Below are 288,358 nucleotides of genomic sequence, written 5' to 3' on the forward strand. Positions count from 1 at the left end.
AAATATCAGAATAACAAGGGAATATTATATTTGAAGTGTAAAATCATTGTATTGATCATTTGAGAATGAAATGAATAAAATAGTGGTTAACGCCACAAAAGAGGAAAAAAAACAAAAATGCAAACAAAAATTCAATGTAATTTCAACGTTGACTCAACATTGATAAATTAACGTAAATTAATAGTTAGAAATACAAGGTTATTTCAACGTTGTATCAACGTTAATGATTAAACACAAAACATTTGTTAAATGTTGATATAACATTTATAAAAAAAGTGTCATTTCAACGTTAATTCAATGTTAATTAATAAAAAATCAACATGATTTTAACGCATCAACTGTATTTCAACATTGATTCAACGTTGAAATTATGTTCTGTGTGCCCACTGGGGTACTAATGCTAGTATGTTATAATCTATAACTTTCCATGTATAAAGCCATTTGTTCGTAGGCATTATTTTAAAGTTAATGTGCGCCATCTTTCGTTCTTTTATCTTTTTGTGTCCATACCTTTTCCCATTCAATATCTATATTAAGTTCTCTTTCCCATTTTACTTGAAATTTAATTGGAGAGGTAAATCTATTTCTAATAATATTTGTATAAATATCGTTATTTTTTAAGTTAAGCATTCTGTTTCATTTCTAACTTCATGGTTATTAACATCTGCATTTTGATTATTTATCTTTGTTTAAGATTAATATAAAAAAAAAATAACAAGAAATATTTCTTAAAAATAACGCCGCTCGCTTAACACGGAAAAATATTTTTTATTTCAAATTTGATTTTGAATGCGTCATTTCATTGTCACATAACCAAACAATTACCTGAAAAAATGTAATTTAAAGCAAAAAATATTTAAATTGTCTGTCAGACAATGGTTTTTGGGTTATAACTAAACGTTTCTTTTCTCTTTTTATACGTGAATTATTATTACTTTTTGGGTTACAGAAGAAAATAACTTTTGTATTTGAAGTAATGCACCTTGTATTTAAACATAGTGACTACGATCCCGTCCCCTTTTTCACGCATTTCATTCAAGCTAAAAACTAGCGTGGAACATCAAGTCACTCATATACTGTACAAGGCAGACTAGACTGGACAAGTTTAATGCTGAAAACTCCCTAACTCCTAAAAAAATCAGTAAACAAACAAGAGGAAAGCTGTCTCTTTTTTATTAGCAAGTTAAGGGTTATTTTCAACCGTCTGGACGGGACTAATCACAATCAATTTTTTCCACCAGTCCATGTGGTTAACCATAGAGATATTTTCTCTATGGGTTAACACAATCTCCATCTTCATTAGGAGGCCTGCTTTATTTTCGTAACAACACGAGGCCTGTGGAAAATGTTTTTTACTACAAAATAAAAACAATAGAAACAGAAATTTTGCTGTACTATATTTTTGTAAAATAAATTTATTTTGTAGTATAAAAAAATTTTCCCCATGCCTCGTGTTGTTACGAAGATAAAGCAGGCGTCGTACGCTAAAACGGTCTAACGCCATGGTTGTAAGTTTATTCTCCAAGGGCCCATACATTTACCTACTTGTGTTAAACCAATGGCTCATAATATTTACCTACAAACTGGGAGGCTGATTGGAATGTTCCATTCATCGTAAATCAATACATTTGTATAAACGTATATTAAATCTATCAAAATAGTATTTTTTAAAGAAAATTTTCAACATTATCATACTGTACTCCTCGAGCTGTTCAAACGGTTTTCAGCTAATACTACTAAAAACAATTATCGTAGGAGGAGAAAAAGATAACTTTATATACCATCGAGTTAACATTCTAGAAATGCCCTTACGTAAATTTATATATAGACTAGTAAGCTCGCTCTCCCTCTAGGAAGTGTAGACGATGGTTCTCGGAATGATAATGTTCTCCTTGTACGTTTTCTGTCGGTTACCATTATTAAAAATGCTTGACATTCGTAAAACTAAGCTACTCTGTTTCACAGTGTCTTAGATGATAAACTAACTTCCGTGACAGAGTGGGCCCAAAAAAAAAGACATTACGGCTTGCAACATGGCCAGACATCTCGGTCCTAACGGGACACAGATAGCCTACAGTTATTCCTGCCAGCTTACTCAATCAACTATCGGGATTTCACTCGATTATAAACAAAATGTCTTATCATCAAATCCCCCTATGTAATTTTATAATACTATTTCCCACAATATATTCCGATTCTTTATGGCGTATATTTAATTTGATCTTTATTAATTTGCAGTATGATTTTTATTTTTTAACTACTGTACCTTCACACACGCGTGGTCCGTTCCTTAAGCTCCAGTCCTACTATCGGGTTTTTCTTCTGTCTTCCAAAGGGACACTGTATTGATTGATGGAAAGTGCCTGTTTCCAGTCACCTTTAGGGTCAAATATAATATTTTAACTGCTCTCTTGTGTATAAAAGAGAGAAAATAGTTGAAACCAGGTTGTTGCAAGGTGAACCCGGAAATTACTTTGACCCGCGAAGAATTGAAATTGAGTTGAAAATCTACTGTTGAAATCATAAATTGTGTTAAAAAATATGGAACAATAGCGTCGATGTGAAAACGAATGTTATCAAATCTACGTTTCGCGGTGGTACATCTGAGATAGATAAGGTAGGTATCCAAGGCGGAGATTTGTACCGAAGTTTTTGCATTGTGCTCGCCTATGTCAGAATTAACCATAAATTTATATATAGATACTGGCCTAGGTTGACAACAAGAACAGTCATTATTTATTGAACAAGATTTGACAGATTACCGTCTACATGCATCTGTAATACTGTATTATTAGCAAATGTTTTCATAGACTCTCTTCACCCAGACGTGCGTTGGGGTTTCGAATTTGAGCATGACCCGTCCTAGTTTACAAATTATCAAAAACGTCAGCCTCTAGAACTATAACTTGCTGCTTGATATAGCTTCTGAATGAGTAGTCCTTATGTAGCTGGCTAAAGCAGCAGCGTGAAAATTAAATACAGTCTACCTTTCACATAGAAAACAAAAGCGTCTATGTATTGAAAAGGTTTATACAATTTGTTATTAGCATTGTAATTATAATACTAAATATTAATTAAGATCTTGGTGATGAAAGATTTAACTGTGATGTTATTCATTACAATTAATAGAATTATGTATCTATTTAGGACTTCCGATACAAAGTATTCATAGTATATACCATACTCACACAACACTGATCACGTCATTGCTATTTTGATATTAAGCAAGACAATATTCGCTAGTTATTAAAGATATAAGTCTTCTCCACGCAAAAATGTTTGTATCAGCTATAGGTTAAATGTCAAAATAAGGTGTATTTTAACATTTTGTGTATTTCTGTTGTATTAGAGCAAATATAAATATATATTTTGCGAGTAATTTCAGACTACAATTATAACTTTCTTACTAGTAATTGCTGAGATGGCTATTTTATTGTCACATGGTAAAAAATAAAGTTTCAATGTTTTGCTGTCTATTTTTAGGTGGATAGCAAGAAACAACACCCATGAAATGTTCCGGTTCCGTCTGAGAAATGCATATAGGTGAATCTGCATTATCCATAGGCGGCTGATCCAGAGAGAGATCCAAAAATTAAATTCAGCACTTCGCCCTCGCAAATCCTTCCCCGCTCCAACCCAAACCCTCTAATTCAAAATCTTGGATCCGTCATCCTAATGTTGGGAAGACTGGGGGAGGGGGACAATTACTGCAAGTAGATGTACATTTGTGTGGATTTGTGTTTTGTTTATTGTACATTGTATGGACAAAAAATGCATTTTTAAAAAAAATGGGTTTTTTCCCACCAAATTGGATGCCATATTCGACTCGATTCATCAGATTCAGATTCAGATTCAGATAATATTTATTTAGATAATAATGAATGAATATATACAAAATAGAAAAAAGATATTAAAGTGAACATAGATAAAGCAGTAATTGGTAGTCATTATTATCATGGATCACTTCTAGAAGTTAAAAACTTGTCTCGTAGGGACCCACAACAAAACACATTACTAAAAAAATAAAAATAACCTAGAATATAAAATTATATAATTTAGGATAAAAAATTACAGTATAATAACATAACTAACATCTTCTTTATAAAAATTATTTAAATTATATTTCAATAGTTTCATGATAATTATAAATGAAATAACTACCGATATTGGTAAATGAAAAAAAAAAATATGTATACATAAATTATAATTCCAGTATATATAGTATATACTATATATACATTATATATAGAATAGATTAAAGATTGCAATAATAAACAACTAATATTTTGTGTAAGACATAAATAGTATATGAGTATAAATAATGATAATAAGCATATTAACTAAGCAGTATAATATTTAGATATATAACGATTCTTTAACTTTTTTCGGAAAGTAAATAATGATATTGACGTTTTGATATTTGGTGGGATATGATTCCACAAATTAGGACCTGATATAGTTATAAAAAATTTAGTTTTAGTAAGTCTAGCAAAAGGAATGTTTAAATGAGAAGTTCTTAAATTGTAATTGTGAAATTTGGTGCGTTTACAGAGCATATCAATCATAGAAATAGGAAGTTGGTTTTTAAAATAATTAAACATAAAACTGGCAACTTGAACATTGTGGATATCCGTTAATTTTAATATACCAAGACGTTTAAAAAGGGGTTCAGATGAGGTTCTATATGGTGAAAAAGTAATAATTCTAGCTGCACGTTTTTGTAATTTAGTTAATCTAGCAATATTAGAAGAGTAATCTGCAGCCCAAATAATGTTACAATACTGGAAATAAGGAAGTACAAGTGTGTTATAAAGAGAAATTAAAATATTTAGAGGGACGAAACGTAATTTTGATGACTGGTCCATTTGAGGTTTTCATGAATATATACACCTAAAAAAAGTGTTTCAGTTTGCGTTCAATTTGAATTCCGCCAAGAAGTATATTTAGGTCATCAACTTTTAGTTTACGTTGAGAATTGTGAAAAATTAAATAATTTGTTTTAAGAGTATTAATAAGTAATTTGTTTGAAATAAACCAGTCACAAAATTTTGTTAATTCATCATTGAATGTAGTAAATAATAAATCAATATTGGAATTAGAGTAAAATAAGGTGGTGTCGTCGGCGAAGGATATTACTTGCAATTTGTTACTGACATTAGCCAGATCATTAACATAAATAAGGAAGAGCAATGGCCCAAGCACAGATCCCTGTGGCACTCCGCAAGTAATATCCATCGTCGACGATGTACAAGATCCTAATGCAACATATTGTTTTTTATCTTTCAAATAACTATTAAACCAATTCAATGAAATACCTCTAATTCCATAGCACTCAAGTTTTTTAATTAAATTATCGTGATTAATAACATCGAAGGCCTTTGAAAGATCAATAAATAAACTTAATAAATTTTCTTTTGATTCAAATGAATTTGTAATATTATTAATAAGATCTAAAACGGCATGGGATGTAGAGTGATTTTTTCGAAAACCATATTGGCGTTTATTAAGTATATCAAATTTTGTGAGATAATCAGAAAGTTTAGAATACATGAGTTTTTCAATAATTTTGGAAAACACTGAAAGTAGTGATATTGGCCGGTAATTAGATAATTGACTTCGTTCACCTTTCTTGAAAATGGGCACAACTTTAGCTAGTTTTAAGTGTGTTGGAAAAGTGCCAGATAAAAAAGATGAATTTATACAATGGGTAAGTTGGTGGATGATTAAGGGAGATACAGATTTTAAGACACGAGCAGTAATACCGTCAGATCCAGACCCTTTATTAGAATTTGGATTGTATATAGTTAGGTTAACATCATCAATTGAAACTGGGCTAATATAAAATGAGTTGGCAAACGCAGAATGAAGATAAGATAATGGATCAGTTATATTAGTTGGCATACTATTAATAAGATTAGGACCAATTGTAGAAAAATAGTTGTTAAACGATTCACATATCTCTTTTTGAGTTTTGTAAATATTATCACCGTCTTTAATTAGATTCGGGTGCTTGTTATTATTATTACCTTTTTTTAAAACAGAATTTATTACAAGCCATGTGTTCTTCAGATTACCTTTATATCTATCAAACTGGGAAGTATAATAATTCTTTTTAGCAGTGCGACAAAGATTAGTGAAAATATTATTATATTTTGTATAGTTTAATTTGTCATTATTACTACGTGTGTGCATATATTTGTTATAAAGTTTATGTTTCCGAGAACTACATTTTAAGAGAGCAGATGACATCCATGGTTGTTTAAACGTTTTATTTGATTTTATACTACTTTTAACCAAGTGTCTGGAGTGGATATTTGTAAATGTTTCAATAAATATATCAAAACTCAATCTTGGGTCACAATCAAATATCATAGACCAGTCTTCACCTTCTAAATCAATCGATAAGTCATTTAGGTCGTTTATACGAAATGAATAGTTGGCGCTATTATCATCAAGGTTTTGATCATTAATTTCTTGATCAATGAACTGAAATATAGGAAGGTGGTCGGAGATATCATTAAGTAAAACACCAGCAACTATTTTATAGTTAGATTGTTTGGAATAAAAATGATCAATCAAGGTGGCCGAAGTTGAGGTAATCCTAGTTGGTTTTGAAATAGTTGGAAAAAAAGAATGGGAAATTAAGGTATTTAGGTAGGTGTTTGTCAATTTATGGTTATTACTCTAGTAGCTAGATCAACTTTCGTATGCAGAAAGAATTCCAGAGAATTTGACTTCAGAAATTGGTTTAGGGTGGTCAAACAATCATTTTTGGCTTGGTTACACATTTTGAAAATGTGGCGAAAGGTCAAAAGGTCAGGTCAAAGGTTATAAGATCAAACAAAATTATGTCCTTAAATCTCGACAACCACTGGTCACAGCGAGGTAATTTTGGTCTCAAATTGATCAAAAGGTATACATTCATATTCAGTCTAATGAAACATTTTAGTCGAAAATGACCGGAAATGCCATTTCTGACCTTTGACCCATAAACCAGGGCATGTCTGTATCTCCGTAACTATTGGCCGTAGAGACTTGAATTTGGGCTCAAATTGTTCGAAATATACATTTAGTTATTTGTTACACATTTTGAACAATGTTACAAAAGGTCAAAAGGTCAAGGCCAGGGGTTATATGAATAAACACAAATAGGTATTTGTATCTCGGCAACCACTGGTCACAGCGAGTAAATTTTGGTCTCAAAATGTTCAGAAGCTATACATTCATATTCAGTCTAATGAAAAATTTTAGTAAAAAATGACCGGAAATGACATTTCTGACCTTTGACATACATACCAGGGCCTCTTCTTATCTCTGTAAGTACAGGTCGTAGAAACTTAAATTTAGTATCAAATTGTTAGAAATACACATATTTACATTCATTCTAACAGAAAATTTGGATAAAAGATGATCATAAATACTATTAATTACTAATCTTTTAAATGAAAAACATATCTACCCAACTTATCATTAGACAGTAATGTTATGCAATAATTGATGCCTAATGATTTATTATACTGTAGGAATTAAAACAAATCCTTTACTGTTTGTAATAATTGTAGGCCTACTTTTGCTTATAATAATGCTAGAAATTATTGTTAACCCCCGAACATTTTGAGAATGCTAGAAGTAATTTACTGTAGTTACCCGTATAAAAGCCTCGGGCATTTATTTATTCAGGGAAGGCGTTTATTTTGTTGGGTGTAATAATGGTAACATGTATAATCAAATAAATACACCCCAGATATATATATATATATAAAATATATATTATATAATAAGAATAATAACGGGATTAAACCTCATTCTATCCTGGAGGAAGTACAATCATGTAATAAAAGGTATCGGAGACCACAATAATAGACCAAGTCATTGTCATTATTACGTAACACTGTTGCATAATAGTTTTGAATGTCAACGACAAAACTTATACATATACACGTCTGTTCCCAGTGTAGATAATAAAACAATATATATTTCTGGAGATTTATTATCAATACCACTAGAAACTTTGACATGTTTTAGGTACTGAATGCATTGACAATAAAAGCATCAGAAGTTTATCATGATAAAATCATACTACAACACTGTACTACAGTACACAAGGGTGTTTTCAGGAAAGCTGGACATATTGTACAATAGTAATGAAACTATGTATTGGCATTTAAAACTATGCAAAAGATTGTTGTCAAATTGTAGTTACAAACAAATAGATGATAGAATGAAGATCCATTATGAGTGCAATCATAGAGATATTATAGTGAACTATAATATCTCTATGGTGCAATCGTGTCAGGATAATGATGTGTCATTGTTTTATATCATTATACTGGCACCTGGAGGTGAAGATCCATTTAATATCACTTTTATTTTAAAAGACAGAAACATTTCGTTAAAAAGCATAAAGAGGAAAACGAATCATGTAAAGTACCTTTTATCAGTTGAGAAACGAAATACAATTATTAGAGTATTCCTTCAAATAAACGCCACCATTCCCTCCAATAGAACACCATGTGGAATAAACACCCCGCCACATGCATTTACACAATAATTGTATCACGTCAACACATTTCATTAACTACCATAATCTACAATTTACCAAGCATTTTGACATAATTTTATCACTTTTTGATATTAATTGTGCAGTATTTTTTTCCATCTAGGTGGTATTTATTTGATTATACATGTTACCATATTATACCCCAAATAAAGATGCCTCCTTTCCCCCTAAAAACCATTTTGAAAAATAAATGCCAGGGGCGTTTAATCGGATACATATGGCAAGTTACTTCTAGCATTCTGAAAAGAACTGTTGAGCTTAACGTTTCTATCAAAATGTCCCCGGGGACAGCAATAACTAGTACTTGAAATTAAAACAATTTAAAGTATCAGTTATTGCATAACATTACTGTCTAAGGATAAGTTGTGTAGATATGTTTTTTGTTTGAGACATTAGTAAGAGTATTTCTGTTCCTCTTTTAACCACATTTTCTATTACAATGAATGTAAATATGTATATTTCGAACAATTTGATACCAAATTTAAGTTTCTACGACCTGTACTTATGAGATATGAAGATGCCCTGGTATGTGGGTCAAAGGTCAGAAATAGCATTTCTTATCATTTTTGACTAAAATGCCCCATTAGATGGAATATAAATGCATGCCTTCTGAACATTTTGAGACCAAAATTGACTTGCTGCGACCAGTGGTTGCCGAGATAAAAGTACCTTTTTTATTTGTTCAAATAACCCTTGACCTTGATCCTTTGACCTTTTGTAAAATTTTTCAAAATGTGTAACAAATAACAAAACATATATTTCGAACAATTTAAAACCAAATTCAAGTGTCTACGACCAGTAGTTACGGAGATACATACATGCCCTGGGTTGTGGGTCAAAGGTCATAAATGGCATTTCCGGTAATTTTTTACTAAAATGTCCCATTAGACTGAATATAAATGTATACCTTCTGATTAATTTAAGACCAAAATTACCTCGTTGTGACAAGTGGTTGTTGAGATTTAAGGACATATTTATGTTTGGTCTTATGACCTTTCACCTTGACCTTTTGACCTTTCGCCACATTTTCAAAATGTGTAACCAAGCCAAATATGATTGTTTGACCACCCTAAACCAATTTCTGAAGTCAAATTCTCTGGACCTCAAAGTGCATACGAAAGTTGATCTAGCTACTAGAGTATATGGAATTTTAATAAATCAATATTGAAGTCTCCCATGAGATGACAATTTTTGTTTTCATTGTTAATTTGGGTTAATACATTATCGACGGATTTAGTAAAAGAATCTAGCCCTCCACAGGGGGCTCTGTAAATAATGCCTATAATATCATTTTTTGTCTTTGAATTTTCAATCTCAACAAAACGTGATTCGGAAAGGTCGTCTGGTAATTTTAAGTCATTTCGAATTGTAATGCTAATATCATTACGTATAAAAAATGCAACTCCTCCGCCAATTTGATTATTGCTTCTATTGCTTGCAAAGAAGGAGTAGTTATTAATGAAAGGAATAGGGGAGTTTTCATTAAGCCATGTTTCACTGATACCGATTATGGAAAATTTGTTATTAATTGAATTCAAAAGGCATTCGAGATCATTAACTTTATGCGTAATACTTCTAATATTAAGATGCAGGAGAGATAGTTTAGTATTAAAGGATGTATTAAACTTAGAATTAAATTGTGAATAATCATAAAAGCTGCATTCATCTAGGGTAACTGACTGTGAATTGAGATTATTAATTAGTTGATCAAAAGATTCATCATATTTGTCATTTTCATTGTAATTAACTGGATTAAAGGTTATGTTAGAAATATCATTGTTGTTAGTAAGTTCAGAGTTCACATTAAAGTCATAAAAAGGAAGTAAGTGAAGATAATTAACATTCATTAACAATAGCTGCGTATAGCGTTATCTAAAAAAGAAATACAGAAATAAGCATGCATGAGACTGTATACATTAATACATAATTAATGAGAAGCAAAATAAACAATTCTTGAAATAAAAATATATTATAGGTAATATTTCGGTTGACGGTAAGTAGAGTCAAAGTAAAGTTAAATTATTGCGACGACTAGAATTACTCAGTAGCTTCGGGGGCATGTGCTTCCTTGAGGTTCGGGTAGTATTTGGCAAGATGATCCATGTCGATGAATGTGCGAACATAACCATTTGCATCTATGTAACGCAATTTGTCAAGGTGGAGCCAGGCCTTTACTTTGTTGGAATGCAGGTATTTCATCGATGAGTATAATGCCTTTCTTCTACTTATCACTCTGCTGGTAAAATCATTATTTACGTAGATGTTATTATCTTTAAATTTAGGTCTCACTTTTGGAGCTGCCTTGCGTACTCTTTCTTTAGTGGAATATCTGAGAAAGTATGCAACAAGTGGTCTCGGTTTATCCCTGGTGGTATTACGTGGTCCAACTCGATGGGCTCGTTGTATATCATCATTAGCGATTTTGATGCCGGTGGTATTGGAAATAAATGAGGAAAGGAAATTAACAGTACCTTCACTATCCTCCGCTTGTTCGGGTATGCCAGTAAACCTCAGATTGTTACGGCGTTGACGTCCTTCTAGGTTGTCGATTTTGTCGCGTATCTCTTCTATGCATTCCGTAGTGGATTGCTGCGTATCCTCGGCAATATCCTTCAGCTTAACATCCATGAAATCAGAATTTTCCTGCATATCGGCGTGCAAATTCCTCAGTTCTTTTTGTAAACCGGTGATTTCAAGATTGAGGATGGTAATGTCTTTTTCCAAGGAGACAATCTTGGTGACTGCGTCGCATAATGTTGATTTAATATCAGCAATGGTTTTGCAGCCCATGATTGACTTGATGAGAGTCGACAGCCAGGTGTTCGGTTCAGCGGCGCTGATATTTAAATTAGAAATATTTGGCTCATTGTTTTCCACGTTGGCCATTGTAGATGTTTAGTTAGAATAAATAACAAAAGTGTACCTATATTTAATGCAACCGATACGTTCACTATCCAGGTAGGTATACAGGTCTCATGCAGTTAGTAGCTTATCCTTGCAACATGCTATCACTGGTAAGCGAGTACTGTATCTAAAAACGTATACGTGTGAGAGCTCCGCTCAAACACGTCTGCACTCGACGAAGGACAATACTATGAGAAGTAGTTATTAAAGTAAGCCTCTACTAATTTTAATCATTAAAACACAACTGCAAGTAACAAAAACCTGGTTTTCCCTATCCCTATATATAGGTATTTGTGTATGTTAATAGGCATTTGTGTGTGTTATATAGGCCAAAATTAAAAAGTGCAATTTTCCTCAAGATGGGGATTTTTTTCTGACGTTCTATATGGTATAACCCCCCAAAAATTTTTCCTATACTTTTTTCCTGCAAATGTGTATATTAACTGTTCTGCACCCAGGTTATCGGAATGAAAAGTGATTAAAACGTTTTCTGGAAGCCGTTGAATTGTAGATACAAATTCATGTACAAATTGTGCGCATCGGATGTTGTGATGTCATTTTGCGTCGGAATTCATGACATTTAAAAGAGAGCGCTTCCATATTCTACGTATCTAAATTTCTTCAACACGTTGAGATGTTGTTGCTCAGATAATTTACTTCCAAAATTGCTATCTACGCGTTTCATTTTGATGATATGTTAGAAAATTAGATTGAAAGATGGGTCTCGTATGCTACACTGTATATAACATACACAGTGTATTCTGTAAATACGGTTATAATACCCAAATGATATAGGTACAATTCAGCACTGTAAACATATTAATTCATGTCATAGGATGGCATATTAATTGTTGACGTTCATAATAGTTTTAACATATGTGCATGTTGCATTTGTGCGGATAGCCCAAACTCGTCAAAGTGACGAGTTTAAATGTAGTTAATTTTGACATTGTTTTACGTAATGTTCAGTGAAAACACCGGCTACAGGACCCTGTCTCCATCTCCATGGTTAACTTTCCATTTACACGCCCTTTCTGTTTTTGTATTTCTATGACTTTACATCCCAATTTCTCAAGACTAAGCTGTATTTCCTTATCAAGACAAGGGTAAATCTTGTATAGATACTCTAATTGAGTTAGTGGGCGAATATTTCAAATAAGGGTTCATGTCGGTAAACAGTCACCGTCTTACAGGGAAGAGTGACATTTTTCACTCTTTCAAGACAACTTTGGTTGTCTGGTCAGGGAAGAGTGAAATGTTTCACAGTTTCTTCCAAGGAAACTTTTATAGTCTAGGCAGGAAAGAGTGAAATGCTTCACTCTTTCTTCTTAGGCAATCTTGAATTGCCTTTTTTTTGGTAATACAGTCAACTCTCCCAATACCAGACTTTTTTTGAGGACCAAAAGGTCCCAAATTTATATTTACCATTAAAAACACATTCCGAATACCAGACTTTCCGGAAAACCAGACTTATTTGGCTGGCCCAAAGGTGTCCGGTATTGGGAGAGTTGACTGTATTGGTAAAATATTTTGGCACACTCAGCGCGTCATACATATAATTGAACTGGACAAAAATATCTAAAATGGGTGAGTGTGAAAAGAATGTACAAAATGTGAACAAATTAGGTTTTGGGTTTGTCTTTTAATTTGTTATTTCTTCACAATACCACCACAAGGATCATAATATTAATTAAACTGTGGAAATTTGATGAACCACGTCAAATAAATTTGCTTGCCCAATATATCTATCACTGTAATAAACTAATTATCCTTTAATGTACACATTTATAATACTAAGTCTGTAGGAGGTTGCTCTTGGTAACACAAGTACATCTTGTTAATAAATTAAGATGATTTGTAAATTTTGCAGGATCCCGCTGAATATGAAAATTATACTTATATATAAATTATATCCAACAAACATTTATGAATATGTTGAAAAATTTAAAACAATTTTAACACTCCAAATGGTAAATTTCAATAAGGTGATATTGAATGCAGATACATCGAATCTTAGTTGCATACAGGGGTAACTATATGATTATTGATTATCTAAAACCGTTACAAATATCCATATTATTGCATCACCCAAATATATGCAAATGAGGAACTACAAATTTACATGCTGTATAAAATGTTGGCACAGTAATGTTGTAAATATTATCAGAGAACATGAGTTTACTTTTAATAAAATAAATTCACACAAAACTGAAGCTTTAATTGGGAAAGTTTTTTCAAATTGTTTTATACTATTTTTGATAGATACTACTACATGGATACCAGCTTAGAAGATTTGTTTGCCTAGGCTGTATATGGAGCACCTCTTCTGCTAAGTGATAGTATGTTGAGTTAAGCTTCGAGTTCAAGACCAAGGCCTAGTTTATGTCCACCTTGATTTAGGCACTTGCCATCAATAAGACTAGCAAGTGTCAATTTAATACCTATGGGTAACAAAAAAAAATAGATTTACACTCGATTCACAAATCTTACAAAATTTACATAATAATTGTAGAAAAATGTTACCCAAGTATGAACATGATGCGTCAATAAAATCTTTGAACAAGTCAGAGCACAATTTGATGTAGCACAGCGTGTTTACGAATATGTGCATATATTTCTAAATATTTTTATCACGACAACCCGGTAAGTTTATACAGACAAAATTCCATGTTATATTTGTGTTGTACGTGTGAAATAGGTAATTACGTGTTACATAATTTTTAAGTACTTACAAAAATATGTTCCTCTAATCCCTTATTCTCTGAATATATAATATTGCTTAGCATTTGGTATAAGTTTTCATTAAAAAAATAAGCCTTGTATACAATGTGGTATAAAAGATCCAGGGGACCCCTCCATCTACAAATTAATATACAGATGCACAAAAATAAATCAAAAACTTGTTTACCTGGTCTAAGTGTTTGCGTGTAACCAAGACCAATTTGACTTGTATTGCTGACCTTTGCCCTAAATGAGGAATCTCCATCTATTGTGTATTTACAGCCTACAGCGAAGCGTGTTGCATTGGTTCCCGATGTCCAGCCTACGTTGATGGCACTTTCCAGGTTGTCTGATACTTTCTGGTAGACAGACCCACTGAAGTCACTGCCTTCATTGCTGTAGGTGGAAAGAATACAAAAATCCATTCTGTTTTGTTTGCTAGATTATCAATATTTAGATATGTAGAATCCAATAATTGCATTTTCAAACAGCAATAAACAATATACCATAGTTCCTCGGGTATAATTCCACTCCCTTGTACACGAGCTGTGTGTAAATCAATTGCATGTTTGTTAGACACAAACTAGTGCGCAAGTTCCGGCTGGTGGTGGTGGTATAATCAAAGTTAGTATACTGTAGCAGACTACACACTACTATACATTGGTATAATCAATGAAGTTAGAGGGCGTTATTTTTTTTTAAACAGCAATAAACAAGCATGCAAACAACAAGAGTTTACGGCAAAAGTGTGTGCCGACGCGAACGCGACAACAGGAAACATTTTCGTCAGTATTGCATCGCAAAATGCGACGCAACAATCAACAATTGCTACACAAATACAGATCCGCATCGCATAACATTGTGATCCAAACTGAAGTCCATGTGATTGTTTTGGCTAGGCATAGGCTACCATAGAACCAACATGCCTCTGTGGGCCTAAGATTATTTATAACTTACATTTTTCAGTTGTTGCCATTCGTTTTAAATATAATATTATTCATTGTACTTGTGTTGTTTGTATTCAATCATTTCGTACATGAATTTTTGGGATCAGATTGCCCTTCGACGACACCTCGCATAATTCCAATAGAGGGCAGCAATTATTGATAATCAAAATTTTGAAATGAAAATGTTCCCTGGATGATTGAGGGGATGATAGCCCTTGTTTGTATTCAACTATGATAACCAATATCTGGTTTAAACAATTTGATGAGTTTCAGCCGAATTAAGCGAAATTACTCTATTTTTTATGAGAATTTTTTTTTTAAATCAACAACCTAAACCTCTACTAAACTTCCAAATGTTATACACCAGGATTTGCTCAGGGATATGCTTGTATGAGGTGGGACTACACTTGAGGAAATTAATACTACATTGCTTTTCAAGAAAAAGCAGTTAAATTGTATTTTTACTTACACATTGGTATGAAGTTGGAAGTCATCCTTCTTGTAGCCAAGTGCAAAATTGTTTCGTGTAAGCTTCGACTTGGAGGTGTCAAATGACATTTGATAACCAGCTAACCAACCTTCATATCTGATAGAAACAATCATTATATAATTTATCCTTTTAATTATTCATGAAGCAAATAATAAATGCAATAGTGCTAAGTAGGCCCACAACAATTGTGGTTACAATCTTTCAAACCTAGTAATACGGTACAACATAATCAGGCATTACCCAAAGACAGCAGCGCCGTATATGGTGGGTCCAGCAAAGTCAAAGTCAACATCGGCATTCAGGTTGAAATAGTCTCGCTTGTAGCCAGTTTTGATCATTCCACATTTTTTACTGAAAAATGCAAAAATACATCGGTTATACATTTCACTTATTATTCATTCATTATTAATTTAGTCTTTCAAAATCACAAAACAGTAAATACCAACAGTAGTGTACTATATACATATAGTACATCAGGGATGTCACCAGCTTTTTGGAGTGCCGGTCGGCAAATTTCCCGGGGGAGGGGGGACCCCCCCCCCCGGGGTTTGTCGTTATTTCAGCGAAACATAAAGAATTATGAAAATAAATAACAACAAATTGCATCAGGTCTAGGCCTAACCTTGTACCACCGGGGAGTCGCCGTTATTATTCGCGAAAACAAAAAAACGCTCACGAAATGAATAGCAATAGATCGTGTCAGGCTTAGGCCTAGCCTTGTAGACACTACGACCACTAGGCCTAGCCAAGGCTATAGATAGATGCCCCAAAACCCAAAATCTGAATTCCACAAAAACGGGCGCTTCTTTATTTAGGCCTAATCCCTAATCAAATAATGTAGATAAATTATTAGCCTAGACCTTACTACTTGTTGCTCGATATAATGTTCGTGTTCTTTTGCGCGAGAGTTTTTTAGCGTATTCGCGAATTCCGGATTTTTTGTTTCACAACTGTGCGGCAAGCATGTAGTGCATGGCCGGCAAGAACAGAGACACGTGTTTATGGGTTAACTGAAGTTTAGCAACATGAAGTTATCCCAGGGACGTGTAATTATTGTACCATGCTCGGCGATCATAAACGAACGAACTTGCCCGGTCTCACTGAACCATGCGCATGTTTTTTTATTTTTTTTAATAGTTCGTAGAGTACAAAAATGTAAAACTAGTAACATAATATAATTAAAGCAGGGTGACAAAACATTCAGCAATTAAAAATGATTTTGTTTGGGTCTATGTAGTTGTACATTTTTAATTACTGCGTACTTGTTTGTATTTTTAATCTGTGCAAAATAAAACGCTTGAATGGTCGCTATGTGAACTTTAAACTTGTACACTGTGCTGTGTAGCACGTTGTTCGCCATGACTCACAAGCTGTAACAATGAATACCAGGGCAGGGTAGGCCTGGTATTGTGTTAAATAACGTACGTAACCACGGAAACATTTGCTGTAGTCTTTTGTCTTATCTATATGAGGCTACTTGTCTGTTATTAACGATGTGCTAGGTAAAATGTTTTAGTACGAATTTTAGTTAGGCCTAGGCCTAATATAAATATCGTAATGATTAATAAATAATAGTGGTGGTCGGCAGCCTGTAAATCCTGGTCGGAAATGTTGAGTGCTGGTCGGGGCCGACCAGCGTGGTGACATCCCTGGTACATATTCTCTGCAGCATGTAGTGTTTGTTAAAGTGGAGCTACACTCAGACTTTCTCAGCTTATATTATGCTTAAATATGTTTAATTGAAAGTGATTACATAAAAAAAAAACAGGGAAAATATGGCAATATTTTCCAAAAACTAATTTCTAAAAAAAAAAAAAAAATCGGTCAGAAAATAGTGTTTTTTACTACATTACACTTTTTCAGTAACTTAGGGGTTAATAGTTTACAATACGTCGCGAAACGCGTTACACTTAGCGACTGACGCGTTTTAGTTGCCGGTGAACGCGTTGGTGAAATGGTAAATTATGTGTTGAAAAATGGCGAATCAATTTTATACACACAATTAATGCAATTTGTTCAGGCCCAAGTAATATTTACGATAAAAATGTCAGCATAATTTACATGTAACATCATGATTTGCATGCACTGTACAACACTAAAACAGCATAATACTCTTAATCAAATTGTTTATTAATTTTAAGCTAGGCTTAAGAATAGGTGTCATATTGGCTGATAATTATATCTAATTTAGATACTGCGGTCCGATACAGCCTTCTTTCTCCTTTCACCACCCCAGCCACCATCAACAAACCTTAACTCCTCCCCTAGACAGTTCAAATATAGTAACTTTTCCAATCATATAGGCTACTTCATTACGCTAGTATTTTCGCTCCTCCTTCCCCTACAAACACACCCCAGATACACTGGGTGATGTGTTGAAAAGCTTGATAGAAAGCATGCAGCTCACACAAGTGCATGATGCAATGGTTGAGTGAATTCAGGGATCATCTTAATTCCATGGTTTGTTAACTAAACACCACATGGTGGTGAATCAGCTCAACATAACTGATGTCACTATGTTAGTCTATGCATCAACCTATTAGTTTACCAGCTTTGCTAAAACTTACCCAGTTTGTGGTGAGAAGGAGGCATCGAATGTGAGCTTAAGTCCATTTGCAATCTGATTTTCTATGGTAAGCTCTGTGGCAAGGGTGTTGTCGGTGTTCCATTTTTCCTTGAATGTAAAACCTGCAATGGTTCACAATTCGAAATGGTTAATAGTGCCAAATAGCATTTTGGTGGCAACATTTGTATTGTTGGGGTGGTTACATTTTTTAGGCTTACCAATCCACATAGTGCACCCATAATCCATTTTGGCTGCGGAGCAGAGCAGGTATTTATCCTGCACTCTACATGTGAATGCCAATTACTTTAAATTACAATTCATGTGTTTATAATGCTTACCATATTCTGTACATGAATATTTTGTTTCTAAGTTGCCATCGATTTTTCCTGTATCATTGTTGGATGTACCAGTTACATTAAAGTTCTGTGTTTTGCATAAAAAAAATAACATTAAATAAACATTCAAATTAATGATGGTACTTTATCTTTCAGTTAATCAGAAGGATCTTACTGAAAATAAACTTTTGCAATTTAAATGATTGAAATTGGATTATCCATTCAAAAGTTATGGTCCGTTAAAGTGCTAAAAAAACAGTGATTTTGCATTTTTTCCAATTATATTTGGAACCATTTTTGAAGGGTTATAACTTTTTTTTATTAATAACCTTAAAGTTCTTATTTTTTGCCAAACCCATATATACAACAGAGTTGTACAAGACTATTTTTTTGGGGGGTGTCCTCAACAATTTTTTTTAAAGATATTTTTTTATAATTCTAGTATTTAAATTTATAATTATAATCATATATTAATTTAATTGATTTTCGAACCGCCAAAAATAAGAATTAAGCCTGTGCTTATTATGTGTTCGATTCCATTTCGAGCGCCGGGCGAAGAAGAAGAATTTTAGTAGGAAATTTTAAAAATATTTTAATTATCTCTGGGAAGGGGTTGGGAGTTTGGTGTGGGGTCATAGGCCTTCAACATGACTGTAATGGGAATGTACTGTGCAACGACGTTTGAAAACTGCCACTGAGGGGTTATGGGTTGGGAGTAATGACTTAACACAATTTGTACTAGAAACACATCACCCAGTACGGGGTGTGTTGGGAGGGGGAAAGGCATTTGTGGGTAATGAAGTATAACATAATTTTGGAATTGTACTGGGAAAAGTTACTACATTTGAACTGTCCTAGGGAGGAGTTAAGGTTTGTTGATTGTGGTGGGATGGGGAGAGGAGAAAGAATGCTGGAGAGGGGAGGGGAGAAAGAAGGCTATTGAAGGGGTAATTCAGCGGTATCAAAATTAGATAATTTTAATCATTAGCCAATATGACACCTATTCATTTACACTAGGTATCCCAATGAAAAAATTCAGATTAATTTTTTTACTTTTTCTTTCAGTTAACCATAAAGAACTTAATGTAATTAGCATTTTGCAATTTAAATGATTGAAATCTGATTACCCGTTCTAAAGTTATGGTTATTTAAAGTGGTAAAAAAAATATACGATTTTTTGCCTAAAAATTGTGTTTTTTGCAGTTGAAATTGGAAGCATTTTTAAAAGGTTATAACTTTTACAATAATTAGTCAAAAGTTTTGAATTTTGTTAAACCTATAGATATCACAGAGTTGTACAACTCTATTTTTTTTGGAGCCTCAACGAAACCTATTTTTTTAAATTATTGGTCCGCAAAGTGGTAGGAAAGCATTTAGCGCCCATTTTTGCTGGAATTCCCTAAAAAAATGAAAAAACTGCAATTTTTCAATGATCTGTAACTTTTGAACTACTGTACTAATTCATTTAATTAGGTGATCATTTAGAATAAAATGATCACCTATTGTTATTGTATGAAATCTTTGTTATTATTTATTACTTTCGGTACAGATTTTGTGTAACAGATATCTCAAAAAGTTTAATGTCAATGATTACCAAAATTTCACAATGTCTTTCAAATACTTTAACTTACGCCCGTATTCTTAAACCGGACTTTAGTCGTAGTTCGAGCTAAAACTAAAAAAATGATGTCATTTTAATTGATAAACCGAACTTCAACTAAATCACCGACTAAATCAGGCCAACCTCGACTAAATCGAGACGGATTTTGATCGATTTTTTTTAGTCCTGGAGGGGGCAGGCTAAATGGTCGACTAAATGGTTTTTAAACGATGTTTATAAAAAACGTTACAGTCATTGAGTTGTTATATTGGCCAGATATTGAAGAATGAAATATCTATATTTATATTAGCTTAATTAAATATACATTGGTTGGTATAAGTTATAATAATGAAAATCATCTTTATTTACAACTGTATACAAATTACATTATTTTCTTTGCGCAAGTCCGACTTGAACTACGTCACGCCATAGTGACAATGGGAGATGCGGCAATTCACCACGCGATGGAATGTTTAGGGGGCCTAGCGCTTTCTTGTCACGCTATGAAGTGCGTGGTTCGTGGCGATCATACTTTGTTGGGGGCCTAGAAAATATAAAAGTTACCGTACCGCCATGGTTCCTAAATATATTTTGAAGATTTTATTTGTTGTTAATGTTAATCAAATATACTTCACTGTTAAATTAATACTGATATTGTTCTAATAATTAACGATTAAAATTATTTTTCATGTATATAGTCCTGATGCGTAAAAAGTGTTGTAAGAAATGGAAAGTGATATTAATGCGCAAAATTTCGTCTGCTCCTCAAATACTCTCTTGTCATTGGCCAATGTATAGCCTTTGCAGCCCACGGAATTCAGAAAAAAGAAGGTCGGCAAAAAATTGCCGACCTTAAATTCGCCAAGGTCGGCAGTTCTAAAAATAGAAAATTCACCAAGGCCTAACCTCTTGCTAACATAAAGGCCTAGCTAGGCCTAGCCTCCCTAGCTATAAGAACTAGCAAAATTAACTAAAATATAAAAACCTAACACTAAAATTTACAAGATAAATTCTATTTGATAATTGCTGAACATCATGGTTCTGGAGCTAGCCGTACACAGAGCATAGTTGCTTGCTTGGCATAACAGGGTATTCCCCTACACAGGGCTGTAGCGCAGGCTGTGCCCAGCCAGCTTGGTTTTGATAGGAAAGCATGCAGCTCACACACAAAATGATGTAATGGTTGAGTGAATTCAGGGATCATCTTAATTCCATGGTTTGTTAACTAAACACAACAAGGTGGTACCTTAATCCCTTAAAGTACCATGTTGTTGCTAGGAGGCTTGAAAGGAGGGATCTAGCCTAGTTTCTAGGTCGGCAATCTCTTGCCGTCCTCTGACAATTTAAGGTCGGCAATTGCCGATTGCCGATGTGAAATTCGTGGGCTGCCTTTGTTACCCAGACGTGTGCAACTCGACTAAAAGCTCGACTTCATTAAGTCGAACTGCAAACTTCGACTACTTCGTTTTTTAATCGAATTTGAAGTAATAGCTCGAACTACGACTTTTTCAAGTCGAACTTCGAACTACGACTAAAGTCCGGTTTAAGAATACGGGCGTTAGTTCTAATAAGCTTTTCAGCGTGATCACTCAACCGTGACGTAATTTATACGCCATTTTGTGAAATCACATTATCAATCATATCTCCATAATTAATTATCAAATATTAATGTAATTCACTAAACGTAAACTTCAGGTCAAGTGTAAAAATATTAGCAAATAAAAACGCACGCACACGTAGGGTCATGCGCGTGAAATCGCGCTTTAAAAATTTAAAAACCTCAAAATTAAGTTTTGATCAATTTAGAGCATGAATTAGGCCATTTGCGTGTTTCAAAAAAATTACTGCGCAAAAATTTTTTTTTGCGCGCGCGATACTTAAAAAGCGTAAAAAATACGATTTTTTTTTACAAATCGCATTCTACTCACCATCTTTAGTACATTCACCAAATTTGAGTCAGTTCCGATATAAAATAACGCTATACGAGCAGGTTCAAAATGACAAAATGCGCAAATTAATTGCATCAAAGTGTTGAAAATGGTGAAAAATAAGGCATTTGAAAAATGAAAATAATTCTTCAGAATGCACGATGACCCCCAATTTTTTTAACTTTTTCTGGAAGCCGTTGAGTTGTAGATATGAATTCATGTACACATTTTACGTACAAAATGTTTTTACGTCATCAAATGGCCACTTGAATTTAAAATTAAGTTATTTTTCTCTTTTGTCATTCTTTTTCACATTCAATAGAACGCATCTCTGTTATTTTGTGCCCGGTTTTCGCTCAATTTTCAGTATGTGATTGCTCAATTAATTGACTTTCTTATGACTTGCCACTACTTTTATTTTGATGACGTCATCACGCGTAAAAACTTGATTAACATAGGTCGTGTAATTTCACCTTCACCGTAAATTTGAATATCTTACAGCTCTTCAGAATTAAAGGTTACCTTGATGATTATACAGTACAGGACAGAATTATTGCAAAAATCCCAACGCATTCAACACGTTGTCGTTGCGTTGTGTTTGCGTTGCGTTGAACGGCTTTCAACGTTTAGTTGTTTATTCAACGAAAGTCATTATCAGCATGTCAAGTAAACAATGAGTTATTTCAACGCTAGCTGCTGCTGCACTAGACTGGCCGATTGCACGCCTGAACGATCAGTAACAACAGGCAAAATACCTATCGGCAGTCACTACCAGATATTTTAATATAAATAAAATATATATGAAGCTTAGATATATTTTTTAAGTATTGAACGGACAGTTACCAAATAAAACACACAGTGATATTTCCCAGTGTTTAGTGAAGGAAAACATCGAATAATAAGGTCGATGCCAAGTCTAACAGTTAACACTGTACTGTAGGCCTTCCGGGGGAAAACACGATCTCATGTCGTAAAATCAAACAACGTGGAAATTACTGACATCAACACACGAGGCCCGAGGCCGCCACCCCGGTTTCCTCAAGAAAAACACCACGTGTGTTATGACGTATTTAACGATCGTTAATGACGACGAAGTAATTAATTTTATTTAGGCCTACATTTTTTAGCTGTTCGAGATTCAAGAGATAAAGTTAAAATATTGTTTCTCTATTTTGGTTTTTATTTTATAATTGTCCTATTGTTTGTTGTAATGTAATTTGAAAGAACTACAAAATTTGACGTGTCCGACACCCATGAACCAAATCTTTATAAATCGAACAACATTACATTTTTAAGTACAACAAGCGTTTTGAATACGTTAACAATAGAGCGTGTTGAATGTGTTGAACCCGTTGACCGTTCATTGACGACGTTAAACAATTGAATTCCATAGCGTTGAACGCGTTGAAAACGTTGCGCGTTTTGAAAAGCATCACACTGTAACTGTTTAAAATGTTGGCTGTTCGCTCGCATATTCTCTCAACTCCCATCCATTCATACAGTTTCAGGAGGAGGCCAATATAATTATACAGTATTAAGAAACAATACAGTCAACTCTCCCAATACCGGACTCTCTGAAAACCAGAAACTCTCCCAATACCAGACTTTTTTTGAGGACCAAAAGGTCCCAAATTTATATTTACCATTAAAAACACATTCCGAATACCAGACTTTCCGGAAAACCAGACTTATTTGGCCGGCCCAAAGGTGTCCGGTATTGGGAGAGTTGACTGTAGTATGTTAAAGAGAAAACGCCTAAACCTCGCCTATAATAATATATTTTCTTGCATCAGAATAAAGTGGTTCTTTATTCTGAATTGTTTGGTTATTCAAATATTTGTGGGTTACACCTAGGCGTGAATAATATGGTATGGCACAGGTTTTGATTTTAAAGAAAACGCCTAACATTGCCTATTGTCATCAGATTGGTCATTCCTATTTCTTGGTTATATTTAACGCTTTTCTCTGCATGGGTTACGTTAGGCATCACAATAATTAATTTATAATATAATACATGATAATGATATATTTATGGATAATAATAAAACTAAACGATTTTTTCCCTTTTAATTACGCGTTATTTCATAATGAATGAACTCTTCACCTTTCGATCAGTTCGTCCCTCACGTCACGAAAAGCATGCGTGAAAAAGACGACGACCATGCTGGATCGTTATGTTGGTGGTGTGTTGTTGCCTTCCACGGCGGCGGGTGTAGGCTATACGTTGTTTTTATAAATAATTGAGAAAAATGTAGTACAGTACTGCGAAGTTTTTAGTTTGGAAATAATTAATTACGATGTGACCTAGCCTCCAAGATTCACCGGCGCCTTAACTTTGGTATTTAATACTCCAGTTAATATAGATAGGCACACAGTAATTGAGGACATGACCACTACTTTAACTGCGATGGCAGACGCGGCTCATATACACGCATGGCCTACTACTAACGAGTAGGCCTAGCCTAGTGAGTGTAATATATTAAGCTAGGTTTCCGCGGAAAAATACACATTATGTTTGTTTTCTTCATTATTTGTAATACTGTATTTTATACTATTACTACTACTACTAATACACACTGGCAATCTGTAAATACCATACGAATCCGATTGTTCGTTATTTCAACGCAAAACATTGTGTTGGTTGAATAAACAGTTCAACGAACTCAACACTTTCAACGCCAACGGACAACGCAGTTTCAACGCGTTGTCAACACTTTAACAATGCGTTGAATGCGTTCAAAATCTGCAATAATTCTGTCCGGTACTGTAGTTTATTATGAAAGCTGATGAAATGTAGATATGAATTCATACAAAAAAAAAGCCTATTGGATGTTGTCACGTTAACATATGGCCAGTTGAAGTTAAAAAGTAGTATTTTCATCTTTTTCGTAAAAGTTATACAAATTTCAAAGAGCGCGTACAGCGCTTCTACGTGCCAAATTTTCTTCCAATTCTTATATTTATTTGCTCAATTCATTATCTTTCGAAATTGTCATCTTTGAGTTTATTTTGATAATTCCATCATACCCTAAAATTGGAACATGATGTGTGTCCCGTAATTTCACCTATGCTACACTGTATATAGATATACAGTATATACTGTACATAATGTATACATATAATAGGCACAACACAGCACTATAAGCGTATAATAGGATGGCATACATCAACATTTTTCGATTGTATGTTAACGTACGTGCATGTTTAAAAAAATATTAATGTCAATAAAATTATAAAAATGATCACCTATAATTCGTCAAAATGACGAATTAAATTCTAGTTTTTTTTTTACTTGTTAGAATGTAGTGTATATTTCATTAATAAATATATTTTAGATGTGTATATGAAAAAAAAAATTTTTTGAATGGTGAAATTTAAAATTTTCCCACAAAGTCTCGACCTATACTCCGGAAAATACGGTAAGTATAATTATTAGAATATTTTAATATACTTTATATTTATAATTTTAATCATAAATACTATTTTATATAACTTTTGAATACGTAAAACAAGATTTTAGGCCCGTATGATTATGACACCAAATCTAAGCCGGGCTACTAAGTAAGATATGCTCTTTTAAGGCAAACGCACAATGGGTCAAAATAAACTCATTTAAAATAATCAATGTTAATTAAAACAATTAATTGTTTACCTGAATAGTATATATAACATTATAAAAATTGTTTTCTTTTCGTATTATTACGTTATTAAATTGAGAGATACGGAGCTAAAGTTTAGGCCAAGTAACGGCTTACTCCCGTTAAAGTATTTCGGTCGCAGTTAATGACTTTCGACCGCCGTATACAGAGTCAAATGTAACGTTGGTAAATTAGCTTAATAAATATCTTCGGTACATTTTAACCTAACGCATTTGCATTGTATACTTGCATAATAAATCTTCCGCACATTACATCAATTTTAAGTTGTTAAATTAATGTGTAAAACCAGATATTCTACGACGGAATAGGACATGTCAATCTCCGACATCGCTGCTGTCACACATCTCGCGTCGAGCCGGCCGAAGTCGAGCGAGGAAAACTAAACAACATGTTCAAAATGTGGAACGTACCATTCGCTGATAGGGTGCATAGATGTATTAAACGGAAAACGTCACAACAAACTAGCGCGTACTTTACAGTAAAATATTTTACTCACTACAATATTCACCGGATTATAATGGTTCAATCTTCGAAATTCTTAACGGGATTTACACCTCATGCACCATTTTAAAATGTAGTTCCCACAATTACCATGCACAATACGTTTGTAATCTATGTTTTATCGATTTCAATGTAGATTTAGCTATAATTTAATACCAAAATCCATAAAATTTTTCCATAAACGGTGATTCAAAATTGTTTTTTTGTCACCAAAATTGATCTTTCGTTACGAAAAACCTATTTATAGAAGACGATTTTCGTATCAAATTAAAGCTTATTTAAAGCCTGATAACATACAACAAAAATTAATCCGCTAGCTTCAATGGTAATCGTGCGATCGTGTTTTGAAAACTGATGGGGATTTTCCGATGAGGTTTTCAACGCTCGAAATCGGCTCGACAGGATTTTAGAACCGTTTTAAAATCGCATTTTCTCGGCAACTAATTCATTAATTTTAATTATAAACACACTTATACATAGATTAAAACAAGTACTTTCAAACAATATACATTTTTAAAGTATTAATTAAGAGTGAACACGATTTATTTAACATCAAAGTCATACTACTTTTTCGAATTTCGTCAATATCTCAAAAGTGATACCCCTCTGTGCGCTTTCATTGGGATACCTACTATAATGCAATACATTAAATATGAAAAGAAAACAAAATATAAGTTGTACTTCAAAATGTATTATTATCTATTAACAATCAACATAATATAATACCATATTTATAAGTTATATTAATTTACATAAAACAAGGTAGAAAGGATTTGACAAAGAGAAAGGGCCTTGACACACAAGCTTTACAAAATGACAAATGGATTATACTCACAATGCCACTACTGGTTTTTGTCTTGGCGTCCAACTTGACAACACCAAAGCCTAAACAAAATATTAAACATTAAGTTGAATGATGGCAAATTTCAATTTTGTATTTCCATTGGGCCAACCTAAAAAAAAATTGTGTTTCCTGTCGATTTTTGGCGGAAACAAATTCCACTCAGGAGGCCAGATAATTTTTTATTTATTTTTTTTTTCCTGGGGCACTCCATCTATCAACTCAATTCAATCAGAGTACGAATTTTTATATCGGACTCTTTGTTTTCTTTCCGTCAAGAAATAAATATATTATATTATATATTTGTAATTGTAACCAAAACAATATCGTCCCGGCCACCATCCGTGGTAAATCATGGTATAGATAGTACATAAAAATAAAGGGTGTACACTTTTTAAAAATCAAGCTAAATACGTTCCTCGATCAGAGGTCACTGAAAGTAATAAAGTCGCAGCACCCGCCTCAATAATCGAGCTAGCCGTCGCCGTTGAAAAATATAAATAAACACGATCCGATCCTCCCGCCGATCCGATCAAACACACGCAATTCAATTCAGTTCATTGGGAAAACAATTCCATTTCATTCAACCCAAAGATCGTTGGAAGTATATTTATATCGTCGTACACTAACGCCCGTATTCTTAAACCGGACTTTAGTCGTAGTTCGAGCTAAAACTTAAAAAATGACGTCATTTTAATTCATAAACCGAACTTCAACTAAATCGCCGACTAATTCAGGCCAACCTCGACTAAATCGAGACGGATTTTGATCGATTTTTTTAGTCCTGGAGGGGGCAGGCTAAATGGTCGACTAAATGGTTTTTAAACGATGTTTATGAAAAACGTAACAGTCATTGAGTTGTTATATTGGCCAGATATTGAAGAATGAAATATCTATTTTTATATTAGCTTAATTAAATATACATTGGTATATGTTATAATAATGAAAATCATCTTTATTTACAACTGTATACAAATTACATAATTTTCTTCGCGCAAGTCCGACTTCAACTACGTCACGCCATAGCGACAATGGCAGATGCGGAAATTCACCACGCGATGGAATGTTTAGGGGGCCTAGCGCTTTCTTGTCACGCTATGAAGTGCGTGGTTCGTAGCGATCATACTTTGTTGGGGGCCTAGAAAATATAAAAGTTACCGTACCGCCATGGTTCCTAAATATATTTTGAAGATTTTGTTTGTTCTTAATCAAAAGTACTTCACTGTTAAATTAATACTGATCTTGTTCTAATAATTAACGATTAAAATTATTTTTCATGTATAGTCCTGATGCGTAAAAAGTGTTGTAAGAAAATGGAAAGTGATATCAATGTGCAAAATTTCGTCTGCTCCTCAAAATACTCTCTTGTCATTGGCCAATGTATAGCCTTTGTTACCCAGACGTGTGCAACTCGACTAAAAGCTCGACTTCATTAAGTCGAACTGCAAACTTCGACTAGTTCGTTTTTGAATCGAATTTGAAGTAATAGCTCGAACTACGACTTTTCCAAGTCGAACTTCGAACTACGACTAAAGTCCGGTTTAAGAATACGGGCGTAAATTAACGAACCCGCTTTTACCGAACTCCACAATACGTGGCGCAGTGTGTTGGACATTCAATTACTGATCGTGAGATCGAGGTTCGAATCCAACTCTCGCCGCATTGCTTGTATCCTTAGGCAAGATACTTTACTTACGTTTGCCTCTCTCCACCCAGGTGTATAAATGGGAACCCGGTTAGATCAAGACACAACTTTGCGCTGATTACTAGCTGCATTATGGGAGTATGTTTCCATACGTGTTTGATCCAAAAAATTACTGGGGTAATAATGTTCAGCGCATTGAGAGCTTGCTTATATGAACTATTATTATTATTAATACATGTGCAGAGTGCAGGAGGCTATACAGAGAGAGGGGTCGGTCCGACTGACCCCTCTCTCTGTACAGTATAAGCCAATGTCATTATGTAGTCATTGGCTTGAGTTAGGTTTTTATATTTTAGTTAAAGACACCTTCCCTACAATTTTGGACGTTTTGTAAAAATAATACATATATATTACTTTAAAAACATTAAACCAGGTCATTCCTTGCCTTAAATGTAAGTTTTATGGTAAATTATGATAAAAAGTGAGAAACAATGCACTACATAAGTAGCTCGCTGCGATTGACCTCTCGTGAACGGTCTTTAGGCCTAGCCTAGCTAGGCTTAGTTTTGTAGGCCTAGCTGGTAAACATCGGTAACGTACGAACATCGTACGCTAGCTATATAGTTAGCCTGACGTTGTATAGTTGCTGCATTAATTGTCTTTCTATTTTTGCCAGACTCCGTTGATACAAATTGGGGAAAACGGTATTTTCCCTAAAAAGTTAGGAGTCTTCCATTTGTTTTGGCCTCACGATCGATCGAAAAGTGGGTGAATTACAGAAGAAAAACAAAAATATCAATCCGCGCGCAATGCATTTTGGGATTTATAGCGGGCCGCTATAATTATTAGAATCAACTTATTTTTCACATTTTTAACCATTGAAAGACGAAAAAAGTTATCGCAATAGGACCATATAGTATTATTTTTACATTAAATATAGTTGGTGATCTTAAATTAGATCTAAAAAACGTAGGGAAGGTGTCTTTAATTTGCTAGTTCTTTTTGCATAACATATAGCTAGGGAGGCCTAGGGTTAGCAAGCTACGCTCGCGCTAACCGCTCGCCAATTCGCCAATGGCGACTGGAGTCTCCATTTGGCGAAAATAATTATTGCCTCGTTCGCCAAATTGGCGAAAATACATTTCCAAGCCTAGGCCTAGCCTGGTCGGCGTGACTTCTTATGGGTACTTTCTGACTCGGGTGTACACTTTTTACCACCACAGCATTTTATGTGACGTCACGATCGCCGTGTTCATTTTTTTAGTTCTGTTTAAACATGCGCAGAGCGTGCCTCGATGACGTTTTAATGACACACAGTTAATGTGATTGGTTCGTGGCCGGCCGTCGTCGACGTGATGATGAGCGAATAAAAGGGGAAGTCCCTATTCTTCGACGTAGAAAATGAACTTCGAGAAGAAAATGTAAACAGAAACATGTGGACGAATACTTCCGTAAACGAGGCTGTTCTGTTATTTAAAAAGGGGAATTTTAAATTTAACAAAGTAATTACCTCAATAGTATAATGTTAACATGTTTAATTTTATTTCCCTTTCGATTATTCTAACCGAAAGTTGCGCTTTAAATTGAATACTGTAGCTAAGAAACAGCGTATACTGCAACGGCAACCCTGGCCAAAGCGCGTTACGGCCGCTGCGTAGCAAATTCAAAGCTTCTTAAATTTCTGCGGTACATTTCTTGTTTTATATAATAGATTGATAAATATTCCACTTATTAAATAATTTAATAAATCGGTAAAATTGACGTTTAGAAGCAAATATTCCATGATGAGAGGCGACATTTTTCGACATGCCTCGTGTGCGGCGAAGACTAGTTCAGAAAATGGAACAGTCCACTGCGGGGGTTATCCAATCATTAATTAACGCGCTAATACAATGCATACCATGCACATTGCCTGGGCGACGGTAATTTAGTAATAAGCGGAGAACTGAATATGGTAAACACTGATATTTATGGTAGGGATTATTTTTTTCAGGAGTTGGCCTTGTTGGCCTCTTCGCACGAGGTCCACGCAAAGTCAAATAAAACGATGTGTTTTATCAAACAGAAATATAAATTAGCTTCAATTCAATACTAAATTAGCCAGATTTTGATAATGAGAAAGACTCAAAAATTCAATTTTTATCGTTAAAATTGACATTTGAGGCGGATGTACATAATAATAATAACCGATTTACATATCAAAATAAAGAGTATATAAAGCCTGATAACATGCAACAAAAATTACTCCACCACCTATTATGGACCTCGTGCGATCGGGTGCGAAAATGGGTAGGTGTTTTCCAAAGTTATTTTTAGCGCGCAGATTTCGGCTCGCCGGCTTTTGTACCTCATTTTTAACTCGCGTTTTCTATTAAAATATTTAATAAACATAGATTATAAATATATAAAAATAATCCCTTAAACAAGATCTTTCCAGGCATATAATTTTTATTCTCATGGGTACATAAGGAATAGTATATTTTTAACTTCAAAGACACGTCACTTTTTGAAATTTCACGAACGTGTTAAAATCACGGTAACGAAAATCAGGTTCATTGGGATACCTAATAATAATATAAATGTAAAAGAAATAAAATTTTAAAAAATACATGCATTATTTATTTAATAAACATTTTTTCGAATTTTTATGGTTTTTTAAATTTGGCTAATGTTTTTCAAAACCTTTCGCCATTTTGGCGAACTAAAATTTGACCTTAGCGCGAGCGTAGAGCAAGAGGTTAGGCCTTGGTTAAATTTATACTTTTAGAACTGCCGAGACTGCCGCCTTGGCAAATTTAAGGCTGACCTTTTTTTCTGAATTTCGTGGGCTGTATATGGATCGTAAATACACGTAATATTTATATGAAATGCAAAAAGATGTAGACAGCCCTCTCCTATTACCACGCTATCTGATGAATAGGGTAAATCCTTTAAAAAAAATGTTCGCGGGTAGAATTTTTTTTTTTTGGAAAAAAATTCCACCCGGGCGCTCGACCAGAAACAAGCTATTTTTTTTATTTTGGCCTTGGAATAAAATATGGTTTTTATAATATTACCCATGAAATTTGTCAGCTGCCTTTATACTATTAATTTTAGTACAGAACCATATCATATAAAAGCATACAAAATATCTATTCTGCTGGTACTATGGGATAGCAAAATTCACTAAAATGAGATTTAAATATAAGTATTTAAAAAACTAAAGGGTATGATTTTCATACAGCGAGCATGTTTTATATCCAGGCACTGTTTATAATGACACCCAGGGGATTTTAGGGGCAAGGCCATTTGGCTTCCGGTTTTCGTTGATTTGAGGGGTACAGTACCAAGGCAAAATGGGAGGGCACCAAGGCCAAAATGAAAAAAATATTTTAACTATTATAAATAAGAAAATATTACTGCTTCGTATTGATCGTAGGGTTAGTAAACGCCATTGTCATCGCCTTTAGAAGCATGGACAATGCAAACAATGTATTGTCTACTAGCTTTAGATAGGATTTTAATTAGCGAACAATAATTAAAATCCTATCTAAAGCTAGAAGACGTCAATTTTTTTAGCCGCCCTACGCATCGGCTATAATTTGGCCAGACATCCGCCGACAAGACAGCATCGGGCCCGTGGGCCTTGGCTCACGCAGAGAGAGTTTCGGCGGCCTACACTATAAATGATATAATCCTACCTTGGGTTAGCGAATTATAAAAACAACGACACCTAGGCTAGGACACCTAACAACATATGCAAAATGAATATATTCCATGTTAAGATTTAATATACCGGTACCGTATATTTCGATGTATAAGTCGCACTTTTGACACGCAAATTTGACCTCTAAATTAAGGGTGCGTCTTATACACCGAACATAAATGCCTCACCACACAGATTGTACATATAGGCCTAGGCTATCGTCACCTCGTTTGCTAGGCCTGAGTAGGCTAGGCCTAGCTACAGTAACTAACTAACGTAACGGCAACCTGCTTCTGCCTAGTTTTCAAGGCATTTTAGCATGATGTTATACTATGATGAAAAGATTTGTTCATTATGGCGATAAAATTTCATTTGTAAACGTTTACGTACGATTGGAATAGTATTTATTTATACAGTAGTTATACGCACGATCGCCGTACCCCCAGCGCAAGCCCTTCTTGGCGGCCACATGGTGTACGGTATTCGACTAGTATATTCTCCAGGTGATTATAGCATGGACCTAGCGTACACACTTCTCGGATACATAGATACTAATCGAATACGATTGTCCGTGAAAACGTGCGCCCTCTCGAAATGATCGAGCGAGGCTAGCCCACACGTACATGTTACACACACGGTCATGCACTCGATGTTGCGGCTGTTGAGGCTGGGCGCGGCCGAGCCTAGGTAAGAAAAAACCTAAATAAAGGACGCCGTTGCAGATATAACAAAATATATTATTACAATAATATTGATTACAATTTAAAAAAACATTGTTTTGATGAAATATAAGGTGCGTCTTATACACAGACGATATAAAAAATACCGATATTTTACTCTCAGTTAGGGGGTGCTTCTTATACACAGGTGCGACTTATACACCAAAATATACGGTAGGCCTTTTAAATAATTATTACACCATGAGTAAAGAAAAAGTGACTTAATTTGGTAACAAATTCCATGATTCCATGAATATATAACAAATATTTAAGAAACAGTCTTAATAGTTTTCAAAGGTTAAGCCTTTTATTATGAACAAAGAAAACCTGAAAAACAGGGATAGGATGTTTAACTGAAAGTCACTTCCTTAGGGGAATCAGGATATGATAAATGATTTTTTAATTTAGGAGAAACAACAAAGATATAGAACAATTAATTGTTAACAATAAATGCCTATCTGGAACAACAGAGCACAAATACTTGGGTGTAACTATAGACGATCAATTTAGTTGGAACAAGCATACCCAAAGTGTATTCTAAAGCTAGTCAACGCCTATTTTTTCTTAGGAAACTAAAGAAATTTAATGTTGGACAAGATATGCTATTCCTATTTTACCAGAAATCTGTAAAATATGTAAAATAACTAAAGCAGCATGTAAAATAATTGGTGTAGGAATTGAAAGTATATGTAATCTTTGTGATAAAACGGCTCTTAATAAATTGTAAGCACAAAAATTGGCGTAAGGAAAAAATTGCCGAAAGGACAAAAATTGGCGCAAGGACAAATTGCATGGCGTACAGTCTAACTAAATGTAAACGTTGAGGGCAGCATGCAACCACTACGCAACTTAACAGGAAACGAAACTTCTGTGGCGTGACACTTTCGAGTATTGTTCAAATTGTATGGCATCTCTACATAACCCATCTAAAATATATTGCACTTGATTTACATTAATTTCCTCATTTTCGAGAGAAGTTGCAAGGCCCTGAATTCTGTTTCTAAAGTTTGTTACAATTCTCGCTTCCATGATTATTTTGTTAACCTCCCCCCCCCCCCCTCCCCAGCAGAGTGGTTTTAGTCACGCGGATTTAAAATACTATGCTGCCCTCAACGTTTAAATTTAGTTTGACTGTACGCCAAATTTTGTCCTTACGGCAATTTGTCCTTACGGCAATTTAACCATACGGCAATGTGTGAATTATGTCGCCATTAGTTTGGCTTACGAGAGCGGAATTGTTCGTACGGCAACGTTCGTCTATTTTGGCCCTAATGGCCACCCATAGAAACAGGCCCTTAGTAACAAGCACATGGTATGTGGAACTATATTATCTTGGTTTTATCACATTATATTATCTTGGTGTAGGAAGAAAAAACATTTTGAGGTCAAAAGAGGCTTAACTACAAAAATAAGGTTGAAAATGGTAGGTCATTGAGCCTTCCGAGGGTTTTGTAGTAAACAAAAGCTATACGCGCTAGACGATAGCAATCTTTTAACCACTATATCCACATTTTTGGTTGAATGAAATGGAAATAAAAAATACTTTATCTTATAGAATAATAGGTAAATAAATATTTACTCAAAAGGATATTTTCATAATTTATTTTCAGAATAATGACCTAATAAAAAGTGTTTACCAATGTGCGCGCTGGCGCGCTGTTTAATCGTGCTAATGAAAATGGAGTCGGCTCTCGGTATCCCTAATTTTAGTGTTTGTTGCCAGCCTAAATTTAATATTACATCACTAAAAAAATACTATTGCAATGCACTACTGTAGCTATCGTACCTGTGAATGGTTGTTAAGTAAATGTAATTAATTGTGTACATTAATTAATAATTATGGTCCTATGGATACTTACCATATCCCTTTCCAAAAACATCCCTTGAGGTTTTGCCAAGATCAGCATAAACTGGTGGTACATTTGCCATTTTAATTTTGTTCTGCAATAAAATAAAAATATCAAACAATAGCAATAGGCCTATTCATATTTAATAATTTAGTCTAATTAGTAATTTACCAATTTATTAAGCCTAGGGGCTAGGCCTGTCTGTGTGTGTGGTGTAAAAAATACGCCGTGGTTAGGATTCCGGCACCGGAACTCAACTGCCCACCGTTAGGGAATCCGACACGCTATTGCGCATGCCCAGAGCAAGGTAATCGGCGACTCTCTATACTTTTATCAACAGCGATGGATCATTTCATAGCTGCGCCACACGGCGAACTAGCCTAGATGCCTATTAAGACGGGATCCACTAATCTAGGGCTACCAGTTAGACGTGACCAGTGGGCCTATTTATTTTGTAATTAAAAAGTGGTTGCTTCATTCATATATAAACTTCATATCATTATGAATTATATAATTACATGACTAGTTTTATGATTTTTTCATAACGCATTATACTGTACATAACAACATGCAATCACAAGTTGATTAGTTGACGGCAGCCACCGCATGGATGTGAAAAAACTTTTCGGGAAGTCAGGGTCACAACGCTAAAAACAGCATTACGATTCTTAGATAGATACTGATACTTATTAATATAATTATAATTATTTTAACGCGTGGGCGTAGTCGTATTTTAATTATTAATTCTTGTATGGCATAGGCCAAGTTTCATCCATCGCTCTCTCGCTCGCGCAACGACTATCTAGGCTACAGTCAATCCCTATAACACTCCGTGGTGTGGCGGTAGTGCAAGCTATAATTATAGCGTGTCGGATTCCCTAACGGTGGGCAGTTGAGTTCCGGTGCCGGAATCCTAACCACGGCGTAAAAAATGATGTAAAAATTTCTGGAATTGCTTGTTTTATATTGCTAAAGTTGCAGTCGGTATATTGTAACCCAGTTATAGTAATTACCAACAGTGGTTCTGTCCACAACATGAGGACAAGCCCATCCCATTTTTGCTAGGCTTCGCACCTGTGAAAAGACGCCGGTCTAGCCTACTCGCGGCGGGTCTCTCTCTTCCATTTTGTTTTGGTAAGAAAATAGAATCACCGGTAAAATTAGAGCAAAAAAGTCTATACATAAATTAACACTACTTAAAAGTGCCTCATTGCATTTATTTTAGAACAATACATTTAAATGAAAATTGTATTTTTGAGCTAAAATGTACAAGTTTAAATATCATTTTTCTTACATTTGATAATTTCTTGCAGGTATCACCACACAGGCCTAGCTCACGCTTTCAATACAACAACGAGGATTTCTGGGAAGGAAGTACGTAATGGGAAATCTAGACGGGTTTCTTGCGCTTTTTGTCAGATTTTGTTTAGCGCCCTCGTCGTACATTTTTTAACTGTATCGCGCCGCCGCCTTTTACAGATCTGGTGTAAATTTTATGTCATTATCTCAAATATGTTTTATTTTCGTTTCAGTTTTTATTTTTCATTGTATTTGTATTGAATTTTGTAATTGGTATGGACGCACCATCTACGCATGTGTGCCACTGTTAAAAAAGTTTTGTTCCAAATAAATATTATTATTATTATTATTATGATTTATGGGAGGGCTATATAGAGTCACAAATTGGTCATATCTCGCCTACACCACATTCAATGGGCCTAGATTTACAATCCTGTATTCTTGTGATTGCAGCAAATTCTTCTTTTCAGTATCATTAGGCCTATTGTGCTAATGGGAATAATAATTTCTGAACACGTGATGATCTAGGGCTAGGTCTACGACTCGTCTATTTTACTGCGATAAACGAAAGAATTTCAAATGTCTTCCAGTCGTATAAAAAAATTATTCCTTTTATTTCAGCTATATTTTTTCCAGTTACAAATATAAACCCAGACAACTTAGGCCTACTTATAAAAAAGAGGCTTCAAAAATACATCACTGAACTCAAGAAGATCTCCATTTTTGGTGAAGCCACAAAATACATATACACGTACATAATAGACCTATTGCAGTAAGATAAGCAAATCAATTAACATAATTTTCTACTTCTACTTTTCTATGACATCGTAGTGTATAAATAAACATTTTTTGTCAGACTTTAATTTAAGTTTCAAGAAGAAAATAAGAAATACACATCATTTGAGAAACATTCATTTAGTTTAAACGGTACCATATAATTACCGTAATTATTTAAAATAACAAATATCAGAGATAATAAATTCTATCTAAAACTACACACGCCGCTCTGGATCAAGTAATAGTCCTACGAGTAATTTTTCAGAATTTTAATATTGTTTTAATTTGTTAAAATATAAATCATACATTAATGTTAAAAACGATAGGCCTAATCATTTTGTTGTTGATTTATCCTAAATTTAATTCAGACGGGTCGTTACCAAGTTCCAAAATTACAGATCTGTTTACCAGGTTACCAATGCGCCTTTACAAACTCTATGTCTCCAATAAGACTAGCAGCCATTCCGATCGCCACAATTTCAAATAATGTCATTGAACCGACTATGACCGCTAGAAAGACTAGGTTATTAGTCAACCAGGTGATGACAGCCTCTTTGCAACCTTTTGTGTAGATAACCTGAGAATCTGGAGTATCTGGAACCAGTGCTTCATTGCCACATTGGTAGTTTACAACACCTTCTGCCTCCTCAACGCAACAAGAAAACGGTACACTGCATTTTGTAACACGGGCAACGCCGCTACAATTGTAATATCTTGAAAAGAAAAGATGACTAAAAATGTTATCTTATTAATTTCGTATAATCAGGGAAGAGTTAAATTACAATTTAACTCTTCCCTGGTATAATGAACATGGTTACGAGATTGTGATATGCGCAATTCAATCACATGATGCGCAAATCAGCGCGAAAGTTACAATCATTTTTGGATCAGGTAAGATTTATTCTTTATTTTGACAATGTTGGTAGTAATGTATTAGTAATGGGTATTAGTGAAAACAGATCGACTGTGAGACACGGTCACCGAGATAACCTACATAGATTTAAACAACAGTTACAATGGCCATGATGAATTTGAAAACTTACAAGTTAACTTCCCAATCGCTTGGTTCGTTTATACCACAACATTGCAAGTACTCTTGTATTGTATCGATAATAAACTGTGTGTCTGGATCATCTAAATAAATTCAAAACAGTTTAATAGAATTTAACAACTTATTGTTATTAATCCACCATGCATCATTCAATGTCCATCTCCATAAGTCGTCGTCGTGTCGACTCTTTCATCTCGTCCCTCCATCATGTCTTCATGGAGGAATTATCCTCTATTATGTTGTCATGGAGGAATTATCCTTTACCATGTTGACATGGAGGAATTATACTTCACCATGTTGCCATGGAGGAATTATCCTTTACCATGTTTCCATGGAGGAATTATCCTTCACCATGTTGCCATGGAGGAATTATTCTTCACCATGTTTCCATGGAGGAATTATCCTTTACCATGTTGTCATGGAGGAATTATCCTTTACCATGTTGACATGGAGGAATTATCCATCACCATGTTGCCATAGAGGAATTATCCTTCACCATGTTGCCATGGAGGAATTATCCTTTGCCATGTTTCCATGGAGGAATTATCCTTCGCCATGTTGCCATGGAGGAAGTATCCTTCACCATGTTGCCATGGGGGAATTATCCTTCACCATGTTGCCATGGAGGAATTATCCTTTACCATGTTTCCATGGAGGAATTATCCTTCACCATGTTGCCATGGAGGAATTATCCTTCACCATGTTTCCATGGAGGAATTATCCTTTACCATGTTGTCATGGAGGAATTATCCTTTACCATGTTGACATGGAGGAATTATCCTTCACCATGTTGCCATGGAGGAATTATCTTTCACCATGTTTCCATGGAGGAATTATCCTTTACCATGTTGTCATGGAGGAATTATCCTTTACCATGTTGACATGGAGGAATTATCCTTCACTAGGTTGCCATGGTGGAATTATCCATTACCATGTTTCCATGGAGGAATTATCCTTCACCATGTTGCCATGGAGGAATTACCCTCCACCATGTTGCCATGGAGGAATTATCCTTCACCATGTTGCCATGGAGAAATTATCCTGTACCATGTTTCCATGGAGGAATTATCCTTCACCATGTTGCTATGGAGGAATTATCCTTTACCATGTTACCCTGGAGGAATTATCCTTCACCATGTTTCCATGGAGGAATTATCCTTTGTTGACATAGAGGAATTATCTTCCATCATGTTGTCGAGGAGGATCTAACCTCCATCATGTTGTGATAACTCACCTTGATAGTTTTTCATACCATTCATTACAAAGGTTTCTATTGAGCCGACGACTTCGTCCTGATAAAAATAGGCCAACACAGCAGCAGTTGCTTCAAGTATGAGGATAAGAATCATCGAGTATCGGAACATTTTTAGCATGGTTGTATTTTCTCTTAGTGAACCGATACATCCGAGTGTCGACAAAATAATAACGATGAATCCGATCACAATGAACACCCATAAGGGATCTACACTAATAGTACCCCCTTCAATAACATCTGTAATTGCGCTGACGTCCTTGGAGTACACACCCCAGATCCCAAATCCAAAAATGGCGCCACCGAGGAAAAAGAATAGAACATTCACCAATACCATGGTGTACTTGACACACAGGCTGACATGAGCCGTGTTCCTTTGCCTCGGATGTCTTCCCGCCATTTATTCTGAAATAAAATTATTATCCATAATTAATGTAATTATAGCTTTATTGGTCACATGAAATGGATGACGAAATACAGTACTTTTTTTCTATAACCATTGTTGAAACTAGAAACCATCTACTGTAATCTATATATCGAAATTATGCAGTTTAAAACATCAAAAATAATATCTATAGACTATAGTAGGCCTACTATTTTGCTGCCAATATAACATTACACGTAACAGCTTGTATTGTTATTGTTTACCACTACAGCCTGTACTACACAAATGACTAATTCAGCCTTTATAAAGGCCACCTCTATCATGATTCCAATGTTTTATATCATATCAATAGGCCTATCACATATAATTGTGGTAATTTATAAATGAGTATTTAAAAAGAAAAGAACATTGGATCTGTGACTACCACGTGCCTACCTTCAAGAGGTACCATACACACCTTCCAAAACACAGTTGTTTTATTGATATTTTCCAGTTTTTAGGCTTAATAATTAACACGACGTTCAGTATCACCAACAGGAAGTATTTAAGCATGACGGGCGTACTGTTTGTTGGTAACGGTTGACGTATTTACTACAATAAAACATTTACTGTACCATGTAAATAATACAGACGCTGACGTAGCAGGCCTTTGTGCGTCTTTTTCTAGGGCCACTTGGTTGTATGATCGAACGACTGAATTCACTATTGTGTGCTGTTCTAGCTTTTTACAACAAAAATGAATTCTCCTACTACTATTCATAGTAGGCCTTTTACTTCTGTGGTTTTATTTTTAAGCGCACTTCCTCCTGTCAGAATATGGATTTGTAACAACTCGTCATGAGAGACAACGATTATCAAAACGTGTGGTGGTAATGAAATAATATGTGCAATATTTCTCAGCCATTTCAATCACTCAATCTTTACATCGGATTCGTGACAACTTTTTGCTAAAAATTAGGTTTTGAATTGCAAATACTGTATAAAGAATCAATTCCTACTTCTATTGACATAACTACTAGTCACACGTGACATAGACGTAGGCCTACCATGCGTAGTATGCACTAGGAAGCCGGGTGGTTAATTAACGGATTTCACTATATAGGCCTACGCCAGTATTACGCCGTTGGTGCTGTGTACGACATGATCCCCATCCTGAGACCTCACTATTTACAGTTCATCCAAATAGGCCTACTGTACGGTAGGACCTACTCATGACATTAGGCGGTTATAATATTATGAAAGAACAGAAAACACAACATTAACAAATTCGGCTGTTGAAAATATTATTTCAATAAGTTTCAACGTTGTCTAAATTTGTTTAGGAAAAATTCTGTGCACAGTTAATATTCAGTGTATATGTTTTCATATTTACATTTTTATAAATCATTTACGTGGTACTGTAAATTGTAAAACGACATTAAAAACAGATGAATAATTTAATAGGCGCTATAATATTAATATTAGCAGGCCTGTGCAAAATAAATTGACGAAATAAATGAATTTCGCATAATTCATGTGTATTATTATTATTATAAATATTAGTTCTTGAAAATTCATTTGGATCCAAGTTAATAATTAATATCTTTTTTTGTTGTTAGTCCAGTACAGTAAAACAACAAAGTAACGATAAAAAAAACAGAGCGTTAGCGAAACTGATTAACCTTGTACTTACTGCATTAGATCAAAAAGAAAGAACACTCTTCTTAAATTATAATTACAGTAAGCGCCACTGGATCCGCCCGTTGGATCACCCGCCCTTGATATAGTAATTACAGTAATTCAATACACAAAATAATTTCCTAACAAATAATTGGTATTTAAAATATATAAGGTGAAATATATCATTATTATGTATGTTCGTTTAAACTTATATACGCACAATTAAATATAGACCTACGTAACCTATATAGAACGCGTTGCTATATTTAATGGACATTCAAAATGTATTAATATAATAAGCCTATTGTAATATATAAAATGAAACAATACGACGATGCGTACTAATAGAAAAAAAAAAAATTCTCGAATCACCTTGATCTATCCACTAGGATGGAACACGAGGAGGTAAGCGTAACGCAAGTGAGTTGACCAATGACAAACAACAGTTCGAATAATCCATAACTTGTCATTGGTCATAATGTTTGCGTTGCGCTTACGTCGTCATGCCGATCTTCAACCGGATCTGGTACGATACGGTTGATATGGGCCTACTATAACGTGTGGTTAAGATATTAAAATTGTTACTACAAGAAAGCATTGATATACTGTACGGTGATGTATTTATAGTATATTAAGTACGGTAGTCAATAAATAGTCATATTACCATAGTAACTGGATTTGTGCGTCAGTGTGCACATGTTCACTTACGTCAGAAGGAAATTAATATTTTAAACCCAAGATAAAAACAATCATAATATTTTAAATCAAACCGTTAAATAAAGGCTATGATACGAGTTATTGCATAGTCTGCGTAATAGCACAATTTCTTAGCACAGGGATGTTTAAAATGGATTTATAAATCTGGGATTTAAATCTATACGATACTCTGCTTTTATCCCCCAAAAATATGCATACATAAAGAATAACAATAATATATAAATACAAAATGTCTAAGAGATGGGATTACGTATGTTGTCACTATAAACACAAATGAATTATATTATTTGGAATGAATGAATGCTTTACTCTATTCTTGGAAGAAAGACAATTAAATTAGCACATTCTTTTCTCTATGCATGGAGTTAAAGACGGTCCAATATGAGTTACATTGTCGTTTCTACTACGTTCAAACATCCGATATCCCTCGATGAGAGGCACTAACGTTCGGCCTACATTATAAAACCATCGGAGTTAACGTTACATCGGATGTATATCTCAAGAGCACACGGAACGGAGTTAACTCAGATGCATGTGAACATAGCTATTTTAGGGAGCTTTCGATTTGCGAAAGACCGACGACCAAACTACCTAATGTTATTTACCTCAGTGTACGCATGCGGGAATATTGGGACGCGTGTCCTCGCTCCTCACCACCTCGATGGTTTCTGGGTTTTGGCGACGACTGACGACACGTCGATTAGTCGTGATCTAGGTTGGTCGTCGGTCCTCCGTCGTCGCAAATCGAAAGCTCCATAAATGTCCCGTCATTACCAATATGATTTCACGGCTTCAATGTCGTTAATCATCCCTTTCGCTAGGCAAATAAAAATACACTGAAGAACCATCAACGCTCCGCCAGCTATACTGATAAAAATGATATTTGTTCGGAACCAATCTTTTAACTCATCGGCGCATCCAGAAGTATATATAATTTTTTCTTGCTCAGCTTTACTTAGCTCCAATACACCATAACCGCATTGGTAATTTACAACACCATCAATAGGTCTGCAACAGGAATACGGTACGCTGCACTCTGTAGCCGCGGGTCCATCACACGTGAAATACCTGTTGGGGAAGGTAAACAAGGAAATGGACAATATAGGCCTATAACTGTATCATCATGAGTCACATAGATAATGTGCTACCATTAACAAAAATAATGGCAAGGTAACTGGCAGGTACAGCCCCGGTACAGCATGTTCACGTCGTACGTGTTGCATAGGCCATCCATGGTAATTATTGTTAAATGAGAGGCGTCTTCGAAAGCAAATTAAATAAAGAAGTATTAGTGCCGGTAAGTCAGATAGGCCTAGCCCATTACTGATAGCATACGGTCAAAATGAGAATTGAAGAGAAGTGACATTTATAAGTTTGATGATGATATAACAACTTACATATTAGCTTGCCAATCATTCGGTTCGTATATTCCACAACACTCCAGACCTTGGTGCATCTCATCTGCTATGTATTGAGTATCGGTATCATCTAAATATTGAAAGCATGGAGGCAAAACACAAAAATTGACATTTCTTTTCATGCTTTTTTCTCTCACAAACATAGAAGGGATTTTCCGGTCACCATTAGAAGGAGCGGTGCATTTAAATAACTAACTCTCTAATCAAGAGTATTTAGTGTTTTAGTACTGTAATAAGATGCTTTAGGTTTTTCAATGATAACATTGAAATTTGCGCGTGGGAATAGTCCATTGTATAAATAGGGATATATTAGACTTTTTTTTTAAAATTAGCGTTCAATCCTTACCATAATAAGATAAAATAGTTTTGTTCACGTAGTTTTCCAGAATGCTCACAACTTTTTCCTGGTAGACATATCCAAGCACTCCGGCGGTAATTTCAAGTAAAAATATTAAGATTACAGAGTATGCAAAGAATTTTAACATGCAAGTGTTCTCTCGCAAAGCACCAATACAACCAAAGAATGCTAGGGTAAAAATCAGACTGCCTACAAATACAAACATCCACATAGGGTCTAACTTCACTTGTTCTTCTTCAGCAATTGCATCTATAACACCGCCGTTCTTCGCTATCAGGCCCCATATCCCAAATCCCAAAATAGCAGCCCCAAGAATCCAAAATAAAACGTTCATAAAAAACATAGAGTATTTGGTACAGAGGCTCACTTCGACGCCAGGCGGTGCCCCTAACCTCCTACGTCTGCGGATTGGAGCTTGTTGCTGAGAATGACTCTTGCCACCTTCAGGATGTACTGGTTTGTTTTGGTATGCCATTGTGTCTTAATACTACTAAAAATTAAGAAAAAATTAACAATATTCCTTGAAATTTTTTTTGAATTACGAATCATTTTCCAGAGCCTATCAACAATGGTAATGACATTTTCATTTCAAATCAACCTTAATACCATACACACCTTTTACATACAACCTTAGTAAATATACTGTATCTGCTGTGTGTATGGATTTTGTGAGTGCCAAAGTAAATACGGTAAGTGTATTTCAAACATTTTTTTTTTCCTTTTTCTTTTTTTTGTTTATTCATTTTTTAAAATACAACCCATAACACAAAGTCACTTTAAACAAATATAAAGTAATAGGTATCAAAGTGATATGAACGTTTAACGTACAGTGATCAAACAATATTAAAAACTATAAATTAAATTAGCCAGATATATACATTTAATAATTTCAAACATTTTATTAACTGTAACATTATGATTAAATTATGTTTTTACATTCACACAATCATGCGAGGGCGCTATTATAGTTTAATAAGATAACAGAAGTACTGTATATCGTTTTCTTCCATGGTTGGTCACACAAATAAACCCCGTAAATGCAATTTAATTCATATATACTTGAACTATTCCTCCTGAAACATGTTAGTATGTGACCTCGAGATCATATCCATGGCGACGTATTGTAACCAGGGGGTATAATGTCAACGCAGATCGATTAAAAATATCTTTTTAGGCGTAATTAATTTATAATAATTTTCAATTTGAAATAAATGTCAAAACAGGCAATGTAACCGTGATCTGGACTGTGTCTTAATGATGCTACTGTAGTGTCGTGACCAGATTCGTACTGAAAATATACATGATAAAATGGAGATGAGAGAGAAAAGGCTATTATGTCGTTTAGGCCTTGTTGAGTATTTCGTTGCCCTTTCCAACAAGAGGAAGTAATTTAAGCTATCCGCATTGCTCACCTCGGGAACGCTAACAATCATGTTCGCGCTACAGTGTAAAATCAGACTATCTGTAATGTGAAAAATCCCACAATGACATAACATAACTTACCATCTACACAAGTAAGGCAGGTTTTTCTCGTCTTAATAATTCCTTTTTTTACACGCCTTAAAAAATACTCCCCTTCGAGGTTGCTTATGTTTAATGTTTAATATGTAGACATATCTCTTTTGAAGTGTTTACTGGTTACAATGTTTACAAGCAGATAAAACCGTTGTAGTCATAAGGTCTAAAGTCCAAACAATCGTCATAATAAGGCATTTATTAATTAACACAAGCGATGACTGTTCGGAAAACATCAATATGTGTGAACCTATTGATTAGAGTTCCGATTGCAGACCATTGTCGATTAATTAATGACATACCCCCTCTATAAAGACGATGCCTTGCGTGACAGTTCCAGTCTGAATAGTTACTCCTAATACAGTAGTAACTGTATTACTCCTAATACAGTAGTAACTGTATATTATTATTATAGGCCTACATTTTCAGTTTCTTCAGATATGGTTGAACAACTCCTACCTTCCTAACAACGTTCAATACAATTGATATGATTGAATGTTGTTGTAAGCTTCAACTACGGCCGCGTCAATGACTTACCACCTCTGTTTGTTTCTAATTCATGAAGTAAAACAAATATCATCTCGCAGATAAATAGCGACTGTTATATGTTTACGCCTATAGCTTTAATTCAACATGAAATTATATTTTTCAGTAAAAATATGAATGGATCAATCTAATGTAGTAAATACTAATACATAGAAATGTAAGAAAAAATCGAAGCTCATGCACCGGGTAAGAAAATATAGGACTTATATTAGCTGCGTGGTTTTTATCGTTATCTTAATTATAAATTTAGTTCATCTGAACTCGGTGCGAATTAACATAGGCTTAGGCCTTTACTATACTTAATTTATATATCATGTTTACTGCGGTCAAATCTACAGTAATTAAGTTTGAGTAAAGATTTGTCTGTTATGCGTCCCGTATCCTAATGTGTTTGCCATCTTTGGCATGACATTAAAAGAACAAACCAAAATTAACAGATTAACAAATCAGACTGCCTACAAATTGGCCTACAAACATCCACATAGGTTCTAACTTTACTTGTTCTTCTTCAGCAATTGCATCTATAAAACCGCCGTTCTTCGCTATCAGGCCCCATATCCCAAATCCCAAAATAGCAGCCCCAAAAATCCAAAATAACGACACGTTCAAAAACAACATAGAATTGGTACATGAGAGGCTCACTTCGACGCCAGGCGGTGCCCCTAACCTCCTACGTCTACGGATTGGAACTTGTTGCTGAGAATGACTCTTGCCACCTTCAAGATGTACTGGTTTGTTTTGGTATGCCATTGTGTCTTAATACTACTAAAAATTAAGACAAAATTAACAATATTCCTTGACATTTTTACAGAGAATTACGAATCATTTTCCAGAGATATTGCCTATCAACAATGGTAATGAAATTTTAATTTCAAATCAACCTTATACCATGGACCTATAAATTAGTTAATTTAATTTATATTATAGGTCCATGCTTATACCATACACACTTTTTACATACAACCATAAATACTATATAACATTTTCATTTCAAATCAACATTACCATACACACTTTTTACATACAACCTTTAGTAAATATACTTGTATCGTATACTTTTCATGTTTATTGCGGTCAAATCTACAGTAATTAAGTTTGAGTAATTATTTGTCTGTTATGTGTCCCGTATCCTAATGATGTGTTTGCCATCTTTGGCAAAGAACAAACCAAAATTAACACACACACACAAAACGAAAAACAGACATAGAAAGTAAAATAAAAAAGAATGCTAACAATTTTCAGTATATTTTGCGTAGGCCTTTTTAAATATCTTTTTCAAAACATTATATCGTAAAGAATATTGAAATTCAACAGGCTGGAATCCCATCACCAGTAATTAAAATGGAGACCAATAATTAAACAGTAATTGGATAATAAACTCATATATTGAATCAATGATATCTTGGCTCAGATAACATTATTCTTTATTTCGGACCAAAAGCAACAAAAATACGTTGAATGTAAAGTAATAATAAACGCAATCATGTAAAAAGAAAACATTTTGATTGAGAAATACCAAAACATTTGATAAAAGACAGGAATTGTGAACAACGAGAGTCTACAACAGAAAATTGCATTTTTACAAGCATTAACCTGACACAATTTAACATAAAGATGTAAACGTAAAGGTTTTTACAATGAATATTACAAACAGAGGACATTAAAGTAAATTATAATCATTTAACGAAACGTGTAATCTACTATATTTAAATAGTTGGGTATTATAGGACATGCTCGAGGTGGATAAAGCGAATACAAATCCGTCCTCAAAGAAACACCCTATTGTTTGTAATTTTGGGCGTCCCAAAAAAGAAGACAATAGTGAGCGATAGCGATAATTAGCAAATAATAAAGAAAACAATTAAAGCATTCAATACGGTAATAGTAAAAGAAAGAACATTACGAAGTCGGTAACTACACAAACATTCGTTTAGCAAGTTATGTTATATTCGATTCGATTGAGGCCCAAGCTTCATACAAAACAATTATTTATAAGTATATATTTCTTGGCAAACGAAATTAAGGACATTAAATATTGATTAAAAAATTAAGACATAAAATAAAAAAACTATATTAAATGTAGCTCCGTCATGAATCTATATAAGCTCCATGGTTACGTTATACGTATAAACATAAACAGCCATTTCGAAGAAATTTAAGATATATAGGGTATTTGTTGTCTCTTTTAAACTACAACAAATATCACATCATTGAACTAAAAGTATATATCTAAACATTGTAAATGATTCAGCTTTTTAAATAAAACTTCCCAAGTTAATTTAAATCTGTATCAACATCTTCTTTTCTTTTTAATTATGCTGTAATTCACCATGATTTCACTCAAATTTCAAACGCTTTTTCACATTTCATAATAATATTTATTTCCTTCATAATATATAATATATAAATAATATAGTACAAAGTTCATAATTAAATAGAAATAAGGTAGTAAAAAAACAATAATATATATATATATATATATATATATATATATATATATATATATATATATTTTTTTTTTTTTTTTCAAAATTAATAAAACAAACAAATTTACCATAACAGTTAAATTAGGCCTGTACTGAGTAAAACGATAATATGTAATGGAAATGTGTAGCTCATATTATTTATAAATGATTGGTATTAATCATGATTATAAATGATTGGTATTAATCATGATTTAAAATTATTTGATAAATTCAATACAAAAATGTATACCTCTACCAATGTTAAAGGGTTCAGGAGAATAACGTACGGTGGAAGGATTTGGTAAATAAATGATACATTATAGTATAAACACTCAATTCCATTAATAATGACAACATTGTGCTCATTAGTAATATACTATGATAGACTTAGGAGTGGTTTTTTTTGGTGTTCTAACTCGATAGTAATATGACAGACTTATGAGCGGGGCGTTTTTTTGTTTTTTTTGGTTTTTTTTGGTCGATTTATAATATTGTGTTTGTGTAGATCAGAAAAGTTATTACCTTGGTAAAATTTGGTTAAAGTGGGGTGTGAATCCCATGGTATTAATGAGTGTGAAATACCCGTCTATGGAATATATCGATACCATATTTGTAAACTTACACCCAGACGAGCCAACTTTTATTCTGAAAACAGATTAAGCAAATTACCCTGACATGCCCGGATTGAAAGCTAATTGGAAACTTAAATTCTTATTATGATGTCTTTTATTAACATAATGATCCAAGCCAGAGTACTAATTAATGTATTGTTACTCTTATTTAAATGCTTTTAAATTTACTAATTCAATTAATTTTGGATGTATACATTTCTATTATAGTCATTAATGATCCTGTTTAGAGTGATATTTGATATGAACAAATAAGTAGAAAGTAATAGCACGTACAGCATTGTGCCTAGACCGGTTTTCATTTTAGTTCATAAAATGTTAGTTCATTGGCGTTTGTTTGAAACTAATATTTTAGGCCATAGATGTATTGAATTGAATTCTTTTTTTTATAATCTTTAAAGATGTATTGTCCCTTTGACTAATTCCAAAAAAAATAAAAAATAAAAGATTTCGAAAAAAAGGTGGTTCATTTTGAAGTATCATAATACAGTAGTTATTAACTATCTCCAAAAATTTTTCGAAAAAAAAAAAATTTAACTGAAATACAGACGTTTTTTGTTAAAAAAATAACTTTGACTTCCAGTCAAAGTTTTCAATCAAAACATATCCCATAATGAAACGCGCTTCTTTGGCTACTCTGTATGCATAATCATAAAACTTCTTCATGATCTGTGTGAAAATACCTTCTTAACCGTGACGAGTTGTAAACAATCCTAATTTAGCATATGCATAATGCGTACTCATGGTTTGAAATCTTTGTTTACTTTCGCTCGTGACGATTTTCCAGATGAAATGTAATCAAACTAATTTACCTGTTAATTACGTAAACTTGTTGTGTTGGCTTAAATTTTCAACTTAAAGTGAATAACTTTAATATTACTTTGATATGGCCACTTTAAATTTAGAATATTTTGACCTTCATTTTTTTGTGTTTCAAGGGACAATACATCTTTAACAATCCGATGTTACTGTATGGTATTTGATGAACTATATACAGTAGTTATCTTATTAAAATGTGGTGGCTACATTTTACACGTTACTATTAAAATGTCATACTTATTTCAATTATGAATATCCTAAATTATTTCTATCTTGACGTATATTGCCCTTTATGCTATTTTAATTAAATTCATATAGGCATACCGGTAAAGTAGGCTTTTTAAAGGTACTTCACTTTACCTCGGTCATCAATGTACCTAAGATATTCATTATAAAGTAAACCATGTGATCTATGAAACAATCCTATGGTCAGTGACGAACTTCGTTAGGATTTATCCATCACAATACTTCACGTTTGTTAATTCTTGTAATTATGTCTATATTTGGTTAAATGAAGTAGTACAAAACATTATTCGGAAGCCATAGCTATCTGTCATTGATCTTTTAAAACACGTATTATTATTGCTGTACTAATAGATGATTTGTTCACATTAGTTGTTACTGAGCTAATTCTAAGCTCCTCTTAAAAATTAGTTACTAACATGCCAGATTCCCCAAAGAAAAGTTTCAAAACAATAACCCAATTGTCTATTTCTGAGTCGCATCACTTAAGCGTACCCTTGTAGATTATCCGTGAATGGGCTACTGCGCATGCTACATGAAAGGTGCTAAATTCTTTATATGCGTGCCATTGTGCGCGTCGCGAAGCGGTAACGTCTTTTATATTTGACGCTTTAGTGTAAGTGGCTGTACCGCCGGTCGGTGGCTTTGTGGTAGCGTTCTATTGTTTCGGGTTAGTTGTTAGCCATTTTCAATCTATTAGCAAATCTCCTTTAAAGATCGTGCCCCTAACCAAATTCGTCATCATTCCAGTCTGCTTTAGCAAGGAGTAACAGCTTAAACACAACTTGTCCGTCGAGTACAATTTTTCGTTGCATCTTAATAATTTACTGATTTTAATTTTACTTGGATATACACTTTCATTTGTTTTTAATATATCTTGGATATTCTTTGAAATATGGATATCAGCCAGTTAATGTTCTTACTTGGATTTTTATTTATTCGTACTACATCTGGATGGTAGGTTGTTATTTTAATTTATTATTTTCTTTCATTGAAGTTAATTTGTTTCTATGATTTGTGTTATTATTTATAATTATTTATTTAAACGTTAGTTTGTTATTTTTTATTATGTATAATTATTATTAATAATTATATTCGCTATTTTAATAGTACGATACTCGTATCACGCTATGTTTTACAATGTGTATTCTAAGCGAATTGATATCATTTGCCGATGTATTTACAAATGATACTAATGTTATTTTTCATATTGATTTTAGTTTTATTTTGGTTCCTTTTATGTAGAATGTTTTACATTGCTAAACCACCTACACCTTAACTTCGCCCTGTTACTGTACATATTTTTATGTACACTTACCTTTTATAAACTTTTACTTAATACATTTGCTTTTCTTTCTTAGGATGAGTAATTTGCTGATGACTGGACCTAAGGTATGTTTTTTTAAATCAATGTAGTTATAAATTACCATAAAATGGATTCGACAGATCAACAACTATCCATTTATGTTTCATGTCCTTCCATCGAATGAATTAACTATTTTATTTTTCCCAAAATTTACAGTAGCTCACATCAACGCACTCATGTAGATCTCCTGTTTTTCTCAAATAATTTTACTCTACCATCTGAGCTGCTCAGAAAAGTAAAATTAATACTGTATTCATTTTACCATTATTTAAATCTTTGTTTTCTTTTTTTCCCTTCATTCCAGGCGCTTCTCACCTACTACCCAAGTGTGGCAGCCGGTGCGACAAATGCGTTACATGAGTGCCAACACCAATTCAAATGGGATAAATGGAACTGCCCAGAAAGCTCAATCGTCTCCTTTGGTCGTAACGAACTTCCACGTAAGTTATTTCATGTTTAGTTATTCTTAGCATAAAATAGTTAATATTGTTCATTTTTTTATCCTTCATGACTTGAAAAATGCTTAATTTACATGTAAACAAAATGTATGTAATTTGTATACCGCAATTGATTTAACGCATCTGTTTTAATTTTATCTATCTATTTATATTTTAATCTTACAGTATATGCTTGTAAAATGCATGAATTCCCTTCTGTTCCATTGCCGTCTGTTAACTCGGTTTTTTTTCACCGTTTAGTATCTATAATTTATGTTATAAGCAAGTAAAACTTTTACTTAATACATTTGCAAATATGTAATGTAGTCTTCCAATAATTAACACACATTTCTTTATATCTTTACAGCAAATAGGGAAACTTCGTTCGTACATGCAATTAGTTCAGCGAGTGTTCTACATACTTTAACCAGAAACTGTACTCTCGGAGAGTTTGAGAAGTGTGGTTGTGATGACAGTTATCTTGGCAAAAAGGGTAAGATCAGAATCAACTACTTTATAATTATAGTTCTATTATACAATTCAACCATTTTAAACATTTTAATATGTATAGAAAATACTTTGTTTATATTTATTTTCAGTTATGGAATTTAATACAATTCATTAATTTAAAAAATGTTTTAAATTTGTATAGAAACCAATTTGTGTTCATGTCCGTGAAATTTGTTAATTATCTTTGGTGATTATTTTTGTTGATTGATTGGTGATTACCTACTTAATTTGTAATACATTTTTTATTATTACTTCTTATGTGATTTTATTTTGTGTTTCAAAGGCAAGTTACTCTAATTTCCTTGTGTTTTAATGTAGGCAATGGTCTCACACACAATCCTTTCCCTCATTTAATTATATTTATATGTACTTTAACCGATTTCTTTCTCTTTTTCAAAATAGGTGGTGAAGAATGGACATGGGGTGGTTGTAGTGACAACGTTGATTTTGGTGATCGCATATCTCAACAGTTTGTCGATGCACTTGAGACTGGTAGTGACGCTAGAGCTGCGATGAACCTTCACAACAATGAAGCCGGTAGAAAGGTCAGCATTATTTTCATTCCTAACTTTAATTTTAGGGCAAATATCATTCAACTGTTTTAACTTTTAACTGTTTTATCATTTTAGAAAAACTTGATTTAAAACAAACTGTTAAAAATCTTTACTGTCTGCACCAATAGTGGTGTCAACACTCCCACCTCCAATACCCCAAACAATTATTTTGTATTATTTTGATTTCCTTCACTTTAATTTTAGGGCAAATATCATTTCAACTGTTAGTTAGTTTTAGAAAAAGGTTAAAATTGAATGTAATATTATTATATCACAGTGTCCTTACTGTCTGCCTGCACCTCCCTCTCCCACCTCCAATTGTTTTTTGTAATTCTTCATTGTTCATCGAAAGGAGACTGATTCCCTGCATTAAAATAATTATTGTTTTTATATTAACTAAATATGTTTCTTTTCTAGGCTGTTCACCAAACCATGACCCGAGCCTGTAAATGTCACGGCGTATCTGGAAGCTGTTCGATCCAGACTTGTTGGAAGCAGTTGGCCGAGTTCCGCAGCGTTGGTTCACTACTCAAAAAGAAATTCGAAAATGCCGTCCGTGCAGATTTTGTCAGCGAAGTCTCGAACGAAGGAACAATGGTCGACCCTGTGTTCATCGGTGTTACCAAGCGAGATTTAGTCTTCCTTGACAGATCACCTAACTACTGTTTGGCTAACGTGACTGCAGGAATCGGCGGTACAGAAGGCAGAGAATGCACAAGAAGCGACGACAACAAATGGGAAAAGAAGAGTTGTAAGAGAATTTGTTCCAGCTGTGGCCTGAACGTGAAGAAGACGAAAGTTATTCGTAAAACAAGTTGTAACTGTAGCTTTCAATGGTGTTGCAATGTTAAATGTGACGAATGTATTGAAGAAGTTACTATTCTCACTTGCTCTCGTAGTTAAATAAAAATAAGTGTTAGGCCAAACTTTATAACTCATAGTATCTAAAGAATATGTTTTATGTAAATAAATGTAACTTTTTGTTATACCAGCTATGGATTAAAAACAATGTTATTGTTTGTGAACTTGTATAGTTTAAGCAACAATAAGTAAAGGAACTTAACATTGAGTAAGATATAGTTTGGTATAAGCTTAATATTTATATCATGTATACTTTCATTGTAAATTATTAAAGTTTTATTTAGAAATGCATAACTGCATCCTCGTTTTCATTTATTTTCTTTGTATTCATAAAACCCCAATTTGATGATGACAGGATTCTTGGTACAGTGTTACATTCATATGCATCATATGTCACTCCTGTATCATAAACCTAGCCATGACATAATACAGTCATCACATGTGATACATATGTGATACTGGATATATAAAGCCATACGTGGCGGTAGACATACAGTACACAACATCGGGTGCTAGTGATGTATTGGCCTTCTCTATCCAAAAATATATAGGCCTAATATGTACGAATTAATACCACAGACTGTTAAATTATGGACGCGTAGGTCTATACAGATTAAAATGACAAACGCAGGTGGCGCTGTATATGATAATTATAAACTAATTACTTACACAAGATCTATTTTAGAAACTTACGTAATACCAGGGAAGAGTGAAATTAAGTTTCCTTGTAATACTTTATTTAACGGTGAAGACATCTGTCGGAATGAGAAAAAGGTCCCTATTAAGATTCGAACCCAGAATGCTTGATATGCTCCTCCAATAATTAAACTGGGGTGTCATGGAATAACATGGGAGATCAAAGTTTACATATTCTTAAGGTTAGCCACCGGCTATGAACAATGTTCGGTCATGGTTACAACGTATATACACCTTCCGGGTCGGTTTCCTGAAAAGATAAAGCTATTTAAATACTGTAACCCCATAGAGGTATAAAAAGACTTTGTATGTTTAAATGTTTTGGTTTTGAATAAGTGGAGATAAAAATGTTCATCAGAAAAATATATAGTTTTGTAAGTGTATTGCTTTTGCGTCTGCTGCTTAACACTTGTCAAACAGCCGCTCAATGTACCGGGTAAGAACATCTTTCATTTATATCTCCACTGTGTACTGATTCAGGAAGCCTATTGTTGAACTGACACAGTGTATTTCTTGTCAGATGGTAACTTTCTTATTATGAAACGTTGTATGGACAATAGGTGGGCCACATTATAGCTCAAAATCTCAATGTCCAACAGAATTTGAATTGAAATTGTATTATAGATAGGCCTACAGTGGTACTTAACTTTAATGGTTTCTTTAACGTCAAATGACCATTCTATTTTAAGTCGCTTGTATGGACCAGGCCTAGCAGTAGTCCTATACTGTTATCAAACTCAGTTCATGAACTCTCAAACGAAGGAAACTCGGGTAATTTTACTTTTTATGCCTACAAAAAAAAATTTCTTACTGAAATTATAGGCCTATTTAGTTGTTTTTGAGTACCACTAAACACAACAATAGCCAATGCTCCATTACTTACTCCGGTTCGGTTTTAATTTACTCATTTTATAAAATATATTAGGCCTAAACTAGTTATTTTTTTAATCATAATATAAAGGAAAATCTCCTTATATATAATAAAGTGTTTGTTTTACCTCTTAAATATATTGTATATATTAATTGTATTATAATATAATAAGATGTCTTTCGGGTATGAAGCGTCTCACACAGAGCCAAAATAATATCTTGTACCTGCACTGTGTATGGACTCTAACCTTACGGTTTCATTAAACACATCATTCGATGCTATCCATTCTAAACTTCTTATTTTCAAACGTTTGCATTCCTCTCATTCTTCTCATCCATTTTCTCTTGGTGACAAGGGAGGGTATTTTATATGCCTCCCCTGAGTTTATAGCCTCTCTACCCGAACTCTAACAGAATAGAATAATGACTACTGTCATAACTACGTTTTTAATCAATTTGTATCATCTTTTTATTGTCATTTATATATTTTAATTAATTGTACTTTAAAAAATGTAAATGAAGGAAAATGTGGATTTCAACATCGAAATCAATCATCTTATGTATATACAATGTAAACTATATTAATTTATGGTACCTGATTTTAACAATGTATCATATAAATTAGCGAAAAAACAATATGTTTAAAACTAATATTTAAATGTACACACATGTATAAATAGTTGTTGTTATACTTATAACAGAGAATAATAAAAGTGGGGCGAAGCCACACAAGACAAAAAAAATATAAATGATAACATTTTCAAACGGTTTCTGGTAATGATTACGTTTCTAGTTAATAGTTAAGTTTCTAGTTAGAAATAGTTAAATTTCTATAGTTACTAGTTAAGTTTCTAGTTAACGGTAAAGTTTTTAGTTAATGATTAAGTTTCTAAGCCCAATTTAGTTATTCCTTAGTTTTGTCCAATTTATTAATAACAAATATTAGTAATATTGCCATCACTTCAAAATAGATTTAAATTACATTTTTACGTATTTCTAAATGTTGATAACAACGGTTGCTCGTTTATGAATAATAAAAAGGGAATTTCGTGTTCACGAAGCACGCGTCACTTACTCCCCGCAGATGTCGATTACGTGCATTAAAGGTCCCTGTTACAACAGTTAATGTAGAAAACACCAGCTAATGTCGAAACAACCGTTAATTTAGAAACAATCCACCGCTTATGTAGTAAAATCTCCAGCTTATGTAGAAACACCAACAGCTTATGTAGTAAATAAAAATCAACACCCGCTAATGTAGAAACTGTCAACAGCTTATGTTGTAACGAAAATTGCCTCCCAGCTTATGTAGTTACTATCGCCAGCAAATGTAGAAAATGTTATATATTTTACAAAAATGTCTAAATCATGTGCAAATGCATCGATCTTTACTTAGCTATCAGTCTTTCTACCTCTTGAAAGCAACCAACTTTATAAAACGACCACACATCGTAAGCAACCATCTCTGTTAAGGGACCGCTTCTCATAATCGACCACCTCTCGTAAAGGATCACCTCCTCTCATAAGGGACCACTTCTCATAATCGTCCATCTCTCGTAAGCGACCACCTCTCTTAACGACTACACCTCTCGTAAGTGACCACCTCTTTTAAGGGACCACGACATCTTTCTCTCTATTAAAGGACCGCTTCTCATAATCGTCAGTGACGACTCTTTTAATTAAGGACCACCTCTCTTAACGACCCCACCTTTCGTAAATGACGACCTCTTTTAAAGGACCACCGCCTCTATTAAAGGACTGTTTCTCATAATCGCCCATCGCCCATCTTATCATTGAACACCTCTCGTATGCGGCCAGCTTAACGACCACACCACTCGTCAACAGCCTAACTTACCCAAAAAAATATTCATTGTAGAATTTAGAACAAATTAATTCCCTAAAGAACAAAGTGTATTTAATCCTTGTACCCTTTTCATCATAAAACAATTAATCAATGACAGTTTCGAGCAGAAATCAGCCAGAATCAACCTTAAGAAGTAGGCCTACCTGCTGGAACAATAGGATTTATAGATAAGCACACAAATAGGGTGGTCATTTAAAAGAGGTGGTCACTTACGAGAGGTGTGGTCGTTAAGAGAGATAGTCGTTTACCAGAGGAGGTCGATTATGAAAAGCGGGAGAGGAAGTGATCACTTCCGAGAGGTGGTCGATTATGATAAATGGTCCCTTAAAAGATAGATGGTCGTTTACCAGAGGAGGTCGATTATGAAAAGCGGTTCCTTAAGAGAGGAAGTGATCACTTCCGAGAGGTGGTCGATTATGATAAATGGTCCCTTAAAAGATAGATGGTCGTTTTCTACATTAGCGGTTGTAACAGTCCCTGTGATTATCTATATATAGTGTGCGCAATAAATATAGAATAAAGCCAAACAAAAAGAAGCTGAATTCCTAACCACTTGGAAATACATGTAGTGGTTATTACTGTATCTTTTGTATCTTTTTTTATGATTAAGAGAATTAGTTATAACAAAACATACCAAATGTATGCTAAATTTAAAAAGTCGCTCACTAGTTAGGCCTACCTTATCGATCGGTCGATAAACCGAATATTCAGTTAAAGTGAATTACATTGAGCCTATCATGGTTAACATGATTAATATACCATTTTAAATTGTTTTATAGTAATTTGTCATGTATGGAAGACGAATATTCATCATGCCGCATAATATACAAGGATGAAGATGGGAACTACAAGTATAAAACACTGACAAATGATAATCAATCAGGTAATAGTTAGATGATACCATAATCAATATCAACGATGAGTTATATACGGTACGATATCAACAACTTTATAGTTAATCTTCTTCGCCTTTGCAAAATATAATGTATTGTTAGCGTCATTGACAGATGATAGAGGAATTTAACTAAAGCTGCCAAAGTAGGCTACGTTTGGTGCAAACATTAACCTTTCCAATTGCATGTTATGCATGTGAAACCTGGATAAGGACTACCTCAAGCTGCTTTTTAAAAGATCAATGCATTTTAGGTATGGTGTTGGCGAAAAATGCCACACATCACATGAAAAGTACCAATGTCACTACATTACAAGAAGTAAATGCAAATAACAATGTGCTGAACAAAATAAACTCAATAACACTATCATACTTTGGACATATTGGTAGAAGAGAGGCCACATCTCCAGAAAAGACACTTTCACAAAATTGAAGGTGCACGGAGACCACGACAACCAAAGTCAAATGGTTTGATAAAAAAAAAATTGTAATTGGACAATCTACACATATAATAAATCAACTTACTGAAGTTACTTGAAATCCATCATTGTAGTCACCAGCCGTCAGACATGACGGAATCGAATGAATAAATTAGCGTCATAAACATCATCCCGCCAAATAAAGACATCTTACTAGATATCTTTCTAAAATCTATTTGTATCAACATTTTCCTACAGAGTTGGACGTATGCTACATATTGTTTTTCAAAGAAGAAACTTCGCAAACATGTTTAGAGACTGCTGAAGAGTGTGACATCAGAGGGGGAACAATCGTATCCTTGGATAGAAATGAATACAGAGAAATAAAGGACACCGTGTTAGACATACTAAGTGTTAATACTGAAAGCCGGTTTAATGCTATCAACAAAGTAAATGGAAAAGAACATTGTGTCCACGTATCAATACTAGACAAAATTTTGTTTAATGATGATAATTTTTATAATAAGTCGGATAATGAAAGCAGTGATGTTAATTCTATTATGTGTCAACAAGGTAATATTTGGATTCTGTGATACTGACATTTCTGCGCAATCTGCTGATATAAGTTTCCTTATAAGATCCCCTCTGATGTTTTTTTTCTTACGTGGGTTCATCTCACTTTTATTTCCATATACAGTACTCTTAGCATTCTTATGTAGTATATTTCTTTACAAGTTTTTCCATTGACTTTGTGTTTTAAAAATATTTTTACATTTATATTTTAGCTTTTATTTAATTAATTAACATATATACTTTATTAGTAAAACTGTTTTTTTGAATTAACACATTTTTGAAAATTATCTTCTGATATTAGTACAAAGCAAACACCAACTTCCCAACCATACTACTTGGGCTGAGTCCCTTGTGTTCTATATATATTATATACATTATGCACTTGCATTGATGAAGGGCTAGTGTTGCCCGAAAACTCTGCTAACTTTTCTGGCTGTTTTACTTTATCGTTTTGATTTAGCATTTCGCTTTTTTTTGTATCTCCATTGAAATCCAGCCACTGATACCCACATCATTGTCATTTTTCAGTAATTTGCCATGCTGTCGGTATCAGTGGCTGGATCTCAATGGAGATACAACAAAAATTAAAAAAATATGCATTTAGGCTATAAATTGTTTTTCCTTTTAGTCATCAGTCAACCTACAACAACATTTGAATCACCAACTTCAGATGATTACACAGTAGAGATAACTGCGTCGTCGAGCAAAAAGGTAACTGCGTCTTCGTCGAGAAGGGTGACGTCGTCTTCCCTAGAAAAGAACCAGCAGGCAGACATTGAAGTGGAGACGATAAGCACCTCTACAATAATTATTATCGTCGTAGCTGCAGTTGTCGTTATGTTAGCACTTATCATCTTCATTATCATACTGAGAAACAAGAGAAAGAAATATGTTAACCAAAGGTAATCTTTTAATAAAACTTTGTTTATTATTATAATGTATTTAGGCCTACCTTTACAATAAAATGATTTATAACGGGAGTTAAAAACAGTTTTGTCCATATTATACAAAATATAAACATAAATGCATCCAATGTGTTTATTGAGGAACTTTTAAAATTTATTACTTTTAATGCATTAGTATAGGTTTTGTTTACATGATTTATATTAAATAATAGTTTTAAAAAATATAATTGATGTATACTTTTTTGTTTAAAGGGCACGCTCAAATATAGTGATGGTTCAAAACGAAAGTACGTATATATTTGTATTTTTAGCAGATTCTAGTAGCTATGTGGCTGAATTTGTAATCGATGCTTCCCATTTTTTCTCTGTAAAACTATAACCGGTTTTAATTTACAATTGTAGGTTATTCAAATGTTGATGTCAGTAACGAAACAAACGATATTGGTATAAATGATGACGCTTACAGTGTACTAAACCACGGCATACCAACGGCTGATGACGATGATTACGCGTATATGGCAGACTCAATACGGGTTAGAATAAATGTGGACTATGAACACATGGATGACAGAAGCCATGACCAGCCAAGCATCGAGGTCTTGGATACGTATGCTTACATCGGAACCGATATAATTGAAGATAGGTACACAGATGTCTATGCTGGAGACTATGATAAACTTGATCGGACACACCAAGTAGTGACAACAAATTATAAAAATACATACAGCACACTTGAAAAGGATAAAGAACATTATGACACATTTCAACGGGTTAAGGACACGAAAATGAATATGCCATCATTTGATAATCAATATGGAAAACTTGAGCATTGATGTTTCTTTTCTTTTTTAATTTCTTTCCCTTTATCTATTTTATCAAAAACAAACATTAAAATATTCGTTGAGTAAGAACTTTTAAATGACTAATTTTGATTTAATTTCTGCATTGGGCTATATATCCATATTCATATTTTTGTTTAGAGTCTCGTTTCTGTAGCATATAATAGTTGTATAATAAAATTGACCAATGAGTATGAAGTTACTTCTAATGTGTAAACGTATATTCCCAGAACATTGTTCATGCATTCGAAAGCTACCCGAGCAATTTCGATCCTTTTCAATATCTCCTTCTCAAATGTACCATCTTCTGCTGTGAGGATGTGACTCAGGTAGATACTTTCTTTGGAAGGTTCAAACAGATATATTGATATAGTAAATGTCACTAATAAAATAAAAGTAAATAATGTAAAATAATTATCTCTAAATGCTATTGTAATAAACGTCCATAGGCTTAATAGTCCGGTGGCAGGAGGGGGGGAATCACCACCCAAAAGGGGACAAATTGCCATCCAACTTTTCTAGACTAGAATTTTCCGTAGATTACGAATATGGAAGGTAATCGATCAGGATAGGAAGCGTTTTCGAGATATAGGGGGTCAAAGTTCAAAATTGACCAATTACAACAATGTATTATGTATATGTATTATAACAAATTTATTGAAGCACAATTTGGTCTTTTATTACATTTTTATGATTATAAGTGTCTATTCAATCACCTTATGAAAAAAAAATCCTTTGTGATTAAGGGTCAAATGTCAATATTGACCAATCATAGAACGTACCTATAAAACCAAATAAAAACAAATATTTAATAAAAATTTGATGTTTTCTCATCCTATTAATCAATCATACGCAATGTAAAAGAGCGAATACATCATTTCATCAGTTGACATAAGGTCAATTTCATCAGTTGACATAAGGTCAAAGGTCAACATTTTAATACGCGTATTAGTTAACAAATAAATGCAACGTTGTCCAAACTATGATATTGATGGTTTTACAAGTAATCAAATTATTTGATTAGTAAAGTTATGTTATTTCATTATAATACTGTATTTAATCAAATCAGACTTCGATCAGGATAGGAAGCGAATAGGAAGAGATAAGGGTCAAAGTTTAAAATTGACCAATTATAACAATGTATTATATACATATGTATTATAACCAATTTATTAAAGTTCAATTTGGTCTTTTAATACATTTGTATGGTTATAGGTATTGTATGGTGTTATTCAGTCGCCTTATAAAACAAATACTTTGCAATTAAAGGTCAAATGTCAATATTGACCAATCACACAATTTGCATTTAAAACCAAATAAAAACTAACATTTAAGACAAAATGTTATGTTTTATCATTCTGTTAAGACATCTATCAATCATACACAATCAAAAGAGCACATTTATCATTACACAAGTTGACATTGGTCAAAGGTCAACATGTGAATAAATGATATAGGCCTACTAAATAATGCAAAGTTATTCAAACTATGAGATCGATGTTCATAAATGTAATCACGTTATTTGATCAGTGAAGTTATGGTATTTTTATATTTTTTCTAGTGCGCATTATTTTAAATATATTAATATAATACTGTAAAATAAATAATAAAATTAATATTATGACGATTAAAATGTTATGATGTTAAAATGTTGCGCTGACCTTCAATGATTTGCCACTATACAGTTGCATTTATTAGGGCTACAATATTCGTTTTTGGAAAATAAACTACTATTCATCAGAACCAGAGAATACCAATTCGTACAGGATAAGGCATAGGCAGATCCAGGTGGCCAAACTCAATCCACAACTCACTACACTGACAGACCACAATTTTTATATAGTTTGGCCCATACAGGAAAGAGTTTCCTGTATACAAAGGATTCTAAATAACCTATATGGATTTGCCCGAATGAACCCTCTAAGGACCCTTTTGGGATCTCTATGTGGTGTGCTACATAAGGCCCTGTATTAGAAATTAGTATGGGGTAAATAGTTCATAGATGAACTATGGAATAAAACTAAATGTGCACCCTCAATCTTTAAATAACATTTATGGATTTGCCCAAATGAACCCAAGGGCCGGTCGTTCTCCATGGATGGACATTAAGCCCCATAATGGAAATATAAGGGGTGACACTGTGAGTTCATATAGACAGGCGCGGCCCATGAATTAAGCTGCCTGCGCACTCTCGATCCTTAAGAAAAATTTATGGATTTGCCCAAATTAATCCAAGGGTCGGTCCTCCATGGACATTAAGCCCCATAATGGAAATATAATGAGTGACACTTTGGGTTTATATAGACAGGCAGAACCATGGAATAAAGCTGCCTGTGCACTCTCGATCCTTAAGGAACACTTATGGATTTGCCCAAATTAACCCAAGGGCCGGTCCTCCATGGACATTAAGCCCCATAATAGAAATATAATGGGTGACACTGTGGGTTTATATAGACAGGCACATGGAATAAAGCTGCCTGTGCACTCTCGATCCTTAAGGAACACTTATGGATTTACCCAAATTAACCCCCAAAGGCCGGTCCTCCATGGATGGACATTAAGCCCCATAATGGACATATAAGGGGTGACACTGTGGGTTCATAATAGACAGGCGGGGCCCATGGAATAAAGCTGCCTTGCACTCTCGATCCTTAAGGAACACTTATGGATTTGCCCAAATTAACCCAAGGGCCGGTCATCCATGGACATTAAGCCTCATAATGGAAATATAAGGGGTGACAATGTGGGTTTATATAGACAGGCACATGGAATAAAGCTGCCTGTGCACTCTCGATCCTTAAGGAACCGATTTGGATTTTGCCTAAAATGAAACAACAGCAGGTCATCTATTTAGACCCTTCTGTGGTTCTCTACTACTGTATGTTCAGTTCTACATTTGGCTCTTGTGTTGGATCAATGCATTTGGCTACATAAGTTACTGTGTTAGAAATATATCGGGTAACTAAAACTGTAGGTTCCAATATTAAGCCATGGGAAAAGCCTGTCTGTGCACCCTCAATCCTTTTAAAAAGAACCCATATGGATTTGCCAAAATGAACCAAGGGTAACTTCTGAATTCTCTATGAGCCGTACATTCCGTTTATTGGAGATAGCCTACATGGATACCTGATTGAAATTGCTCAAAAGAAAGACATTGTACTGTATAGTAATAGTATTATTCCCCTTCCACACCTCTTTGAATTAAATCCGCCCTGATAGGCTCTTATGTACAGGATTTCAAGGCAATAATCACACTTGTATTTTTCAAACAGTATAATCTATTAGATTGAATAAAAATATCTATTATAAACAATTTGCCGTTAGAAATCTCTATGCCATGTCGTTATTTAGATGAGAAAAACAGGTCAAATGTTAAAATTACAGAAAAATAGGTGTTTCAGTCACTTTTTGAAAAAAATGTTGCATTATGGCAAGTATAAACATATATATTGTGAACAATTTGACACCAAAATTCGCTTTTTACGACAAATATTTATTAATTTATGTTTTTATAACCTTATTCAATTATGTCAAAGGTTAATAACCACACTTCCGGTCATTTTCAAGCAATATCATCTGTTATACTGAATATAAATGTATATCTTGGGAACAATTTGCTCCTATTTTTAATTCTCTCCGACCTGCCGTTACTTAGATATAGCAAAAAGAGGTCAAAGGTCAAAATTGCTAACAATGGGGTTTCCGGTCAATTTTTCAAAGAAAGTTCTGTTAGAGCTAATATAAACATATACATTGTGAACAATTTGACACCAAAATTATCTCACTACGTCCAGAATTTCCAGAGATATAGCATGTTTTTATATTGGTCAATTTTGAACTTTGACCCCTTATATCTCGAAAACGCTTCCTATCCTGATCGATTACCTTCCATATTCGTAATCTACGGAAAATTCTGGTCTAGAAAAGTTGGATGGCAATTTGTCCCCTTTCGGGTGGTGATGTCCCCCCTCCTGACACCGGACTATAAGTAAAGTTATAGTGACAGTCTGGTGGTAGTGTCTACTTATTTAGCATTATTACTATAAGCACAATTGTATTAAATGCAGATTTACTGCGATTATAAATAATACATTTGACATTTAATAAACTAAACTATTAGCCCTACAGAAGTAATGCCTAGATATAAATAGCTATGTAATCTTAATTGCTGTGGTGCTGTTGAACACTAATCAATCAAGGTACCAGAAGCATTATTGTTTGTTTGTTTGTTTGTTGTTATTTTGGTGGTACACACCAAAGATAGCCAACTAAATCCGTAGACTTGTTTTGGGTGCGCTCCTTCTGGTGGTGAATTGGGCAGTACACATGGAGATAATCCCTATCTTTGTTTCGAAGAGTATACTGCGTTCATATTGCACATGTGACTAACTAGCTTAACGTTTTATCCGAAAGAAGTAGAAGGTGCGCTATCTACATTTAGACATATTCTAACTAGCAAGTTGGCACAAACGGAGAGCGGCAGTGGGATTCGAACTGTGGACCAAAGAAAACCTATGGCATGTCACGGTTCAGTGACTACCACCAGTTTAGTCGACTGTTAATTTAAACAATAAATTAAACAATGTTAATTTTTCATCCATTTTAATTACAGTGGATTTTCCTTTATGACAGCAGACAACTGTTTCCTCATCCTACATCAAGATAAAAACTACTTTTATAAAGAAACCAACGATGATTGTTCAGGTAATTTACTAATCTTCCCCACCCACCATAAATTATCACCATCAACACACCCCCATTTTATCCTCTCATCATCATCGATCATCATTGTCATAATCATTCTAAATATTATCCCATTTTCTCTTCCCACCAAATCACTATCAATTCATATCAGCCACAGCATCAACTTCTTCTTTACTCATTCAAAATCAGAATTATCCTGTTATCAATCATACGCCTACACTTTAATATTCATTTTAATTATTTACCATCATCAGTATCATCGAAAATAGGTTAATTTCTAGTATATCACCACAGTTTCCTAATGCCTGTAAATTCAATATTATAGGCTTACATTTATCAACATTTCCTTTCACATTTAAGCGCATGCTGTTTATTTTCTTTAAAAACCGAAAAAGAAGAATCGTGTCTTCAGACTGATAAAGAATGCGCCCGCCGAGGAGAGAAGATCGCTTCTATAGACGGTGACAATTACAATGGAATAAAGAACATGGTGTTAAAACAATTTAGTATTGCAATCCTCAACGAGCACGTTTAATGCTATTATGGGCGGACAGGAAGAGGAGAAGTGTATTCATGTATCAATACGTACAAGATGGCTATACATGGAATGATGCTACTGTAACGAAAATTGGTGAGCATGATGAATATCCTGTTAATTCCTTTCTGTGTGAACAAGGTGAGAATTAAAAAGCAGTAGTTTAAGATGTTTAGGATCGGTGATGAATTAAATAATATTAAGAAAGTTTTGTAAACTTAATTCAGTATACTCGTAAAATAAATGCTTTACTGAATTAAGCATTGACAACATTGGTTTTTAAAATTAAGACTTCCATTGATTTGATGAAAAATAAATTATTGTTATCAAAGACGGCATACATGGTTATCCATAGTTCTAGAGTGAAATCCTGTTGCAGTTTAATCTTTAACTGTAGGTTATAGAGGCCTATTGTAATAATGTTTTCTATTCAATACATCTTAAGCAAAACGACAGGTGACATGAGAAACAAAACCTCACCAAAAAGACTAACAGTAGGCCTAAAGTATAAATATAAATGCGCCAGGAGATAATGTTTTGCCCTCTCTGACCATGGATTGCTCTCAATTATGCATGCCTACTATTAACAGATTGTGTCAGTATAGGGTACATATTTCATATTTTGTATTAATATTAAGTACTGTTTCTTCTTTAGTTATCGACGGACCACCTAAAACAGCGCTGCCATCATCAACAACTTTAGAGGAAAACCAGGAAGACAGTGAAGTGGAGAAGATAAGCACTTCAACAGTAATCATTATCGTCGTAGCAGTCATCATTATTTTAGCATTGGCCTCTGTTTACTGCCTTTTTATTTAAAAATAAGCAGACAAAAAGGTAATGCAGTATATTTAAACATAAAAAACATAGAGCTAACTTATTGATCTGTGATTTGATAAGTACTGTACTGTATAATCGTGAATGGTGATATACGCGCCCAACGTTTCAATGGTCAAATTATCCATTTATTTTTCTTTTTTTTTTTATTGGTAAAGGACCCGGTAAAGGACACGAGCACAGATAGCGACCATTAGAACCAGCTGTAAGTAAAATGTTTTTTACACGTTTTATTTTGTATTTGCTGTAAGTTTCGCATCAGAAGCAGTGATCATAGCCTATAAATGTCCTATTAAATCAAAAACTGCTGCACTATATTTTTTTACCAGCAAGTGGGTTTGACTGAAAATTAAAATCGATGTCGCCTCGTAGTTTTAAATTGTTTTATTCTCTATAGGTCATTTGACTCCTAATGCTTTTAACAAACCAAGCAAATCAAACGATAACTATTACAGAACAATAAATGTCGCCTATAGTGAAATGATAGAGCCTGAGTGTGTGACTTCACATGATAATACTGTAATAGCAGAAGGCATGTCGAGCAAAATGTTGAAGTTATGGGTAATCAGACATATATGAACGTCGTATTATTAATGGATAATCAAAATACTCATAAAATACCTATCTTGTCTTCTTTATACCGGTCATAAGCATGGCCGAATGAAAGGAGAAAGGGTGATGAGGGAGTAAATTTGTAAAATCAAGGTACATGAGCATGGTAACAATTTAAAAGCGCCAAGACAGCTGTTACAGACTCGTATCAGATGACTGTCAATAGTCAGTTATGATTTACAATGAGACACCTGCAAAATCTGGAAGGTTCATAATTATATAAAAATTAATGTTTCCAAGAATCTTGATAGCATTTCTCCTCCTGTAAAAATAGATGGTATATGAGAAATGTGTAGCTGAGTTAATTCAGAATAGACAACTTTTATTAAGAAGCCGCTGCAGACATTTTTAGCTTACTTGATAAACTTGCCACATTAGTTTCATATTTCTACTGTTACTTCAATTAACACTTATCTTTAGATAGACTTGTTTCAATGTATGTAGATTTAACGAAAGATTAAGAATAATGAAATAAAAGATTCGCCAGAAACTTTGTCTATACTGTGTTTTAATGTTCTTTTGTCTATTTATAAATACTTGAAAATACTTGCTTTAACCAATTTGATGGTAGGCCTAGATACAGTACTACTTTTTTTTTAAAGTAAGTAAAATACGAATATTTTGCTAACATAAAAAATCTGTATCATTTTGTCCGTATTTGAACTTTATCAAAACGAAAAAGAAAACAAAACTAATAAAGTAATACAATTAGAAAGAGAAAGTTTCAAGTGAAAATGACCTATTATGTATTGGCATTTCTGGTGAAAACCATCATTAATCACCAAGTAACGTCATCTTTTCAAATTCCGTATACTAATAAAAAAAACGAAAAACGTTTTTTTGAGGAGGCCTAGAGAATAAACAATGGCAGGTAGACTGGACAGTTTTTGGACACATTACACGTCGTTCGAACGTCTACCAGACGATGAAGATAACGAAATACCTACAGCTAACAAATGGTAAGTAACTGCAGTATTAGGCCTACAGTATATTAAGTTAAAAAAAGGTAACCATTTTAAAAGATGTAAAACATGATGAGCAAATGGCATGAGAAAGCAGACTATTGTAATTGCAATTACTTAATCGTATTATGAATGTTAACGAGGAACACCTAAACGCATTTTTAAATTATACTTTTTTAAATAATACTTTCTATGTTTCTAGGACATGTCAATTTATAACATGTTATGAATACCTCACAATTTCTTCCAAAACGTTTTCCAAGGGACCGTATTTTACGGATATGTTTACAAAATTAATATGACTTGATACTTATTCTATTTCTTTTTAGGTTTGAAATTAATTCATTCTTATGTGTTACTTATGGCTTTGCTGAATTCTTTCTTACGTTGACTGTAGTGTCATCAATAATTAAGGATGTTTTTGATAAATCGGATGAATGTGGAAGCATGTCAGTATGGGTTGGCTATAACTACGTTTCTGTCCTCTTTGTTTTGAGTTGTGCATTGATGATTGCAACGTTTGTATTGGATATATACTGCCGCCGAAATGGACAGGTTCAGCCCGTAACGAGTCAGTTGGAAGTCAATGCTTATGTTAAATGTAAATATCAAAATCAAGTTATTATCAAAATGAATATTATTTTTAAAATAAATTTAAACGCTTATAATATATTTAAAGAATAAGAATAGCATTCTAGTATTATCCGAATATTGTTATTATGTTTATAATTTTAGAAACATTTTTTTTTAGAGAACGACATCAATTGAGTGTTTGTCTTTACCATAATATTATTACAAACGTATCAATTTGACCATCTTTAACTATAGGGGCCTAAAGTTATTTCATAAAGTCAGCCAAAGCGCCTGATTGAAAGAAAGAATACAAACAGATACAATGGTGGTGCAATATTTGATACCTCTAAGGTTATATTATGAAATGCCCCAATGTTATCAAACTTTTCTAACACAAAAAAAAAACAAACAAAAAACAAAGTACAGTACTATTAATTTCTTCAGCAGATAATTTACTTTATTACATGTGTTATACTTTATCTACTCGTTATGAATCGTGGGCAATGACACTCTTTTGTGGAAGGATATAAACCCTTAGATTTACTACTACTACTGCTTTTTTATTTTCAGTTGGTTTATATATTTTTGCAGCAGTGGCCGTTGCTGTAAATCTATTGGTACTAAGTGAACATCCGGTGACGGTGAATTACCAGATCAATGCTACCTTGTTTATAATCATGCAGTCCATCTATCTAAAACGTTTCTCCAAAACCTGTTTTCAAAGATTTACGATTATCAACAGGTATTGAATATTTTTAAATACACCATCTGATTCTGTAGCTGTCACTAGATAACATTTAACTGACTATTGACAGTCATTTAGACTACATCTAGATTGGCTACCAATAGTCAGTTAGATATTTCTAGTGATCTCAGCTGCAGAATCAAGTGCAACCAATAATAATTATGACACGAGCAAATGTCGCCTATGCCTATTATGCATATTCATAAATTGTATCTCTTCGGCTTTATTTTCGTTAGTTTTTTCACGAATTCTTTAGAAAAGCGTGTAAAAAATTCAAAAATTGTTCCATCAGCCTAAAAAGTACAATTCATTCATAAATATATTATTGTAAACATAATAATATTTTTCTTATTTAGATTTGCAATCACACAGATTCTAGTGACAAACCTATCCCATTGGGTGCTTCTGATTTCATATGAAACATATGTTGACTACAAAGGAAACATTAGTAAGTTTTGATAAATGGATGAAAGTTATTGACTTAAGTTATGGTTTCCTTTTTCTAATAATATTTTATATATTTTGATATAACGCCATTTCTTTCCAATGCATGGATATCTATATAGACATTACATTTTATATATTTCTCGAACCTAGTGACACGGCTCGTAAGTAGATGACTGTCAATAGTCGGATAATATCTACCTAGAGACAACCGCAGAAAATATAGGCTACTATAGGAAAATATTGTTGTTTAAAATTAACTATAAGTGTTAATGTGGCGATCACAAACACATCAGTTAAAATGTCGCATTGTACATATATGATGAATATTTAATCAATTTTCAGAAAAAAAGTTATATTGACATTGATCCATACAACAAAATGCTTCTACTACTACTTTTTAGCAATATGTTTGTTAATACAAGCACTGGTTTCTTTCTATTTTAGCTGGCGGTGGCGAGAATTACGAGCAAGCCTTGCCGTACTTGATGGATTGTACCATTGAGTACTGCTTAATTGCTGCTGTTCTGCTTGCTAATATGTGGCATAATATTGGACTAGTTCCCAAAGAAGAAATTGAACTTTCCAGACCATGGAAATACAGTATCATGTCATCAATATACGGAATAGCGGCCGGTGTAGTGGTCGTTATAGCCGTTTCCGTGATTGGATCATTTCTTGTACAGATTCCATTAGGTGATGGTGCGCACAGAGATGGCAACGCGATTAAGACTTCGGTTTATCTCCGTATCATTCTGGCGACGGCTGCTGCTATGTGTTCAACGTTTTGCGCGTTCTGTTTACAATTCTCTTCAGTTGAAGAAAGCAAATCCAATCGTATGACTCAAGACACAATTCTTCTCTTTTGGTGCTGTGGGTTTCATGCATTGCTTAATATGTACAGCTTACTGGCCTCTTTGGTCTTTACCAACAAAAAATATCGAATCGCCGTATGGGATTCTATCATGTGTCTCATCGGAACACTTTCACAATCGACATTCGTCATATTCGGTCTTATAAGTAAATCGGTTAAACAAAATCGAAAAAGAATCGTTCAAAATATACTTATATTTTTGTCGATAACCAATTTGTCCCAATGGATGTTGAGCCATTACGAGTTAAGAATTGACGCATTGTTTTATCCGCTCGAACGGACAGTTTACGGTAACATGTCCTGGTACCTCCTTCATCACGTGACAGGCCCAATTGTTTCGTTTTACTATTTTCATTCAGCAACTTGTCTTTTTGAAATTTGGATAGCAGTATCCTTAATTATTTGATTGGTAGATTGAAAGATGCCGATTTTTCAAATCCGAAAAAATTGATAAAGTCTATTTGTTTACATATTGTTTTCTTAAGCGCTGTAGGCCCTATAGGCCTACACTATCAGACAAAAATATTCGTCATTTCACTATCATATATCTGGGCACATTAGGCCTACACTTTGTTGTCACACTAGTTTGATAGAGATTTACAGTTTCATTAAATCACTTTAAAATTAATCATCTTAAAACATATAAACTGAATAAGCCTGATTATTATCATATCAACATCTAAGTTCTGAGATGGTACCAAGCGTTTTAGTAAAAAAATACGTCATATCATACTAATATCAATGGTACTGTAAAAAATGTAAATGCAGTGACTTATTCCTATTGAAAGCGAAAGTTTATAAAGCTATCTACTGTAAATTATGAGTTTCAGAAGTTATACAATTACTTTTTGCTCAGTTAGAACTGTTTCTGTTTTAGTTTTCCTATGATTAATTACTTAAAATAGTTTTAACATAAAGGTGATTGATACCAATTGATAATTATCTGGAACTCGTTACATATTAAACGTTTAACAAGTATGGATATATATTTCGTAAACGCCATAGTTTCAAACACAACAAGCATTGCGCATGTATAAAATACTGTCGAAAAGAAACTAATTTGAACGTCATGGAAACGATTTCCTCATTTCTAAGGAGACACCAGCGTTTAGGTAAGTAGTTAGGCCTATAGTATAAAACATTTATAAAGCTACCACAATTACTATTTTTAAATAGTTTAAATATACAGTATTCTTACATTTTCTACATGCATAGGCTTATCCTATTGTATAAAATGAAACATTGCACAACTAATTTATACATTGAAAGATGTTTACCTCTAGGGCTGTAATGGGCTGTACTGTAATTGCAATAATAGTTTATTAATAAGATGGCAAATGTGTATAATGTATGCAAGAATTATATGGTAGAAAATATTTTTTAAATAAATAAACATTGTGTAGCATCCGCTGATCAGTTCGATTATTTATGAACTCGCATTTTGAATAAACATACCTTATATAAGAAAAACCAAAAAGGTGGGGGAAGTGTATGATTGCGTCAAGAAATGATAGTATATTACATTTCCTTGTTGGTGGTGCCTGTATAAATACGGTACCGTATATCGTACATCTTATATCATAATCTATATACTCTTTCAGCGCTACTAATAGATATTTAGATGTTTCTCAATTGAAACAACCCATTTTAAAGTATAAATAAAATACAAAAAACTTGGAAAACAAATTTAATAACGCACGTGTGTCGTACTTGCAGTAGCCTACATTTCTTCAGATCGAGAGAAAAAATGGAATTGACTTCAGAGGTCAGCAACATAGAGCAGACTGAATCCACTCCGTTGATACAAACAAGAAGACCAGAGAGGTATGATATTCACGTTTTTAAACAATTATTAGAAATATTTCAATTTTCGACCACTGACGGCCTAGATGAGTTGTCTAGTCGGGTGAAATTTAAACATGTTTAATGGTCTGCCGACGACCTAAAACTACGCCCGAAGCTATCTCAAGACGTGTGTAGGCCTATGCGGGGAAGTTCGGACGTCCTTCTTCTCAACCCCCTGTATTCCTTCGGTGACTTCTAGGTGACGACACATCCATCACGTTACAAATTGAAAGTTCCATGATATGATATGAATAATGTTATAGACGGCCTCCATATTCAGCCATTATCACCTTATCTAAAATCAGTAGGACTATTGCTAGTATTCTTGTCATGCGTAAATCAATTCATAAGTTTAAGCAACGTATGTTGAGTCATGGTGGCAAAGTATCGTTTTAATTTGTATGCTCCTAGATTAAAAAATGTGTTGGATTAATCATTTATGTGATATGGTGTGGTTTATTTTTTAATCTCCACTAAAGCTTTGTCTACACTATCAAACTAGTTTGAAAAAAAAATGTTATGTTCCCAATGGTAGTGATATTCCCAAATATGGTAGTGATAGTGATAGTGTAGACAGAGCTTAAACAATACGTTTGATTTAAGTTTAGAAACTCCTTGAAGTGCTGGTTTGAAGAAAGTTAACTTTATAATTATTTTGTACTTTAGATTCCACGTGAGTTCACTGCTGAGTGTTATGTACGGTATGGTCATCTATCTCTTAGCAATCGTCATAATGACGGCATTTCTGTCTAGCTTAAGAGAAAATACTAATTACGTGACTGCTGACGCATTTAACTCATATACCATCGCACTGTACGTTATCGCTATTCCTTGTGTTATCGGAGACATTGTGTACCTTAGAGCTAATGCACTGGCACCCACTGATACAGAGATGAGCATGGCAAGCAGTCTTCATGTTAAAGGTTAGAATTATTAGGCTTCCGCACTCTACGAATGCTTTATTTATTTTTTTTATTGTATTTATTTTTTGCTTTCAGAGAGGACCGTATATAGATTGTGCAATACAATACTTGGGTTGTTTTTTTTTGCAAGAAAGTGTTGCATATCGGAGACTATGCAACAAGTCAATCCTAATAATGTGTCTTCTGGTGGTGTGCTCATCACAATCCGCCCCCACCTGTATTTGTTTCACTCACAAAGAGCAATAGTACTTTAATATCGACTTTATTGGTCGACTGTACAGTAATATTTGAATCAAATCAAAAAGATGAGGCACTGAGAGTCAATCCAATCAGACCGGTAGGATCTCAGAATTATGCATTCATTCATCAGTGGAAAATTATTTCCATTTATCATATACTGTATTATGTTTGCATTCATACATATAGTATACAAAAACAGATAAATATAACAAAAACTATTAAAAGTGTCACATCAGTCTCGTACGGATAACTGACAAGCATTCACTGCCCGAATGGCAGGTGGATAAAGTTAATGCGAAACCTATTTGTACGTGAAATGATGGACCGCAAAATGGTGTGGCATGCAAAACAGTTCCAGTTAGTTCCTATCATAAGCTTGGTTCTCACAGAATTTAACGACTTTAGTGCAACGCAAGAATTGACCACCAACCTTGCGTTGCGTCCAAGTGGGAACCATGCCTTAATTGGTGACAACATATTATTTCTTCTTATCTGTACCATTAGTCATTTATCAAATTTCATACTCTAGGTGGGATTGTGACATTTGGTTTTATTAGTATTCTGATGGCATTCATTGAAATACGGTTGTGGACAAACGAAATCATTTTTGTAACTGGCAGTGGTATGAAAATCATTTTCATTTTAGTCGAGATGATCTACCTGATCAACTACTCGAGTGTTTCGGTGAAACGATGGAGTGGCTTAAGACGGTAATGTATACGGCCAATACTATACTTTAATAACAGAACATACTTTAGAAATAAAAACAGAATATGCATGCAGTTAACGTGCACAACTTGGAATGCTCTCTATTTACTGTCTGCATAATTTCTTTTGATATGTTTGCGTCACCGTTCTGTACGTAATTATACTACAGGGTTGGGTAGGTTTGGCCAGTATGCGTACCTTTTTATGGCCAGTGGGCGTCCCGGATATTGCGCAATATGGCCAGCGGGCGTCCAATTATTGCGCAATATGTTTTCAATGGCAGCGTCCGCGCGCTCCATACGTGTGAAAAATACGTACAATGCGACAGAGAGGGCGTTATATTTACATTTTCCGCGCGAGAGATGCCAGCCGGTCAGCGATTTTTTTTTTCCGTACGAGAGTTCCTCCACCGGTTCGTTTCGGATTCAATCGACTCTTCGGTAAGCCACTGATGCGTGACAGCAACCACAAGACAAAACGTGAGCAGCTTTTTTGCACGAGTGACAGATTTATACATACTAGAGGCCTAATACTATACTCACTGTAAATCTGGGGCGGATCCAGAGGGGGGGTCCACGGGGTCCGGACCCCCCCTAAATTTTAAGGGTGCCCTTTTTTTAGAGGTTCAATATTTTATTCGTGTGACATATTTGTGTGTATATTAGTATGCACAGAGTAAGCTACACTAACCCCAAAAATAAAAACAGAAATTTATCACAATGAGCGCGATGTTAAGTTACGGCGGCCGATCAAAGAGCATTGTGAGAGGTGGTGATGCGTGATGATCTCTACTTAAACTTCTAAAAATAGATCGTTTCGCATACTACAGAGGGCGCATGTAAACTTTTTACGATTCAACTCCGCGTAGGTACGTTACCATGCGCGCTCTGTCATTGACGCGATTATTTGTCCATTGGTAAACACATTTTTATGTATTATTATTCTGAAAATAATTGAACTGTAAACATAATTCTTTTGAGTATTTGTTTATTTACATATCATTCCATCAGATCAACTATTTTTTATTTCCATTACATCCAACCAAACATGTAAAAAATGTAGTTAAAATATCGTACTATCTACCGCGTACGACCATACGCGGTAGATTGTTTACTCAAAAATCATCGAACGGTCCTTACACTATACTATTCAACCTTGTTTTTGTAGTTGAGCCTCTCATGACCTGGGATTTGTTTGTCTTCCTACGCCAAGATAATATAGTTCTACAAGCCATGTGCTTTTTTCTCTGAGAAATATTTATTATAAGTGCCAAAAAAATGTTTTTTTCTCGATATGAAGCCTTTATTATTCAAATCTTTTAAAGAAAAATCACACATACCATAAAGAAGGTTCATTTATTTCATTTTTGAAACAAAAAAAAAACCACCATTTTGTGATATGATGTCATTGTAAGCCAATCAAAGCTGAGCTTTCCCGCGATCGGCGGCAGAGCTCACGGTTGAATGATTTTGGAATCTGGCTATTTTGGATTGGTGGACACGAATTACCCACAGCGGAATGTTTTCTCTCGCGCGCGTGTACCAAGAAGTCACGTGATCTCTCTGTACTGAACGGTACTCTACACAAATTTAGAGCAATGAATTTGTACCCAATGAATTTGTACGAATTCCGTTAAATAAACAACTCTATATATTTTATAAACATTTAAAGGGGGGTTCCGGGTTTAAAATGAATAGTAAAAAATGTAAAATATATTTGTTTGTCTCTTGAACGGTAAAAGTTTCAATTTATATAAGCGCCCAGTGAAGCAGAACGAAGGCTGTGAAATGAGGCCAGATTGCAAGTGCAGCTACGGCGATATGACACTGTGTTTACAGAATAGGAAATTCGTGAAATGGTCAATGTTCCGACGACTCGTTATCATTAACCATATCAATTACTTTTGTGAAATTATACTTATCTAATGTAATTTTAGTCGGTCTTCCCATTTATAAAGTCAATTTTCTATGAAAATTCATCAAAACAGTGAAAAATTAGATATGTTTGCACTTTACGTTTGCCGATTTTCGCACTGACTTAGGGAAAGCCTTCAAAATCAATGAAGCGTAACGTATGCATTCCTGCTGAGCGAGGAGAGCGAGACGACGATACACGTGCTCTACCTGCCCATGCCTGGCATGTCACGTGATAAGCAGATACAGTATACAATACCAAACTGGTTGGGTCGAGTATACCCCGTCTATAATCACAACATGAACGATGTACAGTAGGTATTTGGTTGAAGGTCGACTCGACATACCGGAATGGTATAGATAATATAGCTCGAATGAGAGAGTTGGAATATTTGTAAACATAAGTATATTGCTAATTTTAACAAGCCTATAATACTTTATTAAAAGGCCTGGTAGTATCAATTCGCATATAGGGTCTACTACACTAGCTAGCTCAATTTTTAACTGGGCCGAATCGGCTAGGTCTCCTTCCTACTACCTGGTCTACTTGCTTGATGCAGTATCTGCTTTTTTGGAGAGTAAACTAGGCCTATTTTAGGCCTACTTTTAGACGATCGGGACACCATACGTGCGGACGGCGATCGTACCTTTTTTGCCTCAATATTTACAGCCGATTTTGTAGAATGTTTAGGTTTAGATTGTTTAGGAGTTTGGTTGATAGGATAGGTTTGGAATCCACCGAGTTTTATTATTATGGGCCAATCGTTTAGTAGGCTAGCTAGGCCCATGATGGGCCCCAATGTTTTAACGTAGCCATCGTGGCATGGAATCCCTAGTCAGAATGGCTCTCACCCATGAAAACAAATGATTTAGGCTAGGCCTAGCCTAGTACGTGAAGCCGATAATACGATCTGTACTATTCGAGGTATAAAAATAGTATATAATTTAAGACTCCGTAATCTTTACTAAATGTTGTATTTATGTCAAATAAATATATGCTACTACTGTTATTATTACACTTTAGGCCTAGCTTAGAAAATCTACAAAAAATGTATTTCACAATGATCGGGTACGTGGTTGTCGTTTGACAGGGGAGAGAGATTTGAAGTTAACAAACACAACGTACAAAATGACGTCGCGAGTTTGGAATCCACTGATGACGTGGTTTTGTGAATATCTCATGAATATTAATGAGCTTCCCTAAGCTGCTGAAAAACAGACTTTCCATGAATTTACCCTAAAATGTATATGAAATAAATTTTTTTAAATTTCTCGTTATTACTTCTTCATTCTGACATGTCTATATTGTTATGATATTTTTTATTTAATAAATAAACGATATTTAAAAGCAATTTTAAACCCAGAATCCCCCTTTAATAACATATTTTATTGATATTTCCAATGTTGATATATAAAAGAAATTACTATAAAACGTAATTATATGTAATTATTTTAGCGAAAAATTGCGCAATTTGTTTACAACGTTCGTGGCTAAAAACGATCATTTTCGGCAATGTTTTAGACCCTATATTTCGAAAACTACAAGTCAGATTTTCGTAATTCTTTCTTTATTGGAATATTGAAACAAAATACCAACAGATAATGTTTAAATTGGTTGAAAAATAACAACTTTTAATTTTGCATCGTTATCCCTGCTAATAAAGTGTCATTTCCGGCGAACTAGAAAGGTGCCATTTATCATGGATTTTGCGTGCGAGAGTGCCATTTCCGGCCATCTAAGTGTGTCCTGTAACAAAATTCGCTTCGCCACAACCCCCACCATGGGGGGGCTGTGGCTCAAATACTCAATATCTGATGTGCCCTTTTTATCGGCGGATCCCCCCTCTCAAAAATGTCTGGATCCGCCCCAGTAAATAAAATAATAAATATTAATAGTAGTTCTGAACGTCATTGTAATAATAATAATAGGCCTAGAAATTTAATAATATAATACTGTCTAGGCAGCCACAAACCAATGTAGTACCATCAAATTCACAAACAGTAACACACACACAGCAGCAGCACTTTGTTGGTCGTCGATCACAAGCAAGGCCTAGCTAGCCTAGCCCTACGTACGTGTGCTTCAATGTAGTACATTTCCATCTACATTACTATTTTTTATTTTAATAAAATGAAGTAGTAGGTTAGAAATTATATGTACAGAAGTAACACTAACAGATGTTTTTATCAAGAAAATTACAATTTTCTTCAGTCAGGTTTTTAAGTGTAACATTTGAAAAATTGTATACATATAGGCCTAGGTATCAATTAGTATTAGTAACATGTATTCTTGTAAGTTGTAATGTATAGAAACACATGCTTGCTTATAAAGCGTTTAATATTGTGTTAATTTAATAATTATTGATATCTTGGCCGGTGGAAATTTTGAATTAAAATGAACAATTTTTTTTTTAAATTTATTTCAGAAACCATAATAAAAAAAATTAAATCAAGAATATGGAATACAGAAAACCGATCTTCATGACAAGATGATAGTATCACAATAAATTATAAGCTTCCTGGAAAATGTGTTACAGTATTATTAAATGTATTTGTACTATTGCAGTCGTGTCAGTACCGTAATTGAATGTTTTTTACTTTGCATGTATTTTTTATGATTTTCCAAATTACATATACACATAATAAACAATAATATTAGTTGTAGGCCTATAACTTAATTAAAACTCCAAAATTGCCTATATTAAAAGTCTGAAATCTTTATTTTTCAAGATTGGGGATAATTAATAATACGTACACCTTTAACGTAAAATTTCCATTACCTTACAATATAAATACTGTATTAATTTAATAATATTATTTTAAAAGGTATAAAAAACATACACTGTGCATAGGAATTCCTACTGTACATAACCATTTTAAATTCAAAAGTATACCTTGCATAGGCTTACACAAGCTTGGCTAGGCTAGCCATGGGCTAGCTACAATAATACCATAAACGATAAGAAAAGAGCCTCTCTTTTCGTGACAAAAGGTCAATATGCTATTGGGTTCTTAATGTAATTACTAAGTAGGCCTAGTATTTATTAATTAATTAATGTCATCAAAACTCGTATTAGATTCATATACTATTAATTATGAGAGCCTGTGTGAAAGTATTAGCTCGCGGTTTGTAAATGTAAAATTGTCTTATATTGTCACGCATCAGTGAGCTGACTTTACCGAATACCGAAGAGAGTCGATTGAGTCCGAAACGAACCGATGGAGGAACTCCCGTACGGAAAAAAAAATCGCGGCCGGTCAGGTACTATTATTATTTAGCAGAAAAAAAAATTAAATAATGTGAACTTTCATTTAAAATGTTTTTTGATTGACATTATAATAGTTAAAACTATTAATAATTATTGTTATTAATTAGGCCCTAAAATACAGTAGTATAATTTACTAAATCAGTTTAACTTAGGCTAGCCTGCTCTGAACAGATAGATTGGATTTTAGAGGCCTCAGTTCAGGCTTGCCCTACTTGCAAATTCTGTATATATAAAATTAATTATGTATATAGCGCCATCTGTCGCATTGTACGAATTTCACACGCACGGAGCGGACGCTGCCATTGAACAAATATTATGCAATAATTGGACCCCCGCTGGCTGGCCATATTGCGCAATTTCCGGGACGCCCGCTGTAGTAGAGCAGTTAACGCCATGAAAATAGCCAAGTTGTGCACTTTATTACCAAAGCATGAAACTTGCCACAAAGTTTCTTTGATGTATATAGATTCAAAATATCGGGGGGTGCCAAGTGTCCAACGTCCGGTATGGCGGCCATTTTGAAATCAAGATGGCCGCCATACAAACAAAAAGTGTTCATATCTTGGCAACTATAAACAGTAGAGACTTGATTCTGGTGTTAAATTGTTCACAAACCACATATTTCTATTTGCTCTAATGAAAGGTTTCGTCCAAAAGTGACCGGAAATGACGTTTTTCCAGTTTGACCTTTGACCTCTTATCTGTATATCTCAGTAAACTACTGATCATTTTCAATCGATTTTGGTATCATTTTGTTCAGAATAGAGACATTTATATTTGTAGTAATGAAACATTTTCACAAAATGACTGGAAATACAATTTATAACCTTTGACATATATAATTATGTGAACATACTGTATGTGGTTTACATTGGTATAAATGCACCTAATTTTTTTAACGAAATAAATGACACGGAATTATAATTCTGAATTTTTAACTTTTGATGTGATAGGATAGGCATAAAGTATGACAGATCACTGAGCTCATCTATGCCGACTTGTTTGCTAAACTGTGATGTGTCAATCGTTAGATAAAAGTTTTGGTCCTCTCTCCTTCATCTTTTCTTTTTTTTTGTAATGTATTATACCATATGGACAATTGTCTGAAATAAAAGTTGAATTGAATTGTTAGATGCCATTTTGAAATATTTATGATGTAAAGTAGCATTCTTTCGTTGGCCTCTTTAATGTTGCATATGAGACAAGTTCGGAAAGTTCTCATTTTCATGAGTTAAGAGAATACCGTCTTTCAAAGTACTTACTACAAACAACTTATCCTGCATTTGTGCAGTAGACCTACTTTCATTAGTCAGAAACTCAGATAATTTGATCTTGTTCATTTTCGTTGCATCTAAAAAAATGTACTCCATTTTTATGCTGTAAACCTTTCATCTGAATCCTTTTCCTCGATTTTCTCTAGTCATTGATTTTTTAGCAAAATCCGAACCAAATCAATTCGTAAAAGACATCTCAATATAATTATTCAATTCAATTAGTGACATGGACCTACAATATACTGTTCTGTACAAGACCTTTTTAGGCATCCACCTGTGGACTTTCACTTTAAAGGTCTTGGTCTCCTAATCATACAAGAAACAATGTCTGATTTAATCAATCAAAGTAGTGGGTTCAGACAAAGAAGGGGGTGTAAGACCATCCACAGACAAAGAAGGGGTTGTAAGACCATCCACATACAAATAAGAGGGTATAAGACCATCCACAGACAAAGAAGGGGGTGTAACACCATCCAGAGACAAAGAAGGGGGTGTAAGACCATCCACAGACAAAGAAGGGGGTATAAGACCATCCAGACAAAAAAAGGGGTGTAATGCCATCTACAGACAAAGGGGGTGTAGGACCGTCCACAGACAAAGAAGGGGTGTAAGGCCATCCACTGACAAAAAAAGGGGTATAGGACCGTCCACAGTTAAAGAAGGGGGTGTAAGACTATCCACTGACAAAGAAAGGGGTATAGGACCACTTACAGACAAAGAAGAGGGTATAAGACCATCTACAGACAAAGAAGAAGGTATAAGACCATCCACAGACAAAGAAGGGGAGGTAAGACCATCCACAGACAAAAAACGGGGTATAAGACCATCCACAGACAAAGAAGGGGGTATAAGACCATCCACAGACAAAGAAGGGGTGTAAGACCATCCACACACAAAGAAAGGGGTGTAAGACCATCCACATACAAAAATGGGGTGTAATACCATCAACGGACAAAAAAGGGGTGTAATACCATCAACAGACAAAGAAGTGGGTATAAGATCATCCACAGGCATAGAAGGGGGTATAAGACCGTCCACAGAAAAAGAAAAAAATAAAGGGGTGTAAGACCAGTAGGCGTATCCAGGATTTTGAAGTTGGGGGGGGGGGGGGGCGGGAATTGCCAATTTGCCGACAAAATTGGTGTCATTATCTGTACATACACGACGTCTCTGATCAATATATGTTCTAGGATTACATAGTCATATTGTCTTATATGGGATAATGATGCAAAATTAAAACCAAACCAACATTATCTGTTAGTATGTTGTATTCATATTACAATAAAGAAAGAATTAGGAAAATCTGATTTGTAGTTTTCGAAATATAGGGTCTAAAACATCGCCGAAAATGATCGTTTTTAGCCACGAAAGAAGTAAACAATTTGCGGCCTCAGTCAACAATTCTAATAACTACGCCATTTTTGGTTAAAATAATTACATATAATTACGTTTTTTAGTAATTTATTTTATATATCACCATTGGAAATATCAATAAAACATGTTATTAAATGCTTATAAAATATATAAAGTTGTTTACTTAACGGAATTCGGACAAATTCATTGCTCTAACTTTGTGCAGTGGGACAGCCAGTCGACAAATCGTGTCAAATTTCGACTCGGAGAGGGCGCCCTGCTTTTCTAATTTAGTTCAAAATGGCTAAATTTTAGGGTGTTGGAAAAACACAATATTTGTAAATTTAGTTGATTATCGGAAAAATGTTGTTAGTGAAATAAATTCATAAATGGTTTTAATATATTGTCATGTAAAATTAAATGTATTTGAACAAAACGATAATCTGTAATTTAACGGCAAAATCAACCAATGTCTTTTTTCCGAAATTGAACCCTAGAAAATCATTAAAATAAAATATTTAGAAAAATTGAACAGTCCTGAATTTAAAATCCCTGTTAGAAAAATTAATAATCTACAGAATACGATATTAAGATACAAAATTCGGTGGTTGGGATGCAGCTCCGACTATTCTAACTAAAGGTACCACTATTTGTTCCATCGAAAACTAGCGAAACCGCCATTTTGTAAACACATCGTCATCGTGTTTATGAATTTATTTATAGCGAACGATATACGCGATGTTTATAATTGTCCGCGTATAAGAATTCATATAAATAAATACATTCCAATACAACGTATATTATTACTTGTTTGTTTATCACAGTAAACATTTTAGTTGAGGAATATTTATCATAACTATTATAATAGCTTTTATACGAGTCCGAGGCCTAGCCCTATTAGCGAGCGATTGTTCCAGGGGTGGAAAGTCACTTAGTGACGTTGTGATCGGGCGCGTCGGGCCTAGCTAATATTAATAATATGACCTGAAATAAGCGGCTAACAAGAACTGTTATATACTTGCTTACAATTGTTTTGTTATTGATGAACAAACAAGCAATTAGATTGAATAACAAATTATTTATTCATTTTTTTTGGGGTAAAAACATGTACAAAGTAGGCCTACGGGCCTAGTACTGTATAATATAAATTAATAGTAATATTAAACTAATACAGTATTAATAAAATATAAAATAGGCCTAACATACAATAAATATTCAATTTTTAAGGTCTACCACATGACAATAACATAATTTACAGAGTATAGTGTAGTAGGTTTGCATTCAACATAAATATTTGTATTGTAATTCATCTAAATCCTCTGCAACATACATATATATTTGTAATTCAACATTTTGTTTTAAATAATTAAATTATAGTTTGGGTATGACAATGTCGGTAGGTACCGGTGTCATCTTTTTATCCACTTCACTCTTGAAGTCACAAAGACAAAGAACTCTGCATCATCAACGATTCCTGAAAGTGTCAGAAAAAATAATAAATATTATTTTAAAAAAATGTTAATGTCTGGTTGTATATATAATTATAATATTATATGATGACATAAAAGTAAGGCAAATGGAAGCTGTATTTTATTAATTAAATTACAGTATTTACTATTATTATTTATATAATCTAGGCCTACTAGTAGCCTAGCTAGGCATCTATTGAGCCTAATAAATCAAATAATAAATGAAAAATAAAATAATAATATTAATACTGATTGAAAAAAAGTATTTTTTGGGGGGGATCAGATCACCAGGCTAGGCCGGCCAGGACCAATGATACTCGTAATCAGTACAACTTAACGACTATCGGATCAGCATCAACACAGTACCAACACACTTCTCGCTATCGCCTATACTGACACACGTGTCTCGCGTTGCCGAAACCACGCTCACAGCTAGAAAATGTACCTACCTTTCGAGGCCTGAGAATACACCAACACATTTTGAACAGGATAGAAATATATCATACTCGATTAAACTAATATTATTCTTGATAAAACAATTGATTACAATTTTTTTAATTTGTTGGGATGCACCTCCGACTATTCAGAAAATGGACAACAAAACAGTAATCAAATGTATTGTATTAGCTTCGGTTTCTTTGAAGAAAACCGATTGGTTATTCAATTATACTTATTAGGAAATGCTTTTACCATAATAGGTAATGTTGGGCGGTTCTTAAATATTCATGAGAGCTTAAAATAAAACAGCACTTATTTGCTAGGCGACGAAAAATCGTGGTTTCAGTTTTCAACGATAGGTGGCGCTTCAAAATCGTCAATGCGGAAGTAAGTCGATTTTACACGATTTAACGGTCAAAACGCGAAGTGGCTTTCCCACCAAAGATCGTATAGCGCCACGTAGTGGCGCAAGATATGGAACTGACGCTCGAAAAATGATAATTCCATGGGCAGCCATTCCGGCAAGCGGATTACCCAGTAGGCAATGCGACACGCCACCAAATCAATGTAAACAAATAGGATTTACATCTACGCGATAAACAGTACGACTTTATTTTATCTTTCGCGTCAAAATGAAAGAACATCTAGGCTAGGCCTATATAAAATTCGATTATATAAATTTACTCCATTTGATATTACAATTACATATGCGTATATCACTGTCCAACCTCAAACGGCTACAGAATAAACACTGACTGTATGGAGGACGAATTTTGTAGGCAGTCGGTTGAGGCATAGTTATAAATAGTGTCGCGGGGCGCAGCGCGATGCTACGCACTTCACGCCCAAGGTCGGCCGCGTTTGGCCTAGGCTGGGATGATGGCTTAGTTTTATGTGCGAGAGAAGCATATTTTGGAGATGAATTGTAATAATTGCTAAATATATTGTCCAAAACTGTTTTTTTAATTTAAAAAAAAAAATTAATGGGGCAGGGGGATGTTCTTTCCCCTGTTCGCACCCTCTCTTTCTATTTTGTGTGCTTCAGGCCTACAAAGTTATTTCATTGCAAGGGGAATTTTACTACGATCTGCCACAACTGTAGTATACTGTACATAAATTACTAGATACAAAAACAATTGTTACATTTTTTTAATTTCAAAAAAGTAAAAGTATTAAATATTAATTTTAAAAATTCATAATCATAATTTGTTCTTTTCAACCCACTTTTATTAGCTCAACTTTCAATATTACAGACAGGATTAAAATGCAATAAAAATACTGAAAAATCTCACTTTATACAATATTAATAAATAATGATGGAATAATTAAATACACTCAATAAATAAATTACGGATGTATGGTTTTAGCCTTCTTAAATACAAGGAAAATTCTATTATTTGGATTTCTTGTATTACAAAAGAAGCCAATAGGCCTAAACAACAGTACTGATAATAACTTAATTCTGGTTATTTCCTTTCACTTTAAAGTATGAGGTGTGTGAAAATAGTGAGTTTATTTGTAATCCCATAGGATACTGCTCCTTTTCAAGAATCAAAAATATAAACTTTTATTACTATTATTACTATTGGCCTTTGTATTTAATTCTTGTGTAAAATACCACTTTGCACTCAATCATCTATCTTCTCAATTTTACAGTATGATGACAGACATCTTTCTGAAATAGGGAAAAATATATCATTAAATTATTTGGTCACTTTTCGAACTGTTACATAATCATTTGATTACTTATGTTATTATAGTATTTTAAAATACTATACATTTTTAAATTCAAAACAAAAGTCAATAGCCTACTATTTATTAATATTGTAAGTATTCAAAAATGTTTACATTAATTAACTAAATATTTTTCAAATAAAGATGAAGAACAAAATAAATATGAGGATCAAATTTATAATTTAAATTTATTAAATAAAAAAAAACAAACAATAACATCCTCACGATTTTTTATTTCATTACATTTAATTATTTCTGTTAATGTTATTATTAATAAAACGCTATATTGTCTTGTACATTTTTATTAAAAACTCCTAATTCCCGAACAGCTTCAGTTTTTTTTCTTAATCTTCCATCCATCCAAGCCTTGTTTGATCCATCTATCAAGACGCCAATCAATATCATTCATCCTCCCAGACTTTTTTTTTATTAATCATACTAACTAAACTAGGCCTAGTATTAGGCATTAAATATGCCTAGGCCTACTACTATCTAGGCCCTAGATCGGATTGCGCAGAAACGCCTGCCTGAACTAAATTTAAACAACAATTTAATAATTTTGTTAATGTTTACTAACAAAAAAATATATATTCTAAAAACTTACCACTACAATTTACCCAATACAACACGAGAAAACTTCCCGAACAAACAATAACACGTCACACGTGGATGTGGTTCAATGGTTTATTATACACTTCCGGGGTATGTGATCGCGTAACTTGCTTGCCGGAATGGCTGCCCATGGAATTTCACTCATGCGCAGTGTATAAGAGATAGGACTTCCCTATCTTGCGCCACTTCGTGGCGCTATAGTATCTTTGTTTCCCACTGTGTGTAGTAACGATCAGAGAGATTCATGGTACACACGCGCGAGAGAAAACATTCCGCTGCGGGTGATTCGCATCCACCAATCAAATCAGCTAGAATCCTAAATCATTCAACCGTGAGCAATGCCAATCGCGAGAAAGCTCAGCTTTGATTGGCTTACGATGACATCATATCACAAAATGGTGGTTTTGTAGTTCACATCCACGTCAACTAGTGATAATGGGAAATTAAGTGTTCCGAGAGCCTTTTTAATTTAAAAGTTAGCCAGAGCCTTTTTCGATAGGCTATAAATAGAAAGTTACCGAACATTTCGAGCGACGCGAGTTCCGACTTCCGTATTTTATAGGCTGTCTAAATTTCCTTTTTAACTCGTTTATATTAAATTATATTGCTGTTTAATTGATTTCTGTGTATTAGGAATATTTATATTCAACAAAAACCACAACAGTACCAATTTTTGTTGATTATGGATTCATTTATTCGAATTCTAAGATAAACGTCTAAGCCAAGTGTAAGCGTAAACAAAGCGAGTCATACGACGAAAACAAGAAAGTGAAAACTAACTAGTTTGTTAAAATAGTTAACATTAATTTGGAATTTTTAAATGAAATTCTGAAAACGGTATAATATAGTCTTATATGTATTTTCTAAGATTTCCAAAAATAAGCTTGGTGTTATTTTTCAAACAAATTCTATAAGGAGTTGAATATAGGTCTGTTTTAAGCGAAAGCACGGTGCGCGTAGGCCTAGGGAGACGCGGCAGGGCTGGAATAATCGTTTTCTTAGGCGAAGAGAATGAGGAAAGATGCGCTTCATCATTGGCCCCTCGATTGTTATTCTTGTTAAGTGGCTGATTCATAATCTTAAAATATGAGGGCAAAGGGCTTATAAATTTTGAAATAAAGTGTTGAACTTTCATTTTTCTTAAAATTATTAAGAAGTGGGTGGGGGGACTTTTTTATGGTATATGTGCTTTTTCTTTAAAAAATTTTGAATAATAAAGGCCTCATATCGAGAAAAAAAACCAGGTTTTTGGCACTTATAATAAATATATCTTAGACAAAAAAGCACATGGCATGTGGAACTATAATCTCTTAGCGTAGGAAGACATACAAATCCCAGGTCATGAGAGGCTCAACTGCATGTAATGCAAAAACAAGGTTTTAGGGTAAGGTCAAAGACTTTTGAGTAAACAATCTACCGCGTACGGCCGTACGTACGTGCTACACATTTTTTACGTCTTTCGTTAGATGTAATGAAAATAAAAAATAGTTGATCTGAAGGGATCAATGATGATATGATATGTAAATAAACAAACACTCAACAGAATTATGTTTACAGTTCAATTATTGTCAGAATAAATAGTTTATTTTTTCCCCCGGCACCTTTGTTTGCCGACGGCCGCGATGATGTGCCGACGGAAACGAAATCAGGGGGACCCGGGCCCCCCGGCCCCCTACTGGATACGCCACTGTGTAAGACCATCCACAGACAAAGAAGGGGGTGTAGGACCGTCCACAGACAAAGAAGGGGGTGTAAGACCATCCACTGACAAAGAAAGGGGTATAGGACCACTTACAGACAAAGAAGGGCTATAAGACCATCCACAGACAAAAAAAGGGGTATAAGACCATCCACAGACAAAGAAGGAGTGTAAGACCATCCACACACAAAGAAAGGGGTGTAAGACCATCCACATACAAAAAAGGGGTGTAATACCATCAACGGACAAAGAAGGGGTGTAATACCATCAACAGACAAAGAAGTGGGTATAATATAAGATCATCCACAGGCACAGAAGGGGGTATAAGACCGTCCATAGAAAAAGAAAGGGGTGTAAGACCATCCACAGACAAAGAAGGGGGTGTAGGACCGTCCACAGACAAAGAAGGGGGTGTAAGACCATCCACTGACAAAGAAAGGGGTATAGGACCACTTACAGACAAAGAAGGGCTATAAGACCATCCACAGACAAAAAAAGGGGGTATAAGACCATCCACAGACAAAGAAGTGGGTATAAGACCATCCACAGACAAAGAATGGGGTATAAGACCATCTACAGACAAAGAAGGAGGGTTAGGACCATATTAACCGAGGAAGCATACAAAATAAGATGCAATCAAAATAGGCCTACCACTTGGAAAACAATAAATTGTAGAATAACTGAGGCTTAATTGTTGAAATATAAAGGGTTCTTTGTAAGGTCTTTAATAATATATTGATATAAACACGATCATCATACTATTCATTTGACATGTCAAATACAGTCTCTATCTCGAAAAGAAGCTCATACTATCACCTTTTCGTGGTTTTACGGTATTCCATAACATGTATATTATTTCCTCTGTCAAACTATGAAAACTTTTAGCGAATCAGAAGGTGCCAACATCATTGAATTAATGGTACCACCAAACACAATGTTTACTAATTTTATGTACTATATACAATTTAAGTCCATTAATCATTTAATATAATTACGCCTATCAGGTCAACGTTCAAAATTAGGTACATTTAAGACCAACAAAACCACATACAGTTTATTCACATAATTAAAAATCAATAAATTAATGTCAAAGGTCATAAATTGTATTTCCGGTAATTTTATGTGAAAATGTTTCATTACTACAAATATAAATGTATTTATTCTGAACAAAATGACACCAAAATCGATTGAAAATGACCAGTAGTTACAGAGATATAAAAATACGAGGTCAAAGGTCAAACTGTAAGAAACTTCATTTTCGGTCATTTTTTGACGAAACTTTTCATTAGAGCAAATAGAAATATATAGTTTGTGAACAATTTGAGACCAGAATTAAGTCTCTAATGTGTATAGTTGCCAAGATATGAACATTTTTTGTTTTTATGGTGGCCATTTTGAAATCAAGATGGCCGCCATACCGGACGTTGGACACTTGGCACCCTCCGATATTTTGAATCTATATACATTAAAGAGACTTTTTGCCAAGTTTCATGCTTTGGTAATAAAATGCACAGCTCATGTCATTAACTGCTCTACTAATACTGGCCATAAAAAGGTACGCATACTGGCCAAACCTACCCAACCCGTATCTAATTATACAAAACGGCACCCGTGTACTGCGGCACCTTTTACTTGTAAAAAGTAAATTAAGCAATATAAAAGAACATTATATCTTTTTAGATTTGGATTGATGCATGTCATGATTACAAATTTCAAAGATATTACAACGAGTATAATTATTAAGAGCTGTGACATAGGATTTCAAACTAGTGATTACCGTAAGCTCAAAACTGCTATTTATAATACAATCGTTACATAACACTGTAGGTTACTTCGATGCGACTTTGAAACCGCGTAAACTTTCCAATTCTTCTTAGTTATTGCATGCAAGGTGAGTTTCTCTCTTTTGTATGGTTGCTGTACAATCGTCGTATTTCACAGGGACTAAAATAAAAAAAAACACCAGAATATTGTAACGTATAGCAATTCGGACAAGGATCCCAGTTCTACAACACTTTTTTATTATTATTTTATTAACGTAGGCTAAGCAGATCTTTATCACGATCGTTTTTTCCTTATTGTTACTTCCGGCGGAGGCCGCAACTCTAACTTGCTCTTGTTTCTTTATATGTTCTTTGTTTAAGGTAATACGTCGCTGGCAGTAAGATGGAAGTCAATTGAGCCTTATCTAGAAGTATGTAGAATACAGTACTACTTTATAGCTACTGCCATGCTGGCCATTATGTGGCATAGTATTGGAAAAGAACAGTTACTTCGACAAGTTAGGACAAAGGACAATAATGTTAATTATTCAACTTGGAATACGAGCATTGCTGTTGTTCTGGGGTTTGGTGTCATAATATTAACAATTGCTTCTATCTTTATATCGTCGGGAACTGATATCCAGAATTATTATTATTGGATCAGAATTATATTGAATATCATAACATTGTTTTCAGTCACCGTGCTGTTTGTCGTCTCTAGACGTCGCTATGGAGTTTTTCAACAGTATACTTTCCCATTTCAACTGGATGAACTCATAATCGAGCTTTGCCTTGTGTTTTTGATTTTGCAAGAGATGTACTCAGTTCTCAGTGTGATTGTAGAGATATGGTGCTCCAATATGCAGTATATAGCATTGACAGTCTGCGATCGGATCTTCACCGACGCCAAAGTGGTTATACAAAGCTTACTAATAGTTCAGAGCTTACGATTTAAAGTAACTGTTCCAACTGCCCACTGGTACAAATCCATGTTGCTTTTCCTGTCGATGTCCAACCTAGCCTGGTGGATCATCACAATGACGGAACTGAAGAACGACCAACATATCTACGGGATACAGAAACAGTTTTATGGCAAAAATGCATATGACCTGATTCATGGTATCACAGGCCCATTCGTTGTGTTCTATTACTACCAATCGAGTGTTTGCTTCTTTGAAATGTGGATGACAAATAACCGTCGGATAATTACTGTAAAAGTATCAACCGATTAAAATAATTACTTTGGAACGCATTACACATATACACGCGTGGTAGGCTACATAATTCAATACATTAGTATAGTCAGGTATAGAAAACTTTACCAAACCATTTTTCATAAACTCCGAGTTTGAACAAAACAAAAATGTTCTTAAAACTAGTCTCTGTTACTGAAGTTTTTGCTCACCAGAATCACAGTACAAAGACTTTGATTTGATTCACAATCTCAAGTTGACAAACTAGTTTTTAGTCGCGTGGAAGCGACTCTATAGTTCACTATGTCGGTCGGTCGGTCTGTCTGTCTGTCTGTCGGTCTGTCTGTCGGTCTGTCGGTCTGTCTGTCTGTCTGTCTGTCGGTCCGGTATCACTATGCGTTTTATCGCTTTATGACCTTATCTTGATATCAGTTTAATCTAGCTAAGTCAATTTTTCACAGAATATTCCTTATGGCCAGGAATCGATGTGGTTATGTTTTCACGGTGCGCAATAAAAAATTACGCGGTCTACGCACGATTTAACGAAATCACGTTTGTAATCATATCTTAACAACCATGAATCACAATTAAATAAAATTTGGTACTCATAAATTTCAGGGCATAAATCATCATATTATGGCAATACAATTACGTGCGTAGCGCATGTAACGCATGCGTACGCGCGCTTAAAATTTACAAAATTTATTTTCGATGAAATAAGAGTACGTTTCAGGCAATTTTAAGCGTTTACAAAATTGCCATGAGTGCGCAGATTTTTGCGCGCGCACTGCGCGTTAAATGTTATTGCGCACGCTTTTTACCCGATTTCTGTTTTTTTGACTTACTTTTCAACTTGAAATTACGTTATACGAGCACGTCAAAAGTGACAGGCTACGCACGTGTAAATTAAAAAAATATAAATGTTTTTAAACATTTCAACATTTTTAAACATGTTCAGTAATTTCGGTCAGTATAGTTCACTATGTCGGTCGGTCCGTCTGTCTGTTTGTCTGTCGGTCCGGTATCACTATGCATTGTAGCACGCGACTTAATGGCTGTTGGTCTTGTTCTTAGTACACTCTACCAAACTTTAGTTTGGCAAGAAAAGTTCTCCTAAGTTTGTTTGTGTAGACCAGTTGAAAAACTAATTTGCAGAAGTTAGGTAGTGAACCTTCTTCTTTGATTTGATTCACAATCTCAAGTTGACAAACTAGTTTTTCTTAGTACACTACCAAACTTTAGTTTGGCAAGAAAAGTTCTCCTAAGTTTGTGTAGACAAGTTGAAAAACTAATTTGCAGAAGTTAGGTAGTGAACCTTCTTAACAAACTAGTTTGCCGAGAAAGGAAGCAAGTCTGATCCAAATAACTATCGTCCAATCTCCATCCTTCCCTTTTTTTCAAAGGTTCTTGAAAAGATTATTTATAACCGCGTTTATGATTTTATAAGCAGGCACAACATTCTTTATAATAAACAATTCGGATTTAGGAAAAACTATTCCACGTCTTTTGCGTTAATTGATTTAACCAACAACATTATTGATGCAATTCAAAACAATTCTTTTCCCTCTGGCCTGTTTATTGACCTTTCAAAAGCGTTTGATACTATTGACCATCACATTTTAATTTCAAAACTTTCAAATTATGGTATCCGTGGTGTTGCTCTTAAACTTTTAAACAATTACTTATCAAATAGATTTCAATGTACTTCTGTTAACAATCATACCTCTGATCTTAAGCCCATTACCTGTGGTGTTCCCCAAGGATCCTTGCTTGGCCCTCTTTTATTTCTAATTTACATCAATGATTTACCAAACGCCTCAGATATCCTTACTTTTTATCTTTATGCAGATGACACGACTTTATTCTATAAAAGTGTTAACTTTGAATCAATTTTTCATACTTTTAACCAAGAATTAATTAATATCAATGATTACTTTAATGTGAATAAACTTTCAATAAACCTAAATAAATGCAACTTTATGTTGTTTCGAATACGTCACCAAAAACTGACCAGCGAGTCTCATAAAATTCTGATTGGTGATCAAGTAATTCCCCATGTTAAGCAAACCAAATTCTTAGGTGTTTTAATTGACCAAGAGCTAAATTTAAAAAATCATATAAAAGAAATTGAATTAAAAATTTCTAAAAACATTGGCATACTTTATCGTCTTTCTTCCTTTTTACCGTCTCAAATTTTATGCAATATTTACTGTTCCTTTATTCTGCCTTTTATTAGTTACTGTAACATTGTATGGGCCAATAATTACCCCTCAAATCTTAATAAAATACACGTCCTTCAGAAGAAAGCTGTTCGTCTTATTTCAGGTAACTCACGTCTTGCCCATTCTAATATCCTTTTTTATAACCTTAAACTCTTAACTGTGCACGATATCAATAAACTCCAACAATGCATTTTCGTCTATGAACATATTAATTCCAAACTGCCTTCAAATTGTTCCTGTAATTTTTTAACTAACTCTGAAATCCATTCGTATAACACAAGAGCATCACGGGATCTTCATCTTCCTCAACCTAAACTAACTAAAATGAAACATAATATTCGCTATAGTGGTTCTAAACTATTCAATAATCTACCTCCAGTAATTTCATCATCGTCCTCTAGCAAAATGTTCTCTTTTAAACTTAAAGATTATCTTATTTCAAATTATAACTAATTGTTTTCTCTATTTTGTAATATTGTTTAACTTTTGAAACTTTTCCAAATTGCTTCCTTTTCTGTTGGTGTCTGTGATGTATGTGTGTGTATGTGCAGTTATGTTTACATTTATATATAAGTATATAATCTTACATGTCTTCCCAATATACAAGTTTTCAGTTGGATTTTTTTTCTTCCAATTGATAGATAACTTTCTTGGGGTTTTTGCCTCTTTCATTTTCAACTGAATCAGCTTTTTTATACATTATGATTTACTTTATTATAACTCTAAAAAAAAATAAAAAATATATCAGAAATTATAATGTTTTACTTAAATATGAATATGAAAGAAATAAATGTTTATTTGAACTTGAAATAGCAGTCTTTGGGTGCTCCCAATAAAGCGATCCTCAAGGTATACGGTCTCCAGTAACTAGTCCAGACAGCAGGAATCACAAATTTTGGGAAATAGTTTCTGCATTTTGCAAAGTTGGTCGTGACTGGTCTACACTATACTAGTAAACTTTTTTTTTTTATGAACTCAGAGTTTGCTCACGTTTGCAAACTAAAGGAGCGTTTTAGTTTGAATGCAGACGCGTGAGGAACGTAGGAGATGACAGATGCGAGAAAACGCAGCATAAAAACACCTAAATATGCCAAACTGTACATAATTATTAGCCAATCATTGTGTACAAATATGAACAAAACAATAAATAAATATATATGTGTTTATTGGAAATCTTCAATTACAATTAGGCGTAATAGCCTAAATTACTGCTGAACGACACTATCTTTTTATTAAAAATGTCTTTATAAAAAACTCACAATTTTATATAGCATAAAGCTTACAAATTTAACATACAAACATATTATAAAGCTACTATCATTATTACTATTATTGTTATAAAAAAATTGTATACAATAAAATTTACTTGCTAACTATTTAGACTAAAGCATAATTATATGAAAAATATTATTTTTTTTCAAATTGTAAATCTATCGATATCAAAGCATTAATTTAGAACGTAAAATTGCACAATAATAATTTTCTTTAAGTATATCAAGATTAACGAAATTAAGTTAAGAAAAACACGTTTGCTATATTTGTGTTTTTAATTTCGATACAAGAAAAACACATCACAAAAACAACCAATGAAAAGTAACAGGCATGGATTCGGCACTCTTATTGTTGGAGAACGAATTGGTGTAAATCGTTCCTCTGGTTTTCTTTTCAATTTTTTTTGGTTAGGATATTTTATGGATCATATTTGTGTGTAAATCGCTTAGAAACATTGTATTAGGCACTATATAAGACTTCCATTATTATTTTTATTGTTGTTCTACAGTGCTTTATGATGTAACAATTTCATTGAAAATACTAGAAAAAAATGTTTACCGACAAAGGTTTGATTGTCGTATGGTTTTTTTTCGTCGTAAGAGCATGCGTAATAATTGGAGCTTGCGTTGGATTCTGTTCCTCATAAGGATTGAATACATATATGTCTGTAGTGATTGTTTGCAAGATGAGAACTGAAGCTACAAAAATTAGAAACCATGCCTTATCCGATTCCTGAAAAGTAAAAGATATTATTAATTAATCTATTTAATATAATTATTTGCATTATCAATGTTAGATCTCATGTTGGTGAGTCGGAACTTCATGAAATAAGACTTTTAAATGTTGTAAATAATTAAAATTAATTAAGTTTATGTTATGTTTTTAAAATTACGACACTGCTCCATCCTAAATGAGCATTTTACACTTCTCATGGATTTTCGTGAGAGGGTGACAAGAAGTAGCACTACGTGTAACTTCCGTATACCTATAATTAGGGGATGATGTGCTAGTAAAACATTTATTATAACACTATTAAAGAACAATATTCCTCTTTGTATACAAAATCGTCAAACACAACAACTTTTAAGCACTATAAAATCATATCTTATGGGTACGATACTCCCATAATCTGGAGTCTCTGCTTTTAACTATATTTTGTGTCTTTCCTTGAAATTGTATTTTAAATTTTTTTTTTTACAATAATTTTTATACAAATTTTAAACATTTTAAAGCATAATTTTTAATTTCTTAGATTATTGATTTTTAATTTCTTCTTTTATAATTTGTGTATGGAACCTGTGAAATTTGTTTTTCCATGTTCTGGACCCCAATGGAATTAAGTATTTTATTTTTTGGGATATCCTTTTGAGTCAAGTCTTACTGTTGTACTGATTTTAATTATTGTTTTATATGTTTATATTGTACGTATGTATCTGTATGACTGGTTAATAAAGTAAATAAATCAATCATATAGAAAATAACTAATAATTATATATATAATAAACTAATAATTATAAATCTCATTTATTCAATGTCCAGTATATCACTGGGCTGTTTAATTCTATGCATGTGAATATATAATTAATATCATAAAAAATAAATGTCATTATGCTTATAAAAGCATTATTAGTCAATGAACCTAATACTGTAATTAGATCCATGATTAGTCGTTTTACTGTAAGAAATTATCAATTAAAAGATATTTGTTATTTTTTTAAAGTAAAAAATATATAATCATCATATTATTTGTTTGTTTATTTGTAAATTTAAGGTTTGTATACTGTATTAGAAATTAAAATTTTCCATAGTTAATGTGTTCAATAGTTAGAATGACACAAATGATAGCCAGTGGATATGATACCGGTGATGATATAATTATGATGATTACTGCGGCTGATTTTTATTAAATAAAAAAACACATACCAGCTCACCCTGTTTATACCAGTAGCACTGAAAAAGAAAACTAAATACTTTTAAAAGCAATAGTACATATATCATAGAAAGCAACCATAAATGATGATATCAAAACAAAGCCAACAGGTCCATAACATCACAATTTTTTATTTATATTTTATAATCAAAGATGTATTATCACCTTAAAAACTGTAATTTAAAGCAAAAAATAGTTTAATTGGCTGCCAGCCAATGACTTTTTGGTTGTATTTGTCTTTCTTTTTTTTTTCTAAAGAAAAGTGATTAAGTTTATTAAAACCACAAAATGGCCTATTAAAAGTCTGATTTATTATTCTTCATTTTTTATGTTTTTTGGGGACAATACATCTTTAAACAATCATGGACATAACATAAAGACAATATGAGATAATCAATCAACATACCAACGTAATAGCGACATAGCTGCTGAAAGCTAAATTAATAATTAGTAGCCAGAGTTCTCCTCTGTTTTCTGTAGCTCCAACAATAATGCAGAATAATACAGACAACTAAAAAAAAAGGATTCAGCATAATAAAGAACAATACGGACAACTACAAAAAGGGATTCAAGGATTTGCTAGCCTGTATTACAATGCCTAATGAAATACCGCCATGGCCTTGCCCAAATATCTACCATTACCTTAGCTGGCTAGTGGAAATTCATCAGCATATACAGCCTCATTTTACAACATGCAATCTGTGATGATTTATTTAAAAGTGTGCAGCTTTCAAACGTTTGTAATCAGCAAGAAAGCATAAGCATTACTAATTAGACCAGTGGGCTAGTAAAAGCCCTGATATGCATGCTGTAAAAGTATCTATTTTTTATTTAATGTTATTTTCCGAACATTCTTATTTACAAACTTTGAGAGGGCCAACTATATCTGTTATGTCTTGGGGTTTTTAACAGAGAGCGAAAGAAAAAACAATATCAACAAACGTCCGATTTCTCTATCAAACATTTATTCAAACATAAATTATTACGAACAAAATTATACTTACAAGAACCATAAATATAGTTATTGCAATAAAACCTTTAAGAGCAAGAGTCTAAGGGAAAAATATAAAACAACAATAATCAAATATAAACATTGTTATCTTTAACTTAAAGGCCAGGTGCGAGAAAAAAATTTCTATTGATCATACATTCCAATAATTATCTATCTATAGTTTCCACTATGTTTCATAATTTTTGGGATTTTATTTGTGTTACACAAGCTTGTTGAAAATAAGCACTTTCTTGTCAGTGGGGGGGATAGTTCAAATTACACCGTAAAATCTCAGTAAAATTCTTTTGTACACAAATTTTGTAAATAGAGAGGCATTTTAAAAAGCTATGAAAAATAAACAGTGTGGTAAAAAATTTTATCAGATGACTAAATATAGGTAATATAACTTTAATTTTACATTTCTGATATTTTTATTCAACTTCAGATTTTTATTTTTATGCTACAACAAAAATTATCCACCGTATATCCACCATCTTTTTTTACCTTCTAGGGAGTCACCCGACATGTTATTATAGTAGGTTAAACTACCTAACTACTGAAAAAAAGTTTTCCTGGTTTTTATGGCAGAATTTTGTCAAATTTTGTATTAAGGGAAATTCATGTTTTTTCATCTTGATTTCTGTTACAAATATTTGATATATGTACAATTAATCAGATATTATATTTAAAATGCATGCCTGTACCTGAGCTTAAAAGATAGATTGGGGGATTAAGACAAAACATTTGCTTTTGTTCCTGATTCTTGCTTGTAAATTATATTGTTGGTCAAATCAGGGAAGAGTTAAATTACAATTAATTTAACTCACCCAGGTTAAATGATGTTCAGAGATGCAAATAAAAACAGAAATATTACTATTAATAATAATATAATACTAACAAGAACAGTCAACAATCATAATTGAATAACTTTTGTGTAAATTAGATTTAATATTTGATGTATGGTATGATACAAACAAACCAGATTATTGGGAGGGGTGCACAAATGACCCTAACACACACAACGGGTCTGAATGATTAATACTTGATTACCTTATTTGTGTTTTCCGAGAAGATTGCCTGTTGCTGACTCTGCTGTTGTTGACTCTGCTGTTGTTGACTCTGCTGTTGTTGACTCTGCTGTTGTTGACTCTGCTGTTGCTGATTTGGTTGTTGTCTATTATTTGTGTCCTCCATTGTATCCTGTCTGAAGTTCAAAGACACATGTGCAGAATGGCATAATCATTATGAACCTATTTATGTAGGTCCATGGAAAAGAGACATTGCAATGTCCACAGTTGTATTGTGTATTAAGAAGAGCTATTTTAATTATTATACATTTGTTTTGTTATTATTATTATGTTGGTCAAATGAAGATATGAAATGAAAGAGGACAAGAAGGCTAGACTAGACTAGCTAGCCCTACCTAGAGGCCTACCCTCCCTGTTAATATAATAAATAATAAGGCTAGGCCTGTCACGATAAATATGGTCCGGGGCCAAAATCGGTCCGGCCGGACCAGTTTTGGCTCTAAAATTGTAGCCAAAAGCAGTCCGCCACTGCCAAAATCTTCTGTCGATTTAATTGAATTACTAGGCCTATGATGCTGTTTTAAGTTGTTTATGGCTAGAAAAATATCCCATGATATATATTAGTAAGTTATCTTGTCGGATAAATACTATAAATAAATATATTTTATCTAAAAACATGACTTAGGTGTTCACTCATATTTCGGCCTGCCACACGAACGGGTATGAGACGCTGATATTGCCAGCTAGATTTTATTTATGATTGAGGCCTTTTTCCTTCCTCAGCCTAATCAATATTGGATAATTGTTTTATAATAATTGTATTGAATTGATATATTGATTGATTAACCATAAATAATTAATAAATTAAATTGTTTTTAACATCATGGGGAAACGAAGATGTTAAAAAAGAACAAAATGGATTAAAAACAGGCAGAGATACATATTGTATACAAAAAGCCTAACAATTAGTACTAATTATTGATGAGTTACTACTAATAATGATAATAAAAAAAACATGCTTAATTTATAATATTAAAATAACAAATAAAACCCCGTAGTTTTCAATATAATGACTAATCATGGCCTTTTTTTAATGATATATACTGTACATTATGACTCATTTTACGCACCATATATTTGTAAGACCGGACCATATTTGGCGGCCAAAAACAGTCCTACTGCCCGGACCGATTTTATCCAGGCCGGACCAGTTTTGGCGGCCAAAATTGGTCCGGCTGGACAGGTTTTGGCAGCCATAAATGGTCCCCCAGACTGATTTTGGCAGCCAAAACTGGTCCGCCGGGCCGATTTTGGCCCGGACTGATTTTGGTGTGACTGGCCCTAGCTAATAGTAGTAGTAGTGGGGTAGGCTAGAGAAGAGTCCTCCTGGACCTGGCTAGCCTAGATAGCCTGCCTAGAGACTAGGCATATAGCCCTAGCCTACCTAGTAGACTAGACTAGTACTACTCTAGGCTAGTAGAGGAGGTCACTATATCAATCAACTCAATTCAAACAAGGCGTAAAACTACTAGGCCTAGTAGTAGTAGGCCTAACTAGGCTAGCTAGGCTATGTCTATTTATGTTCTTACGGGGCTTAGTGAACCAAATTATGTATTGAATTACCTCTTTTGTTAAACAAATATTCAACACTCATAAAAATAAAATGGTACTGCTGTACTTTTATGGCACAGTATCTGGAAATTCCCTCTCAACAAACAAACAACAAGTTATCACGTGCTGAAATTATACAGTCGCGTACACACTGTGTATATTGTATGTCACGTGTCTGGTATTGAACGGATTCGCGCCCTCTCTAATAGTAGTATACATCGAATAAATTGTTTTTAATCAAAGATAGGGCCTAGCCTAGGCTAGTTTTAATTTTGTAAAATAAACAAACATAGATCCAGCCTTTTTGACCAACCAAACTATTATGCGTATGTTTCATAGCTTTTGTTCTAGCCTAGTCTGCTATATAGGGATCGATCCCGCCTACTAGCTAGCCTCTAGAGACTAGGCCTAGTAGCTAGATGCCGCTAGCTAGAGGCCGCTAGCTAGCCTATTAGAGGCCCTAGTAGGCCTAGTAGTAGTATTGGCCTAGCTAGGCCTAAAAAAGTTAAGGCCTAGGCTAACCTGCCCTAGGCCCTAGTATTTAGCCATTTTGGTCTCTAACTAACTGTTTGCAAACTCTCTAATTAAGGCTAGGCCTCTAACTAGCTTATTGACTAGGCCTAGCTAGCTAGTAGTAGGCTATAATAATATTAATAATACCTAGTGTTATGCGCGATTTGAACGATTTGCGCAATTTGAAATTGCGCAAAAAAAATCCTTGCGCAATTTGAATTGAAACATGTGTTTCAAATTGCGCAAGCAACGTATTAAATTGCGCAAGTAATCTGCAAATTGCGCAAGGTTTTTCGACAGATTGTGAAATCATGCACACCCATATTTTTATAGTAATTTCTAAGAATGATTCAAAATTAAAGATAAATATTGCATTTCCTTATTTTAGTAGTGCAAATATTGTTATAAGTTAGCATACCGTCGAAGAACCGACGAAGGAAAACGAAGCGGTGGTGTTCCACCAGCGGGCGCGGCGCGGGCGGCCGGCTATACTACTCTAGCCTAGCCAGGGTCTGGACTACTGATACTGACTAGGTTACATGGCCTAGCTTAAACTAATATTAAAAACTTAAAAAGTGAGTATTAAACATTATCTTCATTGAAATGGTCTTATTTATATAATAAAATACTAAATTTTAAACTCCTCTGCCTAGGCCTAGCCTAGCCATGTATGGGAAAATTTACAGTTCGTTTTCAAATTGTGCAAAGGTGTCATATTGCGCAAGAACTATCTTGCGCAATTTACAAATTGTGCAGTGCAATTTAAAATTGCGCAAAGATTTTCTTGCGCAATTTGAAATTGCGCAAGTTGATTGCGCAATTTGAAATTGCGAAAAAAAATCCTTGCGCAATTTTAAATTGCGCAAGAATTCTTTGCGCAATTTCAAATTGCGCAAGGATTTTTTTGCGCAATTTCAAATTGCGCAAATCGTTCAAATCGCGCATAACACCTAGGCCTACTACTACTAGGCCTATACAGTAATACCATGGAGTAAAGAATATTCTTTACTCCATGATAATACTATATAGATTAGTAGGCTGGTGGTAAAGTATAGTATAGTTGTTATGCGCGATTTGAGCAATTTCAAATTGAAATTGCCCAAAGAATTCTTGCGCAATTTCAAATTGCGCAATGATTTTCTTGCGCAATATTAAATTGCGCAATATTAAATTGCGCAATCAACTATAGCCTAGGCCTACTATTAGTATACAAATATAGGTGAGCATGACTTCACAATCTGTCGAAAAACCTTGCACAATTAATCTGCAATTAATCTGCAATTAATTTAATATGTTGCTTGCGCAATTTGAAACACGTTTTAAATCGCGCAAATCGTTCAAATTGCGCATATCAGTGGTACTCAAGTCCAGCTAGGCCTAGATGCCCAAGCGATCGCCAATCATAGCAGTCTGCCGCATAGAAATCAAGAAGCACCAAATACGCCAAAGCAGTACGGTTTAGCTAGTAGTAGGGGCCTAGCTAGGCTAGCAAAAAGGTACTACCATTACCAATCCATGGCGGAAAAATATTTTTCTATTTAGGGCATTCAGGGACGGTTGCAGAACTATTTTAAGAGGGTTGCCCACAAGCCCAGGACCGTAGATAACATATTTAACGTCAGAGGAAGTCCCCGACGAAGGTACTTCTGGTAAGCTAATAAATTCTGGCAATTATAATCAAAAATACAAATTAATTATTATTATCAATTAATAATTTTAAGTTAAACAAAAAATATGAAGCTGCTGCTATAAACGTTAAATTATATTATTTTGTTCAATAAATCCACTATCATAACTGTACAGCTTCACTTCACAAAATAAACTGTGATCAAAATCTTTAAAAAGAAACACATAAAACACTGTTATTTCAAAGTTTTGAACGTCTGTAATTTCTACGGAAATTTGGCCCAATATTACGGACATAAGATGAAGATAAATAGGGTACTACGGAAATACTTAAATGATGAGAAATCTCTGGCAAAACGCAATAATTTATGGACAAAGCAGACTAGACTAGTGGCCCTGTCGTACCTTCTCATGACACACACAAGCAGTCCAAACAGTCAGAAATTTATTAGACTGAGCATTCAGAAATATATATCTACACAAAAAATATGCAAAAGACAGCCGGCGGTAAATTGTGCGCAGTATTGTAATGCTTAATATTACGCTGTAGTCTGTCAATTTACATAATAGCCTCTTCCAAAACTGGACTTCTGTAACGTTAGGTTATTTACCTCCGCCAAGGAGGTATATGTAATCGGTACCGTGTGTTTGTTACTTGGCAAAAAAGAATTTTGCCAAGTATAGTATTTACTTTGTTTGTATGTATGTTTGTTTGTTAGCACGATAGCGCCTACAGTTTTCAAGTTATCGTTCTGAATTTTTGGGTGTAGATAGGTATATACGTTCAGACCATGCCTATTGAAAATCAACAAAATTGGTTTATTAATAACTTCACAAATAACAAAAATGATATTATTTTCAGACCGGCTAGTGTTAAAAGATAAGAGACAATTTTCAAAAGCTGGTGAGCAGTCTTAAAGTAACACGTAAACTGAAATTGCATTTTCTCGAGAACTACTTGTCCAAAAAACCTCATTTTTGGACAAGAGGCAAGGGTTATAATTTGTGATTTGTAATTTTAAAACAAAACTTGATTTAATTTGATTTTTTTGTTTCTTTTCAAATTCACCCGTTTGTTTTTGGCGTTGCTGTTCTATCGTTATTTAAATTAAACTATTGTTAGTTGATAATTTTTTTTGTTAGTACCACCGTGTGTCCTTCCTTATTTCATTCTGTACATAGGTATATACTTACAGAACATGCCTATTGATTTTCAGGTAAATTGATAAATTGGTCATGTCACAAAAGCTTATCTTCCGTACGATATATTAGATAGCACGCATTCTGTCTTCTTTTAACATGGACATATTCTTTTATATGGACGAAAACATTAGTCGACTGGTCAAGCGGTTAAGCTTACTGCATGGGTTAAGGCAGAGGCGCCGCAAATCCTGGTCAATCTTGATTTTAGAAAGGTCGTTTGATGCAATGCCAGAATTGTTTGTATCAAAAAATTATTTAAACAAATTATTAACCCCAGCAGGATTTTAACCATGTAAAGCTAATACCTAAAGCAAAAAAATGTATCTTTCAACATGCTCCGAGTCAGTGGATATATTTTGCCAAGTACTTCACTCAGTTTCTGAGTGCTTTCATTTGTTTGTTTGTTAGCAGGATTACTCAAAAAGTAATTACAAGATCTTTACCAAAATGAATATACAGATAGATATGTGGTCAAGGACCATTCCATTAAATTTTGGGACCATGGTCTCTCTGGACCACTTTTTAGTATACTTTTTAAACCTGCTAGTGTTAAAAGAAAGGACAGAATTTTTAAAAAGCCGGCGAGCAGTCTTAAAGTAACAAGTAAACTGAAATTGCATTTTCTCGAGAACTACTTGTCCAAAAAACTTCTTTTTTGTACAAGAGGCAAGAGTTATAATTTTTGATTTGTAATTTTGAAACATAAATTAATTTCATATGCACGTTTTTTGATGCGAGTAGTTTAAAAAACCTATTTCTTTTCAAATTCACTCGTTTGATTTTTGCGTTGCTGTTCTATTGTTAGTAAACTGAAGCTATTGTAAATTGAAAGGCTTGTTACATAACCATTACACCAAACTCGCATACACATGCTTGTAGTGAAATTATCCTAAATCACAAACAGCATTAAGACACACACAAATATATATATATTTTTTTTTTTACTGGAGAAATCTTATGTAGGAGAATTTTACAGTAGGCGGAGGTATGCACTCTCAGAGTGGCTTTCTAGTTATATATGATAACATGGGATCTAAATTTTAATTTAGTGACAGAAAAAAACATTTAGCATGAAATTAAGGGTGTTGCCAGGGCAACTGGGGCAACCCTGGCATTGTCTTCACTGCTTGCATCAAATTGCACCTCGTTGCACCATCATGCTCAATTTGAACAATTTAAAGAAAAATAGGCCTTATTTATGGTGGTACCTTTTGTAATATATGGAACAGTATTCTTCAGTTCAGTAGAAAAATTATAGCATGGCTATTATTATTAATATTATTTATTTAATAAATTTTTTTTTTTATGTTTATTATTAATAATAAAGCTCATTAATAATAAATTACTAATAGCATGAAGTTTCCAATACAAATGAAACAATACTCAGTGTTACTTACTGTATATTATACAAGTAATGAATGTTTATGAGTTGGATTGTGAGAATATTTCAGTTAAAAAATGGACTGCTCTAAAAAATAGGGCAGTCAATTTTTCACCAAATGAAATAATCTCTTCTATCATTCAATGAATAATAAACATTCATTCTTTGTTTATAACACCCCTAATTTTATTCATTCGTCAATGATTTATGATGGATAACATCATAAATCATTGACGAATGCTAGGCCGGGAAGCTAGGACATTAAAACAGTAGTGTTTCAACTTTAGGTACGAAGTAGAACAGTTTTTGACGGAGCGCACAACACGTTGATTTCCAAACGCAATCAGTCAACAACATCGCATGGCAAACATTTTCAAAATGTTTTCATAAAGCTGAACGTGCATTGGAGCTATTAATTACCTATTAGATACACTTTTTCGTTAGATAGTGACACGTGATGCGTAATTTACCAATCAAATTGTAAGAATACATTCAGGTGGGTTATAAATATTATTATTATTCAAGTATCTTTTTTTATACTGTAGGCATAGAGCTTCTAGTATGGAATACATGCCGTATACATCTTTAAGTCAGGCTGCTGATGAATATGCCACATTCCCTCTGTTTCCTGTGTTGGATATAGCTCATTTCATGTTAATGGTTTTAGTGACCAGAGAAGATATTGGACATGGTGAGTATGCTAACTAACATATGAACCGATTCAGGATGGGTAGCATTTACGTAATATTAATAGTCTGTCATAAATAGACATCAAAAAGTAGTTTATAATTGTCAAGTGTAGTGTACACACCCTGGATCTGCCCCTGATTAATAATTATTTTTTTTAACCCCTTTAGAACAAGCATAGTATAGAGAAACATTTAAAATTTAAATTTAAGCATAAATTAATTTTTATTGTGAAAAAATCTCAAATCGGTATTTATTTCTAATTATAATATATTGTATAATTAAATGAATTCCATTTGTGGGGTTTAAACTACTGAATTGAATTATTGTTATTGAATATGTTGTAGAATTGCTAAAATTTTGTCTTTCCCAGAAATCAGTATAATAATAATAATTTAGACTTAATAAAATGTTAAAAGAATTGTATAAAAAATGTTGTAGAACGAGGTGCTCGAAATTTTCAATTTTCACTACCCATTGCCCAGCAGAGATCGTCATATTTTATAATAATAATTATATTTAAAAGCATCTTTGCCTTGGGAAATGTAAAAATTATTTCTTTTTGTCTAGGATCATCTTTCCCAAAAAGCAACCCTCTTGTGTGCTACATGTGTAGTATGCTGACATGCTTTGCTGGTGGTATTCTAACCAATCTTCTACTTGGAGCACCTCTTATGCAACCATTTGCTAACACTCAGGCAGTTATCACAGCTACCATTGTTTGGTATAGCTCTTTTTTATTTTCAGATGTTATCAACTTAATTTAGGATTCAAAATTGTGTATATTTAGTTACTAAATTTGTGTTTTTTTATGCTAAATCCTTTGTTAAATTATGTTGTTAATTTTTAAAGTTTATTATTGATTGTAATGATTTGAATTATATACAGTATCAATTCAATTGACTAAACAAATTCAACAAATAAGAGAGAAAAGATTAATTTTAATGTAATTTATAGCACAACTAATGATGAATGATTATAGACTTGAAAAGTCATTTTATTTCTGAAATATTACTAAATCATACTATTCTCAAATAAAGTATGTGCCACAGTGTTTTGTGTGTGCTTCTAGCTGCAAATGTGACCAACATTTGATTAATATTAATTAATTAACTTTTATGATAGATTTTTGAAGACTCTGCCTTGTTTTTTTTAATCATTAATATACATTTATTTGAAGGTACCTTGTGTTCTACTCGCCTGGTGATTTCTTCTACAAAATGATCATAACAACACCAGGCAAGTTGGTGATCATATCCCTAAAGGAGTTAGCTAGGGCTCGTAAGATTTCTATGGGTATTGCACAGTCAGAGGTTTTGTACCCTGATGCTGTATTCATCATGATTATGGTTGGTGCTGCTAAAGGTATTTTATTTATTATTTATTTATACTGGTTAACCTCTTAATTTTTTTAAGTGCACATGAGCTAGATGTGTACACTGAACCTACGGTTTATAGTCCTTATCTGAGAAGACTTGTTCTACAACCAGAACCATGGAGCGAGTGAGCCTCAAACCCTTGCCAAAGTTATGGTTGTGGTTCCACTGTTTTAACCACTCGACCACTCACTTGCTCAGTAACTGCACTGTCAGAATAATGCCCCTTTCACATTGACCAAAAAAGAGTTAACACACATCAGGACGTCTATTGGCATTTTGTATGGTGTGAGCCCATGTGTGTGTGAAAGGGATATTATTAAAATTCTAGATACCAGGGATGTCACCACGCTGGTCGGCGCTGGTCGGCCCCGACCAGCACTCAACATTTCCGACCAGGATTTACAGGCTGCCGACCACCACTATTATTTATTAATCATTACGATATTTATATTAGGCCTAGGCCTAACTAAAATTCGTACTAAAACATTTTACCTAGCACATCGTTAATAACAGACAAGCTAGCCTCATATAGATAAGACAAAAGACTACAGCAAATGTTTCCGTGGTTACGTACGTTACTTTATTTGTAACACAATACCAGGCCTACCCTGCCCTGGTATTCATTGTTACAGCTTGTGAGTCATGGCGAACAACGTGCTACACAGCACAGTGTACAAGTTTAAAGTTCACATAGCGACCATTCAAGCGTTTTATTTTGCACAGATTAAAAATACAAACAAGTACGCAGTAATTAAAATTGTACAACTACATGGACCTAAACAAAATCATTTTTAATTGCTGAATGTTTTGTCACCCTGCTTTAATTATATTATGTTACTAGTTTTACATTTTTGTACTCTACGAACTATTAAAAAAAATAAAAAAACATGCGCATGGTTCAGTGAGACCGGGCAAGTTCGTTCGCCGAGCATGGTACAATAATTACATGTCCCTGGGATAACTTCAGGTTGCTGAACTTCAGTTAACCCATAAACACGTGTCTGTTCTTGCCGGCCATGCACTACATGCTTGCCGCACAGTTGTGAAACAAAAAATCCGGAATTCGCGAATACGCTAAAAAACTCTCGCGCAAAAGAACACGAACATTATATCGAGCAACAAGTAGTAAGGTCTAGGCTAATAATTTATCTACAGTATTTGATTAGGGATTAGGCCTAAATAAGGAAGCGCCTGTTTTTGTGGAATTCAGATTTTGGGGCATCTATCTAAGCCTTGGCTAGGCCTAGTGGTCGTAGTGTCTACAAGGCTAGGCCTAAGCCTGACGCGATCTATTGCTATTCATTTCGTAAGCGTTTTTTTGTTTTCGCGAATAATAACGGCGACTCCCCGGTGGTACAAGGTTAGGCCTAGACCTGACGCAATTTGTTATTTATTTTCATAGTTCTTTATGTTTCGCTAAAATAACGACAAACCCCCCGGGGGGGTTTGTCGTTATTTTAGCGACCGGCACTCCAAAAAGCTGGTGACATCCCTGAGATACTAATTAAAAAAAAAAAAATTATTTTCACAATCCCACTGTGGAAATAACTGTCAAAAGATATTTTCGGTGTCATAAATATGATTTATATGACGTTTGAATCCTGTCTCTTATATCTTGCTTTTTTTAATTTAAAGTAATTTAGACACGAAATAGCGAGATGTACGCTAGTTTAAATGCGGTGAATTTTTACGAAAGAGATGAAAATTTGACATTTTAAATTCAACTGGCCATATGATGACGTCTTGACATCATATAGACAAAATGTTTATGAATTCATATCTACAATTCAACAGCTTCCATAATAAGTTTTAATCATGCACTTCACTTTTTATTCTGAGGAGCTATAACAGATTGAAATATACTGTATAGACGAAATTAAATAAAGTCACATTATTCTAATTTTTTTAATATGATGACGTAATAAAAATTTAATTTTTTTAACGCATGTTAAAGAGAATTGATTGAGAAAGAACATATTTAAATCTTGGGCAAAATAGGATAAGCATTTGGGCAAAATTGGTTAAGCATAAGCGCAATGCGCTCTATTAACTTGGATTAACTAGTACAAAAGAGAAAAAAAGAAATTTTAAAAATTAGAGTGGCCATTATAGTGACGTCACATCTGGTAGGTACAAATTTACATGAATTGATATCGACAACTCATCAGCTTCCATAATACATTAAAAAAAATAGGGTAACCTGCCATCCTGAGGAGATATAACTGATTAAAAATAGGTATATTTTTGCACAAATTTGCATTAAATTACCTACATGTACAGCCCCATTAGAGAATGTGTTCATTTTTACCCGAAGACACACTAATATTAAAGTTTAACGTGCACATGCGTTGTTATATTGCATTAAAGTTCATTAAAATGAATGAAATCTACTACAGGTGGTATGAAAAACAAAAATCAATTGCAAAAAAACATTTTTCTACGCTTTGTACGAGCTGTGCACACAAGCACGTGGGAAAAATGCAACCAAATGAAGTTTCTTGCACATCTACAGTTAGAGGTCAATCTTCTGACCAACTTATACAATCTCATGTTGACAAGCATTAGAGTGCAACAACATATCAATGTGTTGAAGAAATTTGGATACGTAGAATATGGAAGCGCTCTTTTAAATTTCATGAACATGACTCAAAATATGAAAACACGACTTTTATAATTTAACAAAATCCGATGCGCAAAATTCGTATCTACAATTCAACAGCGTTTTAATCATGAGTAGACTACAATCTGAGCAATTTATTGAAACGATGAAATTATGTGACCCAAGTTATTCAGGCTTTTGCACATGAGGACATCATCAACATTTTTTAAAATGGCAAATCATGCGAAAGATAATTGATTGACCTAAACAATATTAAAATCTGAGGGAAATGGAATACGGGTGTAAGTGGAGATGCACTCTATTACATGTGACGACCTATGACGAAATAGACAAAAATCCTATATTTTATATTCGAGTGGCCATACGATGATGTCACAATGTCCGGTTAGCCATATTGATTCATGATCCGATATCTACAACTCATCAACTTCCAGAACAGAACACTATTTAGTTTAGAAACTATGACAGTTTAAAAAAAGGCATAATCTTGATGAATTTTTTTATCAAACACGGGTGTGAATTATCCAATTTGAAGTGCTCGTATGACGTGAATTGAAGTCTAAATTGTTTAAAATTTGTTAAAATTACTAGAAAAGGCTGTAAAAACATAATTCACACAAAAAAAGATGTATTTAGCGCTACGTGCGCATCTTGCACATAAAAAATGTGTGCGCGCTTGGAAATGCTTAAAATGACATGAAACGCGTAGAAAGTTGATTAGAAATTGATTTTTCGCATTGTAAAATTTAAAATGCGTGTGCGCATGTAACTTTCCGTGAAACATGCCATTTATATTCCACAGATAATTTTAGATAAATTTTCACTAAGTTTCAATTTAAATTGTTATATTGTTTTCGACCTATGTTAAATACGCGAAATTCATAAAATCATACGTAACTTACGCTACGCGACTCTAAAGTCATATAACGAATTCTATCTACAGCTACAGGTAAATCTTATGACAAAGTTATACAATCTTACTGTATGTTGGCCAGAATTAGAGATACGCTGTGAAAAAAATTTGTGGAAAGATCGTGACAATAACAAGGGGTTATTCGCCAACCAAATATACTAAATTTAACTTTTTTAAATTTACATTCAGCTAATGGCAGTAGCTTGATGAAGAATTTTGAAAGGCTGTTACGTGGAACGTGGAATCCCAGTACGAATGAGCTTATCACTCCATCATTGTAAGTAATCTACAAATTTGATCCTTACAAACAATTACTAACTAAAAATTAGTTAATTTTGTTTATTTTAGACTTCAATGTATTAAATCATAGAGATATTATAGATACTATAATATCTCTATGATTAAATACATTGACTTTACAAACGCTGTACATATGATGTATATATGTGCTACACTATATTTCAAACAAGTTAATAAATGTATATAATTAGATTAAGATAATTAAAACATGTTTCAAGCTGATATGTTGATGCTTAATAGTAAAATATTGTTTTTATTCTATTTTTTATATGCAAGAGGGTGGTCAGTTTTCATCAAATATCGCATATGTTCTATTTACATTTATTTCCTTTAAAAATCAGAAATTACAAAATATTTAATAATTGATTTGTTTTTAGCACACTGAAGGCATCTGTGATTGGTAGTACACTTTTAGTACTGCAGAAGCTTGGCTACATACCAATAGAATACAACGTTCTCATGATGTTTATCTCCTTGTCTACAATGAGTTTCAAAATTGGTGTGTTGTTCTTTGACATAAACGATCCATTCAACTTCATTGAGGACTACACAAAGCCATCGATGTTTGGGAGATCAGAGTACGCAAATAAAGCTGAAGTTCAAAAGAAACCGAGGAAGTCAAAAGGAGAATGAACAAATTATAGATTTGAGTGAAATGAATATGCCGTCCGTTTTTTTTATTTCAAGCCACTTGTGATTAATTATGCCCAAATATGGAGTCATTTTTATGCAGAAAAGAAACCATAACATAAATTGCCAAAATTTGAACCATAACATTTCATAAATAAAGCTAAATCTAATTAATTGAAAGTTTAAGGAAGGAAAGTATATCAATCATTTTTAATAAGTAGCCACATCTTTTGTACTGTATACATACTATTGTATATGGTTAGATTATAATACATGATGCATATTTAAAACAAAACATTTTGTATTTGTTTATGCAGTGAGTATGTTTTTAGTAATGATTTAATTGCAGGCCTTGTCTTTGAAAATTGTAGGCATGCTAAAAATTGCACTTCTCAATACATTCAGTGGTGGTATAGGTGTGCTGTTTGTATGCTGGTGTGTAGAAGTTTACCAAATTTAAGTGTGTTTAAATCGCACTTCTCAAGGGCAGTTTAGTATAGTGTGTTAGGTGAGTGATCACCAAGCTCGCCTTAAATTATTTTCAATGAAGTTCTATTTAGAATTGGAATTTCTATACATTTTGTGCAGTTACCATTTTAATTAATTTAAATAAAAACTTTTAGTTATGGATTGCTGTTTTTGAACTAATATGTTAACAATTTATACAATCATAATGAATAATATATTATTATAATAATATTATGATCTTTAAAAGCAACAAAACAACTATCTTCAGTAAGTCTCTGGTTCATATGTACATTTTTTGAAACACTTTTTGAATAATAGATATTGAATATTAATTTGTGATTTTGTAATTTACAGAACGGTATTTTTTTGTTAAATGCGATTTATTTAGGTTTTATCAACTCAGTGTTTGTTGCTTACTTTAATGAAATAAAGAGAAACTGAAATTTCCAATTGATGTGGACACATTAACATTTTTATACACAATTATTAGAAAATGATTATAGTACACCGATTATGAATATAAATTGTTAGAACAGTGCATAGTGATTTTGTAATGCATTAACAGTATGGTATATTATTTTGTTAAATGTAATTTATCAACTCTGTGTTTTTTTTCCCAATTCATTTGGACACAGTACTGGTCAAGCTTTAATATATATAATATTGGATGCAATTTCAATAAAAATGTTCAACTGTACAGTTCAGGATATGAATTTAAAATACAAATGAATGACTATTTACTTTTATTATTTTTATAGAAATATTTCAGTGAAAAATACACAAAATTGTCCAGTGGACCATTTTATACTAGTAATTTCTCGTCTGGGTTTGCCACAAATTATAAGCCATTATATTAATACTAATTTAGCCAATAAATCTAAGTTCAACAGCATTAATAGGAAAGTGCCAAACTGGAGCATGCCATCAATATCATTTTACAATATCAGTCGAGACAACACAAATTGTAATAAGAAAAGAGTCATAATTCTATGTTTTGTATTATGTTTATTTATTTACAAATGAATAAATGGAGTGTTGATGAAATACAATATGTCTCCTTCCATACTGTATATACATTTCTCTATTCATAAATAAAATATTATTATACTGTTCTGGCACTTCCCAGACAATGGTGGTTTTACAATATTTACAAACATAAAATCAGATGAAAAAAACAGAATTAAATCAAACTAATTATGTTTAAAGAACTGACTACAGTACAGTTCTGTAAACATAATAAGAGTATAAAATCATCCTCATATCACATTATACTATTGGTTAAAACTGCCTCAGACAAAAGTATTTATGCTATGTACCAGCACTGTATTAAGGATAAGAATGAACAAAAGAAGGAAACGATATCTCAACACTATTTTAGCCAGTGAAACCAAATATATTCCATTTCTCTAATGAGAGTATCCACTTTGGTATTCAACAGTTGTCAGTACACTCATATTACAGAAATTATTCAAATATTCCCTTGTATACAATGTAGTCCTTTCAGAATACAATATTCTACCCTTACAAGACATTGAGTGTTGCTAATCAATCTGACAAAAGTTTCTTGGATCAAACATAGTTTCATTTTCAGTCATTGTTCTGAATGCATTTAATCACAACACACTAGATGTTCCAATATGCATTTTCTGCTTGTCAGTGGATAATTCGTAAAATTGTCTGCAAAAACAACAAAATAAAAAGGTTAATAACTAATATAAATATGATTAGAAAATACAAATAACATAAAGCAAAATTCAGTACATAATAATATATAATGTTAAGAAATGTACAACACAGGACTGTAATTTGCGAAAAAAGACAAATTAAACGCGTTGGATTATTCAGATTTGCCGTTTCTGGGTTATGGATATACAGTATATAAATCTAGTAATTACCATCTTACCAGAGTTCCTCTGGTGTCTCTTGGTCAGAGTTCCTCTGGTGTATCTTTCACAGTGTATTGGCAGTGTTGTTGGTATGGTCTCTGTAATGGATGAGCTAAGAACATTGCCATTTTATCATGTAGCTGTGTGATGTTCTTACCAACCTCATTGATGTAAGCGCGGTTCATCTCGTCCATATCAAGAAAGACATCATAAACTTCCTGTTAAAGTAAAAGATCTTTGAGTTTTGTAACTACAATTACAAAAAGGACCAGGTTTTCTGATCTTGAGATCTTGGGTTTGAATCCAACATTCGAAGCATTGCTTGTATCTATCCGTAGGCAAGACACTTTACTTAGATTTGCCTCTCTACATCCAGGTGTACAAATAGGTACCTGGTAAGGTCAAGACACAAGTTTGCACTGATACTAGCTGCATTATGGGAGTATGTTTCCATACGTGTTTGATCCAAAAATTACCGGGGTAATAATATGTACAGTGCTTGGAGGTTTCACAACAGTACAAGCACTTTATAAATCCAGTGCATATAGACTAAAAGTGGAAATGATGGTAAACAAGCCTAACTTGTGACGATACTATCAGCAGAATAGCTTTACTTACCTTACATTTATTTTCTTCTGCTGGCGCTTCATGGATATAAAACACATCCATAAAAAAGTACGGAGATTTCAAGAAATACTGACATATCTAATGATTTTAAAACATTCAACAAATTATTTTCCATTAAGCTGCTGGTACAGTATTACATTATAGTAAAGGAGCGTTCAACTTGAAATGGCCTACGCATTATGTCGTTGGTCATGGTCTGGACCTAGAATCTGGAAAAACTGTGTTTAGGAATTGGGTAAGCGAGTGAGGAATGTCCCTGCATGCACACAATGCATAGATTATTGTTGAAATAAATAAATGCACCTGACCAACTAGTTACTAGGTAGCTTTCGATTAGCGATGATCTACATAAGTCAAGGCAATAAATGTTATGTTGAGGTGGAAATCGAGGGAACACGTCTCAATATCCCTGCATATGCACAATGAATTAACATGACATTGGTAAGGGTCGTAAGTCGTCACAAATCAAAAGATTCCTAATGATAGATATAACAATTTAATGGGGATGTTGATATACAGTAAAACCAACTCACCTCTTTATTAGCACCAAATGTAGGTATACATTTTGAACGACCATAAATCATTATTGTTCTCACTATGTATGGAGGTGGGAGGAGTTCATTTTCCACTGTGGGTAACGTTACATTCTCATGCCTGTAAAATAATTTATATATATTAAAATGTTGCACTGATGAAGGGCTAGTGTTGCCCAAAAGCTCTGCAAATTTGTCTGAATGTTTTTATTTAGCTATTTGCTTTTTCTATTTTGTATCTCCATTGAGATCTAGACACTGATACATATGGCATTGTCATTTATTCCGTAATTTGCCTTTGGATTTATATTAAAATGGGTATATTTTCAAGGAGACAATAATTGTATTATTAATCAAATTAAAACTAATTTTAACGGACTTTGATTGTTATTTGGAAAATCATTTTAATCACAATATTAAATTTATGTTATCGAGATTAAATTGAGAAATAAAAAGAGGATAGCTCAAATAGCTTGAGAAGCATATTTTCTCGTACAATATAGTGTAAAATCCAAACTGGGTATAATTGACCCAATATTTCTGGTTTTCCAAAAAGTCTAGTTTTCAGAATGCACTATGAATTGGAAAGTTTCTGGTAAAATTACTAAAAATGGTGCCGGAGGAGGTGCAAAGAGAGTGGGTTTAACAAATCTGATTCATTAATACTAAAAACATACAATGTTTCAAACAGTGATGACATGTCAAACTCTTCACAGTCTTGCTTCTCTGCATTAAGGTCATACAGGTCATCTATGAACTCACTGCAGTCATTCGTAAAATCTTGATACTGAAATAGCAAAAAGAAACAATAAAGATTATCTGTCAAGCAATCATCTCAGATAAATAAATTAAACAGATAGGCCAGTATTCATGAAAGGGGATTAACATTATAGTCCTGGATTATCTCTGGGATTTAATCCAGGACTATTCTAAAACGGTATTCATGAAAGTAATCTTTACTGTAGCTTCTTCTTTCATAAGATAAATTACACGCACCAACAGTGGGGTTGGTAGTCTATGAGTGCAGCTTACCTGGATGAACCAACACTACCAATCCGTAGTGTTGGTTTATCTAGGTAAGCTACTAGGCACGAAATATACCTTATACTAATAAAAAGCTGGTAGCACTACTTTCTATTTTACATTTCAGTACTACTAAAATCCAAACATGAAAATAAAAACATTATTATTACAACATTGAAATGTTGTCAAAAAAAAGTCAATGTTGAAAATAAAATGTCCTCAAATTGAACTTCATAATTCTTTTTTATATATAATTTAAAATAATCTTACCCATATAGCTTTCTCTTGAAGTACAACCAACGCAAATTCGTGGTTAGCATTGATTGCGTTCTTTGTTTGAATAAAAATATGTAACACATTTTGTATTAGTGATGAACTATTAAATTGTGTTCTGGAATAAAAAAAAAAATTTTTAAATTATTATTGATTTAAAATGATAGGTAAAATGACTAATCTATACAGACTACATTAAAATGAATGTTTAAATATTCTACTGTACAATCTTCAATTTCATTCCAGTGGAAATTCAAACCTTAACACATATTTCTATTTCAGAGAGGTAAACTTTTTAAGCTTACCCATCTCGACCAACAAATGGAACATTGTCAACTTCTGATGATAGATCAAAACAAATAACCTGAAATTGAAAAATATTAACTTTATAATCATCATACCCATGACTTTAATTAAGAGTCTTTCTACTAAGTACTAAAAGTGGATTACTAGTACTAGTGATTGCTGTGACCATATCCAAACTAAGTGTAGTAAATATAACACCCCCACCTCCCTTGTTCTGCCCTCCTGGCGGGTGCAGGTCAAGTCGGCCCCAAACCGTCTCGGCCAAAGTCAAGTCGGCCCCACGTCAAGTTGGCCCCAAGTCAACTTGGCCTCAAGTCAACTCGGCCTCAAGTCAACTCGGCCTCACGTCAGCTCGGCCAAAAACTAATCGGTCAACTCGGCCACAATAAAGTATGGAACGCAAAAAGTGCTTAATATTATTATGATTATTACTATCCACTCTTTAAAAAAAAATAAGAAAAATACTCATATCAAAAAAATGATCGCATTGCCGATATGAATAGAAGTACACGCGTGTTACAAAATATGTGCAGGTACCACATTTTAGTAAATCGAAGACGTAGGCCTACGTTCCACCATTGGCCATAGAAAAATGATCGTACATATCGTTTTTGTCCATGATTTGCGTTTTTAAAAAAGGGAAAACACGTAGCAGTTGTAGATATCGAAATAGCTGTCAAATGCTCAGCTACGAATTGGTTTCAGATGTTGTCGCCTAATCAAATGCATACACTGAAGAAATCTATGCGTGATTCAACCATGGAGTTAACATTATTTAATACCTCAATGATTCAACCAAACAATCTTATTACACCTAATAAATGTCCTCGCATATCGGACATTTATTGAATTTTGATGCACGAACGAACATACACGCCCACGTACGTGCATCATCATTATTGGGTCTACAATGTGTTCCTATTTATTTTCCAAATGTTCATATTGTAATCATTAATAATAGTACAAATGCTAGCTTATTAATCAATTGTTTGTTAATTTTATTAAACGTAAATAAAGGAAAGATGGTGAAATCCTTCTTATTTTTTTTTGCTAAATGTATTATTGTCTAAATATTAATATTTATTAAAAGTCAGAATTATTCATAGGTAAAAAAATGTGAAGAAATATTATTTTATCAATCCCCTTCCTTTGCACCTTTTGCATTCAATACTTTAACAGGGCCGAGTTGACCGATTATTTTTTGGCCGAGTTGACGTGAGGCCGAGTTGACGTGATGCCGAGTTGACTTGAGGCTGAGTTGATTTGAGGCCGAGTTGACTTGGGGCCGAGTTGACTTGAGGCCGACTTGACTTTCGCCGAGACGGTTTAGGGCCGACTTGGATCGAAATCCTCCTGGCTAGTAGCTAGTAGTCCAGTCATTTTAGCCAAAAATTTAGCCAAACTTGAAACAAATTGCAACAGAATTTTTTTTCACCGCAATACATTTCTTTGAGGTCCCCAGAACACCATACTAAAATCCCAACAAATCTGAATAGGGGAAAGACGTTTAATTTGCATAAATCCAAAATGGCCGCCAAAATTCAATATTTTGGCATATTTTGACTTGTAGATGACCTATTTAAATGCTTTAAAGTTGCAGAGTAGGGCATTGGCCCATGGGCTTTCATTTGAAAAAGGGTACAATGATTAAGGACTGGTTAATTTGCATATTAATTTACATATTTTTAAATAGCTGTCAAATACGTACATAATTCTATTCTGCTGGTTTTATGAATATACTGTAGACTAAATTTGTTCATACCATTGCCTGGAGGCTACAGTTTTTATCCAATTCTCACCAAATTTGGCCACAATGATCTATGCCCCAAAAGCTTGGACGAGTACGAATTTGAGGAAGAAGGTCATAGGTCAAGGTCACAGGTCAAGGTCACAACTAATAAAACAATTTTACTGCCTAGAGACCACAGTTTTTATCCGATTCTTACCAAACTTAGCCACAATGATCAATGACTGATCATATAATTGTGGTTAAATTTTGAAGTGTCAGGGTCAAAGATCAAGGTCCACAAAATAACAAAATCAAAAAAAAATCAGCGGTACTTGAACCAGCGATCTGAACTGTGAGAGGCTCCAAACTCTCATCTACAACTTTTTAATGTGCAGTTAGCCTATTTACACTTAGAACTAATAAAAACATATATATATTTTTTCCGGGGACATTTTATGTAGGGGAATTTATTTTACAGTAGGCGGAGGTTTGGAGTAACCTCTAGTTTTGCATATTTTTGTCACTGGTGCCCTCATGTATTGACCCCTAGACCAGCATGGTCAGGTATGATGCAAATGCTTCAGCATCACGGGCCTTACCCTGGACAATCGTCAAGGAATCTTTCACAATGCCCAAGTGACAACAATAGAAATAGATGGTGAATGCACAGAGAAGGGAGATCCAACTGTTGGTGGGCTCACAAGAGGAAAAGGAATGTCAGAAAATCAGCGACTAGTGTGGGTTGTGTCAATGCCAGCATGTGCAAGCACTAATGAAGCTATGCAGAAGTAAAGTGATGTGTCATATGAAACTAGTGACCAGCACAACAGATGTAAGAGATACATATCAGCTTATCACCTACCTGACAGAAAGAAGTCCTTTTGTTGAGAATAACTCACTGTTTAATATAGCTAATGGCATGGCAGCGCAAGAAGGAGTCAATGTTGAAAGATCAAGAGAAATTGGGGAAAATATTATTTCATCGATGGTTGGAAAATCTGTAGAAGATTTCAAATTCCGAAAGGCTGACCAAGCAGTCACACTAGCATCACAGCCAACTGTAAAGGTATTGGGTAAATCTGTTATGGTTGATCCCCAGCGACTTATTACTATTCGAGGTAGCTACTAAGGTGTGCCATCTCTGTTCCATTATGAACTCTGTATCCTCCTGCATTGTTTGATTCATCTCCCACTGCAACCAAAGAAGGCAGTCCTAGCTGATACCATTTGTAAAGCTATGTCAGAAGAGCAACATAAACCCAGTGAAGAGCTCCAGTATGTTCTCGAGGTATGGCCTTGAGGGTCTACCTTTAAGAGTGTGAGCCAGCTATACGTTGGATATGTGACACAGAAATATGGCCGAGCTGCCATTGTGTTTGATGGATATAGCGATGATCCAACAATTAAAGATGCAACCCACGTTCAGAAAACAGCAAATTGTAGGCGTTACAGTGCACTTCACAGTTTGTGAAAAAATCTCCAAGTGAACTTCACATGTGGAGCCCCAAACATTGCCACCAACCTCTGCAGCTGCTGTTTATCACAGCCTCCGTATGTATTTTCAAATAATGCAATGGAAAAGACCAAACAGAAATATGAAGCAAGAGAAATGGGGTTGGCTTATTGTAGATGGTAAATATCTACCTAAGCAGACTGATAAATCCCCAGCACCATCTGAACTGATGAATGTCGACACGGTCTCTTCTGTAGTGATGTGTATACAGACTGCAGAGGAATGAGCTGCAGGAATTCCGAGCCACCAGACTTACGTGAAAATTGATTGACGCTATTAGTGCGCAAAATGTTTAAAGAGCAAATGGCTTACAATAAGAAACAAATAAATACCAACGTGACTTTATTGAACAATGATTATTTTGATAACTCTATGCATAACTTTAAACGAGATACAAACTTGGGAAAAGACTTTTATTCAGCTTTTTACACAGATTCCTATTTCACCAAATATCCATTCATAAACATTCTGAACATGCTTGGATCACCTCTACCAAGAAGTCATACAATTCTTTCTAATTAAAAAGGTATGAAAAAATGTAGTCTATATTCATAAAACCAGCAGATAGGATTTATGTACGTATTTGGCAGCTATTTAAACATATGCAAATTAATATGCAAATTAACCAGTCCTACATCATTGTACCCTTTTACAAGTGAAAGCCCATATGGGCCAATGCCCACTCTGCAAATTTAAAACATTCAAGTAGGTCGTCTACAAGTCAAAATATGTCAAAATGCAAAGAAATGCATTGCGGTGAAAAAAATGCTGTTGCAATTTAGTTCCAAGTTAAAAGTCAAAATGACTGGACTAATAGCGGGTGTGTCGAAAGCGAAGACCTCGAAAGCGAAGATCGAAGACCGAAGACCTCGAAAGCGAAGACCCTACGAAATGGTAGTGTACACAAAATCCGACCAAAATCACACAAAATCGATGATAACACCTTGAATTTACAGATTCTAAAAAAATATTTCGATTTTAATCGTTAAAAACATGACTTTATCTATGAACAAGCTTACGTGTTTTCGCCAATGGAGTTAATATGTGATATGGTTTTACGAACAAACACATCGCGCTATTTGCAAGGCGACGGACGCACAAGAAGGACATCGTACAGAGCATTGAATTGAATGCAATGCTTACAATTTAAAACCATAGCCAACTCAGGGAAAAGTTTCGCATAGCAAAAAGCTATACAAAACAACCTTCTTGCTACAGATTTTTAAATTTGTGTAGCAAAAAATACAATACAAAACTATGTTTCTCGACTCAAACTGTATGGAAAAGTATAGAAATAAACTACAGTAAGTAAATTGTAGCCCTATTTAGGCTAATTTTAGAGCCTATATAAAAAGTGTCCGTATCATAGATTTTACACTTGTTTTTAAAAATGTTAGGCTTACGCGTGAATATCCTTTTTTTTGCATTTAAATATGTTGATATATATTATCTATTATATTTGCATATTGTCTAAATGTATGAATAAATACAATAAAATATTTATTTTCCTTTAGTTATTCTGTGTAGTTTTTAAATTTTTACATTTTCCCCATTGTAGCCTATACAGCATCTTTTCTTACGATCGAGAATCGTTATGATGAACGTAAAGCAGAAACGGTGTTGAACACGTCATGACACGCAAGTTTGTTCTTAATGCGCACTTTGCGTCGATCTGGAAACTAATTCCAGCTCTTTATAATATTTCCCGGGCCAAATTATGACAAAAAGCTAAAAAGAACGAACAATAGGAATCAGCGTTCTGCAAATTTTGGTTATAAATCGATCTTTTCCTGTTTCACGGCTTCCATAATTAGTAATAACATTTAATGTCAACGTTCACAAAGACAAATAAAGCCATTCAAAAAAAAGATTGAAATAAAAAATATTCGCTCCAAAATTACAAGTTGCCGATTTTGTTACGGTTGAAATGTGATTAGTGACGATATTAAAACGGGTGTTAAAAAAAAGAAAAGACATGTTTAATGAAGTTCCAGTTCCGCCAACCACAATTGTCGTCATCATCAAAGTAAGAAGACGAATCAATTCTTTATTTATACCAAAATTGTTTTTTTTGTTTGTTATTTTAGTTTAACCCATGTTATGTAAATTTTTATATTGTTATTTCTTTATTTTTTAAATTTATTTATTTATTTATTTTCTTTTTTCGTGTTGTTTTTATCTAATCTTTGTTTAGGCATGTCTGTCACAAGCTTTTTGCTTTTTTGGTCATGCCTTCTTCAATCATATTACCTTTCTTTACACCATTTTGTTGACTGTTTTATTTTGAAGAAAATAAATGTTACTTTGAATGAATGAATGAAAATAAAAAGAAACTGACTTTTGTTTTCAAGCATTGCCCGTGGTGAATACAAAAAGAGATACTCTCTATAAAAATCTAAGTGATGGTGAATTGTTATCGGGCTTTACTAACCCCCAACCTTCTATCTCAGATGGCTTGTGGATGAGACGAAACAGTCTCCCAATTTTCAACAGATTGTCGACGTCCCGCTTCTAAATGTTTGCATATCCCTGCCATGAGTCTCCATTAACAAAAGAAAATACTGTATAAATTTAACAAAATTGAAGAAACAGGTCACCGGTTGTGTAATGACCATTTAAATATAGAATTGACATTACACAAACAAATCTAACAGAATTATATACTATTACTATAACTGGTTAACAAACGAGCACAATTTTCAGAATGTGATGCCTATTGTTCGTTTTACATAGGCCTATTAGCCTTTTGTCAAATCATAATTTCAATAAAGTATTATTTTTGATTTATAAAATAAAGTTCCGTTAGTTCACGGTAAGCTATTGGGACGAACTGATGATCGGCCCGGGAAATATTTTAAGAGCTGAAATTGGTTTTCAGATCGACGCAACGTATCGACGCAAAGTGCGCCGTAATGAAATAACCTTGCGTGCCATCACAAGTGGGGACAGACGTGTTCAACACCGTTTCTGCTTTACGTTCATCACAATGATGCTCTTGATCGCGAGGGGATGCAAAATAGATAGATGAGTATTTTCTTATGTTGCGCGTCGTTCACCAACCACACTGAATATTCTGATACTGATACATTATTTGTCTATTTATGAATACATTAGAAAACATTGTTTAAACTGGCGATTAAGTAAAACAGCAATAGTATACAATGGGGAAAATGTAAAAGTTTAAATACAATACAGGAAAATGAATATCTTATTGTATTTATTCACAAATTTAGATAATAAACAATAGGCAAATATTATAGAAAAAACACATTTATATAGGCTCTAAAATAAGCCTAAAAAAGCCTACCGCCATCCTTTACTTATTACAATTTACTTTTATGTAGTTTATTTCTATACTTATAAACAATTGGCTATGGGTTTAAATTGTAAGCATTGCATTCAATTCTCTGTGCGATGTCCTTATTGTGCGTCCGTCGCCTTGCAAATAGCGCGATGTGTTTGTTCGTAAAACCATATCACATTAACTCCATTGGCGAAAACGCGTGAGCTTGTTCATAGATAAAGTCATGATTGTTGATAACATAACAATTAAAACCGAAATCTTTTTTTAGAATCTGTAAATTCAAGGTGTTATCACGATTGTGTATGATTTTGGTTGGATTTTGTGCACACTACCATTTCGCAGGGTCTTCGCTTTCGAGGTCTTCGGTCTTCGATCTTCGCTTTCGAGGTCTTCGCTTTCGACACACCCGGACTAGCCTAGCTAGTAGGCCTAGGCCTACTAGTAGTAGGACTCAATAATAATATTTAATAATTTATTTTTTACTTACAATTTTCTCTTTACAATTTACTTTGGGCAATTGTGGACCAAACGATAATTCAACCTCTTTTGATTCTTCTGCTTTTTGCTGTGCAGATGCAGCTGTAACTTGGGCACTATCGTCTTCTGTAAGCTCTAGGCCGGGGTCGACAGCAAGGAAAGGATTCAACCCAGACGTTTCAGTCCGCCCGTGAGCCCCCGTACTACCTGATTTTGATGGGCCTAGGCTTTTGTAAGGAGAATCACGGATTGCAGTACTATATTCGACATTTTCATTAGTTGGATCGTCTTCGTCCTTGCTTCTTTCGTTTATGTTTGATTTAACAGACAAGTCAGAGCTTCTTTGTAAGTTTTCCTCCTCTTTAACCAACGCCAAAAAAGGGTTTGTACCCGACTTTTCGGACATGATGTGTGTGTGAACAAGAAGTTGTTATTGAAACAGCGCCACCAATAAAGTTTTTAAGCACAAGCGATCAATGAGTCTTCTCAAGAAGAGCGCATTGAAAGTACAGTATCAGTAAGATTGAATAAGCCGGCTATATAATATCATTGGTACTAATAAATACTTCCTCTTTTTTTAAATTGATTTTTTTTTTCTTTTTCGCGCCGCTCCTTTAGGCAGTTATATTAAAGAGAACGAAAGCATTAGTAAACGGTTACCATGCGGTAGCTTATAGTTTACTACGGCTGAAAAAAAATTGGTATTTGGAAACTCAGACTGGGCATGCGCACACCCCAAAGCACATCTGGGAAAAGAGAGTCTAGGAAAACATTTGCTGATAAATATTGAGATGCATGTAGACGGTAGTTATTGTCAGATGATCGACGTCTTTTGTAAGAAATATTTCTTGTTATCGTAGGATCATCAAAGCATTTCTTATTGCCTTATATATAAATATATAATAAAATAGCTATTAATAAATGGTCTTATGTTGAAAATGAAAAGTATTGAAGTGAATTAGTACACAAATAAAAAAGACACAGACTTCATGCAATTTAATATATCATCCATTATTCATATATAAGGGTAAAGTTCAACAAACAAAATCATTCAAATCGAAATAGATTTAATTACATTATTTGTATACACTACTTTCAAGATCAAACTATTGGCATATATACAGGAAGACATTTTAAAAATAATTTCAATAAATAACTTTAAAACAGTAGATGATCATTTTGTTGTTCCCACAATTAAACATTCCATTTTTACTTAGATATTTAATGCATATTCCTCTAGTAATGCATTTGTTTTTCTTTTATGTAATGTACACTAGATGTGTATTAACAAATATTTTCGAATCATAAGTATATAAGTACTGTTAGACAGGCTCTAATGAACTTGTTTTATGTTCTAAAACAGTATAGAATAATATATAGATGCAATTTTTATTTTATACACTTTTAACCATGTATATTTGGCACACTAATGTACAAAACTGTACAACAGCCATGATATAAATTAGTGCTATTTATAGAATAGACATGCACATCACTCTATATGAAAAGATTATATAACACCAGACAGATGTTAACAGCTTCTGTCTACATAATTTTCTATGGTGACATTTCTATGAACCAAAACTGCACAGCATTCAAGTACAGATAGACTCGTCCCTCCCCAATCATAAAGATTTTGAATTTAAAGGCCTATTATTATACTAGGACGATCGACGATAATTATAGATACATATGTATTTTTTTGCAGATAAAACAAAATAAACTATAGTAGGAGTTTTAATCCTATAAAATAACCATTAATGCTGCCTCTGATGAAAATAATATTTTCACATGTTTCACATGTCCAATCAATTAATTGAGTGATTTATCATGACGTCATTTGATTGGATTTTTAAAAAATACTATATTTATCAAAGATAACATAACTGGTTATCCTATAGTTGTAGAATGTAAACTTCTCTAATTGCTCTTTATGTAAGATTAAGAAGAGTGTATGCTTATCTATTTATCATTGATCATGTATGTACCAGCCTTAAAACGGTTCAGTAGTTTGAAAACAATATATTTGTTCTACATCTTTTGAACAGTAAATAATAATTACTAAGAATGTGAAACCCTGATGTCATACATAGATTTTTGCATTGAATTTGGCACTGCATATAATATGAAGCATACTATTTATTACATGTAAAAATAACACTTTTCTATTAACTTAACAGTAACAAAAAATATACACATTTTATCTAAATATACTAGAAAAATGAAAATCAGAACTTTAATAACATTTTAATTTTAAAATTCAAATTAATAATTGTTAACCCCAAAAACCTATTTAACCGAAAGATAATTTGACTATTTTTAATTTTACATAAAAGTTGTTTCAGGTTTATATATATTTTTTCACATCCAATGTTTGGTCAAAGTGAAAAACAATTATGTGACAAATGGAATATCAACAAAAACATCAGGGGGAAAATACATTAATAAAAAAAAAACACTTCTGGCAATGAGACAAAGAAAAATATAACATTGGTTTATATTTAATTTAAATCATTAGTATTTAGCATTTGTATTACCTCGCATTGAAAAATAAAATATAGGTATGATCACCCAGGGGTAAAGTAGGATTGAACAATAAATCTAGTGGTTTTAACAAAAGCATTTTATTGTATGGCGAAATTAGTTAATAATAATAATAATAGTAATAATAATAATAATAATAGCTGATTCAAGGTCTAATACATTCAGTACCTGTATATTTAGCAAAGTTAAACGTGGAAAAACATGTGTCATGACCAGATCGGATGATTTCAGATAAGTAATACAAGGGGCCATGATGTATAGTTCCGCAGCTGATGAGGTCATTCTCGGGACTAACCATGGCATAAGCATGATACAAATTGCCAAATACATGTATATTTTTTTGCATTTATGATAATGTTACGTGGAATTATGATTTTGAATCAATTTTAAATTTTAATTGCATCATAACAAGTTTCTGGTGTCAATCTACTCAAAATAATTCATTTATTAAAAAAAAATTAATAATAAAGGTAGATAGATATAGCATGGCCTATTTTACATTTTATCATTCATTGTATGCTATATGATGCAGCACACATACCATATTTGAATAGTATTGTAAATGAGATACAGTACCAGCCACAGACTTTCCAAAAACTTTTTTTTTTAAAGGAAATCCAAAAGATGCCAATGATGTTGTTTACATATTTTTTATCTTTACTCTCTTGATGTCAGTTTGTAAACATAGATATTTTATATCGCTCATCGAAATTAAATTTGAACTTTTTGATGTCAGTTTTATATTTTTTAATACAATTGAATTACAATATTCAAATATTAAAATGACATGAAAAAGTTATTTTTATGTATAAAAAACCATCAATTTCACAATACAGATTCAACACTAAACTTTAGTGTTGTAATGTTATTGTCAAAAAATGCAGCAATTCAGCCTTTGGCTGCAAAAGTATTTTTCTTGTCAATATAATTATTTAATTCTATATATATATATTATATATATACGTTAAGTCTGGAAAATAAGTAAAAACTACAGTTTGGTCTCTACAGGCTTGTTTCGTGAGTCGTGCAACTCACTCATCAGGAGACTATAATGAGAAGAATCAATTACAACGCTGCTTATAAGCACATTTACTTGTAGAATTAGCATTTACAGGTGATGCTAATTCTACAAGTAAATGTGCTTATAAGCAGCGTTGTAATTGATTCTTCTCATTATAGTGATATAGTCTCCTGATGAGTGAGTTGCACGACTCACGAAACAAGCCTGTAGAGACCAAACTGTAGTTTTTACTTCTTTTCCAGACTTAACGTATATATTTTAGCTCTACTTTACCGTATTGAGCACTTTCTAGACGGTTACATTGAACCGAACATTTATATATATTATATATATATATATATGTAAAATAGATTCTATAAACCAAATTTCTGTCATGTTTTGGTTGGGTTACTCTTGTTTATCAAAATCCTCTATTTTAATTACTAAAAAAGTATCTAATATTTATGTACAATATAATATGTTTTTTCTCGTACTTGTCCCAGTACTTGTACTGTATGCCAATACTGTATACTTATGTTTAGAGTGCATATGAGTGCATTTCCTTTTGAATTGTATGAATACATTTATTTTGCAAGCATTCTTGGAAATAATTGTATATACAATACAGTATTTATTTTCAATACCCTGGAAATGCAACCTAGTATAAAACTTGTCCAGATGCTATGGTAATTGACATTGAGGTCAAGGTAAGACTGCCAGTATAAATATGCATTTTTTCAGGAAATGTCCTCCAATTAACCTTTTTATTACATAAGTATTATATATAGAATACAGTCCTGTAAAAATAGGGAGGTAACCCTCCCTTAACCTCCCTGGTGGTATAAATATCATCAAACATGATATTTTACTTTCTTATGATTTACTTTCTTACATATATTAATTACAGTTGTACGTCAGTCACCCATACAATAAGCATGATACAGATATGAATGAAAATTACTTCTAGTAGCCAGCTAGCCTTTTGTATTTTATTGCTTTGTTAAATGGACCAAACTTCTTCCACTATAAATAGTTCATATTATTTGCATAACCTTTGACATTGTCTAAATGTAGTCAATATAATCATACAAACTGTGAAATAAACCGAGATAATGATACAATTAGACCTAGGCTCTACTATTAAATTAAATATCGTTTTTTTCCAATGAAAAAAGTAATATACAGTTAACAGTGCATGTCTGCCCAACATTTATGAAACCAAATTTGAAGAAAATAACATAATAATGCATCATATAAATTCCCTACAGACAGCAATGTTTATTGTTAAATATGTCTTTGTCAATAACACTAACAGGATATATGTAAATGTTTAAACCCTGGATAGCCAGTACCATGTCACTTGTGGTACGAATTAAGTATATCACTAAGGGAATATGGTTATGAACACTGTAAAATGCATGCAATTGTTTCATTGAAAATTCTGATAAACTGGTGAGATATGAAAACAAAAGGAATGTTTTTAAATGAAAAGATAGAGATAGATAATAAAAATATAAAAGCAATATACGGTACTGTAGTTAACTTATAAATGACCTTAAAATTGTGATAGAATGTTTGAGATGATGTTGGGTTCCTTTGCTATAAACTTGTCCATTTTTTTGCATTCTAGTTATAATAGGATATAATAGGATATAATAGGATATAATTATCAGATAACTACATTATTATGTATGTCATGTTATGGATTATTGTAATAAATGATGAAATAAAGGAAAAATGGGGAAAATGAAATGTGGAAAAGATTTTTGTAATTTTGTATAGTCAAGTCAGTGTCGTAACGTTACGGCTATGCAGGCTCAATGGCTAAACCCAGGGGCCCAACGATGCTTATGAGGGCCCCTCAGAAGGGCTCAGAGAAAAAAATGGAAAATATTAAAAATGTCACAAAAGGCTAAAAACTTTCAAGGCCTCTAGTGTTGGAGGAACACTATGTGTATTACAGACTCTTTTCTATTTCTATTTTTGCAATAAATGGAACCTAAAGAAGACTACAAAGTATTCTGCATATTGCTCAAAAACCTTGATGACACATATTCAACTACTGTACTTTAGTTTATGCTATTATTTACTTTGCCTAATGGATTGATTTACACTTTTGATAACAATGGTATACCATGACATTGATTTTATCTGATATTGTTATGCTTGACTGTGTGTACCTTTTGTAGTCTACAAAACACATACTGTACAAGACTACAGAAGTATTATTAACTGACAGTAGGCCTATATTTAAACCTAAAGTGTTATGGCATAACAGCTATGGGTCCATAGCAGTGTTCCAGTGTTGGCAGCCCCCTTAGAAGTGCTAAATTAGGAAGTTAAAAATGTTAGCAAGTTATTGCACAATTGATTAAATGTTAGAAAGAGTAATCACCAGGAATTCAACATTTTATAGATGGATATTTTTTTTTATATGTGGGATTCTTTGAAATAAAAATGGAAAATTTTACTGGAAATATAAAGTCAATAATAGGAAGTTTTACTAGACAATGTAAGTTCAAAATAAGTTCAAGGCTGAAAAACATCAGATTTAAACAATAAGTCAGCTGATTTACAAAAAAACAAAACCATTTTAATTTAACCAGACCCAGAAAAAATTTACTTGCAATTTAGTTAAAAATCAAAATCTTATACCGCAGATTCATAACCCTGTACTGCTCTTTATGAATCAAATATACAATTCTATATACCTATAGTTTCACTGTATGGTAGTTAGTACACTACAGCAGTATGTAAATAAAAATCTTTTATAAAGTATGAAAGACAGCCTGAATGAAGAACATACAAAAAAAAATACAGTATTTGAAGTTTAAAAAGTAAATGAAAGTACTGTATATAAAATTGAAAGCAAATAAACAAAACAAAAAACAGAAGTCAAGTAACAGGAAATAATCCCTACAATTACAAACTTATTTTTAGATTACAGGAGAGTATAGTCACCAAATACTTTAATTTTTTTTTGTGGTTAATGTGGTTTTTTGATGATGATGACAATACAATAACAACACATCTGCTGAACACAGATTCAATGTCAAAGACTCAAATAAATATTCTAGTCAATTAATTGGGTAGATTTTGTTCAGAAAACATGTATCAATTTCATACCATAGACTAATACAAAGCGGCTGGCCCGTACCTCTCAAAATGTTGAAAATTATAATACAAAAGATAGGCAATTTTACTTTAGCACTTCATTCAGTACACTAAAATGTATAAGCTCTTCTGTACACTCTGGTGTAATTGTATGATATAGAATTAAGCATATTATTTACAGTTGAATAAAGGATAATATATTCAAAATCAGTTACACAAGTACATTGATTAATATATTTTATATCCAGAATTTGCATTGCATTTATATTACATATTATATTTCAAAAGTATTCTATTAATTAATTCCTAAAAATTTATCAAATTTAATACGAATCGTTCAATTTACGGTACACTGCATTTAGTAATACAAAAAATATTTTGATAAAGTTTACCGAAAATTTCATTTTCAAATTTGATTAATATTGTTATAGGAATTGCTCTCCATGATTTAAATATATACAAATTTTCTTACATAATTTACAATTGAGAATTTAGTATTAACATTTAATTACAATATAGCACAAATATAGAATAAACAATTTGTTTCAACAATTATTATTATGAAAATATATAAACCCTGTTTACAACTATTTTTATTTATTGTTTTATTTTTTATTTATTCACACGACCTCTTACTGCTGATTTCAATTAAGGTCTGGATTTCACAGACCCCATTTAATGTTTTACATACCATACATAAAATTTGAGTTCTACTGAAGATATTGTAGGAATTACAAGTGTTTAGTAGTAATTAATTAACCACAACTTCCAGATACAAAATGGTTTAATCCCACCTTGTAATTTCTTTTTGATCGGCACACTTTACTACACTTTCAATCGTGTTGTTTTGGCAAACATATTGCTGCTCTGGAAGAATGTGATGAACGACGAAAAGGTAGCGATAATTACAGGTGTTCCAATTTGCATTGTACAGAGTAAATCGTCCTGTGTCTATTAGGTCTAAATTCAAAAACTCTGCGATCACTCCCATATACGCGTCCTCAACTGGAAACGGTTTTATATGCCGTGCTGCTTTAACTACTTTTTCCACAACATCTCCCGACAGAAGGTAGCCTGTACCGCTGGCATATGGAGGGTATTCTTCATGTGGATAGTCATCCCTCGACACACGCCATTTACTATCATCACGTCGTACAACCTCTAATGACTTCATTTTATTTCCAGCATATAGGTTGCTTGTAATAGTGTTATGATTCAAAAGAAAATTAGACATTAATTTGACATTCACAAAACAATCATCATCTGTTTTTAGTAAGTACTGAGGCTGACAAAACTTTGCAGCCCATGAAAACCCATTTTGTACCTTAAGCGTTAAATTTCTGTACGAGTCTATGAAATTACCCTGAAGCATGTCATTATGACGCTGCATTTCATTATCAAGTAGTATTTGCGTTGCTTGATAGTTTGTTTTACCTAGTAAAAAAACAACTTGCCATGACGATGCATTGTCATCATTTGATCGTGAGGCCCAAGTACTTCGTATACTAGCCCTCCTTTCAAAGTGATCAGGTGCTGATGTCACCAAAACCAGTAATGCAATGTTACGTTGGCATGATGTATCTTGCGGGAAAACATCAGTAAACCTCTGAACATTCCAGGTTGTACCAAGAACACTCTTTAACTTATAATTGGAACGTACTAGGTCGTCAAATACAGGATGGTCAAATGAATGATCACTCATAACTTTGATGTCAGAGCGCATTACAGAAAGCATTACAATGGTAAATACAAAAAGAAGTGTGAAAAGAAATGTGGAAGACATGGTGGTACGTGAAAGAATACGCAGCATCGCGTAGATGTAGTCAGCCATTGAAACCATATGCATTGTATGTGCTTAAACAGTGGTTCCTAAAAGAAAGATACATAATAGCAAAAAAAATGTACTGATGGAATGTTGAATGTTTAACAATTTAAATTTACAAAAAAGTAACATGGGCAAACCCTGAGGTACAGTACAGTTCTTCTATAATTTAGTACTATTTAGTATTTATTTATATTATCATGGACATGGGCTAAAAATAAAATGACTAAAAAAGCACAATTAAACTAGTTTACATATCATCAACATATTTTATATTTACAGTAACTAGCAGTTTCAAAACAAATACAGTAGGCCCTGTCCACAATTATTAGTATCAAAATGAAGAGGCTACTGCATGGTGATGGTCAATCAATAGGCCAGTGACTGCAGGATAGCCACATCGATGAGCAGACGAAACAGAACTACTACTTACCTTGCGGACTGAGGCCTACATGTTTACGCTGTGAAATACTGATTGAAAGACTGCAACTGAAGCTCAAAACATCTGAAAGACATACTAAATGTTTAATTTATTGACAACATATCTAAATATTTCGCCAGACCGTCTTTGTTCACAACCATTTTCTATCGACAGAGACTTACAACTTCTTGTTTACAATGGTTTGCGTAGACTAACGTGATTGTGTGTGTTATGAAAAGATCTCATTCTCTGTCCACGCTTACAATATATGTAAATTTCGTCACGCATGAATGTCTATTCACGCTACTATTGGCTCGTTAGTGGGTTTGGTGGAGGTTCGCCGTGAATTCATTTTAATATTCTAATTAGTTATTTCATTGATTGCGCTACAAATGAAATATTGCATTCAATGAATATCTCGTCGAAATCAACAATTGAAAATGTAATCATTTTGTTTGTATCATAACAGAAAAACAGTTTTCGTGTCTGAAAAATGTGAAAAAATAAAAAGGAAGCGCGTGCACGCTCGGCGGGTGCTGTGTGCAGGTTTGTCAATTAGATGCACTTCATGGTATTCAAACGGATATGCGTGTGCGTAACATACGACACATTTCCGTTTTTGTTAGTATTACGCCACGCGCGTCACAGAAACGGAAATGCGTCGTAAGTTACGCACACGCATATCCGTTTGATTTCCATGAAGTGCATTGAGCATGCTATCTATATATATAATATTTGAAGAGTAAATTTATCATCATGATTCATCACTCTTCATCAAATTAATAAGTAATATTATGTACAATAATTACTGTCAATCTGTATGAATTTGGATGTATGATTGAAATATAGAAATAATGCTAGACCAGTTGTTGTTTCATAATGTGGTTGGAAATGAAAATCGACGCAATCAACAGTGTAATTAAATTATAATTTTTTATCTAGGTCTAATATATTTTTTTCAACTTTCCACCACCATGCTAATATAGCTACCCAGTACCGCTCCAAACAGTTGACCATCGGGACAGTCAACTGAGATAGAAAATAATAATTTATTGTATTACTGTAGAGTAGTATGGCTATTATAAAAAAAACATTTTTCAATATGAAAGGATGCTTATATTGCTGGGCAGTTACACATCTGGCCAAAATAAATTTAGCCCGATTAAACAATGACAAAATTCACTAATATCGTTTTTTTTGTTGTTGAATGATGGCAATTTATGAATATTTTAGGAACCAGATTTCATCTGTCTTATTCAAATCAATGTTTTAAAACCTAAGAAATGAAGTGTTTTTTTAATCAGACGCAGACTATTTTCGAGTTTTGAATTAATGACCAAACTAATGTCAATTGAGTTCATTGTGTGCATGAGGGAACACACATTTGATTTCTAGGTCTAAGCAACGACTGACGACACATTGATTATTCTTATGGGACTATTATATAATGTAAACGGTATTAAAAGACATTTTAAAAGTAATTGTAGTGTAAGGCTGTTACACACACAAAATAATGAAACTATAGAAAGTCGCTATGAAAGCCTTTAAACAATTTATTTTCATAAAACTATTATTATAATATATAATACCAAATAGGCTTATGTCAACAAAAAACTGTTAGTAATCATGAAGTACAGTAAGTGAAACAAAAAATCTGTTTTATTCTTCTTCTAAATAATGATTAGAGCTGCGTAAATAATCTATTTTAATATTACAAGCAACTTTTAGGTTATAGAAATAAACAGATTAATTAACCAATAATCATAATTCATATAAAAAAAGTTGTAGAGTTTACAAAAGTTAACACAAATAATAGCTGTGTACATTATTAAAAAAAAAAATTCATATAATATATTAAATCTCTTTAAACGATGTATATTCCCTCATACTATTTGACAAAAGCATAACAAAGTACATTAAAACAAGCTAAAATCAAAATAAATGATATGATACAAGTGTGTACAGCTATGAAATTGTAACATCTTTTTAATCCTAAACAAAAGTTATAACATGTTATAGGCTGTCCCATTGGACATATGGTAAAGCATAAGAAATCTAAGTAAGAAAATATATATTTATTTGTATTCTTAAGATTACATATAAGGCACTGTACATAAGCTTCTATCTCGACTTAAATATTTATACTAAATAGTTAGTAAGCATTGTATCCAATTATCAAACATTACATTTCAAAATTATCAACTATAAACATAAATTATTAATAATATTAATAACGATATTATATAAATCTTATAAATGCGATAAAAAAATTAACAATATCTAATATTCATAATAAACATGTAGTTAATTATAGTGAGCTACATCCAGCGGAAATTAACAGTTTCTTTTCAGTTTATTTTTTATGTTGAACATGGAGCGTACTTTCTTTTGCAGGTCATCTTTCTTCAAAGGTCGATGCTTATCACACAATGCGTTATCCAGACAATTTTAAAACATATATTCTAACTTAATAATAACTACTTATTATGCAAATCTTATACAAAAATAAAATCTAAATCATTTACAGATTTGAAAATTATTTTATATTTTAGTTTTCAGTTGGTTAATATCATATTATTAATTATAATCATTAATATTAATTGCATAGATATCTAATTTGAAAGTCAAATTTCAAATATATAGATCAAGTGTTTTATTTTTGTATTGTAAAATAGAAATTACAAGTACATAATTGAGAACAATATTTCAGTACAATTCATTACTTAGTTTGAATATGTAAAAAAAGTACACAAAGTGTAAATGCAAAACTCATTATTATGTAAAAATCACAAGTATACTAGTAAAATTAAAAATGCAAACAGCTGTTGGTTACAAAGTTGAAACACAAGTGTAGGAGATATAAATTTCATTATTAAAATAGTGTACAGTATGTATGTATATAATAAATAGTGTACAGTATGTATGTATATAATAAATAGTGTACAGTATGTATGTATATAATAAATAGTGTACAGTATGTATGTATATAATAAATAGTGTACAGTATGTATGTATATAATAAATAGTGTACAGTATGTATGTATATAATAAATAGTGTACAGTATGTATGTATATAATAAATAGTGTACAGTATGTATGTATATAATAAATAGTGTACAGTATGTATGTATATAATAAATAGTGTACAGTATGTATGTATATAATAAATAGTGTAAAGTATGTATGTATATAATAAATAGTGTACAGTATGTATGTATATAATAAATAGTGTACAGTATGTATGTATATAATAAATAGTGTACAGTATGTATGTATATAATAAATAGTGTACAGTATGTATGTATATATTAAATAGTGTACAGTATGTATGTATATAATAAATAGTGTACAGTATGTATGTATATAATAAATATAAATTGTGTTAAAATTGTTATTACCAAAGTTCATTTACAAATCTTTTTAAAGGTCAGTTTAGACCTTTGTCTTCTGGAATTTATAATATGTTAGATTTAATAACATTTTACAAGGTTATATAAAAATAATAATAATCCAGACTGATTTGACATAATCCTGACTGATTTGATGTAATCTTGACTGATTTGATGTATTTCTGACTGATTTGATGTAATCCAGACTGATTTGACATAATCCAGACTGATTTGATGTAATTCTGACTGATTTGATGTAACCTTGACTGATTTAATGTAACCTTGACTGATTTGATGTAATCCAGACTGATTTGATAAAATCCAGACTGATTTTGTGTAATCCAGACTGATTTGATGTTATCCAGACTGATTTGACAAAATCTAGACTGATTTGACGTAATCTTGACTGATTTGACATAATCTTGACTGATTTGATGTAATTCAGACTTATTTGATGTAATCCAGACTGATTTTATAAAATCCTGACTGTTTTGCTGTGATACAGACTGATTTGCTGTAATACACTGTAATACAGACTGATTTAATGTGATACAGACTGATTTGATGTAATAAAGACTGATTTGATGTAATACAGACTAATTTGATTTAATAAGACTGATTTGATAAAATCCAGACTGATTTGATGTACTGTAATCCAGACTGATTTGATGTAATCTAGACTGATTTGATGTATTCCTGACTGATTTTATGTAATTCAGATAAATTAATTGATAAAATGTAGACTGGTTTAATGTAATTTTAACACTGATTTTATGTAATCTGGACTGATTTTATGTAAGGATATCAATCTGCTACAACAAACAGTAAAATATATTATGTTAATACATCTACATCATGGTTAATAAACATACTTATACAACATCATTAATTCTTTAATATTCATAATTATACTTAAAATTGTTATTGAATCACCCCCAACCTAATAAAATATTTTATAATAATTAAAAATTGTTAAAATTATTTAAGATTGGTATCAATGTCGAAAAACTATAACAAAATATTTCTTATAAGTTAAAAATGACTTTAAAAACACACACACATAATCGGTGGTACCATACAAAACACATTACCTATCTGACATTAAACACTTATATAAGTTAAACAATTATAAAAAAATAGTTATTTTCTGTTACTTAAAAAGATATAGGTACAACCCATAATATGGATGTATTCTTACCTTAAATAGAGAAGCAAAAATAATATAAAACATAAAATGAATACTACTATAACTTAAGTAGGTAACCATACTAATTATCTTAATCAATACTTTACATTCCTTAGTTTTACATTACATGATACCACAAAATAAAGCATATTTATTGTATATATTATAATTATATCCATAGAGGCAAATAAAAACTATAAAAAGTTACTTTATTTCCAAATTAATTTGTTAAGATATAAAAAATTCTAAAATTATCAAAAAACAATCCTTTTAAGAATGATGGTTACAGACACTCACAAAGTATTATAAAACTATTTTAATTTAATTTGGTCTATAAAAAAACCAACCTGTTAAAAATAAATTTGAAAGATATTTCTTTTGGTTTTTTATATTTCTAAATAATTATCTATTTCATGAATCTGACACTTTTTATTTATAGTTAGCGTAGTGGTCAAACGAGTCCATATACTCCCGTACAGCATGGTAGCAAAATCCATATTGCTCCTAAAATACAAAAATAAATAATTAATTTAGGAATATATTGTTTGGATATCTAATTTAGGAAATGCAAATAGTAAAAAGAGTAAAATATACTCACAGACATAACATTTATATTAAATGGAAACCAGAAATATTATTGAAAAATCACTGGTTTATTTGTGGGATAAAGATTTACTCCCTTCCTGTTCAAAAAGTGCTTTTTTACTAATAATGACCTCTTTATTTAAAACGTGGTGGATTTCACTGATTATGCACAGTAATCCACATGAAAAACCTTGAAAGGAAGCCCATCTTGAAAAGAAGCGCACCCAAGAGTACTATTAGCTTAGCCTTTATAAAATAAGTACATATACTGTGTTGAGCAAATAAAACAATAACACAAATTATACTTTTATGTTGTAATTTAAACTGTAACTTACAAAGTTTTGCACCATGTGAGGGCGCTGTTGGCGCAATGTTCTAACAGTTTGGAAGACGTCAATTAGACCTTCTGCTTTCACACGTTCAAGCATTATACTGAGGGCTATAAATACACCAGTTCGTCCCGCACCACCACTAGAAGATATAAATTAAGATTACAATTCATGATCATATCGATAAATATCAATAACACTAAGATTATTAATCATAGTCCTACTATAAGTTATATGTAATGCAGCAATGATACCGAGAATAACAATCTAATACAGTAGAAGCCCTATTAAGGGGTACACCTTTGAAATACAACAAAGTGCCAGCTTTGTTAAACATATATTTCCCCATGGTTTTATCATTGGAAAGCATCCACTTAATAGACTTGTTCCCTGAAAAATGTGCCAAATGGCTGGATAGGGGGAAGGGGGAGTTCTACTGTAATATGCTACAAAATAATCTTGCATATTACTTGGTATGTATCTTAATGAGTTGAAGATGGTCTGGTCTAAGCTAGGTTCTGGAAAAAATATCATTCTCAGAATGTGGCCGCCGAGCCATTATAGTTGTTGTATAATTGTATACAAAAAAAACCTGAACGTGTAATTTACCATCATCTAATCATGAGGATATACTAAAATAATAAATAAACAGCACATGATACATAATCAAAATGAAACCAATGAAATGGGAGTGTTATAATTAATATTCTTTACCTGCAATGTACAACAATTGGGAAGGTTGAATGAATAGATTCTTGGTACTTGTGAACTTTACCAATTAGGTCAACCAGACCTGTTCCACTGTTAGGGACACTAGATGGAGGCCAGCCTACATAATGATACTGGAAGACACTTCTTGACTCACCACCCTGTCAAGAAAATAAACATATATACAGATTGAAGTATGTATATCCAAATGACTTTATCAAGGCATCATGTCGGAGCCACAGATAAACCCTTTGATCTCCAGAGCTCAGCATCCTGTTGTTAAATTGCCTTGCTTTTAGGGATCGTTTCTATAAAATGTTTTGATATAAGACAGCATACTTAATGGAACATTATACAAATAACGAATGTTTATTAGTCAAATGGAGTTGCAGTAGAATTACTTAATAGAACTACAAAAAGGTATGCTAACTACTGTAAAGTACTATATAGGAACTACATTTTTGGACTAACTTTTAGATAGTTAAGAAAAGGATTTTAAACATGTGAAAGGTTTATCCATTTAAGTTGAAATTCTATGAGTATGGATGTATTTTTCTGTGAAATTATTAAGGTCTATCATTGTAATAAGTTAAAATAACATTCATTTGCTTAATATCTATCGTTAAATTTGTAATTTTCACTGGCTCTTCCATTAAAAAATCTGAGCAATAAACATTTTTTTAGGCGTAATGATATAAACTACATCAATAGATTGTTAGCAGCAACTTCATAGGAAGCAGTTCACAGCAACTAAATATACAGGTTTAGTCATAGTTAATTAAATAAAGTTAAACGACTATTTTAAAATTAATGGCGTGATGTAGGCTAAAAGGTATACAGACACTCAATTACAAAATAACGTGTATCAATTGTGCATTTATTTGAAGCCTCTATGGCATAGGCCTATAGTGAAGCCTCTATGGCATAGGCCTATAGTGAAGCCTCTATGGCATAGGCCTATAGTGAAGCCTCTATGGCATAGGCCTATAGTGAAGCCTCTATGGCATAGGCCTATAGTGAAGCCTCTATGGCATAGGCCTATAGTGAAGCCTCTATGGCATAGGCCTATAGTGAAGCCTCTATGGCATAGGCCTATAGCGAAGCCTCTATGGCATAGGCCTATAGTGAAGCCTCTATGGCATAGGCCTATAGTGAAGCCTCTATGGCATAGGCCTATAGTGAAGCCTCTATGGCATAGGCCTATAGTGAAGCCTCTATGGCATAGGCCTATAGTGAAGCCTCTATGGCATAGGCCTATAGTGAAGCCTCTATGGCATAGGCCTATAGTGAAGCCTCTATGGCATAGGCCTATAGTGAAGCCTCTATGGCATAGGCCTATAGTGAAGCCTCTATGGCATAGGCCTATAGTGAAGCCTCTATGGCATAGGCCTATAGTGAAGCCTCTATGGCATAGGCCTATAGTGAAGCCTCTATGGCATAGGCCTATAGTGAAGCCTCTATGGCATAGGCCTATAGTGAAGCCTCTATGGCATAGGCCTATAGTGAAGCCTCTATGGCATAGGCCTATAGTGAAGCCTCTATGGCATAGGCCTATAGTAAAAATGTCTATTCTATGCATTATTTTCAGTTTAGTTTTAACTCAGTTCCAAAAACAAATATTGTCTAAATTTTATTTTCTTGCATTTGATTAAAAAAATTAATGGTAATTCATAATAAATTAAAATAATAAAAAAAATATTTTAATAAATAATAAACAACTATGATTATCATATTAAATAACAAAACTACTGTAATAATAAAGATGATTGCAACATAGAAAAAAATGTGTATTAGTCTTTTTCTATAAGATTGTATGAAATATTACCATAATTAAATGTTACAAACCTCAATATCTACTGTAGATGCCCCAAGCCTGATTTCCACAAAAACATATTCAAAGGGATTGTGACAGACAATAATGATACTAAACCATTCTTTGAATTTATTTACTGGCATGCATTCTTACAAATAAGCATAGGGGATAAGGTATGCTTGAGCCATTCAAATGGATTTTGGTATACAGTATTATTCAGATTTAAAGCATTTCTCACTCTGGTTGATCCATTTTTTCCTTTCTTTAGGGACATCACCATGAAATTTCTTCTATTTTTTCCCCAAGCAATTTGCATTTAATAGATCTATTTTTTATGGATGCACTTTATTATACATTGTATGTTATATGTAATCAATTTTTGGCACTTCAGTTTTGAAATAAAAAAAGCCATTAATTATCGATAAATCTTAAAATTTAAGTTTCAAATTGGAATAGAAGATATATAGTAGAAGTAGAAATTTCCAGGTAATGACAGAATGTCAATTCTATCTGCTTATTAATAAGAATGGTGTATTACCAAGAATGAATGAAGATGAATTGTGTAAATGGAAACCAGGCTTTACAGGTCTTTCACACCTGTTCCGGCACGGTTCCGGTCCGGTCCGGTTCCGGTCCGGCGCTGGCAAATAAAATCAAAATGTTTCAATTTCACGTACCTACGCTCATTTCGATTGGCTCATAGCTGCGTGGAGCGTCGTGAAAAACGAAACATTGACGTTTGATTTGATTCGTGCCGGCACCGGATTGGAACCGTGTCGGACAGGTGTGAAAGACCCTTTCAACAAGATATCTGAACCAAGCCCTGTACAACCTGAAGCTAATGCCAATACTGTAATGTATATACAAGATCTAGAAGCAGCAGTAGCAGAATTTAAGCTGGTTTGGTTGAAGAGAGGCAGGGTACGACATCTAAGGGCTACACATACCAGAGCAATGTCTACCTTTGTATTTGTGACTTGGAATTCACGGATTATGTACTCGCTTCCTTCGATTTCTCGCTCTTCTTTCACTTGGACTGCAATTGTGTCGTGTACAACTGGTGTGTTGTCCTCTGGCCAGTACTGAAAACATTTTTCCTGAAATAAGATATGACAAGAAAATTTAATATATCTATATATATTGCCTCCTTTGTTCTTATTTCTTTATTCCTGTCAACTCAGGCAGTGCTTGTCTTATTTAACTATCTACTTTGTCTAAGAACTTTCACTTACTGTTTTATTTTATCGTTTTGATTTAGCTTTGCTTTTTTTTTTGTATTTCCATTGAGATCCAGCCACTGATACCCACAGCATTGTCATTTTTCAGTAATTTGCCTTTGGATTTATATATATATATAGTATCTCTTCGGAGATCCCGCCTCGTGAATAAAAATACTGAAAGATGAGGGCGTATCAATTTGATCTCTGGTGCGCATGCGTACAACTGAGGACTAGTGCTGTTCCGCCGTACCACGCCGAGAATGTTAAAGAGTCGCTATCCAATCGAGTTTGAACAATACCATGAAAGCCCCAGTGGTCTAATGGTTAGGACATCTGCATATCAAGCAGGCGGTCCGAGTTTGAGTCTCGGTTGGGGCGACTTTTTCTCATTCTCACAGATTTCCTCATCTTTATCGTTTCAAATTAATTAATTAAATTTCAGTATATCACCGGGCGGTTTCGAATTAATGTTTATTGCCTAATGTGTTTATATATATATATATATATATATCGTACTCTCATCTGCACATTTTTCTGGATGTTTACTTTATCGTTTAATTTAGCTTTTTGCTTATTTTATTTTGTATTTCCACTGATACCCACAACATAGTAATTTTTTGAGTAATTTGCCTTTGGATCCATATATATTTCATTGCTACAATCAGAAAAGAAGGTTTAATATTGATTTTGACTGGATAAATCTAGTAAAATAAACACCTACTCGGCCATTCTCTTCTAGATCTGTCATCATGATGATGCATGCTGTACGCTCGTCCCAAACCATTCTCCAGAAGTCTCCTGTAGTCTCTTTGGTGGGAGCTTGTGTTGCGATGTACATAGCCTTATACTCATAGCCCTGTATTAATCAAATAATAATAACAACACATAATCTCTCTCTCTCGTCTCGAAAGATGTACTAGGTTCTTTAAAGTGCACACAAGCATTTTGTGTACATTGGAACTACAGGTTTAAGTCATTATCCAGGAAGACTCGTTCTACCACCAGAACCAGGAGCCTTAAGACCCTTGCCGATGTTATGGTTATGGATTACAGTTCCACCGCTCATCCACTCACTAAATTCTTTATTTTTACCAAATCATTAAGAATGAAAAATAAGAAGAATGTTACAAATTGGCAGTCTGCAATGAAAAACAAAATGTAAAAATAAACTGAATGAAAAATGAAGAAGCTAACATGAAAGGAGTGTATTAAACATCGTCACATTTTAGAAACACAACTAGAACACAAATATATAACAAATCAAAACAAAAAAATATATTCTCTGCTTATTTTTATATAAGATAAAAGAAACTCACATCAATATAAGAGGCGTTGATATAGTCTGAATGTTCCTTGCCAATCAAACGTTGTAATTTTACTCGATTGATATCATCTAGAATGAAAATGACACACATTATTATTTAGGAATTGTTTTAATGATTACTAATATTGTACAAATAGTTTTAAATACTAGACAACAAGACCCTATATATGATAAATATTTCTAATCATGTATTACTTGTTTAGATAATAGCATAAAACACCTGGGCGTTAAGAAGCATATTATGTAACGCTGTAGATGGCTGCTAAATATGCATGTTAAGAAGAAAGTTTAAATGACCACCAATACGCTATATTTGGAAAATATTAAGAAATAAGAAATTACATCAACAATAACAGAAGATTACATGGGAAACATAGTGTATGATGTGATGACCTGGAGACCAACCCAGGGCAAAAGATCAATTAGATGACCAAGTATGACATTGATGGATTTGCTGCAACAAGATAAGCTATTACTGTATCAAATAATGTATGTAGAATAGGAAGGAATGAAGGTCCATCATTGCAGAAGATACTGGATATATATTATATATTATATTATTTTTATTCAACCTAAACAGTGTATGCTGACAATGAAGCGGCCCTCATGATGAGGGCCGTGTGGCTGTGTGTGTGCACACAGGTAAACCCCTACTCGAAACATGTGTTAGTAACATCATTTTACTTACATGGTATTACTTGCAGTAATCTATTCTTTGCTTTGTTTGGTTCTAGTGTCCCATCCTTTTGTGTTAAATGAGTATTTGGGATTTGCGTCACCCTCTAAAAGAAAAACAAACAATAGATCTATACTCTATGAAAAATATCAAATAATCATGATAAAAAAAAATTAAACATTGTTATAGAGTACTTTAATTAGTATTCATATATATTTTAATAAAATATAAGACACACGCTATGTGACATGTATTTCACATTCATTCTTGTTTTTCTTCTGAAGATCAATGTGTTTTCTTCTTACCCTAAATTCCAGTTCTAAGTTTGTGAAATCCGAGTCTGATTGCTTTATTACAAGATCAGACCACTTCTTTTGCATACTTGTTACATCTATTTCTGATTCTTTGTATTGATACTCTTCCATAAGTGCTTTATGTATAAAAACATACTGAACCTGTGGGAAACCAACATCATTTGGGTTACAATCAAATCAAAGTAAATAAAAAAAAAATGTAATATATCATTCTTGACCATAAAACATATATTATTATTGTATTTATTCTATGACACTTACCCCTACTACCTCAGTCTCTCACCTCACTTATCCTCTTACAACAACTACTTAACAACTACCCTTCTGATAGGTACAAATCTGACCGATACCCTTTTAAGCTACCCCTCTGACAGCTACCCCTCTGACAACTACCCCTCTGACAGCTACCGCTCTGGCAACTACCCCTCTGACAGCTACCGCTCTGATAGCTACCCCTCTGACAGCTACCGCTCTGATAGCTACCCCTCTGATAGCTACCTCTCTGACAGCTACCGCTCTGACAACTACCCCTCTGACAGCTACCGCTCTTACAGCTACCGCTCTTACAGCTACCCCTCTAACAACTACCCCTCTGACAGCTACCGCTCTGACAGCTACCCCTCTAACAACTACCCCTCTGACAGCTACCGCTCTGACAGCTACCCCTCTGACAGCTACCCCTCTTCTGACAGCTACCGCTCTTCTGACAGCTACCGCTCTTCTGACAGCTACCGCTCTGACAGCTACCCCTCTGACAGCTACCGCTCTTCTGACAGCTACCACTCTTCTGACAGCTACCCCTCTTCTGACAGCTACCCCTCTAACAACTACCCCTCTGACAACTACCCCTCCGACAACTACCCCTCCGACAACTACCTCTCTGACAACTACCGCTCTGATAGCTACCGCTCTGACAGCTACCGCTTTGACACCTACCGCTCTGACAGTCACCGCTCTGACAGTCACCGCTCTAACAACTACCCCTCCGACAACTCCAGCTCTGACAACTACCACTCTGATAGCTCCAGGTCTGACAACTACCGCTCTATATATGCATTATTAATTTCTATAAATAAACATTACCTGTGACTGAACCAAAAGGTTTCTTTGTCCTCTAATCTTGGATACAAACTTGTAAATATCTACTTGTTTTTCTGCTGCCATCTGGTCTAACATTGAATCAATTACAATGTAAGTACCTGTACGACCAACACCAGCACTAGAACAAGAAAATGGAAAATAAGCGAGTGACATTTCATTTTTTTTGTCTTGTGTGGGTTCATCCCACCTTTATTATCATACTCTGTTAGAAATATTATATTTTTTCCTCTCGTTTATATGTTACAATTAGGTTAAAAGTAGTTTTAAAACTAAATTTTTATATAAAAAAACATCTCTAAGCTTATAGACATACATAGTCTTCTCTAGTATTTATAATCATAAACTGTGTTAGATAAATATTTATAGCAAGTGAACCCAATATCTATTTTCAAGCATCTGCAGTGGCGTATTGGTTTAGCACTCTTAAGGGGCCCTCTAATGGTGGGTAGTTGCATTAAGGCTTCTCGTGCTCTGGGGCCCTTTTAGCTCTGAGGGTCCTGGGTTTAGCCAGTGAGTGCTCATTGGTGTAACGCCACTGATCATCTGTCATTATTATATATACACACTCTACTAGGAAATTCTTGATCAAATGACATAATAGTCTACAATACGACATTATAAAGGTTTGGGAATGTGATAGAGGATTCTGTTTAATTTATTTATTTAGTTGATTTTATGATGTTCAGTCATGCAAAATTGACAGAAAATTTTTTTCAAACATGACAATATAAAAGGATTTGACAACAATACCTATTGGAGTGTCAATACCTATTAGAATCCTTTAAAAACATTTTGGAATTTATAAATCTGTTTTTTCAATATAAAGCAATGATCATAATTCAATTACTACAAATGAAATCATCATCTTCAAGGCCTGTTTATATGATAAATGTATATTTAATTATCATCATTGTTTATCATGCATAATGTAACCAGGCATTTAGACTTACCTGCAGTGTACTGTAAGTGGTCCAACATCTCCGTTCATTGTAGGCTTTGGAACCATCTGCCTGATGCGTTTGATGAATGATAACATGGTATATGTATAATCAGGAATTCCAAAATCAGGCCAACCAATAAAATGGTACTGGTGGATAGATCTGGCTTCCTCATCATAGTCAGACTGTAAACAAATAGTTTTATTTTTTATTTACTTAATGTCTTTAGGCATATGTGGCCAAAGATTACCAATACAGTAGTAGTAGTAATAGCTTAAGACCTTTATCATCTGCTCGGATTCTGACTTTTTTAATACATGATTTCATTCATTGCTGTGTCAATGCGCCATGAGCATCTCATTTTTTTTATGGAAACTGGTGCAATATAAGATTTCCTTATTATTAGTATATAGTTAAAATAGGTAGTAATTATCCCCAATGATACAGGGGCTATTTTGTGAATCAGTCCACCTACTCCAGGCAAACTGTGGACCTACGGTTTATAGTCCTTATACTTCAATTTATATATTTTTTTTAATTTATGCATTTGGCCATTTGACTTGAATCAAAGAGTTATTATATTAACTAAGGAGTCAAATCCACACAAACACAGTCCAAAAAAAGAGGAGGACCATCTGATAACAAAAAGGTAAATACAAAAATTAGTATATGAACAATAAATTCAAAACGTACATTCTGGACACGGAATTTGCGTATGACGTACTCGCACGTTTTGACAGTATCTTCTAAAGTAATTGTGAATTGCTCAAACTCTTGGGAATCAGCGTCAGGCCAGTATTGCGCACATTTCTCCTGCAAAAATAATCCAAAAATAAAGATAAAACATTATAAATGTGTATCAAACTCAATTAAATAATAAAATGGACTATTAGTATTTGTTGTAACACAAATAAATAACTGAGCAAATATTTCTATTTATTGCACAAAACAAAAGGTTTAAAGGTTTGCATGGCGAATAAACACTAGTAAAGTTAGATTTGCGGTACACCTAGTGTTTTACTTCCTTTTAATCACATGCTAACTTGACTAAATAGCATATATCAAATAACTAGACTGAATATGTTCATACCCTTCCTTTCTCAAATGTCTTTGTAAGCATAACGATAGCAGGGGACCTTTGCTCCCATATCATTCGCCAGAAATCCACAACTGTTTCTTCTTTTGGTCCTATAGAGTAAATCAATATTTGTTACATTGTTTTTCTATTAATAAATACAAATTTTCTTTTTTATGATCCAATATTTTACGTTTTTACTCAAGCTTTCACTGGTTCTTTGACACAGTTTAATCATAAGTAATAAACGTAAGTTTAGGATTTTATTTAAACACATTGGATCATCAAAAAAGAAAATTTGCATTTATCAATACTATACCTACAAAGATACACAGGTGAAACTTTTAACTAATGTCTTCTATTGAATTGAAAAAAAGAATTTAAATCATCACATGATTTCATAAGAAAGACATGTATTTGTGTAAACACGTACCTTGGGCAGCAATAAATTTATTACTGAAGTCATAGCCCTGTTGTGAAAGAAATAAGATATTTTAATTGGAATCTCTTCTCAAGTATACTGTATACACTATGTATGGTTATCTATAAAAATTTATTCTTAGGGAGTGGACATTTAAAAATACCATAACATTTTTTTATATATTCAAAGGCCATGTCTATGAGTTAGGGTTGATAGGTAAAACGAAACAAAAATCTTACATCGACGTAACATGCATTAATATAGTCTGAACCAGGTTCTCCTTCAATCTCTGTGAGAATTACACGGCTATGGTCATCTAAAGAAAATGGAAAAAAAAATGTTTTAGCAAAATCCAAACTAAAAATGATCAATGATAAACATCATTAAATGTAAAAACCATAACCATGTTATCATATTACTGTCTATTTTCATCATACAGTTGTCAATAACAACAATGACATTGCTATATTTGACAATGACATTTTAACAGATAATTTTTCTCTTTTTTATTTTAAAATAATATAAATAAGAAAATTACAGGATGGGAAACCTATGCTTTCTCAACAAGATCTTATACGAGGTTAAGGTAATAGCATGATTTGAACCACGGAATTGGTAAGCAAACATGTCAACCAGGAAGCCACAGTACCATTATCCTCACTGCATCATCACCTCCATAACAACTTTTCTTTCTTTTCTTTTCATTAAGGAGCTTTGATTTGCAATGACCGACAACTGTCTACATTATCAAACTAGTTTGACAAAAAAAGTTTGATGTGCCCAAATATGGTAGTGATATGCTTAAATATGGTAGTGATGATGTGACATCATCATGTCCATATATGGGCACATCACATTTTTTTTTTGTCACATAAAGTTTGATTGTGTAGACAGAGCTTTAGCTAGGTCATGTCAATTCATTGTGCACATGCAGGGCAGTTTTAGGTGGTTTCTAGATCCAGAAAACGGCCGACAATACATCACTTGACATGACCTAGTTAGGTTGTCAGTCTTCACAAATCAAAAGCTCAGTATCAATAGAACTGTACTGTATACTTACATGCTAAAATGTTGATATATCTATTCTTGCCCTTATTTTCAGGTATACTACTCGCTTCAGTTGTAATTGGTCTGGACGAAGCCGGTAATGACTATTAATCAACAAAATGTCATTAAAAAATTTAAATATACAATTAAAAAATGTCCATTTAGAAATAACATAAATATATAAATGTGAAATGCAGTCCGTGCATACAAACCCAACTCAAATAGTGTTGCATCATACACAACACAAACTTACCATGATTCAAATGGTTTTTGACAAATTCTTGTTATGCAGTTTTAATGCAGTTATTGTACCTTACATAAATAACCAATCTTGATTAATATGCTTCTAGACTGGTCTTTAGAGGCCTGTACAGTGGTTTTTGATGAGTTAAGAGTTTTTTTTTAAGGTTAAAGTTGGTTGTGGATAAGACTCTGGAACAGTTCATACCCTAGGCAGCTGGATATATGGCATTTACAGGTATTATATTAAATAGATCAATGGTTGAGAGAAACTCTGATGCTGCTACCATTCCTGTTCCTGCCACTACTAATCAAATATTTAGAAGCAACAGTTCAGAAATAGATCCTAGAATGGTAAAATGAGGCTTCCAAAATTGAGGGTAGGCGAAAATTCCAATTGTAATGTACTACTCTTTCTGAAAATTCTCTGACATTATGTAATAACTTATTGGGATAGTTAATCAGTACAATTAGGTACCAGCCAGGTTAAGCAAAGCTGTTTCAAATATGCCCCATAACCATCTGAAAAAAACACCAACAGAAAAGTGCTAGAAAAAAGACATGAGTATTTTTCACTTTCATAGTAATTGTAGGCAGGAAATTAAATCAAATATAACATATTTAATTCATATTCGAGAGGTATAGGCTATAGCTTCCAATATTCTGTAAATTTATCCTATTCAGTGGACTAGGCTAGAGCTTCCAACAGTATGTAAACATACCATATTCAGAGGAACAGTGTGTAAAAATACCAGAAGAATATGAATTGATTAATTGATTGATAATTAGTACACAGTATCCAGGTTGTTAAACGCAGTGAATGTCTTAAAAATACCTGCAAGGTTGTTGATAAACATTTCAAAAGATACAGTAAAACAACGATCAACATGATATTCAAACATTGCTTAGAAAAGTTTGAAAACAAGGCACTGGTACAATCGGACAAGGAAAAAAAGAACACGTTGAAGGAAGACATTCCATGCTGTAACGCACTTGTGCAGCTCTCAACTACATGCAAGATACCACAATTCCTCTTGGTTGGAAAAGGGTATTGCCAGAAGAAGTAAAGAAACCAAACACCAAAAAGGTAAAAATAACAAAACAAAGCAATGACATAAAAAAAGGGAGAAAATCAACAGTATTGATTCATGCAAAGCAAGGTGCAAATCATAGGCCCACAATGTCACCTTGTACTCCTGGTTAAATAGTTTGTCGTTGTCCCTGTGTTTTTCTTCGAAGGTTTCCCCAAGTCTGTCTATTGCAATAGCTGGATATTCTAGAACAAAACAAATGAAGCTTAACTTGGAAAAGGAACGGGAATCAGTGTTACTGGTTAGGGACAATTTTAAATTTAGTTTTGTTTAAAAAAAACAAAACAATAAAATGAGATAAAGAAAGTACAAAATATTAATCTGCGCACGGGATGGTTTGGTTATTTTAAAAATTGTCGATCAGTACGAAGCGAATGTACGCAGTATGCCCATGTTTTTCAATTTTAGTTGTAAACATCATATTTATGTATATATTATATAGTATATGTAAACTGTGAATTCACTTTGATTCTTCTTGATTCATTAAAAAAAAATAAGCATCATCACCTTTTTTCATTTAAATTTAGCACATTGTTGCGAACATCAATTAAAATAAAATATAGGAGCTTCTTTTTTATGGTACAAAAATAATTGTTTGCAATAAGAATTGCATATTTAATTTAAATATAAAAATTAAGTTTGTTAAAAGATAAAAAAAAATATTATATTGAAGTTTAAATGATAACTAACACAAACCTTGTATATAACCATCATTTTCCAAACTAAATTGTTCTTGTGGTGGACGGTTGCTGGGTCGTCTAAATATATTCCCAATTTCAACTCTTCTGTGCCTGTGAAGTGATAACAATAAATGAGTTTTAGTTTTAATGTAGAGCTTTAACAGTAGAATGAATGCCCAAAAAAGTTTCCTAAGGTTTAAGAGTAAAAGAAATTTAGTTACTGCAGTAACAGCAGTGAAATAATGTTGTAATGGCAGGGGCGCAGCCAGCAAAGAATTAAAGGGGGGGTCAACCAATATGTGAGTATTTTGCGAGCGAAGCGAGCAACCATGGGCTGGGGGCCAGGGGGCCGCCAAGGGCCCCCGGTTGGGGTCCAGGGGGCGAAGCCCCCTGGAAGCTTTGGCGGTCTAGGGCAATCTAGATCATTTGAATCGGTTTACGCACACACAAATATGACAATGTTAAACTGAAACCAAGAAAACAAAAAACAACTCTCATTTTCATTACAGAACATTTTTATATTCCAGGCTGCCACAGAAAAACACTTTTTTTCTTGCTTGTTTGTTGATTTGTGTAGAGAGGCTGTAAACTCAGAGGAGGAATTATTTGAATTCCTCCCTTTTCACCAATACAAAAGTTGCATGAAATGAACGTAGAGATGCAAAAGTTTGAAAAAAGAAATTAGAATGATAGCATGGAGGGAGTGATATTATTAAATGAGAACCGTAAGGTTAGAGTTCATACACTATGCAAGTCCAAGAAGCTATCTTGGCTCCGTGTGTATGTGAGACGCTTATCATACCCAGTACATACAATATTTTGTTTAAAAATATACCTATTTTGTTCGAATGTATAGTATAGGTGATAGCTTATACATAATTGTAATAACTAACTTCTAAATTATTATCATACATTTTACGTTAGTTACTATAACGGCGCTCTTGACATCGCGTGATGCATCTTTTAACATAAGTTTGGAACATTCTTCTTGGCTTGGAGATAGAATTCGCGAATGACATTCTCTGTATTCTCTGTATTAATGTTCATGTTAAAGTGTATGTTCATGAGGCACAATCCCGAAAGCTGCTCATAAGACATGTGATTCCCCAAACAGGTTTTCGTTCTCCATAAAGTCGAAAAACTCCGCTCAGCTTAAGCAGACGTTACGGGCATAGGCCTACGCGATTAGAAGAAGTGCACACACATTCGGGAACACATCTGGATCCGCTAATTTTACACAGTCGCTTCCATCACTGAAGCTCGGAATGAAGATGTTCGTGTCTTGGCAGATCATCGTACCAAATTCAAGTTCCTTGAAGACTTCTTCAACATTACACTTCACGATAGACTCGGGTGCTACGCCAAATATTTTAAAGCATGGCCTGTTATCGGCAGAAAAACGGGTTTTTAACTCGGTTTGTAATCAAGAAGTTGATTTGGTAATACTGCTCGGTAGTAATCTTCCACAGTATCTCCAGGATGATTGATCTGTATTGTTGTCTCATGTTTTTATTTATTTTTTCAAAAAAAAGGGGGGGTCAGGACCCCCGTGACCCCCCCACTGGCTGCGCCCCTGAATGGTCCATAATGTAATTGTACCAAACATTCAGTGCATTTGATAAATAACAATTAATATTAAACAACTAATGAATGTTTATGAGTGTGATGGGTTTTTGATTGATTGCAATTCATTGCACTCTCGCTGGAGCATGCGCAAAGCACAAAGCATTGTTGATATGATGTCGTTAAGGGGTTGCGCTGTCTGGGCTCCAGTCAGTAAAAATCAAAACACACTGCACTATGTGGAGTGATTGGTAGGCCACATTTTATGTGACCAACAATTGTTCAATCAAATGACTGGAATCTATTTACGTGTTATATAATACAAAATAACATACCTCATCAAAAAGCCAGCAAGAATGATGACAATAACAATCAGAAGTACAATAACAACAATGACTGCAACAAGTGGGGTATTGTCTCCTGTAATTACAGATACAAATATAAAAAACATGTTCAAACTTTTTTTTTTTTCACTTTTATCCATAAGAACACAATATTATCAAATCATTAAATACATAAAGTTTTTTCTTTTAACATCATTTATTTCGTAACTTTTCAATGAGTAGAACACCTTCTTTGGGATGCGTCTATTAATGGGACACGCCCATTAAGAGGACATGCGTATTAAGGGTACACACCTATTAAGGGGACACCTCTATTAAGGAGACACTTTCCTGTAAACTGAAAGAGGTAAATTATATGTGTTAACACTACGAAAACCCTATTCAAGGGAAACCACTATGAAGAAAGTGGACAATTTGTTTGGTTCCAAAGGTGTCTCCTTAATAGAGGAATTACTGCATTATAGGTGAATCTTTGGTGACTGAATAACATTTAATGCAATTGAAATATAAACTGGTTCGTATTATATTGCAGATTTATAACTCAAAATACGACCTCTCTAAAACAAAGATGTCCAACCAGAGGGAGCTTTTTACTAAAAATTTCATTGTAACATTTTAAAAGGCATTCTACTAGCACGCACAATCTTATGATCCAACAATTGTTAATCTTGGTTTCCAATGCACAATCTGTTAGTCACTGAATACAAAGTATCCAATAGCTTTAAGCCTAATTCTTTTATCTTTCATTTCAGGACCTGTTTCCCTGAAAGTTTTTTTATACACACTGATATTTTCTAGTTTTTGTCGCACAAACATTTTGTAGTTTTCAGTTTGAATCCAGCAACAGGTCCAGCAGTCTCAAAATTGCAATATTACATACTGTAATAATTACTAAAATGGAATTCAGAAAAACCACAGTGGTATATTTGAAACTTGTTGTGAGGGCTAAATGTTTTAAAGTTTAAAATTGGTTGTTTTTTCACATGTTGTTTTAACACATTTGAGCATGCAACATGATGCATAATTTAAGTATTTATGGAAAATATTAATACTCCGCTTTAATTGTTGATAAGTTTAATAAATAAAATGTAATAATTTGAGTTTCAACTGGCCATATTATGAGGATTTTATTGGATAAAAAATGTGCATGCACACTCAAATTAATTTGAATATGCAGTTAATAAATCATTCAATTAGGAGGAATCAGAAAATAGAACACAAATTAAAAAGTTGGAGATGAAGAATTGTTAAATATTTGTTATGGGGTTCAATTATTTCACATAAATTGCTGATCTATCATAGTCTAAAGTGGTAAATTACATGAATAATAAATGATTATCGGCCAATTTATTTTGAGATATAGAGAGGAAGATATAGTTAAATATTGAAAAGAGGTAAAAAGAAAAGAAACACACAAGGATCCCAGTAATCTCTACAGAAAATTTGGAAGAAAATCCATGTATTTTTCTCCCAAATGACATCAATTTTACACCTTTTTCCATGGACCTTACACATTGTATGCTTCATTCTAACAGAGGAATAGGCCTACAATTCACAGATATTTGAATCCAAACATAAATAGGTTTTATGAAAGAGTAATAAAGTAGTAATTTAATGACATTTAAAAATAGTAACCGGTAACATCAATCAGGTTAACCAAGCAGTCAAAATTGCATCATGAATAGTAGAACATAACATAAACAAATGTAATTATTTTGTTAAAATTTCTTGCAAAGCAATCAATAGGTTGACATACTCATTGGAGATCCAACTGATTTTCTGCTGCTTTCACCTGATTTCAAGATCATATAGATAAAGATTGAAAAATTACAACAAATACTATATAATTATAATAAATACTATGTTTTTTATTATAACCGTATAACAAGCATGTAATAGATTTCTAAAGCTTTCTACACTATCAAACTTTATGTGATGTGCCCATATACGGACATGATGTCATATCAGTACCATATTTGGGTATATCAATCATTGGTCAAAGCACAGTTTTTTTGATAGTGTAGACAAGGCAATAACTTCATTCATATATTGTAGTAAATATTTTGGTCAATCTTTTGGCAGCACGCTATATATAGCGCAACTTACATGCCTCTATTCACTGTGGAGCACAGAGATCAATGTACCATATGAATTCACTACATGCACTGACACGCCATACCACACATTGTTCACAAACTTTGACTCATTATGGACAATATATATAAACATGTCTTAGGAATTGACTACACACAGTGCTACTTCAAGCCATGTATTGTTTTGTGTTGTGCGATTTTTTTTAAAAATATGAACACTATAAAAATGTGTTAGGTTTTGTTTATTATTGTTGGTGATAGAAATGGAATAGAGGAATATGTTGGTAAGCAAAACTTTAATGTGATTATTAAGATTGTAGAATAAATAAATTTACAACATAGGAGGATTCATAAATGAAAGTGTATTGTATTAGTGGGACAAAAATAAAACACATTTCAGACGACAGTTTAGAAATGTTTATTAATTTTCCATATTAATTAATTTACATATATAGTTGATTAAACAAAGAATTATTCTTAATTAATATAGAAACAAACAAAAAAGGAAAAACTTACTGCCAGTTGTTACTGGATCCAAAAGTTCACTAGATGCAGAGACCTAGAACAAAAGAAAAAAATGTGAAAAAGTGTTTAGGTATGAAATTTAAGAACATAAACATAATTTCATAAACATCTTCATGTCGTACAACTACTCGTAACATTTTTTCTCAACTTTCTATCATCTAAAGTCGTAGTTAGTCATGCCTCGGGTCACATTCTATGGTCTTCGTACAGGTAGGCTACTACATCAGTACTTCTATGAATGGATGACTAGCCGGTGACAATAACGCTAGTTGGTCATACACAGTACCGTTTTTTATTTTACGATCATTCGGGAAACCACCTCACGACAAGTAAATTGTATTCATTGTAATAAATTGATTATTTAAGTACAGTACTAGCGTGGACATTTTACCACAGCCTACCAATAGTATTTATGACAATGAAAATAATAAGGCCAAAACATTGTTATGTTGCGCAAGCATAGGGTCAATAGGGTACAAATAAATCTGGTCTTAGTATTGTGGCGAGACACAAGCAACTGAAAGCCACATAAAAAACATTAAAATAAATAACTTCAATGATTTGTATCTGCTGCTATTTACAGGTAAATGTAATGCAAATTTTCTGGCCATCAAAACACTCAAAGATCGATGAACCTGGCTGTGCAGGTAATATTTCCAGGAATGAAAATCAATTAATTCAATTCATTTAATCATTTATTACCGAAACGACGGTCTGAGACAGAAACAAATTTTTTTTACTATTATGTAAAACTAAAAGATCAAAATCATTTATTACAAACCACATGGTGTTTTAATGAATTGGTAAAACATTGCCTGCATAGTCTGGTGAATAGTGTGTATCTTTTTTATTTTTGATTCCTTGTTGAGTGCTACTGTATGTTTTGTATTTTTTATATGCAATATTTTATTTTCAACTTCAATTTATTTATATAATGAATTGCGATAATAAAGTTCAAGTTCATGTAGAAACATAAACTTACCCGACCAACATAAGACCGAAGATATACTGTATATTTTGTACTACTTTTCAAACCTCCGTTGTAACCTTCAAGAATATTTGTTGAACGTTTCCGACCACTTGTCTGTAAATTGCAGGTAGTGGTCTTACCGCTTCCAATTGTGACTTCTTCCTCAAAATTCTCACTAAACAGACAGATAAAACAATCTTAAATAATATCTATATACTGTAAATCTTAAAAAAAGAAGAAAAAAAACATTGGTTCTGATATTGCTAAGATATAGAAATATAATCAAATTTTTATTTGAAATCCATTTTGAAGATTTCTGTACTTTTATATATACAGTAAATGTTAATTACACTATTTAGTTTTTATATATGGTGGTTCCCGAATGATCAGCTTTCGGTGGATCACCATCAGTTGTTTAAACAAACAAATAAGTACTAAATAAAAATCAAGTGTACTTACTCATTAAACACTTCTGCAATATATGGTACATGTGGTCTGTCTTCAGCATTTTCATAACTTTGAAGTTTACTTTCTTCAGTATACTGATCCAATTGTAAGCTGTCCTTGACATCGGTTTCTTCCAACTGGATAACAACCACTGCATAACAGCTAAAATGATGAATATCTATATATAAATTTACGTAAGGGCAAAATTCGGTAAATCGCGCCTTACTTCTAGAATTTTTACTCGATGGTATATAAAGTTGGATCGTACTTTCGGTACTGATTTTAACCACCTGATGTAACCCTGTTTACTAATTAAATTGAGTTAGATAATTAGTTATTGACGATTAAAACGAATTTAGGTTCAACGATTTGCCCCAAATAGGGGTGTTTTCCGACCGTGGTATACACTGTTTAATGCATGTCCATCGTGAAAAATACCCGCATACAATAATACGAGGACGCTTCGCATTTTCCTATCTCCTCCTACGTTAACTGTTTTTAATGGCTGAAAACCGGTTGAACAGCTCGAGTACAGCATCATAATGTTGAAGACAGGCCGATTTTCTTTAAAAAATACTATTTTGATACATTTAATATACGTTTATACAAATGTATTGATTTGCAATGAATGGAACATTCCAAATTATTTGGTTTAACCATACTTGCATACCTCCATGGTTTAACACAAGTAGGTAAATTTATAGACCCTTGGAGAATAAACAGAAATAGTATTGTAATGCTATACAATACTGCAAATAGGTATTAACCACTTTTGATCGCCATTTGAATCAAAAGTGTGTTGGTACTGTTAAATATAATATAAACAAATATACTAATAAACTTTATCACTGTGAGTGTGGGTAGCCCCTACTTTTAGATTAAACACATAATAATATAATACTTTATTACTGTCAGTTGTTTCTCAACGTTTGTATTAATTAATAATTACAAAAATATAAACGTATTAGTGGTCTTTAAATGTACTTTACTATTTCAATCGACCATAAGACAGTGACAGTTTTAATAAAGTATTAAATCGGAAATGTTTTACTCTATTTAGTGGTATATTATTTATAGGCCTATAAAAAAATTTTCGTTACTGAGAGTGGATAATAAAGAAATATATTAAAGAACCATTTAATATAAAGAATATATTAAAAAATTGTTCCTCTTTGTATCTATCCTCATCCCCAACGCTCAACTCTAATGTTAGATACAAAACCCTAAACTCTAATAGATACAAAATTGGGTTTGTTTAAATGAGTCCAAATAACAAATTTGGACTCATTTGTGACAAGTTTCTAGGTGCTAATTTTGGTTGACTACATAAATCATTGTGTCTATTTATTTGTTTCTGTAAAAGACAATGTTTTATAGTCCTGCCGTACGTACATTTGAAATCGCCAGTTTTTTTACGCTGAAATTACTATGTATTCGAGAACCATCTGTGGGCACGAACTAGATGGTACGCGAGCGAAGCGAGCGTACCGTCTAGTTTATAGTAATTAATAATTATTATTAACCATTATTACTAATAACAACTACCACACAGAACTTTAAACCAACAGAGAGCAATAACACCACTGCAGAATGTGAAACAGATGATAAAACTGAAATACCAGTCTGAATCATCCTGCCATTCAAAGACCAGAAATATGCGAACTCGGTCAAGCGACAACTATGCCAAACTAAGTAACAAGATCAACAAAAACATTGTCCCTGTATTCACAAGTAGAAAAGTTAACTAGATTTAATTTGTCACTATGACGAATTATAGGTTATATGCATTGATTTAAATAAAGATAATTGATTTTAAGTGATATATTGATTGATTGATTTTGTCAGAATTATTTATAGTATATGAAGAGGATCCCAAGGTGAGACTTGATCTTGGTACCTCGAATGCTATAGACACGAGCACAGACCACCGAGCCATACACAACTGACTAGAAGTTGAAGAAAGTTTCCTCCGTGTATTTACTATGAAGTAACCACTTTGGTGCAGATAGATTATTGCATAATTCATTCGTAACCATTGTTTAGAAAAAAAGAATGCGAGATCCACTATTACCCCTTTTACACTGCTGAACAATAACACACCTGTGTCGTGTCCGTATAAATTTTCTTTTTACTGATTTAGTATTAAGACAAGTTTTCTACTGCAGTTACTGCATAACTACATTTTACCGGTTTATCCAATTACTGCTCAACTTTTAAAGCCTTTTTGATTAAAACACCTTTATCAAGTTATAATTGACCAATTAAATCCAAGTGGTAGTATGAGACTCCTTAATACAAAAACAAATAGATTCGCAAACTCCTTTGTTCCCTCCAGTGTCACCCAGTACAACCGCAAGGTTAGGTAGATAATTATTTTCTATTTTGTTGATGATTTTGACTTTTTTACTTGATATTGGTGTTAATAACTTTAGGATAGAATTGTTTTGATATTTGTTTCATCTTTGTAATGAGACAAACACCATTATTTCCACTTGTTTTGTGGACAAAATAAAGTTATCTTATCTTATCCTATCTTTACAGATACCTTTCATATATAAATTATTCATTACCTGATTGGTCCATTTCGTGTGCTAGGCTTTACAAATTTAACTTTAAACGAATCGTGTTTAATCTCTTGATTATTTGGCTGCTCTGGTTGCATTATAAAACTTGGTGCTAAAAGAAATATACATAAACATGCAACTTAGTTGTCATGGACTATGGAGGAGAAATGGCAATAGTGATTGGTTGTTGATTAATTAGTAGTGTAATTGCAGGTTACCAAAATAATTTTACACTAGATTTGAACTCGTCACTTCGGACGAGTTAGGTTATCCGCAGCGCAAAGGCCACGGCACCAAAGGCCACGGCACATCATACGTTAGAATATTGCGCAAAGAAAAACGATTATGCCATTGAAACAATTTCAGTGTGCTCTCTATTTTGTGTCCCGTCTAAGTATATACAGTATACACTATATCCTGTATACGTACTACATACAGTGCAGAATATGTGAAAATAAGTGACCAAAGTTATTAACGCTTTTGAACATGACGTCATCACAATTTTAAAAATGGTGAATCATGCGAAAGATAATCGATTGACCTAGACAATAATAAAAAAATTGAGGGAATTGGAATACGAATAAAGGAGATGCGCTCTATTAAATGTGACGAGCTATGACGAAAGAGACAAAAATCCTATATTTCATATTCGAGTGGCCATACGATGATGTCACAATGTCCGGTTAGCCATATCGATGCATGATTCGATATCTACAACTCATCAACTTCCAGAATATTTAATTTTAAAAAAGTTCACCACGTAGTTTACAATCTATGACTGTTTTAAGAAAGGCATAATTTTCACAAATTTTTGAACTTTTTCATAAAAAACGCACGCAAATTGTCCAATTCTATGTGCTCGTATGACATGATTTTAAGTCAAAATTGTTTGAAAGTTGGTAAAATTACTAAAAAAGGCTGAAAAAACAAAAATCACGCAAAAATAGATGTTTTTTGCGCTACATGCGCGCGCACGCGTAAAAAAAATGCGCGGCCGTGGGAATTTTTGAAACGCTCAAAATGACATGAAACGCGTAGAAAGTTGATTAGAAGATGATTTTTCGCATTTTGAAATTTTAAACGCGCATGCGCGCGTAACTTTGTGTGAAACATGACATTTTTAATCCATAGAAAGTGCCAAGTGCGGATAACCAATAATTCTAATCTTTTCCTTTCAAAATCTTAATCTTTAAATTTTCCCACTCTTTTCTACATATTTGGGGGTGGGGGGGGGGGGGTGTGACACTGTACCTGAGGATATACAGTACTTACAATTAAATGAAACTATTTAATAAATTATTATTATTTAATAAAATCATAATAGTTGTTTCTTCAAACCTTACCTCCTGCAGGGGTCGTGCAAGTTGTTTTTTCCGATTGACCACTCTCCTTTACTGTAGTAGCAGTTACATATATTGTGTAGTTTGAATATAGCAACACAGGTTGTAGAAAGAAAGTTTTATCATCAGTTTCTATAGAATTCAATTGCTCTCCAGGATATTCTTTATTACGAGACTCAATAGTGTAGTAAACCTGCAATCAGAATTGTTTACTCATTGAATTATCATGGCTTTAATAATACTGTGAAAATGACAATCATTGTGTATATAGGTTGGTGGTGCAAGTTTTCTCCATTACGATATTGTAGTCAGTATTATATAAGTGGTTCTTTTAATCACAAAAACATCAACTATACCACTGATTTTGGGCTTGACTACTATTTGAACAAATGGCCATGTAGTCATTTTCAAAAACAACATTCACATGACTTCAATTCTCTATTATTATAAATGTTTATTTTTATTGCATTATAGCTCTTTAAACCATATTTTGAAGCATTATCTATCAAATCAAGTAATATAGTATATTTATAGTGTATAATACCATTTGTCATAGGGTCAAGTTTTTATTTAACAGTTCACTTACACTATACTTTCGAATTTGACCGTTTAATTCTTCCGGTTCCTTCCACATTACTTTGCATACGTCATTTTCATAGTTTGCTCTTACTTCCGTTGGTGGTGATGGAGCTATTCATAATTGGATAAATGAAAATCCATCATAGCTAAAGATTACTTAATTAGTTTGTGGATTATAATTATATTTTTACAAATACGGGACTTGAAATTTCTTATTATTCTAATTATCATGTTAATTATCAAATAACTAAACAAAACTACATTATTAATTGCATGAGATATATAAATCAATTGGTCTAATTTAAATACATTAGACCCCATTTGACCACTATAATAATCCTAATACATAATTGTGTTTGGGGACAGGAGACCAATCAGTAAGATTGTTGAACAGGCAAAATGAGAAGCGCCTGCAAATATAATACAATCTCCAAGTCTGAGTCTCATGACAAGTACTACTGTACTTCTTGACATCACCCGGACTATATAAAAAAAACTGTAATACTTTTATCAGTCAAAATAAATAAATGTTTATTGATATTGATATTTATTGATATATGTTTACTGCTTCAATTCTCATCTTTATCATTTTCATAATTGGTTAGTTATTAATGCAATTTTTTTTTATGATCCTTGAAATGGGTGTAAAATGGTTAGTAGAAAATTAGTAAAATGTAAAAGTGATAGGTACTAACTAAATAGAGAGGTTGACAACAGGAGAGATTTTATAATACTGGTATCAAAATCAAAACTAAAAATATTAATCATGCTGTTATAATATATGTAATTATGGTTTTTTATTAATATAAATTGAAAATAAGCAATTAAAAAAAAAACATACCAAGTTGTATTGAGGTATTAAAAAGAAAGCAGGTTATTACGTAAAAGTAAAAACTGGTTATATGCTCCTTGTAATGATCACAACCAAAAACGTAAAAACATGCGACATATTAAAAAACTAAGACTGCACAGCTGATTTTTGTAATAAACAAACGTCCTACCAACTGTACTCATACTAACATAGGAATGGAATGTTTTTTAGTTATTGATAAGACCAAGGCAATCGAAGGCTCTGTCTACACTATCACATCAAATTTTATGCGACACAAAATGTGATGTGCATATAGAAGGAAGTCATATAACTACCATATTTGGGCATATCACTACCATATTTGGGCACATCACACTACAATTTTTTTGTCAAACTAGTTTGATTAAGTATCATGCCAACAAAATGTCATTCAAGTATAAATATTCTGTATAGAAAGATTTTTAACAATGTTTTGAGGAGCCTATTCATTACAAACTATGTTTTCTTTTACTAGGCTCCTCCACTTTAGACATTAAAATGAAATAAAACTGAAATAAAAATTATGCAGCCAATTTGACTACCTTTTTGCTTAAAATTACTAGTTAAAATTAATAGTTGTTTTTTTTTATCCAATTTATAGTCAAAGTGGATCTATTAGGTGACATTAAAATTGCATTATTCAACAACTAATTTTTTCAGGGGGTAATCCTTATTACTTGATTCCCATTATTGTGCAGCTTAGCATTTGCTATCCGATTGAAAATGTAAATATTGAAAGTGAATGTTTTATGTTCATTGAATGGACAGAATATATTCATTCATTGAATGATTTGACCATTCCATTCAACTTATGACAATATTCAACTCATAAAAATGTCATTATTTGTATATTATTGTTATCAGTAAAAAAAGTGCTTCTTTTTGTAAGTTAAATTAGTTTTCTAATTTGCCCTTTCTCAGTGCTTCATACATTTACTTTTTAAAGTTCTTTAACAAATCATGTTTTGCACAAAATGTACCACATTCACTCATCATCATGTTTACAATATTCTCATAGAAAAAGTACAATAGAAATTGTACTTTACAGCTATAATATATGTAACTGTTGTATTGCACTAGCTTGGTACCTGAGATATTTGCATACTCACTATTTATCAAGCAATGGGTTAGCTACCTACACACAAATTAAATGTTTGTTAGTAGCTATTTAACAATGAATGAAATTAATGCATAATGGACCCTTTATCTCTATTTTGAAGTTATTTGATATTATAACAATGATATTCACCATCTTCTTTTGTTTTTGTTTCTTCATATTTTGAATCACTTGCTCCTATGTCATTTGTACAGAAAACTCTGATAGTATACTCTGTATCAGGCTGCAGATTCTTGATTGTGTGCGATTCATAGTTTTCTGCAAGTTCACTTGTAAAGTTATCTTCGCTGAGCATATAGCCAACAGTGCAATTTATGATTGGTCTATTATTGTTATTTCCTCTTGTCCAACTAACAGTTATTTGTCGTTCTTCAGGCGTGGTCTGCAGATCGTCAACAGAGTCAGGTTTTTCTGGTAAAATAAAAAGAATTTAAATAATAAAAAGTATTATAACACAATTGAGTAAATTCTTGTCATTTAATTGAATGATTGTGGGTCATATAATATTCAATAACTACTTCATTGAACTCTTATAACATAGAGAGTGCATTTCAGCATATAGTAGTGTGTACAGTGTGTTAACAATAAAAATAATATAAATTTGATTTGATGTAATCTAGCATTAATATATGAAATGGATTGACTTACCACCGTAAATGAATACATTATTTACGCTTAATAGAATAAAAGTTTCAGACAATTTTAGAAAGTATGAAAAAGTCAATGAAAACTATACGTACCAAAAACAGTTATGGCAAAACTACTCTCCTCAGGTTCAGGCATGGTGTTTACTAGGTCATTCATGGCTGTACATAAATAGTCACCACTATCCTCTCTTGCAATATTGTAAACAACCAATGAACTGTTTGTTGTGAAGATGTTATTATTAATTTCGATTTGAGAAGTAATGTTGTACTTTCCTTCCTCCTTACTGATTTGCATTTCATTAGGATCTATCCAAGTTATCTCAACTTCTGGTGTCCCACTTGCAGAGCAATAAAATGTCAAATTTTCTCCTAATTCCGCTTCTTGGCTTTTAGGCGACAAAATAATGTTTGGAGATACTAAAAAATGAGTGTGAAATTGAAATGGTGTATTAAAATTGGTGTAAAGGTAATTTGGTTATCATAACCCAATAAAGTAATGGGTATTAAGAAACAAAGGCAAAATAAACCATATCTAAATCATGTATGTTTTACTACAATAAATTTTCTCCTAATATCACTTCTTGGTTTTCAGGTGACAAACTAATTTCCAGATGTATTAAAAAAAGTGTGAAATTTAAATGGCGATATGAAAATGGGTGTAAAGGTATGTTGGTAATCATAACCCACTAAAACTAAACTGGGTAATAAGAAACAAAAAAAATAAACCATATTTTAAATATATACATGTTTTACTACTATAAATATTTTCCTAATATAGCTTCTTGGTTTTTAGGTGACAAAACAATGTTCGGAGGTACCAAAAAAGAGTGTGAAATTTAAATGGTTTTTATATTTAAACATACATGTTTCACTAGTACGATTATATACTTGTTAAAGTATTTGAGGCTAAAGCATGTTTTCATCAGCTTATACGGATTTGTTGAGAAAGTTTTTATTTTTGGTCAAGATAAAATTTGACCACTCAGAGCTTAGAAAATGTGCTTTTAGATGTTAGTTTAGTTCAGCAGACACGCTGTGGAAAAGAAAATCACAGTTGATTTCTTACAGAATTCTGTAAAGAATCAATTATTGATTGTTAGCTTCTACCAAATATTATTTTAGAATAAACAAACTAACCTTCAACATTGACATCAACATATTCAGTATCTGGTTCCACTCCGTCAACATCAACATATTCCAATGGATATAGTGTGCAATTGTACCTGCCAAGATCATCAAAGGTAACATTGGTGATGTTATACATATCAAACTTAGATGTACTTCCCGTAAAATTCTTCACGACTTCTCCATCTTTAACCCAGGTTCCACTAATATTCAGCAGATTATAATAACAGCGAAGATGTATATCTTTATTGATGAGTTGAGTTACAACATTGTTCGTAACATTCAGATTTGTAGCATTGATTGTAGCGCTTAAATCCACTACAAAACAAACAAAATGTTTTAATTGATCATTAAAAAAAAAAGTCAGTAATGTATTTATTCACTTGCTAAAACTATTATGAAAAACTGGCTACTAAAAGGTGTGCACTAAATCTGTTAAAGTTAACCCTTTCACTGCGTATACCCGGTACTACCGGGTATAAACAAACGTCGTTGAAATACGCATACCCGGTAATACCAGGTATGAGCAAAACAATTATTTAATCGTATTTGCCTATAATATATGGCACCCTCTATATTCCTTCGATGAACTTGAATAATTTTGCAAGTCATTAAAAAAACGGCCCTCTATAGTTGTATTATCGTCTTGAAAATAATGCGCCCTCTATAGTTAATTATATATAGTATAGTATATAATAGTATTTCTATCTTGGAAAGTTGTTTTGAGTAGCGTAATGGCGGCCATTTTGAAAGTAACACAAATTTACCAGCCCCAATAGGGCAACATCGTGTTTATCACAACAAACAAACAAAAAAATTCTGAAAAAATAGTTAGTTTTTGTACTATAGTGAATTATTGGAAACTGTCATTATTTTCTCGATTTTGCCCCAAAACTTTGATTTGTTCATAATTTTTATAAAACAATAAAAATAATTTAATTTTTTTTAAATATTTTTATTTGTTATACGTACTTCATCAATATCCAGTTGGGAAAACGTATTCCATAAGAATTTCTTATAGAAAATATAGTTTTTATCATTGAATAGATAAAAAACTCGAAATCCAAAATACCTGTAATGACGTCACATGACGTCATCAATATGCAAATTACTTTTTTTTTATACCTAACTGTAAACTAACCCTTTGCCCATCACGCACCACAAAAATAATTACACAATTATCTCAATTAGAATTTTTTTGCAATTTATTAAAATATCATATGTTTTTCTTAAATATATATTACGCACAGAGGTGGGAATAATGCGCCGCAGTGAAAGGGTTAAGGTTATTATTGTTTATTCGCCATGGAAACCTTTAACAATAAGACCGTCAAACTTTTCCTATGGTTCAATAAGCTTTTCAAAATATATAATAACATCAATATAATGTCAAAATACTTGAATCATAATATCTAATATCAAATTTAGATAATTAATAATGTATATATTGCTTGAAACAAAATGTTGAATGAAAACTTACTGTAATTGCAATCAAATCCATATTGTTCTTTTTCTTTACACGATGGACAAGAACCATCTGAAGGCACACAAACTGTATTGTTGACACATGCACAACTACCGCAATTCCGTCCAAATGTACCAACCTCACAATCTATAAGGCCAAATAATTTGTACAAAACATTACATTATATCAAACATCGTATATCTCTAACAAACCATTTCACTCTTTTATCAACTAAAGCCAAAGTATAGTCATGTCTCGGGACCATTCTATAGTCACCACAAGGTACTGTAGGCTTTTGCCAATAGAGCTTCTAGGAATGGATGACTATAGTTGGGAGCAGGAACGCTAGTAGACCAAACCCGGTATCATTTGATTACGATAATTAGGGAAATTACATCACAAATGCTTTAATTTGGCAAACATACTTAATAAATGGTCAAAAGGTCACATAAAATTATAATTGGTAAACATTAGCAAGCTATCATATCAGAACGGTACACAGTATTTAAAAAACTGTAACGGTTGTAGAACGTGGACGGGATACACATTTAGCTCATCATGGTCGTTAAAATTACTTTGTATACCATCTCTTCTTATGGCTCTTTAAGGGCGCTATATACATGTGGAACCATATTCCTCAAAGATGTATTGTCCCTTTGACTAATTCCAAAAAAATTAAAAATTAAAAATTTCGAAAAAAGGTGGGTCGTTTTGAAGTATCATAATAGTTATTAACTTTCACCAAAAATGTTTCGAAAAAAAAAATAATTTAACTGAAATACAGACGTTTTTTTGTTAAAAAAATAACTTTGACTTCCAGTCAAAATTTTCAATCAAAACATATCCCATAATGAAACGCACTTGTTTGGCTACTCTGTATGCATAATCATAAAACTTCCTCATGATCCGTGTGAAAATACCTTCTTAACCGTGACGAGTTGTAAACAATCCTAATTTAGCATATGCATAATGCGTACTCATGGTTTGAAATCTTTGTTTACTTTCGCTCGTGACGATTTTCCAGATGAAATGTAATTAAACTAATTTACCTGTTAATTACGTAAACTTGTTGTTTTTGGTTCGAATTTTCGACTTAAAGTGAATAACTTTAATATTACTTTCATATGGCCACTTTAATTTTAGAATATTTTGACCTTCATTTTTTTGTGTTTCAAGGGACAATACATCTTTAACCATTTTCAATTTACTAGAATTGTAACATTAATTAATGATTTCAGTAAATATTTAAACCAAACATCGTTGTATAAAAGTGTGAGTCAGTTTTATCAGTATAACTATTTTTTTTGTAATTCAAAAGTTGAGTTAAAGTTAACAAACAAACAAATATACATATAAAAGTATACATCATCTAATACTGTATTGACAGAAGCTGTGAAAATGACCAATATTCAACAACATGCTATAATTATTAATAGAAATTATAAAATAAAATCTTAATTCTATGAAAGTGTTATCGATGAAAAATATAGCCAACTTGTCCATCCAGACTTTAAAATACATTCTGAAAAAAACAGATTTCCAAAATAAGAAACCAGTTATCAGAGACACAAGACATTTTGGGCCACCCCAAAATAAACCAAACATTTTAGGGCAACTTAATGTGTCTAGTTTTGGGTGAGTATTAGGTAAAAATGAAAACAATTACATGAAAAATGGACTTCATATTTTTAAAAAAAGAAAAAAAAAAGTAGTGAAACATTATCTATACTATAACAAAATGCTACAGTGAATATGGTGAATGTATAAAAAATATGCAATATTTAATAACTAAACAGAACACACTAGAATTAATTGTTAAAAAAACATCTCAAAATGTAATAAATGAAATAAATATTGTTGTTACCGTAGGTAATATTTTTTTTGAAATCTTTAATTTAATTATTGAAACAATAGAAAATAAATTTAAATAAACAAAAATTTGCCACATATTAACGTTACAACTTTTACCAGTAATAAAAATGGTTAGATTTACTAACTAGAAGTATGGGAATTAAAAAAAATTAACAAATTATTACGTAAACTTTACCAATACTAATAACTAATTCCAAATAAACTAATATTTTATTAGAATTTATAATAAATTTGATTTTAAAAAAATTAGCAATTAATAATTGTACAAGTAATATAAACAATGCTTTACCTGTAGGTTCTTGAATGTAGATAAAAGAAATAGTTATATAATTAATTAAAATTATATTTATTCTATCTCTTAACATCATTTATACATTTTATAAGCATTAATTTTAATTAATGTATTTTTATAAAGATATACAGTAATCCAATTATATTTTTTTTTAATCATTACAAATACAACATTTGTATACAAAATAGCATTTGAGAAAGAGGAATGCAGAAAAATGTTATACCTGAAAAAATACTCATCTCATTTTCATCTTAAAAGTTGAAATAAGTTAAAACTAGAAAAATGTTTGTAAATACAGTATATGCTTTATGAGATGAAACATCCTATTGGTAAAATCAAATCGTTTGAATTTATATATTATACAGTAGTCTCATTAAATCAATCTATAAAAAACAGTAGTTTATGTAGAATTTTATTATTTTTATTAGCACATTAAATCAAAATTAATAAAAAAAAATGCTTGACCTGGAAGGTAGATAAACAAAAGAAGAAAGAAATATTTAAACAGTTTGAAAATTATACAGTATTTACAGTTTATAATATTTATTATAGTTTATTTATATATATGTTAGCAAAATAAACAAATTAATTATTATTTCTTATATGTATTATTTATATCAAATTGTTTCATTGACAAATGGGATTGCAAACAATATATTTACCTATAACTGTCAGAGTAAAGGTACAAGTTCCGTTATTTCCAGCTTCATCTGTAGCAGTACATTTTATTGGATTATCACCTTCATTAAATTCAGAACCACTTGGTGGAATACAATTTGGGACAGATACAACGCCAACATTATCGGTAGCGGTCGGTAGAGTGTAGTAGGCAACTGCTGTGTTATCACCATCTAGTAATACATTTTCAGTGTCGTCTTTGCAGTCTAAAATTGGCTTTTCATCATCTATAAAACAAAACAAGATTTTCTCAGTTACAATGTGTTGATATTACGAGCCAACTACCCAAGAAAGTATTAAATTACTGTAAATATAATCTTGTCAAAAGAGTGGAGGATAAAGCTTGACTGTAAATTGCAATTTAAAAAAAAAAAATATAACTGACGAAACAGAAGGAATCTCATCAAATAATTTTTAAAAAGTGACGCTAGGTTTTTGAAACAATTTAATTTGTTTACTTCTCTGCATTCAACATCAAACAAAAACATGTAACTAAACTAAAGTGATTGAGCTAAATTATTTTTTTCAAAGTGAGTTTTATTAAACAATTTAATTTGTTTACTTCTCTGCATTCAATATCGAAAATATGTAACCAAAGAAAATATAAATTTGTTTAGTACAACTCATACTATAAGAAGTGTTTGAGCTCGTCTTTTTCTCTTTCTTTCTTTTTCTTTTCTTCTATATTGAGAAAACTTTAAAGAATATTGTAACTTTTGTTTTTAGTACATTTAAACACACTATATTTTATCTATACAAATGAAAGGGAGAGAATGAAAAATAGACCCAAAAGAACAAAGCTTCAACAAGCTGGGTATGTGCCAATATGACTAATTATTACCTCCGCCAAGGAGGTTATATTTTCACCCTGTATGTTTGTGTGTGTGTGTGTCTGTCTGTCTGTGAACAGGTTGGAGGCCACAGTTTTTATCCGATTCTCACCAAATTTGGCCACAATGATCTATGCCCCAAAAGCTCGGACGAGTTCGAATTTGAGGGTAAAGGTCATAGGTCAAGGTCACAACTAACAAAAAACTATTTTACTGCCTAGAGACCACAGTTTTTATCCGATTCTCACTAAACTTAGCCACAATGATCAATGACTCATCATATAATTGTGGTTAAATTTTGAAGGGTCAGGGTCAAAGATCAAGGTCCACAAAAAAAAAAAAAATAAAAAAATAATAATAAAAAAAAAACCTCAGCGGGACTTGAACCAGCGATCTCAACTGTGAGAGGCTGGATACATAACCATTACACCAAACTCTCATCCACAACCTTTTAGTGTGCAGTTAGCCTATTTACACTTTAGAACTAATAAAAAAAAATATTTAAAAAAATATATATATTTTCCGGGAATAGTTTATGTAGAGGAATTTTACAGTAGGCGGAGGTTTGTACTCTCGGAGTACCCTCTAGTTATGTTATGTTTTAAAAAGATATACCAGGGAGTTGTTAATTAACAACTCCCTGGATATACTGTATAAAATATATACATGTTATAAAGACATGCTTTTTTCAACACATTGTTTTTGAAATTTTTTATATTTTTGTCATGGAATGAAAGAATGAATAAAGGTCGGTATAGGCCTACCCACAAAAGAGAAAAAAAAATGATATACCTGACACTGTTACAGTAAAGTTGCATTTAACTTCATTCATACTGCCGTCTTCAGCAGTACAATTAACAATTGTTGGCCCTAGAGGAAAGTTTTCTGGAAATGAGCAATTAGCATTAAGTGTCCCATCAACATTATCGGTTGCATTCACTTGTGGTACGTATGTTGAATATGCCTTGCCCTCATCAGTAGGAAGGGATTTGTTCCCTGGACAGTTCAGTACTGGATTTTCATCGTCTGAAAATTTAATACATAAATTTAATAGATTTTTTTTCTTTAAAAAACTACAATAAAATCATACTAAGGCATTCAAATAGAATAGTAGCATTGAATAAAAATAATAATAAAATCTTTTTCCCAGGTTTTCATTACAAAATATATGTCTAACAATATACCGTATCATGTTAAAAGTAAAGCGAGTTATATCTACATAAAAATACCAATGGTCAAATGGTAGGATGTTCATTTTAAGTTCAAATCTTAACTCAATTGGTTTCACTGTACAGATTTTCTCATCTTAACAATTTACACACTGCTTTTGTTTAAGATTATTCAATATACGGTACTTTTATACATGTACTAATGTGTAGAGTAATCAATATTTATTTTTGTCAAGACTTGCAATTTTTTTTTTATCTGTTATCGTAAATTAATTATTAAAAAATATTATTGTTTTTAATCATTATCTTTTTGAATAAAACATACTTTCTTTAACATAAATGCAATAACTTAATACACAAATATAACTTCTATTAATTTGTAGTCAACAAGCAAAAGAATTAAGGTCTTGCAGTATATAATAGTTACTGTAGATAGAAATAGAGTTATTTCCACTACGTTGCATACTGATGGACATGCCCATTCAACTCCACAAAGTGTCTATCGGCCAATAGATGGTCAAGGCGTGTTCTAAACACTGAGGACAAATGTAATATATTGTATTAAAATATTTTATTGAATCAATTTTCAGTATTTTGTACAGAAATTATGATGGTGGTGGAGGTAAAATATCATAAAAAATGTACCAAATGCACGGATTAGAAAGACATGCTTTTGTATCCGTAAGATTTTTATGGAAAGTGGTCGCTAATGAGGGTTGTCGGCACATGGATGTTCTACTGCACATACATTCTTTTAAGATTCATTAACTATAGCCATTTCATTCCCATAATTCCTATGTATATGGCTGGCACGACCAGGTTCCTACAAACGGAAGGTAAAAGAGTTTTTTGAAAGTTGTTTGAACATGCTCCATGTTAGCTGAAGAATAGAAGAAAATATGTTAATTGCCTTCACATTCTCCAAGAAGTTTGTTTGATCTAAAATCGGGCACATGCTACCTTGCTCAAACTCTAACCTTTGACCTGAAACTGAAAACTACAGTGAGCTCTGTTGTTTGCGTGGTCAGTTGCAACGCAAGATACATTAAATGAAAAATTGGCAGGGTAACGTCCAACTTTCAAGTCACATCCGAGCATGACTGACCCTGAGTTATCCACAACGTATGGGTCATGCCAATTTACCAATCCTTTACTGTCATGTAGATCGGTTGATACAGACAGATATTCAGGGCATATTATCATCGGTGGCTCCTTATCTGTAAGCAAGGTACTAGAATGATTTATATAATGATTACAAAGTATATAAAGTTATCCTAAAATATCACACAGTGAAAATTAGAAAATTAGCTGCTGCGATGCAACAAGAAAGTGAATGCACAGGCAAAAGAGATCAGACCAAATTCTTTCATAATATTAAAAAGGCATTCCAAAAAACTGTTTTGAGCCAGTCCATTGGTGTACGGTATGGAGAGTAGACTTTATTACAAATGTATCTTATACTCAATTGAATAACTCCATAAATGAACGCTTATTATGAAAACGAGTATGGCTCTCAATCATTGTAATTAAATTCAGGTTAATGAATAGAGAATTATTTCCTTATTATACAAAGTTGAATATAACTGATATCAACTCAGTCTTAAGCATAGAAAGCCCTTAACAAATGACAAATACTATTTTAAACACATAAACACAAACATTACATCTAATGTAATTCAGCTCCAGTAGTACTGATCTGAAATAACATGCATAGAGTTTATGATGAATGAACAAACTGTAACTAACCTTCAACAATTATATCAAAACTACAACTGCCTGTATTCCCTGCACTATCAGTGGCATTACAAGTTATTGTGGTTTGACCAACTTGCACAGGATCTCCAGATGCAGGATCACAAGTTACTTGTAAATCCTGATCAACGTTGTCCTTGACCGTCGGGTCAACAAACGTAACCATGGCATAATTTTTACCGAGATCAGTTGCGTAAGAAGCATTAATAACAGGGCAAATAATAACTGGCATTTCAAAATCTACAGACAAAATGGCATGTAAAGCTAACTACCTTTGCAAAAGCATTTCTTTTGTATTTAGTTTTGTAAGAAATTGCTATTCTAATTCTACATAAATAGTCAAACTTAACTACAAATTTATTAAAAACAAATTACAGTAAGCAAGCATAAATATTTTAGTCCTCTTTGTCATTTTCTACTAAAATAAAATTGCATAAATTATACCACAATGGTAAACACAATGGTAAAACAAAAACATTGTAACGGTTATTATAATTCACAGTCTACAATAACATAATTACAACTTACCTGCTATTGTAACTTCAAATGTACAGAAATTAGAATTGCCAGCATCATCTTGAGCTGTACAATTAACTACAGTAGTACCAACAGCAAACATGTCCCCTGATAGCGGCATACAAGTGACAGTAACTGGTCCATCTACATTATCTGTTGCTGTAGGTGTGGTATATGAAACGAGAGCTTTAGCTGAACCTGCATCAGTAGCATTCATGATGTTAGGTGGACAAGTGAAATTAGGGGCTTGGCCATCTGAAACAAAATTAAAATATAATGTTTATTATGTACCCTGCTTTGATGCATTGTTCCCTAAAAACATGAAAAATGAAGAGTAATAAAAAAAGATTTGAATTTTTTCATTTATAAAAAGACAAAATAAACGGTTAAATTCAACCAATTGACTTCCAGCCAAATTTTTGCTTTAAATTAATTATTTTCAGGTAAATATTTTGTTTTCTGATCCAATTTTTGGTCAACATGAATACTATTATGGGACATTAAAATGGCATATTCAACAAAAACGTTTATTTTTTTAAGGAGACAATATATCTTTAATATCTTTGATTGTAAACATGATTTCCATCTATACATGCAGGTAGATCGGACATTAGTATATTGAAGTACATACATGCAGGTAGATCGGACATTGGTATATTGAAGCACATACATGCAGGTAGATCGGACATTAGTATATTGAAGTACATACATGCAGGTAGATCGGACAATAGTATATTGAAGTACATACATGCAGGTAGATCGGACATTAGTATATTGAAGTACATACATGCAGGTAGATCGGACATTGGTATATTGAAGTACATACATGCAGGTAGATCGGACATTAGTATATTGAAGTACATACATGCAGGTAGATCGGACATTGGTATATTGAAGTACATACATGCAGGTAGATCGGACATTAGTATATTGAAGTACATACATGCAGGTAGATCGGACATTAGTATATTGAAGTACATACATGCAGGTAGATCGGACATTGGTATATTGAAGTACATACATGCAGGTAGATCGGACATTAGTATATTGAAGTACATACATGCAGGTAGATCGGACATTGGTATATTGAAGTACATACATGCAGGTAGATCGGACATTAGTATATTGAAGTACATACATGCAGGTAGATCGGACATTAGTATATTGAAGTACATACATGCAGGTAGATCGGACATTGGTATATTGAAGTACATACATGCAGGTAGATCGGACATTAGTATATTGAAGTACATACATGCAGGTAGATCGGACATTAGTATATTGAAGTACATACATGCAGGTAGATCGGACATTGGTATATTGAAGTACATACATGCAGGTAGATCGGACATTGGTATATTGAAGTACATACATGCAGGTAGATCGGACATTAGTATATTGAAGTACATACATGCAGGTAGATCAGACATTGGTATATTGAAGTACATACATGCAGGTAGATCGGACATTGGTATATTGAAGTACATACATGCAGGTAGATCGGACATTGGTATATTGAAGTACATACATGCAGGTAGATCGGACATTAGTATATTGAAGTACATACATGCAGGTAGATCGGACATTGGTATATTGAAGCACATACATGCAGGTAGATCGGACATTAGTATATTGAAGTACATACATGCAGGTAGATCGGACATTAGTATATTGATTAAATTGCATTGATGTTTTTGAAAGTTTTACAGTGTGCACACCAAAACAATACTTGAAAATGAATAAATTTATTTCAACGACCCAGAAAACCTACAATATGAAATATTAGCAATGTTACAAGCATACTTGTGATACTGATAAAACACACATTCCAGATATTTAATCTAATTGTTATGTAAAATATAAATCAAGGTAAGGGCGTGTGGCGCAGTGTGTTGGACGTTGGACTACCGATCGTCAGACCTAGGTTCGAATCCAACTCTCGCCGCATTGCTTGTATCCGTAGGCAAGATACTTTACTTACGTTGCCTCTCTCCACCCAGGTGTATTTATGGGTACCCAGTTAGATCTAGACACAACTTTGCGCTGGTTACCGGATGCATTATGGGAGTATGTTTCCATACGTGTTTGATCCCAAAAAATACTGGGGTAATAATGCTTGTAAAGCGCCTTTGAGCATGATTACTCATGAAAAGGGCGCTATATAAATGTGGTATTATTATTATTATTATTATGCATGCATACTTTTTACTATTGTTACCATTTATTTTACTACATAGGATTCACAACAGTTTTATGAAGGGCTGTCAAGACCATAAAACCAGATTTAGATGTTGACAGATCTAAAATCAAAGCCAACAAGAATCCTCAATAAATCCAAATGTTTTAATTGGTCCGATTAAAAGATTTATATACTTGATGTTCAGTCTCAAGCATGGTGTACATGAGGTCCATGGACTACATGATATCCTAGGAATCATAAAATATATCTGTACAATCAACTGTATATACCAAAAGTTAGGTCACATGAAATGGTAATGTTATGGATTTTAGATGCATGTTAGATTGTTACAAGATTGAATATAATATGCATATCATATATTTTATTTATGATGTGTAATATATTTTTAATCAACATTCATAGGAGGAAGTAATTACAAAAAAATGCCAATGATGAGTCTATAATTATTGAACACCAAGTTAGTTGTAATCATAATCAGTTAATTGATCATACTGACAGTTGATCCTAATCAGTTAGTTGATTTGAATCAGTTATTTGATGACCATAATAAGTTATTAGTTGATCATAGTCAGTTAGTTATTGTTAAATCAGTTATTGATAATCTTACCCATTGTTGTAAGAGCTACAGTAGTGGGATCTAATGTTGTAACTTCTACAGTAGTGGGATCTAATGTTGTAACTTCTACAGTAGTGGGATCTAATGTCGCAACTTCTACAGTAAATTAAAATCAAATATAAACAAAGAAAATGCAACAAATTCAGTGAGAGAAAACAAAAAAAGAAAAGTGCAAAGTATATGCAGAAACTGGAATTACTGACTTTACACTTTGTATTTTAATAGAACTTCCATATGAGAAAAATATCTATTGTGCACTGTATGTTGTTATTAGTATTTCATAATAATTATATATTGTAGTAAGATTGTGAGGTGAAAAACAAAACAACCTAAAGAATATAGTGCAAAAGATAAATATTAGGAAAAAACCATCTATGACACAAAACAGACAGTAAAGAATATATATTTCATATAAATATTACTAATTATTGTAATAATATATAAATAAAGATAAAAGATAATAAAAACAATTATAACACCAAGAACTCTATTATGCTAAAAAAAAAAGCTGCAGCATTGTAATTTTTTCAGTAATTTTCCTTTAGAATTATTATTTGGTTATATTATTTTTCATTATTATTATTCTTACCCGGTGTTGTTTGTAACTTGGTAGTGGGAGGATTGGTTGTAACACCTATAGTGGATTAAAAAAAAATGAAGTAAAATAATGCAAAAGAAATTAACATACAAACATAACAATATTGAAAGGTTTTGTCTATATATAATTATTATGAATCTTTAGATTTGAGACAACCTAGTAATAGGTTAGGTCATGTTAATTCTTTGTGTGCATCCGTTGAAGTTGGGATGGCTTCATCACCAGATTCTTGACACAATTTTGATAAATGCGTAGGCTCAAAGTTGTCCCAAATGTTTCTACAACTAAAGTCCAAGAAAAATAAGTTCCAATATTATTTTACTTCCTAAATATTGTACCTAATTTGCATAAGCAGGCAGAAAATATAGCTGACTGCTGCAATATTACAGTATCACAGCGTTTTGTTAAATATCTTATAGCAAACCAATCAAATGTTTTTAACTACAGTATTATACATCATTTTATCATATTTCATTTAGAAATGTTTATATATTTTATTGATTTTGATTTATTTAATTTTAACAATGACATCAGTTTGACATAATAGAAAAATATTGTCCTGAAAGAAGCATTATGTATGTGTGGTCAGAATGATGCAATTGTATAGTAGGGTTTGGTCAGTGTTCTTTAAAGCTTAAGTACAGGCATGAATTTTAAACATAATATCTGGTTAATTGTACATACAGTGTAAATCAAATATTTGTTACTAGAAATCTAGACAAAAAAACATTACGGTAATTTCCCTTAAAATGGTCAAATACAAAATTTGGCAAAATTCTGCTATAAAAACCAGGAAGACTTTTTGTCAGTAGTTTTTGTTAGTAGGTGAAAAAAAGATGGTGGATATATGGTGGATAATTTTTGCTATAGCATGAAAATAAAACTCTGAAGTTGAATAAAAATACCAGAAACGTAAAATTCAAGTTACATTACCTAAATTTAGTAATCTGATATGATTTTTTACCTCACTGTTTATTTTTCATAGTTTTTTAAAAATGCATCTCTATTTACAACATTTGTGTACAAAAGAATAGGGATTTTTCTGTGTCATTTGAACTATCCTCCCATTGATCAAAAAGCTTGTGTAACACAAATAAAATCCCAAAAATAGGGGAAACTATAGATCGATAATTATTGGAATGTATGATCAATAGAAATTTTTTTTCTTCTTTAAGATCTGGATTAAATTTAAATACATAAATAAAAACATACACATGACACAAATAATATATGGTTATTTAAGTGTGTAAATATGTTTGTATGTATATATATATATATTCATTGATGACATGGCATTTAGAGTGGTAAGATTATAGTGGGAAAGAAAGTCATAAAGCAGGAAAGGCGGACTAGTCAGATAAGGAGAATGTTTAGTCATGGAAAAAAGTATTAAATATGTAACAGTAACAACTCCCTGGTTGCAGTACTTTCATGCAATCTATGTATAATATTCACAGTGTTTTTAGACTTTTCTTTACCTACACCCGATTCACACATACAAAAATCATAGAAAATAAACTCTGTAGCAAATTGTTAACTGAGTATCAACGTGTAAAAGTGTTTCTCTGCTGTTAGTAATCTTGACAGGCCTTGCTCTTTAAAAATTGGTTCCCAATAGGACACAAAGCAGGAAGGTACAGTGCAAATTAATTTGGCCAATTACGATGCGATCGATCATCCCAGAACTTGTGATCAGTTTAAGTGTGAACTAAGCTTTATACAGTAGCTGTAATACAGTACAGTACTTGCATATCTTTCCGAGTTTTTTACACTGCGTTTACATTACAAGCATGTGAAAATCTTGGAAAGATTAGCACAGGAGATACAGATAACAATTTGTTACATTCACGCTGTATGTGTGAAAAATGTTATGTTAAATGCTAAAGCTTTTTGATTGAGTAATTCCTCTTGAAGCACCACAGAAAGGCTATTGGGATGCGTTCCAAAATGTTCACCTGAAAGCTATATAGAGCTCCATGCTTGAACAGTATTGGGGATTATAAACAGGCTTTATAAACTGTTTGTTGGGTGTTTACACTGGTTGGAATGTCATAATATTCATTAGACATGGGTGGGGATAAATTTGACTGCTTATTCCACAATCATCACCCACTCTATAAAAGATGAGGTAAAGCTTTGTATGATGTTAGTACAGTACTACCATATGATATTCTTACCATCTGTTGTTGTTTCACGCTCTGTTGTTTGGGTTGTCAATGTACTGTTAAAAGTTGAGTCTTGTTTAAAACAGAAATAAAAAAACAAAAACATAAAGAAACTAAAGAGAAGGATAAAGAAATACAAAATATGCACAAAGACATTGTAATTGAAGAAATTTTACAAACATATAGAACAAAAAATAATGAAATACATAAATTCACATAAACTAAAAGGTGAGCTCGCTTCGCTTCCAGGAAGTGTAGACGATGGTTCTTGGAATGATAATGACTCAGGTAAAAAGGTAGTTCTTATATAGGGCGGAGGTGGGGAGGCGGAGTACATAAAAGGTGTTTTATAAAATTGTAAATCAAGTTATTTGTTGTACTTATTTATTTTTAATGCACAATAAATCATTTAAACTTACCAATTACGAATTATTTAAAAGCTATAAATAACTCTGGGTTTTTAATTAATAGCTTTAATTAATGAGACACAAAAACAAAGTATGATAGCCAATTAATTAAATGACACAGTTCATGACACATTTGGTTTATGACAGAATTATGAAAATAAATATACTATGTAAAATCGGTTCTAGGACACCTTCTCCCTAGACAGTCCCCCGGACAACCGTCCCCCGGACAACCGTCCCCCGGACAACCGTCCCCGGTTGTCCAGGGGTAGTTGGTGGGGGGTATTTGTCCGGGGGGGTAGTTGTCCTAAGGGGGTAGTTGTCCTAAGGGGGTAGTGGTCCAGGTGGTGGTTGTCCGGGGGGTTAAATGTCCAGGGGGTGAATGTCCAGGGGGTGAATATCCGGATACGTGTAAAATCATGTATAGTTTGTTAATATTAAAAAAACTAGTAAACATTAATACCAAAAACAATTGCATTAACAGATGAACTTCTATGGAATAATTAAGAAATATAAACATAGAAATGGAAAAACATTAAAATTGTATTAATGTGATATTAGATGTCAAACAGGGGATTCAGTATTAATATATTAAATAGTGGAATTAGTATTTATATATACTGTATGTTTAATCTCAAATCATTTAATGTAGCTTATCAATTTTTCAGTTTAAAATGAAATGAACATAAGTATTTCTCTCACTCTATAAAAAGTTTTTTCCCCATTTTGTCATTAATTTTGCCTCCTTCCCTAAATCTGCTTGGCAAACACATTAAAGTTTGAAAATTAATGTTATATATATATATATATGTAATAATAGTATTAAATTACTCCCCTACACAAGTGTGCTTCCAACCTTAGACTTTATGGACAGTAATCAATGTAGTACTTCATGGTGAAAATAAAAATATAAATTTGCATAATTGTACAAGTGGAACTGAAAGGTTCTGGAATGTACTTAGATAAACATATAATGATAACATATTGTTTGTCCATTCTAGAGAAAATGATTTTATAGATTATATATACAATTTTAGCTTTATAATATCTTTTTGAATTATCAGCTTTAGTAATTGCCTTGTTAAAAATATATAATCGAAATTGAACTGATAAACTGCAAATATGATGTTAATGTACCAAATATGTAAAAGGCCTATAATAAAATACAGTACGTGATTAGATATGAATACAAAAATACCAACGGCCACTTTATGTTGATTCTTTAAACAAAACCCTCAATTATTAATTACAAATTTGTAGCAAGATTGGAAAACTCAGCCAATGGTGCCTTATAGACAAGGAATATTGCCATTTTTTAAAATAATAATTTATCAAATAACCAGTTAATTACATCAAATTCCATCAAATAATGAAGTGAATCTGGCCAAAAAGTGTGAAAAATTTAAGAATTGCCAATTTTCAAATGGCATTGAAGTTAATTCTTAACCAATGCAGGTGCCCCATGGACGACAAGCAATTAATATATGCTTTAATAATAATATTAGGGAATGGAATTTCATACGCTGAATATTATATGACAAAAGCATGACATGGAGAGAGTAAATTTTCCCTATTGCCTTACCTTCTACAATTGTAATCAGATCTGCAGTGCCTATAAATAAATAATCATTCATTCTATTGTTTAAGAGTTTAAATTTGACGTACATACAAGATACAAGAAAACTTTATTCATCCCAACTTGGAAAATTGTGTTGCTGTCAATGTCTAATAACAATGCCGTATTTAAAAGAGAAATGATAGGCCTAATACATAAGTGTGATAATAATAATAATAACAATAAAAGTGTATCGTAATAAATTCCCCTATCTTTGATACCTTTCATTATAGTCTCGTATGCCCATTGGGAGGAAGGAGAGACGATGGCGTTCAGTGGATCCCCGTGGCGGCCTCAGTCTACCACTACGTTCAATAAGGCAGTCGGCAATGTCCGAGTTAAGGGGATGACTAACATCATTCTATATCACTCTAAACATATTGCGCAACCGTTGATAGACCGAGTCCACCACAGGTAATTCATATCCAACCATCCTCCCTGCCCTCATCACCAACCTGTCTATTCTATCCCTATCACCCTTACCGACATTCCCACCCCAACCCAACAGACAATATCCCCAAACTGAACTAATCACTGACATGTATATGTCATTAAAAATACACAAACCAAAAGTGGTGTTGGTAGTCAAAAAGTGTCGTCTATCTGATAGAGAATAGAGAGGATACTCTTTCATTTTGTAACATGGTTGTTGTTGTTCATACTGATAACATCATTTTTGTGCCAATTAATAAAAGGATTTGTTGACATGTGTTTTATGGTATTTATTTATTTTGGTATGATATAGATATAGTATAACCTCAAATTAGGTTCAATTAACCTCAACTTCAATTCCGACAGTCGCAACTGACAGTAAAAAATATAGTTGCAATGTAGCCTTTTTTTGTAAAGAAATACCAAAACCCATTTTTTTTCTTTTGGGATTTTTCAATAGAAACCTGGTCATACTAAAGATAGATGGAAGCTTCATTCCTTACATTATTAAAGAGTTTTTTGCACACTGCAGATTGTTTCATATGTACTTCACAGCCATTTATTATGAATGTCAGTGCTGAATTAATTGTAAATAACAGGTTGTGTAGGATTTTTATATTATTTTTATTCGCATATCACAATTTAGTCAGAAAAAAGGATAGAAAAGCTCAAAGAAACAGTCTGTGTCAGAATGTTTAGGTTAGCTTTGGATCAGAACCACCTAGCTAGTGTTAAACCAAACGCATTCTGGAGATAAAACATCAGGAGGAAATATGTTATTTATTACAATAAATTAAACAAATACTAACCTGCTGTAGTTTGAGCAGCTGAAAGATATAAAACAAATAATTATTAAAGTGTAAGCTTTTATGTGAAATGACACAAGAATGGAGGACTACAGTATCTTTAATTTACAGTTTTTCATGTAACTATAACTATGTGACATTAAAATGAAATATTAAACAACAAAAAATATTAATATTTATATATTAATTATTTTTTCGGGTGACAATATTTAAGCAAATAATGAAAAAGAGGCTTTATTATAAAAACAATTCTTTTTATCATGGAAAATTGTTAAATTTTGAAGTAAAATCATTGACTTAATAAAAACCAAAATTTAGATTATTTTTTTTTATAATCTGACCCTAAGTTTTCTAAATAATGCACCAAAAACAACAGAATCATATCACATACCATTTAATCAATACATAAAATTTGACAAATATAAATATGGGACATGAAATGAATAAGTTAACAATAAATCTTCTATGAAATATTATTGCTATAATTGTGAGCGTTTGTCTTCAGGCTAGATTTTAATTACATGATGTCACGATAACAGATAATTAACAATGATCGCTGTGAAGTGTGACCTGTGTATTTTATCTCATATGTCATTTTTGATATGATTAAATGGATATTAAAAAAAAGTACTACAATATGTAAGATGTTTATGAATAATTTACTAAGAATAGAAGAAATAGTTGGGAGGATAATATTATGAGGTCAGACAAATACTTCTGTAGAAAAAAACATTTAAAAAAAATCTTAACTTTGTCAAGTCATTGATTGGTCCGAGTTCAAGTCTCGGTTGGGGCGACTTTTTCTCATTCTCACAGATTTCCTCATCTTTATCGTTCAAATTAATTAATTAAATTTCAGTATATCACCGGGCGGTTTAGAATTAGTGTTCTTTGGCTACTGTGTTTATATATACTGTATATATATATATTTAACATTAGGCATATTTACAAGGAAACAATATACACAGTATAGTTATGTAGTTATTAATAAATAAATTCCGATGATTACTGTTTTATTTGGAAATGCATTCCTTATCCAAACTGAAACTTAATTTGATATATTTTTCTCAAAACAGAAAGCACAGAATAAACAATCTCATATATAAGTGATTCTAGAAACACTTGATTTGATTTATTTCGCCATCAGTACATAAAAAATCACAGACATGCAATTAAAAATAGCATATATAAAAAACCATGAGACATAAGACCGAATAAAACAAGAAGGGTGCCAAAGATAACTCATAAAAGTCCTCTACAGACTTGTTTCCAATGAGGTCCTTTGAAAGAATTTAACAGGGAAAAAAAAGGAACAGTACAAAACAATAAACACAATATATTACACAAAAACCTAGAACACAATAATTAATCTCATCTCATTAAAACCTGTCTATTAAAAATCATTAAACATGTTTCATTCTTGACTTTCAATACAAAATGTCTCGTATTGTTTTAATAACTACAGTACATATAACTACTATTGTATACTACTGACTGAAATAACATTTTTTGTACAAACCTGCTGTTCCAATATAAAGTAAAAACATGGCAACGAGGCACTGGGTCTCCATAGTTCTTCGCATTTTAGACTTCTGAAGTTAATTCTGTAAAATGGAAAGTAAATATAGAAAGAAGGTACTTCAAAATGCCATTTAAATGATTGATACATAATATAAATGAGTTTCTTTGTCTTTGTGCCTTGTCTAAATTTACAAGTTTTGTATTTCTAGTGCATTCTGTCGTATTATTAATAAATATTTTGTTGGCACGATTGCAAGAAATAGTCACATATGGGAGAAGCTCGACATAAATCTGTTTCAACTGTGTCATCTGTAGCAGACTAATTCCTAACAAAGGTAAAGAATCAAGATAGAAATATTATCTTGAACTTAATAACCATTACAACTAATAGATTTTACTATAAATGTGCTGTCTGTGAGTATCGAGTCAAATCAAATCAATCTCTATTCATTTCATAAAAAACACACATCACAAAACAAAAAGGAGTAAAACTAAATTAAAGAAGATGAAAGGGACCTCCAGGAAACCCCAAGGGGCTTGTGATAGATGCATACTGTACCTTTACAACTTATATTGTTTGTTAATGCACAGAAAAAAAATATAATACTTCTACACCAAAATGTCTGAAAGATATAAAAAAATATTATTATTTTAATTTAACATACCACAATGGATGCTAAATATTAAAAACAAAGTAATAAAAAAAAACTTATTTTTTCATCCTTTAATTACAGTAGAACCTTTTGAGAACCTTATCAGAATAAACAATAGTTTTAAATGGAAATCTATTCATTCTTTATTTCGGATAGTACATCCATATAACAAAACATACAAAACAAAACGAGAAACAATTTCACCAGGAAATTAACAATAGCATCTTCCATAATAACAACCTAACCGCTATCAAAAGAAACACTGTTGGGTCCTAAAGGTGTCAAGTCCACTTCTACTTAAACACATTTTCTTTCCATTTTATATACTGATTGTACACTATCACATTTTAGGTATTCATTCTGAACGTATGGGCATGAACTTTTAGGAGTTCATTACACTAGTACTAAGCCTCAGCATAATTGTGGTTATCCTCTCACCCTCATATTTTTCAACCAGGTACTTGTTTACAGCTGAGTGGACTGGAAGTTGTTCAGGAATTGAACACAGGTCTTTCTGTAAAATAGTTGAGTGTCTTAACTACTCAGTTTTGCAAGAAGTTAGATAGAAAGACAGAGTAAATAGTGTTTAAAATTTGTATTTCATACTCAGCTGGAATACTGTACATAGTAGAATGTTTCAATGTTAAATTTTACATAACTAATTTATTAGTGAAATTATTTATACTAATAGTTACTTAAAATTTAAGAAATATTCTAAGCAAAGGATCAAAAGTAAGAATAATATCCTTTGTTTAGTTGGAAAACAGCTTTATTGTTTAAATTATAAACAATGGAAAAATCAATATAATACAATAGGCTTTTGTTTCACATTATAAACTTGGTTTCACAAAGACAGAATTTGAATCGAAGGAAATGCTTAAATTTAATACTAGTATACCGTACATACAATGACAGTTTTTTATTTTTTTTTAAATTTTGTTTTACCATATTTAATGAGGGTGATCCATCCAGCAATTACTGATCATTAGGGTCCCTCAGAGGTTCACAAGACAAACATATACACAAGATGCTCTACATAAACAAAGTCTTATTACAAGTCTTTGGGAGTGGTGTTGTAATTTTGTCCTAAGAAAAAATCCTGACATGTGACGGGACTTGAACCCAGGACCCTTGGAGTGGTAGTCAAGCATCATAACCACCAAGCCACAACTCCACTCCTAAATAATGATGATAATTTAATTATGTCTAAATGACCAAATCTCCTGAAATAAAACATTTGGGGAGAAAGTTGATGGGTAAAATTATACACTACTTGGTTAAAAGAATAATACTGGTGCTACAAAAGTACTATGGGGTTTATAGAAAAAAACCCATCATATATCTAGACATTTAAACAACGTTGCTTATTTTTTTACCTAGATGGTACGCTCGCTTCGCTCGCATACCATCTAGGTCGTGCCCACAGATGGTTCTCGAATACATAATAATTTCAGCGTTAAAAAACTGGCGATTTCAAATGTACGTACCGCAGGACAATAATATTACATGTCGTGTACAGGAACGAATAAATAGACAGGGTTGAGGGATGGGGAAGAGGATGGGTGCAAAGAGGAACAATGTTAAAATATATTCTTTATCCATTTAGTAACGAAATATTAATTGCTTTCATGTTTTACAAATAATATACCACTAAACACAGTAAAACATTGCGATGTAATACTTTGTTGAAACTATCACCGTCCTAGTCGATTGAAATAGTACAGTACATGTAACGATACATCACTACGACGTGTATATGTTTATAATATAATGTAAAACAATTTGTGAAAACCACCTCTATTCGGGGAAAATCATAAATTCGATTTAATCGTCAATAAATATTAAATTATCTAACTCAACTTAATTAGTAGGCCTAATGGTTTTCAATTGTTTCTTAGAGCCAATTCATACTTAAGTTGGTTCCTACCCTACCCACCAAAGTTGTTCTGCGTTTAGGGCATGTGATGTACCGTAGGCCTATTCTCTACTGGTTTTACAACGCTACTCATGCCAGTGAGGGAAAGGTGATGATGTGGGTGGTTTAACTGCAATAATAAAGATTTGTACATAATATACGGCGGCGAGTGAAAACGCTAGCTCATTATCCGTTTAAAAAAAAATTATATCCAACCTCTGCAGCACAGATTGAAAACAAAAATGGATCGAATTTCGAGTATACAGTACTGTACTTGCCTTTACGACGCCTGAGGGAATAGACACTTGTGAAACAGAGATTGGAATGTTCCATTCATCGCAAATCAATACATTTGTATAATCGTATATTAAATCTATCAAAATAGTATTTTTTAAGAAAATCGGCCTGTCTTCAACATTATGATGCTGTACTCTAGCTGTTCAACCAGTTTTCAGCTATTAAAAACAATTATCGTAGGAGGAGATAGGAAAATGCGAAGCCTCCTCGTATTTTTGTGGCGGGTATTTTTTCAAGATGGACATCCATTAGACAGTGTATACCACGATCGGAAAACACCCCTATTTGGGGCAAATCGTTGAACCTAAATTCGTTTTAATCGTCAATAACTAATTACCTAACTCAATTTAATTAGTAAACAGGGTTACATCAGATGGTTAAAATCAGTACCGAAAGTATGAACCAACTTTATATACCATCGAGTAGAAATTCTAGAAATAAACCGAGATTTACCGAATTTTGCCCTTACGTAAATTTATATATAGATACTGTATTAAAATTGTAATATAAATAAAAATTTCACTATATATTTAAATTGTATGATCATTTCATCACAATATCTAGTTGAGGTAATTGGGCTTGAATGACAGGAAATAGCTTCGATTGCAGTCAAAGGTACTGCAGTAACTGCAGTAGAATTAAAAGAAAAAGTTTCAGTGCCATCTGAATGCAGTTGTAATCATTCATGGTGCATGTCAACCCTTTAGATAAATATTATATCTGGATAGACGATCTATAAAATGTTTATTCAAAATGAGCACAAAGCACAATGAAACTTTACAACATATCTTTCAAAGAAAACATTGGATTTTAAATACAAACACAGTGTAAATAAAGTTAAACATTTAGGGACTTCCCCTTGCTTTACTATAATACCTACTCAAGTTTCTTTTTCATCTCAATGTAATTATAGGACTGTATTTGCTCCATTAAATGAATGAAGGATATTTTTATATATGGAAGAAGAATGCAATTTACTACAAATACTATTGTAAAGATTATAATCAATGCCAATTCTATTGGTGGGTCACAATAAAGAGAAGTAAAAATGTGAAAAACATAATAGCTACTGTATAATCTTATTAGTGTACCTCTAGTCTAGGTTCCAGACCGTAATTATTAATGATAAATAGTTTGGCACATATGGCGTATAATACCAAAATCGAAACATACAAAAAGACAATTATTACAAAAACAATAACTACAGACTTTGGGCAAGTCTATACAGTACCTCTAACCATAAAGTGTTTTAGGGAGGACTTTAATTAACTGAGAAAAATTAAATTGCTAGCAAATAATCGTAAATATGGTAAATGGGCCAAATAGAAATGCGCCGCATGCTAAAAGAGTCAAACGTAATGGTAAAAGAGCCGAATAGAATTAAAGTTGCACGTGCATGTCACGTGACGGGACATATGTACTAATTATTAAGTGGCGGCCGCCAGATAATTAAGTGGCGGCCGCCAGATAATTAAGTGGCGGCCGCCAGATAATTAAGTGGCGGCCGCCAGATAATTAAGTGGCGGCCGCCAGATAATTAAGTGGCGGCCGCCAGATAATTAAGTGGCGGCCGCCAGATAATTAAGTGGCGGCCGCCAGATAATTAAGTGGCGGCCGCCAGATAATTAAGTGGCGGCCGCCAGATAATTAAGTGGCGGCCGCCAGATAATTAAGTGGCGGCCGCCAGATAATTAAGTGGCGGCCGCCAGATAATTAAGTGGCGGCCGCCAGATAATTAAGTGGCGGCCGCCAGATAATTAAGTGGCGGCCGCCAGATAATTAAGTGGCGGCCGCCAGATAATTAAGTGGCGGCCGCCAGATAATTAAGTGGCGGCCGCCAGATAATTAAGTGGCGGCCGCCAGATAATTAAGTGGCGGCCGCCAGATAATTAAGTGGCGGCCGCCAGATAATTAAGTGGCGGCCGCCAGATAACAGCTTTTAAAATATAGTTATCTTGTGGCCCGAACGGGCTTCCGTAGGGTGTAATAAACAGGGTGTTCCCTAAATAGGAGTGTCTCTTGAATAGGGTGTAATAAACAGGGTGTTCCATAAATAGGAGTGTCCCTTGAATAGGGTGTAATAAACAGGGTGTTCCCTAAATAGGAGTGTCCCTTGAATAGGGTGTAATAAACAGGGTGTTCCCTAAATAGGAGTGTCCCTTGAATAGGGTGTAATAAACAGGGTGTTCCCTAAATAGAAGTGTCCCTTGAATAGGGTGTAATAAACAGGGTGTTCCCTAAATAGGAGTGTCCCTTGAATAGGGTGTAATAAACAGGGTGTTCCCTAAATAGGAGTGTCCCTTGAAAAGGGTGTAATAAACAGGGTGTTCCCTAAATAGGAGTTGTCTACTAAATTACCTTATTGTTTACACTGTGTGTTTAAATCTAAGTTTAGAAACTAAAATTTCATTAACTGGTAGACAATGTACAAATGGTGGGGGATTATTTCTTTTCCTACTACCGTACCTTAAAATAAACATTAAAAAAACCCCTTACCTTTGAGTAGTGCAATGGTCCTTTATGAATTATTCAACCATAGTTTATAGATATACAGTAATACTATACAGTACATTTTAAAATTTGTTTCCTTATATAATCACAATTACTTCTTAAGTGTACTCATATTCTTTTCTGGTAATTTTCAATGCTGTTTTAGGATATTACAGTATACTGTAGTGTTAGTTTTTCCTCTTAAACAGGATACAAACTGATAGTATAGTTTTGTCAGTTTGCTTGGTAGTCTAATAAATCACCATAATATGAGTGGCATGGATTGTAACTCCCTGGTTTTATAAACACAAATTCAATTCAATTCAACTATATAATCATAGAGGCCCAGATCAACACATGGTTGTTCTTCTCTGGGACAATGCACATACAAAAAACAAAAACATTTCAACACTGTTTTAATACTACAGTATCATGTGGTATTGTACCACAATACAATATTCAAAAGTTTTAATGAAGTTTACAATTACGTTTAAATGATTGTTAGTAGTAGACAAGTGAATGTCAACACCATCGTACAGTATATTTATCTATGACAAAAATGTATTATTTCAAAAAATAATTGTGAACTCAACTAATTTAAGTTAAATAAATTATCTTTAAATACTTCGAAAACTAATTATATTTTGTTCAACAAACGCAAATCTTACACGTCACTGAAACCAAATTCTTAGGCATTACCATAGATTCTAACTTAAACTGCCTACCTCATATCAATCATGTATCTAATATAATTTTTCGAAATTTAGGAATGATGAATAAACTAAAATATTATTTACCACCTCAAATTCTTTTAATCCTTTATAGCACTTTAATTTTAAACCATATCTTTCTTATAGTATTATCGCATGGGAAGGCCACCTGTTTAGACCTCAGAAACACGCATTGCGTAACTTCGCAGGTTTTTATTTCAATCCCATACCGAAAATTGTTCTCATAATTTTCGTATTCTCAATATTTATGATTTGAATAAAGTCGAAATAGCCTCCTACAGATTACACATTGTCTTCTCATTTAGATAATTTATTCATTTCTACTTCTTCTGTTCACAATTACTCAACTAGATTCTTATTCAATATCACCCTGCAATTCCCATCTTAGAAAGACTACATTCCATTTTTTATGCTGGCCCCAAATTATGGCAATTTCTTTCCACTTTAAATTTACATAAAGCATTGGTAAATAGTTTTAAGCGTGCGTCTAAACTGTATCTGATCTAGATATATGGTGCGTAAATACCACCCTGCTTATTTATACATTATACATGTAATATACATAAAATATTGAATTATTTTTTTGTATAACTACCTTATTTATTTATATACTTATTTCTTTATTTACTGATATTGAATTGTAAATATTTATTATTTGTGCTCTGCTTTAAATCTTAAAATATGCATCCTCTATGTACTTGATTGTAGTAGTGGTACAGTAGTACGTGAAAAATGAATTAAATTGAATAATTTAAAATGTATTGACTGGGTTTTCTTTTGGGTTAGTGCTATAGTAATATGGATAAAATACAATAAAGTTAACTACCCCAAAAGCCGAAACTTCAAAACCATAACTAGAATTTTCTTAACATTCCAAAAATGTGTACTGTTGTTGATGAGATGAATTAAAGAGATTGATTTTGTAATTAATTTTTACATGGTTACAATTACATTTTATTTTTTATTTTTTTATTTATTTTTTATTTTTTTATTTATTCGACTTCTCACTAACTCAGTTAGTGAAGGATCTGGACCAACAGGTGGTAAACACCTCTAAAACGGTCCAGTCCCAATTTGCACAGTGGATGTGTGTGACAGTGGCTGTGTTTTGTGTGGACTAGTACACCGGGGTAACCCCCTACTCGTCTCGAAAGATGTACTAGGTTCTTTAAAGTGCGCATGAGCTATGTGTACACTGGACCTACGGTTTATAGTCCTTATCCGAGAAGACTCGTTCTACCACCAGAACCATGGAGCGAGTGAGTCTCGAACCCTTGCCGATGTTATGGCTACGTAATTACGGTTCCACTGTCTTAACCGCTCGGCCGGCCACTCACTCACTTGAATACATCATTCAGATTAAAATTTCTTTCATACAATAATTTTGTAATAAGAGAGTGTGCATATTCATTTAATTGAATTATTTTAAATTAAATAGCATGTAGAAGAAATACAAAACTTACTGAACTACAATGCCACATTCTAATCCTGTGTGGTTGTTTGTAGTCCATTGCATCATAAACCACTCCCACAATAAGTGGTAAGCACACTGAACCAGGAAGTACAGTAAACTGTGTAATACTTGTAGTACAGTATACAAGATACAGTTTTATAATATCATGTTTTAAGCTATGTATTAAGGGAAAGAAATTCGGTGCCATTCAATTCTTTAAATTTCATTAATTAACAACGCGGTGCTACAGTATATTCTGAAGTGAAATTGAACAATGTAACTGTATACATGGAGATGTACTGTACATCACTACTTAAAACCATGGAGTTTACTCACAAAAAAACACACAAATCAAACTGAAATCATTGAATTAAGGAACCAAATAAGAATAATTAAAATGATGATGGAATAAACTGAAATACTGTATACTGTACAGCCAGTAGAAAAACAAAAAATACTGACGCACAAACCAGAAATGTGTAAGTCATTGTGACCTAAAACAAGTACCAAAAACCCCAATTAAGGAAACGCATTCTTAGGGCCTGTTTATATTGCAAAATAAAAAAAGAATGTTTTTTTTTTTTGGAAACCGATTTCGGCAGTTGTTTATAAATAAATATCGCGTTGCATCTCAATTTTTACTTAAATAAAACCGATTCTGTCCGTGTGCGTTCGTTATAAATGACGTCATTATATACCAGAATGCAGTTTGCGGAAGCGCGATTGGATCGAGGTCATGTTTACTTCTTTTCGAATTAATTGGGGTTTTTGAAACAGTTTTTAAGATCGGTTCTTTTTGTGGTTTTTTGTAGAGACCCAATTCTGCTGGCAAGAAAAAACCGTTCTTGAAAAGAACGGTTTTCAAACATGGATTCATAACAGTATTTTCTGTTCAATAGAAACAGGCCCTTAAGGACCCAACAAAGTCTCCCTTTTATAGTACTGTACTGTCAAAACACATGATTTTTTATATTTCTTTTGCGTGTTCCCCAAGTAATAGGGTGTAACCTGAACATATTATAAAGTTAGTGTCTACAGTACTGCAGACTCAAAGTGTTATAAGGACCTCCAGTACATTTAAACCTATGACCACCATTTTGTTTGTAGGTTATTGATAAAATAAATTTAGTATACAATAAATGTGTGTTTACAATAAATGCAGATTGATGAAAAGGAATAAATTCAGTATAATTTCTGTTGAAGGAAAATCTAGGCATTCATGCATTTATTAGTTTTTACTTCCTTATACTAGTTTATTTGTATTAAAAAGGAATATTTAAGTTCCTATTTCTGGGTCTCTTTCTAATTCAAATGGATTTAATACAGAAGAATTAAATGTATTTAATCATAATCCAAAGGAAAATTCCTAATAAATGACAATGATGTGGGTATCAGTGGCTGGAGATAAAAATAAAATAAGTAGAAAGCTAAATAAAATGGTAAAAATAATTAGAAAATTTGATAAATAGTCTAGTGAGGCAATATTGTGGTCATTTGGTGTTCATACAGTATTCTCATCCTCTGAATGAGGATTTAATGTTGCATTATCATGTGATCATATTGAAATTCTGCACTTTTGACCAATAGTTTCACGATGGCAATCACATAAATTATGTTAAATTCTGACATACAATAGGCTAGCACAATGGAAATCTTTGGGAAAGATCTCCGCCTTGGATACCTTCCTCATCTATATCAGATGTACTGCGAAACGTAGATTTTATAACATTAGTTGACTATTACGATATTGTTCACATTTCTCTCTTTGGAAGATATCATGGAGGGTTTTAAAACGAAATGTTGGGTTTCATTGGTATATTTTTAAGCATCGGCGGTAAAGTTAGTTTCAACTAAGTTGGTCGTTGGTGGCAACAGCCATTTTAGTTATTTTTCTATTTTCGGACCGCGCATGGGAAGGTACAGTAGTTAGCAATATACTGCAAATTAATAAAGATCAAATTAAATATATTCATAAAGCATCAGAGTATATTGTGGGGAATAGTATATAAAAAATAGAACTGATGCTATTGATAATACCTTTTGTTTAAAATCGAGTGTTAGGACCATGATGATACTCTGCCTTTGTTGCAAGCCGTTTAAAACATCTTCCTTCTTAGACCAATAAAACATAACTTAGAATAATACTGTAGTAAGAGCCAACCATCTAATAAACGCCCATCCACATTTATACACACAATATTGTAATATTTATAATATATATAGAACCATAATCTACCCTCTAGTAACCTAAATTTACATTAGCAACTACACATAGTAGTCCTTCTTGTTTTTCAAAATCAGACTAAGTTTCATAAATAGGTCCTGTATTATTTGACGTCATTTCTACTAATGAATAACTAATGAATGAGAAAGAATGTTACATTACAACTGATATGTAAACATTTTGTGTCTACCTATCTGATAATTTAATTTTCAGTGAACAGTAGGTGTATTTGTATTTTTTTGGAAGCTACACTTTTGAAACACAGGCACACATCTTCGATGAATGCATCCAGAGTAATTTAATAAAAGTACAGGAAAAGTGATTTATTATAGTAGTACATACTGTACTCAGTATACACACATTTTTTTTATTTTTTTATTAAGGTATTATAATTAAATGATAAATAATAATAAATTTGATTGAATGAACAAGTTGTTATCTATAATCTAAATATAAGTTTTGAAAACATGACGTTAAAATGTAATTTAATTTCCTTTGGGTTTTTATTGATAAAGCTTTAAATGAAAATCAATTGTTTTTTTATTGGCATTAAGTTCATGTACAGAGAACAAGATTACTGCAGTACTGTAATTAGATTGTTATCTATGCAATGACATTGGAGAGAGAGACCTTACCAGTGACAGCGTTTTGTTTAATGCTTTTGTCTTTCCTCGGCTTCGTGTCTTGTATTTCATATATATATTTCTATGTTTTTTTTGTAATTATTATTTTATGTTTATTGCCGAAATGAATAAAATAAAAATAAAATAACATTGGTTGTGAAAGAATATTAATGGAAAATACAACTATTTATTAAGTACAAAATAAATTTGTTTTTAGGCTTTTAGAGATTGTAAAGCAAGACGATATAATTATATGTGGCTATACAATAGATGGCATCATCTGAAATTAGTTATTGTGGCATTGTGATGAATGGTGGTACAAAAATGTATGAACATTTTAAAATAAATAGTTTTTTTATTGCCATTGAGTTTATAGTGATTTATTAACAAGCAAGTTTTAAATCAGTAATGATATGGTTATCTCTAATCAATAAGCAAGTGACTGCAGTGCAGTAGTAATAATAAGTTATCTGAGCACTGCAAGTGACTGCAGTGCAGTAGTAATAATAAGTTATCTGAGCACTGCAAGTGACTGCAGTGTAGTAGTAATAATAAGTTATCTGAGCACTGCAAGTGACTGCAGTGTAGTAGTAATAATAAGTTATCTGAGCACTGCAAGTGACTGCAGTGTAGTAGTAATAATAAGTTATCTGAGCACTGCAAGTGACTGCAGTGTAGTAGTAATAATAAGTTATCTGAGCACTGTAAACAGTAATGTAGAACATCTTTGGAACTCAACAAAGTGTCCCCTATAGAGGTAGGTGTCCCCTATAGAGGTAGGTGTCCCCTATAGAGGTAGGTGTCCCCTATAGAGGTAGGTGTCTCCTATAGAGGTAGGTGTCCCCTATAGAGGTAGGTGTCCCCTGAATAGGGGTTGCCTATCATTTATTTCATGGGACTTGGCGTAGTGAACTTTCAGATATAAACAGAAGGATTTTATGAGAATTCTATGCAAATCACACTACCATACATTCGCGCTAAAATGTAAATTGTTATCCAGTGCTGTTCAGTTTTTGTTAACTGCTAACTACAGTAGATTGGAGGATGATCTGGTTTACTGGTTCCTGCAGAATGCTCCAGGCGCCTTAGAACACTTTAACCGGTTATTGCTGTGCAAACTTTAGCTGCAAGTGCAACGCAAAATAACGATAATGTGCTGCTGACCTTGAGTAACCTACCCTGTACTATAGCAACGTCTGACTGTCTGGAGCACATTGCATTTTGGGTATTGTTAACATTGATTGAACAGTTTTTGAGAGCACAAATTTAGTAAAAATGCAGTAAAAAATATTTCATAATCTATTTTGAAAACAAATAGTTTATTCGGCACTATACAGCAGAAACCGCACCTACTGCACAGTAACATATTTTCCAAAGAGATTTCTGTTATTTTAATCATGGTCACGACAAATTTATAATTAATATTAACTCCAATGAAATGATGGTTTTTAAAAAATTCTTGCAATAAGATACAGTATCTTATTGCAAGAATTTGTAAAACAATTACGATTACGATTAATATTTATTAATAAATGCATCCGAGTAATTTACAACTTGGTCCTCCATCAGTCAAAATTGACTCATTAATTTAATTTAATTTAGGATACCTTGTTACCTCACAAAAAACATTGTAATGCCTTTTTTCCGACCTTATTATGAAATGCGTGGGTTTGGCAAAGTAGCCGAACCACAACCCTCTCCCCCCCCCCCTCCCATCGCCGACCACCACCCATGACATGCTGGTGACATCCCTGGATACTAAAAACATTGCTTTGTAAAATATGATCTACATGTAATCGTAAAAAAAGTAGTTTAGTGTATTTGACAACGCAATAAATTGTTAAATGATTAAGCTTTAAAAAAGTGAACAGATATCGGCATTACAGTAGATTCTTTAACAGACAGCACAGAGAATTGTAATAGTAGTGATATAATAGCCATGTTAATGTTATAGTTATTATCAGTAATTAGCTGTTTGACACTGCAATAAATTGCATATATATTAATCACTTTTCTTCGTAATGTTGCTGCATAGTATAGTTAATACTGTAAGCATGATCAGGAATATCATATTATATTGTTATATCTAACCTTTCACTATTAAACATTAAACTTAGAGATCGTTTTTCGAGTAACCTATTGTTTTGTGGTACACAAACAGCAACAATTAACACATGTAGTCATTTATTTGACTATAAAAAGTAAACTAAAAACCTATCCAAAAAACTACAGTACAGTACTAGTTCTACTGTATAGAAGACCAAATTGTATGTACATTATTCATTATTAAGATTGCATTCAGCAGTATGAAAAATATTGTACTATTAGTTATTATGGCCACTCCAATTAATAGTACTAAATACACACACCAGGGAGTGGGGGCTGGGATTTGTTAAAACAAATGTTAAAATTTGAAGAGAGCTTTACTGTACTCATTTCTTTAAATGAAGGTATGAGTCTTGTGCTTGTCTACTGTCATCATCATTAATCATGTGGTAATTTGGAAAGTTAATAAAACCATTAGGTTAATAGCAATTTATGTACAAACAATCAAATAAAGATTAAATAATAAATAAATCAAGATATCTTACATTGACAATGTAACATTCTATGGAAATAAGCTATTGTTACAGCTAAGGCCCCACCCAATATAACAAGCTTCCTAAGTATTAATATAAAAGAAATCATTTTGTTCAATTTAAGAAATATTCTTACGTGAAGTTGTACTTATTTTTTGTAACCATGTTAAAGGGCCAACTGAGACAAGTTTAGTTCTAGGTTGGTCCTCATTTTTATGCTCTGTATTATTTGTATGACATTTGAATATGATGAAATAAATGTTCAGGTGGGGTATGTTCAGACTCACTGTTATCAAACGCAAGGCATACGGTAATCTGTAGCGTTAAAAGTAAAGGTGTTCAGACACAACGATCAACATTCCAATGCCTTGCGTTTAAAACACTCTTATCATTAGGTCTAAGCAAATAGAACTATGCATACAGTACATTCATTCATTCAAAATAATTTCAAACATATTTTACACGGGACAATTATCTGATTATTGTATTTAATTTATGAAAATATCATATCTATGACGCCAACTGTACTGTTCTTTAAAATTGAAAACTGACAGTTTGACGTTTAGCTCACTGTACAGGCATGCTGTTGGGTCTGCTAATCGTGGTCGTGTCTTTTCATTGGTTATGGTTAAAATCACTGATGCATCACTGGATTAGCGTTATTAAATCTACCCTCTCCTGCTAGAGTTATTAACGCCACTGGCAAGACGTAACAGCTCCCTAACGCTAATCCATGGCCTAGTTCAAACACAAAAATATGTACTCCACTTACATAACGCACCTTAACGCTGGGAGTCTGAACATACCCTAAGTATATAATTTGCAATGGTAATTTAACCACAGAAACACAAACAAAAGTTACAATTAAGAAAAGAATATACTTTTGATAGACAATATACATTATTATTTATACTAGTATATTATTTTATAATATACATTAAAATATTATAAATAACATTTCGTTATTTAAAATTAGTCTGACCATTCATTTAAGCTAAACAGGCAATGAAACACATACTGGTAAACTCAACTTTCAAACACATGATGTTGTTATTACAATTATTATGTCAATGTGCAAGACATTGAAATTAAAGAAAGCATTGTTACATGGAGCATGAGTCATACAAGATCTATGATTAATTACACCAAAATAAAATGAAGAGACAAAGAAGAACAGATAATCATCATCATGCTTAACATACAACATCTATTTTGACAGCGTCACACAAACATTTTGAGTTCACTAACAATGATCTAGTATAATGATGTAGTAAGGAGCCAGGCTAACGAGATTCAATGCATACTCAGTGCGTCATATACTGTATTAATGTACAATTTTCATCAACATCAGATTTGTCATTAATTTGTAATGTGGTTTAATAAACAATTAAATGCTTTGATGCCAGTTATAACTAATTACTATAATAAACTATTTTTAATTTGAATCTACATAAATTACTGTACAGTAATAGCTACAGTACTTAATTAAGATTAATTAATTGAGTTGGCTAATGACAATGTTTGCCTCTATGTATAAAACAGTTAACATACAGCCTTTGATTGGTTTATTTAAAATGTTTTTTTTACCGTTACGAATAAACGCCCGTTGTTTATATAAGGAGGCGATTATTTTTGGTGTAACAATAAAATGTTACTAACATAATCAAATAAATACCCACTAGATATGAAAAAATACAAGTCACGTGATAAAATACAATTTAAAAATTGTATCAAAATGCTTGGTAAATTGTAGATCATGCAAATCATTTAATTGTACTACTGTACAAATAAACAAGGCCAACAGCCATTAAGTCGCGTGCTACCATGCATAGTGATACCGGACCGACAGACAAACAGACCGACAGACAGACGGACCGACCAACATAGTGAACTATACTGACCGAAATTACTGAACATGTTTAAAAATGTTGAAATGTTTAAAAACATTTATATTTTTTTAATTTACACGTGCGTAGCCCGTCACTTTTGACGTGCTCGTATAACGTAATTTCGAGTTGAAAAGTAAGTCAAGAAAACAGAAATCGGGCAAAAAGAGTGCGCAATAACATTTAACGCGCAGTGCGCGCGCAGAAATCTGCGCACTCATGGCAATTTTGTAAACGCTTAAAATTGCCTGAAACGTACTCTTATTTCATCGAAAATAAATTTTGAAAATGTTAAGCGCGCGTACGCATGCGTTACATGCGCTACGCACGTAATTGTATTGCCATATGATGATTTATGCCCTGAAATTTATGAGTACCAAATTTTATTTAATTGTGATTCATGGTTGTTAAGATATGATTACAAACGTGATTTCGTTAAATCGAGCGTAGACCGCGTAATTTTTTATTGCGCACCGTGAAAACATAACCACATCGATTCCTGGCCATAAGGAATATTCTGTGAAAAATTGACTTAGCTAGATTAAACTGATATCAAGATAAGGTCATAAAGCGATAAAACGCATAGTGATACCGGACCGACAGACAGACAGACCGACATAGTGAACTATAGAGTCGCTTCCACGCGACTAAAAACCTTAATATTTATATTGTTTGTATGTGGCGGGGCGTTTATTTAAGGAAATAAATACAAGAGGCGGGCAGGGGGCCATTTGTTATTTGAATAAATACGGTAATTATTTATTACAATATTGAGGTTATCATTATCCTTATGCTTTGTATTGAAATACAAAGTATGGTACAGAACTATAGTTTGGTCTAATGTCATTCACTGAGTCTAAAAAGAGTACCCTAATAAATCTTCATTTATATTCACAAACCATTATTGTAAATAAGTGGTCTAGACAAGCTAGTGATTAGTCTGGAATAATGAAGACTAGTTATACCCTGCAAAGTGACTGGGGAGAAGGCCAGAATCTGAATCACATCCTTGTTAAACATAACAGCTAATGTATAAATCTGCTACATAAAACGTATGGATTATGTTACTTTAGAAACTAATCATAGCTACTATCCAGTTAGTGGAACATGTACATGTAAAATTGCTGTACAAGCATAAATTGTGATTCATTCTGCTTTATGATCACCATGGGAGTTTGACAATGGTATTTAATGTTTTGCATAATCATAAAGAGCATAGAAATGTACACGTATTCATATGTTGCACCAGATTGGGTGAATCCTTTGTTTCTATATTTTCTGTCATCTTTTATTACAAGCTCTCAAGTTGAGTGCTTTTCTATTTTTTCTCGTACTGGTAAACTATCTCTTAAGCCGTTCATATCTACTTAGCTGCACTGAATTTCAATTTACAATTATTACGCAGGATGGCATTTAAGAGTTTAAGTAATAAGAACAATTTATTTATCAAAGTAAGGTTTACTGTACGTGGGCTGCAGAGATGATATGTTGTTGTCCTGTTTATTCAAATATCGTGCTTAATCACAAGAAGCCATTTTTTTCTGACTGCAGTTTGTTTCTCCTAAACTACTTTCCATAAGGATTCATTGAACTTTTTATGAATGAATTATAAAGTTTCTTTAAACTTTCAATTTGGCATCAAGAAAAGCTATAAAACTGAATAGAGGGGTGGGAAGGATTCTTGTGAGTCCAACTTTTAATGATTAATCAATATATAGGAAACTTAAATAGTACTTGTGGGAAAAAGTATGTTCATTTGGTTTTATAATAATTCAAAAATATCTATAACACCTAGATAAATTCCTGTCAATTGATTGGATGATTGTCACAATAGTACGTACTATATAACGATGGCGTTGTACATGTAGTACAACGATGGCGTTGTACATGTAGTACCAATTTTTTTGTATTCGGAAAAAAAATCTGTGAAAAAGTGAAATCTAACAGCAGAACTGGAAGCAGTGAGGAGCAACCTTAGCAAGCAGTAATAATACAAGTTACAAAGTTAAAATCTGATTTTACAACAACTTACTGTGGCATTAAAATAAACATAGTTTTCGAAGGAGAAATCTAACTACATATTGATGGGGTAAATACTTTACACTCTTTACCAGATTTTATATTGTACTGTATTAGGAAGACCACACGACAACAGTTTCTACTGCTACTGCTAACAAGCAATAAGACAGATGATGACAATTAAGCTGGTCAGATTCACACAGATTGTAATTGTGTATGACTTTTAAACAATTGCTAAACAAATGGAAACGTGCTCAGAATATATTATGTAAAAAGTTTGCGAGTGACGAGTACTGAAACTGCTAAAATGCAGGTTACACTAACAGCAGAAAAAATACTTGTAATAAAATATCAATAAATGTGGGGGAAAATTAACCTGTAATTTGCAGCACAGCAACAAGGGTCCCTTCGTGTCAAGTTATGCCACTAAAAAGAGCCCATTTGTCTGACCACAACGACAGGGGCTAAATGGACTGGACCAGTATACTGGGGTTAACCCCCTACTTTTCCAAAAGATGAACTTGGTTCTTTAGAGTGCACAAAAGCCAGGTATGTACAACAGACCTCCATTCCTATCTGAGAAGACTTGTTCTACCACTAGAACAATGGTCAAGGAGTGACCTGAACCCAGGTGCTGATTGTATACTATGGTTTGCGGCGCTGTCTTAGTGTAACTGCTTGGCGGCGCTGTCTTAGTGTAACTGCTTGGCCACTCAACTCAACCAAAATACAATACAAATAAGTATAAAACTGGAAATTCTAAAATGTTGTATATTATTTATACTGGATGACAGTTCTCCCAGAGAGCCCAGTACACACCATACTGTTTACCAAGTTCTTAAATATTCAGAGGTGCAATGTACTGTACAGTAGGACAAGGCAGTGAGGGTATCTTGTCTAAATGATATAGTAACTAGCAATTTGGTACAGTCAACTCTAGCCTTTCACATGATATTTCTTAATTATTTCTGACCATATACAGTACTCACACCAATTTCTAAAAATGACCGAACATTGATTGTCTAACATTGTACAGAGGGAATACTCAATGGAAAGACACTTCGCTGCTAACAACTCCAAGCTGTTCATTACTGTATAAATCCTTAACTGATACTACTGTAGGTCTCAGAATATCAAATTTATAATAAAATGTTACTAACTGCTAGTACTACTAATAAATAATAAAAGTAACGGTACAAAGACAATGTAAAATGTAATTGTTAAATAATTTGTATATGATTGTAGTTTGTACAGTACAGCATGGACATACAGTACTCTACTGTATACTGTAGTACAGTAGTAAACATGTACAGGAATTACTGTAGTTACTGTACAGTACATTTTTACACTGTATGGAAAAACAAAATACAGTACAGAATTTAAAAAAAAAAAAATGTATGATTTAAGTTTAATATTTGTTGTTACTGTACATGCTGGCACACACAATTTCTAAGAATTATTTTCCTATTGACACACTACAGTTTTTTAAAATCTAGTACGTACTGACTGTGTAAACAAATAAATTACAATGCGTTATGCAGTGTGTGATCAATACATGCTAAAGTGACTAAAAGCATACTGTAAGTCTGTATAATGGTAGTCTACAGAAAACATAATTACAGTATGTTGCCAGATTGTGTTCAAAAATAAAATGTCTGCTTTTAAAAAAGGTCAAATGAGGTTTAAATAAAATTATTATATTGTAGTACACAATAAAAGTTTATTGTGATTGTCAGAGATCATCGTCATCATGATAATATTAATAATAATAATTGTTGTGTCTCGCGTATCTCTAAAACTTGCAAGTCATAACATTTTAGAACTTTCACAACATATCGTCATTTACATGAATGAAGTTGTGCAGCTAACATTTCTTAACGTTACAATTTTATAAATTTCGTATAATTACAGTAACATAGGTCGAAAACCAAATAACACTTATTAAATTGAAGCTTAGCAAACATGTAATTTATATCATGCGCTAACTTTCTGTTGAAAAAAATGTAATGTTCCAAAGAAAGTTAAATTAAAAATGCAAAAAATCAATTTCTAATCAATTTTCTATGCATTTTATGTAATTTTAAAGTCCCATTCCATACATTTTTTAGATCTAATTTAGGTTCACAAATTACATTTAATGTAAAAATAAATACTACAGTATACTGTATGGTCCTATTGAAATAACTTTTTTCGTCTTCAAACAGTTAAAAATGTAAGAAAAAAGTTGATTCTGATAATTTAAGCGGCCCACAGATTAATATGTTCGTTTTTCTTAAACTGTAATTCACCCACTTTTCGATCGATTGTGAGGCCAAAACAAATGGAAGACTCCTAAATTTTCAGCGAAAATACCAGGTTTCCCCCAATTCTGGAAAAAACAAAAAGACAAATAATGCAGCAACTACAGTACTGTATACATCAGGCTAGGCCTATAGTTACTGTAGCGTAAGATGTTCGTACTGTACATTACCGATGTTTACCAGCTAGGCCTACAAAACAAAGCCTACTGTAGCTACAGTAGGCTAGGCCTAAAGACCGTCCATGAGAGGACATTCAATGCGAACTACTTAGGTGGTACATTGTTTCTCTCTTTTTATCATAATTTACCATAAAACGTACATTTTAAGACAAGGAATGACATGGTTTAATGTTTTTAAAGTAATATATATATTGCATTACTTTTACAAAATGTCACAATTGATAGGGAATGGGATGTAAAAAATAGGAAAATGGGAACATAAAAATGTCCACGAGCGCAAAAATGTTCACACGCGGGGTGCACACACATAACGTTAAAAACATAACTTGTTTGCATGAATTGTGTTTTCCATCCTTTTCTAGCAATTTAGCTAATTCGACATAAAATCATGTCATATAAGCACATCAAATTAGACAATTATGAAAAAGTTAAAAAATTGGTTGTTTTGAGGCCATCATACAGTATGTCCAGTTGTATTTTCATCTTTTGCGTTGTAGTTCATCACAATAAACAAGCATGCATCTATATTCTACGTATCCAAATTTCTTAAACATATTAATATGTTGTTGCTCAGATAATTCCCTTCCCAATTTGCTATCTACGTGTTTCATTTTGATGATGTCATCATGTTAAAAATTGAAATAAATGGCGGGTCCCGTTATTTTCATCTATGCTGCACTGTATGAATAGTGTATACTGTACTGTACAATACATAAGATACTTAAACAACATTTTATTTCAGGTCACAGTGGCATAATAAATCGTATGCGTTTTGCATTTGCGCAGCGGATAACATCAAATCTAGTTTATCTTAATTACATTTTCCATAAATGTTTAATTATTGTATACTATTATTTATCATACAGTACATTTAAGTAACTGTAAAACGTAGTAAAAATCATAATTTATATACTGTATTGTGGATAATGTTTTTTATTTCATATAAATACTACAGTGAATCTGAACTGTGAATGAGAATATACTTGTAAAATAACTTTCAATAAAAGACATTTTTTTACATACTGTAGTACAGTATCTTAATTTCCTCGATTTGTCACGTCCTACTGTACATTTGGCGTTCAAACAATTTTAATCCCTGCAACTTAAAATATCAACAATAAATGTGTCAGAAAATCACGATATTCTAACAATAAAATGAGTTAAACCTGTTCGTATATTATTTCCTTATATTATACTGTTTATAAATTTTATTTTTTTTTGCTTTAAATAAATAAATTTTCTACTGTAAACGAATTAGGGTATAAAGATTATAAAAATTATGCAAACTTTAAAATTTATATATTTTTAATATAATTGACTGCAAAAATTTAAGGCCACAAAAATAAAGGATTTGTTCACATTATAAGTAAACAGTATCATTCATTCAGCACTACAGTAAGTTTTGAAACAACTTCCTCTTCCTGGTACAGTAAATTATACAGCTGCAATATTGAAAGTTCAAGGGAAAATTGTTCCTTTAAAAGGAACTAGTAAATGTTATAGCCTTCAGTCAACAGAATCATTATGAGGTCTTTTAAATTAAGCCTTGTTTGATGACTAATAAAGTCATTATTTATAATTGTTTATCAAGTAATCTTTCAGATTCAACAGGCCGGCAAATACATGCAATGACAATTTGTAAGCAGGTGACATTGCTTTTATTATTTTTATTATCATTGAATAATATTCATAAAGTAAATAATAAATAAGACTGAGAGTGGATAACTTTTAAAGAAAAAAAACAAGGAAGTTTAAATAAAATCAATAAAAACACTTTTACACTGACATATTAATCAGAAAATTCATGACAAATATCACACAAAAAAATCACTAATTTGTGACTTGAGTCCCAGAGAGATTTCTAAAATAACCGGTTTATCTAAAATAGTAATTATTTTATTAACTTTATTATATGGATTTTAAATCTGCATTCAACTAGTAAGCACTTTTTTGGATTTTTGTGAAAATGAATGAAATATTGTATTCATGATTTACAGAAATTCTGTGTCAAAATTAGTACAACATAGGGCCTACTACTTTAAACAGATAGGCCTGTGTTGTGTTTCAAAATGACTGTATATATGAAGGCCTAGCTAGCAGGCCTACTTATTTACCACAAACCAGACATATGATATATTATTTACCTTTAGTCTTCGTGATTGTGTTGTTGTTGCAGGTTATATGACAACAGTCACACAACCACACACTGCAAAACCAAACTTCCCCTCTCTCCCCAACAAGAAGCAAGCTGCTTGCTTGGGCTTGCTTGGGCTTCAGAGTTTCTCACTTGCTTCCACAACTTATCCACTTCTTTGTTGGTAAACACAGTCTCGTCAGAAAAAATGAGATTTATGTTTTCCCTCCATTAAATTTTCCTGCCAGAAAATAAAAATTAGCATTCATTATAACTGAGAAATAATACAAGAAAATATACTCATTTACAATAAAATTTAACTCACTACTTCCGTGTAACATTTTTCCACCCGAAAAACATACTTCTCAAAAAAATACAATTCGATCTGTTTGGGGTCAGAGGTTATTACACAGCGCCCACTATTTCTATTTCCCACTTTAAAAATGGGAAGTTTGTTTGATGGTTTCTAAATTTTAAAGTTTATGATTTGCACTGTTACTGTCACGAATTATTGTAGTAATTGAGACTGATTAAATGAACTAGTACACATACATCATAAAGCCATGTTTATATCGACAAAGAAAAAAATAATGTAAAAAAAAAATAACGGCACTCTGTGCGCGCTGCATGGACAATTATCGCTCCTAGTAGTTATAAGGGGCGCTATACATGCTATGTTTGTAATTTTTCATGACCCATTTCATTAAAATCACTATTAAAAACTGAATTTCATGTGATGTACAGAGACATTTTTAAAATTGAAAGTCTCTCATGAAAAGCTATAAAAACATATTTAACTATTTTAAAAACACATTTAACAGAACAGCACATATTATTTAAAATTGTCATCAAAAGATATTGGATATTATGATGAGCATAATATAAATTAATTGCTACTATATACAATGTTTAAAGATGTATTGTCCCTTTGACTAATTCGAAAAAATTTTTTAAAAAAGATTTTGAAAAAGTGGGTCATTTTGAAGTATCATAATAGTTATTACGGTAACTTTCACCAAAAATTAGTCGAAAAAAAATCATTTAACTGAAAAATAGACGTTTTTTGTTTAAAAAAAAAATTTTACTTCCAGTCAAAGTTTTCGATCAAAACATATCTCATATACAACGCGCTTGTTTGGCTACTCTGTATGCATAAACATAAAACTTCCTCGCGATCTGTGTAAAAACACCATCTCAATGCATACTCGTGGTTTGACATCTTCGTTTACTTTCGCTCGCGCCGATTTTCCAAACGAAAATGTAATCAAATTAATTTACCTATTAATTACGTAAACTTGTGGTTTTTGGCTCGAATTTTCGACTTGAAACGTGAATAACGTTAATATTACTTTGATATGGCCTATTTAAATTTAGAATATTATGAAATTCATTTTTTTGTGTTTCAAAGGACAATACATCTTTAAAAAACAAAGAAATTGAGGTAAAATATTGGTATTTGGGCACAAATTTGGTTCTTCTTTCCGAAAGGATTTTTCTATCAGACACTGCAGGGGCATTATTATGACTTTCGTAATATTTAGGCCTACTAAGTTACCGTACTTCAGTAATGCCATACCGCAACATGTAAAGGTTTATGAAGAAGTTTGTAAAGTTTTCTAAAGAGAGCTTGAAGTTTAAAGACTAAACAAAATGTTACTGCAGTACTGACAATAACTAACAATAATGATATGCGCGTGTCTATGATTAGACTTGCCCCAAGTCTGTATTATCTTTTTTTTTTTTATTCATTTGTTTTTATTTCGACCGCGATTTTTGTCTGAAAATACAAAATCAAGTAGTATACGTATGAAACGCCATATGTGCCAAAATATTTATCTTTTTACTAATATTAAGACAAAACTCCGTCTGGAGCCCAGACTAGTCTATGATTTGTCACAATCACAATAACCCACTAGGCTATCTTATTGTAGATACCACCAGCTACCAATATTATAATCTAGCAAATTGTAAAGAATATCAAATGGCCTATTACAGACCACCTATAATAGTCCTGGAAGACCAGACTAAAGTTTGACTAGAGACCCACTGCCCCTTCCCACACTGGCACTGCATACCCAAATAGCCTACATAGATATTGCAGATTGAGATTCAGTTACTGATACCCACAGCATTGTCATTTTTACACTAATTTGCCTTTGGAATCGTTTTATCGATTTATATATATATATATTTTTCTCATTCTCACAGATTTCCTCATCTTTATCGTTTCAAATTAATTAATTAAATTTCAGTATATCACCGGGCGGTTTAGAATTACTGTTCTTTGCCTCTTGTGTTTATATATATAAAAGTACTGTATCTCTTCGGAGATCCCGCCTCGTGAATAAAAATACTGAAAGATGAGGGCGTATCAATTTGATCTCTGTTGCGCGTGCGTACAACTGAGGACTAGTGCTGTTCCGCCGTACACCACGCCGAGAATGTTAAAGAGTCGTTATCCAATCGAGTTCGAACAGTACCATGAAAGCCCCAGTGGTCTAATGGTTAGGACATTTGCATATCAAGCAGGCGGCCCGAGTTCGAGTCTCGGTTGGGGCGACTTTTTCTCATTCTCACAGATTTCCTCATCTTTATCGTTTCAAATTAATTAATTAAATTTCAGTATATCACCGGGCGGTTTAGAATTACTGTTCTTTGCCTCTTGTGTTTATATAATTATAAAAGTATCTCTTCGGAGATCCCGCCTCGTGAATAAAAATACTGAAAGATGAGGGCGTATCAATTTGATCTCTGTTGCGCGTGCGTACAACTGAGGACTAGTGCTGTTCCGCCGTACCACGCCGAGAATGTTAAAGAGTCGTTATCCAATCGAGTTCGAACAGTACCATGAAAGCCCCAGTGGTCTAATGGTTAGGACATCTGCATATCAAGCAGGCGGTCCGAGTTCGAGTCTCGGTTGGGGCGACTTTTTCTCATTCTCACAGATTTCCTCATCTTTATCGTTTCAAATTAATTAATTAAATTTCAGTATATTACCGGGCGGTTTAGAATTAATGTTCTTTGCCTGATTTGTTTATATATATATATATAAATCCAAAGGCAAATTACTGAAATAATGACAATGCTGTGGGTATCAGTGGCTGGATCTCAATGGAGATACAAAATAAAAGCGAAAAGCTAAATCAAAACGAGAAGTAAAACAGCCAGAAAAGTTAGCAGAGCTTTCGGGCAACACTAGCCCTTCATCAGTGCAAGTGAAGGAATTTGGATAACGTCATAGTATAAAGCTGGCAAGTGCTACCTGGGTGGACAGGAATAAAAGAAATATAACAAAGGGCGAATAATTTTACCGATCTGGGAGTATGTTCCTAATGTTAAGTCCAAAAGGTTTTGTGGTTTTAAGAGCGCCAGTCACTAAAAATCAAACATTAGGTGGCAAGGGTCAAAATTTCGAATTGGCTCATATTTTGCACATTGGTAGACCTTGATGTAAGTAAACCTGATGTGTAGATTGTTTGGTAAAATATCGCTTAGTTTTCGAGAAAATCGAAAAATAAGGATTTTCGGCCAATTTTGTTAATTTTTGGTGTATAATTTACATTAAGTTTAACAGCCTCTGGAAGCCAAACGTAGCAACGTTTTAATATTTTACACTTACGTTTTAACTAGCATCTTGACAATAATTTGGTAAAGTTTCAAAAAATTTGATGAAATTTTAAGATTTTGACTAATTAATTACTAATTAGCATATATAAAACTCTTAAAAAGTAGGGTAAAAACAAACGGTTTTTTTTTTATGTGCGACGAATTTTTATAAAATAAAAAAGTCATCAATCTAAAGTTTAGATACTAATATTTATGAATCAAGTAAAAAAAAAAAATTGGGGAAACTATTTTGCGCTCCGCGCCAGAGCCACAAAGTTGTAAGAAATTCAAAGATTTTATCTGTCGGCAACATCAATCAGATGTACCTATTGTTCTCTATTTAGTAATCTAAGTCGAATTAAGCCAAACTTTTATTACGAGAAACAAACTTGAAAGATAAATTTTGAATTAAGTTGCAATTTAAACACAAACTAAAAATACGTTTCTGGTAAAATTTCAATTACTAACCAATATACGAAATTAAGCAATTAACTAAAAATCACTCTTCTTTGTCAAACCACATTATTATAAATTATTCGATCCTCTCATAGTTTATAGGATAAAACTAAAAAACAAATTTGTTTTAACTTGTTATCGTTTTCCTGTTTGTCGAACCTGGTCGAACGTACTCAACGAGAATGTTTCAAAACATTAACCACAGTAGACAAAACACTTTACTGCGTATATTCGATAGATAACGATCTTCATTGACGTTGACAACGGAACAGATTTGTTATCCATTTTAGTTTATGTCTTACAATGTAAAGACGTGTAGAAAATAATTCTTATATATAATTATTGTCTGATTGCTTTAAGTTCAAACAAAATGGAGTTTTCATGTTCTTTTAAATCGGTTGTCGGCGGAGCTTGTGGATTCGATAGAAAAGACCGCAAACAGAGCACTGAAGTCCTACCTTTACAAGCATGCCAGAAGAAAATCGCTGCACACAGATACATGTTTAGGTTTACGGGCATCGATAGTGAGTGGTACTATTTGTGCAGCAGGGAAATGGAAATAAAAAGCGTGAGTCACATCAACAACATAGAGTATGGAAGCAGGTCCATGAAGGTGTGGATGGCGTATGGTGTTGGTGCAGGACAAAATCTACTTTTGAGTAAATTCTGTGTGCCTTCGAAGCTACCCAATTTAATTCATAGCCAAGATACAACGTCTGATTAAAATAAATCAAGTATCATCTATTGCAGTAAAAGCAAGAATACAAGCCAAGACATCTCATGAAGAACAAGCTGATATAAATAACGACGAACAAATAGAAAGAGAAGAAAGTCCTGGCACCCTCAGCAAACTGTTCTTTTGTCGCGAACAAGGTTGCATTAGGTCATATCAGAGGTACTCTTCCCTAGAGAAACACTTAGATTATGAAAATCACAAGAACGCACTAGAACATGAAACACTTTATGACAGGGCAATGAAATTAATCAACACAACTAGAAGAGGGTACTTCTAAAAATCCAGAACCAACAAGAACCAACGATTTGCCACGGTTTGACATTGGCCCCAAACTGCAAATGGGCTGGGCGTTAAAGTCCTCTGCAAAAAAAACCCGATTTTCTGTACCACAGAAAACCTACCTTATTGATGTTTTTGACGCTGGAGAGCAGATGGGACAGAAAGCTGATCCATGTCTCACGAGAGATGAGATCGGCCAGGCACAGCGATGGTTCACATCTATATAGTAGCAAGACTGAATTTTTAACAGCAGATTGCAAGTTTTTTCTCACACTTGGCTAAAAAAAGGAGGACAGATGCAGCCGTTCATGATGATGATGATGACGAAGATGATGATTACGATAGTAATGAAGATGGTGACAAAGTCGAAGAAAATGGAGACGATTCAAAAACGGAAAAGGAAAGAGAAATTCAACTTTTGTCGCAAACCGTACTGGACACAATAGGCTTACAGCATCCAATAATGTTTGAAAGCATAATATTTGTGAACTGAAAGCTCAAGAAAAACTCTCCAGATTCTCTTTGCCAATGTTGCAAGAAATGTGTACTTCTCTTGAACTTGATACCACAGATATAACCATAAAGCGCAAGAAGCCATACATTGATTTGCTGGGAAAGATGGTTTCCATGTGCAGTTGCTCGAGTGATTAAGGTAGCAATGAAGGTTTTTTATTTATTTATTCGACTTCTTACTAACTCAGTTAGTGAAGGATCTGGACCAACAGGTGGTAAACACCTCTAAAACGGCCCAGTCCCAATTTGCACAGTGGCTGTGTTTGTGTGGACTAGTACACCGGGGTAACCCCCTACTCGTCTCGAAAGATGTACTAGGTTCTTTAAAGTGCGCATGAGCTATGTGTACACTGGACCTACGGTTTATAGTCCTTATCCGAGAAGACTCGTTCTACCACCAGAACCATGGAGTGAGTGAGCCTTGAACCCTTGCCGATGTTATGGCTACTTAATTATGGTTCCACTGTCTTAACCGCTCGGCCACTCACTCACTCATAAGGTAAAAAATAAGGTAAAACTATGTCTGTAAGAATTCTTTAAAATAACAATTTAATATGTGGGACGATTCTGTAAATTTTTAATAAAGCGAAGGGATGAAACAATGGTTTACAAGTTTACAAACAATTTATTGTTTAGGCTACGAATTATTAGGAAATTTCGCACGAGCACATGAACGTTATCGGATGTCACCATTCTACTCATTTGCATAACAACAGAGTTCAGTGAACATTTGCGTTAACGTACTTGCTCGTTTTGATTTCGCGCTTCGACGGGAAGTGTAGAACGCAACGCATGTGTAGCGCACGCAACATACGCCACACGTATTAAAACAAATCATGGGTTTATAGAGACTAAGCCTAGCCAGGCATGTTTAATCATGTTTTGGTTAACGTTTTCATTTACGCTATTTAAAAAAAATAAGGTTCTCGACGCACGTAACTAAAGTTTTTCGTAATGCTTGCGCACGCACAGCAAGTTGTTTACAAAGTGGGCGGAGCTTGGAAAATAGCGTTAACATGCTTGTGCGAATACTCCCTATATGAGAAGATAAGAACATTATGTTATATAGCCTGTTTTCCACTAGGCGAAATTATTCGCGCAAATCAAACATTTTCGCGTATACGCGCACGTCAAAGGGAACACTTTGTTGATAAAAAATAAACTGCGCATGCGCGCGTATAGTGCAAAAAATAATAATATTATTATTATTATATTATAATAATAATAAGAATAAATTCACCTAGTGGAAAATATAACAGGTGATGAAGCTAAGCGAGTTATAATATTGAGCTCAGATAGTAATTGCTTAATTTCATGGGTCAGTCGTTTAAATTTGAATAGAAATTTATTTTTAGATGTTTTATATTAAAACGTAATTCCAAATTATTCAGGACCTTTCAGTTTACCTTTAAAGTTTGTTTCTCGTAGTAAAATTTACCTTAAATCTGTAAATAGAGAACAATAGGTACATCTGATTGATCTTGCCGACAGATAAAATCTTTGAATTTCTTACAACTTTGTGGCTCTGGCGCAGAGCGGAAAATAGTTTCCCCAAATTGTTTTTACTTGATTCATAAATATTAGTATCTAAACAGTAGATTGACGATTTTTTTATTTAAAAAAAATTCGTCGCACATGAAAAAAAACGCGTTTGTTTTTACCCTACTTTTTAAGAGTTTTATATATGCTAATTAGTAATTAATTAGTAAAAATATTAGAATTTCATAACATTTTTTAAAACTTTACTAAATTATTGTCAAGATGCTAGTTAACGTAAGTGTAAAATATTAAAACGCTAGGTTGCAAAATTTGGCTTCCAGAGGCTGTTAAACTTAATGTAAATTATACACCAAAAATTTAAAAAAAAGGCCGAAAATCGTTATTTTTCGATTTTCTCGAAAACTAAGCGATATTTTACCAAACAAACTACACATCAGGTTTACTTACATCAAGGTCTACCAATGTGCAAAATATGAGCCAATTCGAAATTTTGACCCTTGCCACTAAATTACGAATATGTCTGATTTTTGGTGACAAGCACTCTTAAGTTGTATATACAATAAAATAAAAACTATGAACTTGGTTCTTCGTGGTGCTTTATTACTACTACAAATTTGTTTCATATGACCAGCAAAGCTGTTAATGAATGGCCAGGAAGCGGTGGTTGTTGGTCTATTGTTTCGGACCTCCTGTCTGTTACTAATTAGGAATTTCTTTCTATGCCTACATGTTGATACCAGCTCGTTTCTGTTGTTCAGTGAGCATAGTTTGGGATGACATATAATTATATATTTGTCATACAGGCATAAATTACAACGTTTGGTAATGTTCGAATACGCTTTACACTTTTTTAGAATTTTCCAATTAATAAAGTATTGCACATTAGAGTCCCTAAGAGTCCATATATATTTACTTAGTTCTGTACTATTCTTATTTTTCTCAATGCGAAATGAGCTAGTATGGTTTCTGTATCTATTTTTAAATTCATTTTCCGTTAGTCTGACATATGTTTCTTGTTTTATCGTTTTGATTTAGCTTTTCGCTTTTTTTTCTCCAATGAGATCCAGTCACTAGTACCCACAGCAATTGTCATTTTTTCAGTAATTTGCCTTTCAAACTCGAAAGATGCGGAAATCTTCAATACGATAAAAGCCCAATAGGTCTAATGGTTAGGACAGCTTCATATCAAGCAGAAGGTCCGGGTTCGAGTCTCGGTTGGGGCGACTTTTTCTCATTCTCACAGAAAGATGAGGGCGTATCAATTTGATATCTGGTGCGTACAATTGAGGGACTAGTGCTGTGTTCCGCCGTACCACGCTACCCAATCGAGTTTGAACAATACCATGAAAGCCCCAGTGGTCTAATGGTTAGGACAGCTGCATATCAAGCAGAAGGTTCAGGTTCGAGTCTCGGTCTCATTCTCACAGATTTCCTAATCTTTTCGTTTCAGTATTATCACCGGGCAGTTTAGAATTAATATTCTTTGCCTAAAACAAATCAGTCAATTAGTATCCCTATATTATAGGCCTATGTCTAAAAGGGCCAATCTGGGAAAAAATTAGAAAGCAGTGTTTCTCAACTGATTTGTTCTATATATCTACACAAAAATAGTTCAAGCTCATCTGGCCTGGAGAAAGCCGCCATAAAATACAGATTAGAGATCAGCTTCTCCATCATGTATGGATATGATTTTGGTGGCAAAGTATATGTTTTGAGGGTCAAGGAATCCAAATACAGAATTTTGAAGTTTACTAAATGTCCGGCATCTTGTTTTTCAAAATGGCCGCTCTAAAATACAGATTTGTACTCATCTCAACTTCTACATCGTATGTGAACGTGATTCTAGTGGCAAAGTGTAGTTGTGAGGGTCAAGAAATCGAAAAACAGCATTTTTGTAATTCACTTACTGGCCACCATTTTGTTTTCAAAATGGCCACCATGAAGTACAGGTTTAGCTAATTTCTTAGCTCCTATACATAATGAAGACATTATTTTGATAACTAAGTCTTATATGTTTTGATGGTACAGAATAAAAATCATTCTAAAAACAGAGTCGGAAAGTGATCTGAACTGGAATAATAACATTTATGTAGGCCTACAATCCCTTTCTTCTGGTCTCCGAGAGATCCACACCTTATCTATCGCTATCACTATCCTCAGTATGTACTATCGACGTCGTGAGTTAATCACAAGATCGAGTTCCATACTGATTACGACCAAAGAGGTACACAAGAAGATACCAGATAATGATCATTCGCGAGAAGAAACTAACAAACAAGATATTCTAAAGAAGTTACATAGACATTTAAAGATATTTTGCAAATATAAAAAGAAGCATGGTCAATGTAACACAATTGTATATATAGCTGCTTCTCTGCCAGCCAGTTCGATCAACCAATGTGACATAAAGTAATGCAAATAGAGAAAGAAAACTGCCATTTGTCGTCAGACTCGTAAGATTCTTCTGAGGAGCTGTCTGGGAAGTCAAAAGATATCAACATCTAAGCTGTGGCTGAATCATTAGATGGTATAACTTTAGGCGCGATTGTACAATTGGGAGTTCCAGATTCAGATATAGCATAACAGTATGCTTTCATATTTGCACAAGCTAGTTATGGCCAAAAGTGGAGGGGTATATCTATAACTGCAAATGATGAAAGACAAATAAGGTACATAAGGTTTTCTATATTGTGGTCATGTCTGAAAACTGATTCTTCACTATTATAACACGTTGCATGATATCTATTCTTTTGGAACATCTTGTATTGTACTGTATGTATGTGGAAATTTGTCGTTCAGTCATATTGGCCATCATGGTCAATTGTTCTATACTGTGGGTATATCTGGAGACAAAATGATACATCCTCATCAGTGTCATCATTATATGATACATAGCTGCATCCACTAAGAACTTTTAAATATAGGCCTACGCCATCTCATCTTTAAAGTAGGTTATGCACATCTTCAAAACCTCAACCCATTATTATGTCCAATATAACCCAGAAAGCTCCTGAAAATATAAACTCCTCCGAGTCTGATTATTATGACTGGTAGATGAGCAGCTTGATATACATTTTCTGAGTGACTTTACCGTTGTATAAACTGTTGTTATTTGGATAAAAAAAAGAAAGATTGGCGAAGACTATCGTTGATTTTTCCATTTATCGCATGATACCTACATGCATAAATCCAGACTATTTATTGTGAAGTAGTGTTAGTCCCCAGTGAATTAGGTAACCATCCATTCAGTCGTCGCATAAGATATGTTGCTTTAAATTTACTAAAGTTGGCCATGCTTTTCTTTATGATTTGGAAAATATCTTAAAATGTCTACATATAACGAACTTTTTAGAATATTTTAATTTTAGGTTCTTCACGCGAATGATATAGTTACAGTACATCGCTGATATCTTCTTGTGTGCAGTACCTCCTGGGGTCATAATCATTGTGGTTCACATATATTATTACCAACATATTGACTTATTCTCGTCATCACTTTACAACTGTATTTAAAAAGCTCAATGTTGTTTTTATACTGTAACTTTAAAAACGTAGGCTTAGCAAAATCATAATCATAGTAGGCCATTGAGTGAACTTCAACAAGCTGTATTTATATTTCTTGACCCTCAAAACATAAACTTTGCCATCAAAATCACTTCCATGCAATGTAGAAGCTGAGGTACGAGGACAAATCTCTAAATTTTATGGCAGCCATTTTCAAAAACAAAATGGCGGGCATTAGGTGAACTTTAACATACTGTATTTGGATTCAAAATTAACCTTCAAAACATATACATTTCCACCAAAATTACGGTCATATGTTGTAGAAGCTGAGATATGAGGAAAAATCTGAACATCTTTGGCAGCCATTTTGATTTTTATTATGGCGGCCATTGGGTGAACTTCACATTAATGCTGTATTTGGATTTCTTGACCTTCAAACCCTATATTTTGTCACCAAAATCATGTCTATACATGCTGTAGAAGCGGAGAAGAGCACAAATATGTATTTAAGGCAGCCAATTCGAAAAACAAGATGCCGGCTTGCCTGATATATATCTATCTATCTTGTTCAAGTACCTTCACTGATGAAGGTCTAGTGTTGCCCGAAAGCTCTGATAACTTTTCTAGCTGGCTGGTAACAAACAAACAAACGACTCTCATCCTTGTCATCCGACAAGAATTCATTCAACCAAGCCGCCCCTGTACACCAGAAAGCCCTTAGCGACAGTGGATACCAGCACACACTAAAATACGAGCCGGTAACCAAGATAAGACGAAATACAACAAAACGACATTCTGTTGTACAACCCACCGTTCAGCCAAAACGTCAGCACAAACATTGGACAGAAATTCCTATCCCTAGTTTCCAAAAGATAACAAATTAAGGAAAGTCTTCAACCGCCGAAAAACCATCAAGATTAGCTACAGCTGTATGAACAATATGAAATAGATAATAGACAGTCACAAGAGAATACTCAACCAGCCCGTCGGTGGAAAACACGGAAGTAAACAAAACATGCAACTGCCGACAGAAAGACACATGCCCACTAAACGGAAATTGCCTACAACCATCTGTAATATACCAAGCCACAGTTACACGCAAAGACACATCCACCTCGGAAACTTATATCGGACTCACTGAAAATGATCTTAAAACACGATACAGAAATCACACCTCATCATTCTGTCATACACGTTCTAGAAACTCAACTAAACTCAGTAAACATATTTGGACACTCAAGGACACAGACTATTCAATCTCATGGCGCATCTTGGCATCTACTAAAGCGCAAACAAAAAATGCAACCTCTGCCTCAGAGAGAAATTATTTATCATCCGCCACCCTGAATTATCGACATTAAACAAACGTAACGAACTTGTTTCCGCCTGCTGACACAGAAAGAAAGCATTTACATAACAGCTAACATTCCAAAATATATCACCTGTAAATACTAATTCTAAGTAAATGTGCTTATAAGCAACGTTGTAATTGGTTGTTCTCATTATAGTCTCCTGATGAGTGAGTTGCACGACTCACGAAACAAGCCTGTAGAGACCAAACTGTAGTTTAACCACCCTCCTGCGATATTAAAGCAGATCCCGGCAGGAGTTAATAAGCGTATCAGTCAATTATCAAGCGACGAAGAAACATTCGATAACACCAAGCAATTATACAGCGAAGCACTCCGAACAAGCGGACACAGAGATAACTTATTCTACACCCACCACTCCGCATCCAGAAAAGAAGAAACAGAGGGAGGAACATTAAGAAAATATGCGCACGAATCTTTTTACAATTAATCAAAAAACACTTTCCCAATGGACACGTATTACATAAAATATTTAATAAGAACAATGTGAAAGTAAGCTATAGTTGTATGCCATGTGTAAAAAATGTAATGCAAATGCATAACCATAAAGTACTGAACCCCCACACAGAACGAGAAAGTGCGTGCAATTGCCGCAACAAACCCAACAAACTCCGCCGACGTCATAACCAATAACGAAACGGTATGACGAGTGGGCAGTTTACAACTAGGTTTAACAATCATAAGAAATCTTTCAAAAAAGAAATGTAAAGTAAAGAATCCGAGCTCTCAAAGTACGTATGGTCTTTGAAAAGTAACGGTGTGATGTTTACAATTAAATGGAAAATAATTGAATATTCTTCCACTAAGAACGCCGCTTAATAATGGGCGTTGTAGCCTTTGCCTCGATAAAAAGTTGTGTATTTTAAATGCAAACAAAACACATTTTTAAACAAAAGGTCTGAACTGATTTCAAAATGTCGCCATAACAAGAAAATCTACCTACCACCTGACTGAAGCCTTATAACATCTCGAGATACGGTATTATTCGGTCTATCTGAAGATCGTTTCACGTGAAACACCGTGTAATAGGCGTCCGTGTTCCATCTAATTTTACTCTTGATTCCAATTGAGCACTTCTGCAGCCTCAACGCATCTATATAAATATACCCAGCTCCTTATTTGTTGAGCACTCTTTTTTTTTTCTCTTTTGTGGCGCAAACACCACTTTTATTCATATTCATGTTATCTCATATTACATAAAATCGTATTATTTAACTTGTAAATGTAGTTACAGTTCATAAGTAACATTTTTACATATATGAATTCTGTAGGCCCTATTACTCCTTTTTTCATTAATTTTCTTATATTTTGCTATACACTTGACAGGATCATCATTATCATCTATCCCGTTTTAAAATAGTTCACACATTTTCATTTGTTTGATTTCATTTTACAACCCGGATTGTACAATATAATTATTTATATACATGATAAAAAGAAATATAAAAAAAAAAACAAAAAACAACAATAATAGCTCAGTACCACCAGTAACCCGTATCACAGTAATTCATTTTCTGATAATCGTATCAAATTAGAAATTATATTAGCATAATAGTATTTCTTAAAGCTACCCATTTTTCTATATTTGTTTCTTTATTGTTATATGTTTCACATTCAATGTTATATAACATATTGCTTTTAAATGAATTCCATAACGATTTACCCACTGGCTTATTTAGTGCTGATAACATTTTTATTCTATAAATAGTAAATGCTGCAAAAGTGTAAATATAATCTATTAGCTTATCTCCCGTTCCTAGTATTAATTGTTTAAATGATATATTATTGTGGTTTAAACTTACAAAGATACTAAGCATTTTCCTCCAAAATTTCTGAATAAATCTACAACTAAAAAACAAATGATTTTCATTTTCAATTTCTCCACATTTGTCACACGTTTGTGTTTCCTTAACTTTCCACTGATACAGCCGTTTGTTGGTAGGCAGTATTCTTGTAACATCTTATAATTGAATGGTGCTAGTTTCTTATCTTTCATTTTACATACTTTCCGTAACCAAGATGTTTTCCAATCTATGTTGTTATCTTACTTACTTGAATCTTACTTGAATCTTCGGGCTCTTGATTAAGGCAAATGCCTTTTAAACGCCCTCCATTTCTTCTGTATTTATCTAGAATTGGTAGCAAAATTTATCTCCCATTGCTCTGTCTTTGTTTAGTTGATCCTTGAATGCATTTATGTTTTCTGCTTGTACTGTAGTGTGGTATAGATTGTTCCATGTGTTGACGATTCTACATGAAAAGGAGTGGCTTCTGATTTTCAGTCGGGCTCTTGGCTTTCTTAATTTGAATTGATGGCCCCTTGTTCTACTGTCCTCTCTAAAGTCAAAAAAGGTTTCGGCTTCAATATCATCCAAGCCCTTGATAATTTTAAACACTTGTATAATGTCCGCTCTCCTTCTTCTGTAATTCAGTGTAGGTAATCCAAGCTCTTTTAATCTCTGATCGTAAGATTTATCTCTTAACTTTTTGACAATTTTAGTGGCCCTACGCTGCACTCTTTCAAGCTTATCCAAATCACCTTTTAGGAGAGGGTACCATATACAGCTTGCGTATTCCAGATGAGGTCGAATTATACTTTTATAAAGGGGCAGGAACATATCCTTATCCATGTAAGCAAAAGATCGCCTTACCAATCCAATGAGTCTATTTGCTTTATTTACAGCTTCATTCGTATGTAGTGAAAATTTTAAAGACTGATCAAAAGTAACTCCAAGGTCCTTTTCAGTATTGGCATTTGGCAGATCCTCGTCACCTTCCTCTGTTGGCATAGTGAATTGCATTTGTGGATTTGAATTTCCATAATGTATTACTTTACATTTATTAATGTTGAATTTCAGCTGCCATCTTTTAGACCAATCGGATAATGCCTTGAGATCATTTTGAACAGTATCATTTCTGTTTTCATACACAACATTAAACATCTTAGTGTCATCTGCAAACATCCATACTTTAGATTTAACTGCATCAGGTAGGTCGTTTATGAAAATGATAAATAATAAAGGGCCTAACACGCTGCCTTGAGGGACTCCGCTTTTAACCGTAATCATTGAAGTACTCTTCCCATTTTAGTTGTGACATTGGAATAATGAAATATTCTTTCACAAACCATGAGTATATTAGTTTGGTAGTATTAATCTCATACTTGGTCCCAACTAACTCATCATTATCATCACAATTGAAAATATCTACCTCCTTAATAACACGTTTCCATTGAATGGGTATTGCCTTAATAATGCACAAATACTCATTTAACCAGTTTGTTTTACATTGTAGTTTCACCAGTATTTCGTTTGATATTAAAAAAGTGTTCTTATTAACAATATCTTTAATACTGATAATGCCACTGTCAATCCAATGCTTGTAGAAAATCGATTTTTTTTTAGTTTAACGTAGTGGTTTCCCCACAGTTGCTCATTCATTAAATCGTTATAAGTTTCAGGTTTTTTTTAGAGATTCTGTTATAATTTATATAGGCTTTTATCATATTTTTGTAAAACAGTGGAATTTTATCAGAATTAACATCAATAATGCTAACATGACATATTAAGTAAAACATTAACATCACTTATTTTTTTAATATAATACATTGGAATATTTTTCCATTTAGCACCATCATCATTCATAATTCTTTTTAACCAGCCACACATGAGTGCGTTAACATGAAGAGTAAAATGAGGCATTTTAATGCCTCCCATCTCATCATCACCAATTTTTCTTTTTATCTTTTCCCTTTTATTGTTCCAAATAAAATTATATATTAGATTTGTAACTTGTGTATATACATATTTTGGAACATCAGTGATATTTGCAGCATATGTTAATTTAGATAGTGCTTTTCAGGATTTCTAGCATTCCATTGCTTTAAAGTCTTTTCTAGCTCTATTAATTTAACATCTCAGTTTTTTCTGGTACATTCTTCTGTATTATACCCTACACATATGCCTAAAATTTTGATCGGGTGTTTTACCCAATTTAATTCTAAAGGCCTATCTATTCTGTTTTTCCATTTACCAATCCAAAAAGCATTGGTTTTTTTATATTTAGTGTCATTCCAGATACTTCACAAAAAAGTTCAATTACCGTACACTGACTGCTGACTTAATACTTTTGTCATTACCAACATACAAAACAGTATCATCGGCTAATTGGCTTATTCTAGCTTCTATGTTATTTTCATTATTTGGAAGTTTAATACCCTTATAGTCATCTTTGTTTCTTATTCTAGATGCCATTACTTCGACCACTAAAATGAATAACAGAGCGGATAGAGGACAACCTTGTCTAATACCTCTTTCCATTTTAAAATTGTTTGAAACCCAACCATTGTTAACTGTGACACATTCAACGTTATTATATAATACTTTTACCCAGTTACAAAAGAACATTCCAAAGTTAAACTTTTCTAGAACATAGAACATAAAATCTCTACTAATAAAATCAAAAGCCTTCTTAAAATCTAAGGTAATTATTGCCCCTTCGATATCATTACATTCTGTATAATAAAGCAGGTCTTCTATTAACAGAATGTTTTCACCAGCGAAACGGCCTTTTATATAGCCTTTTTGGTCTAAACTTACTATTGATTTAATAACCATTTTAAGTCTGTTACTTAACACATGTGCAAGAATTTTGTAATCGGTGTTTAAGAGGGTAATGGGACGCCAATTATTCAAATTTTCTCTTTCTCCATCCTTGAACAAAAGGGTGATTACACCTCGTTTTTGCGAAAAGGATAATTCTTAAGAATTATAACTTTCATTTAACGCATCGCAAATTAAATGTTTAATATTATTCCAAAAGAACACATAACATTCAACACTTAGACTATCCGATCCTGGTGTTTATTTTTTTTCATCATTGAAATTGCCTTTTTACATTCATCAATAGTGACGTAACCTTCACAATTTTCTTTTTCTATTTCTGAAAGCTTGTTTATAATAGAATTACAAAGGTATTTCTTAATTTTTCCAGGGTTTATAACATTTTTTGCGTATAAATCTTCGAAATGTTGTATTTGTTCTTTTAAAATATCAATTGGGATCGTTGCTAAGCTGTTGAGCACTCTTGCCGAAAAGCAGCCCCTAAGATGGAACGCATCATCTACAACTATTCGATAAGGGACATAACGATCCCCTCACTTACCAACTACAAGAAGGCTTTAATTGGAAAGGTGGAAAGCGTGATAAAGCATATGCGATGGAAGGCATACTTTTTCCTGCAAGATAGTGACTAACACAAGCCAAGTGACCCAAGCCCGCATTTTTGCCCAAAATCGAGGAAGAACCCACCACAGGTTCCGCAACTTAAGCAATTCGAGGACGACCTGTTAAAAATGATCGAAACAAAACAAGTCCACAACGCGTTCTAAAAACAAATGAAAACCGACATGAACGCGATGAAGTCCTCAAAACAAGGTGTTCGTCTTCGCCGAAAAAACAAGAAACATATACAATACCGATACAGCGGTATACACAAAGCTGATACACGACAACGTAACATCGAAACACAAAATAGCTGAAGATAACCTACAGGCGTCAATCAACACCAACCTCCAGAAAATCGCCGTAAAGCTAAAAATACAAGACCGAATCGCGCCGATGGCTGGAAATCGAGCCTTCGTCACACTAAAGGACCACAAAGATAATTTTGCTGCGAATAGAATAGAATAGAACCCAACATGCCGCCTAATAAACCCCGCAAAGACCGAAATGGGAAAGGTAAGCAAATCGATCTTGGACTCCATTAATAAAGAAATTAGACTGTAGTTGACTGGTTCAAGAACATTACAGACAAACATCGACACACATTTATTATGTTCGACATAGTGGACTTTTATCCATCAATATCACTAAACTTGCATGGCAATCGACGGGTGTCACGAAACCTAAGACCACGAAAGCTAAGACCCCCTAAGACCTAAGATCACGAAAGCTAACACAAAGCAAGGCTTAGTCTCACATCCCACAGCACATTCTAAGAGTAGGTCAGTGCGTTTTCCATCCTCCTTTGCGGTGACATTGAGATTAACCCATGTCCCTACAAATTTCCTTGCGGAACCTGCAGTAAACCTGTTCAACCAAAAGGGCTTGAAGTGTGTTTGTTGCAATTCGTGGTTTCACACAAGTTGTCAAACTGTGTCGAACATTGAATACTCCCGATTATATGCCTGTCCGGATGAGCTTTGGTTTTGTGGGCCTGGTTCGCTACCAATCTCCAATTGGCACAAAATGAATTAATTGACAAGATATTACTAAACGTGATCAGATAGGGGAAATGTCTTGCATTTTGGGTCAAAGGTCAGTAACGTTATTTCCGGTCATTTTTACAGATAATGTTCTATTAGTTTGAATATAAACATCTATATTCTGGACAGTTTGACACCAATTACAACTTTCTGTGTCGAGTATTTACGGAGATATGATATCTGTTAGATATTGGGTCAAAGGTCAATAGACGTATTTCCGGCCATTTTTGGACAACATGTTCTATTACATCAAATATGAACATGTACATTCCGAACAATTTGACACCAAAATCAACTCTCTATGACCAGTGGTTGCCAAGATATCATAGTCTACTGGCAGCCATTTTAAAAAAAGCGCCCTCACGCGAAAGTTCTCAGGTTACAGCCCGTTTACCCAATATATTTGGATTCCCCAGAAAAAACTGGTCTAGAAAAGTCATATGAGAATTTCTACCTCTCCGGGTGGCACCTACCTCATTCATAGCCTAGTCCCATTCTCGGATTCCTTCTTTGAATCTAGTGCATCAAACATCAGTACTGATTCATCAACCGAGTCACAATCTGATATATTCGGGACTTCATCATCGTCATCTTCTCGCAATGGACCTACTCTTCGTTGCGCTTTACTAAATTCTCGGAGTTTAAAAAACAAACTTACTTGAGTTTCAAGCTGTAGTTTCAATCAATAATTGATGTTACGGAAATATGGCTGAACTCTACTATACCATCTACTTTAATTTAAATTACGCAATTTTCAGGACAGAAATCGTCATGGAGGTGGTGTGATGCTAGCTGTCGCAAATGGACTTTTATCTTCCATTATAGATCTTCCACCAGATGTTACAACCGAAGTAGTTTTTGTTCAATTAAACATTGGATCAAATAAGTGGATTTGTGGAGCTTACTATAGACCCCGTCCGACACTGGTAGTATCGGACTCTTACGCAGGCGTCATCTTGTTGGGTGATTTTAATATCGAATTTTCGCCTAATATTACTACGAAACTAAAGTCGAATTTATTAGAGAATTTATCTGAAGCGCTATGTTTTGATCAACTTTTTCGTGACGTTATTCGATCATCCGATGATTTGAAATCTAATACAATAATTGATCTGATATTTACCTCACATCCAGATCGTTTGTGTGATGTTAGAACTGTGGCTGGTATTGGCAACTCTGATCATAATATGGTGTCAATTAGAAAACGCGGCTCTTCTGGTAAGCTTCCAAAGATGATCCGTGAATTCTATCATTACCATTAAGCTGATATTACACATTATATCACTGACTCCGTGGGAATTAATCGACTTCAGTGACATCAATTCAGCGGGGATCAATTCGCAGATTTCTTTTTTTCCATGTGTCCATGATAGTATTCATGTCCGTTGTTCCCGTAAAATGGCAAAACCTTGGATTTGATCGCCAGAAGCGTGCCCTGTTCAAAAGAGCTCGTACACAAAATACAATTGCGGCATGGAATAAATATAAGATTATACGTAATAAAGTTCGTAATGTCTCCAAACGGGCATACGGTGATTTCATCACCAACTAATTAGTTAGTCATGTTTGTCCTTCGTGAAAATCAAGCGTAAATCATCCGATAATATCGATTTGTTTGTGATTAATGGCAATACTATCAGGGATCCCACTCCGATTGCCGATGAGTTTAATAAATTGTTATTTACGTCTACTGAAACAGCCGGCAGTATCATGTCTCCCACTTTGAATATACCGTCGTTAAAGCACTTCAGAGTCTCCTGTTTCCAGGTGGAATCTGGTATTAAAAACTTTGTACCAAGTAAAGCCTGTGGCCCTGTTGGATTAAGCGCTCGCATGCTAAAGCTAGCATGTCCAGTTATTATCCCACTGATTTTTCAATCAATCGCTGTCTTGTGGTCAAATTTCTAGCATGTGGAAACGAGCGAACGAAGAAAGGGGACAAAGCTAACCAACTCAATTACCGGCCTGTATCTCTTACGTCAGTGGTGTGTAAGATATTGGAGAAACTTGTTTCTCAACAAATTCTTCACCATTGTCTTAGTAATGGTCTTTTGGCAGCTCATCAACATGGTTTTCATGTACTACAGCATTGATGTCAGCTATGACGGACTGGTTACGCGCGCTTGACTCTAAATCTCCAGCTGTTGACCTTATCGCACTGGACTTCAGTCGTGCGTTCGAAACGATAGCGCACAGTAATATTCTCATTAGAAATTTTGACTTTTAAGATCAATGATTCCGCATTAAGTTGGATAAACTCTTTTATTTGTAACCGTTTACAAAGTGTTGTGTATAAGGGCAAATCCTCTGATTGGTACTTGTTAAATCGGGAGTTCCCCAAAGGTCTGTCCTGGGTCCTTTGTTATTTGTTTTGTATGTTAATGATTTACACCTTCATGTTTATTCTACCATGGTTCAATATGCTAATGACGTTTTTCTTTTTCGCCGTGTTACTGATTTACTCTCCATTGATTTATGAGCTAAGAACTCCCTTTATTTGAATCTTGACAAATGTAAATCGATGCATTTAACGTGGAGACATTACCCCAAACCCAATTATTATGTTTCGGATAAATTATTAGAATCTGTTAATTCTCTTAAGAATTTAGGATGTTCGATTCAATATAATTTGTCATGGGACAAACAAATGCTTGACAATGTTTTGAATTGTAACAGTCTCATGGGTCTGATACGACTAATAAAACATCGAATGCTTCTAAAGAGGTAGCTGTGCACCTTTATAAGTCACTTGTACTACCTTGTTTGTATTATTGTTCAGTTTGGTGGATGTATCGCAAGAAACACATTAAGCTTGGTTCCCACTAGAACGTAACGCAAGGACGTAAACGCAGCGCAAACGTTTTAACCAATGACAAGCGCTTGTGATAAGAATCGGTACAGCGGAGAGCTACTTGCATGATACTTAGGAAAGGATACTTGGAACAATCGTATTTCAACAGAAGAATTGAGTTAGGTCTATTGTCGAAAATAGACTTGCTTTCATTAATATGTCCTTTATTGCCAAATTACTTATTTCTCATAGATCTGATTTTATGTGCAATTTTATTGAATTTTTTGTTATTAACAAGAGGCATCAAGATGTCTCGTTTCATCAGGGTATCGATAGGACTGATGCGTACAAATATTCCGGAGTTTTTCGTTTTCCAAAGGCTTTTTCTGTACTGCATGTGGGGGATCCGTAATTATCTCATTGAAAGTTTAAAGCCAGTTTAAAACAATGTTATACTGATGTTTAATTGTTCTAGATTTTTTTTCGACTTCAAGGTCTATTTTTATAAACATTTTTGTAAATATAATGACGAATGTACAATAATCTACTATTTATAATACAAGTATCTATTTTTATAAATCTATCTCTAATGTACAATAATCCTTTTTTTTTATAATATGAGCATCTATTTTTATTATCTATCTCTAATATAAAATACTAATTTTTGCACAGTATTTTATTTGTTCTATGTTTTGTTTTATATTGAATTTTATTTGTTGATATGTATTGTTGACGTGGGTTTGGTTAAGCATATCTTTTGATGACAGTTTTTTTAACTTTTGCTTTACCTCGACAGCCTTGTTCAACTTGTTTGTTTCTGATTGTCGAAAGATTGAAAATAAAAAAATAAATAAATAAGATAAAAAATAAATCATACTGTCAAATTATAGAAACAGTGCTCATATTCGATTCGGAACATAATCGCGTCGAGCATAGCTCATTGACGAAAGTTACGCATTTTGTCCGCATCATACCACTAGACCACAGAGTCATATAGGCCTATGGTATTATCACAGATTTTCACCCTCCAGATACAGTCTGTCATACAACAAACGCCCTCACAATCAGTGAAGGCCTAACAAGTCAGAATAAATTCGAAACTGCGACCTCCCGCAAACTCAATTGGATAGCGAATGAGAAAAAGTCGCCCCAACCGAGACTCGAACTCGGACCTCCTGCTTGATATGCAGATGTCCTAACCATTAGACCACTGGGGCTTTCATGGCATTGTTCAAACTCGATTGGATAGCGAATCTTTAACATTCTCGGCGTGGTACGGCGGAACAGCACTAGTCCCTAAATTGTACGCACGCGCACCAGAGATCAGAGCCATACATACGCGATTATGAGATCATGTTCCGAATATGAGCACTGTTTCTATAATTTACAGTATGATTTATATATATATATATATATATATATATATATATATATGGCTCTGCCATAGATCAAATTGATACGCCCTCATCTTTCAGTATTTTATTCACGAAGCGGGATCTCAAAAGATATACTTTTATAGGCCTATATATAAACACATCAGGTATAGAACATTAATTCTAAACCGCCCGGAAATTTAATTTTTAATTTGAAACGATAAAGATGAGGAAATCTGTGAGAATGAGAAAAAATCGCCCCAACCAAGACTCGAACCCGGAACCTTCTGCTTGATATGCAGATGTCCCACCATTAGACCACTGGGGCTTTTATGGTATTGTTCAAATATAGAGCAACACCTCTGATTCAGTTGTTGAAATTAATTGTCGACTTTCCGAATGAGAGAAAAAAACCTCTCTCCCGAGACCCGCTGATTAAGGTTCTGCCATTATCGCTAATAGACATCACATTTTACGAAGAGTTCTTAAGACAGCTAAAATCCTCTTCATTATCGTAAAATTACCACAGATCCCACCCCGGAAATTGCGGATATGGTAGCAAAATCTGCAAAAAACACTCCATCGATCCTAAGAGTGAACCACATTTGGCACAGGTTAATCCAGTTCTAGGCAGATTTTACTTCTTACCTAAAATCCACAAAGCAGGCAATCCTTGTCGACCCATTATTTCGGGCAATGGCACTGCTACAGAGAAAATTTCTGAATATGCGTTGTGACTGATCTCCGATCATACATTCTGGACTCCACGGACTTTATCCAAATTCAAAGTTTACCTAATAATTCTGTTCTGCCTACATTTGATGTTTCATCGTTGTATACGAATATTCCTCACAAAGAAGGAGCCGACGCATGCATTTCAAATTACAAACACATTCCAAGCAAAACGCCTCATTTACGAGAACTGGTCATGTTGATTTTAATCAACAACAATTTCATTTTTGGCAGTGACCATTACCTCCAAATTCATGGAACACATCGATGGGCACAAAAATGGCGCCATATTTTGCAAATTTATTTATTTGATGCAAATTTTCTGTCCATCCAACCTAATAAACCACTTGTTTGGTTTAGATACATTGACGACATCTTCATTATCTGGACCCATGGTGAAGAAAATCTGGATTCATTTCTTCTGAATATTAATTTAGCCCACCCAACTATCAAATTTACAGCTACTAAATCCACTAGTAGCGTTGTCTTTTTGGACACTATAAAAGTGACCATAGAAAATGGTACACTAAAAACTGATCTATTTCGTAAACCATACCGTACAGTCAAGCATTACATATTAGACATATCTGTTCCTTAGATTTAGATTTTCAGAATCGTACAGAAGAACTAACCGGACATCTCCGGAATAGAAATTACAAGAAGGAATACATTGGAACTGCTATAAAGAAAGCAAAGGATATTCCTCGATGTCAGACAATGATGTACAAACCACGTCACCTAAATTCGACCATAGTGCCATTGGTCACAACCTATCACCCTAGGTTGCCTCCATTACGGGCTATTATTGAGAAACATATGCCCATTAAAGTCCACAGAACGTCTCAGGACTATTTTTCCGGATCCACCCATTATTGCATTTCTTAGACCTCCCAACCTTCGTGATATATTAGTAAGATCTAAAGTTAAGAGTGAAATTAAAACTCATGACAGGTTGACAAGATCGGTACAAGGCAGTGTAATGTGGTCTGTAATACGGCATTTGATTCCTTACGATGTTCTACATCATATAACATTGGTTGCTGGTGGTATCTAATATCTAATATCTATTATCTTGGGGCTGCAACGTAAAAGCTCTCTCTCTCTCTCTCTGACCCCACTGATTTGTGGTTTTACCCTCTTGAAGAAGGTTTTGTGACAATTTTGATTTCCGCCCTCTCAAAAAGAAAAAGGTACATCGTACGAGGCCTATTAAATAACACTGGTTCATCATAGTGTATAATGAATGTGTGCATTATAATAAACCGTCAAAATAAATACAGATAAACATTTTATTACAAGTAAGTAAATTTGATTTTGTAAAATGTATAATCTTATAACAGTCAAATAGTAATTAAAGTTAGCTTGCGCTAATATGTAGAAATTATACCGTTGTAGATCAACAACTAACTTTTGTTGATGTAAGTTCATAGGCTTACCTTGTTGTTGTTTTGACGACATAAAAATATAAAGCAATGTTACAGTAGTTTAAATACAGAAAATATTGAGTGTTGAACAGGATCGTCGTTAGCGCGTTCTCGTTTCTTCATCATTATATTCTGCTGCAGCTGTTGGGTAGATATTGGGTAGACTCCTCGTATCTAGATGAATATCAATATAGTCAGTTACCTATACATAGAGGCAGAATATGTACAGTACTTTCATTCACGGGATACCGTATAGGCCAGCTACTTATAGAGTTCTACCAGAAAAAAAAAATCTATCATTGATTCGTCCTCGAGTACAACAGCTCCATCTTATATTGCGGTCCTAAATCTTGGCATTTACTTTCATCATCTTATCTCTCACAAACAAACTATCAATTTCTAGTTTTAAATACAACATTAAAAATGCCCTGATCTTGGTATATGGCGAATACAATTTTTTTACAATTTTGTTTTTGCCTGGATAACTTCTTATATATCTATATTGTTTCTTTGGTATTGCATTCTTTGAAAATTACCATTTTTTTCAATGAGCTTGCCTGAATCGTCATGTTCGCCTTCTCCTTTTCCTCCCTTTTTATTTGGATATATCGTTTTTTGTATTTTCCTCATTTTGTCTGGGAGCCTACGCGTAAAGTTTTAAACTTATATAGGTTTCCTTCCACACATACTATGTTTTTATTGGTTATTATCGTACGTGTTAATATAATTATTATTTTATTCATTTTTAATATATGTGTGGAAAACATTTATTGGATATTGAATAAACTAAGCATACAGGATTGTTAAATATACACTTAATAATAAATAATAACTGATAATTAATTTTTTTCTTCTTTGTTTTAGAATAAGTACCGTAGGCCTATTAGCCTAATTATTGAATCATGAAGTCACAGTGGATCATATTTCTACTTTTATTAATAACGGCCGGTGGTGGTATGTAATATTGATTCTACACAAATAGCAAAACCTGTACAGTTTAACTTGATTTCGTAATTCAATATCACCATGGTATCACAGTACCATAGGATGCTGAACTTATAAACGCATTATACCTGTAGATTACTAAGATAAACGCAAATGTCTAATGAATCAAATCATTATATGCCTATACAATGTGAATAAAATATACTAAACTAACAAACTGAACTAACTTAATGTCTAAAAATAAACAGCTTGTGATATCAGCTACCTAGTGATTGTCACACTCAGTATGTGACAACGAATACGATCATCATAATCATAATTCAATTTTTAATATTTCTGGTATGTTCTTCACAAAGTATAGAACGTTTATTTCCATAAAGTTTGAATTATTTGCTGTACCCTATTTCTCAATGAAATGATTCTATCAAAGGCTATGTAATTACAATGTCCTATACATGCCACAAGTCTTTAATAAACGTAAATAATTATTACAATGTTTATTCCCAATACCACTTTTACCACCACCACCGGAAATTCTGGCGCACGCGCGAAAAAAGTCCTATTTTATTTATTTAGTTGTCTGTTTCTCTATAGTGTTTTGAGAAATGTCCCTTGGTACAACCAGGCAATAATAAAATTGTCTGTTGGTGCAAAGATCATAATAATGTCATGGCAAAAAGTATTTCACAATAAAACATGCAACTTCCTTAAAATTATTCAAATTGGAGTTTACACGAATTTAGAAATCTATAACATTATTATTACAATAATTATTGTGAAACACTTATAAAACTATAATATTTCAGGTGTTGCGTATTGTAATTACGATGAATTTGTATGCGTAAATGGTAGGTGTATATCTGACAGATGGATTTGTGACGGGGACAACGATTGCGGAGACAACACGGATGAGTTCTCCTGTCCGCGTGTTACTTGTGATGAAAACGAATTTATGTGTGATGACACAAGTTGCATTACGCATCGATGGAAGTGCGATGGTGATACAGATTGCCTTGACTTATCCGATGAGTCTGATGAAATATGTATGGTTGAACGGAATGGATGTTATGATGACGAATTTACCTGTGATAATACAGAATGCATTGTTAGACATTGGCAATGCGACGGAGAAGATGACTGTACAGACGGATCTGATGAATCTAAATGTCGTAAGTTGTTTCATTGGTGTCTACAGGATTTATGACGTGAGCTTTCTACAGTTAGTTAGACCAGACCGGGGACCAGACACACAAAATGATAGGTGTAAGGTGTACCATATTAAAAGCATAAGCCAAGATAGTCTAAGAAATAATTAATGCAATCTAAGTATATTCAATAACTGAAGTCAAGTAAGCCGTAAAGATATAAAATAATATTCAGTGATTCAGGTGTGTCCAACAGTGTTCTAATGTATTCAAGGACCATCTTTGGGCACGTCCGAGATGGCACGCGAGAAAACGAGCCTATCTAGTATTCAAAATGAACAACACGATGTGATAAGCTACATGTGCCTTTTCATTTCCGTAGGTGATTGCTCTTTGAATCTGGAGGGTGATTATCATTGTCACAAAAATTCGTGTCCGATTGGTTTTGCGTTAAATATTTCTAATCAATGTGAAGACATCGACGAATGTAAACAATTGAATTCAAATGTGTGCAGCCAAGAATGCAGAAACACCGTCGGTGGTTTTTCTTGTTCTTGTCTGGACGGATATATTCTCGTAAACAATAACTGCAGAGCTCTTGGGCCTACCGGTACCCCGTTTGTTGTCTTCTCCACCAGGATTGATGTTCGCAAATACATCCCATCACAAAGAGTCTACACATTGGTGGCTAATAATCTATCAAGTGCCCTTGCTCTCGATTTGGACATTAACAAGAAGGAAATATACTGGACTGATGTGGTTCAGAAAAAGATCTTTCGCGCTAAGATTAATATATCGAAACCTGAAGTATTTATTGACGTACAAGATCAAGCAGAAGGTATTAGTATTGACTGGATCTATCGAAATGTTTACTGGACTAATAAAGCAAAGAGGATCATTGAAGTTGCGAGTCTTGACGAACCAAGCAAACGATCCGTTCTAATTTCAAACAATTTGCATATGCCTAAAGACATTTCAGTTGATCCGAGAGTTGGGTAAGTTAAATTATTTGTCAGGGCTTTATACTTCATGGCGTATATAGGCTATTTTTTTATTTCATACGCAACAGCGAGTAACTTGCCAATTACAAGTATACCGGTACTTTATAATGTATCGTGCTTATAAACTAAGTCTCATTTTAGGCTCAGGAAGTGGAGTTGAACGAGTAGTAAGTTAAAGCCCTCGCACTAGGTCAGGATTGAATCTTAGACCTTGAGATTGGAAGGCAAGTACGTTAACCACCAAGCTACAACTCCTAATATTGTTGATATCCTACAGGTACATGTTCTGGTCTGATTTGGGAGAAAGAGCTATGATTGAACGAGCAGAAATGAATGGACAGCGGCGACAAACTATTGTTGACACCTCCATCACCTGGCCAAATGGGTTGTCCATCGATATAGTGAATGAGCGTTTGTTCTGGGTCGATGCTAAGCTCTATAGTTTGAGTAGTGTGGATTACGATGGTTTGAACAGACGCACAATAATCCAATCAGAATCGATTCTTCCTCATCCATTTTATATCACAGTATTTGAAGACTATGTTTACTGGACTGATTTAAAGGAAGGGCGTGTTATGAAGGCCAATAAATTTACTGGCGAGGGTATTACTGTTTTAGTTGAAAATCTGTTAACACCTATGGGAATTCAGATATATCATCCTCAAAAACAAATGCAAGGTGAGATGTTATTCACAAAGGATGATCAGTAAAACCGGATACAGTATTTATGAGGAGGGGTTGTTGAGCCGTGAAATGTGCAAAAAGTCACATTTGTGCAAACAACCACATTTGTGCAAACAACCACATTTGTGCAAACATGTTGCCTTCAAATGTGCAAACAACCACATTTGTGCAAACATGGCACCCTCATAATGTGCAAATCTGTAAAAATGTATAATCCACTAATGTGCAAACATCATGCCGTTAAATGTAAAAACGATTAGTTTTGACGTTAAATGTGCAAATGAAATTCTACATTAATGTGCAAATCAGTTTTTTCAACCTAAATCGAACTATCGGACCCATAATGAACTGAGTTAATTAGATATTATTTCTGTTATGCGCGATTTGAACAATGTATGCAATTTGAAATTTATTGACGATTTTCTTGCATCAATATTCACATTGCGCATGGTATTTTCAGTGATTGATAAAACCAAAGCTCATTGAAATCCGTATAAATTAATAAAAATGCAGCTAAAAGAATAGATGTTATTAAAATTTCGCAAATATTTCTTGCACAAATTCAAATGCGCAACGAAATCTTTGTGCTATTTTAAATCACGCATAAAATTTACCTTCGCTTAAGGATTATACCATATTCATATACCTACTTCATCTATATTATTTTCCTGTTAATTAATTTTGTTAAAGAAAATTATTTGCGCAAGAAAATCCTCATAATTTAAAATTGCATACATTGTCCAAATCGCGCATAAAAGAAATACATTTTAAATTAAATAATATAAAAAAGTTGTCCTCTTAATTTAAAGGAAATTCACAAAAGATAACTCAGTTCATTATGTTTTGTGAATTTTAAGGGATTTCAATGGTATGGAAGTCTCCATCTTCAGCAAGCAGCGACCACGTGTCAGTCTTGCATCGCCGGCGAGGACATACATGGTTGTGGTTTTTCAAAACAAATTATTTCAGCCTGTACTACAATTAAGTGGCTATATCTTAAAAACATTGTTAGAAAAACCCGTGACTAATTAGAATTAGGTTATCATTTTGAATGAACAATTTTGGTTGAACAAAAATTATTTTCACGTACATTTGTAGAATTTCATTTGCACATTAATTTTAACGTCAAACTGATCGTTTTTACATTTAACGGCGGGATGTTAGCACATTATTGGGTTATACATTTTTACAGATTTGCACATTTGAGGGTGCCATGTTTGCACAAATGTGTTTTTTGCACATTTGAATGCAACATGTTTGCACAAATGTGGTTGTTTGCACAAATGTTTTTTGCACATTTCACGGCTCAACAGAGTATAGTAAGTAAATTTTAATAGAAATTGAAATTCGAGGTGAACTACAGTATTTGTTTTTCAATAGATAAACTTGGCAAATACAATTATTAATAAAGATCTAACATTTCTAGCACTAGGCCTACAATATCAATACTTACATATTTGTGTTGAAAGACAATTTGAACGATCTAATACAATCCCGAATTTGGAAATTCTTATGAAGGCCTAAATTATTTGTTTCCCGATCTTGTTTGGACAATTAATCGCTTCATTCATACATATTCCTCCTATTTACAAGAAAATCCATTTATTCATAACAATAATACATGAATAATATAAAATTCTAATATTATTAGGAATTGTGAATCACTGTGAAGGTCAAAATGGTGGATGCTCTGATCTGTGCGTAGCTGCTCCAAGACTTAGAAACCCCTATCATGCTAAATACTCTTGCCTTTGTCCCAACAACTCGTCACTATTTCCAGACGGACTAACATGCGATGAAAAAAAGAATCCACCAACACAATCTCATAATCAAACGGTTGATTCATATACGATAACAACAGGTAAATATAATATTGCTTAATGTGTATATAAATTTAATTATTTTAACTTTGAATAAATCAGATCATAAGGAGGATTTACTTACTTACTTTTGAATATTATCGTGAAACTTCATCAATAACCAATAATTTAAATGAGGATAAGAAGATAGAAGACACATTCCCAGGATTAATTAAATCAACAGATTGGTTACTTCATAAACATTTCAAATCATATGGAAAATGAATAAATATACAACAATTATGAACATATTAATAATAAAAGCAAGAAATATAAGTGGAAAACGGACGGCACAGCAAGCAAGCTTTAAACATAATATAAACATTGTGAATAGAAAATGAGTAGAACAATATTTTCTGTCTACACACTATCAAACTAGTTTGACATGTCATCATGTCCTTATATGGGCACATCACATACTTTTTTTATCACATAAAGTTATAGTGTAGACAACAAATGTAGAATCTCATTAACCGTGAATCAAAAGTGGAAGTAAGCAAGAACGTAATGAACTGGTGTCATCCTCAGCTATGATCCGATGACCTTCAAGGATTATGTAATCGATATAATATAATATTCAAGATTGTAGAAATATATGCTATAGTTAAATTTTATTTACAGCACAAGAGTATTGTGTTCAAACAATATGGGCCTTCATAAGGTTGTAATTGTTTTATGTAATGGAAAACGGATGATATGTAATTATGCTGGGTGTCGATTGTAAAGAAGAAAAACATGATGTTTGAATCTTTTTGGATGAGTTAGACTTGACATAAAAGCCATCACTTTGTTAAAGGATTTGACTTTATACAAACTGGTATTATATTATAAGTGACCAATGTAAGGTCAATAGTTGGTGTGTACATCATAATACAGTAGAACTCCTTTGGAAAAGCTCTATTAAGGAAACACTTTCTCGTGAAATGAACGAGGGGTAATACTTTGACACATGGTCAACTATTCTGTTTGGGGGAGACGTTTTTGGTCCCAAAGATGTCCACTTAAATAGGAGTTCTGATCTATTAGGAGTATAATTGTTTATAAATTTCGATATATAAGACGAACTACGGTGAATAATGACTAAAGCTTATATAATTTTTTTATAGATACCGCCATGAGTGACCACTCAAATTTGTCTTCAAATTATCTTCTGCCTACAATTGTATTCGTATTACTCGCCATTCTACTAGCTGTAGGAATCTTCATTTATTGCACGTAAGTTTTATACACGATATGCTAAATTTGACTCGTCGATACTTTGTACCCTCTTTTATGTGGAATACAATGTTCTTTATTATTAAAATATACATTAATAATATTCTTTTATAATGTACTGAAATATACCAAAGTATTATTCGAATAGACCTGTGATTGCTTTTTCATTTATCCTGCTCCCGTTCATAGCGCGTAGGTATATCCTTGTAGTTAAGCAAAAACAATGCAATAGTCAGGAGCTGGAGTAAAAACATAATTATATTTTAATAACTTAACAGGTCCGTACATACAAATAAACACAAGCGAGCGATCCTAAACAGTTTTAGAGACGTAGATGAATCTAACGACCAAGAAACGACTTCTATGAAGCAACATGACGTTGCCTTTGTCGACGATGAAACCAAGATTTAGAATGAAACGAAGACTTAGAACGAAGATTTAGAATATACCGTAGGTTATAATATTATGTGATTTAAGATATTACGAGGTAAAAAAATATAAAAACAAAATTAAATCATGGACCATCCATATCTACAAAGGAAACTATTAATCACGAGCACCACGGGCACTAACCAACAACAAAAAAATTAGTCATTTTGTGGGATTTTCTTATGCATTTTATATTATTTTAGTTTTTTAGCAAAATAGAGCCTCTCATTTACTGTGACATTATTTAAAACGATTTTTAATTTTGATAATAACCGTGCTAATTAATTAAGCTTCATAGGCCTAAAATATACACATTTCTTTTCTATCAAGAAATCCTTCCTTAGGGAATAAAATTAAATTGACGATCTGGTGTATACCACACATCAGTCTAGCGCCATCTCAAGGTTTGTGGTGAAAAAGTATATTCGTAACAGATACATGAAATCAAACACGAACAAGCAACCTAATGACCACCTTGTCACTTTCAATGCCTATCAATACCCGTCATCATTTCATACAGTGTTTATTCAACTCGTTCTCCTTCCTCAACCTCTCGACTGGAGACGGACACAAAATGCCAGAATCAGTTTCTTTCTGATGGGCAAACTATGCAATCTTTTTGTCGAACAATTTCCTAATTCGCAGCAAAACATGCAATTGTATAATTGAAGCAGGCGAATTGATCACCGGAATTTGACCCGACTCGGAATCGTCAAACCAATTATACTCACCTATTTCGACGTATCCACCTTTTAGAGCAAACTATTCTGCCAATCCGGAATGTGAGAGATTAATTTACACGACGAACTGACATTTAGAATGTTCTCACATTATTACCATAAAATGGAAAGTGACAAGATTGTTGTTTCATATGTGAAACGTATGATTGAAAACAAACTACCATCGAATATATAATTGAACTATTAACAACTTTCAACCTTTTATCGATTTTAAATTAATTTCTAAAAAGACAAACTGAGATATAAGTTGATTGACCGTTTAAATGATACAATATGAGTTTGAATAGCTTGAGTCCATATTGAAAATGACTGCCACCATTTCATACTGTAATTTACCTATTTCATCATTTTCTTAGTTATACGTAATTACACTTATTGTGGTGATAAATAGACAACAAAATAATCAATTGTTAATTGGAATTCAATGGAGACTTGCTAAGGATGCACCTCCTCTGGATTTTCCACTTTAAATCTGATTTCACTGATATGGATATTATTTCCTATAAATATATAATTCAATTAGGCTCTAATATTAATATTGATTAATAATAGGTTTAATACCTTACAGATATTACATTATTATATTATATTACTACCGTAAGTTTACAGAATATCAGTAAAGTATTCGTTAATTTAATTTCGATAAAAACATAATCGTCAATTATAAGATAATATTATTACAGAACTAATTCTCAACTCATTAACGGGTATTGTTTGAATGTTTTGTTTCTTTACATTTTTAGTGTTGCTATAATTCCTGTTATTATTTTAAAATTGCAAATATATTATAGCGTTGTAATGCTACCATATGCTTGAAATAAATTATTAATTAATTATGTTCGTTTTACATAATTTGGTGTGGTAAACTTGTTTCCAATAAATACCAGTCCTATGCCATCATCATCATCTTAAGCGCAGTCATCGTTAGACATTGCACGGCTCAATTGTGTTTGCTATACTCTGTACGTTTTTGAGCAAACATGTATAGGTCCGCATGTGAAAAGTTCCGTTTCCATTTTTATGTTTGCCATCCATGTTCTTTTCGGTCTTCCTTTTGATCTTTTGGTCTTTCACATGTATATGTGAACTTTATTCAATCAATCGTACATTTGTTATAATGGTAACCACAATAAGATATAATATTACAGTAGATTTTTACAAAAAAACAAGACCAATATAAATATTAATTATAAAATATATACAATGATTATTTACAGTAATGATAATAATAAAAATTAATTGTTTATATTGAATATTATTGGAAACAGAAGTTGAATAATAAAATACTGGAAAGTTTAATTAGAGGTTTACAATCAATGGAAAAGATGAAAACATATAATATTGTAAGTATTAAAAGTAGCAGTGTTTAGGGAGATTACTGTATATTGGCAACGGCACACAGTTGAACATGGTTTTAAGCAAACGTAATATATTGATTGATTGAATCGGGCATCACTATAAGCAAAGCTTTAAAATGTGATGTCCTATGTAACAATTAAAAATTGGAAAAAATAAATAAATAAATAAATTACAATAAAAAAAAATAACAATTTCGCTGAGCCTCTTCTGAGTGTGATCTTAGCTTGTGTGTTTCATTTAATCAGAGCATGGCCATACCATGTCAGCCTTCTTTTCTTTACATCCTTTCTCCACTCGATCTCTCCTCTTCTTTTATACAATTTTTTTATTTCCTCCGGCCACCTTATATCATATTATTCTCTTCAGGAATTCCAGGTATAATCTTCTTCAAACAGGATGATCATTTACTGCAGTCCCTTTTAGGGATGTCATAGCCTATATGCTTAGGAAGCTCTAAATATTTCGGGAAATCGGCCGAACCTGAAAACAATTTCAGAAAGCCATTTCTTAGCTTATAAGATTGTTGGCCTAACCACAGATTAAGTTGCAGATGTTACCACTGTTTTCCACTCTCAAAATAATGAAACCATAATAATGTAAGATTGTGTATAGAAATAATTAAATTAATAATAAAAATGATTAGCACTGCCAGTCATCGAATACGAATGACATTTGTCTTATTTCTTTCTTTGTTTGCAGCGCATTCATCATACACATTCATAAGCATAGCAGTCGTTAGATGTTTCCAGGCTACTTAATACTGGGTATCGCAAAAAGAATAGGCCTAAGCATCAGCACAAACATTTGATTTTAACTATAAATTTTGAATATAAAATATCCTAATTATTTAATTGCCAAAGTTATTTGTAACAAAATGACATAATTAATCAAACGTGTCTTTATTCGTTAAACAAGTACTGCACTCTCAGTAAAATGAAAGATTTAGATAGCGTAGTTAGAATATTACCACTTTTTATTTCAACAATAATTATTATTACATGTTAGAACAATTGCATATACGGCACTTCTGTTAAGTTGTTTTAACTCATTCATTCTGATTTAAGTATGTGTTCACACCTGCAATTATGATCCATATTAACGTGTGTTTATACTAAGTTATTCGAATAAAAAAAGGTCAATGTATACGGAAATGTATAAAAGTGTCTGTTAGCTATTTACTTAATGGTTCTAGTGTCAAACCTTAGTAGAAACGTAAACAGACGAGAACAAACAGAACAAACCCGCTTGGGATTCTTGAGCAAGTAGGAGGTGCAAACTTGTGTTCAAAACAGGTCTCTTCTTTCCGTTTTGGTGTCCCTGCGGGGGTACGTTAGGACAAAGCCCAATTTGTTAGTTTTCAGTTTTGGTTAGGACTAACTTGTCACTCATCGATGCGGTAACGCTTGTAGCTACTGTAAAAATATCGGTTAACTTAATTGCGCTCCATACCCTAACAGTACAGTATCAATTTTTAATGAGGAAGTATTGAATCCATATATAATGTATGAGACTAATAGGCATACCAAAATTAACAAGACAAAAAGTAGGCCTATCTATAATATTCTGAATAATACTGTCCTTTCGTTTATACCAATGTAAAAAAAAACAGAAACAAACTAGCCTAAACTCAGCTGAAACAAAAATATTTTGTTTATTTACAATATGAAACCTTTTAACAAGAATCACTTATTTTTTTGTAAACAGGTAACTGGTGTTCACTGGTGATAACTGCGGAAAACTAGGCTACTAATATAGGCCTACACAATTACCGTGAAAACATTGTATGTTCTTACCAAAACGAATACGATTAAAAGACTGATGTGAATTATATATTTACTGATAAAAATGTAAGCACTAATTTAAGAATATCGATATACTATTGGAAACTTAACGAATGAAAGTAATCCGTTCATCGTACAAACAATTAAAATAGGCTTAGGCCTACTTGAACATTAACGTACAGGCTCTAAACCTTGTGATGAGTGCACCTCATAAGTTCATTGGAATATGCAAATAATGCTATAAAAACTAATATCTTTAACACATTTAGAATAGCTTTACTTGTGTAACATTTAAAAATAACGAATGTATTTTAATTCATACACAAAAATACAAACCATACACTAAAATTAACACCAGTTTTAACCAAATTAAAGGATAGGCCTATATAGTTATATTCATTCATTAATTTCCCTTATTTCGGATAGTTCATCTATATACAAAGCCTACAAAAAAAGAGAATAAAAAATCACCAGGAAATTAACAGTAACATCTTCCACAAAAACAACCTAAAATGTCCTAAAATGTACACCAACGCTGATGCAGGTTGGATGGTGGAAGTACATTGACTATGGTTTTAATTAGAATATTACAACTGTCATGATTATGTAGTTAAAAGCAAAAATAAAAAAACACCAATGTATTATTACAGTTTCTTCTATTTAAACAAATCTGTTGGCCCTTGACCTGTAAAATGTATAATAGGTCCAAAATACACTACAGGCAGGAAGCCACTAGGCAAACGAGTGTTCCCATGGGTCTCTGTCCCTACACACACTCATGGAAACACGTGTAACGTATGATGAAGCCACTAATTGTATTCAAAAGTTAGATATCTGGGTTGCTTAAACATTATTTCTTAGGGCTTTAGAAGTGTATTTACAGAAGCGGATGATTAGGAAGCCAGAGTGCTTAAATTTGATACACATACAAACTCTCCAGTGTGCCAATTGGTTTACTCTACCTTTTGTTACAAAATCATTCCTGACGTATGTTTTTAGCAAACTTCGACAGCAAACAACAAGAAATCAACAAGTGAATAACCTTATAAAATTTTATGTTTAAAAAGTATTTATAGATAGACTACTGTACATGAAATAAGTTAATGTTTACCGGTATTAATATAGTTAAGCTTTGCTGTATTCTTGCTTGCTTGATCGTGGCTCACTTCGTCATCAGCAGCAAATTATGCTAGTGGCGTTAAACTTTTCCGATTTATTTTGATGTCTAAACCATTAAAACAATGCCATTATTTTGATGGAAATAGACTAAAGTGGGTACTAATTGTTTTGTAGGCTACTAGGCCTACATATTGACGTTTTCACGCTGCTGTTTTAGCCTGGTACGTCCCAAGAGGACTAACTTATTCAGAAGCTAAAGCAAGCAGCAGTTAGGCCTATAGTTCTAGATGCCGACGTTTTTGGTAATTTGTAAACTAGGACGGGTCATGCTGAAATTACAAACCCCAAAGCAGGTCTGGGAAAAGAGAGTCTATGAAAACATTTGCTGATAATACATTATTATATATAATATTATGTAGACAGTAATCTGTAAAATCTTGTTCAATAAATAATGACTTTGTTCTTGCTGTCAACATATGCCAGTATTATAATAGGCCTAATTCACTGTCAAATAATCAAAACATTATTTCTGGTATTTACAATAAGTTCCATTTGACTGTCAATCTAGACCGATATATATATATATATATATATATATATATATATATATATATATATATATAATACTGTAATTCGCTGTCAGATAATCATTGAATTATTATCAAAACAGTCCATCCATACAGTAAAGTTTTTGGTTGTAATACTGTAGGATGCAATTTATTGACACTTGAAGCATCTAGGCTTGATGAAGTGACCCCCAGACTTGACTTTAGCAATAAAATAAACAGTGACAGAAATTAAGTCTGTTTAGTATAATAAAGTAATATTATTTAGACATAATATTTATATAAATTAATTATTTAATAAGCACATCATCTTTTACAGATTCAGTATTTTTTATTTTTCAATTTCAATTGCACAATTATGACATATCAAAGTATAAATTCTTGTTGTACTTTACTTCAAATACAAAAGTTATTCACTTTCTGTAACAAAAAAAAAATATTTATTCATGTATTAAAACAGAAAGAAACTTTAATTACAACTCAAAAACCATTGTCTGACAGACAATTTAAGTATTTTTTATTTAAAATACATTTTTCAGGTAAATAATCGTATAGTCAATTTGAATAACTATTATGTGACAATAACATTACACATTTAAAAACAAATTTAAAATAAAAAATATTTTTCAGGGGGACAATATATCTTTAAAACTGTTACGTCAACAAAGCGAGCAGCGGTTTTTGTAAGAAATATTTCTTGTTTATTCTCCTTTTTCGAGAACCATCATACTCGAGAACCTTGTTAGATGAGTTGCAAAGTTACCTCACTGTTCACTTTTAATATCATGCATTATTGGTACCAAACAATAAATGTGTTGATTTGTTAACACTATAGGCCTATTTTACAAACACAATTTTAAAAAGGTATTAGTTTTATTTAGTAGGCCTATTTTTAAACTATGTTTATTTTAATTATCATGTTAAGTTTGTATTTAATTGTGCTTTTTATTTTGTTGTACTGTTAGTTACCCATGTTATGATATTGACAATGTGATTCACTTTCGTTGTTCTTTTTGGCGTTTTAAATTGTTATCTGTGACAAACCAAGTGTTTGGCGAAATAAATAAATTGAATTTAGTATAGTGATTAAGAAGTGTTCATAAATTAATTCAATCAAATTAATTGCATACAATCAAACCTATTTTTATTTTAAACGTATACCCTGAGTAGCCTGTTTTTTGAAAGCTTTGTTGTTGAATCGAAATGAATAGGTAATTGAATCCATGGTCAACAGTTTATCGGTACATTGTTAAATAATCGTTTTGAAACCACTTTATCATTGTACATTATTCATAACGAATAGTTTTATTTAATTTTCAAAAACATCAAAATCAGAACAAGTCTAAGGAGGCCTTGTGAAGCCTCGTGGTACGAAATTCAATCATTAACGCTGTCATGCCGTTCAATTAAATCTTTCTCCATTTACATAAATTAAAAAACGTAACATTATCATGGTCGAATCATTTAGTCCTATATGTCAACGTATAGAATATGTGTTTTTTTTTATTTCATAGGCCAATTATACGATGTATACAATATTTTATAATTATCGTGCTTATAAACTACGTCTCATTTTAGGCTTGGGAAGTGGAGGTGAAAGAGTCATGAGTTACGACTCATGACGCAGGTTATAGGATTCAACCCTGGACCCGTTGGATTGGTTAACCATCAAGCTACAGCTCCACTACGTTTAAAGCTCTAAAAAAGTGCAATATGCTTAAAGTTATATGACGTCATCGCGTCCATAAATGGGCACATCACATTTGTTGTTGTAACATGAAGTTTGATAGTGTAGACAGAGCTTTAACAAAAAAAAAGAATCTTGTTGAGATTTAGTTTGTAAATAGACACAGTTCAAAATATTCATTAGGAAATATTGATAACTGTATTTAAAAACATCTATAATAATATTAATCGACCCTTTCTTTTTATGGCTGTTCCGCTAGTGTTTGACAAAACATGTCTCATTTGATATTAATATTAGAATAGTAACCCATGATTCAGTGGCTTTGGAATGCATTCTCTTTTATCCCGTACATTTACCGGTCCTTCTATAACTCTGCGTTAAAGACTTTTAATTTCGCATGTATCATATAGAATCCTACTTTTCTATAGTATATTGATTGACATTCTAAATAAGTATAGGGTTACAGAATAATATTGAAAGCTTCACACTTTGAGCTATAAAGAAAATAAACTGCTTTTACTTGAACATGAAAGCTTAAGAATGATACATTGTAGTTATGAAAGTGTCTAAGTGTTTCATTTCGTAAACTTGGTCATTGACTTGTATTCTTTGTGTTACGTTTTTAATGACCCAAATTTATACACAGAAGAAATACCGGGTCTTAGATTTGCTTGCACAGCTCTTCCCATCTGCTTTGTTAACGTTTGTAGCCCGGAATTACCTGAGCACACAACCCTAAAGGTAAAAAAAAACAAGGAGTATGGTAGAGTAACCATCCCTCACAGCTTAATCAGCCTTTGTTCTCTGACGAAATGCCTCCATTACAATTGATACTACAGAAAATAGAGTTTGTCTAAGAAAATTGATTCTGTTAATTTAGTACTAATGTAAACGTCCCATTGTTGATAAGAATTGCTGTGGGTGACAAGGTTTGAGGATTATTGCCCCGAAGAAATGTCAGATTTGGGTTTGTTCTAAATGTACTACTTAATTCAAACATTGGTGTCAAGATTTTTGCTTTCTTTATTTTAATTTCATTTGTTTAAGATGCTTAAACTTTGATCCACAATACATTGTGAATTCGGCTTATAGTAATAATTATTGTTTCACCTGACAAATTAAGAAATAAGCACATATACTATTTTAAGGTATTTATTTTAATCTAACATAATGTATTACTTTTTAATTCTTCTTACTGGTTACTAATGCAAATACATTGGGTTCTTACCCATTGTCCGTAAATTTAAATAAACACAGGTGTTCAATAAGTTCAATGACCAACGCAAAAAAAACCACATTTAAAAACACTTAGCAATTTTATACGCAAAGTTATACCACGATTAAATGTTTTATATTATATAAAGCTTTGAAATTCGAATTCACTGCAATTGGAATACAACCTTTAGGGGAAGAGTTTCTATAGTGATTCCATATAATTTGATATTATCATAATTATACTTATACACTAAATTCAGATTTAAATAGTAAGGGTGTATTGGCTATCAATAATGTTTTGAAAAGGCATGCAACGTTTTATATTCATACTGAAATATGGAAATATTCACGAATGACATCGTCTGAGCCGTGGCATGAATACATAAAAAATAGTTTGTAATATTTTAATACATAAATGACGTAAATTTCGTTAAAAAAAGTTGATAGGCATACGTGATAAAACGTATGACTATAATAGCATAATACGTGACCAATAAATGCATGTTGTAATATTAGTAAACCAAATATGTAATAAAAAACAGAATGAATCCTAATTGTTAGTGTGAAAACGAATATTATCAATAAAATTTATAGGTTGGAATAATGATGTAAAATGAGCAATTTTAAAACTATTATTATCTTAGACAATTAACAGCTGATTAAATATAAGTGAGACGAACCCACAAAATACAAAACAAACCAATACATTTGATTGTTTGTTGTTTCTTTCTTGTTGATTTAAGCCAATACTTTTACTTATTTACCGATATTTATTTAAAACATAGTACATCATACAATAACTGTTCGTTTATATGAAAACGAAAAAAAAAAAGATATAAAAAATAGAAACAAATACTAAACATTTTTAATTTTGTTGAACACAGGCCTAAACAAAATAACATTGTATGCACTGTAGGTTTTTAGTCGCGTACAAACGCGACTCTACAGCTCACTATTTCGGTCGGTCGGTCGGTTGGTTGGTTGGTTGGTCGGTCGGTAATCACTAACTCAAATTTGCGCACGCAACTGCAGCCATGTATAATGGCCTTGTTAATAGTAAACATCATATAAGATTTATAGTGAAAAGTAACGCGTAACTGACATTGTCCATGAATCCGTACAGATTTGTTAAAGAAGTTATATTTGACTAACAGATTCAGTAATCCTAAATGGGTTTGTAACTTAACTTAACAGTTAACAAAATCAATTTAAAAACAACTTTTCTTTTAACGTAAACATTTACTTAGGCCTAAATCAGATATTTTTAGCATTGTAGTTTTCAAATCTAATATACTTCTTTTCAGAACTCAATCAAATAATCTGAATTTTGATTGATAATCCAATTACCTGTAACGTTATGGTATTTATGTTCTGAATTTAAATTGCCGGTAATTTAAAATTTTCATAAGATTTTCAGATTGCAAAAATGACAGTTGATTGTAAACATGAAATAATTACGTTGACACCCCATTACCTCTCCAAACAAAAGACAAAACACTACATGTTCCACCTGTATTAGCACCTGCTTGTACTGAATTCAAACATGTAGAATTTTAATGCGAATAACTCTTAGAAAAAGTTCAGACGAACTCGTCTAACGCAGTTGGAAGCTGTTTGATTGGCGGGTGTCTATTCTACAACAAAATATAGTTAAAAATCAGAATAGATTTTAGTTTACTTTGATTTAGGCCTACTAGCTGCTTAAAACATGATCTCGATCATTAACATGCTTCAATATCCCTCCGCCTGTCACGCTGAGGCCTAACAGCTAGGCCCATGCAGTGGTTCTATAAACATCATGTTTTAACTATGAATCCTGGCAGATCAGCGGAATCCCCATTGCGATTTATGGACCTAGGCTAATGGGCACTCATTTGTTATGTACACTAAAACACGTAAACTGTTAGTATAACCTGGACTCGTACTGTTTCTTAAGTTTGATAAGAGAAACTGGAGATACATATTTGTGGAGATAATTTCTTGTCTTGTCACATGTACTATATTTCATATCACTCAAAAGAGTTTAAGATTAAGAAACTCATCCTACTTAAGTCACGTTTCAAAACTCTAGTGCTGTATTTATTTCTAAAAATTCAACAGTTTTAACAGTGAGACTAAAGCTTCAGTTACATAAGAAAATATGAAAATACAGTATGAGTAAATACGCCATAAGCGCCCTATACAGATACCGTGATTATAATTATAATTAAACTATCAGTTACGGAAACGATGAGAGAACAACATTTCTGCCGCAAGGCAAGACCTATCAATATTTCCCCAATAATATAATCACCTTTTAAAACTCATCAATGCGCATATGCAACTATGAGTACAAATTAAATGATTTACCAAAAACTGGTAAATAAAACAGTATAAATTCTAAGAAAATTATTTATTATTAAATTATAATTTATTTACAAATTTACCGAACGAAATATTTGTTTTTAATACCAATGGCAATCTTCCAAAGGTTAAAAAAATGTTTGATTAACCATGTATAGAAGGGACACTCTGAAAATCTTCTAAGAGTTTAAAAAGGATAAAATGTTAATGAAAACCACTTACTACCAATGTATGAAACACAGCACAAGAGAGATTTAAGAATAATACAACCTCAATTAACCATAACTAACTCTAAACTTTCTAAGTAAAACTTCGCGACTTTGGGAAAATATATCCCAAAAGGTGCATGACCAACCGCTGCAAAATGTTACAGGAAGCTTGTTTTTGTAAACCACACACATGAGTACTTGACTTTTGAATTTGCTAAGTGGATTTGTTTGTGTCCATATAGGAAATAAACCTTTCTCCGTGTTATTTCTAAAGGATTTTCTCCTACGGCCAACCTTTCTTATCTTCTAATGTTATATTCTCAGCATGAAGATAATGACATTTCATGTTTTAAACATTACCTGATAAAAGGTGTACTAACAACATCAAGAAATACACACTAAATTAATTTTATAATAATCGATATTCACTTGCAGACGACCTAAAACAAACATATCTAAAATGGCAAGGTTATACAAATATCATTTGAACATGCACCCTTTTCAATTATGTCTATTACAATTATACTCGGCAGTCGATTATGGTTAAAGATTATCAATTTGATCGACTATGATGGGCCATATTTATAATAATATATAGTTTAATATCACGATGATCAAAGAGCAATAAAAGAATCTTTATTAGCTCTGTTGTTTTTTTATTTTGCAGCGATTTTGTAATATATATTTTGAAAAGAAAATAATCATATTGAATTGAAGAAAAAATAATTTAAAGTAAAAAAAATAGTCAGCTGTACATCAACTTTTATCCAATCAGGAATCAATAAGAGTATACAGAGCCAATCGCATCCCAAGAATTCCAAGTACGTCATAACTATTTTAAGAACTGTACAACGTCCTCTTGCGTCAAATTGTTTCAAATTTGATAAACTGTATTTATCAAATTGTCACTATACTTTCGTCCGTACGCTTTCAGCGGTGGCATAAGTTACAGTAAATGAAACATATGACAAATATGAAATAAACATTGCAGAATTATTCCAAATTGATTGGTTCTTTGCTGCCTTTATTCAACAAATTCAAAACAATTGGGAAATTTCATTTGATGTCATTTCTTTATGTTTTCATATAACAATATAAAAAGAAAATATTAAAGTCAAGAGAGAACAAAGTAACCCAAAAAGGAAACTGTTGGAAGGCCGTCTGTACACAGTTTTAACAACAAACAATAATACAAAATTATCTAACTGTACAGTGGCAGTCTAGTAGTGTGTTATTGAAATACGATTCTGGTTAAGTGTACTTATAGTGTACTTTTTATAAGAGGTTCATTAATGATTTTCTCGTAACTTTAGAGGTCGTGCGTTATTTTATTCGTGATTTTGACAATTCATGTCAACAGTTGTCTAGACAAGAAATGCAATTTCCGTTGTGTCACAAAATATGCATATTTATTAATTGATACTGATGTACGCGCACTGCTACACAATAGAATTAAAATTACTATTTGATTTAAATCTGACGACTCAATCTTCAAAAGTCAGCACCCGTCCAATAGATGGACAAGGAAGCAAATTACCCTCCCCGGCAGAAGAAATGATTGAAACCTTACAAAAGCAATTTGTCTCTTTAACCTCTGTCTAATTCATTGTCAACGCCGTTAACAACAGCTTGAGGCAGGATGGAGTTACCATCCGATTCCTGCTTAACATGAAAGAGTAATGTTTTCCCTCTCACTTTTTTGACACGTTCAAGTAAAACAAACGAAGCTAACATTCCAAAAGGAACGGTACCCGGTAACTAAGACCTTGGACACGGCAGGTCGCCATTGACCTAGGGTTTCCTTCTTCCCACTCATGCTGGCCTACGATGCTCAGATATGGCATCAGTTAAAAGTTAAGTATACAACTCATGCTGAGGATCATAAAAATTCGATTTCTTGATATAATTTTCCATCAATAATAATATTCTTTAATGTTACTTCGACAGTTCTGTAAAATTTCACAGCAGTGCGCCCGCAGTGTGTGATCGGTGAATGTGAAACTACACGATAGCAATTTCGAACCTGATCAAAATTGACAGTTGAGACAACACAAGAAAATAAACATGAATGATGGCAAAATATATCGATCTATAGGCCCGGAGCACGTGAACTTTATGAAATCTACCCGGGGAACAGAGGCGTAATTCACCTGAACAAATTGGGTCATTACTACACAGTGGTCAGTTGCAGTGTTTAGCAATGAGCCTACCTGTGGTGCTCAGCTATCATACTTACAAACTTACCAATTATAAAATTAGGTAACGTGTCAGATCAGCAAAGAATATTGGTTAACTATTAATATCCAGCTATACGAGTTGTTGTCTTGGAGGTTGTGATTACTTTTCAACTGCATGTCCCCCGCTAATCAAATATCGTCTAATCTTTATAAATGTAAATAAATACAATAAATGAATACAATTTTGTAGTTTTTATTTGTCAGATCATTATGTTTTCATGCGAAAATATATACATATGAATTATTAAAGTCCAGATTTAATCCGAAGGATCTGGTGGCATTAGTCCACATTGCAATATTGTATTGTAATAATTGTGATTATAGTTTAAACACAATTCTTGTCATCCAAAAACGAAACTGATCAAATCAAACGATTGGCCTATCTTTAAATAGTCTGAGAAAACAATTTTTTATTTTTTTTATATTTTTATTATACTGTGTCTCATGTAAGCCTATTGGAATATGAAAACAAGAAAAATTCGAAAGCACCGAGTGATTTTGATACTGAAGTAATGTGTAAATCTTCTTCTTTTTATGCAAAAAAACACTACCACAAAATGTTGAAAACCTTCGTTAAACGATACACGGGTTAAAATAGGGTCTCAAAGAAAATGGTTTAGATATTCTATTAAAGAAAACTATTTTTTTTATAGATAGATAAATAGATATATAGATAGCATTCTTCTTCTGAACATGTTATTATAAATAATGTATTAGGCCTATTAATATTTAAGCAAAAGCTTGTAGGTATATCAAAGTAAAGCAGACTTTCTATGCATTTTCTTACTGACATATAAGTATACGCTAGCAAAAGTTAGTCCAACTTAAGCAAAACTCCGATTTTTGAAAGGCAAGAAGTCCAAAGTTTGCCAGTGTACACCAGTTGACAAACGTCGGCAAACTGTTTACAAAAATGTACCTTCTTGACATAGGTTTGGTGAGTTATGTAGTCAACGAATTACCTAAAAGTGTAGCAAAAGATTGATAACATGACAGACCAATTCCCTACAATTGTTGACGTTTTGTAAAAGTAATGCATATATATTACTTTAGTAACATTAAACCAGGTCATTCATTGTCTTAAATGTACGTTAATGATAAATTATGATAAAAAGAGAGAAACAATGCACTACCTAAGTAGCTCAATGTGAATGTCCTCTCGTGGACAGTCTTTAGGCCTGATAAACAGCAATAACGTACAAACATCGTACGCTAATTATAGACATAGCCTGACGTTGTTGCATTAATTGTCTTTCTGTGTTTGCCAGAATACGTTAATGCAAATTAGGTGAAACCCGGGATTTTGAAGAGTTACGATTCTTCCATTTGTTTTGGCCTTTATGATCGATTGAAACTGGGTGAATTGCAGAAGAAAAACGCTCAAACCGCGCGGAATGCATGTAGGTATTTATAGCGGGCCGGTTAAATTTTTTAATTCGACTTGTTTTTTTATATTTGTAACCGTTTAAAGACGAAAAAAGTAATTTCACTACGATCATATAGTATTTCTTTTTACATTAAATGTAGTTTGTGACCTTAAATTAGATCTAAACAAGGCCATGTGTACCGACCAACCGACCGACCAAACGACCGACCATCCGACCAATCGACCGACATAGTGAGCTGAGAGTCGCGTTGTACGCGACTAAATACGTAGGGAACGGGACTTTAATGCTCTGTACAGTTTACTATTGACAAAATTGAAAAAGTACAAATTGAAATCTTTTAATAATATTGTTACTTTACTAGCGCCCCCTGTTGTTGTAAAACTTTCAGCAAAAACACTAAACCAAGAGTAAACAGTTTTAAACAACCAAATTGATATTCTCATGAATCAAACTCCAAGATATATTTAAAAAATATATCTGATTTGTAAATTGTCAATCATAGGATAAAAACACAATTTAGTACCGAGACGGCAAACTTATTTCCATTGTGGTCCTAAAAAATTAATAAAAACAAATGTTATAGTTTACAAGGACCAGCATAAAGTACTCCAAGGGACCAGTAATATTTCAGTTAATTATCATCTATTTTATTGAAAAACTGTGTGTATTGATATACGCATTTTTGGTGACTTCTTGAATAATCAGAGTGGATGATGTGTATATAATAGTACAAGCAATTGTAACAGAGACGCGCATGCGATGTCGACTGTACGGACGCTTGATTTACAAGCGCCAGATGATGATGCATGTAAAGTACAGTATTATGTTTTTTAGTTTGACATAATTATAAGTATTTGATAATGTTAATGAAGGTAAAAGGTTACTGTACTGGGCAAAAAAAAAAAAAAGAATTGAGCATGCGCTAAACGATATCATCTAATTTGGTGAACTATATTAGTCACATACTTTGAGCTTGAACGCCTTAAGACATACAGAATGTCGTGCTTCAAGGGTGGTACAATGATACATAGAAAAGGTGGAATAAAAACTAAACAGCGCCACTTTCGATAATAATTTTGATTCAGGCATCAATTATGAAATAATAATTGATGCCATTTTGCTTGGCAACGCCGGTGGTCTACAAGAATTCCATGCACCAAGTGTCAACCCCATCAAAATTAACCACAATATTGTTACATTTTGACAACTCTTGTAGGAGAGAAATCACAGGCGGGGGTCGAGTCAGTCCGCAGGATAGTCTGTAATTCCACCTGCCCGAGACGCCTTCCTGTAGCCCTTATTAAAACAGAAACATATTTTGACTTAATACAGCCAACACACAATTGAACGCCAATTAGCTTAGCGTTTAATTGAAAAGGGCTATGACTCTTAAAACCAAAGGGATACATGCCTACTGATTTCAAAGGTCAGAATACAGCTTCAACTAAGAAAAAACATCTGCAAATAATACTATTGATCACAAGTAAAAACAATTGGACTGGAAAATCTGTAAAAAGTTAGCATAAGTATTTTTTCGATTCTAATATGGTGTATAGAACTGTGGGGATTGCGGCCACAATCTCTGCCTATGTTTTTAGTGTTAATAGTTTACATCTTAATAAAGAAAGTAAACCGTTATGCAACCTTATTATATTCAGAAATAAATAGGTAGCATGTGCCCAATGTGGAGATTTACGAACTTTCCCATATAGTTATCTTGCACTAAACGTCAACAGTCCTTTGGTGTATGCAATTATAGAAATAATTAGTAACAAAGTACTTGAAAAAAGTGTTGACAAATCATGTTGAGTAGACAAAAAGAGAAGATCATAAAGAGGTCTGACGACAGAAAGTAAGAGGGGAAGATACAATAATAGGAAATTTGACAGAAAAAAAAACACGGCATTTAGTAGGCATGTAGGTTAGATAGACTTTTGACATTTGTCAAGATGTTTAACAAATGTTGCAATCTTTTTGGTCTGTAGATTATTAAGAACATGGGCAAGCAGGAGCTAAGCAGGACTCCGAATCTGGAAAGGGCAAATGTCACTATGATGGCAAAAAGTTAAAGTTGCAACAGTAGATCATGTAACGTAATATGCGCAGTATCAGTGTTTGATAATGAGAAGATGAATTAAATCATAGAACGTTTTGTTGTGCGTTCGGTTTTGACGGATAGGCATAGAAATTTAATCTCAGCGATTAATATTATGAAATTGCAAACTTCCGTTGCGTAGTTGGATGTAAATGCTTGACGACGTGGGAGGCAAAATTTGTTTCTGTTGCACTTTGTATCTAGGGTCAGGTTTAACATAACCGATACAGTAGCATTCGACGTATCATTTTGTACCTCCATTGGTGGAACATAATTACATTTCGATTGAGAATAAGTGGGGTAACATCTTCTTATAGAACAACTCGTTAGGACCCCGTAGTTAGGAAATTATTACTGGACGTCGATTAATTAAGGCGCATTCAATAACTAAATTGTTATTATCCAAAATAATGCTGTCACGCATCAATCAAAATCCTATATTATTATTAACTTTTATAATTTACTTGTTACATGAATACTCCAGAATCTACAACATGAATCTATAGTAATACTGTGGACCTGTTGGAATAAAAAAAAGTGGAAAACCGTTTTGCAACGAGTTCTCTTCACTAACGAATTATAATTTGTTTGCTCGATAAAGAACTATTATATGATACAAGTATTACAACTGCAATTAATTACAATGATTAAAAACGTTAATTGTATTAAGCACGTGCGCACAAAATTAAGTTGATCATTTTTACCATTACTGGGCGATAGATATATCTATCCGATTATCAATGCTGTATCTAGGGTCAGGTTTAACATAACCGATACTGACGTAGCATTCGACGTATCATTTTGTTTTTGTGATAAGTGAGTAATGCAATTTCCAGTTTATTTGACAATAAAAGTTATCTGTATCCATGTATCTGTTAATGTATCTTCACATATCTCATGTGGTGTCTGTATCATATAATGGTAGGTGAAAGGTATGTTAATGGTCTATAATTCTATGAAATTTCGTTTCATACTGGAAAAACCTAAATACAGTACAAATATCGGGTATGTAGGTCTATATCAAGAACAAATATTATGCATTTTTCACTGATTCAGATAACTTGATTTTCATTCTTCCGGCACTATTGCAATGTTTCTAGATAAATACAACTTCGAAGATTTTGACAGAAAACATATTCAACGACCTAAAAGTAACTGTTACTACTCCATAGTAGGCCTATTGCGTTCACACATACGTATTGCAGATGTTGCGTGTGTAAGGTAAATAGTTTTGTAACTGTTAACATTCATCTAATTATTTGTAGAAATATCATACAAGTTTATTTATATTTTAGGTATTAGTAGCACATAATGTTATTCTCATTTATTATCAATATTCTATTATCAACTTAAAAGTCAAAGGCTACCATGAAACCTCTTTAGTACTCATGGGTGGGCTTCTCTTCAAGATGGGCTTCTTTTCGAGATTACTTTTGCAAACTTTTTTTTCTAAATAATTTCTATAAATGTTATGAATTGCTGTATACTTCAACATAGAGATATTATAGTAAAGTAATTATATCACTACGACTACAATAATAAGATTTTGAGACATTACCTGACATTTTGATATATTTGTGATCAAAATACCATTTTAAACTGTAAAATAAATGTAGGATATAAACTCGATCATACATTATAATTATCTGAATAACAAGTTATCTGGCAATAAATCAGATTTATTTCTTTAATATTCAAATAGTCTATCTCTCGAAAAGAAGTCTACTTTCATACTATTTTGAAAATACCAAAGGGTGGGGCTTCTTTTCGAAACGGGCTTCTTTTCGAAAAGAAGCCCACGCATAAACTATAGGGAATTTAAAATATCTTTTATTTTCGAGTGGCCAGATGAAACCACCGACTAAAGTTGCAATACCGTAAATACCAATGTTTATAGGTATAAATACATTTCAGTAACACACAACAGTGATATACATGTTATTCACATTTCAGTATTTTCTTTAGTTATCAGAAATGCTCAGAAACAGTCGGATCCAATTAGAACTGTTGCTGATTTTTACATTTTACTTCTCGATAATTATAAAAAAAATAAATCATTCCACAAACAATCCTCTTACTTTCTCACAATACAAAAATACGGAGTGATTAGAAACCATCAGAGCACATGGAGTTATACTTAATGTATTTAAGTTGTTACTGACATGAACTTTTATTGTAATTGTTATCATTTGCAGTATGAATCGTCCCAAGACGCAGCAGTATATTCGCATGTAATTCAGGATAAATTGGAATTTTGGAATTCTTCACTGAGCTGTGTTTCCCCATTGCGTAGAAGACATCACGTATTACACATGTAGAATGCATGGGAAAGTATACATATAAGAAGTTAGTGTGTAGTAAACCCTACGGGACGCCGATTGGGTAATCAAAAATATATTGATGTGAAATAATAACAATTAAATATTGTTTCTATTATTAATTGTTTTGTAAGATTACTTTCATTTTACTCAGACATTTGGCAACCTGACGTATGATATTTAAATTCAATCCCTAATATTAAACGGGATGTCTGGTGGACTTTACGTTTAAACTGTACAAATTTAAAGCAAAAGGTTAAATACTTCAGTTTATGAAAACAATACACTGTATAAAAATATATCGTATTAAAGCATATGATCTAACTAAACTAATTAAACATCCATAAAAACCCGATATTCCTTACATTTACAATGCTATATATTATACTATTATACTAGATCCGGCCTGATTCATTTAAAGATGTATTGTCCCCCAAAAACATGAAAAATGAAGATTAATTAAATCAGATTTTTAATAGGCTATTTTGTAGTTTTAATAAAATTAATCACTTTCGCAGAAAAAACCCAAAAAAAAGGAATGTTTTCCCTTATAAAATGACAAAATAAATGGTTAAATTCAACCAAAAATCCATTGACTGGCAGCCAAATTGACTATTTTTTGCTTTAATTTACAGTTTTTTTTCAGTTAAATACATGTTTTTTGATCTATTTTTTGGCCGAAGTGGATAACTATTATGATATTAAAATGGCTTATTCAACAAAAACATTTAAATAATTATTTTTTCAGGGCGACAATACATCTTTAACGTTAACGATTAAAAAAAAAAAAACAGCATGTAAACTGTATTACGAAAAAACACTTTTTACGAGAGAAGTGTTAACATCTCAAACAATAAAAGTATTTTTAATTATAATTTAATTTCTATATTATGTAGGCCTACAGTATCTGATCATTCGTTTATGCACGAATTGTACATTAACTATTGTTAGGCCTTTATGATGACTTTTTGAAAATAAATGTTGGATGAAAAAGAACGGAGGTGAATTATTTCAGTAGGATAAGAAATTAGATTTGTTTGAGAAAGATAACGTATAGAATATACTGTGTTTATTTACCATCCACTCTGTTTGTACCTTCTTCCCAGAGGGCTAATTTGACGAACCCTAAGAGCCAAGCAACACCCTTTCAAAGATACCGGCGGTAATATAGATACGGACTGACATTTCAACTTTGTTGGTTTTAATTGTTTCAAACAGCCTGTGAACAGTAGGCTACTTATCTATAAAAAGACAATTTGAAGAGAAAAATTAAATAAATAGAAGATAAAATCTCTCTTTTGGTAGTTATTAAGTACATATTTGTACTGAATATAAGTTGAATTAAAAGCATAAACTACAAAAGACAAAAAGTAAATATTACCGTCGCAAACATTCCACGAAACATTAATCATTAGAATATTTGAACATTAGTTCATAGGGTTTTGTGATCAGATAATGAACCGCCCTACATTAACGTCTGAAAAAAATATGACTATTTTACAATATTGAATATACGGGAAAAGACTATAACAATTCCAATCTACCCACATTAACATAAATCAGTTATATTTATTCATATCATCGCTTTTTCTTTTATTTTTCCGAAAAACATTAGATTTTATAAAAGAAGTGCCAGAGATCGAATTTTTCTGTGGAATGTTTTCTTGGACAATTTCTTCTAATCTAATAAATAACGTATAACATAATTAGTTTATCGAGTGTCTTTTTAATTGTAAATATTTATGTGAAGTAGATAACTTGGTTTGTTTTATTTGGATATATCTTGTTTTATTAAGCTTAATTAGTTAGCAAATAGCAATGAATTAACGTTTCAAAATAACAGGAAAGGACGCGTGTGTAGAACCTTGGAGTATACACCTTTGAAAGCCTGTGGTATGGATCCCTTGGTTTTGAATAAATAAACTAGTTAAAGTTACTCTATACAGTTATAACACAGCCAATGGTAAATTGCTTAAAAACTGCAGGCGATACTGCAACTTTGATATTATAGAAAACAGTTAAGAACACGAAGCAAGATATTGCATTCTCAGTAATGTGTACCCAGCTGTAGGCGCTGTATTGTAAGTCAACAGACATATTACTGGCTAGTTTAGAGGGCATGATGTTAGCCTAGCTTTAGCACAGACAACGTCAGTCAAATTGATACTGTAATGCAACAGTAATGTTAGATCAACATCGACAAGACAGATATTTTAGTTTTGCATGGTAGATAAATAGCGCTATCATATCGATAAGACCTGGTCAATTACAACACAGCGTAACGTCATAAACTTTTACTATTTTTGATAGGTATAGGAAAATACTTAATAATATCAAATTAATTTTTTTCTGTAGTAGTAGTCTTTAAAATATGCATAATTATTAAAATAAAGAGATGCATATCGTAACTAGTGTTTTTACACCTTTTTTTTTTACTTTATCGCTTTATATAGTACCTCGTTAAGAGATTAAATAAACATTAAATATCATAACATTGCAATACTAAATAGAAAAAAAACCTTAAATCAAATTCATTTGTTGTGCTAACAATTGTTTGTATCTTTTCAACTTCGACCTTGCCATCAGTGGTGTGCATTAGTAAAAACGTTTTCTAGAGACGATATAAAACGAAATTGTATCACCACTGTTTCACTTAATTTACATAATTAGTTCAAAGTTCAACATGGACTCCATTCCCTGCTTTCTTTGGTATTTTGACAAGTAGCATTTTATTGTAACTGTCAATCATAAATCAAATATGTTCTTTCTCTTACAAATATGAAATCATCCTCAGAACTATTTCTCGTAATTATCGCAGCCGTGTAAGAATAACACTCCCCACGTGGTGCTGTGATGGGTTTATCGAAATCGGACTTAAATAAACAGTGTGGTACCAAATGAGAAAAATGTATTCCTTTTGCAGTTATTTTTTTTATTCTTACAAAATGGTATGACACATCACATAACAAGCGATACTGTGATTGGCTAAGACCTACTTTGTTTTTAACAAACGAAATTGTTGTTGAAACATAAGATGTGGGCCTAAATAAACCAACAGATAGATTATCAATCAATCAATCAATCAATAATAAATTGTATTTCTCAAATAAAAATAAAAGTAAAGATAACATAAAATAATACATAATAAATGAGAAAAGGGGTACCCCACTGAAAGCTTAAGCTTTAAAATGCTTAAGATGTGGGGTCCAGGCAACATATTTAAGTAAGGTAAGGTAAGAAACAAAAAGTAAAATATCAATATGATAATGAGCAAAAAAGGTATTTATCTTAACGAATGCAGTTATAATTTAACTTAAAACAGATATATTATAACTATAAGGTAAATATATGTTGAGACTAGGTTACGTAGGCCTATAGTATTTTACTTTATAAGTAATTATGTTAATTGAAAAGGAATAAATCCAGTTACAATGTAATTTGCCAACATCTATTCAAATTACGACCAAAATAAGACCTGATGACTGATGTGCATCCTGATATTCATTTTGGATTTGAAAGAGTATTCGTATAGGCCTATTGTTATTATTTAAATATCATATAGAAACTCTAGCATTGCTTTCGTTATCTGTATATAACTTCCCATCCTTTTTATCATTCTTTTTTATGGAAAAGAGTGGCCTAGAATGTTTCTTTTCATACTGTAATTATTCGTTACAATAATTTAATTTTGAATATGTCGACTAAATTATTCTAAAAAGACATGTTGAAAAAAAGCCAGATATAAATATTATCGATATGGAATTTGCAAAGGTTTTTTATGTGTTTGTGTACATTTAATATTACAAATATCAAAGAATTATCTTTAGTTAAGATTCAAATAAAAGTTAATTTTAAAATAAAATTGTTAACGTACCCAGTTCAACTATACGATGAATTACGCATGTTGCAAAAACACACAAGGTTAAGTAGTAAATTAAATAAAAAAACAATAAAATCGAAAACAGACACAAATATTATCAAGATGGAATTTGCAAATGTTGGTGTTTTAAATGTATTATTCTTGAAAAATACTGTTGATACTGCAAATACTACATATATCAAAGAAATATCTTAAGATTCAAATAAAACTTTACAAAGTTCAACTGTACGATGAAATACGCATGTCATGGACGCAGAACAGTTAAATAAAATCAAATGATTGCAACTCCAACGGCTTGTTCTGACACTACATGTCTTCTTCAGATTTGAGATATCTTTAAACAGACTTTACAGTTAATCATACAATTACAAGCGAAACATAGTCCTATATAACATTACCAGCTAGATAGAAAGTGTTTCTGTCGCTAAACATGATAAGACCAAGATATCATTTATCGTGAAACATGGTGAAACTTGATAACCTGAATATACAACACTTTGTCACATATAAAAGTACATGTAATAGGATTTTAATAGATAGTCATCTTAACTCGAGACAAGGTAAGCCGTTGTCTTCACCAACCGAGATATCATTAATTTCTACAGAGAAAGAAATTAACAGTTTGGAAGAGACTGGGTGTTTACTTGCTGAGTTTTTGACAGTTTAAGGAAGCTACTTCTCTTCACAGATGTAAAACATAGGGTGTATGTAATGAATTGAAGACGGGGGTGCATTGTAAAACCAATAAAGTTGTATAACTTTTAATCAAAGACACTGTGGTGTATCATCTTTTAAATTGTATTTGTGTTAAATGTACTTATGCCTACTATATTATTTAAAGTTTAAAATATAAAAAATACACTGTGTCATCTTATGTTCTATAAAGTTTGCCCGACAAGACAGACATTTCGTTTTGACGAGACCTATCTAATGACATTCAAATAACATATCTATTTCAATTTGATTGGTCTTGTGGTGCGATGACAAATTACCCGAGCAATGCACCGGTACATCATTTTCCTTAAAGTTATGTAAAGTTTGTTATTGTTTTATACCACCTGACCATACAAAACAACAAAAAGGTGTGTCCTTAACAATAATTGAGCAATGTCATAATGTTTATGTGTAAATTCACCTTCAATTTGTCGTGAATTTTCCAACTGTTTTATTCCAGAGGCGATACCAGCAGTGTGATTCGTGAGTGTGGGTATTACCAACTAGTATTTGTTTTTAATTACACAAATTGCCAACTGTTAGACTTTGTCATTAAAGCACGGTTGTGGTGATATTAGCTGTCACTAAGATGAATACAAATTTACACGTAGCTGTTGGAATATGCAATTCTAAAATACCTAGCGTTAAATATGATGTCAAAATTGAAATCTGATTTCAATTGAATTCGTAATCATCACCAATTTCAAAAAGACCCGGAAGTTATCGGAGCAAAGATCACATGAATGTTACACTCATTGTTAGTTACCGATATCTTCTGATTTCAATTTTGCTAAATCTGATTATGCATCTGAAACCCTATACAATATGAGCCCTCTCGATTAATGTCCATAACGTATTTAGGAATTGTATGGGAACGAAGCTTAGTTATCAAACACATGTTATCAAACTAAGTTTGGGGAAATTTCGATCCAATACCAATGTTTTCTCTGATCTGTAACGCCTAAAAAAACCTAAAAAAGCCCAATATATTCGATTGTAATAATAGTGTAGGCCTAATCATTTTGCTAATATTAAACATTTTCATCTTTATTTATAACTAAACTTGTTTTGTAAGTGGATTTTTATTTTAAAATAAACTGTATTAAACATGTTAATTGCAATTAAAACAGCTTCATTCATTTATTATACCATATTATAACAATACTTTTTTATTGGCTTTATTCAATGGGAAAGCAACAACCAATGTGTTCTTAATTTGAGGAGACTGCGGTAGTGTATGTTTTTAGTACGTAACTCAATTTAAGTTACACATCTGTCAATACTGGTTCATCGTAATCGGGAACTGTTATTTATCAATTCATTGTTAAGTTATTGTATATGCCATAAGCAACCTAAGTTGACGTATCATGCAGTATGATTGACAGTGTAGATTGAAGTAACAGTCAGAAAGCTAGCCCCGCCCAGCTGGGTTTGTTTGCAAGAGCAGAGAGGTGGATGGCAAAGTGAACGGTATCCCGCGGTCACGACAAATTGCAGTCAGTTCAGCCAGACCATAACCATGGCGTTCAAATTACTTTGATGCATTTCAAAATCTATGACATATTAAGGCGCCCAGACTAGGCCATTCACCATACATCTTTAGCCAGTGTTACCAATGTTCAGGGGAACACTGTGCTGTAAAAACATTCTAGCATGGCCTGTATCTCACCAAGGACTGCTATACAAGGAACTCGACATGACTTTCGGAACCTGTGGTCAGCTAAATATTTTTCTATGATCAATATTTTGTCAAGATATAAAAGCAAACATTCTTTGAGCATGCGCAATTATGAAATAACGTGATGTCACAGAAGTTCATGGTACTGAATTTACCAAAGAAACTTTTGTGAATATTTAAAAAATAAGTTTTTGTTGATTAAAATGGCAAATAAAATGGAAATGAATTGAGAGTTCGTAGAACACTTTAGAAAACTTTTCTTGAGTTTGAAATCAATAGTTTGTCAGTGTAGACTAGGTTGAACTGCACAACTTACTACCACTGATAAATACAAGTTTTAAGCTATGACATCATTCTTGAATAAATGAACGCGAAAACAAAGTAGAGGACATAAAATTACGATATATTGTCCACCTGAAGAAATAATCTATTAGAAAAAATTATTTATTTTTATTTTTATTTATTTCATGTTTTGAGAAACAATACGTCTTTATATAATATACACCGATGACTTTATTGTGCAATAAGGTTGATTACTATTCTGGGTCTTATGCAAGAAAACATTTGACACTGAACGCAACAAAATGTTAAAGGAAAAGTTGTAAGTTTTTAAGATCTAAACATTTATACAAGTATTAATCTCGGTAAGTTTAATAGACAATAACATAGTTAAACTGTCGCCATCTGACAGATAGCGATTGCATTCTGTTATTATTACCCACTAATGTACTTCTTTTATTTTATTGTAACATCAAGGATATATTGAATGGCTTAAAAAGACCTTTTCATAAGCCTTTAAAACAGATTTAAGAACCATTTAAGAGCTTATATACAAACAAATTGTGTTTAATTACCTTTTGTTGAAAGTCGGGGATAATAGTTAAGGATTAAAAGAACAAAACAAAGTAGAAATGGATAAGGTTTCAATAGCACATAAGTAACATCAAATGAAGTAACAAAGTTAAGAATACTTAGAATTATAGAAATCTTCACGATAAAGGACTTTAGAGTACAGCTGCTTTGGTGGTAATACGTTTAACGATACGATACCATCCCTTAAATTTAAAGCAAATCTTGTCGATTGAATAGCGATTCATTAACTACACACTTATTTTGTTTTTCAAACAACGTTTGATGGGAGAATATACCTAAGCTTAACTAAACGTCTGCTTTCAATAGGAGAGTGTAGTATGCATAGCGCAGCTAATAATTTTATCCACAAAACATTACCGGTATTACTTGCACCCGGCTTGTGCGCGTTGCTATAATCTTTTTCATTTTTTTTCTCTTTCGTGGGGGTCACCCACATTTATTCATTCCTTATAAAAATATATTTTGACACATGTGAGCCCGATAAACAAAAACAAGGAAACAAGTATTGGTTGTAAAGTTATTTAATATGAATGGCAAGTCATCGTTGCAGCATGCACGTAAAAGGAAAACATAAAAAAGGAACATTGGGATGCTCTGAAAGGGCCAAAACACATGTCTCAAAATCGTAATTGAAAACAAAATAAAGAGGGAGTGGAGGGAGGGAAGTGAAAATTATTTTACTTAGCCAAAAACTGGCGTGGTAATCTGTTGACAGCGTGAGGTGAAGAGGATGAGATGCTCACGCTGTCAAAAGATGATTGCGAGGGCGCCCCGCAATCACGTGATTTTGACACATGTGAGCCCGATAAACAAAAACAAGGAAACAAGTATTGGTTGTAAAGTTATTTAATATGAATGGCAAGTCATCGTTGCAGCATGCACGTAAAAGGAAAACATAAAAAAGGAACATTGGGATGCTCTGAAAGGGCCAACACAGTTGGCAACGAAGGGGCCAACGAAGCAGCCCAAATTAAGTGCAGGTAGAACCGATGACAAGCCATTCAGATGATGGTGCAACATATGTTGACACCCAGAACGTATAGAAACTATCTACATAGTCTACCTGGAGCAACATGTGTTGACTCCAGTACCCGGTTGACCATTAGCGCCTGATAGGTGGAGCAACCAAATATTGACATCGAAAAACGTATAGAAACACCTACATTAGTCTACCTGGAGCAACATGTGTTGACTCCAGTACATGTTTAAACATTTTAATTAGGTAGGCAGTGTAATCAAATGTTGGCACCGAAAAACGTATAGAAACAATCTACATTAGTCTGCCTGGGGCAACATGTGTTGACTCCAGTACGCGTTTGAGAATTGAGTTTAATAAACGGTGCAACACCGAAAACATATAAATAACTTATTAGTCTACCTGGAGCAACGTGTTGACTCCGATTGAACATATGATTATAATTGGCGGTGCAACCTATGCTGTCACCGAAAGAAAACAAAAATAAAATAAGTAAAATGATATACAGAAAAAATAAGTATCAACTTTGTTTAAGCTTGACGCTTAATACCCAGTCATGCTTAGGAAATATGCCAACCAGCCAGCACCCATATTTACAACGCTGTATTTGACAAAGTTATGTGGTTCGACCATCGTCCAAAAATCAAAATGTCTTGGTGAGAGTGTCAAAGTTGGTGAAGGTCGGTAGCTCGACCGATTCTGAAAGAATGAGTGTTAAACTGTGTATGTTCCAGACTAGCATGGCGAGCTAATTGTTTATAGCATTAGTGTGTGTTCTGCGGCCTTGGAGACTACTGCTTCACTGGCTCTGAGGCATGCGAAGTAACATATTATGAACAAGGCTCTGTATAGGATGAATTCGTATTTGGATTTCATGCTACCTCGCATATGTCCAATTAGCGTTACAAGAATGTCGGAGGTGACCGGCGGTCTGATCGGTTTGGATGGAGAGTTCGTTTTTTGTTTCGCTACTCCTCTGCATAAATTGCTGACTGCTGGATTTGCGGTAAGGTCTTCCATAAATGATACCCTGTGCACGAATGACACTGGGCTAAGGTAGTTTCGAATCGTGGAAATCGCCAGTGCATTTTTAGTCAGCTTACTTACATAGAGAACAATTGTCTGTGGAGTCGCTGGCAGCGGAAGGCTTAGTGATTTCCCGAATTGGTTAAAATGCCATTTGCTTTTATAGTTACTAGCGGTTCATTTACTTAATGAGTTCCACATTAGCTCTCGTGTGAGGATCTTGAGTTGTTTAGTGGTTCGAAGTAGATTGGTTGTAAGTGCTTTGGTATCTTTAGCGGTGTGCGGTTCATACTGTGCTCCTCTAGCATGGCCTCCGTTTCCTGAAAACGAGAAAGAGCGTCACATATCCTGTTTTGCTTACCAGGGATGTGCCTGGCTGTAAACTGAATGTTGTTTAGTAGTAACAAAAGGACGATAGCGCGAACCACTCTCATGACCTTTTCGTTTGATGACAATTTTTTGTTAAGCACATATACATCAGCTAGGTTATCACAGTGGAAAACTACATGGGTGTTGGCTAGCTGTTTTGCAAAAATCGAAAGCATGACATAGATGGGGTAAATTTTGAGAACCATGATGTCGAACATTTTCCAAGTTTCCGGCCAGCGGCCTTGAATCCAGAACTTTTGGAAGGTCGCACCAAGTGCGGTTTTTGAGGCATCAGAGAAGAAATGTAAACGCTGCGAGTCAAATTTTTGTGGGGGTGAAAAATGGTAACGCCATTGTGTTTGCTAAGAAAGTCGGCCCAAATTTGGAGATCCTCCTTTGCTGAGTCAGAAAGGTGAATAGTTGAAAAGGGGTTAGTTAGACCGGCCGTTAGGGCATTAAGCCTTCTTAGGAACGCCAGTCCAGAGGGTATAACCCAGGTGGCAAATTGTAGCTTTTCAAAGAGATTGGGGGGCTCTCAATGTAATTGAGTGAAGTTTTGAACTTTAAAGGGAGTAACGTAATTTTATTATCTCAGATGGAAGCCTGTCTTACATTTTCTGTAAATCAAGTTCAATACCCAGGAAGGAAATGGTGGTGGTGGGTGAAATTGTTTTGTGCGGTGCTAGAGGTATGCCACCGCGGTTAGCAAGCGCCTTGGATATCTTCAAGGAGTTCGCACACAGTTGGTGTGTGTCTTCAATGGAGGATGTCGTCTAATATTTTCACGTTATTGGGCTGTTTTAACTTTTTTATAAGGAAAAATTTCACTCCGTCAGAAAACTTATTGAATATTTGACACGAAGATCCGCCGCCTTGGGGAAGCGTTTTATCGTAGTAATACTGGCCTAACCACGTGAAACCTGTGAGGTGATATTGAGTGGGATGTAAATGTATTAGTCTGTATGCGTCACTGGTGTCCGTCTTGGCCATGAATGCCGGGTGATTGTGTATGTCAATTATGTCTATTGCGTTGGCAATTGTTTCGTAATGAACTGTTATGCAAAACCCAGGGATGTTGTGATTGACAGCGTTTGAGTCGTAGGGATAGGAGAGGTTGTGGAGGATACGACATTTTTCAGGTACGGAATTTCCGGAAGGTTGTTGATGATAGCTTGGGAGTTAGTTGCTGTAAAAGCAGCCCCATGTAAGGTAGAAGCCATGAGCAAAACATAGGGTTAAGCGTGGTGTTTGTAACCAGATAGGAGTGCGCTTATTCTAGTGGGAATTATTGGGATCCCGAGCACTGAAAAACGAGTGGCGATATTGACAGTTTGTCTGGACACATCTATTGAATCTGTTATGGTAGGAGAAGCCGAGTGGACGCTCCACGGTTGGATGGGTTAGAGGTTTATGGTTAGCTCGTTGCGTCTAGTTTATGCAGGAGGTCGGCTCGAACAGATGACCAAGAGCAAAGTGTGTACTCAGTAGCCATTCGAAATTATCAGTCGTAAAAGTACCATTAATTTGGATGACTGCGCATGAGGTATTTAATATACTTAAAATAATTAAGATGTCCTGTGTATATTTACTTAAATAAAATTGTGGCAAAGTCGTGAAAGGCCTAGTGCCAGTTGTGTTCGTTTAAGATGCAGCATTTGGGCTTAGGCACAAGTTCAAAGGTACCAGTGAACGTTGGCGTCAAAGCTTCCGCTGCGCTGTTGAAGTCGAGCAGATTGTGCAGCTCGATGAATTTGTGGGAGATTATTTTCTCTTTAAGTTTTTGACAAGGTAGGGGGTTTGAGGAAGAGAGCTGCCGGTAGGTTCGGCTTAGCGACATTAATCTCAACCACAGAAGTTACCAGGGTTTTGACGATATGCCTCATGTCCTTTAATTCTTATTTATGTCAAATTCAGGTACTGGCACATTTCTTTTTTTTTTTTTTTTTTTTTTGGTGCCGTATTTTTTACCTCTTGTTAGTTCTTTTCCGTCCTGACATGGTGTACCTGTAAGAAAATCGTTGTGCAATTAAGACGGAAAGAAAGATGTTTGTGGACAGATATCATCAAGTTGCAGGGGAAAAGGGCCCTGCAACCATGTTAAAGGAGGAAAAAAAAAAAGATTGGAGACAAAAGTCAGCATTGGGGTAGAGAATGAAACCAGCATGAGTCATTTAAAGAAATGCTGTACTTAGGAGGGTGATAAGACACCACCGCCGTATGGGGTGATAGTAGGGGGACCAGCATGAGTCATATAACCAGCATGAGTCATATAATGAATGCTGTACTTAAGAGCATGAGTGATAAAACACCGCCGTATGTGGGGGTAGTTAATGAACCAGCATAAGTAATTATGCGGTGGTAGTAGGGAAACCAGCATGAGTCATATAATGAATACTGTACTTAAGAGCATGAGTGATAAAAACACCGCCGTATGTGGGGGTGGGTAATGAACCAGCATAAGAAATTATGTGGTGGTAGTAGGGTTAATGAACCAGCATAAGGCATAAGTAATTATGTGGTGGTAATAGGGGAACCAGCATGAGTCATAATATAATGAATGAACCAGCATAAGAAATTATGTGGTGGTAGTAGTCATATAATGGTAAACCAGCATAAGAAATTTAAGGTGGTAGTAGTCATATAATGGTAAACCAGCATAAGAAATTATGTGGTGGTAGTAGTCATATAATGGTGAACCAGCATAAGAAATTATGTGGTGGTAGTAGTCATATAATGGTAAACCAGCATAAGAAATTATGTGGTGGTAGTAGTCATATAATGGTAAACCAGCATAAGAAATTATGTGGTGGTAGTAGTCATATAATGGTGAACCAGCATAAGAAATTATGTGGTGGTAGTAGTCATATAATGGTAAACCAGCCTAAGAAATTATGTGGTGGTAGTAGTCATATAATGGTAAACCAGCATAAGAAATTATGTGGTGGTAGTAGTCATATAATGGTAAACCAGCATAAGAAATTATGTGGTGGTAGTAGTCATATAATGGTGAACCAGCATAAGAAATTATGTGGTGGTAGTAGTCATATAATGGTAAACCAGCATAAGAAATTATGTGGTGGTAGTAGTCATATAATGGTAAACCAGCATAAGAAATTATGTGGTGGTAGTAGTCATATAATGGTAAACCAGCATAAGAAATTATGTGGTGGTAGTAGTCATATAATGGTAAACCAGCATAAGAAATTATGTGGTGGTAGTAGTCATATAATGGTAAAACCAGCATAAGAAATTATGTGGTGGTAGTAGTCATATAATGGTGAACCAGCATAAGAAATTATGTGGTGGTAGTAGTCATATAATGGTGAACCAGCATAAGAAATTATGTGGTGGTAGTAGTCATATAATGGTGAACCAGCATAAGAAATTATGTGGTGGTAGTAGTCATATAATGGTAAACCAGCATAAGAAATTATGTGGTGGTAGTAGTCATATAATGGTGAACCAGCATAAGAAATTATGTGGTGGTAGTAGTCATATAATGGTAAACCAGCATAAGAAATTATGTGGTGGTAGTAGTCATATAATGGTGAACCAGCATAAGAAATTATGTGGTGGTAGTAGTCATATAATGGTAAACCAGCATAAGAAATTATGTGGTGGTAGTATTCATATAATGGTAAACCAGCATAAGAAATTATGTGGTGGTAGTATTCATATAATGGTGAACCAGCATAAGAAATTATGTGGTGGTAGTAGTCATATAATGGTAAACCAGCATAAGAAATTATGTGGTGGTAGTATTCATATAATGGTGAACCAGCATAAGAAATTATGTGGTGGTAGTAGTGAAACCAGCATGAGTCATATAACCAGCATGAGTCATATAAAGAATGCTGTACTTAAGGGCATGAGTGATAAAACACCGCCGTATGTGGAGGTAGGTAATGAACCAGCATAAGAAATTATGTGGTGGTAAAAGGGTTAATAAACCAGCATAAGAAATTATGTGGTGGTAGTAGTAAAACCAGCATGAGTCATAAAATGAATGCTGTACTTAAGAGCATGAGTGATAAAACACCGCCGTATGTGGGGGTAGGTAATGAACCAGCATAAGAAATTATGTGGTGGTAGTAGGGAAACCAGCATGAGTCATGTAATGAATGCTGTACTTAAGAGCATGAGTAATATAATGAACCAGCATAAGAAATTATGTGGTGGAGTAGGGAAACCAGCATGAGTCATATAATGAATGCTGTACTTAAGAGCATGAGTAATAAAGGAGTCTTAATATAATGAAGATGAACTTGGGGAACCAGCAAGAGTCATAAGATGAATGCTATACTAACTATAAACCATTCAGATTTGTGCAAAATATTTGCCAGTTTAGCGTAGCATCAAGAAAGAAAAAAAAAAAACAAGTTATTATTTATTTCTTTTGGATGTAAAACAATGGGAAAAAAAGAAATGGAGTCAACAGTGTGTTGCCTGGCATTTTATTTTGTTTATTCTGTTTAATTATGTATTTATTTTCCTCTAAAATCCGGTTCCGGATTGTCCACAGTGACGCAGTAGTAGAAACAGATAATAAGATTGTTGTTATTTAATGCATGGCATACTTAAGTTAGCATAAGAGGCTCCGTGCATGAAAGCAGACCTTACTTTTTAACTAGGTCATTCGATCCGAGGTCGATTATCAAAAATCTGGCTTGAATGTTGCCACTTGATTTACAAAATTAGTTAGGTCGTTTATCTTTAGGCCGGGCACCCCCCAAAGAACAGTATTATCATAGTGATAACTGATTCGGAAGTCAGGCAAAGGTCGATGTGAACCAAGTATGGAGTCCGAGTCGGACGAATTACCCAAGCCGTGATGGAAAGCGAGGCTTTCGCTCAAACCGGAAACGAATGAGTTGTGCCTAGGGCTAGGGCATAACCAGACAACATAATTACAGTAAAGTACGAAAAATCGAACAGAATGGGGGTAAGATAAGGTGTTAGATAAATTCCAGTCAAAGATATTGTGTGAGTTCACACAGCCTATAAGTGTATGAGGATAAAATGAACTGGTAAATGTAAAAGTGAAAATTATTTTACTTAGCCAAAAACTGGCGTGGTAATCTGTTGACAGCGTGAGGTGAAGAGGATGAGATGCTCACGCTGTCAAAAGATGATTGCGAGGGCGCCCCGCAATCACGTGATATTATATAATATACATACATTTTTGTAAAAATATAAAACAATAAAATTCAATTGAATAGTTAAAAAGGCACTATATCTATACATGTACATACAATCGATGGAATAAAAGTATGCTTTAAAAACGTACATTTTATGTTTATTGCAAGTTATAGTAAAAGTACAACTATTTTCATTTAAATTTACTTTATATTAAGAAATGTATTAAAAGTAGCTGTTTCTTTTATTATATTTTAAATAAGTACTCACAATTTGTATGTTTACTTTTTCCTTTTGACCTTATATTACATCCATTACAAATATATACACACATTAATAGACCTATTTACATTCACGAATCAGTTTAACATAGCTATTATAACATAACACATTATATGCTACTTTTTATGTTTTGGCCTTGTACTGTATAACATTTGTTTCATTCCACTATTTCTAAACCTTAAAATTCTGTTCTTACTATGTTGGTCATTTACATTTGTTTGTTTACCTTTTTGTTGGACCGTGTGTTTCAGTCTATTACCCTAATACATTTATTTCTATCATATATTAGTTTTAGTATAGGCCATGGAGTTTGTTAGTTTTATAATGTATAGCAATGTCAAACATTATTGATGTTTAATAAACAAAATGTAAAATATGTTATTGGAATGTAGGGTAGATTTTCTAGGAACGACCTCCACTTATTATTATTTAAGGAACCGGTTTGTGTGCATGTTTTGAAGCTGGTCCGGGGTGCTTTCGACACTGAGCACTCATTTAAAACCTATCTCTCTTACAAACGGACAAACAAAGTTACATTATAAAATAACACATGTTTGCATTCAAAATTCTTTACATTGTGGAGAATAAAAAAAATGAATACTGACGAAAAGAGAAGAAAAAAAAAAGAAATCGTATAATATATGAAAACGGCCTAATTGTTGATTAAAGCTATTTTGTAGGCCTATATTGAAAATACTAAAAAATAATTATCTTAACTGAGATTGAAATAAAAATTCACAATTTATTCATTCATTATGTATAATCGGCACCGCCAATGATCTTGTTATAACAAATTGTAATGGTAATTTAACTGTTTCTTGGGATACTCGAGCGGGAAAATGTGATAGGAACATTGTATTAAAACAGGTGGATATGCAAATTTCAGCCTTTTCATCTGTAAATGTATGATTGCAATTTCAAGTACATCTGTATAATAATTTTTTTAAATAGTTCTCTTTCTCACATCATCCGAATACTTCTTCAATTGTTTAGTGTTCATTCTGTAAATAACAATGAAAAAAGCTTACCGTATATTCAGTAAATTACAGAGTATTTTTTGTTTGTTTGTTAGAGTTTGAGTGTCATGGTTTCTAACATTTTTTAAGTAACAAAGAACAAACAAAATTAAATTCAAAGAGGCATGCTCACAATGTCGATGACACATGATCATCAAGTAGTACAGAAAGAAACAATACATTGAAAACTAAGTGAACACAGATTCACATCATGTTCAACTTCTTATGTGACCTACATGTAACATACACGAATTGACGTTGCTTGAACAAATGATAATTACAATTAAAACATGTTAAATTAATCAAGATGTCGGGTTGTATCATCAATGTACGTATCTGTGTGATACGCACTGATACGCGTTCTAGAAATGAGTGTATTCCCCTAGTTTAGGCCTATAGTCTGAACGTTTCCATATTCAATGTCAAACAGCTCCCCGGTGCGTATCGAATAATTTCATGATGATAAACAATGTGTTTTACCGAATGAATGATTTTATTTTAACGGAAAAAATGAAGAAAAAACAATTAAAGGGTGAATGACCAATAATGAAATTACGAAAATTGGTGTATTAAATTATGAGTGACATAATGTTGATTATTTACCGCAGGTGAAGAATCAGACAAACAATATACTATAATATTGGTAATAAATTGATAAAAACGTGTGTGATCAATAAGGCCTAAAAACAGAAATACAAACTTTATTCCTTATGTTTTTTTTTAAATAATATAATTCGATTAGGAAAATATTTCTAAAAATGATACATGTTGTTTAAACAAAGGTGTATTTGTAAAAACCATGTTTTTTTAACTATATTTTTCCAGCCTTTCCCAGTGATTGTTTTTAAAATTAGACCATTTCCAGTTTAAATCAGGCCATACGAAGAAACCGTTGAATTAGACAATTTGCCCGCGTTTTAGTTGAAAAAGATGTCAAAGTTACAAAATATTGTCAAAATCATGCCTATGTAAAATCTATTATAGCTCATGGGGATCAACATTGACCTTCAATTGTTTTAACTTATTACGGAAGCAGATAAGTTGTAGATATGAATTCATGCAAAATACTTACCTCTCGAATATTTTGACGTCATCATATGGTCAGCCGAATATAAAATATATGATTTTTGTCTCTTTCGTCATAACTCACCTTATTCGTATTTCATTTTCCCCCAGATTTTAATATTGTCTAGGTCAATCAATTATCTTTCGCATGAGCAGTCAAAAAATTGAATAACGTGGGTCACTTATTTTCATCTTTACAGTAAATTTCAATCTGTTATAGTTCTTCAGAATGAAAAGTGATACTCATAATCAAAACGTTTTCTGGAATTGTAGATATGAATTCATCTAAAAATTGTTCCTATCGGATGTTGTGACGTCATCATATGGCCAGTTGAATTAAAAATGTCGAATTTTTATTGTTTGCGCCATAGTTCATCACATTTGAAAAAGCGCATCTATATTCTAAGTATTCGAATCTCTTCAAAAATATGTTGTTGCTCAGATAATTTTCTTCCGAAATTGCTATCATGTTAGAAATTGGAATAAATGGCGGGTCCCGTAATTTCACTCATGCTATACAGTATAGTGTATACTGTATATATTTAGACACAAACAGATAGCACACTAACAATATTTTATTTTCTTCAGATCATGATGGCATAATCATTTTCTGTGCGCAATCTTTTAATGTATGTCGTGCACGTAGTGTTTGTTGTGCGGATACCTAACTCATCAAAGTGACGAGTTCAAATATAGTATTATTAGTTTTCCACAATATGCGGATAACTTCTTGTAATCGTACTGTTCTTTCTCCCCCATATGACCTTTTGAATAAAAAAAATTTCATCTTTTGCGTCATAGTTCTTCATACTTAAAAGAGCGCGCATCTACATTATACGTATTCGAATACGTATCACTTCACTTTTGTCTTGTATGTCCGGCTTATAAGGCAGAAAGGGAACCCTTACTGAGTCCTTATTATTGGCGTAATCACTCACTTATCCAAAATGTTATCTATGTTACTAACAGATGTAAATGCTTATGTTAATCTGTCAAAGTATATATTTGTAGGTCTATCCTTAAAAAGGAGAGAGTAAACCTTACTGTAATATATTCTGAATCTATGGACCCGTGGCCTACAGTTAAAATAAACGCAGGCATCATTGCCTGGAATGAATGAAATCTATTCAACATGTTAACATGTTGTTGCTCAGACCATTTTCTTCCCAAATTGCTATCTTCGTGCTTCCTTTTGATGACGTCATCATGTTGGAATAAAAGGCGGGTCCCGTAATTTCTATATAATGTATATACTAAGACACAAAACAGCTAGCACACTAACAATATTTTTTTCTTCAGGTCATAATGGCATAATCTTTTTCTGTGCGCAATATTCTAACGTATGACGTGCACGCGGTGTTTGTCGTGCGGATAACTAACTCGTCAAAGTGAAGAGTTCCAATCTAGTGTTTTTTTACTATTTAATGATAATTGGAGATAACTTTCAAATGTATAAGCTAATTTGAATTATTGTAAGTCAACATTTTTAGTAAAATATTAATTTGATATATTTAAAAATTGGAGGTAAGCTTCAAATTTATAAGCTTAATTGAATTATTGTAAGTCAACAATTTTCTCAAAATATTACAATTTAGTTCAATAATTGGCCTATATCAACCTTACATTGTGTGGAGAAGATGAGTTTTCTAAACGGTTTATGTGTCGGTATTTTTACTTTGAAGTGTGTTATTTGCTGTGTAGATGGTATTTTCGTAATCTCTCTCACGGAATTTTGAAACATACACCAGGTAGTAATCCAATTGATTCACTAGACCTGATTACTATAGAACAATATGCTTCTCAAGTGCTTGCATATTGTGTAGTTAACACTTTCGAAATATTATTAAAATGTTCAGTATGACTTACATTATCAAACATTGTTAATTTCATGTCAACTAATCGACCACGAAATTAAGTTCTCTAAAGTAAATCCAAACGTGACAAACTGAATAGTAGAGAAAAGTAATCGGTTGGCAAACGTGTTTTGAGTAGGCCTAGCACTCTATTCAGGTAAGAAAAGGAACGCTGGAAAGCCGTCGGGATTGTAGGGATCTGACGCATTAAGAACGGCTCAAAATCTCGTCAATAAATACTTTTCATCGGCCTACGAATCAGTTTATGATGCAACTTGGGTAACGTGTAAGCACGCTTGATCAGTTTGAAAAGTTTCAATATTTTAAGTTACTGGTAGATGGCTAATGTTTGGGATAGTTCGAATGTACTACAAATTAGCTAATAACTTAGTAAGGATTGCTAAGGGCTCTGAAGAGAGTGTCCAAACGTGTCTCGATATGATTACTTGACTTGATGTCGGTGAATGAATTATTTATGAAATTCATCAAAATACGGTATACTTAAATCGACAAGATCTGAAACTTTTATTGTGCTGAATAGGGTGGTGTGAAACATAGGTTATTGTACATTTAATCCTGCAGTGTATTACATTGTATATTTATTTATTATCCTATAAAAATCGATAATCTCCACATGGTCCCTGCTGTAATGTATCGTTTGTACAGTAAACTATGACAGTTTTACAGTTGAATTCAGTTTACATTCCTCTTGTGTTAAAGTCCCATGATCTTTAACTAATAGCTAATATTAACATTTATCATACTTTTATAACGATGTGATCAAGTAAATTCTATTATTATTGATTTTCCTCTTCATACTCTCCCAACCAACAACTCACAGCCAACTGAGATTCAATGATACGCCTTCTTAAGCGTGAATACACAAATCGGGGTCATGAAAGGACTATTATATAAATATAAAGTTAGACATTTTAAATTACAATAAGTCTTTAGAATTCGTTGATTCTGTGTATATTCATTTCTTAAAATGTGTTAAGGTATTAGTTCTTAGTTGATTATGTTGTATAGGCCTAATAATTAATGACAGCGTTCTATATACTTCGACCATGCCTAAATGCTCTCTCTCGAACTTGTTTTCCTCTGAGTTGATGTTTTCGAGGCGTAGTTGATTCTTTTGTCGTTTGCAACTGTGCGTATTTCGCTCGATTAAATTTAATAGAGTGTTTAACCTGCTCATTCTAACGTCACTAATAAACTTGAATAAAAAAAACGTTTACGGAATTAAACACATGATCCTAAAGTTACTATCTTAGTCGTTAATCTGCTACTCTTTTATAATTGAATATTTTTTTAAAGCACAAGTTATGAGTAATACAAACAATAAACATAATTTTAACACGTCTAGGCCTATAAATGTGGGAAATTATTTTATATTATCTCTGCCATGTAGTGAAAAAAACTGCCATCATTGTCGATTATTTAATTTTAAAAGACAACAAAGAAATGAATAAAAGATTTATATAGAATTGAATTAATGTTTAAGGATAATTCTTCACGACAGTATTGTTTGAATGTCATCCGGGTAATCATCTATTTTACAAATACAGTAGTAACCCTCTTATGGACACCAATATGTAGGGGACATCCTCCTTTCTATAAGGAGCAATATATTTTAACACTAGACCATAAAATATTAAAGGCAAATTTACACAGATGAGCGGTAACGTAGAATGTGTATCTTTTCTCAGCGGAAACCGCCTGGTCACAAGGAATAACATGTTTCTATATTATTATTATTACCGTTAAGGGAAAATTCTATCAAAGGGACACTTCGAGTAATACTATAAATTGTTTGTTATATTATAAAGAAGGACATAAGATGTTTAGGCCCGGAAAGTTAAATTTCTAATTAGTTAAATATCCTAATTTATTCCAGCAAGGTATCGAAACTGTGTCGATGTTATAATCTTCCAATCATCTCGTAGCCGATCTAAGATTGATTTTTTCATCAACTTAATTTCACGACTTTTTGATTTGTCATTTTCACGCTTGGATGTTGTTGATGATAATTAAGCGAAAGGGTTCGACGAAGCAGTTGATCGAAATTCATTCCAGTACAAACTTTCTTCATAATATCGCCGGCCAACTGTATAACCAATGCTTAAGTTGTTATTTGTACAGCTACAAAATGCCAACTTAGTTGCAGTTAAGTGCCCTAAACTAACTCACTTTTCAACAAAATGGTGTCTTGTAAAAACACATATCACGTATCGTCGACGTAAGAATTAATTGCCGTTCTGAATGGCATTCATTGGGATACAATTAGCAAGAGTTACCGCTCCGTTTAACGCATTGTGTTTTGATGCGGTTTTTGTAGATACATGTTTTTAGAAAGCGTCCTCTCTGTTCTTCAAGAAAACAACTTTTAAGTAAATAACGGAAAGAATATTTCATAATTGAATTATGAACAGCACAATTTCAACATTAATAAACAGATAATTTAATCTTATTTCCCGAATAATGGTGTGTCATTATCAATGATATTGGTGTAATATAATATTTGTTTTGTAGCATGACATTTAACAGATTTTTAGAAATATTACAGTTAATGCCACTAAATTGATTAGGCCTATATACAATAATATATTTATTAATTATTCTTTCTTTCATTCAATTATGAGGACAGACAAAAACACATAAAATCAAAGTAAAACAAGAAACTCTTTTTGAACGTTTTATTTACCATACAAGATGATACACTTTAATTTATGTTGAAACACCAACGATATTATAAACATACTTCATTCCGTTTTCCTGTAATATTTCAGTATATGCATTTAGGACGTCAGCTCTTTGTAAATACATAACCAATATTCAATAAATGGAGAATATAACCTAATTACATAACCTAACCCATGACATTGTAAGGACAGTTTTAGGAGTTTATTTTTTTTTTCCGTAAAAAAAACAGGGGAAATATCTTAATATGAAATTATTTCTAAAAATAATTTTATAGAATTGTTGTTCTGAGCTGCCATTATGTTTTCCTAACTTTATGGAAACATAACACCTGCGGATCGTAAATTTATTTAAAGCATTTCCATGCTATTCAAAGTACAATTTACCAATATTTTATTATTTATTAGTCATCTAATTTAGAACATTACATTAAACTTGCCACTTAAATTATCAGTAATTAATTATAACATTAAAAAAACACATACGTGCTTTTAGAACATAAAAATAATAAATAGTAGATAGCACACCTTCAATTACGTTAATATTGAAGAAACACATAAAATAATAATTGTCAGTTTTATTTTATGACCGAACTAATTATAGAGTCCTACAGTGTCAAAAATGCCCTTTAATTCTTTTGATTTCGTTAAAATCAAGCCTTTAAGATAATTGTTCAAGAAATATTTAATATCTTATAAATCTAGTATTCTACTACTTCTCTGAACGTCAGAACACATATACACATCACAGCAAGGATTCCGGTTGAAGTTAAAACAGAAATAAAAATACTATTATGTTACATCTTGGAAAAAGGCGAATAATAATAATTTACAACCTCTAAATTTACACAATTTTCTACAATATACAATAATTAAACATTTACTCTTATTATTACTATTCTTTTTACATTTTTCAATTCATTATCTTGGAAAAAAGAATTAATGAACATGTTTGTTATGAATAATTCCAAATCTGTGTATAACCTATTTACTTTGTAACGGCGTCTAATTATCAAAACAAAAACGTTTTAAATAACCACCCCTATACAGGATAAACATCAAATAGTTTATCACTATTTTGGTTTACATTATTTGATTGTATAATGTTTTATGTCTGTACCAAAAGATTCCACGCCTTTCATTAAACAGTGTATGTTGTTTACACTCAAATCAAGACATTTAATGCTGATTCTATAGGCAATCGCATCAAATAAATGTTCAGTTCGACTGGGTTAGATGCCTACAATTTGAACAACAATCTACGCAAGAGACGAACTTTTGTTAGGATCTTGTGATAACCAATTTTCTTCAGTATTTCAATCATAATCACTAGATAAAATATATTCATGTATTGTTTTTATTATACTGTATAAGTACAAGGTGTTATAAATGTTTTATTTCGTACATCTCTTCTATTTCCAGTGGCTTCTGAGTGCACATTACAATTGGCCTTCATCTTCTGTCCGAACAGATTGTCTCTGAAATAACAAAATAGATACTTTATAAGTAACAGTATAATCCATTAAATCATTAAACCAAACAATTATCTCAATTGCTTTAAACTGAAACTCTTTAAGTAATAGTGATATAAATAACATTTTAATAATTAGTGATGTTTTTCCAGAACCAGAATAATTAATGGACATTGTCATGTTTCTTTCATTCATTAAAAGTAAGTACAACATATGACCATTGTGTACAAATACACCAATTAACTATTTGATAACAAATTGTCACAATTAGCGTCACCTTATTCTCTTTGACGAAATTGTTATTAACATTTGGAAGATGACGAGCAAGTGTTGAACAGTGTTGAGGATCGAAGATGTGATAATAATACAAATTATTAAACTTACATGTAGTTCCAAATGTTCCATTTTGACGGCCATCTTTTCTTCCACTCATATCACGCATCAATCCACTAAAACTATACTCTGCCGCTGTCGGTGGCCTCATTCCAAATGCTGGGAACATCGTAGGAGGGTAAGGATTAACTAGAGCTAACCCCCTACCATACGGTGCGTATGCAAACTGCATATGTGGGAAGGGACCGCTTGATGACGCCATTGCCGCTCTATCCGTTGCACTCAGAGGAGAAAACGCAGATTTAATTCCAGATGAAGCCAAAGGCGCTGTTGGCAAATAGGGACGATGCGTTACGTATGATGTACTGGAACTTGTTGTAGGAAAGGGAAACGTGGTTGTAGATGAATGCGTTGCGACCTGTGCACCGGGATGGTTAGAAAGAATTTGTTCGATAGATTGGACCAAATCACCATCACAACCTTGAAGAATTAACTCCAGTACACTTTTCTTTTGAGAGGGGAATAATTGAATTAAAGTGTCTATTGGCTGTTTGCCACTATGTTTAGCAGCTAAAGATAATGGTGACTCTGGTGTACTGCTCTTCTCTCTTTCACGTCGACTTTCTTTAACAGTTTGTTCATCACTAACGTTTAATTTAGGGGAATGTTTATGAGAGGGCGATCGAAGTGGAGAGGCATTGCTGCATTCTCTACTTGATGGTGAATGCAGTCCTGGGCTAACTGTTCGTATATCTACCATGCTTGAGACTGAACTTGGCGGGCTGCTTGCTCCGTTCATCATTGCTACAGCTGAAGGTGATATTTGTGAATTAGCATGAATAATTTCTAACTTTGCTCGTTTTCCGTCTGAAAGATATAAATAATAAATACGTTTAGTACAAATAAGCCGAAACAATTATATGCCTGTACAGTAGCTTATTCCAAAAACGACTAAATAAAAATAAATTTAACAATAACATTTAAAAAACATTCAAATAAAAACATTGTATTGTTCTAGTAATTAAAAAAAAAATTGTTTAGTCTATACTATTGTGTCTGTGAAACTTCTAACTTGGCCATGACGTCATCATAACAGTAAATTGGGAAGTTGCAGACTATAGTGAAATGGGCGTATCGAAATAGTAGGAGCATTCATTGATGAAATTAGATAAACTCACTTGCCATAAAGTATTCAATAAATCCACATCACACGATGACGCTACAGTCACGTTTACTGCAGCAGACTATCATGGTAAATTCGATATTAGACGGGAATCAAGGAGGTGTGCTACTGTACACACAATCATAATGCCATTTTGTTACAGAAACTTCGACCATCATTGATTGCTACCACATACGGCGCATCTTTATCTATTCCTAATAACCATCAACGGATGAATAGACAACATTAATATCTCAATTAAATATTAATAGATGCCCCGGTAATGACTAAAGAGGTGTTGGCGCTCATGTGTATTCTTGCGAACCGGATCGATTAAGACAACAAATAAGTATCAAATTAATTGTATTCTAAATCGGCGATTATTGTATATCACTTCGAAAGCTAAACATACAATTAGTTTCATTTTAGATAACAGCAATTACGACGTTTTCTAAATCAATGGAGATTAAATACAGTTTTCAATAAAATGTATATGTTTGTTGTTAAAATGGTACAAATCAGGCGCATACTTATATGGGACTTCATAATTTGATTATTGAAACATCACAAATACCACAAATGTATAGGCCTATTAAAAAAAAAACTGTTACAATAATTTATTTATAACTTATGCTAATGTTTATGTTATGACTATCAGAATTATGTGGGTTGATTAGTGTATTCAAAACTACAAAGATATAACATTATTAATAATTTCCGGTGTGGTTTTACCAAGAGGAGTGTATACATTGCGGTAAATTTTGCACATAGGCCCATGATTCATCAATTTATGTATAAGTTAGTTATAAATGTATGTATACAGTAATAATAAAGTCAATAAAACAAAGGCATTTCCAGCGAATACAACTAGATACTACCAAATATTTGAATGACATATAAAATCTACTCCAAAATAACGAATTAGTACGGTACGGTACAAATAATAATAATACAAAAAATAAATAAGATATAGCCTAATTAATTATTTTGTTACAGTATAAGGTTTTCTCAATAAACCACATAATTTGTTATAGTTTTCCAGATAAAACTACTATTTAGTTTCAATTCAATTTACTGACACGTGAAACCCGTTAATTCCTGTGTATATAGTTTGATTGTTTGTATTTCAGCACAGAAAGGTTTCATAACCTCAGAAATTTACAAGAAAGGAAACTGTACTTTATGATTGACTATGTAAAAAGTTTGGCCTAAAACAATCATTGCCGCAAGGGCTTACAAAGTTTCCAACAGCATAATTGTAACGAAACTTCACAGATTGGCGTTTCCTATACGAAGACTACCTGCGGCAAACTGCAACCAGCGGTATTATTTTATTTATACCATGAGTTATAATGGACACACCTGTTTGGAATCTCTTATGGCAACAATGTCACTCAATCAGATCTATTCGTAGTATTATTTGGCTCTATTATTTATATAGTATTTTTGTCAATAATTTTCAATTACACAGGATAATCGGAAATTAACAATGCCTGTGTCAGCCCCGTGTCAATATCAAAGTGTTAAGGCCTAGTTACACACAGTTCAATCAACGCTAAAATATGTAATATATACCTAAAGTTGGTGTAAGTTTAGAATAAATGTTGACAGTATCAATCACATGGTATTTTGTAATGGAAGTATTAACATTGAAAGTGTAGCCTACTTTTATTTAGTATATCTTTTCTATTACATTTTGTCAGGTGAATTGTATAGCATTAAGCTTTGTTCAAGTATCGTACAGCACACACACAATTCTGTGAATATACTGTATTACAATTGATATGCCTAATAATTTTAAATAATTATTTAGATAATAGCCTTTTAATTATCGATATCTATACTGAAGAAAAATTCTAATGACTTCGACTAATAATTTCAATCAATAATAATAATTAATAATAATAATAATAATACAAAATAAATAATTTAATAAGATATAGCCTAATTAATTATTTTGTTACAGTATAAGGTTTTCTCAATAAACCACATAATTTGTTACAGTTTTTCAGATAAAACTACTATTTATCTATGTTATAGCAGTTTAATAATGAGTATAAAACCGTTATTAAATTTAATTGTAAAAAAAATACGATTGGCCTTACTAATAAGCCATGGTAGAATAACACGCTAATATATAATATAACGAACATGTATCATGTAGTTACAGCCGAGACCACCAAGCTAGAGTACAACGAGTAAGCCTCAACGAAATATATCTATTATACTAAAATTATGACAGCGTTCATCATATTCCGGATAATGTCAAATTCATACGGCTGACGTAGCCCTAGGCCCGTTGAGCTGGTGTAACCTTTTGCTAAAGTTGTCGCTACACAGGGGCCTAACGAGTCTTTGACAATCGTGTGATAAATTAGTCCTACTGGAAAGGACTATAATGATGGCTAATTTTTAAGTGTATAGATTAGGAAATCAAAGGCGTAATCTTACTACATGTATTTAAGTACTCTTTACGGTGGTATAATTAACTTGCCTGATAACAAGGATGAAATTAGGAACATGAAAAAACCTTAATACTGCACCGGTAATATACATTATTGCATATATTTCATTATGTATTATAATTTACTGTAGGCTTGCTTGCAACATTATGTACGATTAATCCATGTTTTTTGCGTTTAATCTTTTTTTCTTTTATTAATTTGTTTGTCTGAAATTGAATTTTACCAAATAAATAAAATTAAAAAATGTTTAGTAATATTACAAAACGTTCATGTGAATTGTTACTTCCTTTCTACGACCGTTGCCGTCGATGTCATTTTATTGCTAATATTATACACCATCTTGACATAAGCAATAGGCCGAGATACTTAGCTATGCCATCTCTACTTTCGTTTGTTATTTATACATCTACCGTATTATTCACTCAAGAGCTTTTGTAAAGTTTGTGGACTTAAGTAAAATTAATGGTATCTTTTGTAAACCCTGTCTAGCCAGCAGAGTTCTAAACAGGTCAATTAGGTTAAGACACTTTATATACCAGTTCATTAGTGCTTTAGAAATCTAAATTAGGTAAGTACTTACTGAAGATGTTTCAGTTTGTTATCAATAAAACGTTACGTTATTACATTATCACCTACTAATTCCCTGATTTGCGGGGCAAATTGGTCTTAGACACCAACAAAACAAGACGTGTTCAAAAGACTATGGAGATAAAAGAATCTTAAGTTGAAAAGATTCTGTAAAAGTGGCTTGTTTAACATGACAAATCAGAGTGAATGACAGGATAATAGCCCATATTATAAAGCGAGTCGTAGATAATGCCAGCACCATAGAGGTGGTACAAAGATACTAGAATAAAACGTTTAGTATCGTCACCTGCCATCAAAGAAATCAACAATCAGAAAAGATGAAACTTAAGGTTACTTTCCCTGTCGTAGTACTATACAATTCATTTTTTTCTCCATCGAATAGCGAAGCAAAATTACTCCCTTTTCTCTCTTTTGTGGGGATTTACCATTGTATTTTTAGTATAAAAATGCATAGTTTTGTAATAAATTTATATTTTATTTTATATTAATATCACTTTAGGTACGCTATGATTTTACGGTTATAAATAAATTTCGTGGAAGCAACACTTTCTATAAGAGTTATTTTTACAGAGACTCATCATAAACATTGCTATAATTTAGGCCTTACCATGAGTATAAACTCAGCAAACAATCCACATGGTTAAGAACTCGACGCAGAAACGTAACTGTTTCAGATAACAATAGGTGTTCATAATCTAAAAACGACGGTTTTAATCCGTCTTTTGTGTATATTCGTCTGAGTAGGCAGAAATTAAGTAAAGAGAGTTTTTATACACTTTTAACGCGAGAATAAATAAAAATAGTAGCCGTTACATGTCATATTTTTATAACGCCATTAGCGTCAATTATAAGTTTCAGCCGTAATTAAACTCTGTAAGTGTATCAATAAACATGCCTTAAGTATAAGCCGCAATTATGAGGTCAAAAAATCACATCTTAGTTACGATATCCTGAAAGTTAGAGAGTTATAATAACAAAAAAATCGAATAAACTTATCACCATGGTAATAAAGTTCATTTATTTAATTGATAATACAAATATATAAAATAACTATGTGTTCTTATTTAGGACCGTTAATGTGAATCAATGTGAATATCTCTTTCCATTAAAACACACAACATTGTTTTTAAAGTAATTTGGGTTGAGAGTATACGGTATTGAAAAAAAGATAAACCTTAACCGCAATTAACTATTTAATAAAAGAATCAGTTCAACAGCAGAATATTATTTACTATAAATTATAAAAAATAAATAATGAGACAACTTTTAGTTATTATTGATTATTCATAATAAATAATATTTTTTTCATTTAATGTATTTTTCTTTAGATCTTCTTTGTTAAGAGTTTATCTTTACACGTAATACACGTGTTATTACCTCTAACAACCGAAACAAATAAGTTTGTAACAAAGAGACACAATCATAATTGATAGCCAAATATACATGATTCATTCATTCATTCATTTCATTCAATGATAAATAATAAACAATGTCATATATTTAATTTCGATTTGACGGACTGGACTGGTGTTCGACGACGGTGCGCTTTATTGATCGTTATTGTTTAGTGTTTTCAATTTAAGTGCTACCGACAAAAAAACACATTTCATATTTCAATTATACACTCAGTTTCAGATGCATCTGCCCGTAATATGGATAATCTTAAATCTTTAGGGTTAACTTTCAAAGTTTTACAAAACCCAAAAACATGTTCGCTTGGTTAGTAACACTCGGTGTATCACACGTGTGAATTCCAAAACACTGATACTTCAACATAACCAAATCGGTTGACTGGTGTATTTTTTTGTTGTGTTTTGACGGCATAGTTATTTTCTGATATTTTATAACTGATATGACTGACTAATGGACCGGAACGAAGGAACCATTTCGGTAAACAACATATTCACAAAGTAAATAATTTGCCCACGCCTTACATGTCATTTAATACTTCTTAAAGGTTGGAAAATACTTAATTTATGGGATTATTGTTTGCCAAAATGTGTTTGTTTCAAGTGTGAGTAGTTGTTACATTTTATTTGGTAATAAGATCAGTGTCCATCAAAATTAATCAATATGTCAAAAACAAACCATTTTAAATATAAACAATTATCAATTCCTTAAATTTAAATTCTTCATGATTAACATTTGATTTTAAATTATAATTTCATTTCTCATTTTAATTACAGTATTAAACCTAAATATACACCATCATCATTTTAATTTAAGACATATTTATACAGAATGCCAGGAAATAAAGCTGACAACTGGTTTGCATTCTTGTTTGTTAAAACATTTTAGAACAAAAAAAGAAACGTTATACAGTGGAATGACGCTGGGGCACTAATATAGAAAAAGAGAAAATAGAAAAATGTTTTTTTTTTTGTAATGAACTTGAAACTTTGAATAGAAGTGAATTGTTGTATTTGTACAGATATATTATATTAAACTGTAATGCGTAGTAGAAGTTTAACTTGTTCATTCTTATACTTTTTCTATGAACGTGGAATATAACGAACAATGTTTGAATAATATGAAGACTTTTATTGTAAATTTAAATTATTACAAGTAGGAGTGTTTGTTTTTAATTATACATTTTTTTTATGTTATCACCTGAGAAAAAGTGTGAACAATATGGTGCAATGTTGAATCGTTAATCCCGCCCTATAGAAAACTGATTTAAACTGACTTGCCTTCGAGACACACTAAACACGTCTTTATAAAGTACCTTTTAAAAGAAAAACAATCGAAAGAGCTTTGTATTCATTTACGAACTCTTGTTACACTTTTTAGTAACCAAGTCAATTAAAACTAATAATCTTTACAACAGGTTTAATAATCTACTTTAAATGGTGAATACAATACAATATATTGTGTATGGTACCGGTAAATATTAAATGGTAAATTTGTAATTTACAATGATTTAAATTGACGTACAACAAGTTGATGTTAGTGTTTGGTAGGTGTTTAATTGTTTAGAATATTTTGTACAGATATCAGACGTCAGTAGAGTTATTGTTAATAATAATACTATTGAACATTAACATTAAAAACATATTTGTTTATCTAAATCATTTATGTTACTTTCATTTTTAAAATGTTTCCAAATCAAATAGAATTGATAATATTACGCACGAGTTTAAATGTTGATAAAGATTTTAGAATTGAACGAGTTTGTATGCGCGCGTAATTTTTATGGTAGTTCAAAATTTTTTTCACAATTGTTTGTTTATAAATGTCTTTATAAAGGTAAATAATACTTACGGTCCCATAACATCCCCAAGTATCCATATCCTAGAAAATGGAGTTAGCCTTTATATTTTTGTTACATTGTGTTTGATTTTAATCACGATAACATTGATCTGAACCAACACGCGATAAACATCAGGTTTTCTACAGTTGAATTGAATAACACGTTTGTAATATAACTTCCGCCGTATTACAAATACTAACAAAAGTTCATTCTTTTTATAAGCCATAATAATACGATTGCTGTGTATATTGCGGTACAAATTCAATGAAACAAACGGCTTTGAATTTATAAAATGGTAATTAGAAAAATATATAAGTATATAACATAATTGATATAGAATAATATAATGTATAAGTGTGCACTATTACTCATTTAAATCATTGTAAATTAAACTATTTACCAATGTACAATACATATTATATGATATAATATTTTTTTTTTTTTATCTTATGTGGGTTCATCCCACTTTTATTTCCATACCACTGTTCTCTTTACATATATTTTTCACTATACACTATACATATCATTATATTTACAATGTTTGTTTAATCATCTGTATACATATACTTATTTAAAGAGTTTTATTCATTTGTTTACATATTATCACATTGATTACATAGCTTCCTCTTTTTAAACATATTATCTGTAACACATTTTCATTAACAAGCTTATTTTTTTTCTTACATAGTTGTTTTTGATTTTTTTCATCTACCACATTTTCATTTAACAATGCATATTCTCTGTTATACTCATTACTTACTAAATGTTTACTGTTAACATAATATTGTTCTCATCCTTTAACATTAATATTCATATTTTTGTTCTTTAATGTTTACAAAACCAGCAGATCCTTTTTTGCATCTATAACTTCTTAAATTTTCATTTAACTTTTTTACTTTCTTCTCTTATGTGGATTCATTCCACTTTTTTTTTTTTACTTATTTTCTTTAAAAAAAAAAAAAAAAAAATATGATATAATATTTAATA

General features: G+C 33.0%; 14 protein-coding genes, 1 long non-coding RNA gene and 1 other non-coding gene across 24 annotated transcripts in view; 5 read left to right on the top strand and 11 right to left on the bottom strand.

Annotated features, from left to right (window-relative positions):
- Positions 1–13,086: 13,086 nt before the first annotated feature.
- Positions 13,087–36,345, bottom strand: LOC140051084 (non-selective voltage-gated ion channel VDAC2-like). The gene is made up of 9 exons (XM_072096177.1): positions 36,243–36,345; positions 34,961–35,042; positions 27,047–27,096; positions 18,527–18,611; positions 18,190–18,310; positions 15,863–15,973; positions 15,602–15,718; positions 14,373–14,581; positions 13,087–13,905 (listed from the first exon to the last, which is right to left on the bottom strand). Exons 2-9 carry the CDS (start codon positions 35,028–35,030, stop codon positions 13,814–13,816), a joined length of 855 nt encoding a protein of 284 aa, XP_071952278.1. The 5' UTR covers positions 35,031–35,042; positions 36,243–36,345; the 3' UTR covers positions 13,087–13,813.
- A 492-nt stretch (positions 36,346–36,837) lies between these two features.
- On the bottom strand, positions 36,838–40,280 carry LOC140051085 (tetraspanin-5-like). Of its 2 annotated transcripts, none has more exons than XM_072096178.1 (4): positions 40,148–40,280; positions 39,310–39,732; positions 38,068–38,158; positions 36,838–37,737 (listed from the first exon to the last, which is right to left on the bottom strand). In XM_072096178.1, exons 2-4 carry the CDS (start codon positions 39,725–39,727, stop codon positions 37,437–37,439), a joined length of 810 nt encoding a protein of 269 aa, XP_071952279.1. In that variant the 5' UTR covers positions 39,728–39,732; positions 40,148–40,280; the 3' UTR covers positions 36,838–37,436. The 2 variants fall into 2 exon arrangements, with proteins under 2 accessions (XP_071952279.1, XP_071952280.1); XM_072096179.1 differs by having other exon boundaries at positions 40,170–40,276.
- Positions 40,281–40,769: 489 nt separating this feature from the next.
- LOC140051083 (tetraspanin-5-like) lies at positions 40,770–45,634 on the bottom strand. 2 transcript variants are annotated; one of them, XM_072096176.1, is made up of 4 exons: positions 45,368–45,634; positions 43,853–44,351; positions 43,486–43,576; positions 40,770–43,156 (listed from the first exon to the last, which is right to left on the bottom strand). In XM_072096176.1, the coding sequence occupies exons 2-4, from the start codon at positions 44,337–44,339 to the stop codon at positions 42,859–42,861; spliced, it is 876 nt and encodes a 291-aa protein (XP_071952277.1). In that variant the 5' UTR covers positions 44,340–44,351; positions 45,368–45,634; the 3' UTR covers positions 40,770–42,858. The 2 variants fall into 2 exon arrangements, with proteins under 2 accessions (XP_071952277.1, XP_071952276.1); XM_072096175.1 differs by having other exon boundaries at positions 43,853–44,354.
- A 5,342-nt stretch (positions 45,635–50,976) lies between these two features.
- On the top strand, positions 50,977–53,851 carry LOC140052439 (protein Wnt-8-like). Its single transcript, XM_072098051.1, has 6 exons — positions 50,977–51,038; positions 51,443–51,473; positions 51,752–51,888; positions 52,250–52,377; positions 52,797–52,939; positions 53,366–53,851. Exons 1-6 carry the CDS (start codon positions 50,977–50,979, stop codon positions 53,849–53,851), a joined length of 987 nt encoding a protein of 328 aa, XP_071954152.1.
- Positions 53,852–54,804: 953 nt separating this feature from the next.
- On the top strand, positions 54,805–62,121 carry LOC140051415 (uncharacterized). Its single transcript, XM_072096628.1, has 6 exons — positions 54,805–54,941; positions 58,019–58,122; positions 58,809–59,123; positions 59,752–60,025; positions 60,281–60,315; positions 60,431–62,121. The coding sequence occupies exons 1-6, from the start codon at positions 54,853–54,855 to the stop codon at positions 60,859–60,861; spliced, it is 1,248 nt and encodes a 415-aa protein (XP_071952729.1). The 5' UTR covers positions 54,805–54,852; the 3' UTR covers positions 60,862–62,121.
- A 7,586-nt stretch (positions 62,122–69,707) lies between these two features.
- Positions 69,708–71,974, top strand: LOC140051962 (proton channel OtopLc-like). Its single transcript, XM_072097318.1, has 3 exons — positions 69,708–69,832; positions 70,192–70,283; positions 70,727–71,974. Exons 1-3 carry the CDS (start codon positions 69,768–69,770, stop codon positions 71,557–71,559), a joined length of 990 nt encoding a protein of 329 aa, XP_071953419.1. The 5' UTR covers positions 69,708–69,767; the 3' UTR covers positions 71,560–71,974.
- A 926-nt stretch (positions 71,975–72,900) lies between these two features.
- On the top strand, positions 72,901–91,860 carry LOC140052440 (proton channel OtopLc-like). The gene is made up of 5 exons (XM_072098052.1): positions 72,901–72,977; positions 73,665–73,921; positions 74,691–74,871; positions 90,311–90,408; positions 90,775–91,860. The coding sequence occupies exons 1-5, from the start codon at positions 72,901–72,903 to the stop codon at positions 91,623–91,625; spliced, it is 1,464 nt and encodes a 487-aa protein (XP_071954153.1). The 3' UTR covers positions 91,626–91,860.
- Positions 91,861–94,996: 3,136 nt separating this feature from the next.
- LOC140052147 (uncharacterized) lies at positions 94,997–100,799 on the bottom strand. Of its 3 annotated transcripts, XM_072097576.1 has the most exons (6): positions 100,653–100,797; positions 99,052–99,205; positions 98,015–98,062; positions 97,417–97,521; positions 97,004–97,030; positions 94,998–95,812 (listed from the first exon to the last, which is right to left on the bottom strand). In XM_072097576.1, exons 2-6 carry the CDS (start codon positions 99,193–99,195, stop codon positions 95,621–95,623), a joined length of 516 nt encoding a protein of 171 aa, XP_071953677.1. In that variant the 5' UTR covers positions 99,196–99,205; positions 100,653–100,797; the 3' UTR covers positions 94,998–95,620. The 3 variants fall into 3 exon arrangements, with proteins under 3 accessions (XP_071953678.1, XP_071953677.1, XP_071953680.1); XM_072097577.1 differs by lacking the exon at positions 97,004–97,030 and having other exon boundaries at positions 94,997–95,812; positions 100,653–100,799; XM_072097579.1 differs by lacking the exon at positions 97,417–97,521 and having other exon boundaries at positions 100,653–100,798.
- Positions 100,800–100,854: 55 nt separating this feature from the next.
- On the top strand, positions 100,855–113,409 carry LOC140052146 (trimeric intracellular cation channel type 1B.1-like). 3 transcript variants are annotated; one of them, XM_072097575.1, is made up of 8 exons: positions 100,855–100,966; positions 102,696–102,802; positions 103,642–103,683; positions 105,909–106,054; positions 106,621–106,774; positions 107,231–107,415; positions 111,152–111,239; positions 111,640–113,409. In XM_072097575.1, the coding sequence occupies exons 4-8, from the start codon at positions 105,925–105,927 to the stop codon at positions 111,893–111,895; spliced, it is 813 nt and encodes a 270-aa protein (XP_071953676.1). In that variant the 5' UTR covers positions 100,855–100,966; positions 102,696–102,802; positions 103,642–103,683; positions 105,909–105,924; the 3' UTR covers positions 111,896–113,409. The 3 variants fall into 3 exon arrangements, with proteins under 3 accessions (XP_071953676.1, XP_071953675.1, XP_071953674.1); XM_072097574.1 differs by lacking the exon at positions 103,642–103,683; XM_072097573.1 differs by lacking the exons at positions 102,696–102,802; positions 103,642–103,683.
- LOC140052145 (BRISC and BRCA1-A complex member 1-like) lies at positions 113,378–124,472 on the bottom strand. Of its 2 annotated transcripts, none has more exons than XM_072097572.1 (8): positions 124,042–124,472; positions 117,008–117,066; positions 116,700–116,820; positions 116,084–116,193; positions 115,407–115,527; positions 114,865–114,951; positions 114,256–114,464; positions 113,378–114,037 (listed from the first exon to the last, which is right to left on the bottom strand). In XM_072097572.1, the coding sequence occupies exons 1-7, from the start codon at positions 124,435–124,437 to the stop codon at positions 114,288–114,290; spliced, it is 1,071 nt and encodes a 356-aa protein (XP_071953673.1). In that variant the 5' UTR covers positions 124,438–124,472; the 3' UTR covers positions 113,378–114,037; positions 114,256–114,287. The 2 variants fall into 2 exon arrangements, with proteins under 2 accessions (XP_071953673.1, XP_071953672.1); XM_072097571.1 differs by having other exon boundaries at positions 113,380–114,037; positions 114,264–114,464.
- A 6,570-nt stretch (positions 124,473–131,042) lies between these two features.
- LOC140051491 (beta-1,3-galactosyltransferase 5-like) lies at positions 131,043–133,229 on the bottom strand. The gene is made up of 2 exons (XM_072096726.1): positions 132,945–133,229; positions 131,043–132,558 (listed from the first exon to the last, which is right to left on the bottom strand). The coding sequence occupies exon 2, from the start codon at positions 132,533–132,535 to the stop codon at positions 131,474–131,476; it is 1,062 nt and encodes a 353-aa protein (XP_071952827.1). The 5' UTR covers positions 132,536–132,558; positions 132,945–133,229; the 3' UTR covers positions 131,043–131,473.
- A 1,238-nt stretch (positions 133,230–134,467) lies between these two features.
- Positions 134,468–206,058, bottom strand: LOC140051624 (receptor-type tyrosine-protein phosphatase alpha-like). Of its 2 annotated transcripts, XM_072096896.1 has the most exons (40): positions 205,976–206,058; positions 205,661–205,891; positions 184,727–184,790; positions 184,166–184,250; positions 182,650–182,667; positions 181,376–181,405; positions 179,399–179,458; positions 177,213–177,257; positions 176,615–176,689; positions 173,820–174,062; positions 171,163–171,396; positions 169,525–169,767; positions 166,714–166,845; positions 165,246–165,551; positions 164,202–164,525; positions 163,594–163,872; positions 161,502–161,605; positions 160,919–161,108; positions 159,582–159,687; positions 157,024–157,173; positions 156,577–156,739; positions 155,586–155,628; positions 152,968–153,052; positions 151,086–151,180; positions 150,486–150,574; positions 149,072–149,162; positions 148,251–148,327; positions 148,024–148,060; positions 147,606–147,703; positions 147,209–147,328; positions 146,528–146,700; positions 145,560–145,695; positions 144,468–144,617; positions 144,175–144,268; positions 143,479–143,555; positions 142,884–143,018; positions 141,890–142,039; positions 139,136–139,290; positions 138,428–138,563; positions 134,468–138,011 (listed from the first exon to the last, which is right to left on the bottom strand). In XM_072096896.1, exons 4-40 carry the CDS (start codon positions 184,227–184,229, stop codon positions 137,937–137,939), a joined length of 4,782 nt encoding a protein of 1,593 aa, XP_071952997.1. In that variant the 5' UTR covers positions 184,230–184,250; positions 184,727–184,790; positions 205,661–205,891; positions 205,976–206,058; the 3' UTR covers positions 134,468–137,936. The 2 variants fall into 2 exon arrangements, with proteins under 2 accessions (XP_071952997.1, XP_071952998.1); XM_072096897.1 differs by lacking the exons at positions 155,586–155,628; positions 156,577–156,739; positions 157,024–157,173; ... (1 more) ...; positions 160,919–161,108; positions 161,502–161,605.
- A 13,685-nt stretch (positions 206,059–219,743) lies between these two features.
- LOC140052441 (uncharacterized) lies at positions 219,744–220,577 on the bottom strand. The gene has a single exon (XM_072098053.1). The coding sequence runs from the start codon at positions 220,575–220,577 to the stop codon at positions 219,744–219,746; it is 834 nt and encodes a 277-aa protein (XP_071954154.1).
- A 7,238-nt stretch (positions 220,578–227,815) lies between these two features.
- Trnad-auc (transfer RNA aspartic acid (anticodon AUC)) lies at positions 227,816–227,887 on the bottom strand. The gene has a single exon. It is a non-coding gene; the product is annotated as a tRNA-Asp (tRNA).
- Positions 227,888–264,184: 36,297 nt separating this feature from the next.
- On the bottom strand, positions 264,185–271,210 carry LOC140051909 (uncharacterized). The gene is made up of 2 exons (XR_011845562.1): positions 271,106–271,210; positions 264,185–266,001 (listed from the first exon to the last, which is right to left on the bottom strand). It is a non-coding gene; the product is annotated as an uncharacterized lncRNA (long non-coding RNA).
- A 6,878-nt stretch (positions 271,211–278,088) lies between these two features.
- LOC140052168 (doublesex- and mab-3-related transcription factor A2-like) overlaps positions 278,089–288,358 on the bottom strand; it is a 12,159-nt gene continuing 1,889 nt past the window's right edge. Inside the window, exons 2-3 of the mRNA XM_072097604.1 lie at positions 279,958–280,773; positions 278,089–279,579 (exon numbers count right to left, since the gene is read on the bottom strand). Coding sequence (XP_071953705.1) covers positions 279,578–279,579; positions 279,958–280,773 — 818 coding nt within the window. The 3' untranslated portion in view covers positions 278,089–279,577. The remainder of the gene's footprint in view (positions 279,580–279,957; positions 280,774–288,358) is intronic.

The sequence above is a fragment of the Antedon mediterranea genome, chromosome 6 (genome assembly GCF_964355755.1).
Source record: "Antedon mediterranea chromosome 6, ecAntMedi1.1, whole genome shotgun sequence".
Classification (NCBI taxonomy): domain Eukaryota; kingdom Metazoa; phylum Echinodermata; class Crinoidea; order Comatulida; family Antedonidae; genus Antedon; species Antedon mediterranea.

Bases quoted from the DNA above. Each gene is read 5' to 3' on its own strand.
- LOC140051491 (XM_072096726.1), bottom strand. From the start codon at position 132,535: ATGCATATGGTTTCAATGGCTGACTACATCTACGCGATGCTGCGTATT.
- LOC140051624 (XM_072096896.1), bottom strand. From the start codon at position 184,229: ATGCGAAGAACTATGGAGACCCAGTGCCTCGTTGCCATGTTTTTACTT. The intron at 147,704-148,023 runs GTACGTGTTTAC...TTTACTCTATAG, and splicing joins TAAATTTATTGCTGCCCAAG to GACCAAAAGAAGAAACAGTT. The intron at 143,556-144,174 runs GTAAGTAAAATG...TTTTCATTCTAG, and splicing joins ATTACTGCAAGTAATACCAT to ATGATATCAATCGAGTAAAA.
- LOC140052440 (XM_072098052.1), top strand. From the start codon at position 72,901: ATGGAATTGACTTCAGAGGTCAGCAACATAGAGCAGACTGAATCCACT. The intron at 73,922-74,690 runs GTTAGAATTATT...TTCATACTCTAG, and splicing joins AAGCAGTCTTCATGTTAAAG to GTGGGATTGTGACATTTGGT. The intron at 90,409-90,774 runs GTAAGCTCAAAA...TCTTTGTTTAAG, and splicing joins ATTTCAAACTAGTGATTACC to GTAATACGTCGCTGGCAGTA.
- LOC140052146 (XM_072097575.1), top strand. From the start codon at position 105,925: ATGGAATACATGCCGTATACATCTTTAAGTCAGGCTGCTGATGAATAT. The intron at 106,775-107,230 runs GTATAGCTCTTT...ATTTATTTGAAG, and splicing joins ATCACAGCTACCATTGTTTG to GTACCTTGTGTTCTACTCGC. The intron at 111,240-111,639 runs GTAAGTAATCTA...ATTTGTTTTTAG, and splicing joins GAGCTTATCACTCCATCATT to CACACTGAAGGCATCTGTGA.
- LOC140051084 (XM_072096177.1), bottom strand. From the start codon at position 35,030: ATGGCAAATGTACCACCAGTTTATGCTGATCTTGGCAAAACCTCAAGG. The intron at 15,974-18,189 runs GTAAGTTTTAGC...TGCATTTTTCAG, and splicing joins TCCTTCTCACCACAAACTGG to TAAAAAATGTGGAATGATCA. The intron at 15,719-15,862 runs GTAATGCCTGAT...TGTTTCTATCAG, and splicing joins TACGGCGCTGCTGTCTTTGG to ATATGAAGGTTGGTTAGCTG.
- LOC140052145 (XM_072097572.1), bottom strand. From the start codon at position 124,437: ATGTCCGAAAAGTCGGGTACAAACCCTTTTTTGGCGTTGGTTAAAGAG. The intron at 117,067-124,041 runs GTAAGTAAAAAA...TTTCAATTTCAG, and splicing joins TAAATTGTAAAGAGAAAATT to GTTATTTGTTTTGATCTATC. The intron at 116,194-116,699 runs GTAAGATTATTT...TTGCTATTTCAG, and splicing joins TTCAAGAGAAAGCTATATGG to TATCAAGATTTTACGAATGA.
- LOC140051962 (XM_072097318.1), top strand. From the start codon at position 69,768: ATGCAGTCCATCTATCTAAAACGTTTCTCCAAAACCTGTTTTCAAAGA. The intron at 69,833-70,191 runs GTATTGAATATT...TTTCTTATTTAG, and splicing joins AGATTTACGATTATCAACAG to ATTTGCAATCACACAGATTC. The intron at 70,284-70,726 runs GTAAGTTTTGAT...TTTCTATTTTAG, and splicing joins TGACTACAAAGGAAACATTA to CTGGCGGTGGCGAGAATTAC.
- LOC140051415 (XM_072096628.1), top strand. From the start codon at position 54,853: ATGTTCATCAGAAAAATATATAGTTTTGTAAGTGTATTGCTTTTGCGT. The intron at 58,123-58,808 runs GTAATAGTTAGA...ATTTTCCTACAG, and splicing joins GACAAATGATAATCAATCAG to AGTTGGACGTATGCTACATA. The intron at 60,316-60,430 runs GTACGTATATAT...TTACAATTGTAG, and splicing joins AGTGATGGTTCAAAACGAAA to GTTATTCAAATGTTGATGTC.
- LOC140052147 (XM_072097576.1), bottom strand. From the start codon at position 99,195: ATGGAGGACACAAATAATAGACAACAACCAAATCAGCAACAGCAGAGT. The intron at 97,522-98,014 runs GTAAGTATAATT...CTTTTTTTTTAG, and splicing joins TAACTATATTTATGGTTCTT to TTGTCTGTATTATTCTGCAT. The intron at 97,031-97,416 runs GTATGTTGATTG...TTTCTTTTTCAG, and splicing joins GCTATGTCGCTATTACGTTG to TGCTACTGGTATAAACAGGG.
- LOC140052439 (XM_072098051.1), top strand. From the start codon at position 50,977: ATGGATATCAGCCAGTTAATGTTCTTACTTGGATTTTTATTTATTCGT. The intron at 51,039-51,442 runs GTAGGTTGTTAT...TTTCTTTCTTAG, and splicing joins ATTCGTACTACATCTGGATG to GATGAGTAATTTGCTGATGA. The intron at 51,889-52,249 runs TAAGTTATTTCA...TTATATCTTTAC, and splicing joins GGTCGTAACGAACTTCCACG to AGCAAATAGGGAAACTTCGT.
- LOC140051083 (XM_072096176.1), bottom strand. From the start codon at position 44,339: ATGGCATACCAAAACAAACCAGTACATCCTGAAGGTGGCAAGAGTCAT. The intron at 43,577-43,852 runs GTAAGGATTGAA...TTCAATATTTAG, and splicing joins AACTATTTTATCTTATTATG to ATGATACCGATACTCAATAC. The intron at 43,157-43,485 runs GTAAGTTGTTAT...CTTCCCCAACAG, and splicing joins AATGATTGGCAAGCTAATAT to GTATTTCACGTGTGATGGAC.
- LOC140052441 (XM_072098053.1), bottom strand. From the start codon at position 220,577: ATGTTTGCAGATGACACTAAGATGTTTAATGTTGTGTATGAAAACAGA.
- LOC140051085 (XM_072096178.1), bottom strand. From the start codon at position 39,727: ATGGCGGGAAGACATCCGAGGCAAAGGAACACGGCTCATGTCAGCCTG. The intron at 38,159-39,309 runs GTGAGTTATCAC...GAATTTATTTAG, and splicing joins TGGTATGAAAAACTATCAAG to ATGATCCAGACACACAGTTT. The intron at 37,738-38,067 runs GTAAGTTTTCAA...TTTCTTTTCAAG, and splicing joins AGCGATTGGGAAGTTAACTT to ATATTACAATTGTAGCGGCG.